This window comes from Eretmochelys imbricata, chromosome 5 (assembly GCF_965152235.1).
Source record: "Eretmochelys imbricata isolate rEreImb1 chromosome 5, rEreImb1.hap1, whole genome shotgun sequence".
In the NCBI taxonomy this organism is placed as follows: domain Eukaryota; kingdom Metazoa; phylum Chordata; order Testudines; family Cheloniidae; genus Eretmochelys; species Eretmochelys imbricata.
In genome coordinates, this window is record NC_135576.1 from 73,738,432 (window position 1) to 74,026,789 (window position 288,358).

At 40.5% G+C, this 288,358-nt stretch overlaps 2 protein-coding genes across 8 annotated transcripts; both read left to right on the forward strand.

The window, feature by feature from the left end:
• Nucleotides 1–22,686: 22,686 nt before the first annotated feature.
• On the forward strand, nucleotides 22,687–25,809 carry ARL14EPL (ARF like GTPase 14 effector protein like). Its single transcript, XM_077816401.1, has 3 exons — nucleotides 22,687–22,733; nucleotides 25,092–25,231; nucleotides 25,587–25,809. Exons 2-3 carry the CDS (start codon nucleotides 25,194–25,196, stop codon nucleotides 25,807–25,809), a joined length of 261 nt encoding a protein of 86 aa, XP_077672527.1. The 5' UTR covers nucleotides 22,687–22,733; nucleotides 25,092–25,193.
• A 12,301-nt stretch (nucleotides 25,810–38,110) lies between these two features.
• COMMD10 (COMM domain containing 10) lies at nucleotides 38,111–197,226 on the forward strand. 7 transcript variants are annotated; one of them, XM_077817348.1, is made up of 7 exons: nucleotides 38,111–38,235; nucleotides 39,048–39,138; nucleotides 41,614–41,724; nucleotides 46,090–46,245; nucleotides 67,934–68,086; nucleotides 195,828–195,887; nucleotides 196,644–197,226. In XM_077817348.1, exons 1-7 carry the CDS (start codon nucleotides 38,204–38,206, stop codon nucleotides 196,680–196,682), a joined length of 642 nt encoding a protein of 213 aa, XP_077673474.1. In that variant the 5' UTR covers nucleotides 38,111–38,203; the 3' UTR covers nucleotides 196,683–197,226. The 7 variants fall into 7 exon arrangements, with proteins under 7 accessions (XP_077673474.1, XP_077673475.1, XP_077673480.1 ...); XM_077817349.1 differs by having other exon boundaries at nucleotides 67,934–68,044; XM_077817354.1 differs by lacking the exon at nucleotides 67,934–68,086.
• The last annotated feature ends 91,132 nt before the right edge of the window (nucleotides 197,227–288,358 follow it).

The window sequence follows — 288,358 nt, forward strand, 5'->3', positions numbered from 1 at the left end:
TTTTAGCCTGCTGTCATAAGCAAAATTTTCTGTGAGAGAAAGAGAGCCTCAATTACTGATCCTATTATGGACCCAGGCATGCTAAAATTTGACCAGAACAAAGACAATTGATTTAAAAATATAATTGTATATAAACATTCGAGGCTGATCCACAATTAATGTCAGATCTCTCTGATACTATAGCTGTCAAGAAAAACTACTTCAGCCTGCTTGGTGTAATTCTTTTTTGATGCTAACTTGCCCTTAGTTTGTAGCAAGACAAGTCATCATGGAACTAATCTCTTTGGTCTGTTCAGGTCAAGAGAGAAGCAGCAACTGGGCAATCAATATGTAAAAAGCAATTAATATGAATTTCCTCTGTTATCTTTGAGGGCATGTCAGTAACACATATATAGTTTGTAGTATTTATTATTTCCTCATTTATTACAGTTCTCAATTCAGTTCAGCTAAAACCTAATTTATGTTAAGTGCATTAGAGAAAACAAAACAGATCACAATCAATGTATCAATTCTCTTTATGGAAAAGGATACGTGTTATGAGACGTAAGTTTTGGACTAGAAAAATAATGACCCTTCACCCACACTTTACATTCAGTTTCTGTGAGAATGACGTCTACAAAACACATTTTACTGCATTCACTTAAATAGAGGCTGAGTCCTGCTGAGAGTGTTCTTTTGCCAGGCCCAGCATGAAGAACTGTGTGCTCCTTGTAGGCTGCAGGGAGCAACAGCTAGTTAAGGGAGGTGGATGGGAATGCCAAAGGAATGCCAGGCTTTGACTGGCATGGGTGATTCATTGGCAAGCTGCCTAAGAGTAGGAAGTAAAGCTGAGTAAAAATTTTTGACGAAAGCTTTTTTTCCAGCAAAAAATGCAGATTAGTGACACCAAAACATTTTGCAAATGTGTCAATTTTGCAGAATTGTTTCAGTAAAAACAAACCCCAAAACCAAAACAAACAAAAACCCTAAAAAACTTCCAAAAAATCAAAATGTTTTGGTTCTCATTTTCTAAAGGAAACATTTCAATTTTTCAGGTTGAAATGAATTTTCATTTTGAAGTTTCCTTTAATTTTAGTTTTAAAAATTTTTAAAGTTTTTTTGTGTGTTTTTTTTTAAAAATTCAAAATCAAAAGAAAACATTTTGTTTCAGGTCAAATGAAATATTTTGTTTGACCCACAAAGTGATTTTTGTAATATATATTTTAATTCACCAAATTTTGTAACAAATGTTTATGGTTTGATGCAAAGTTATTTTATTTTTACTCAACTTTTTTTGGAATTTTCAGCAAACTGCACAGCTCTACTTGGAAGTGCCAGGGAAGTAAGAGGTTGAGAGGGAGCCCAACCAGAATGGACTATCTCACACTGCTAGTGGCCCTGCACTCAGACTCCGTGGCCAATAGTAGGGTGACAAGTAGGCAGGAGTGACTATGAAGAGTAAAGGCTCAGAACAGGGAAATAGATGATGCAGCCAGGGGAAGAGAAGTGACTGGGAGAAGTTGCTGTTACTGCAGGGGGATTGTGGTTGGCTGGAGCATGGTGGAGGTGAAGGGAAGGCTGCTGACTGGCAGCTTGGTGCTGAAAGTGACTTTAGTGTGAAGGATTCAGGACTAGGAAATTATGGGGTTTGGCAAGCAAATCACAGGGTGTGTGTAGGTGTTGAGGTGCATATAGCTGTCAGTGTGTATGTCTGGGGAAGATGGGTGAGGAAAGGAGGTTGTAGATGACAAGGTGTGAAGAGCGGAGGTTGTAGATAATGCGAATGGACAGAGAGGAAATGTGTTGGGTAGGAAAAAAGGTCAGGGACTTCAACTGGCATAATTAGTGTAGCTCCACTGAGAGAAGCAGTTATAGTTGCTGGGCTGTGATGGGGGAGGCGGTAGGTGGTGGGCTGTGAGGACAAATTGTAGCTATCGTGATGCAAGGTTTGAGATAAGGCTCGTCATTGCCTCCCCACCTGCTCTTTACAGTTGTCCCAAATTCAGCTCCTTGCCCCATGCACATTTCTCTGATTTACTGCTATGTTGTCTTGCAAACAGAGGTTACTGTGCTGCTGCAGGGGACGGTCTCTGGAGGGCAGAGTCAGAGAAGGGCTGCTGTGGGTGTGGTAAGGGTGAGGTGGCCATGGGGGCAGGAAGGAGTTGCTGAGGTCAGAAGTGAACTGGCAGGAACTGCAAGGAGAGAGAGAGATGCAGGGATGTTAGTGATAAGGGAGGCGCAGAAGAGAAGGTATATTAGGGGAGGGAGGGCAGAAAAGAGGCACGATGGAGGAGAAGCATGAGGAACCGGACTCAAGGGGGGGAGACTGGGGAAGAAAGTGAGAGGAACTGCAGGAGAAAGGGGAGACCTAAGAGAATGGGAGGAGGAGAATGGGTCAAAGAACTAGGAAGGAAGATGTGATGGGGTGTACAAACACCACACTTGGCAATAAAGGGGTAAGGAACTACTCTGGGCTCAGCCAGCCCTGCCCTGCCCTGCCCTGCCACTAGAAAATGCACCAGCTGGAGGAGGAGTTAAAAGGCAGGAGAACAGCTCACTTGGTGGTAGACCAGGAAAGAAAGCAGACCTGTAACTTCAGCAGAGGAGAGCGGAAGGAACGGCAGAATTTCTCCCTAAACAATTGCCCAAAGATCCTTCCCTGAGAGAAGGGAGGTCCTGCTACAGAGAGAGCCTGACAGGGAAGCATCCCCTACTCCCTCTCATATTAACTCTGGGTTGTGCTAATTCCCTTTGTTTTGTTTGGACTACCCTGGCAGGGGAAAGCTGTAAACCTGGCCTGACTCAGGAGGGAGGCCCACACCACAGGAGGAAGCAGTTGCCGTACCGAGAGAAAGGAAGCTCCCATGTTGCACAGCTGCTGGAAGACCTCTTCTGGTGAACGGACACCCTTCACACCATCTTACCCTTGGGACAATTGCAGGGAGGTGGTAGGAAGTGGCCCAGGGAGGGCAGCCTTAAGTGCCCCTGGCTGTCAGATCACTGATTGCCCTCAAAGGGCTCTGGGTTAGAGCCTGATGGAATGGGAGTGCCTGGGCTCCCCTATCAGCCTTACTACGCATTTTACTATGCCAGGGGACCAGGGCCGGCCCACAACATTTTGGTACCTGAGGCAGGAAGCAAAAATGACATCCCCATGCCCCCTCGCTTGGGCCAAAACTTTGAAAGGTCTCAATTCTGCCTTCTTCCTGTTCTCCTTTCATGGTACTGCTCTGCCACCTACCCCAATAAAGGAGAACTAACAACTTAAAATGCCTTGTTCAAAAATTCTAAGTAACATTTAACTTTCAGATGCCTGAACAGCAAATGTAACTTTTCTTGTCTGCATAGTAAACACTGGCATTTTTATCTGTTTGAATAATCAAAGTGGTGCCTTCTGTGCCTCCTTGGTTGCAAAGATGTGAACTGCTCCCTGCTGAAGGTGCACAGTCTGGGCCAGCTCAATCTCTATTGAGATGGTTGCAAGGCTGACCAGCCTCTCCTGAGTCATTGTGGAGCGTAGATGTGTTTTTATTAACTTCAGCTTGGAGAAGCTGCGTTCTCCACTGACAACGGTTACAGGAAGTGTTAAAAGTATGTGCAGAGCAACAAAAGCATTTGGAAAGAGGGTGGTCATCTTATTTGTGCACATATATTCCAGAACAGTCTTTGGAGTTGATCCTGCTGAAATGTATCTTGAAAGTTCATCGCCTAAGTCACTCACATCAATATCGCGCATGTCATCATGTGTCAACACGGTCTCTAGTGTCCTGCATTGCTGGTGATGGTCTTCTTCAGGTATAATGAGGAGTTCTGGAATATCATACAACATCCCAAATATACTGCTGTGTTCCTTGAGCTGCAGGAAATGTTCAACTGACTGTATTACACAATCTAGCACCTGGTTAAAGAATTAACTTTGAATTGTTGTTTGGGGTCTCTTATGGGATTATCCTGTGCCTCGTAATCAAAATGTCTTCTTCTTCGGTGACGCTTGTATTCTTGAATGGGTGGGAAAATAGCTTCAGTGTGAAGTTCCTCTGCCAACTTCTGTGCATTCTTCAGAATGTTTTGAAATCCCTCATCTGATCAGTAAGACTGTAGGTATGACTTTCCTTTGTCCAGTTGTTCCATTGGTCCAGATATATCAAGGTCAACACCTTGGAGTCTCTTGCTTACAACATTTATTTCAAACAGTATGTCATGCCACAACACTAAGCCACACAGACATTTGAAGTTATGTATGTTTCTGGTGATTCCATTTCCCTCTGCCACTGTTCTCCCATGAACAATTCCTGTCATAGCATTATCCTCCAAAATGGCAATTATGGCATTATCTATCTTCCCAATTTGGTGTTTGATAGGCTTTATCGCCTCCACTTGACTTTCCCATCATGTGGCACTCAGTGGTTTCAGTGTCAGAGAGGATGTTCCCAGATGCTGCTTCAAAATTTGCTATTGATGAGTTGATGCAGAGAAAAATACACAGATGCTTTGAACTACATTAAAAAATTCAGCAGCCTCACTAGGAGCTGATGCTGCATCACTGACCACCAAGTTCAATGAATGAGAACTGCATGGGACAAAAAAAGCTTAAGGGTTTAACTCTCGGATTCGTGTCTGCACTCCTCTCTTCTTTCCTCTCATGTTGGCACCATTATCGTAGCCCTGACCGCCCATGTCAGCTATCGCAATTCCTGTATCTTCCAGCTTTTTAAGAAGCACATTTGTCATACCAGCTCCTGTAGTATCATCAATGTCAATAAATTCTAGAAAATGCTCTGACAGTCACCATTGCAGGGACATTTTCACTAGGTTCTGTTGTTGTTACAAACCACACCATTAAAGTCATTTGTTCCATATGGCTGATGTCAGGTGTGCAGAATAACAGAGTAATCAGTATTCTTCCAGAATAACAGAGTAATATCTTGCTGACTTCAGATCTGCCACAATCTTCTGTTTGACTTTTGTTGCCAGTAACTGTATGATCTCATTTTGAATTGCTTTTCCAAGGTAGTGGTGTGTGTACATTTCTTGGGTGGTGACTCTTCTTAGATGCTCCTGGAGTACAGCATCAAACTCAGCCATCAGCTCCACTATTTTAAGGAAGTTTCCATTGTGTGGCACGTACAGCTGATCTGAAGTGCCATGCAGTGCTAGGTTTTGGGTAGCAAGCATTCTCACAATGGCAATGAGCCTTTTCAGAACATTTTGCCAGTAAAGAGACTCTGAGGCAATCTTCTCTTGATGCTGATCATCTGTGGTGGCCTTTAACCTTAGTCTCATCTCAAGCTCTTTCCACCTATGGAATGCTGTCTGGTAATTTGCTGCTTTCTCATGGCATGCCAGATTTCTAGCCAGATTTTTCCAGACATTTGTTCCTGTAGAACCCAATGTGGCTGGAACATTAGACTGGAAGAGTTTGCAACAAAAACAGTACGCAGCATTTTGGGTTTTTGAGTACATAAGCCATGGCCTCTCCACTTTGCCACCTTGGGGATTTCATGCCAGTAATGTGTTGGATGGAAACTTCTATTTTCATTGTCTTTGGGGAACATGAAGTTTTTCACTTGCTGTGGTCCATGCAGTACAAGGAAGTCCCTTAGGCTACTGCTCAAGTGGGTCCACAGTCCTGGATCATCTAGACTTAGGGAACTAAACTCAGCAGCAGCTGTTTCTTGCTCCTCCACCACACTCCTCTCTGAACTACACTTTTCTTCAGGAATGTGCAAGGTTACATCCATTTGAGATGGAGATAGAAAAGCTTCTTTTGCTTGCTTTCTTCTTCTGAATGCTGCCCCAGAGGGGCGTTTTCTTCTTTCACTCATGACTGCTGTTCTGTGCCAGCTATAGTGGCTCTCAACACTCAGTTGAAGGGGACAAATAAGCAGGCTGGTAGCAGGGCCTGAGCGAGGGAAGAGATCAACATCTTAAGGGCCTAACTGGCTCCTACTACTTCAGTTGACTGCCTGTTCTCCTCAAGTAGGTTCACGGAAGCAGCAGGAAACAGGAAGCTTCCTGAGAAGCTGGTGTTAATCTGTCCAGGCTCCTGGGGGTGCCAGAGAGGTGCATAAGAGGCTTCTCTTCCTCTCTCTCCCTGCAGCTCCTTCTGCTTTCTGTTATTCCCTCTCACCTTTTCTCCTGCCTGCCTGTTATGTCTCTTGTGCCCGCCTTCCTCCAGCACAACACTCCACCATCTCGGTGCATCTAGAGCAGAGAGAATACATATGCACCAGCAGGAGACACAATTTTCTACACTCTGGGTCCTAGTGGCACCCCCCCGAGTCTGGCACCTCAGGCAACTGCCTCAGTTCTCCTCATGGTAAGGCCAGCCCTGCAGGGGACCCAATTACAGCACAGCATTACCGGCTTGCCAATCCCAAAGATGAAAAACTCATGAGTCAGACCATGAAAAGCATGAGATGGTGTGTTTTGGTTTTTGATCTTTGAACGCCCCCTGCTCACCCCCAGTACTTGTGTGGCTCTCTCCCATGTTTATAGAGGAAGCTGATTCTGGCCCCCACTTCAGGTGCTCATGCTGGCAGCCTGGTGATGTGGAGCTTCCAGTTTCTTCCAAAACTCTAATTAATTAATTCTGTGTCCCCCAGCCCAGCAATTAATTTGCACCTTCCCAGCCCCCAAGGTTGTAAGTGAAAGAAGAAATTGTAGGCATCACAGTGTGAGTGGAGAGGCTATAGGGGTGTGCGTATGGAGGGGACTGTAAGTATAGAGGTAGCAGGATGCTGTGTGGGGAAGGGATTGCTTGCGGCTAAAGGTTGGGGAAGTTTAGCTTTTCATCACAGAGAGGCAGTAGGGAGTGTTATCTTCCTTTTTACTCCTCACAGCACTTGGTTAAAGCGAGCAAGCTTTGCAAAAATACACATCTACTATTCTGGCCTCCCATGACCATGGGTTGCTGGGCAGTTGCTTCCCCCACACTACAGGCATAGCAGCAAGCTCTTCTGTTTACCATCCTGGTTACCTCCTCTCCCTGTTCTCAGTGCAAAGAGAGATGAGCAAACACCAGGAAGAGACAGCTCTTGACTGGCTGAGTGTGTGCCAAGGAGGAGCTGCCTGGGGGTGCAGGTTGCACAGGCAGATGGGAAAAGGCTGTATGTATTTGTGTGTGTGCGTGCGTGTGGACTACAAGGGGACAGGTAGCTATTTGGGGTCTCTGTGGGCCGAAGAGTAGGTAGTTGTGGATACAAGAAGGAAAGTAGTGGGGAGAAAGGGGAACAGTTCCCTAAAGGAGAAACAAAATGGGATATTTATTGAGAAAGGGACCTGAAAAGGGCAGAGAGACAGACATTGAGATCAAGGAGAATAAAGACCCAAGGGAAGTGAGTCCAGGAAGAAAGTGAAAGGGAGGGTGCTCAGGCCACTGAGAGTGAAAGATTGCAGAAGAAAGAAGAGATCCAAAAGGGAAGAAAGCAGGAGCATGAGAGGTTATAAGGAGAGGTTATAAGCAGGTTATGAGGAGAATGGAGCAGTGAGTGATAGAAGAAGAGGGATCCATAGAGGGAGGGCAAGATGTTTGTCCCATCTATGCTATAAAATGTACCATGCACGTTATCCAGTTACAAATCAATCATACCGCTGTTAGTAATCCCAAACAGCTCAGTGTTGCAGAAGACATGGGACCACACCATGTTGATTAACTTTGTTGGAGTTTTGATTTTCTGCAGAAGTCATGAAAACTGCTAAACATGGTTCTGACTTGTCTTCAGTTCAGAATCAAATCTATTCCACTATTCTGGAGGAGAATTTTGTCTAAACATGGATCATTAATACAGAACCCTTTAAGGTCAGTCAAGCTTGTGCCAATCAGCATTTGATTGTCAGTGATAGTTACCAAAATTTACTCTAAAATTAGAAATTTAAACCATCAAAACAACTGCTTTTTATTTAAATGTCCCAGGTATTAATAACATTAAAATCATAGACAATTTTTTCTGCATCACACAGATCCACTCCAAGGTATAACATACTGTGAATCCCAAATATATGTTCTGCATGATTTTTAAACTGCTTTGTGATATCTTCTGAAATTCAGTTTAATTAGGTATAACTGTATGTGTTGGGATGAGATAAAGAGGAAAGTTACAGAAGGGTGTGTGTCAGAGCGAGAGATTGTAGGAGTCAGGATATGAGTAAGGAAGGGGCCATCTTATCTATACTTTTTAACCAGGATCATTTAAAAGAATTCTGGCATGCTACCCTACTCAAAATCTATTCCCCATCCCAAAGGAGTTTCTACCAAAATGATCAGCAGAGAAACAGTTAACATTTTTCACATGGAACTTATCTTTGGGTTTCAGATTCAATATGTCATTGAAATAAATGGTGCATTCATCGCAATCTTGGTGCTATTGATTCAATCTGTCTATTTACAGACTCACACTATTGGTGAGTCTGTAAATAGACAGATTGAATCAATAGACTATTGGTGAGGAGTACTTGTGGCACCTTGGAGACTAACAAATTTATTTGGGCATAAGCTTTTGTGGGCTAAAACCCACTTCATCGGATGCATGCAGTGGAAAATACAGTAGGAAGATTATATATAAACACACAGAAGAACATGAAAAAATGGGTGTTGCCATACCAACTATAACGAGATCAATTAATTAAGGTGAGCTATTATCAGCAGGAGAAAAAAAACCTTTTTGTAGTGATAATCAGGATGGCCCATTTCAAATAGTTGACAAAAAGGTAACACTAGGGGAAAAATTAGCATGGGGAAATAGTTTTTACTTTGTGCAATGACCCATTCACTCCCAGTCTTTATTCAAGCCTAATTTAATGGTGTCCAGTCTGCAAATTAATTCCAATTCTGCAGTTTCTCATTGGAGTCTGTTTTTGAAGTTTTTTTTGTTGAAGAATTGCGACTTTTAGCTCTGAAATTGAGTGACCAGGGAGGCTGAAGTGTTCTCCCACTGGTTTTTGAATGTTATAATTCTTGATGTCTGATTTGTGTCCAATTATTCTTTTGCATAGAGATTGTCCAGTTTGGCCAATGTACATGGCACAGGGGCATTGTTGGCACACTATTGGCACATTGTTGGCACTATTGGTGCTCATTCAGAAAGTTTATTTGCAACCCTGAAGTCTAGAAGTTTAATTTTTTAAATGGAAAATTAAATACTACGCCAGCCCTTGAGGCCACCAGAGAAGTGACTGTGCACTGGGCCATTGTATTATTGTCTCAGTGCAAGTCTTGAACTTCTGTGCTTGTGTTGCTTCAGTAACTCTTCTGTAACTTTTGGACTTTAATGTTCCAGTGAGACTGGAAAATGCATCAGCTGATCAGAAATTATTTTAGAAGGTTTTTTTTTAAACACAAAAGTGTATTCACACTGTACATAATTCAAAGGCTAGTCATGTGTCTCAAGCCTTCATCAGAAGGGCTGAATCTGATGAAAAGGAAAAAAACAAGATGTTTGTGGCTGCTGTTAAAGATAATGATGGCAGGGGAGAAGCAGTGTCTCTTACTGGCTCTCTTATGTCTCAATGGAAGAGACACTAAAATAATTTTATGAGATTTGTGATGTGCAGATCTGCTTCTAAATCTTGTTCCTTCAGGAGGAACAACATGTCTGCATGTTGAGTTGATTTTTTTAAAGCGGAATTAACAATCTGCGGGTATAAAGGATTTTTTTGCAACAAGTCATTTACAGTCTCTCCAGCTTTGGAAATCAGACTCATTAAAATTGTCCCATGGCTCTACAGGTGCTAGAGTTTTTTCTCCTCTTCTTTCTCCATAATGAGTATCAAATTTGGGAGGAAAGACTTTGGAGTCAGAAATATGGGGGAGATGAATTAGAGCAGTAGGGAGTGAGGACAAGGGGAGGGATATATTAGAAAACAGAGAGAACTTAGTTTAACATTCCATACAGTGTTACATCTTCTAATTTTCACATCCTATAATGAAAGCTCAGTGGATTATTTGATAATGAGAAAGGAACCTCACAAACTAACTTTAAACATTAAAAACTGCTGTTTAGTTTCCTACAATGCCCATTTTGTAATTGTTCTGGAACGCTGTGGAGCAGACTATGCAGCAATGCTTATTAAAGCACACCTCAGCTGCACCAGAGGCATTAATTGGCAAAACACCAGTCAGTTGTGTCCTGTTGCTTTATCTAAGAATAACCAGGCAGCAGAAACAATGAGTGTTTCAGGTGCACAGCCAAGTTATTTTTTATTTCTATTTAATTTTACTGGGGAGGGTGTTTGCCTCACTTTTCCCCATTACAAACTGAAAGTGAAATTAGATAGTTCCATGTACCTGCAGAATAAATTCCTCCCAGTGTAGAGTGACCATATTTCCCTATGCTGAATACAGGACACCTGGTAAAATTGCTCGTATTCAAGTGAGTTCAACAGCAATCAATCAGAACTATGCAGTAGCCATCTCCACCCCACCCACCCCCAACAGGCTATAAGAACTTCAGGGCCCAGCAGGGAAAGGGGGGCCTCCGGCATAAGCGTAGTTTGACTTCTATTTTGGGGGCAGAGGCTAGCGGGGCTCAAGCCAGCTTCACATGATGGGTCCAGGGAGGGAGTGCCATCTCCACTCTCTGATTCACCTCAGCAGGCCACCCAGCCTGTCTTGGTTGGAGATGCAACCAAAAATTATAACTCAAAGGTGGCGGGCTCAACTCAAAAATTTTCAAAAACAGCTCAGGATGCAGGGAGGGAGTACCTAGGGGCTGTGTGTGGGCATGGGGATAGTTCAGGGAGCAGTAAGAGGGGTAGCTAGGGGCTGTGTGTGGGCGGGTATAGCTCAAGGTGCAAGGAGGGAGTAGCTAGGGGCTGTGTGCTGGGAGGGCTCTCTATGGTCCCAGTTCCTGAGGACTCTGCCAGCCATGGAGCCAGGTCCCTGACTCCTGCAGCTCTTACCAGCTATGAGAGAAAAGGGGGCTGGGAGCTGAGGAGCAGCTTCAACCCCCTGCACCAGCAGCAGGAGAGGAGACACCAGCCCAAAAAGCAGCTGCCCCACACTGCCCGGCTCCAGGTTTCCGCCTCTGAACTGGCCAGGAGATGGGGAGAGAAGGAGGTGTGGGGGCTGTGGACCTGTCCCCAGGACAGTCCTGCACTTGCACTGCAGTTTTGGGAGCCAACATCCTTGTCGTCCCTCCCCCGCCCAACTCTGCCCAGGAGCTTGGAGGGCTTCTACCCCATAGGGAGCACCGAGGATCTGGGATTCAGCTCTGCCACTCCTGGCTTCAGCCCCTGAGGGGGCAGGTGCCCATCGGGGATTGGGGCTTCAGCCCTATGGCTCCTGCCTTCAGCCCCGCGGAGGCTGACAGGGCTCAGGCATTCAGCCCTGCAGCTGCTGGCTTCAGCCCAGTGGCAGGCACAGCAGAATGGGGTTTCAGCCCCACGGAGGGTGCTGGGGCTCAGGCTCTGGGTTTCAGTATTGGTGTACAGTGGACCCCATTGAGAACCCCTGTCAAGGTTCCTTCCCCAATCTGAACTCTAGGGAACAGATGTGGGGACCTGCATGAAAACCCACTAAGCTTATTTTTACCAGCTTAGGTTAAAACTTCCCCAAGGTACAAACTATTTTACCTTTTGCCCTTGGACTTTTTTTTGCTACCACCACCAAGCATCTAACAGATATATAATAGGGAAAGAGCCTGCTTGGAAACGTCTTTCTACCCAAAATCCTCCCAAACCCTACACCCCCTTTCCTGGGGAAGGCTTGATAAAAATCCTCACCAATTTGCACAGGTGAACACAGACCCAAACGCTTGGATCTTAAGAACAATGAAAAAGCAATCAGGTTCTTAAAAGAAGAATTTTAATAGAAGTAAAAAAATCACCTCTGTAAAATCAGGATGGTAAATACCTTACAGGGTAATCAGATTCAAAACATAGAGAATCCCTCTAGGCAAAACCTTAAGTTACAAAAAGACACAAAAACAGGAATATACATTCCATTCAGCACAGCTTATTTTCTCAGCCATTTAAACAAAACAGAATGTAACGCGTATCTAGCTAGATTACTTACTAAGTTCTAAGACTCCATTCCTGTTCTGTTCCCGGAAAAAGCATCACACAGACAGAGAGAGCCTTTGTTTCTCCCCCCCCCTCCAGCTTTGAAAGTATCTTGTCTCCTCATTGGTCATTCTGGTCAGGTGCCAGCGAGGTTATCCTAGCTTCTTAACCCTTTACAGGTGAAAGGGTTTTTCCTCTGGCCAGGAGGGATTTTAAAGGTGTTTACCCTTCCCTTTATATTTATGACAACCCCTGCTTTAGATTGTCACCCCTCACCATGTAAAAACACCCCTACTCCTCCCACACACACATACACATGGCTGCCTCTCCTCCTACTTGATGTGGCCTCTTTCTGCCTCTCCACCAGGCCTGAGGCCACCATGTGCTCTCTCTTATGAGTCACTGCCTACCCACACTCACCTGACAGCCGCAAACAAGGCACGCCTAGGGCTGCGCTGACTGCTGACTGACCAGCAGGAGGAGTGGAAAATATGGGACAATTTGCCCGTTTTTTTTTTAAAAAGGCAGGACACCTGCAAGAGTGCTTAAATACGGGACTGTCCTGTTAAAAATGGGACGGATGTCACCCTATCCCAGTGCAAAGTTTATCTTTTAAATGTCATACTTACATGCATAAACAAGACAAGTAAGGTGGTAGCAATCTAGTTTCTCATCAGAATGATGTTTAGGTTATAGCTCTAAATAAAATAAAATAGAAGAGGATAGCCTGTATCCTTTAACTTAGCTTGGTAGTTAGTGAGCCTGCAAAACTCCTACCTACCGTTGCTGAAATGGCCCCAAGAAGACTTGTTAGACCATGGGTCATCCAAGAGGGTAGGGAATTTGACCAGTGATCTGGCCAACAGAAGGCCTTGGAGCACTTTGGCAGTTAGACTGTGCCAGCACTAGCCAGGAAAGGAAAGCTGCCTCCTCATCCTGTCTGAGTTACCTGAAAGCCTAAGCCTCATTCAAAGATCCAGGAGATATGGGGTGTCGTTGTGTGGAAAGTGGGACTGGAAATAGGTAGATTGGAGTGGAGAAAAGTAGTCCCGTGGCTGTTGGAGGAAAGCCAAGAAGCTTAAAAGAAGCTTAAACCTTTAAAGCCAAGAAGCTTAAAACTTTAAAGAATCAGGTATTTAGAAATATAGCTGCTTATGTATTAAATAGTTTCTGTACTTTCCTCCCTTGTTCTTTATTATTATGGACATCTGTATCACATCATGCAAGACATGTTCATAATCCTGCATGCTCTTGCACAGGGGGGAAAATCCTGGCCCCCTGAATTTAAAGGGAGTTTTGTCATTGGCCTCAATGGGGCTAGGATTTTACCCAGGATTTTACTTTGTGTGCACCCATACCTACAGGCTGACGCAGACACAAAGAAAGTACTTGTGTTATTTTCAGTGGATTGCAGGTTGCTACTTAACATGATTCGCGTGTCATAATTCATGATCACTCACAGTCATGCAAAAAGTTAAGACTCGTGTGCTGACTGGCACTGTGTACTTAGCAATAACGGAGTGGAAGAGGCTGAACGAGAGGAAAATGATCAATCTGAGATTTTACGCATAAAACACTAAATTCAGTTTTAATTGTTGCACTAATAGACACGATAACTATTGTTTCTCCTTACTCTAGATCCACAGAGAAACCTTCATTTTCAGATTCAGGCAACTTGAGATGTATTGTGAAAAATGAGAGAATAAAACCAACAGGGGGTAACTCTTTTTCTCTGCTGCTATTGTAGAAAGGATTAAATTACAGTCAGGAGTGCCTTGGAGATTTAATAATTTTTCCCCTAGAGAGATTTGTGATTTATTTTTCAAGACAAAGGAACCTGAATGCAATACACTATGACTATCCACACAGTGTCTTTTAAATGTGTTTGGTAAACTATTTCCTCTAAATTTTATGTCAGCATTTGATTTTAATAATGGTCAGAGGAAAAGAAAATAATATAACCAGGAATTTACAATGGGTTAAATTAGCTTCTTCTAAGGCTGAGCTGTAGCAAATGCCTTAAAGAGGGAATGGAATGAGCTAATGAAGATTCCAAGATTTGTGCTGGACTTACCAGAAGTATTTGTTTGCACACAGAGGAGAATTTAGTGTGATGTCAGTACACTGACTAATCGCCAATCTTTAAAATTTATGGGGTTTTGATCATCTTAAACTTGTTCTCTCAAAGTGACAGGAAAAAGTGATAGGAAAAGTCATCGATGATCTTAATATACTGGAGATTTGAAAAACTCCCCAGTGTCAGAATCAGTGTGAATTGTTTCTTTTGGTCTTATGGTAAAATAAACTACAAATCAAAGGCAATCAATGAAAGTGTGATGGAGTTGCAACATTTTAGAGACTTGGGAAAAGTCTGTTTACTTAATTGATGACTTTAAGCTGCAAGAGGTGGCTGTTAGTTTGTATGATATTTTATGTAACTTATTTCGTGTGGTAAAATATTGTCCTATTATTACCATGTTGTTTTCTTTATAGCAACCTTTTTTAAAAATGTAAAAATTATTGTGGTCTTATTGGTTATTTTCAGTTTTAAAAAAGGCCTACAAGAGTTTTGCATAGTATATATACCATAAAGAAGATACATGCACACAAGAAATGAAGTTTTAACAGATTTCTCAGTTTTATGTGTTGTATGCTAAGTATTTAAAAGGACTATAAATAATGAGGTGAGGATGAGGTCCTTTAAGACTTTTACCTGGCATTGTCTTCAGCGCTGTCCTCCTGGGACCATTATTTTGATGCTTGGTCTTCTGTTTCAGTCACTCTGGGGCTGATGTCAGGATCTCATTATCAGAGCACTTTTGCAGCAGTAAACCTAGAGTAATCTTTCTTCTGTGTGCCAGGCTGTTTGGTTGGTAAGTACAATTTTAAAATTTTGGAAAACCTTTTTTTCCTCAATAACTGATTTGAGTTGGAAATATAACCCTTCAAACTGCAATTTTTCATAGGAAGAATTTAGCACGCCTCTCCTATTTGTTAGATGAAGCCCAGAATGAAAAAATGATTGTTTGGATCATCCTGTAGAATTCAAACCCAATGAAAAGGCCTATCATATCCTGCTACGGCGGAAATAACCAAGAAAAGGATGTATGGGGGACAAAATCTCCACAAGGAGTCTATTGCAGAGTGTCTGTTTTGTTGTTCTGTTGGGAGATGGTGAGTGTTGCTTTCCCCATTCCTCCCATAGAATGGGCCATTGTTCTGTCTCTACATCTTATTGAATCTCCAGGATACTGGCAGAACCTCAGGAGGCAGGGGCTATCCCTCCATATGTTGTCTGCTTCCATGCTGGCTCTGGAGTCTCCTCCTGCTCCCAGAAAGCACAACTCCATTTGGAACTATGCTGCCAGGGAATCACTAAATGGTGGCTCACCCCCAGAACACCATCCCCCATCACATTCACATAAAGCATTTCCAAGTGCAAAGAAGGGCTGTGGAAAAATTCATTCATTCTCATGCTGGATTAAATTTATGTCCAGTTTCCTGCAGAGTTTTAGAGATGCGTGACGTATGTGTCATAACATCAGCTGCTGATCCCTGGGCCCACAGAGCTCTCTGCAGGTTTGGGGCCAGGAGGAAGATGGTACTACAGAAACAGCTGAGCCCAATCTACCTTTGTGGGGGATGGGGGTAGATCTGTGAGGAGAGTCTTCTCTGTACTGGTTCAATGAAAGGAGTGATCAGGCTTAAATAGTTTAGGCTAAATTCAGCCCCTGTTTACACCAGTGCGACTCTAATGGAGTGTACTAATATTATTAAGAATCTTGTAATTATGTAAAAGTAATTTAAAATTAATATGTACTTTCACTGTGAAGATACCAAGCAGCCTGTAACGATGAAGAACTCTGTTCACTATATCTTCTACCAGCTGAAGTATTTAGACAGCACAGGCTGCAAGACCCATGAATAACAAGTAACAATAATAAACCCTTGAAATAGCAAAGAGGAACATTTTCCTTTGTAAAAATCATAAATTAATGTTATGCCTTCCAACTCCAAACATTTCCTAATGCAATGCTCTTTCTGACCAGAAACATCTGCCTCTTTGACAACATCTCCAGATCTCTTTTTACATTACTTCTCCATTCTGTCTTCAGTCAGGTTAGCACTGTCTTCCGTCTTTGTTTAAGTTAGCAAACATTATATCCTTTACAGAGGTCACGTTGTCTGGTAACATTGAGAAATGCATGTTCACAGGAATGAAATACTTATTCACATCAAGTTGTGTGCAAAGTCAGTGTTTCGAGAGGGAGGTGGAATGGGAGGAGGTGGAATAGAACTGACTGCTTTCCTTGTACACACAGATTTCAAAATGGAAATCCAAAGGGACATTAATGCTGCTTGAAGGCCTGGCTAGATTGGAGGGATGTCGTGAGGGAGGGAAAAGAAGGGCCTGGTATGGAAAAAATTGAGATTAGAACCATTGAATTAGAGATCTGGCTAAGGAGCAGATTCTTTTGTTCTTCTCTCCTCCCTTTCACTTCACTGCAAGGCAGCTTATTAAGTGCTTTTCCTGCTATGCCTCAACTTCTTCCTCTTGCCCTGCAGGGGTGCTATAAGCAGGGAGTCTGAAGGCATTCGCCTTCTTAGCTAGTTCTTTCAGCTTCCTTCCTCTCTGCAGTCACTTATAGGAGAAAAATAAGGCAGGTAAAGTAGAGAGCGTCCCCTGCCCCCCACCCCAAGGGTCCCAAGAGAGATCCCTGAAGGGGAGGGACTTAAGCAGTGTGGAGACAACCACCCCACAGAGATGGGGTCCTTGAGAGACCATTGCCGCAGGATTGCGGGAAATCTGAGACACTATCCACCACCAGGAGGAAATGACCAGAGAGACCCCAAATAGAGGACTTAAAAAACCCTCCATGTCAAAGTGTCAGAGACCCCAAGTATCAGAGGGGTAGCCATGTTAGTCTGTAGCCACAAAAACAACAAGGAGTCTGGTGGCACCTTAAAGACTAACAGATTTATTTGGGCATAAGCTTTTGTGGGTAAAAAACCCCACTTCTTGTATCTGTAATTTTCACTCCATGCATCTGAAGAAGTGTGTTTTTTTACCCACAAAACATATGCACAAATAAATCTGTTAATCTTTAAGGTGCCACTACAGACCCCAAGTGTGGGACACTCTGAGAGATCCACGAGCAGATGGGGAAGGCTCGAAGCTCCTCAACATGGAGGAGGCCCTTGGAGATGCCCCTAGGGGGAAGTGAGGGGCAGAGAGATCCTCAGCCGACTGGGGAGAGCACTGAGATGTTCCCCAGCAGGCAGAGGATGGAGGAATGAATAGGTGATTGGTGGGGAATGGTGGGTGCGAACTGTGTGTGCCGCACGGGTGATTCTACTGTATTCAGATTCTTATACTGTGCCCATCACCCTGATTTCTCAGCACTTTCCAAAGGTGCCTTAAGTGGCAAGGCCAGCATCTGTCACCTGCAAGTCTCTCTCCCTTTATCCTTCTGGGGGAGAGCTGTGTGACAGTGAGCGATGGAGGAGTGGGGAGAGAATGAGTGAGTGAGTGTGTTGGTTGGCTGATTATGTGAGTGAGTCCGTAGGTGTTTTATTAGCAGAGGGAGTGATGTGTTTTTTATGTTAATCATAAAAGTAGACTCCAAGTATAAGCAAAAATAGTGCAAAATGAAAAAGTGTGGGTTTAACAGGCAGAGTTTTCACCTCAGTTATCGTTTAGAGCCTCCAGTACGTTGGTGAATTGTTATGCTGCTGTCTGAATGATAGAAATGCAGCATATATTATTGCGACACATCTTTTGGAGGTCCATAAAATATGATAAACTATAGCACCCATACCAGTTAATTTGCTTACACAGTGAAAGCTTTTAAAAAATTGCTTGACCATGACTTTATATTGCCTGTGTAGAACAACAGTGACACCGAATGGCAAGTTAAGTTAACGACCTGTACATGTATTCTCCACATCCGTAGGATATCACTGATGGCTCCTATTTGCTTTGTGAAAATGTTGGTCTGTGTTTTTATATTCCAGAGAGTAATTTACTCTTTCAATAGCTTAGTGACAATTCCTTAAAATGGTTATTCTTTGATGTCTTCATGTAATGATTTACCCAAAATGTGTTGGAGTGTCTGGAGATCATCATTTTGCGCTTGAAAATATGTAGCTTGGCTGTACTGTAACATTCCTGCTCCTGAATAGCAAAAGATGAAACTTAAGACTTAAGTATTTATTAAGATTATATAGCAGAGACCCTGGACTTATGCAGCACTGCCCTCAAGTTCTCTCTTCCTCATCGCCCGTTCAGCAGTCGTCCAACCAGTACAATATGCCCTGATGTTATTTATTTATTTAAGTTGATACTGAACTAAACCTATTTTAAGGGGACACGTGGAGCTTTTGACACACAGGAATATATGGGAAGCAGTTTTGGTTTTTGGCATCCAGGAGGTAGTTGAGGCTTTTGGTACTGCAAAGGGAAAGTATCTCTTCTTACTTTCCTCCTTTTGGGCACTAGGGAGATGACTTTAAATTTGGGAGAGGGGTTTGAATTCCTTGTTCCTCATCTCTTCAGCTAGTTGCCACTCTATACTCTGCCCCAAAATCTGCCACTACTTCCTGCAACAATGGATGAGCACATTAGCTTCCTTCTGCTTTAAAGATTAACAGGAAATAGTTAACAGTGTTGTCATTTAAATTGTGGTCACTGGGCTTCAGAATCAACACCCCATTGTGATGAAGTGGAATCTTCTTTCAAAGTTATTGTTTCTGGCTGTCTTTAGCAGAAGGCATTACATCTGTAGCACCTGGTTCACATCTTGAAGGTTTTCTTCACAACCATATTGAGCTACAGACTTTTTATGATTTTAAGTGAAAGGTTCAGCTGTGGAGCTCAATTCATCTGAAATTTCAAAAGAATGCAGAATTATGTGATTATTTATGCAGCTGCATAAACATATTAAACTTAGGGTCCTGCTTAAACATTTCAGATAGGAAAAATGTAAATGACCATTGGTAGTTCAGGAATCATTTTAAAAATGTGAGCCCAGAACAATGGCCTAGGTATCTTTTGAGGAATATTATTCTTGCCCTGCAAAATAGCCTTCTTAGTTTATTTCAGTAAATAAAAGGTAAAGGAACTAAGGTCAAACTGTTCAAATGTTGGTGCCTAAAATCAAGCACTTACAGCCATATTTAGTTAACTAGATAAAATAGAAATAACAAGTAATTTATAATAAAATTTAATTAACAGCTGATAGGTGCTCAGCACCTCTGAACTTCTGACCATTTATTTTTGTGCTTAAACATTGATTTAGGTATCTAACTTGAGGCATCCAAGTTTGAAAAGTTTGGCCAAAATTTTAGAATAAAACTAATGTACTACAATTACAGTTCATCATATATACCCTATATGAGATGACTAGCTTGTATGAGTAACAAACCTTATACAACATTAAAAATTCCTTATTTTAAATGGATTCTATCTTAATGAGCAATAGAGTAACTTTTCTGTATCAAGAATTAAGATTTTAGAAGATAAATTGTCTCACCTGTAGCCCAGTCCCAAAATAGGAAGATTGCAGCAATTGCTTTGTTTCCAAAAGAATAAGAACAATTGTCTGTTTTGAGATTAGATGAGGAAAAAGTGGAGTTGATGACATTTATTGTAAATTTGAATTTATTTTTTGCTGATGGACTGTTGAGTAACTCCATTTTGTTGTGTCAGGGTTTTTCCCATTTGTTGTGTTTATAGGAGGTTTATAATGAATTTTCCAGTTTCCATAATGTCCTTTTGAGACATTGAATCCAGATAAGACCACGCCAGTTTCCTCAATAGTGGTCTTATGTGCCTGAATTTTTGATATTATGCGGGAGGGTCACAGACCAACAGTCTCTGTAATATGGAAAATACAAAATATTTTTAAATTGCTGGCTTAAGCAGGACTTTTCCAAGTTGGTGCTTACTAACAGTAACCCAATACAAAGTTGATTGGATCAAGTTGCATAGCACCAAGGTAGGCTTTGCATCTGTTTTGTCTAAAGACCTTGGACGGAAAGTTTCAAGGCAGAGTGATTAACACTATAAATGGTTTGAATTAAGGGTTAGGCTGAGAAGCCTCTGGTTTTTTTGGGGTCAACAAGACATCAGAGGCAGACTGTCATTTCAGAATCTTCAGGGCTTGGGAGAGCAAGTCACGGCATCAACAAACAGACCAGCTCAGCCTTTGACCAATCTCTGCCAGCACCCAAAGAAGTTCTGTTAGTGAGAAGTGTTTTGCCAGCAGAATATCATTGTCTGCACTCCTGTTCAGTAAAAGCCCAGAAGACTGAGAGAGCTGAAGAGTTTGCAAACATTTTAAATACCTTATTTTTCCCTTTTCTGTTCTTTGTCTTTTGCTTTTATTAAGTGGGAGAGGTCTTAGCCTTTTTATTTTCTTTATTTTTAGGGTGTGGAAGTGAAAGTGTGGCTGTGTGCATGCACATCCACATGGGGAAAACACCAAAAAGAAAAGTTCCCCAGGTTTAAACAGCCCTAAATTTTTTGATAAAGACACTCATTTTCTGATAAAGACACTCATTACAGTGTGCTCTGTATTTAAAAGTCTTGAGAGACTTTAGATTGTCACCTGCAATTTCTAGTACATAAACTTCTGCTTAAGGAGAGTGTTCTGTTTAAGGTTTGTATTATGATATTGGCGTTGGGGACAGGGAAGGAAAAGATTAGCTTCCACATGAGAACTGAAGTCTAAAAACAGGAGTACTTGTGGAACCTTAGAGACTAACAAATTTATTAGAGCACAAGCTTTCGTGGGCTACAGCCCACTTCATCGGGTGCATTGAATGGAACATATAGTAAGAAGATATGTATATATATATATACACACATACAGAAAAGGTGGAATTTGCCATACAAACTGTAATAGGCTAATTAATTAAGATGAGCTATTATCAGCAGGAGAAAAAAACTTTTGTAGTGATAATCAAGATGGCCCATTTAGACAGTTGACAAGAAGGTGTGAGGATACTTAACATGTGGAAATATATACAATATGTGTAATGACCTACTACAGGACAGGTCCAACAAAGAAAATAACAGAACGCCACTAGCTGTCACCTTCAGCCCCCAACTAAAACCCCTCCAGCGCATCATCAAAGATCTACAACCTATCCTGAAAAATGATCCCTCACTCTCACAGATCTTGGGAGACAGACCAGGCCTCGCTTACAGACAGCCCCCCAACCTGAAGCAAATACTCTCCAGCAACCACACACCACACAACAAAAACACTAACCAAGGAACCTATCCTTGCAACAAAGCCCGATGCCAACTCTGCCCACATATTTATTCAAGTGACACCATCATAGGACCTAATCACATTAGCCACACCATCAGGGGCTCATTCACCTGCACATCTACCAATGTGATATATGCCATCATGTGCCAGCAATGCCCCTCTGCCATGTACATTGGCCAAACCGGACAGTCTCTATGCAAAAGAATAAATGGACACAAATCTGACATCAGGAATCATAACATTCAAAAACCGGTAGGAGAACACTTCAACCTCTCTGGCCACTCAGTACAAGACTTAAGGGTGGCAATTTTGCAACAGAAAAGCTTCAAAAACAGACTCCAATGAGAAACTGCTGAGCTTGAATTAATATGCAAACTAGATACCATTAACTTGGGTTTGAATAGAGACTGGGAATGACGGGGGTCATTGAACATATTGAATCTATTTCCCCATGTTAAGTATCCTCACACTTTCTTGTCAACTGTCTAAATGGGCCATCTTGATTATCATTACAAAAGTTTTTTTTCTCCTGCTGAAAATAGTTCATCTTAATTAATTAGCCTCTTACAGTTTGTATGGCAAATTCCACCTTCTCTGTATGTATATATATCTATCTCTATCTTCTTACTATATGTTCCATTCTATGCATCCGATGAAGTGGGCTGTAGCCCATGAAAGCTTATGATCTAATAAATTTGTTAGTCTCTAAGGTGCCACAAGTACTCCTGGGTTTTTTTTGCGGATACAGACTAACGCGGCTGCTACTCTGAAACCTGAAGTCTAAAAGGAAGTTGGGTAATAGCTCTGAGATTGAGATTCAGACATTAGGTAATAGTTTATTTTCAATATTAGGCTTTTTAACCAGATTCAAATTACACATTTGATTGACCATGGTAAAATTATTTAATTGGGATATATACCCAGCTGCACAGCCACATTCTCAGGCTCCTTAGAATTTATATGAGGATCAATTATTTTTTATATTAATTTGATGATCTAACTCCAATCCAGTATTTAAACTACCTTGCTTGATTTGTTGATTTGATCTTTATTTAATTCTGATTTGGCAGTGTTTTATTTTTAGTTAGTTTATTAATACCAGCTTACCTTTGGTGATAGGTTTCTAGGTTTTATATTAGTTTGTTTCAGAATTTTAATGACATTTCTAAAATAGAATCTGATACTGACACACTTTTTTCAGTAAGCAATGTGGGTCCAGAACCTTTGAGGGTCTGAGATGGATACCAGCTGGTCAATTTAAAAGTTTGACCAGCTCCCTGTCATAAGTCTGTGGTTCTCATACCTGTATATATCTCTTTAAAGTGTTCAGTTTTTGATGTTTCATTTTTTTAGTGTCTTGAAATGAGCGATCATTTGGAAGAAAATTGTACTGAGAAAAGCAATTCTGCCCATGAGGAACCTGCAGAAGCACATGCCCCTCCTGCTAAGGATTGTCAAATAGCACAGAAGCAACTGGTATGACTTCTGAAGTACTGTGTTACTGATCAGGGCATTGGAACAAATGTGCAATTATAAGTAAAGGCAAATAGTGAAATGACAGCAATACATGTGCAGATACTTAACAGAGTGTTTAGAGCCATTCAGAGTTCTAGCATTAGCAAGGGAGGATGCAGGAAAGTGGGACAGTCCTCTCAACAGGAAGTAATCTTTGTAATTAATTTTACCCTGAGTTCTGGAAGGGATTCCTTATGTTTGGCATTTCAGCCTCCATTATTGTCTGTTATTTGCTTCCAGTTGGAACGTTTGTAACCTATGAGTAGGGACTGCATTTTAACAGTAAAACCCAATTTCTACCCACAAAATTTAAATGTCTACATGTGGCCAGCTGATGAGGTTGCCCCACTGCTTATCAGAAGTTGATGTTAGCTAGCTTGCAAATAAAAGTTGGCTATTGGACATGTGCCACAACAACAGAGAATCTGCTTAAGCTCCCACTGCTACCACCAGTGTGGAGTGACTGGAACCCGTCCCTGGGAGCACATTGTTGTTAAAAAAATTAATATAGACTGTGAGCGAAACAATATGGTGGAGTCTGAAATGAAGATGATGGAAGCTGATTCACATAAATTTATGTTTGAGAAGATAAGATTAATTTATAAATAAAATAATCTACTGTTACAGAAATCTTGAGAATCCCAAATAAATGTTACCACCTTGCACCTTGTGTCATCATTTACGACATCATGTGTGTAGTGAGTGAAAAGTAGGTGTAAAATGCTACTGTTCTGACTGGTAACATTTTATGCTTACTCGCAATTGCATTGTACTGGTGTAAATGACAAACCAAGTTGTAGGACATTGGAGAATAAGGCCCATTCTTAACCCCCCAAAACAGTTTAATCCGATTGTAAATCCAGATTTCCAGCAAAAATACAATAAAATAACCCTGCTAAAGTACTGTCAATCTCTATGAATTGTTTGCTTTGGTTCCTCCACTCTTCTCCTTTCTTCATACACTTCAGTCCTGCGAGTTGTTCTTTCCTGCCCTAATGATCTTCCATACCTTCTCCTTGCCCCCAGATTCTTCTTGGAGAGATAGGCCATGGAGAGCTGAGGGAACAGAGGCGGGTAAGAGAACAGAAAGAATGATCCAGCTCAGATTAGGACAGTGACAGTATTTTCTTTTACATTGTAGGCTACTGAATTACTACCTTAAAGGCACATTGTGTACTTTAGTGGACCTTCATTTTATTGTTTAATGTTGCAATAATGCTTTCCTAATTATTGCAACATTAATAATTATTTTCAGAATAATTGCAAATGATGCAATATCCTTATTAAAGGGTTTTTTTCAGATGTTGAGATATATATTCATATTGTAAGAACTGTCCAAGAAACTGTAACTTGAAGAATGCAAAATTAGGTTCACAGGGGAGAATTTGGAGAAGAGCTAATATAACATAGATGAGGGCCTAGACCAGTCAGAAAGATCTTATGGGTAATTGGTAGGGATCAGGCAACATAGATATAAACAAGGGACAGGGCAGAAAGGCTCCAAACAGCATTGTGAATGAGCTATGAAAGTTTGAAAGGGTGTATTACTGAGAGGCAGAAATCAAACAATCTTTCAGCAACTCTGTTTCTGTTAGAACTTCTGTTTTGAAACTCGTTCTGATTCAAAGGAAAACACACAATGGCAACAATATCTAACTGCAAAATATTTTAGAAAATGCAATGTCTGCTTTCTTAGATGGCATTTTTGATGTGGTCCAATCTCTCTGACAGAAAGTGAACAACACAAGTGCTAAGCTCCCTCTTTCCTGTTCTTGAATTCACTCTAGCTAGGCCTTTACAGGAAGGGAGTGTTTCTGTCCACGGTGATAATTTTTCAAAAACCAAGAGAAAAACAACCAATATAATCTTTGTGGTGAGGTACTACAACCTGAGCTCTCTGGGTATGTCTACACTGCAGCTGGGAGAGAACCTCCCAGGTCTGGCAGACAGACCTGCACTAGTGAGGTTTGATCCAGCACACTAAAAATAGCAGTGTGGACATTGCAGCTTGAGCTGTCATGTCATGCTTACCCACCTTCTTTCTCTGCATTCACACCTGCATAAAATTGGCTATGCCCTCCTCTGTTAGTTGACAAAATGGGCCTTGGGCATAATTGGTTAAAAAATTAATAGATGGGTGAACGGTTTTTAAATGGGACTATGCTACAGTAGGTCAGGTTTTTGCCTTACATGCCAATCACTGTGTCCTTTTATATTTTTATTAAGAAGATTAAAACTAGCAAACATATATGGCAGTAAATAAAAAAATTCTGGTTAGCTTTGGTGTTTATAATCTTTCCTTTGTTTGTTCATTCATAGCAGCAAATAGAGCGGCAACTAAAATGCTTAGCGTTTCAAAACCCAGGACCTCAGGTAGCCGACTTCAACCCTGAAACTAGAGAGCAGCAGAAGAAAGAGCGTATGGCAAAGATGAACCAAGATTTTTTTTATAAACACAAGTAAGACAGTATCTTTGATTTATTGTATGTCTTTTGAAATTGAGATGTTTACTCAATATACAGAAAATTAAAAAACAAATATTTTCATAGACCTTGTTTAAAATGTGAATGTTTAGCAGAGTAAATAGACTTTCTCTATTTAGTTTAATAGAAGTTTGACTTATTTTTGTGGCACACATTACTTAACATTTAATAACTGTCTATTACTATCAGAATCTTATATTGGCATTTCGCTATGTTGCAAGAGTGTTCAGAAGAAAGTACTTGCTCCTATGTAGATTTTTCCTCATTAGCTTACTTCAGTCATTGAGCGTGTTTGAAATATTCTCTGAAGGTCACTGTTTTTCTCTAACAGAACTATGAAGAAGTATGACAAACATGGCAGGCTGCTTTGTAATAACATGGATTTGTGTGACTGCCTGGAGAAGAACTGCCTGGGTTGCTTCTATCCGTGCCCTAAGTGCAATTCGAACAAATGTGGACCAGAATGTCGCTGTAATAGAAAATGGGTTTATGAGAGAATTGAGACTGAAGCTGGTGAAGTGATCAGCATGTTACCATTTTTTGTCCCTGAATGATGTTTTTCTGCTAGCTTTTGTAACTGAGCAATGTTTTTCTTTTCATTCTTTTTTATTTTTTAACCTTTAATAAAAGTGAATTTTGGTTTTGTGAAAGGGGCAGGATTGACTTGGCTAAAGTACCTGTTGGTGGTGCTCATGCGCCTTTCTCTGCCTCACCAATGTGCCTTAATCCTCACCATTAGGGACAAGTATATATTTCATTCTCCTTAATCCTTGGCAACTTTGCTGAGGCAGCTAACAAGGTCTTCCTAAGTCTTTACTTTTTAAAATTACAGGTGTCAGGAATGCTGTGGTCAGACAACATCCTTACTCTGGAAAACAGGATCACATTGCTTTGATTTTTTTCCTCATTAATTTTTTTCACATATGCACCTATACAACGTATGACAAATCCATTCTTCTTCGAGTGACTCCGCTTGTATTCTGCTTCTCCTGGTGTGCATGCACTGCATGCGGGCAGGTAGCAATGTCTATTGGGGCTGCACTTGCACCCTGCATGTCGTCTGGTGCCCCATAGCTGAGGGCATAAATGGCAGTACAGCCACAACTGCCCTCCAGTTCCTTCTTACTGTTCATGTCTGTGAGACAGAACCCCTGTAGTGTCCGTGACTCTGCTCACTGGGTGATTCTTTCCTTGTTTATTTGTTAGTTAGTTGTAGTTAGTGTTCTCAGCATAGAACACTATCTAGGTCAGTACAGTTAAATTTCTACTTCTAAGCCTGTTGCAAAAAAGAAAAGTAGAAAGAAGGCTTCATGTCTAGAAGGTGATCCGGCACTGGACACCTTGGGATGTGGCGGATTCGAAATCTCCAGTATTCAAATCATGTCCTTCCTGTGAGGCAGCTATTCTCATCCGTGATGGACACTCTTCATCTTCTGCCTTGGTGAAGCATATGTACTGCACAAGTGCTCTATATGTTGTGCCTTTTGGAAAAGGCCCCCCAAAATGAGGGAATCCCACCCGAAGCTCTTTCTCTTAGGGTATGTCTTCACTACCTGCCGGATCGGCAGGCGGGGATTGATTTATCGCATCTAGTCTGGATGCGATAAATCGACACCCAAGTGCTCTCCTGTCGACTCCTGTACTCCAGCGCCGTGAGAGGCACAGGCAGAGTCGACGGGGAAGCGGCAGCAGTCGACTCACTGCAGTGAAGACGCTATGGTAAGTCGCAAAAAGAAAAGGAGTACTTGTGCACCTTAGCGACTAACCAATTTATTTGAGCATAAGCTTTCGTGAGCTACAGCTCACTTCATTGGATGCATAAAGTGGAAAATACAGTGAAGTCGATCTAAGTATGTCGACTTCAGCTACGTTACTCATGTAGCTGAAGTTGCATAACTTCGATCGATTCCCCCAGTGTAGACCAGGGCTTAAGAGAGATCTACAAAGACCTGTTTGGTTCCCAAAGCAGAGAAGACCACCTAACCTGACCAGACCATCTCAGTGATTGATCTGGTAAGCTGGGGAACCACCCAGTGCTCCAGGGCTCATTTGGTGGCAAGAAAGTCTCACTCCTCCAACTCCTTGACTACGGAGTCAGTAAGAGATTCCTTCCCCTTGCCGACCCTCTCCTCTGAAGATAGAGGAAGGAAGGAGCACCGCTCTTGGGGTGATTGGAGTCACAGATCTCCCTCACTTTCAGGTGACATTGTAAACAAGCACTGGGCAGCATTATCTCTTGCAAATGTAAACAAACTTGTTTGAGCAATTGCCTGAACAAGAAGTAGGACTGAGTGGACTTGCAGTGTAGGGACACGATTTTATAATTGTACTATAAAAATTGATGTAAACTTTGAATTAATTCTGCCAGCCACCCCTTTTGAATAACAGAAAGGAATGATAGATTTCAGAGCGATAGCCATGTTAGTTTGTATCAGCAAAAAGAACCAGGAGTACTTGTGGCACCTTAGAGACTAACAAATTTATTTGAGCATAAGCTTTCATGGGCTAAAACCCACTTCATTGGATGCACGCAGTGGAGAATACACTAGGAAGATATATATATATACACAGAGAACATGGAAAAATGGGTGTTGCCATACACACACTAACGAGAGTGATTAATTAAGGTGAGTTATTATCAGCAGGAGGGAAAAAACCATCGTTTGTAGTGATAAGCAGGATGGCCCATTTCCAACAGTTGACAAGAAGGTGTGAGTAATAGTAGGGGGCAAAAATAAGCATGGGGAAATAGTTTTACTTTGTGTAATGACCATCTGAGACTGGGATCTTGTTTCCTATATGCATTATAAACTTCCCTCTAGACATTTCTTTGGTTTAAGGTTTAGTGAGTAAAAGACAGGATCTTATATTGTGTCCGTGTTAATTAGATTAAAGGAATGTTAAAGGCCTGAGCCACAATGTAAACTGTTTTGATCACAAGATTTAGTGAAGTTTAATTTACAATGTATTCTGCTGAATATAAAATACTGCTGTCTTCTCTGTGAGAGATTGTTTGTGTGAATGAGGAATGCATCCATCACGAAAAGGTAAGGTGTGAAAGCCATCACAAATGTCCAGGTGGTCAAAAAAAAGTAAAAGACTTAGAAACATCAGGAGACAATCAAAAAACATCCATTGTATCCTATGCTAAACATGTTAGCAGCATTGACTGCCTCAGAGGTGAGGCAACCACCCTCGAAGGCAAGACAACAAATAGGAGATAACGATGAGAAGCCCGACAATAACCATCAAATGACAACAGCGGAAAACCCCAAGATTACCACCACTTAAGGACTAATAATTACAGGATGACATTGCAAAATGCATGGACTCAAATGGGAATTTACAAGTATAAAGTTGGGGTGTTTTGCCATAAAACTCTGGGTTCAGTCCTGCCAAAACCTTGGAGCATCGGATCGCGACCGACAGAGCCCAGCTCCTAACTTGTGTTCAGTCTAACTGGCCATTAGATTGACTCGAGCTAGAACAGACTAGGAACTATAAAAGCATCAACTGGCAGGACTGTGTGCGTGATGTGTATGTGTGTGAGACTGAAAAGCATATGCTAACTGTTGTATTCTCAATAAATGCAGCGTGCTGCCTTCCCCCCTATAAAGATCCCCTGTGCTTTGTATAGCAGAACAGCAGGCCCTAAAATTTTATATTATTTTATTTTTGAATGCAATATTTTTTTGTACAGTATCATGAAATTGAATTTACAAATGTAGAATAAAGAGATTGCACTACAGCACTTGAATTAGGTGAATTGAAAAATATTATTTCTTTTGTTTTTTTTACAGTGAAAGTACTTGTAATCAAAAATAAATATAAAGTGAGCACTGTACACTTTGCATTTTGTGTTGTAATTGAAATAAATATATTTGAAAATGTAGAAAACACCTAAAATATTTAAATAGAATACCATTTATTATTGTTTAACGGTGCAATTAATCGTGTGATTAATCACGATTAATTTTTTAAATCACTTGACAGTCCTAATTGACGTGATTTATGGTAGTTTCACTGCTGCTATTAGTCCCTGTGGCTGGGTTGCCCCTGAGCGGGGGACCCTGGAAACCTGGGATTTTCAGCCCTGGGGTAGTCTACATGGCAGTGCTGCCCCAAAGCCATGGAAGAAAATGAACATTCTCTTGGACAGATTCAGCTAGACACAGATTAACCTTCATAAATAAATCCCTGAAGCAAGTGATTAAAAACCAGAATAATGTATATCTACAAAGAAATCCATTTACAGGCCCATTATTTGTCTTCTAGTAGCACTTTGAAATCCTAAAATGGCTTTTGACTCCATTCTGTTGGGCATATACAAACACTGAGCGAAAGACAGCTCCTGCTCTGAAGAGCTGCAGTCTAATCTGAATATGCAACAAGCGGTTGTAAGAAATAAAAAGGAAGGGGGAGGGAGAAAAAGGGCAATAAAAATAATATCATGGTACATAGGGAACTACGACACAATTTGAAGATGGTTCTTCCTGTTTCCAAACAATGTTCCCTCTACTGTTTCCTGTATGCAGAATGAGCAGCAGTCAGTGCACAAGTTTAATTCACATAAGCGCAGCTGCAGAAAACAAAACCACACAACGTCAAGCATATGTTATTTATTGATAATGAAACTCAGCGACAGATAAGAAACAAGTAGTAACAAAAGTGAAACAAAACCTAGGCACTTGCCTATTGCACTTGGGCTTTGTGTAGTTAAATGTCAAATATTCAGTACTATGTTAGAGGGGACTTGCAGGTGATCTTTAGTTAAAATCTGCCAGCAACTTAAAGGGAAGGTTTGGATGATTTTCCTGCCTCCTACAAAACCACCACCTCTCATAATAGTACAAAATCATTTTTTGCCTTATAAAAATACTTTTAAAGAGCAAATATTTTGCTCTTTGGAATAACTTTGTTCTAGAAGGCTAATTTAAAAAAATACAGGGGGGAGGAGACCTCTGGACCACCCCACAAGGTCTGTCCACACATACACACTTTCTGTCTCTCTCTTTCACTGACACACTTCAAATTATAGAAGTTAAACAGGGTCATTATACTTAGCATATCTATTCCATACACACACAGCTTCTTTTCTGACAGTTCTAGTGCCTCAGAGTTCTCGCTATGGCTAAAATAAGATGAAAACCCAGATACATTAAAAATATCGACTGATTAAGATAAGATACCATCACACAATCTTCTTATCCCATCACCTGCGGTTGGGTCATCATGCAAGCATCCACCATCTTTGTCTGTCTGAGACAGTACTAAGGTCCTTCTGCTTACCATCTTTTTTGATGCAATCCAACCAGCTGTCCATTGCTTCCCAGCCGTCCATTGCTTCCTTGGCTTTCCGTAGGTTCTACCATCCCTTCCTGCCATGCTGTCTTCATCAGGTCCTCTTCATTTGTCCACTGCATGTGTCTGAACTAGCAAACGTTTGGTTCCTGAATTTTTTCAGCCACATCACAAACTTTTCTCCCCTAAATTCTCATTTGCTTGGTCATTGTTGTCTAGATTCTATATGACCACAAAGACCAGCTAAGCAAATTCTACCCTTTATGTTCTTGACAACTGGGAGAATAAAATAGAGCCACTGTGTGATTCAGTTTCTGTTTGGGTCTCAGCTGCATATTTTCATCGTACTCCATCAGATTTAGTAGAGGATAGTTAGCAATTGAAGATAACTGCTATTTAATCACATGTCCAGATCTGTAGCATAGATCATTGTAACTCCACTATAATCAATGGAGCTATGACTTACACCAGCTGAAGATCTGGCACATTATAGCTCATGTAAAAACACCACTGACACACTATATGACGTTGGGCAAGTCTCTTCACCTCTCTGTGCTTCAGTTTTCCCATCTATAAAATTGAGCTATTCATATTTATCTTTCTTTGTTAAACACTTTCAGATCTCTGGGTAAAAAGTTATTTATTGGAGCTTAGTATTATTATTTAGGTAATTCCTTCCACCCAAAGGATCCAAAAGTACTTTAAATTACAGTTTGTACATACACCAGTACCTCTGGAGTGGAGGGTAGCAGCCAAATGGTCTATGGCATTCTGTAAAACAGCAGGTGATGGAGACCCCCCTATTTATATGAAAAGTGTCATATGATCTTGTCCACATGGAGCCTAATTTTACAGTCTTGTCCAAAAGATCCTCACCCAGTAAATTATATGGTACTTAATTTATTTATAATGCTTAAGAAGGATGAAGGATTGTCGGCTTTGAGAGAATTCAAATCTGTGGCTCCAGAGAGTCTAGATATTTCAATCCTATGCTTAGACCACTAACCCATTCCTTCTGGTTTAAAATAAACTTCTGTGTATTGGCTAGAAGCCAGTCAGATCCACTCCATCATTTAGAGGAAAATTAATCCGTCCTGTTATTGAACTTATACACGTCAGCATTTGTTGAGGAACGAACTCTATAGTTAATGTTCACCAGACTCTGCAGTAAAAAAAAATTGCTTTGAAGCCTTTTTCAGGCAACTCTCTTGATCCCTTTAACACCCTCTAACAAAGCAAAATTGAGCTCAAGCACTATTTCCAAACCAGATTAAGGACTCTAGCCCCAAACCAGTAGAATTTGAGACATTCCCCAGATAAATAGTTTCACCAGAATCATAATATCCTAGTTCTGTTAAATTTCTTATCTTGTAACAAAGACAATGCTTAGTCTGTAGATTCTCACTTTGGCACATTAGACATAATCTTTAGCATTTAGCATATCTGATCTCATTCCACTTGGAAAGCAGATGTGTGAAATTTGGACTAACAGCACCCTTTGTACATTTGTTACAATGTAATACTGGCACTTCATCAACTCTGATTTTGACCTTGGCATGAAACATGCAAAGGCTTTTTCCCTTTCTTTCCATCCATAAAAGTAATTTTATTAAAAAAAGAAAAAAAAAAAAAAAGGAGTACTAGTGGCACCTTAGAGACTAACCAATTTATTTGAGCATAAGCTTTCGTGAGCTACAGCTCACTTCATCGGAAGCGTTCAGTGGAAAATACAGTGAGGAGATTTATATACACACAGAACATGAAAAAATGGGTCTTATCATACACACTGTAAGGAGAGTGATCACTTAAGATTGTAATGGATTTTTTACCTTCAGTCCTTTTGGTACGATGTCCATCTGTTTGCATTTGGAAAGGAAGATGATGTCTGTCTGTATCTGTACGAGTTTTTTCATGAGGTTAATAGATTTCCACTCCATACGGCTAAATGCAGTGACTATGGAGTGGAAATCTATTAACCTCATGAAAAAACTCGTACAGATACAGACAGACATCATCTTCCTTTCCAAATGCAAACAGATGGACATCGTACCAAAAGGACTGAAGGTAAGAAATCCATTACAATCTTAAGTGATCACTCTCCGTACAGTGTGTATGGTAACACCCATTTTTTCATGTTCTGTGTGTATATAAATCTCCTCACTGTACTTTCCACTGAACGCATCCGATGAAGTGCGCTGTAGCTCACAAAAGCTTATGCTCAAATACACTGGTTAGTCTCTAAGGTGCCATTAGTACTCCTTTTCTTTTTGCGAATACAGACTAACACGGCTGCTACTCTGAAACCAGTAATTTTATTGTTCTCTTAGGGCCAGATCCTGTATGGTACTGAGCTCCCTCCATCTCTATTCAAGTGGGAGTGTATGGACCTTGGTCCCTCATAAGATCATGTCTTACATGTAGGTTCACATTATGAACAAATTATTGTCTGCAGATACTGCTCTTGATTATAGAAGTTAGATTATGTAACCCTTACATTGTGAAGCACTGACTACTCATGTGAGTAAGTGCGCACCTGCATGAGTAAAAGATGCACAACGTAGTCCTAGAAATCCACAGTGATTAATTACCTAAGGCCACGTTCTAGCACCCTTGTACATGTTGAGTGCGTAGTATCTTACTCTGTAAGTAGTCTCATTGAGTTGAGTGGAACTATTCAAAGAGAAAGGTATAACTCAGCATAAGGGTAGTAGAATCTAGCCCATAAAAATATACCTAATATATATTTCATCAACAGAAACCAACAATGGCAATGCTTGTTTATGATGTACACAGCCAAAATGAGCATATATTTAAAATATATTTTACTAGAGGGTTTATTTTTTCAGTTAGATTTTGAACTCCAAATATATAAGGCTGGATGTGTTCCATAACGACATAGTAATCCTAGTAGTTATTTTCAGTCCCATCTCTTGCTTCACAACTTTATAGTTTGCTAGATGCTTTTGCATAAACCATTTGCTACATAAATAGTTGCAGTAAGAGAAAGTTCATGTGAAACATTATTTTTATTTAGTAGCAGGATGATTACACAGTCAACTTTTAGGGCCAGGTGCATTGTACAAACAGCATACTGAAAACAATTTTTAAGTAGTTCTATAAATTCATGGGTGTACATTCGGAACTATAGAGACACATAGTGTGTTCAAGATAGGGATACAAGAGTGTGCTTCAGAAATAAGGACAAATGCCAGAAGAGGGCAAGTGATGAAACATAAATGAGGGGGTAGGAAAAGAGAAGGAGTGAGGGAGTACAGAATGACAATGAGAAGAACAAATTGTGGGAGGGGCAGATCCAAAATATACTTTGGAGTTGGAAATAGGGATGAATATGGACATTTTCAAAGCATTCTTTAGTTATTCATATTTCCTCTGTCTCCTGTAGGAGTATTTTAAAAATAAAAAATCACAAAGGAAATTCCTGCATGAATCCTAACTGAAAAGTTGAGTGATGAGAACAGGCTGTAAAACATTTCTGTGCAAATGATATGAAAACAGTATTTAAGGGTCTATTGGTACTTGTGCATCACAGCCTACAATAGAACAGAATATATGATTCTACATCTGAGAAGGGTAAGGCATAGATGGTCATGGAGACTGAGATTTAAAAAGCTGTTCAAGGGATTTAGAAGCCCAATGTTCATTAGTTAAATTCAGCTAAATTCCCTAAAATCTCAGCCATAATGCTTAGGACTCTGATCCTGCAAAAGATTTCTGTAGATGGATTAAAGCACCTCACCACAGCCCATTCACTTCAAGGTCTACAGCAGTATGTCTAGAGCAACAAAGCTGGGCAATTTATGGTATTGATATACTATTAAATGGTGGAACATACCTTTGGACCGTTTTGAAAAGATCTGTTAATCACACTGCATGAATAAATCACTTGAATAGGGGTGCAATTTTTTATCATGTTTTTCAACCCCCATATTCAAAGGACACTGTACATTTAAAAAATTCCACTTATGTCTGAACTTTTTAACCTATTATTGTTACAAGAAACACCTAAAATGAATATAAATGAAAGACAGGAGGAAAAAATAGATTTTTTTTCTCTTTTCAGTTTTATTTTGTGCATTTGACAGCTCTTTGTGTACAGTTTCACCGCTTACTCCTTCTAATCAGTTTCCTTTGTTATTTCTGTTGGTCTTTCATACAGTAGTAGGTGAGATAAAAACATTTTAAACATAGGAAAATATAACTGTAAACCCAGAACTGGCCAGGATATTGTGGGGCATATGCAATACCTGAACTAGATTGAAATCCTTTTTAAAAAAATTATCTGATTTCCAGTCTACCTAGTCCTTTTAAAGGGCTGATTTTTGAGAGATTCTCCAGGCATGTAGAGCTTCCCAAGCATCAGGCTATGTTAAAATTCTTTTACCCTAGTGTGAAATCTTAACTTTTTGGCCAACTTTAATTTGCTTTTACTCTATTCATGGGTTGTATGTCTTCTGGTGGTTGCATGAAAATGTGTAAAAATAAACGCAACATTTGTATTTAATTATCTTTTATAGGATAGCTTGAAAAAATAGTTGACTTTCATAAAAGAGATTGTGGATTTAAATCCTGCTAATATATTTGGTGGGAATTCTGTTATTCCCTCACTCTGGAGACCTCCACTTTAGAATTCAATTCCTCTATTGGAGTAAAGTCAGTGGTTTTACTCAGACTTTTTTTTCTGGGGTGCAGTATATACTGAATTCTGTTCTGAACAAAGGATTTACTTAAATAACCACTATCCTTTAAAAAATAATGGATAAAATCCTGGCCCCACTGAAGTCAATGGCAAAATTCCTGTTGACTTCAACATGACTAGGATTTCACTCTATATGTTTAACACGTTTCTTTACATACATTATTAATAATTCCTTCGATCAAGGATTCTCAACCTTTCTCCATCTGATTCCAGCACCTGCCATGGTTTCTTGCCATGACCCCCGTTCCATAATCCTTTGTTATTATATATTAGATGCTCTTGTGCCTTCTGACACAAGGCAACCCAGTCTTTCCACCTCCATTTGTCTAATGCAATGTTCTTTGCTCTGTTATAGTCTGTTTCCATGTCAGCAGTATCTTTCTCAATTGTTTTCTTATGTGTCATGTGTTGTCCTCCTCTTTTCTGCCTCCCACAAGGGGCATCCAATCAGGGGCTTGTCTAGTAGTACAGTTTCTTGACATCCATACAGCATATCCAAACAACTTCAGTCTTCTTTCTGAAATCACTGTCTCAGCAATCTGCTGGCAAGTCCTTTCTGGTAATATCTCACAAACCTTTCAACCACATTTACCTGTTCTTTCCAGCTTTTTCATTTCTTTATTATAATAAATGCACCCAGGCTTTACCAATGCCTATTTTATAAATCTAAAATAAAAATACATCCATTTAGTGCTAGTGTGTTGGGAAGTATTGCTTCAATGGTTGCATGTGTGCTTCTGGGTGGGGGGTAAAATGGTAGTTAGGTCAGGGGTGGGGAAATTGTATGCAGGGCCATGAATGTAGGGCTGGGGCAAGGGGTGTGGGAGGGGGTGTGGTGTGCAGGAAGGGACTCAGGGCAAGGGGCTGAGGTGCAGGAGGGGATGCAGAGTGCAGGAGGGGGCTCAGGGCAGGGGGTTAGGGTTTGGAGTGCAGGGAGCAGGCTCTGGGGTGGCAGCAGGGCTAAAGCAGGCTCCCTGCTGCCCTGGCCCCGCGCTGCTCCTGGAAGTGGCCAGCATGTCCGGCAGTGGCTCGGTGGGGTGGGGAAGGCAGCTCTGCTGCACGCTGCCCTCACCTGTGGGTACCACTGCCGAAGTTCCCATTGGCCATGGTGCCTCTTCTCAGCCAATGGGAGCTGAAGTGGGTGGTGCCTGCAGGCGAGGGCTGTGCATGGGATCCTCTGCCCCCCCCAGGGGCCTTAGGGATATGGTGCTGGCCACTTCTGGGAGCGACGTGGGGCCAGGGAGCCTGCCTTAGCCCTGCATAACCAATCCCACGGGCTGGATTGTAAGCCCCAACGGGACAGATCCGGCCCACGGACCATAGTTTGCCCTCCCCTGTGTTAAGCAGTGCTACAGGGCTTGTTGCTAATGAAAGGTGTTGAAATTGCTCCTGTTGGGAGGGGTGCTGGGTGAGGTGATGCAATGGAGATCGTAGGGGGGAAAAGTACTAGATTCATTGACGCTGATCTCCCTACTACCTTGAGCTCTGGAGAAAGGTGCTGTCTGAAAATGGTGTGGAACTGATGTGATCAATGGGAGTTGGAGGGCCTGAGCAGCCATCACACAGAAAGTTCCACACCAGCCTCAAATTTCAAGAGTTGAGCATGCTTCAGATGTGAACAGTGAAGAGATGAAGTTGGGACAGGATTGTCGTTACCAACGGAGAAGAGAATGATCTTCTCTTTCTCTCCTCTTATGTCCTCAAAGTTGCCTTCTAGGGAGCACTTAAAAAAAAAATTAAGTATGACGACAGACACTGCCTCACACCCACATGGGGGTAGTGAATTTGATTGTATCTAGACTAGAATAAAAAGGTGTGTTAAAATGTTTTAGTTTAACACATTTGAAAACTTAAGCATAGACAATATAGCGTGTGCTGAACATGAAGCTGGTTGAGATAAAGTCAAGAGGGGGTCTAGCCTTTTCAAGTGTGTTTAATTAGAACGTGTCAACTAACATGTTCTAGCAACACACCTTTAAATCCTAATCTAAACAAGGCCTTAGATGATATCAATGTAAAGAATTTTTAGAATGCAATTGCCTTTTAAAATGTAGGGCTGTGTTTTCATTTTCCCCAGACTGGACAATGAAAACCTCTGGAGTCAATTTCCCTCTGGTTAAAGGAAAAGGAGTACTTGTGGCACCTTAGAGACTAACCAATTTATTTGAGCATAAGCTTTCCACTTCATTGGATGCATCCGATGAAGTGAGCTGTAGCTCACGAAAGCTCATGCTCAAATAAATTGGTTAGTCTCTAAGGTGCCACAAGTACTCCTTTTCTTTTTGCGGATACAGACTAACGCGGCTGTTACTCTGTTCCCTCTGGCTGATAGTCAGTTTCCCCTTCAGTGGCGGGGCTGGTGTCAAGACTTGAGAACAGCCTGGAGCTGTACAAATACCAGATTTCCGTCGGATTTTTAAACCTCCTGGGTCGGTTCCTTCTGCTCTCAGGTGCTGTAACAGCTGTTCCCTCACACTTCGCACTGGCTCTGCGACGCCGGACTGCCAGCTTTCGGTGCGGACTCCCAAATCCAGCACCCACCACGCGCGCAGGACGCTGAGCTCCCAGACCCGCCTGTTGGAGGAGGAGACCCCAGCGCGGGCCCCTCGGCGGGCAAACCCGCTGCAGGCCCCGTTCTCCCCACGCCGGGGCGAGGCTGGGCTGGGCCAGGGCCCTGCTCCGTGCCCACTCGCTCCCGCGCTTCCACCCGAGAGCCGGCGGCCTGGAGAAACCGCCGCCAGGCCCAGCGCCCCTAGCGGCGGACAGGTGGGGCCGCCGGGCGGCGAGCGAGGGGGCCGGCCAGCAAGGGCCGCCCATAGCAACGCCCGGCACTGGGGGCGGGGCCGGCTGAGCCTGCCGGGCTCCCGTCCGCCCCGCCTACCCCCTCTCTTGCCGGGAGCTGGCGGCGGAACCAGGCAGCGGCGCCAAGGATGGCGGCGCCCATCATCCCCGAGAGCGGCAGGTACGGACTGCCCGGCAGAGCGGCGCCTGCGGAGCCCAGGCCCGGCGGGGTGGGTGGAGCCGGGAGCGCCTGCGTCACCGGCTCGCCCCAGCCTGACACCCGGGCTGGGACCCCCCCCAACTGGGACCCCCCCCAACTCCGCAGCGCGCCGGGGGCACCCGGGCTGGGACCCCCCCCCCAACTCCGCAGCGCGCCGGGGGCACCCGGGCTGGGACCCCCCCCCAACTCCGCAGCGCGCCGGGGGCACCCGGGCTGGGACCCCCCCCCCCAACTCCGCAGCGCGCCGGGGGCACCCGGGCTGGGACCCCCCCCCCAACTCCGCAGCGCGCCGGGGGCACCCGGGCTGGGACCCCAGTGGGTCAGTACTGCGCCTCTGGAGGTTTCTAACATGTGGGTTTCCCCACTAATGGGGCAGTGTGACCATGTCAGTATATTTGAGCATAAGCTCAAATAAATTGGTTAGTCTCTAAGGTGCCACAAGTACTCCTTTTCTTTTTGCGAATTCAGACTAACACAGCTGTTACTCTGAAACATGTCAGTATGATACAGTGGGCTGGGCTTAGGCAACCAGGGTGTCAGCTCCGCTTGGTTTAATTGGAGGGTGGGACTATATCTATTTTCATCCTTACTCTCACCTTGAATTTTTATAATTTTTATAATTTGTGTTTAAAGTATCAAACATTTAGATTAGAAGCCAGTAGTGCTAGTGTGCTTGGTTTGTGAAACACTGGAAAACAAAAATATTTGCACTACATTGTTTAAAGGCAATATGTTTGTTAGGAAACTTACCTGATCTCTTTCATTTAATTTAGCATAAAAAAAGCAGTGTTGCTCATTAACATGATAGACACAGGCAAATTTCCTCGATTGCTCTCCCGCATCCTTCAAAAGCTTCATCTAAAGGTTTGTATAGTATGACAATAACTTCTTAGCTCTCACCTTTTAATACATTTTTAAACTCTGTAATGAATATGTCATACCAGTTACTGTGTATTTTATGCTTTTTAAAATCCTGTCATAAGATACTGTTTTCTTAAATCTTTAGGTTTTGTCTTGCATGTTTAACATACACATCATTTCAAATTACAGAAAAAGTACACCCTTCTTTCTCCAGAGAAGTATATCTTGTTCTGAGTGGCAAATAGTATGGAAGGATGGAGCTGGCTCTCCCCTCTTATACCCTTGCGGAGTTAGCAGTGAGAATAAAACCTATAATTAATTAATTCACCATAAATAATTTATGCTGGCTGCCCGTATTTCATTTTTTGCAGTTTGGGCAATGAAAATAGAATGAAAAGTAGTAGTCACTTTTGTTTATATCTGATGTTAGATTGACTTTCTGGCACCAATGAATCAGAAAAGTGCTCCAGTGGAAAACTAGAGGAAATGTTTAAGTCTAAACAAACACTGTTTTTGCTGGAAGTTTTCTTTTGGCTTTATGAAATATTTCTCTTGATCCTAAGTTAGGTTTTGTACAATATTTAGTCAAAAAATGTGCCTCTGTGTGCATGCTAGGAATGGATGAATCTAGATGGGTCAGATTGAATAGAATCAAGCCTATGCACAATCTGCATTTGTGCCCTATATACAATGAAAAAGGAAGACTAGTAGCTAGATTAATTGGATTAGATGCAAGTCTTTTATTTATTTTTGTTGTAAGAGAACAGAAAAGCACAATATATAATAGTGAGAACAATAGTAACGGAAACTTGGTCTTGCCCTCCAGAGGCATGGGTACATATTTGTTCATTTGTTTCCAACTTCCCGTAGTCATTGTATCAATGTTTGATAGATGCAAACTTGTATTTATTTTTTAAAAAGAATTTAGAATGATAGAAGGTGCCAAATTGATAGCATTGGAAATTGAAGTCTAGACATAGGACAGGTACAGCATGGCTGAAAAAAAAAATACAAATTTACCTTTATTGTTCCAACTGTGCTCTAGTGGGACCAGGAATGTGAGGGTTGTTTCATTGCTTTGATTCAGTTATTGATTTTTCTGCTGAAATTACTAACAAGGGTCTGGTAATAGTAACTGTGATTTATTTATGAATGAATGAAGATATTTGCCCACTAGCAGGTGGAAAGAGCCATTAACTTAATGTCACCTAAACTACTAAATGACCATTATATAGCATAATAATTTTTGGTGACTATTGTTCTGCACTGGATTTGCATGACTGAGTTGGGTTGATGACTCTGTATTATATTACCAGTTTCATGAGCCATGAGTTATCTAATTGTAGGGAGCGTGGAATTGTTGGAAATTTTAAATAAACTTCCTTATATTAGCAAAGATACTTAAAGTTGCATGTTTCCTTCTAAAAGCTAAAAATTAAACAGAGACAAGCTTACACAGAGCTCTTGTTCAGGACTGAAGAAGAATTCTGTGTAAACTTGAAAGCTTGTCTATCTCACCGACAGAAGTTGGTTCAATGCAAGGTATTATCTCACCCACCTTGTCTCTATAATATCCTGGGACCAGTGTGGCTACAACAACACTGCATACAAAGATTAAACTAACAATTTCATTTTTGCATTCTTGTTAGAGATTCAAATGTTTTGACCATCTAGGTCTCCTTGTAATTACATCATCTTTGGTCTGATAGCCCAATTGCTTGTTTTGAGTAGCTGTGCACTTACAGCATTGCTAATTGGCCTGACTGTGTTGTTTGAAGTCTAGAACATAGAATATTTTGTTTTAAAAGATGACAATATTTGCATTATGTTTAAACATTCAGTACATTAGTTCAGTAAGATTTTCCATTCAATGATCTTTTAATACGACATGTTGTAGATTTTTGACTTTTTGTACGTGGTTTTCTAAATTTCCCCAAATAGACTTTTATTATTGTGTCTTTTAGAAGAAAATAGACTGTGTTCAGACCAGAGGACTGTCAATAGTAAACCAAGAGAAGCATATATATATGCACTACAACTTTGCCTTCTCTTTGGTGCTTTTATTTCTAGTCTAGCCAGTGTGCATTACACTGTTGTCACGGGTTTGTATTGTCAAGTATAAATATGTAACTTTTTCCACATAATGCATATTATCAAATGTGGTCAAAAGATGAGTTTTTTACATAGTAATTTCAAGCATGTTTTTTATATACAGAGAGAAGAAGTGTGCACTTGTATGCATATTTCATAAGGCCATTAAAAGCAATGGAGAGGCTCACTGAAGTCAGTGGGGCTTTGGTCAGGCCCTTGGTATCCTGATATATTTTTTCCTCTGACAACGTTTCTTTTTCCTCTCCCATTTAAAAACAAACAAACAAAACCCCTGACTCTTTAATGTTTTAACTAAACTTGCCTTCTGGATAATGAGTTCTGGATGGCAGATGGAATACCAGGAATAAACCCATTTTTGTACTTCAGGCTGAGAGCAGTTTCAGTGAAGAGGAGGAAGAAAAACTTCAAGCTGCGTTTTCAGTGGAGAAGCAAGATCTTCATTTAGTTCTTGAAACTATATCATTTATTTTGGAACAGGTACCATTTTCATCAGTATGAATTGTTAAATATTTGAAACATAATGCTTGTTTGGTAGAAAAATTATTATACAGAGCAAGTTAAAATAGACACTTCCTGAAAACAGATATCACAGTCATGCTATTTATTTATTCAAGGTTTGAGTCTACCTCCTTTACTAATGTTCCATAGTCCCTTACTTGGCAAGTAGTCTCATTGAGGTCAGGGTTGTACTTGAGCAGCAAGGTTCTACTTAATGTGAGTAAAGGGGGGTAGAAGCTTGCCCTCAGTCTGTATCCTGTGCTTATCTACATGTCTCTGAGCACCAGCTTGTGATCCTCTCTCTCACACTGAGCAGAATCAAACTTCACAGATACAAACCCGTTTCTGTTGAAGTCAATGGGAGAACTCATGGAGTAAGGTGCTATGTATCAAGAGTATCAGAATCTGGCATTAAGTACCAGAGCCAGCCTTAGGGGCCTTGGGCCCCAACTTCCTGGGGCATGCCACATCACTTATAGCTATTTTTTTATTTTATTTTATTTTTTTTTGGAAACTCGGCTGCTTGTGGCGGCGCCAGCAACATTTGCTGTTGTGGGTGGCAAAAAATCTAAGCCACTAAATACATTGACATACTTTGCAATGGTGCATACGATATTTAAACAACAACACTTGCAAAACTGTGAGAAACATTTCCTCCCTGATGATGTTTTAGATAAATATTTCATAATATTGTACAAAGTAATACAAAGCAATAGCTTTATTATTTAAGATATCAATCATGTAAGCCTCTACTTAAAAAGTAGAAGTTAAATCCAAGTGAGGAAAATAGAAAGGAGCATAAACTGTGGCAAATGAAGTGTAAAAATATAATTAGGAAGACCAAAAAAGAATTTTAAGACTAGCTAGCCAAGGACTCAAAAAGTAATAGCAAACATTTTTTTACGTACGTCAGAAGTAAGAAGCCTGTTAAACAACCAGTGGGGCTGTCATAAATATAAAGGGAAGGGTAAAGCCCTTTAAAATCCCTCCTGGCCAGAGGAAAAATCCTCTCACCTGTAAAGGATTGAGAAGCTAAAGGTAACCTCGCTGGCACCTGACCAAAGTGACCAATGAGGAGACAAGATACTTTCAAAAGCTGGGAGGAGGGAGAGAAACAAAGGGTCTCTGTCTGTCTATATGCTGCTTTTGCCGGGGATAGACCAGGAATGGAGTCTTAGAACTTTAGTAAGTAATCTATCTTGGTATGTGTTAGATTATGATTTCTTTAAATGGCTGAGAAAAGAATTGTGCTGAATAGAATGACTATTTCTGTCTGTGTGTCTTTTTTGTAACTTAAGGTTTTGCCTAGAGAGATTCTCTATGTTTTGAATCTAGTTACCCTGTAAGGTATCTGCCATCCTGATTTTACAGAAGTGATTTCTTTACTTCTATTTCTATTAAAAGTCTTCTTGTAAGAAAACTGAATGCTTTTTCATTGTTCTCAGATCCAAGGGTTTGGGTCTGTGGTCACCTATGCAAATTGGTGAGGATTTTTACCAAACCTTTCCCAGGAAGTGGGGTGCAAGGGTTGGGAGGATTTTGGGGGGAAAGACATGTCCAAACTACATTTCCCAGTAAACCCAGTTAGAGTTTGGTGGTGGCAGTGGATATTCCAAGGGCAAAGGATAAAATTAATTTGTACCTTGGGGAAGTTTTAACCTAAACTGGTAAAAGTGAGCTTAGGAGGTTTGCATGCAGGTCCCCACATCTGTACCCTAGAGTTCAGAGTGGGGGAGGAACCTTGACAGGGGCCACTGGATGATCCAGATGCTAAAGGAGCACTCAAGGATGATAAGGCCATTGTGGAGAAACTAAATGAATTCTTTGCATTGGTCTTCACGGCTGAGGATGTGAGGGAGATTCCCAAACCTGAACCATTCTTTTTAGGTGAAAAATCTGAGGAGCTGTCCCATATTCAGGTGTCATTAGAGGAGGTTTTGGAACAAATTGATAAACTAAATAGAAATAAGTCACTTGGAATCGGAAAAGGTTCAGAAAAGGCAACAAAAATCATTAGGGGTATGGTACAGCTTCCGTATGAGGAGAGATTAAAAAGACTGGGACTTTGGAAAAGAGACGACTAATGGGAGATATGATAGAGGTCTATAAAATCATGATTGGTGTGGAGAAAGTAAATAAGGAAGTGTTATTTACTACTTCTCATAACACAAGAACTAGGGGTCACCAAATGAAATTAATAGGCAGCAGGTTTAAAACAAACAAAATACAGTATTTTTTCATACAACGCACAGTGAACCTTTGGAACTCCTTGCCAGAGGATGTTGTGAAGGCCAAGACTATAACAGGGTTCAAAAAAGAACTAGATAAGTTCATGGAGGATAGATCCATCAGCGGCTATTAGCCAGGATGGGCAGGGATGGTGTCCCTAGCCTCTGTTTGCCAGAAGCTGGGAATAGGTGACAGGGAACAGATCACTTGATGATAACCTGTTCTGTTCGTTCCCTCTATGCCACTTGGCATTGGCCACTGTCAGAAGACAGAATACTGGGCTAGATGAACCTTTGATCTGACCCAGTATGGCCATTCTTGTGTTCTTATGTACTTATGTAAGCAGTCTTTATTCACACGAGTAATCCCATTTAAGTGGGACTACTTTTATGAGTAAAAATTTGCAGGCTTGGGCCTGCAGTTTGGTTCAATGTTGTTTTGCATACATTTTGGCTAAATTACATCTCTAATCTAAATTTTTAATATTGTTCTTCTAGAAAATGTGAATATTTTCGTCAGTAAATAAACTCAGTCAAAATGCTTCTGTGCTGAATTGTACTTTACTCTTATAAAAAATAATAAAATCTTAGGAAAAGGTCAGTTTGGGAAAGAAAGACAGAAAATGTTAAAAACGGTTTGTGGCTTCACTTTCTTTTTCTTCCATGAAGAAGTGCCAAGGTGATATAGTAGGCCATAAAGAATAGAACACTTATTTTTAATGGATGGAAAGATATGTTGGCCATTGTAACTTTTGCTGTGCATAATAATACCTACTTGTGGAAAATAATAGTTTTGAAAAAATGTAATTGTGACATTCCACTCAAGACAACCGGAACTGAGGTCTACTGTGTTATCCCTCTGCCCAGAAAGAGTGAGAGCTTTGCTACTGCCAAGCTGTGTGTCAGCTGCCTGGCACACCAGCCTGTCTGCCTAGCCAGCAAACTCTTCAAGACTCTGCCAGGCCAAACCTTGCCTTGCAGGTAACAATCAGTGAACCTGAATTCCCCCAGAGATGTCTCCCTGCAGTGTCCATTCCCTCTCACTGAACACTCATAGCAATTAAGTTTTCTGTCTCCAAAGAAACAGAACGCATCACCTGGTTAGGTTAGCTTAGACTCACACTTCACTTTAATACACAGCAATGAGATGGTTTTGTAGTAAAACAAGAATAAGTTTATTAACAAAGAACAGAATTTTAAGTGATGCTAAACAACAGAAAAAGAGACAGGTCTGGTTACAAGCACAATAAAACTTGTTTTCTAGTGACTAAAACTTAATTTTAACAAGTTACAATCTTTGCCTAAGCAGTTTTCTTTTTTACTTCAAGTTACCAACATCCTTAGCTTCTGGAGTAGGCGATCCAATTTTCACAGGCTCAGAGGGTGCTGTACCTTATGTCCCCAAAGTGATAGATAACTCCAATGGCTTTTTGCTCTCCTTATATTTTTCCAATGTCCGTTTTCTCTGCCTCAAGAGCCAGGAAGGCTTCCTGGGATGCAGATTCTGTCCCCCATATGTGATTACTACACCGTCTTCTCCCCTGCTTGTTAGCTTGACGGCTTTATTGTAAATGTAAATATACATTTTGTAATGTATATTTGTAAATATACACTTTAATGTAAATATACTTCTGTTGTCCTCTGCCTGGAAGCAAGCCAGTCAGACAGGTAAATACACATTCCTTTGTCTAGGACAAGCTGGATTTATGCACTGCCTCTCAAATACAGCATACACACAACTTTGTACACAACATGTATATATACCATACAATGATTTTTGGTACCTGCATGTCATCAGTTTACATAAGACACCTTACATGACACCTTTTAGATAATATTATGACAACAGTGTGTAGGATGTAATGAGTGCGTCAGGCCTGGTGTCAGATACAGTATGGTGGGTTCTTTGTCAACTGGCATTGAGGGGCTCCCAGGCTCATAGTAATCATGTAACACATTTTTGTTTTGCATTAATAGAGTACTTTATTTTAGGCTGAAAAAAAAAATTTTAGACCTCTATAGAGAAGAGCATCCCGATTTAGAAAAGTGCTTTTCTAAATAAAGTACTATAGTTGCATGTACCAAAATGGATTTAACTCTTTTTTCTGCTATACAGGCAGTCTATCATAACCTGAAACCAGCTATTCTGCAACAGCAGCTGGAGAGCATTCACCTTGATCAAGACAAAGCAGAAGCATTTGTCAGTGCGTGGACTGCTGCAGGTCAAGATACAATTGAAAAGTTCAGGCAGAGGATTTTGGCCCCTCAAAAGGTAGCAATTTTTCTAATTTTAAGTGGAACTAGTAGTTAAAACAAAAATTATTAGGACACGAATATTATAATATTCCTTTTTTTGTTCTGAAAGGACAAATTCTATTGACCAGCCAAGAAATTAAAAAAACAATAAGGAAATTTTATATATAAAGTATGTCATAGGTTTGACACTTTAAAATCCTGTACTCTACTTAAATTACACAAAGTATGTTGTAAACTGTTGTAAAGTAGTATAACTCCATTGAAGATAATGCAGCTCACCAACCAAGAATCTGGTTGTCTGCATCCTGTAAAAATGTATATGAAGCAATGAATGAATGACAGGTGACACTAGATAAAATGCACAATACATGGGTCCTTACATATTGTGTAGTTTAAGCAGAGTATAGGACATTAGCTTTAAACATGTTTGCTTCTTCCCTCCTATTAAAAAAGTGAGCTTTTTAAGTGCTGTGTGTGTTACTTATTGTTCCGCTATCTGTATGTTAGGGCCTGAACCTACAAATGATTTTGATCAGGTGTAATTCATACTCCCATTGACTTTAAAAGAACTTCTTACAATAGTAAACATTTTGCCTGTGGGATTGGCCCTTATATTACAAAATGCCATGATTAGTACTGTAAAATGGTTGGACAGCATTGGAGAAAACTAGTTTTGCTTTTGTGCTTTGTCTGTCTGAGGATAACAGTTGATTATTTAATAATTTTATTGTGTTTTTATGGTATAGAAGTAAACAATATATAGTACACAAAACTAATAGATAAACAATATTTAATACACTGACAGGAAATGAATGTATTTGTTTATGGTCACAAATTTTAAAATTCCTGCCACAGTTAAATCCTGATTTTGGGACAAAAGAATTGGGGCATGGAAGAGATCTGAGAAACTTAGAGCTGTATTAAGGGCCTAATTTTCTAAAAGGCAGAAGCTCAGGCTTGTGCACAGTTGTGTACTTCATTAAGGCATGCAGTTACTGTGACTGTATGTTCAAATCAAATATTTGTGCACTCAGATATCCAGTGAGGGAAATAATTGATAGAGAACACAAATACTAGATTTGCACATGGGGTTTCCCTTCTTTTGAAAAGATATGTTTACAAACACCTAGATGTTCAGGTTTCGTGCACTGAAATGCCAGAAGTTAGTTAAGAATCTAGAGTAGTGTCACTCTGACTTTAACAGCAAATGAGTGAGTTACCAAAATACCTTTCTTAGAATACACAAACTGCATGTAAAAATGAAGTGTGATCTAACAAAGAGAATAAAGCCAGAATGAAAAGGCTTTGTTGGTCTTAAAATATGCAGTGGAACAGCATGACCGTGAGTTCTCTTCATCCACAGCATGCAACTACATACTGGGAACTGGCTTGCTGTTGGCTACTGTTGGACATACGTGAATTTACCAGACGTGACCTTTTGGCCCTTCACTGTTTTTGGGGTTGTGGCCATCCTGAATCTTGCTCTGTGTGTGCTAAGCATGTTTGTGCATTATATGCCTTTGCTTCCCTCCTTTGTGTTTGCCTTTGGAGACTTGCATCAGATATTTCATCTTGAGTCCCTTTCTGGAGATTCTTCATGTCTTTGTCTTCATCTCATGTAGTGGAACCACATTGTGCCCAGTGTATTAGACTCAAGCCTCCGAATATAAGCAAACTCTGAATATGGTTCATAATAATCTTCCAGTAGAACAATCTTCTAGTGCAATAATGGAATGTTGCACTCACCTTAGTTGTTTACCAAAACAAATATAGGTTTAACCTGTGTGCCTAGACGTGTTTAAATTACCATTTTTCTGTGGGGCAACTTGTGGGTTGTCCGGATGTTATATTATACTTTACTCAAACTTGAGAGCTGAGCATAGGAATGTAAGGAACCAGATGTCACTCTCTAAGTTGAATATAGGGATAGTGTTATGAATTTATTTTGGCTGCTTGCTTCAGAAATCTTTTAAGGACTCAGTCATGCAGATCTTACTCAGGAAAAATCTCCCCCTGAAGTTAATGGAAGGTTTCCCTTACTAAGAACTTAGAAATGCAGAACTAGTCACTATCTTCTCAGCTGTCCAATCGGCTCCAAATAGAAATAATTTTAAAATCAAAATAGGATAAGCCTGCAAGACTTTATTTATGGTTTCTCTATGTTATTGGTTTCCCATGTGTTCAGCATATCTGTGTAAATTTTCATCTAACCTTTAAATGTTTATTGACGTATTCTTAAAGTAATTGCATAGTACTGCATTTTGGTAACCATTGTATACTCAGTCTTAAAGTCCAGAAATATTTAACCATCATCAAAGTTATAAAAGATTATTTGGTGTCATCACTTAATTTTTATTTTCACAAAATGGGTTTTTTTGTGTACCTTTGGCAATATTGGAAAAATATACTTTGTGTTCATATTTGGAATATGTTGTTTTAGTTCTAGCAGTAACCTCACTGTAATATTTTCATCCACCCCTATTGACAGAAAATCAAATATATTGGAGTCCTGAACATCCTTTGAAACAATTAAAGAGATGTTTTCACTGAGACTGGAATAGCGTCTACATAGAAAGTAGAGATGTAAAATCCATCTAAAAATTCTCTTTGACAACACTATCCTCATATATGTATATAAAACATGGAAGATCTTTGAGGTAACATTTTTCAAAATAGTTGGAACTGTTTAAATACTCCTTTAGTTGTACTTGTGTGTGTATGTATTTGCATACGTATACTGTATTTATGTGGCCAAGTATTCAACATGTGGTATCTGTTTGCATATGCAGTTTTCACATGTTGTCACTTATGCGTGCAAATGACAGAATATATTTGTGGGATTTTTAAAGGAGTCTAATGTGACCAAATTGATAGACATTTAATGGAAGCTCAGCAACTAGCTTCCGTAGGCTCCTTTAAAAAGCTTAGCCCACGTATGCAAAATATTTGTGCTGCCCTATACCTGCAGATGAAGTCGGCCATTTGTACATTAATCATCTTTGTGTGCAAAAAAAAATGACAAAGCCTCTTTGAAAACTTGTCCTATAACATTCATCAACTTCTGTTTCCCATATGAAGCTCCATTATAGTTAAGATGTACCCTTTTTTGTCACTTTCCAGTATATTAGTGTTTTAATCTAATCAGATGCTGCTCTTTTAATGAGAGACACGCACAATATTAGAGTGGTCCTAGCAAAGGTAAAGTACCAAATTCCAGTAACTTTACCAATGCATTCTAAGTTTCTCCAATAGTCAGACTGATGCGATGACTGCACTACCCTGGAGTTTGGACTATGGGGGTGTAAATAGCAGTGTGCACCAAAGTGCTGCAGTGTAACTCCCCGGGGTGGATTCTGTGGGTGCAAACTAAAAGATACCTAGTTTGCATTAGTATAGTCCTCTTTCTTTTAGTTAGTGCCTGCAGTTTCCACATGGGGGAGTTATAACACAGTACTGGTGCATGCTGCTATTCACACCTGCATAGGCCAAACTGTGTGTCAGTGTAGACAAGCCCAAAGAGGTGCATTCAGCACATTCTCACACAAAAGCTTATGCCACAAATTTCAAACTTGGATGCCCAGATCCTGATTAAGGGATCAGATGTTAATAGATGCCGAGTACCAGCAACTCCCATTGACTTCCAGTCAATAGGGTGCTCCTCTGAAAATCTGGCTACGTTTATTTAGCTGCCTAACTTGAGACACCCTATGGAAATGTTGGCCATGCTTTTATTTTTCTTTTAGTTTTGGGGATGTTTCAGCTCATACCGATCTAAAGATGCTGGAATTTACACTATATATTTGCAGGTCACTTTTTAAGATCCTTTTTGGCCGAGCAAAGCAGGACATTGCACTCACCTTGATGTCATTTTTCTGTGTGTCTGGATGTAATCCTTTTAAACGCTGCATCTAATCAACTGCTAAAGTTTCAGGGAATGTTCTAAGCATCAATAGGCAGAACTGCCTATTGATTTTGGTAAGCACAGGAAAAGCCATTTGCACCTAAAAAGTTGTTCCTTGCTCTTTGTGCTGGAATCTGCCTAACAGCTGTGGGGCAGATGCTCAGCCAGCAGGGTGAACCGGAAGGAGAAGAGAGTGAAGTAGGTTTCATTCTTTCCACCCTCCTACAGATGCTTCCCCAAAGTCTGCTCCATGATGGAGGGAAAGGAGGAGAAGGGGGCACCAGCTGGCTGCTGTCCCTTCCATTCTGGGGGTAAGAAAGGTATTTTGGAAGGAGAAGAAAAAGGAGACACACAACCCCTGGGAATGGGTGGCAGGGGGGACACAGAGCCCCTGGCATGGGAGAGGAGGTAGGGGGAGGGTGTCAGGGTGCCCTTGAAATAGAGGGGGATGGGACGGTGGCACACAGGGAGCTTGTGTGTGTGTGTGGGGGGGAGCAGTAATTCACAAACTTTATTGGTTCAAAGAAAAGAAGTACTTGTGGCACCTTAGAGACTAACAAATTTATTTGCGTATAAGCTTTCGTGAGCTACAGCTATCTCCCCACTGTATTTTCCACTGAATGCATCCGATGAAGTGAGCTGTAGCTCACGAAAGCTTATGCTCAAATAAATTTGTTAGTCTCTAAGGTGCCACAAGTACTCCTTTTCTTTTTGCGAATACAGACTAACACGGCTGCTACTCTGAAACCTGTCTTTATTGGTTCAGATATTGATGTTTGATATACCACATGCAAATTTATCCTTTTTGTACACATTTATTTTTGGCCTTAATAAGCTGAACTTGAGTATTTACAGACTTATAGTAAAATAAGTTTTGAATATGGCTGGGCGAGTCTAGGTGGGAGGTGTCATAAATGTAAAGGGAAGGGTAAACCCCTTTGAAATCCCTCCTGGCCAGGGGAAAGCTCCTCTCACCTGTAAAGGGTTAAGAAGCTAAAGGTAACCTCGCTGGCACCTGACCAAAATGACCAATGAGGAGACAAGATACTTTCAAAAGCTGGGAGGAGGGAGAGAAACAAAGGGTCTGTGTGTCTGTCTATAGTCTTTGTCGGGGATAGACCAGGAATGGAGTCTTAGAACTTTTAGTAAGTAATCTAGCTAGGTATGTGTTAGATTATGATTTCTTTAAATGGCTGAGAAAAGAATTGTGCTGAATAGAATAACTATTTCTGTCTGTGTATCTTTTTTGTAACTTAAGGTTTTGCCTAGAGAGGTTCTCAATGTTTTTGAATCTAATTTCCCTGTAAGATATCTACCATCCTGATTTTACAGGGGGGATTTCTTCATTTCTATTTACTTCTATTTTTATTAAAAGTCTTCTTGTAAGAAACTGAATGCTTTTTCATTGTTCTCAGATCCAAGGGTTTGGGTCTGTGGTCACCTATGCAAATTGATGAGGCTTTTTATCCAACATTTCCCAGGAAAGGGGGGGTGCAAGTGTTGGGAGGATTGTTCATTGTTCTTAAGATCCAAGGGTCTGGGTCTGTAGTCACCTAGGCAAATTGGTGAGGCTTTTTTACCAAACCTTGTCCAGGAAGTGGGGTGCAAGGTTTTGGGAAGTATTTTGGGGGGAAGGACGCGTCCAAACAGCTCTTCCCCAGTAACCAGTATTAGTTTAGTGGTGGTAGCGGCCAGTCCAAGGACAACGGGTGGAATATTTTGTACCTTGGGGAAGTTTTGACCTAAGCTGGTAAAGATAAGTTTAGGAGGTTTTTCATGCAGGTCCCCACATCTGTACCCTAGAGTTCAGAGTGGGGGAGGAACCTTGACAGGAGGGTTAGAGGACATGAGGTATAGAGCTGTGTTGGAAATTTTTCAGCAAAATTTTTTTTCCTGGAAAATGGTGATTTGTCAAAACTGACCTTTTTTGGGGGGTGGGAGGGGGAAGCATCAGGAAAAGTTTCTTATGTTCAGGATGGAATTTTTGGTTAAACCCAGAGAGAGACCCTCCCCAGAATAGCCTCATGGTAGGACACACAGATGGGCTGTGAGAGATCCAGATTCAGTTCAGTAGTCTACCTGATTTAGACCAGGGACTTGAACCTGCATCTCCCACATCCCAGAGGTTTTCCCTGACCACCAGGCTACTGGTTGTCTTAGGGTGGATAAGCACGTGTGCTCTCCTCTAGCTCTCTGTGTGTGCTGGCTTCTACCTCGGATGTGGTAATATCTACCTCCATATCCTCCTTCCCATTTGTCATCCTACCATTATCCCTAAGCTCCTCATTAAAGACTGAGGCAAAGTATTTGTTTAGATATTGGGCCATGCCTAGATTATCCTTAACCTCCTCTCCATCCTCAGTGTTTAGTGGTCCCACTTCTTTCTTTCTTTGTTTTTTTCTTATTTATATGGCTATAGAACCTTTTACTGTTGGTTTTAATTCCCTTTGCAAGGTCCAACTCTACATGGCTTTTGGCCTTTCTCACTTTACTCCAATCACTTGCCTCAGTGGCAAACTGCAGTACCGATTCTAGCCGCTCATCTCAGTGGCAAACTGCATTCCATTCACCAGCCACTGCCTTAGGTGGCAAGTGGGGGGAACCTGGCCCACCCGCTACTCTGAGTCTCGACTCAGGGACCCTATAGCTGATAGCCACGTACTGCCCCTCCTCCAACTCCGCTGTCTCCTTCCCTTGGCCACTTTCCTGCAGCCCTAGCATCTTCTTCACCCTTGTATCAGGGCCGTAGTCTGGCAGCTGTCAGCCTGGAGCTTTCTCCTACTCTACTGACCCTGCCCAGCACTGCTCTGTCCAGCATTCTAAGCAGCCAGTCCTCCTCCCTCACCTTTCAGGGAGTGACTGCTGCCTCCTCTGCTCGCAGCAGCCCCTTCTTATATGGGCCAGCCTGGCCCTGATTGGATGTTCCAATAAAGTGATTGGCTGGCACTATAAGCCTTTTCCTCATTGGCTGCCTCCTGCGCAGCCTCCCCAGGGTGGCTTTAATCCCTTAGCTATCAGTGAGGGGCAGCTGCCCCATGACAGTGGGTGTTTTTCTGAAGTTTCTCTTCCTTTAACTCCTTCATCCGAGTTAAAAAGTTACAGGAGAAAAGGGACTATGAAGTTTTGCACTTAAAATATCAGAACTTCTTTGTGTGCTCCACCTTGCAAAATTAATAGATTTTAAAGCTAGAAAGGAGTATTAGGATCATTACATCTGATTTCTTACACAACACAGGACATGGATCCTTAACCAGTAATTTCTATTTTGTCAATAGCATATCCTTTAAAATGATGTCCAAACTTTATTTAAGCTTAAAGTGACAAAGAATCCCTAGATTAAGTCATTCCAATTCTTTATTACCGTCAATGTTAAAAATGTGTGTCATATTTCTATTCTAAATTTGTCTAACTTCAGCTTCCGACCATCGGATCTCATTATGTCTTTTTTCATTACCTTAAAGAGCCATCTAACTATCAGAAATCTCTTCCCCACGGGCAACCCAAATTCTGGAATTTCCTAACTTCAGAGTGTTTGCATATATGTGTATGCATATATATTAGGGCTTACGATTAATTGCATTTAACTCACGTGATTAACTCAAAAAAAAATCGCTTTTAATCGCACTGTTAAACAATAGAATACCAATTGAAATTTATTAAATATTTTGGATGCTTTTGTACATTTTCATATATATTCTATATTGTAATTGAAATCAAAGTGTATATTATTTTTGATTACAAATATTTGCACTGTAAAAATGATGATAAACAAAAGAAATAGTATTTTTCAAGTCACCTCATACAAATATCGTAATGCAATCTCTTTATTGTGAAAGTGCAACTTAAAGATGTAGATTTTTTTGTTACGTAACTGCACTCAAAAACAAAACAATGTAAAACTTCAAAGCCTACAAGTCCGCTTAGTCCTGCTTCTTGTTCAGCTAATCGCTAAGACAAACAAGTTTGTTTACATTTACAGGAGATAATGCTGCCCACTTCTTATTTACAATGTCACCAGAAAGTGAGAAAAGGTATTTGCATGGCACTTTTGTAGTCATCATTGCAAGGTATTTATGTGTCAGATATGCTAAGCATTCATATGCCCCCTCATGCTTTGGCCACCATTCCAGAGGACATGCTTCCATGCTGATGGGACATTAGACATGCAGTTTTCTTTCTATAGGTCTAAAAACTGTAGATTGGTGTGGATAGTTAGCTCAGGCTAGATAGTTCTGGATGCTTTGTATCTGTGATGAGACCACCACCACTGTCTGTAAAGTTGGTTTGGTAAGCCCAATGATTTTAAAACTTTGCATGGTGTGGTAAAGTTTTCTCTTTAATCTTGTGTTATGTATAGTATAAGTGTTGGAAACATTACAAAACTGTAATATTTTTAATAGTAATTTTGGAGTTACCTCACTCCTCTAGATAGGCTTCAGTTTCCAGCATACTCTTGATACTGGTTGTCACCTCAGCAGACTGCTTGCTACAATATCTCACCTAGTGGGAGCTGATCATTCATCATCAATGGATTGGCATTGCAATGTCTTGCAATATGATAATGAGGAAAAGTAAGTTTTTCAAGATTACTCTGGGTCAGTCAGTACCTGAAGTACTGACACTGCTATATATTTTTAAAAAAATTTGTGGATACTTCCTAAATGACTTCTTACCTTAATTTTAAGACCTCTGTTCCATTGCTGACTGTCATTGTTTCTTACATATACATCAGAATAATTGGCTCCAGTTCAGCTTCTGCCAAGAGTTTGTCCAGTTATGATAGTGTCTCCTCCAGAGGGAATAAAACATAAGGGTTTATGTGTCTGCTACACATCCCCATTCACCTTGCATGTTTCTGAAAATTAAATCTCCTAGTCACTACCATCTGCCTTCTTTGTTATGTTTTCCCCATCTTCCTAGATAGTGTTCTCTTGATAGATGTACTGCCGTTGCGTTACTTAACTATGCTTTTGTTTAACATGGTTTTTTTTCCGCTTTTGGGTTTGTTCATATTCATGAATCTTTTTTATACAATCTGTTTATGGATTGCTTTTAAAAATGAAAAACTCATACACTCGGCACTGGATATAGCTTAATTAGATTCAACAGTGTCCAGGTGCTTGACAGGGAATTTCTTCAATTACCCAAACAATCCACTTAATTAAAAACTCTTGGGATTTGCATACTCCTCTTTAGTCCTAAATTGTGTAAACTTTTTTTTTTATAATAGATGGCACAGAGAGTGATGCCTGTAGTTAAGATTGCCTGACACTTTCCATGATAGACCATGTTTTCAGTTGAGAAAAACTTTGCCAAACTTAAACTGTTTGGGTTGAAATTTTTCATGCTGTAGGTCTGCTTTGTTTTCAGCCCCCACTGAAGTTTTAATTAAAACAGCTTAGCTGTTTCTGGGAATGAGTTTAGGGGAAAATATGTTGTTCTGTCCATATTAGAAAAAAAAATTATCTGTTTCGCTGAGAAGCTCTAGTTCTTCCATGAGCAGGAACTTGAAATTTGGGAGAGGGGTGGCCTTTGTGCCGGGGTGTACTTTTGCCATCCTAGCGAAAATTTGCCCAATTTTGGCCAAGCTATAAGCCCCTGAAAAATCTGTTTTTATATGCTTAATAGAGGTTTCCCAGAGTTTGGGCAGCTATCTCTTCCGAAGATTTCAGCTATACTGATTACGCTCCATGCCCTCCTAACTCCTACATACCAACTGAATTGCAGATGTTCCATCCCCCCAGAGTGAGCATGCTCCTCTTGGGGGCTGCAGAGCCTGAGAAGGACTCTTCCTGCAATTGCTCCTCCTGGCCCTGATGGTCTGCTATTACTTTGGGCAACAGAACTGAGAGTGGCGGGGCGGGGAAGAGACTCTCCTGTAGACTCTCAATGTCCCTATAGCTGGTACCCAGGCAACATGGAGGAGGAAACAACCAGACTTATAGGCTGTGTCTACACTGGAGCAGAAGGTGTGATTTTTCAGTTTAGGCAGACATCCCTGAACCAGGTTGACTAAGTTGGAGCACTAGAAATAGAAGTGTAGCTGCTGCTGCTGTGGGGTTTCACAACATGTGAAAGAGTACTGGCACAGGAGTCTGTGCTCTGGGAGTTGTGCCTGAAAGACTAGACACCAAGCCAGTGTCCGTCTCAGTAAGTTTAAAAACATAAGGGATCCAAGGTTAGGTCTAATACAGCAGTCTGGTGACTCTCCAAATGGGGAGCTTAGCCAAGATTATAACATAAGAATTTTTTTTTTAAAATTGGTCTATAAACAGTTAGGAATTAGGTGACACAGGTTGTGTTGTATTTGGGATTGAGCAAATAACACTTTTACATATTAGTTAACTTATAAATAACCTGGGTTGGGTTTTATTTTTTTTAATTTTTTTTGAGTCAGGACAATCAGTTTATTGTTCCTCCTAAATAACTTTCTCCTTTAAAGTCATGAATAGTTGCTGTTCTGTCTCTTCTTTCTGGCACAAACAAATACTATAATAGCTTTTTCTGTAACCATCACTAGCCTTTCTTTTTCTCAGTCAGTTTCTCATTTTATTTATTCACCATTTTTATTCATGTGGTTTTATCTGCCTGTGTACCTGCATGCACGTGTATAATCATTACTGTTGAGGCTTACCAGCTGTCTTTTTTTTCAGTTGCTTTATAAACCTGCATATAAATTCCTTGTCTTTTTTTTTCTTGAACATATATTTTTAAGGTCTAGCTCAAAGGCATTTGTCATTTCACTGTGTAATGATCAAGAGGAAAACTGACCAGGAAAAGAGGTGTTTATAGCACTCAATAGAGAATCTCATGAAACATATAAGAATGTTTTAAAACCTATCTTTTATACAATAGGCAGCCGCTGCATATCCCCTAGGATTGGTAAAGTGGCATGATATCCTCTCAAGTAAACTAAAGAGGTTATTAAACTGCAGGTTCTCTTTTAGTCTATAGAAGGAAGACTTATTTTAATGACACCTGCTAAAAGAAGTTACAATATCTTGGCGTGTGCCACATAACTGCCGTCTCCTGGTTCTAAATCCTGTTTCCTGCCTGCAGTTTTCCAGCAATGACCCATCTTCCCACACCAGCCTAATAAAATATAAATCAATAATAGCAATTTAGAAAACACAGTTTTTATTTCAGATATTTTTTGTGAGAAATGCTTATCTTTGAACTGTCATACACTTGGGTTGAGTAAAATGGATATACTGGTATGTTCCTTTAAAGAAACATAGCTAAAACAAAAACTAACTTTTTTTAAGCCAAGAAACTGAATGTTTCTCATTTCATTTTTGAAAACCCTGCTTTAAAGGATTGGGATTTTTTTTTGTCAGCGCTTGTAGCCATTGGGAGGACTAAGCCTTTTCTAAGTTAATCGGGAACAAATTCATTCAATAGTCTGTAGGAAAGAGTGTGCAGAGTTGTCCCACTGAATGGGCAGTGCAGATAGTGCTAGACAACTCTGTGTTAGTCTCTGCTGCATGCAGCTTACTACACTGGTTTCTTTAGAGGGCTACTGTCCAGGAGATAGTTGAGGCTCCCTGATTCTGCCTCAGCTCTGTTGCAGTTTACGGCTGCTTAGTTAGATCAGTTTAGTTGTCAGATACTATTCTGCCTGGTGTTCACATAGCTTTTTAATACTCACTTCTTCCATGACACCACCAAGAAGTGAATCAACCAAGATATTTTTGACATTTATTTCAAATGCATAGTTTCTAAAAGCTATACAAAAATGTGTTCAACTATACTGTACACATGTCCCTGCTGCTTTGTGTGATGTTATTGCTGTAACCCTTGTCTTCCTCCACATGTTCACCCTATTGTTGGTTGCCCTGTCACTGTGGCATATGTGAAACAATATTGCACACATTTTGGTGCAACTCATCTGTGTTGTGATGTGTCTAGCACACTTTTGAGTACTCTAAAATTTATACCTTATATAGTTTAGTTTATTCATATAGCATCTTAGCCATATGCCATTGTGCGTAATACCTTCTATTGTTAGTTTTTTGGCCCTAGGAACTTTAAAATTAATAGATTGATTTAAGCAAAGGCTATTTTTCAAGTCTATGATTGAGGAAAAAGGGATTATTAATATGCTGATGCCAAAGTAGAAACACATTTATACTGTATGGTTCAACTAAAGTTGTTGTTTTTACTCATGGAGACTTGGCCAATGTAATTTGATTGTGATCTTTGCAAAGTTACTTTAGCTCCTGAGTTTACAAGAAAGTACTGTCCTGCTGCTTATTACCTAATACCTTCAGCCTCTGCAGTATCACCACAGAGGTACTGAAGTATGCATAATTTCTATCATCAAACATAGATAATAGTAACAATAACCTGTTTTCTCACCGGCCTGGACTTTCTTGATCTATGAAATGTTTCCAGCTTGTGGTCCAACTAAGAAGGTAGGAGTCTAATTAGATTCCAAGAACTTGACCTAGCCGACATGCTCTAAAACCTTACCAACTGCTATATAATAATTATAATAAATATAATAAGCCAAATCCTGGATTCAGTGCATAGCCTGTGTTAAGCTTGATGCTAAAAAGAGTCACGTAGGGAAGTATCTTCCATTCCCTTGTCCTCCAGGATGTACTCAAATCACTGCTGCAGCTTCAAGGTAGTACATGGGTGGGGAAAATAGCTGATGGAGCCACATAGGTTTGTCTGCACTGCAGTCAAGGTATGTGATTGCAGCACATGTAGGCACACCCAAACTAGCCTTAATCTGGCCAGTTTGAGTACCAATAGTAGTGAAGCTGTGGCAGCATGGACTTCATCTGGGCCTCTGGGTATTTGCTCAGGGTGGCTAACCCGTACTGAAGTCTTTGCTGCCAGAGCTCCATTGCTGGATCAGAGCTTGCTTGTATGTGTGTACACATGCTGCAATCACACCTCTAATTGCAGCGTACGCATACCTGTAATTGCATGTTCTCCAGATCTGCCCTTATGTGTCCCTCCCACAAATCTCCTCCATTCTGGAACACAGGACTCTCCCAGTGGAACATTGCTTCCAGACACAGTAGGTATGGACCCTTTAGTAGGGATGAGCCATATGTTGCCTACCACGTGCCTTGGAATCACACTATTTATGCTCCCAGTTATGCCTTGTATACTCACTAGGGGAAAGGCAAAATATGTCCCTAATGAAGAGTCAGAGACACACTGCTCCAGCACATCTTCAAATTGTTAAACTAGCTGTAGAGAAAAGTAATTATAAATGTGAGTAATTGACTTAAAATGGCAGTTGCATCAATAGTTAACGAGCTTTGGATTTTACATATCTTCTATACAAATGTGAATCAATGATTTCTTTACTAACAGCCTAGTAAGTAACTGGCTGAAACTGAAAGCATGAAAGTCCATCTTAGTGGCTTGAGTAGACATTGCTAATACCAGAAAGGTCACTACTGTTAGAAAGTAGCCTCAGATCTGTGCCAAGTTTTAAATTTATAAAATGGATATTAATATTTATTTTCAGTCATGCTAAAATCAGTGACTGTATCACTGGAAGCTGATTTGACCCGATTGATGGGCTCATTATAAACTAGATCAGGAGTCGGCAACCTTTCAGAAGTGGTGTGCCGAGTCTTCATTTATTCACTCTAATTTAAGGTTTCGTGTGCCGGTAATGCATTTTAACATTTTTAGAAGATCTCTCTCTATAAGTCTATATTATATAACTAAACTATTGTTGTATGTAAAGTAAGCAAGGTTTTTAAAATGTTTAAGAAGCTTCATTTAAAATTAAATTAAAATGCAGATCTTATCAGTTTAGTGTAGTGGTTCTTAACCTGGGGTGCACGCACCCCTGGGGCTGTGAGATGCCCTTTCTGGGGGTGCAAGACATGCAAGATTTTTTTAGAAGGTAAATCATCAAAAACACAAATTAAGCACAGGCACATAAGTACAACTACTTTCTTTCATCAAACCTATATATTTATTAACATTATACATTTTTAATGATTACTGTAATATACAAAGTTTTTAAGTTTTCAAGTTTTAAAGCTAATTGTAGTGTAATTTTTGATAAGAGCTGCAGAATGCTGGGCCCAGGCCAGGAGCAGAGCCCTGGGCTGGCTGCTGGTACCCTAAGCCGGCAGGAGGGCTGAGCAGGGCTGGAGGCCTGGACCCCAGCTGGAACCCCAGACCAGCAGCAGGGTGAGCGGGGCCTGGGGCTGGTATCCCAGGCCAGCAACAGGCTGGGCGGGGAAGATGGCTGGGATGCTGGCTGGCAAGGGGCCGGCAGCCAGAACCCCAGACTGTCAGGGGGCGGACAGAACCCCAGATCGGTAGCGGCTCACCCGCTGCTGGTCTGGGGTTCCACCCATTCCTGCCAGCCAGGGTCCCGGCCCCACTCAGTCCACTGCCGGCTGGGGATTCCGTTCACTCAGGCTGGCAGTGGGCTGAGCTGGGCCAGCGGCCGGAACTCCAGACAGTCAGTGGGCTGAGCGGGGCCGGTGGCCGGAACTCCAGACCGGCGGTGGGCTGAGTGGCTCAGCCCGCCGCCAGTCGGGGTTCCGTCCGTTGGCTCCTGCCAGCTGGGGTCCCGGCCGCTGGCCCCGCTTGGCCTGCTGCCAGTCTAGGGTTCCATTCATGCAGGCAGGCAGTGGGCTGAGCGGGGCGGGCGGCCGGGACCCCGGCTGGCAGCAGCATGCCGGTAAAAATTGGCTCATGTGCTGCAGGTTGCCAACCCCTGAGCTAGATCGATAAGAGATTTAATACCGTACCATAATTTCCTTGGTATACACTTTTCTTCTCAGTAGTTGCAGTAGTACTGTGTAATCTAGCTGTTTCAAAGGAGGCTACAAAAGATGCCTATGGTTTTGTCCTTTGTCACAAACATAGTTTACTTTAAGTTTCTGACCAACCAGTATTACATTCCATGCTAAATTTAAGTACCATTCTGTCCTACTCCCACTAGATAGCTAACTTGTCAAAAAACTTATACTGATTTAATATGAGCCAGATCCATGTGTAAGTAATCCTCTGGACTTTGTTGGGAGTATATATGCGTGTATGCTTTAAGCGTGGTAGTGTTTGTGTGATCTAAAGGTTACCTTCTTAAACTTACTGTTCCAGATACAGAAAATTATAGAACACTCACTCTCAATTTAGCACTACTGCTGCCTGCTCACAAGTATTCTGTCCAGAAGGCTATGCTTTTCTGATTTGTAATGAGGATGAATTTGCAATGTATTTATCTGAGATAAATGTAAATTATTTTTCTACTTTGTCACACCAGGACAAAGCCAGTCAGTGTTCAAATCCTTTTATATGTAAACAGGAGTAGTGTTTGTTTGTGCAGAGATCTAATGATGTATATGACAAGGTATTCAACACCATTCCTGAGTCTAGGTTTTCTATGAATATAAAGCAGTGTTATAGGCTTAATATGGTTTAATTGTGCTTGTATATATGTATTCTAATCCGAATCAGATAATATCAAAATCTTGAATTTATTAGATATTTTAATAAATTTATTTTAACAGTTATTACATAGTTTACAGTTTGTAATCATGTACAAATGAAAGGTGTAATTTGTATTACCTTTAGTGAAAAGCTAGTAATTTTAAATGCCGAACATCTGGGAATCTTGCACAAATGGGAGATGCAATTTGTATTATATTTTAGTGAAAAGCTAGTAATTTTAAATGTAGTACATTTTTTCAAAAACATCACAAGGATCTGAATGTAATAATCAGGGTATTCATAATATGTTGATACTAAAGCTTTAGCTGATCAGTTGTCACATAATTATCTAAGCTTCTTCTTTTGTAGAAATTCTGATAATGTTGATTTCAGCCACTCTTAAAATGTGCAGCCTTTGTTACAGTTTAAGCAGTACTGCTTATTTATTGTCACTACTATCTCCACTACTTTCTCTGGGGTAAATGCTGCTGGCACCCTCTACTCTGCAGATATGTGCTAAAGTGTGGAAAATCCGTGGAGGAGAAACAGTGGGTGGTTTAGCTGATACTTCAGCATCCTGTTCATGCTGCAGAAATGTATAAACTTTCTGCTTGACCTCAGCTTGATTTTATCACAAGACTCATCATTAAAGCCCTACCAAATTCACTGTCCATTTTGGTCAATTTCACTGTCATATGATTTTAAAAATGGTAAATGTTATGATTTTAGCTATTTAATTCTGAAATTTCATGATGGTCTAATTGTAGGGGTCCTAACCCGAAAGGAGGTGTGTGTGTGTGTGTGTGGGGGGTGTCACAAGGTTATTATAGTGGGGTTGCGGTACTGCTACTCTTACTTCTGCGCTGCTGATTGTGGTGGCACTGCCGTCAGAGCTGAGCAGCTGGAGAGCGGCGGCTGCTGGCTGGGAGCCCAGCTCAGAAGGCAGAACTACTGCCGGCAGCAGCACAGAAGTAAGGGTAGCACGGTATGGTATGCTGCACAGCTCTGAAGTCAACACAGAAGTGAGGGTGGCAATACTGTGATCCCCTGAAATACCTCCGCCCCTCGCAGCTCCATTTTGGTCAGGACCCCAATTTGAGAAATGCTGGTCTCCCCTGTGAAATCTGTATAGTATAGGGTAAAAGGACACAAATGACCAGATTTCTTGCGGGGGATGGGCGGGAGACACACTAGATTTCATGGTTCGTGATGTGTTTTTCATTGCTGTGAATTTAGTAAGGCCCTACTCATAATATGTAATCCCTAGCTCTTGGAGACATGTGATTTGGTGATAAACCCAGATTTCATGTAGTAGTTTTTTTTTTTTTAAGTAAATTTTTAGTCTTCATGGTGATGGAGAAAAGCTTGAACATGTGACCAGAATGGACTCTGAAAGCTCATAAATGAGAAGACAACAAGGAGTCCGGTGGCACCTTAAAGACTAACGGATTTATTTGAGCATAAGCTTTCATTGGTAAAAATTCGACTTCTTCAGATACATGTTACTAACAGATTTATTTGAGCATAAGCTTTTGTGGGTAAAAATCCCACTTCTTCAGATGCATCTTCTGCATCTGAAGAAGTGGGGTTTTTACCCACGAAAGCTTATGGTCAAATAAATCTGTTAGTCTTTAAGGTGCCACCAGACTCATTGTTGTTTATGTGGATACAGACTAACACGGCTACCCCTGATACATAAACGAGAAGGCCACACTCCTCACTCCAACATTTTTATTTTCAAATCGCATGATTTTTAAGCCTGTCTCAGGTCCCAGAATTTTGCCTCAATTTTTTTGACCTCTTGGAGTTGAAAATTGTGACTACCAAGGTACAGTCTGGGCTATGTCCCCTCAATTATCCAATCTGGGAGCTTTTTACCTTGCTTTACTATGAGGGCAACCACTCCTGTGGTCTGCTCACACACAGCCTCTAGTTTGTAAATCACTCCCAGTTATACTATATGAATGCTATAGTCAGCCACTCATGATCACATTACAGGGCAACATCAGCAAACTCCCAGTCTCAGACTTTCCCCCAGAAATGTGCATCTTGTACTGCCCAGCACCCTCCTGTACATTACAAGCTCATATAAAGTCTGTCATTTATTAATGGAAAATAATATGCACAAATCTGGTTTCCCAAACACTTCAGTCTAAACAACAAAACAAATTTATTAACTATGGAAAGATAGATTTTAAGTGCTTACATGTAATGAGGTAGGTATGTATGTCAGAATTGGTTACAAGGAGATAAAAGGTAAAACACAACTAACACCTAACTTAACAAGCTAAGTGAATACAAAGCAAAGGTCTCTCTCACTCACCACATATTCCAGTGGTCCTGCTGCCTGAACCTCTTTCAATCAGGATTTCCCCCCTCCTTCCCCAGTACAATGCTGCTTCTTTTGTTCTTCAGGTGTTGCAGCTGGGTAGACAGCAAGGAGGGAGAGATGATTCTCTTGTGCAAAAATCATCTCCAGGTGATGTTCAGGAGACAGAGTTTAATCTGCTGCTTTGACAAATTGTAGCTTTTTGCCCACCCTCTCTCTCCTGCCGAAGAATGGCCACTTAGTTAGGTGATGGTCCATTTGATCTTGTTGACCCTGGCTGAGGGGTTGGCTAGCGTTTTGTTTCTGGGGGACTTGTTTGTGACTACCCTCCAGAATACATTGGAACATGTCTTGCTAACATTATTCAGTGGAATTTTATATCCTTACATACAAATGTTGCCACACATATTTTACCAGGATACTAATGATCAGCAAATCATGAGTTTTCATATATCTTACACAATATGCTTTGAATAGAATTTAACATAGTCTTGTAGAAAGGGTGAACAGAGGGGTACAGACTGTCATAGCAATATGGGGAAGTGAAATAAGATGTTTCACTGCCCGCTTTGAGTGTCTGCTCACATACCCAGTTCTTTCTTTGGCCGTAACGCCCCTTCTCTTCCTCTTAAATTGCATTTCTTACCAAGAATTTACCCTGATTTCATCTCCAGCTCAGTTTCTGATTGGCACATCTGACCCTGCTCTCCACACTCTCAGCTGCAACCCTGAGTGTGTCTCTGTCATGGACATCCAGTGTTCCACCACTCTCAAGTTGAGCATCCTTCACAGTCCTTTCTTGCTCCTTCCCTGGCAGATGTTCCATAAATACTAAATTGTATTAGTGATATTGACTGCCTTCCCCCCCGCCCCCATCTTCTAGTTATACCTCCTTAGTTTACAGACACCTGAAAATGTGATTTTTTTTTTAAAATAAAAATGTTGAGCTAAAACTAGATAAATGTTAGTGCTACCAGTAAGACATTATGTAGCAAAATAACACGTCCACCATATTTATCTTCAAATTAGAGAGAGAGGAGCTAGCTTTTCTTCATATAAATGTGTGTGTAGAATATCTATAAATGTGTATATTATATATATAAATGTATAAAGTATGCTGATGAGGAACTGTGAAAAGATGCCAAGTCTACAGTAACTGAACGCATGTATTTATTTTCATAAATTAAGAGGACTATTTTTTTTTTTTTTAAATCCAAGGAATTACCTCTGAGATTACATTAAAACTCCACAGTAGATTGTGGATACTGGAAAATCGTTCAAACCTTTTTGGGTCATTATAGTAAATATTATATTAGAAATGAAAAAAATTGAAATGTCTTTTTATCCTTTGGAAAAATAATCCTAAAAGTTGTACCACTTAATTGTTGGCAAGTACTGTGAAATAAAGTATTTTGGAAATAAATATTGTACAGAAACCTTGTTACCACTCACAAAAGGTTAGTTACTATTTCAGAATTTTGAACATCTTCCAAATAAGCAAAGCCACGGCAAAATATATGTTCTATCTCCCTTTCAAGAAAATAAATAGGCAAACCATTTGAAGCTTCAGATAGCATAGAGTATATTAATCAAATATTGTTCTCATACAGCTATATTAAAATAAACCCCCCCCCATGAATCTTACCAAAAACAAAGTAATTTTAAAGTAAACCAATATAAATAAAGTTAGGGCTTTTATTGCATTGTTTAGACTTTGCAGTATTTATTGTGTGTGTTCTAAGATGTCTGCAATATTCCAGAATAAGTGTGAATTAGGAGTGAAGTAAAAACCATAAATCTGCATTTCTAACACAACATGATGTTTAGTTTACCGCTAGAGGTCCCTTTCAAAATAAAACAAACATTTGGCTCAAGCCCCCCCCCCTAAAACCCTATTGACACTTACAGTTCTAAGAAATTTAAACGAAAACGTTGGACTCCCTTAATGTTGTTCCATCTGGGGGCAGGTAGTGGGAGTGAGGAGTCCAGCTCAATGTGCAGCTGAGGCTACTTAACCAAGGTAGCATGCAGCCACCAGTCGTCTCTCACACTCTTAAAGTTACTGAAACAATCCTGTAGTAAAACTGTCAAGGTTTTGGGGCCTAGACCATGGATGAGAGTTCTCTCAACAGCCCTGTTAGCAAATACACATTGCAAGCATGTCAAAGCATAACCACTATCCCCATTCCACTGTAAGAAAATGTACAGGAGATGTTAGGAAAACTCAGGAGTCGCATAGCAACCATGTGGTCTACTAAAATCACTACTGTATTGGGATTATTCCTAGCTCTGCCAGTGGCCTGCCAGGTGACCTTAGGCAAATGACTTCCCTTCTCTGTGCCTTAGTTTCCTGTCTTTAAAATGGGGATGATGAAGTAAAATACTTCAAGATGAAAAGCCCTGTATAAAAGCTGGGTCTTTTCATTATTACCTAGCCACAGTAGTATATCAGCTGCAAACCTAGGTGAGAAATAGAACTATCTAAATGACTATTAGCTCCTACCAACAAACATTTCTCTTTCTTTTTTAAAAGGCTAGGAAATTAAATGGCAAAAAACTTGGTTAATGCAGCGTTAAGGTTGCTGAGTGACAGCTCATGCCTTTCCAGAATATCAAATTCAGCAAAACTCAAACTTTTGAAAATTAGGAAATACAGAGTTAAGGTAACTCCTATGCAACCTTAATGCTGCCCTCTTTGAGCAATGTCCCATAGTGCCTATAACACACACATTCCCACTGTGCTTTTTCACTTCAATTGATGGACGGTAACTTCACTTACTGTACACAATCACAGTTCTTCTTAGGAGCTCCAACTTATTCCTCTCCCATCCAATACAGTTACACGTAAATGTGAATGTATCTGGACTATATGGAGACCATTCCCAGTGGCTACTGGAGGCTCTGGGGGCAGAGCTAAGGTTATGTGGGCGTTTACCTTAATTCTGTATTTCCTGTTTTCAGAAGTTTTAGTTTTGCTGAATTTGACATTCTGGAAGGGCAGAAGCTATCACTGGACAACCTTAACTCTGCATTAACTAAGATTTATGTCATTTAATATATTTAGTTCCATAACCAATTTAAAATGCATTTCTATGAACAAAACATAAAGAAATTCCAAATAGAGTTAAAAAAACTTTATAAGACTAACTTGAAGCAGGTGATAATTATGCTAATTAAACCTCTCAGCGGGTAACTGCCCTTCAGTTTTCTTCTCTTCTCCTATAGCCAGAGAAATTGGTTCCTGAAAGCCCCCTAGTTCTGTGGCTTATGTAGTAATACCTCCCTTACAATGGGATATTGTGATGCATAATTTGCTAATGTTTGTAAATCACTTTAGGTCCTTGACTTAAAAGTGATATAGAGTGTATTTTGTGTGTGGTTTCCTTTTATGTGCATTTTGTTTGTTACTTAAGAAGGAACAGACTTTGCAGGTCACACTATTAGCTGTTTTGGTTCTGCAATGTTAACAGAAGTGGAAAGCAACACAGAATAATTTTTGTCATAAATATTGGCAGGCATGATGGAATGCACCCAGGGTGTGGACCTGCTGATTAAGAATTCGCCATTTTTATTTAGTCACTTTCCAAAGCAAACCACATTTGCCATTAAGATTCTATTTTTGGAAAGGAAATTTAAGTATAAAACAGAATGTAAATGGGAACCTCAGGGGGTCAGCACTTTTGAAAATCATTTATTTTTAGATTTGATTTATAAATTGCTTCCCAAGAGCGTGGAAATCACTGTAAGTCACTGTCCTCTTTAATTTTAGGAATACAATGATTTACTTGAACATATCAGACCGTTACCCTCAAGGCTGTCACAATTACCATAGAATAAACAATATTTAAAGGGTGTTTTTGCAGATTAATTTAAAACAAGCCACATTATATAGTTGAGGGAGAATTTGCAGAATGTGCTTTGCGTAGGAACCCTAATGCCTACGTAGAGCCTGGCCATCCATGTTCATTGACACAGACTACTGAGAAATGTTGAAAGCTTACCTCCTTATTGCTTCTGCAGCAACTGATTCTAATTTGAACTCGTGTTTTATAGCTTGAGACAATTGGATGGCAGCTTAACCTTCAGATGGCTCAGTCCACCCAAGCTAAACTGAAATCTCCTCAAGCTGTATTAGAACTTGGAATGAGCAATGAAGATTCAAAGGTAGGAAAGCCACTGCCTGGCAGAGTGAATTTAGGAATTTTTGTAAGTATTATTATTTTAAGGTTCTAAGACTATAACTAGCTCTACTGATGGTCATTAATCTCACAGCAGTGTTTACATTTATTTTTTTAAAGGTAATTTAATTTAAGCAACTGGAATTAATAAAAAATTGGCGTATTGTTATTTGCATTAAGTAGGTTTTGGGACTGAATGCCATATAAGCAGTTCTTTGTGCTATGGGGTATGGTTATTGTATATAATGTACCTCATGATTGATAATGCTTAGATATTTTGCATATGGTTTTCCACTGCCTTCTATTTTATACTTTGTCAAAGTAGGGCTGAGATTTTATCAAATCATTATGCATGTGTTCTAAGACCACTATACAGGTGTAAATGACAGTGGAGAGCCAGGGTCTTTACATTTTTAATCGTACAGCCTTATCTACCATGTGGTTTTTAGCCATTGGTTTAGCTACACTGAGACAGCCACTGATGTAAACATGCTGCACCAATGTAAACCTTGGGTTGTGTTGGTGGATCTTACTTCAGTTTGAAATGGACATGCTACGTCAATGGAAGCCACTTTTTACATTTATGTTGTATATTTTGCTACTGGTTTGAATTGATCCAATTGCATTGTCTTATCCACAGTGGTGGGTAAACCTTAATATAGGCAAAGTCTGACTAATAGGGAAAGTAAATTTACAAAATCCCAAAGTAATACAAATAATGTTTTGTTTATGCTTGAATAGTAAGATCTACTGGTTTAGCATACTTTAGGATAGGATTATCTCACCTTGCCAGTGGAAAGTAACCTCTCCCCAACTTTTGTGGTCTCTACTTTAATCTGTGTTAGTGAAAAAGTAGATTTTAAAAAAAGGAGGAAAAATTTAATTCAAGGGACCTGATTCTGCTCTCAGACCTACATTAATCCACAATAACTCCACTAATTTAAGAACATAAGAATGGCCATACTGGGTCAGACCAAAGGTCCATCCAGCCCAGTATCCTGTCTACTGACAGTGACCAATGCCAGGTGTCCCAAAAGGAATGAACCTAACAGGTAATGATCTAGCGATCTCTCTCCTGCCATCCATCTCCACCCTCTGACAAACAGAGGCTAGGGACACCATTCCTTACCCATCCTGGCTAATAGCTATTAATGGACTTAACCTCCATGAATTTATCCACTTCTGTTTTAAATCCTGTTATAGTCCTAGCCTTCGCAACCTCCCCAGACAAGATGTTCCATGGGTTGACTGTGCGCCGAGTGAAGAAGAACTTCCTTTTATTTGTTTTAAACCTGCTACCCATTAATTTCATTTGGTGGCCCCTAGTTCTTATATTATGGGAACAAGTAAATAACTTTTCCTTATTCACTTTCTCCACACCACTCATGATTTTATATACCTCTCTCATATCCCCCCTTAGTCTCCTCTTTTCCAAGCTGAAAAGTCCTAGCCTCTTTAATCTCTCCTCTCATGGGACCGGTTCCAAACCCCTAATCATTTTAGTTGCCCTTCTCTAAATCTTTTCTAAGGCCAGCATATCTTTTTTGAGATGAGGAGACCACATCTGTATGCAGTATTCAAGATGTGGGCGTACTATGGATTTATATGAGGGCAATAAGATATTCTCTGTCTTATTCTCTATCCCTTTTTTAATGATTCCTAACATCCAGTTTGCTTTTTTGACTGCCGCTGCACACTGCGTGGATGTCTTCAGAGAACTGTCCACGGTGACTCCAAGATCTTTCTTCTGATTAGTTGTCGTTAAATTAGCCCCCATCATAATGTACATATAGTTGGGGTTATTTTTTCCAATGTGCATTACTTTACATTTATTCACATTAAACTTCATTTGCCATTTTGTTGCCCAATCACTTAGTTTGGCGAGATCTTTTTGAAGTTCTTCACAGTCTGCTTTCGTCTTAACTATCTTGAGCAGTTTAGTATCATCTGCAAACTTTGCAACTTCACGGTTTACCCCTTTCTCCAGATCATTTAGGAGTAGGTTGAATAGGATTGGTCCTAGGACTGACCCTTGGGGAAGGCAACTAGTTACCCCTCTCCATTCTGAAAATTTACCATTTATTCCTACCCTTTGTTCCCTGTCTTTTAACCAGTTCTCAATCCATGAAAGGATCTTCCCTCTTATCCCATGACAACTTAATTTACATAAGAGCTTTTGGTGAGGGACCTTGTCAAAGGCTTTCTGGAAATCTAAGTACACTATATCCACTGGATCCCCTTTGTCCACATATTTGTTGACCCCCTCAAAGAACTCTAATAGATTAGTAAGACATGATCTCCCTTTACAGAAACCATGTTGACTTTTGCGCAACAATTTATGTTCGTCTATGTGTCTGACAATTTTATACTTTACTATTGTTTCAACTAATTTGCCCGGTACTGATGTTAGACTTACCAGTCTGTAATTGCCAGGATCACCTCTAGAGCCCTTCTTAAATATTGGCGTTACCTTAGCTATCTTCCAGTCATTGGGTACAGTAGCTGATTTAAAGGACAGGTTACAAACCATAGTTAATAGTTCCACAATTTCACATTTGAGTTCTTTCAGAACTCTTGGGTGAATGCCATCTGGTCCCGGTGACTTGTTACTGTTAAGTTTCTCAATTAATTCCAAAACCTCCTCTAATGATACTTCAATCTGTGACAATTCCTCAGATTTGTCACCTACAAGAAACGGCTTAGGTTTGGGAATCTCCCTAACATCCTCAGCCATGAAAACTGAAGCAAAGAATTCATTTAGTTTCTCTGTGATGACTTTATTGTCTTTAAGTGCTCCTTTTGTATCTCGATTGTCCAGGGGCCCCACTGGTTATTTAGCAGGCTTCTGATGTACTTAAAAAACATTTTGTTATTACCTTTTGAGTTTTTGGCTCGCTGTTCTTCAAACTCCTTTTTGGCTTTTCTTATTACATTTTTACATTTAATTTGGCAGTTTATGCTCCTTCCTATTTATCTCACTAGGATTTGACTTCCACTTTTGAAAGATGCCTTTTTATCTCTCACTGCTTCTTTTACGTGGTTGCTAAGCCACGGTGGCTCTTTTTTAGTTCTTTTACTGTGTTTTTTAATTTGGGATATACATTTAAATTGAGCCTCTATTATGGTGTCTTTGAAAAGTGTCCATGCAGCTTGCAGGAATTTTTCACTCTAGTCACTGTACCTTTTAATTTCTGTTTAACTAACTGCCTCATTTTTGCATAGTTCCCCTTTCTGAAATTAAATGCCACAGTGTTGGGCTGTTGAAGTGTTCTTCCCACCACAGGAATGTTAAATGTTATTATATTATGGTCACTATTTCCAAGCAGTCCTGTTATAGTTATCTCTTGGACCAGATCCTGTGCTCCACTCAGGACTAGATAGAGAGTTGCCTCTCCCCTTGTGGGTTCCTGAACCAGCTGCTCCAAGAAGCAGTCATTTAAAGTATCGAGAAATTTTGTCTCTGTATTTCATCCTGAGGTGACCTGTATCCAGTCAATATGGGGATAATTGAAATCCCCCACTATTATTGAGTTCTTTATTTTGATGGCCTCTCTAATCTCCCTTAGCATTTTATCGTCACTATCACTGTCCTGGTCAGGTGGTCTATAATAGATCCCTACTGTTATTTTCTTATTAGAGCATGGAATTACTATCCATAGATATTCTATGGAACATGATTCATTTAAGATTTTTATTTCATTTGATTCTGCATTTTCTTTCACATATAGTGCCACTCCACCCCTTCCCCCCCCCCCATGACCTGTTCTGTCCTTCCAATATATTTTGTACCCCGGAATGATTGAATAGAGTTACTCCTGACTGACACTGGAGTAAATAAGGAGACTTAGGCCCTTGGTCTTTTTGGTGCCTTAAACTGGTGCCTGTAACAGAGTTTTTTGTTGTTAGAAAAAACAGTAGATTGCCGGAGGGTGAATTTTAAAAATCTTAATACAGAAAACAGATAGCATTTTGTATACAAGTTGTAATGAGCAACATATGTAAAATGCAGCTACAAAAAATGACTAAAAGAAAACACTAGAAAAACATGCACATGCTGCTATAAAGGAATATTCCCTCTTAATAAATAGTTTCTCTTGAAGTTTTGTTGTAGTTTTGATGATAAGAGTAAGTAACCCTTTTAAAAAAAAGTGAATTTATTAAGATTTCGTACATTATGGCAGAGAGACAGAATGGATCCTAATGCATCCAACCATGCCACCTTGAGCTGTGGTTTATCCTATATTAAAGTCACATGGGGTCAGGCTTGGTCATTACTTAGATGGGAGATCACTAAGAGAAACGCAGGTGCTGCAGGTACTTGTATTAGTGAATCAAGTGAAGATCTTTTTGGGGAGGTGCAGAACCAATGCATATGCTTTATTTTAGTGGAGCGCTGTACTGTTGGATATGCTGATTTTTGGTTGAGATGTAAAACCAGGATCATGTTTGTAGTTATTAAAGACTCCGTAGCCCTTATCACAAGAATAGGGTGATAAGGCTATGTCCTGGCCAAATTCAGACCTGCATAATTATATTCTTCTTGTTTAAACTCTTCCAGAAGAAACTGGATATTGTATGTATTCTTTTTCACTTTTTGTCCTAAAACGTTTTGTAGCTAATGTTATCAGCTGCAGGGTTGCTCCAGGCTGGGACCAAGGGGTTCGGAGGGCGGGAGGGGGATCAGGGCTGGGGTAAGGGGTTGGGGCACGGGAGGGTGTCAGGGGTGCAGGCTCTGAGCGGCGCTTACCTCAAGCAGCTCCTGGAAGTAGCAGCACGTCCTCCCTCTGGCTCTTATGTGGAGGCACGGCCAGGAATCTCTATGCATTGCCCCGTTTGCAGGTGCCGCCCCCGCAGCTCCCATTGGCTGCAGTTCCCAGCCAATGGGAGCTGTGGAGCTGGCACTTGGGGAGGGGACAGCATGCCGAGCCCCTGGCTGCCCCTACACGTAGGAACCAGAGGACATGCCGCTGCTTCCAGGAGCCACGCAAAGCCACAGCAGCCAGGGAGCCTGCCTTAGCCCCGCTGTGCCGCCAACTGGACTTTTAACGGCCCAGTCAGCAGTGCTGACTGGAGCTGCCAGGGTCCCTTTTCAACGAGGTGTTCCGGTCGAAAACTGGACACCTTGCAACCCTAGATCCATTCCTTGTCACCCATTCCAAGCTTCTGGCAAACAGAGGCTAGGGACACCATCCCTGCCCATCCTAGCTAATAGCCATTGATGGACCTATTCTCCATGAATTTATCTAGTTCTTTTTTGAACCCTGCTATAGTCAACCTCCCAACTTAACTAGGTACAGCCTCCTTCCTTATTCGCAATGTAAACTCACAAGCCCCAGTAGTCAGAGCTTCATACCACTCTGGGCAGCAGTGATACTGTGTCCAGCTCCAGTTTGTCCTCCTTGGGAGATTCCTCCCTACCACAGTACTCCTCCTGGCTCCTGTCCTGGGATGTCCCCCGTTGGCCGCTCTGTCCCTCCCAGGCTTCGGGTAGGTTCTCGGCTTTTTCACTCTGGGAGGTCCTGCTTGCTGCTGCCCTTCTGTCTGGAGCCCCAGACACACATCCTGTTGCTCTCCTGCTCTCTCCTTACACCTCCCCCTCAAAAACAAACAAGCAAGCAAAAATAATAATTAATTAAAAAATAAAAAGCACTCCCTCTTCCTGGAACAATTAGCAGTCCCTCCCCTTAGTACAAAGATTTAAAAGGGCTATGCTCTCTAAACCCCAAAAGGGCTACACTTGTTTTTCTGGTACCATGGTGTACGTTTTCTTATCTTTGTTGTGGATACTATATTCCACCCCAGGATACCTTCTGCCCTGTGTTAGGACACAGAACCAATGGCTCTTGCCTTTGAGAGGTATTTTATTCACTAATGCCAAAATCTACATTTAGTTTTGCAGAGTATTGTGGAATATATATTACTTGACATAAGTGAGCAAAGTGAACAGAACTGTAGGAAAGACCTAATATAATTTGGTTAACATATCTGCCCATATGCTGGGTATAATACGTTATTAATATAGCGTGCCTTACCCCTAACATACATGTATTGGCTAATAGTTAAGACTGTTAAAAGTGTGTATGCAGATGTTCATATCTTTGCAGTGTTGTGCCCAGTATTTCCACCTGTGACGTGTAGGACCAAGTATATATATGTGTGTGTGCGTGCACGCAATTATATGCATGAACACACAGCAGTTGAGTAGAGGCCCAGCTGAAAGTTTTTTCCCTTGTGTTTAGTGGATTCATTTTGGCTTGTTTTGTAATCTGTATACAGTATTTTCAGGGTTTAAAATAGATAATTCAGGCTCTAATTCTGGCTTTCATATATTTGGTGTTAGACAAGTCACTCAATTCCTTTGCATCAGTTTCCAGCTATAAAAATATAAAGACAAAATCCTTACCCATTGGGTTGGGTTGACATTAGATTCCTGTGGAACCAGTCTGCCTGTATGATGTAGCTTGTAGATTGTTGAAACCTCAATCCATATACCTCAAAAGTGGTTTTTTCCCACCCAGCCTGGCCACATAGTGACATATTAGTATTTACCAATAGATCATGTGGCTTTTTTTTAATTCAAAAGACAGTTTATTTTGTTCAACCCACCGGCACACATTTCCTCTATAAACACAACTCCAGTTCCTAAACTTTCTGTTGATTCTTTGTTTCTTTTTATTGATGCAATCAGATGGAATTAGGTTTTCTTACAGTTTCTACATGCCTTTAATAACAACTCTGAAATTGGTGCTTAGTAGATGGAATGGTGCAACAACAAAAACATACAAATGCTGTAGTGTTTTGGATACTGAAATTTAGAAATCTGACTTGACCTGAAGAATAACCGCAACTGGCTTGTGGCTTATTGATCACATAGGATAAGTTTTAAGACAGAAAGGCACTCATCTACGTGATTCATAGAAGTGTTGAGGCTTAATTAGTTAATGTTTGTAAAGTACTTTTCATCATCAGAGTTCTGTATATGAAAATGCTAAGTACTTATCTCAGCATCCTAAATGTTCTACAGCTTTTCTCATTTTCTCCCTAAACTTATACATAGAGGTAATTGCAGCCTCTTACACAGAATTTTGATATGCATGCCAGTTACTATTTCAAAATGGCTAATTGTTTATATATGCTATTTATCCTCCATGCTTGAAAGTAATGGCCTGTTGTTGCTCCATGAAGGAGAGAGATGGAAATGATTTACAGAAATTTCTTTCTAGATTAGCTCATTAGGGGGCAGTAGTGCTCTTTTACTTCATTACACTTCTCTGGCACTTAACTGTTTTTTGAAATAAAATTCAAAATCAATTGTGAAGTCAGTAGTTGTGGGAAATGCTAAATGTTTACGTTTCTAATCTGTATATAACAATAGAGTTCTGTTGCACCAGTTTACAAAATTAATGCCTATTAATCAAAATATGCAGAGCAAAGTAAATGAAATTTGTCTTTATTTTCATTTTTGCTAATTGTACTAGTATAAGCACATTCATTTAGGTTTACTACAGCTAACTAAATTAAAGATCACTCAAACATAAGCTCCTTTGTCAGAATCTAACATTCAAAATTGGTACTTGATTTTCCTCTCTGGAGAAATAATTTTAAACCCTTGGATGTTTCTATGGTATTGTTCCATAGCTATGATTTAAAGTAGTTCAAAGGTAATCTGTGTTGAAGGGTACACAATACCGCAGATTAGTATTCCATGGAATAATTTTTGGCAGGTATAAAATAACTTTCAGAGTTATAATACTTAAAGTATTATACCAGAAAAAAACCCGAAGGAAATATTCTATTTGTATTATTAGTTGCAGTATCTTAATTGCCAAGGAAATATGCTGTCTAAAACTCTAAAATTAAACTAGGATTATCTGAATTTTGGTAAATTTGTATTCTCATTTGCTACAAGATTCATTGTTCACTTATCCTCAGTCCTTTTGTTTCGTCTGTCTTTTCCTGGGGAGCTGGTATGAAATCACCTTGACAACAAAAACATCATTTAGCTTATGGTAAATTGGATTGGAGTCTGATTACAGATGGTGCTTTATTTATGGAAAGGAAATTTTAACTTGGAGTCAAAGTGAGACCTGCTGATACATTTTGAGGATTGAAAATGTTAAATTATATTTCTAAATCTTAAACAAGGATCTAAAAAGGATTTCTTACATAGGTTTACTATAACATTTCTTAATCATAGTGCTGTTAAAAACGTCTTGTGTAATTTTAATAATTTTTTTCTTGTTAAGGAGGCACTGAAAGAAATTTGTTTGGGAATATTTTATTGGTTTTTAAAATGTTGCTACTTTTTCCCTACTGTAAATAGTTACCATTCTGACTTTTTTCAGAAATTGTAGAAAACTGATAATTTATCTAGGACCTAATGGATATTAATGTCTTTATGGTTGAAGAGCCAGTTAACCAGTGGAAGGAATACAAGTTAATAATTCTTATTCCGATATCTGTGCTGCCAGGTATGATACTAGTTTGCAAACAAAGAAGTAATCAAAAGAAAAAGCCCTGAGGTGTAAAAATAAATAATCTAGACAAATTCATTTTCATAATAATTTATGTATGTAGAAAATGAGGTGATACAGTATTATTATACTTTCAGACTATGGCATCAGTTGTGCCTAAATTGCAGATGACAAATCTCCATAAACCATCTCGGCCTAATCTCTATAATAGCTCAAGATTATCCTCTGTATCCCCTGGGGCCATCTCAGACACTTGTGTTGTGAAGCTCATAGAAAAGTTTAAGAGATCTTCAGGATATCGCCTTACTGTTTGTACTGAGCGCTTCCCAAAGAGGGATGAGTGTGTTTGAGCTCCTGGAAGGGTTTAGAGGCCTGGTTGATCTGTCCCCCTCTTTACTCTCCAGGGATCATGGCTTCTTTAGTGCCACTGGCCATTCCTGCCACACCATTCCGTTAGGAGCAGACAACACAAAATGGAAGAAAAGGACACATATGATTTATTGTGAGATTGGACATATATATTGCCTGAATTATGCCTGAAAATCCTCATTTCCTATCTACCATTCTCCCATTTTGTATTCTGCTTAGTATTATTTTCTCCAAATATATTACCTTGTAGTTATCTAAATGAAATCTTATTCCACTGACTTCTTTTCTCCCTTTTTCTTGTTGCTTTCCCCCCCTTCTCCATTTCACATACAACTTCTTTTTAACCTTTGGTTCTTTAAGTATTTCTTCATGTGGCCACATTGGGCTTCTTTCTTTTTGCTCATATTTTTTTTTTTCTACTAGAATTGCTATTTGTAGTGTTCATGTGATAATATCTCTGAGTATATTGCAGTTTTCAGGTATCCGGTTACTTCCCAAACCTTGTCACAGGTGATCCTGTCAGAGTTGCCAATATAATACGAAACAAAATTAACAAGATGCCAATTTTTTGTAAATACCCAATTTTTTCCTGACAGATCTTATTAAAATATAATTTTACCATAATAGGTTTATGTTCATGCTTATGTCATTTTTATCAGACAACTTTAATAACACCATTGACCTTTCTAAAGGAAAGATGATAGCATTAGAAATATTTTGAACAGATTTTCTTCAATAATTTCTTTAAAATCAATAAAGCAGTCTTACTGTACTTGGCAGAAATGCAATGCATCATCACACAGGAACTATTTTAGATCTATAAAGGTCTAAAATTAGTATTTGGAGCAGACTCTTTTTTACTGACCGCCCAATTGCTCCCCCCATCCCTGATTTTAACAGAGTTTCTGCGAGTGTATGGACTTTGACAAGCTCAGATCCTGTCTACTTCTCTTACCTTCACAAAGTATGCTTTTTTTATTCATTAGGTTCACCATTCTGGGCATTTCCTTCCATCTTTAACAGCAAGGCAGAGCAGACCAAGAGAAATAGTGCTTTCCTTCTCATTGAGCTCTGCTATCTGCTGACTTCAGCTGAAAATGTAGTTTCTGGTCTGCATGCCACCTAGGCAGAAGTGACCTGCCGTCCAGTGCACTATGGATCTTTAAGGAAAAATGTACGAAACTTTATCAAGTTTCCCTTTTCATTCTTCCTCTGAAGGGGTTTTTGTCTGTAGCTTGGGCTTAACAGTTTGAAACAGTGGCCAGTGGTGATAGCCTTTGAAGCAAGGATGGCTCTTCTTTCCCCTTCAGAGAGTAAAGCAAGTGGGGTTCAGGTTCAGGAGGCAGGGCTGAACGAATCTAAGGCTGAGGTAACGTCCCATTCCTCTTAAGAGCCTGATGCTTCCACAGTTCTCAGGGATCAGGGCTTATCTGGATATTGTTTTCTCAAAAAGCCCTTAATAAGTGTAGTAGGACGAGAGCCTGAAACATAAGCCCTTGTATTAGAGGCCTGGTATGAGGCAGAACCTGCTCACAAAATTTGGCAAGAACAGGGCTAATATTGCAAAAATACACATTCTTAAGGAGTGCTAGTCACAGAGTGCTCATGCAAACACATGCCAATATCAAGTGGTACCAAAACATCCCGTTATCAAGGATGGTACAAAAACATTCCCCAAGGATAACAGGAACACACTGACCCACTCCTAAAAGATAAGGTCAGGATAACAGTACGAATAAAGATGTTTTAATCAAACCAATATGTACAAGAATAAGTAATAACTAGCCACGTCAGGGGGAAGTAACTACAGTAACTATGTCAGAGGGGCAGTACTAACATGTTTGTATCAGGGTATAAAAATGTATCTCAGAGGGAATATTTTTGTCTGGCCTAGGGAGGAACGGGAAGTCCTGCCGTCTGAGCTGGTCTATTGTTATGGGCATACATGTATGAGCAGTCCGGTAAAGTTTGTGGAATACTAGTACTGTGCTTCGTCAACAAGAAACGTGGCTGGGTGCCTTCGTCCCTCAATGGATCTTGTGGTCATTGGGTGGTTTGCTCGAGGTCTCCTGTGCCAGCTGTCTGCGCAGGGCTGGGGCGGCACACAGAGGGAACACACACATGCAGCCAAACATCTAACCACACTAAGAAGAGTAAATTGTGCTTCTAGCTCCTTCAAAAAGAAGGCAATTAAAACAGAAACCCCTTACTTTCAGATGTTGGAGGAGTTCTCATCAGGAGCAAACAGAATGCAAAAGTAAACGGCCCCCCACAGCCTGCACCCTACCCGTGCACTCTACCCTGGCCCTTTCCCTCCTAGATAGGAAGATAAATGCTCGTTTTCCTTCGAAAACGTGTTATAGTTTTGCCTCTGTAGTACAGAGGTGAATTGAGCGCTGGATATAATTTTTCCACTGTTAATTTCAGTAATTGGAAAAATATTTGAATTACTTAGATTACGTTAGTCAGTTTCAGAGTAACAGCGGTGTTAGTCTGTATTCGCAAAAAGAAAAGGAGTACTTGTGGCACCTTAGAGACTAACCAATTTATTTGAGCATAAGCTTTAGTGAGCTACAGCTCACTTCATCGGATGCATACTGTGGAAAGTGTAGAAGATCTTTTATACACACAAAGCATGAAAAAATACCTCCACCCACCCCACTCTCCTGCTGGTAATAGCTTATCTAAAGTGATCACTCTCCTTACAATGTGTATGATAATCAAGGTGGGCCATTTCCAGCACAAATCCAGGGTTTAACAAGAACGTCTGAGGGGGTGATAGGGGTAGGAAAAAACAAGGGGAAATAGGTTACCTTGCATAATGACTTAGCCACTCCCAGTCTCTATTCAAGCCTAAGTTAATTGTATCCAATTTGCAAATGAATTCCAATTCAACAGTTTCTCGCTGGAGTCTGGATTTGAAGTTTTTTTGTTGTAATATCGCAACTTTCATGTCTTTAATCGCGTGACCAGAGAGATTGAAGTGTTCTCCGACTGGTTTATGAATGTTATAATTCTTGACATCTGATTTGTGTCCATTTATTCTTTTACGTAGAGACTGTCCAGTTTGACCAATGTACATGGCAGAGGAGCATTGCTGGCACATGATGGCATATATCACATTGGTGGATGTGCAGGTGAACGAGTGTGATAGTGTGGCTGATGTGATTAAGCCCTGTGATGGGGTCCCCTGAATAGATATGTGGACACAGTTGGCAACGGGCTTTGTTGCAAGGATAGGTTCCTGGGTTAGTGGTTCTGTTGTGTGGTATGTGGTTGCTGGTGAGTATTTGCTTCAGGTTGGGGGGCTGTCTGTAGGCAAGGACTGGCCTGTCTCCCAAGATTTGTGAGAGTGTTGGGTCATCCTTCAGGATAGGTTGTAGATCCTAGATAATGCGTTGGAGGGGTTTTAGTTGGGGGCTGAAGGTGATGGCTAGTGGCGTTCTGTTATTTTCTTTGTTAGGCCTGTCCTGTAATAGGTGACTTCTGGGAACTCTTCTGGCTCTATCAATCTGTTTCTTCACTTCCGCAGGTGGGTACTGTAGTTGTAAGAATGCTTGATAGAGATCTTGTAGGTGTTTGTCTCTGTCTGAGGGGTTGGAGAAAATGCGGTTGTATCGCAGAGCTTGGCTGTAGACGATGGATCGTGTGGTGTGGTCAGGGTGAAAGCTGGAGGCATGTAGGTAGGAATAGCGGTCAGTAGGTTTCCGGTATAGTGTGGTGTTTATGTGACCATCGTTTATTAGCACTGTAGTGTCCAGGAAGTGGATCTCTTGTGTGGACTGGACCAGGCTGAGGTTGATGGTGGGATGGAAATTGTTGAAATCATGGTGGAATTCCTCAAGGGCTTCTTTTCCATGGGTCCAGATGATGAAGATGTCATCAATATAGCGCAAGTAGAGTAGGGGTGTTAGGGGACGAGAGCTGAGGAAGCGTTGTTCTAAGTCAGCCATAAAAATGTTGGCATACTGTGGGGCTATGCGGGTACCAATAGCAGTGCCACTGATCTGAAGGTATACATTGTCCCCAAATGTAAAATAGTTATGGGTAAGGACAAAGTCACAAAGGTCAGCCACCAGGTTAGCCGTGACATTATTGGGGATAGTGTTCTTGACGGCTTGTAGTCCATCTTTGTGTGGAATGTTGGTGTAGAGGGCTTCTACATCCATAGTGGCCAGGATGGTGTTATCAGGAAGATCACCGATGGATTGTAGTTTCCTCAGGAAGTCAGTGGTGTCTCGAAGGTAGCTGGGAGTGCTGGTAGTGTAGGGCCTGAGGAGGGAGTCTACATAGCCAGACAAATCCTGCTGTCAGAGTGCCAATGCCTGAGATGATGGGGCGCCCAGGATTTCCAGGATTATGGATCTTGGGTAGTAGATAGAATATCCCAGGTCGGGGTTCCAGGGGTGTATCTGTGCAGATTTGATCTTGTGCTTTTTCAGGGAGTTTCTTGAGCAATTGCTGTAGTTTCTTTTGGTAACTCTCAGTGGGATCAGAGGGTAATGGCTTGTAGAAAGTGGTGTTGGAGAGCTGACGAGCAGCCTCTTGTTCATATTCCGACCTATTCATGATGACAACAGCACCTCCTTTGTCAGCCTCTTTGATTATGATGTCAGAGTTGTTTCTGAGGCTGTGGATGGCATTGTGTTCCGCACGGCTGAGGTTATGGGGCAAGTGATGCTGCTTTTCCACAATTTCAGCCTGTGCACGTCGGCGGAAGCACTCTATGTAGAAGTCCAGTCTGCTGTTTCGACCTTCAGGAGGAGTCCACCTAGAATCCTTCTTTTTGTAGTGTTGGTAGGGAGGTCTCTGTGGATTAGTATGTTGTTCAGAGGTATATTGGAAATATTCCTTGAGTCGGAGATGTCGAAAATAGGATTCTAGGTCACCACAGAACTGTATCATGTTCGTGGGGGTGGAGGGGCAGAAGGAGAGGCCCCAAGATAGGACAGCTGCTTCTGCTGGGCTGAGAGTATAGTTGGATAGGTTAACAGTATTGCTGGGTGGGTTGAGGGAACCATTGCTGTGACCCCTTTTGGCATGTAATAGCACGTAGTAGTTTAGAAAGTTTAGTGTCCTTTTTCTTTTGTAGAGAAGCAAAGTGTGTGTTGTAAATGGCTTGTCTAGTTTTAGTAAAATCCAGCCACGAGGAAGTTTGTGTGGAAGGTTGTTTTTTTATGAGAGTATCCATTTTTGAGAGCTTTCAGAAGTTCATGGAATATTGATATTAATTCCTTCTATTGGATGACAACTGAATGTTTTTTGTATTGACAAATATTTCAGCAACTACGTGCAATTACAAAAGTGTGTGTGTAATTTATTTAACAGAGGGGGTAACTGAGCCATAAAGATGTTAAATGACTTGCTCATATCATTCATGTGTGTGTATATATATATATATTATATCTGTACACGCCCATGTATAAATATACACTCACAGTTCAACTGATCCTAGAGTTTATTAGTTAGGCTATCATTTTTATGGTTAGCTTTGAGCAACTTACTATATATATTATACTGTAATTCCATAAAATCCAATTTGCAAGACCCAGGTTATTGTGCCTTGAAGTCCATCAGCTCTATCTCTGATGACCCATCGAAGGGAGCAGCTTTGCTACGTGACAATCTTCAACTGAAAATAGTCCACTGCCAGTCTTATAGAGTACTGCTCAAGAACTAACAGTAGGAGCGACACACATGTCCTGTTCTCTCTAATCTGATATTAGCTACCATGATGAGATATATAGTAGGAGAGTAGACTTCTCAGGTAACTGGAACCTTTAGACCATTATATATATCCACACAAGATAAGAGGTTGTGAAGAGGCCAGTTTGATCTAGTAGTTAGTCCAGACGACTGGAAATCAGGAGACTGGGATTGTCTTCTTGACTGTGCTAATAATTTGCTTAACCTCTTTGACTCAATTTTCCCATCTGTAAAATGGAGATTTTTATACATTTTTGTAAAGTGATTCTTCAGTAAAAAGCACTAAATAAATACTAAGTAGTATTTTAGATCATACATATCTTCAATGAGTATCTAGAGCATACCTACAAGTTAACATGCACTAATTAAAAAAAAAATTGCATTTTTTGCAAACTCTGCTAGTCTCTTAAATCCTGATCCTGCACCACTGAAGTCAATGGGAGACTTTGCTTTGGCTTGAGTGAGTATTGGAGTAGGGTCTTAGTGAGGTAAACTGTTGCAGGTGTCATAATGTCAGTTTCCTGTTCACAATGAAAGAGATGACTTTGAACATTTTAAAGCAGCGGAATTTGATACTGCCATATGCATATACATGACAATCAAAGAAAGAACTTTCTCCCAGCAGGCAACTGGCCTACCACAACATGTCTGTACCTATTGCCGACGGAGCTGCAGTTCCAGGATCGAACTCCTGAATCATCTCAGGACTCATATGTAAATTTGTGGTAGATCATCCTTGAATTGAGAGATTGCCAATGAATGAATGATACATGACAATTATTCTGTGACATGGTGTAAGCTTGATTTGTAATAACTGTAAGACTTGTATAACTTCTTGGTGTCTGCCGTTCTCACTTTAAAGGGATTCACTCATACTGTTCGTTGTAGGGTCCATTAATCTGTTATCTCTCTGCTTGGTTTTAATGGAGATGGGCCCTCTGGGATTTGCATTTTTAAAGTGTCTTTCTTTCAAAAATATTTTTATTATTCATAATTCTAAAAATAAAATATGAATTTCTTCCCTAGTAGATTCTGGCTTGCAGTTGCGTTAAATCTTTAAGAGCTGATTCATTCATATTTTATCTACAGGAACACAACTTCCTTTCTGTAAAGTGTGGCACATTCTAGATCCTCACTTGTGATTGTCCGTCTTATTAAGGGGTGATGTGATTGCTTTCCGTGATGGAGTGTCCACCCCACACAAGCCCTGTGTGAGTTAATGTGGGCCAGGAGGGGCTAACTAATCATAGATGCCACACCTGGAGCAGGGAACCAAGGATTGATAAGGCCTAAAAGCAGATGAAATCCAGTGGTGGGGAGGAGCTGGTATAGGAGTATAAAGCCAGGAAGTGAGAGCATGAAAGGGGCTGCAGGGAGGAGGTCTGCAGTCACTGCCTAGAGGAAAAGGGAGTTGTCCATGGACAAGTAGGAGATCTGGGGGAAAGTAAGCCCTGGGGTCCGGTCCTGTCATGGACCAGAGTCTTACAAGAGGCACAGAGGAGTAAAGTAGCCGTGGGGAACCGAGGAAGCTCTGATGGTAAACCGACAGATAGGCAAGGAGGTGGAATAGGAAGGAACCCAGGGAAATAGCAACAGGGTCTGAAACTGAGCTGACCTAGGTTGCTAGCCATAGGGTCCCTGGGCTGGAACCTGGAACAGGAGGCAGGCCTGGGTTCCCCACCAGCTGCTGGGGAAAGTGGCACAGGACCTGAAGTTGAAATGGAAAACTACCTGAAATGGCATTCAGACAGATAGTTCCATGGAACTTTGTTACCCTGGAAGGGAAGGACTTTATAGTGACCTGGCTGGAGGGCTGAGTCATGAAGAGGGAGCACTGAGTCCTGGCAAGAGAGAGACAGGGGCTACAGCACAAGCAAGCAAGCAAAGGAAGGTGGCACCCAACAGGGAAAGAGCTAATTCCCAGACCTAGTTCCAATTAGGTGCACCTGTAGTGATTGGAACCGCTTCACACTTTTGTGTAGGCTGTTGTGATGTAGTGCTGCTTCCAGTTGCCATTCTTTATAGTGGATCTGGAGTGGGATATGACGATGAAATACTTTCTTCGTTCAACCTAAGAAGTCAGCAATGGCCATATTTTCTTCCACCCAGTCCCCTTGTTAGGACATGATGCCATGGTATCATGGCATAGGTAACAGAGTCTCATCTAGAACCTGTATTGTGGGGAAAGGCAGCTGCTTGAGATCCAGCTGTTGAGCTTCTCATTACTCCAGAAGTAACCACTGCAGGTTTGGTTTGGAGCAGTCAGAGTTTTGTCTTGCAGCTTTCTACCCTGTCTCTATGGCAGAAACAAGTGTTAGAAACAAGGACAGGAAGAGGAACATTCATAGTGAGTTTTTATTCCTGTTTGTTTGTATTCTGTAGCACTCACAGGGTGCTAGGTGCTGTTCAAAATGTATGTGAAAACACAGTCCCAGTCCCCAGTTAGTCTAAGAAGATAAGCAACTTATGAAAGGGAGGGATAAAAACAGTCTCTCTGACACACACACACACACACACACACACACACTTTTTATTGATAAATGTCAACTATCCCAAACTAGTGATCCACCTCTATAATTAGTTCACTAGCTTCTTGTAGATGTCACAGTAGAAATAAGTTTCAAGGAGGGACTTCCAGGAGAACAGGGTAATGGCTTACTTTGAACTCGAAGAGCCCCCCATCTGTATGGAGCCCCATAGAGTGGAAGAAGGCACAAAATCAGTTGTGGGAGAGCAGACAAAGAGGAGATTAAGTCTACTAAAAATTCACAGAATTGGAAGTGTGGAAGGGGCTGGGGAAGTTGACTCTCAGACCCTAGTCTGACTTCTGTACTGAGACTCTTACACTCCAGCTGGTCTTTGCACAACTTTCTTGCTTTCTGGCTGCCTGCAAGATTTTTTAAAAAAATCTTCTATACCTTCTTCCCTTGTCTGCTACTAGGTTCTGCTTCTGAAGCTTCTGCAGGGTGGTCAGGAAATACAATCAGGATCTGCAGAGAGTATTTTCTGCCTTTTGGCTTTGAGTTGTGCTGATGAGTCAAATACCAACCCTTAATGGTGTTCATCAACAGCTCTTTGATAGGCTCTGCTGGATTCTGGGCTGTCTCCCCACCTAAACAGAACTAACAAAATTGTTATTATGAGGGAAAAGAAATGTAAACAAACACAAAGAGCTGGGGAGGAGGACCCTGCCTACCTGAGCACAGATGGTCTCCCAGGGGAAGGGTGAGCTAAAGAGTGGTATTGTGATTAGGATGTTTATTTTCTTTGTGATCTGTACTCTGTATTTCTTGTACTTAAGTAAAGAGCAATAATGTGTTAGACTTCCATGTAAAGCACGTGTGTTTATTATGTGCTACACCAACCATGCAACTCCCGAGAGAATTAAAATGTAACCTAGAAGGTGGGATTCACATAGTGTGTGTGTTTAAGATACTGGGGTATCTTGTGGGTCAACACAGGTCCTGGGAGCATAAGGTAGAAGGATTGTGGGGCTCCATTTCCATGAAGAGGTAGCAGACAGAGAGTCAGGATCCCGGAAATATGCCAGAGGTGCCAGGGAAGAAACAGTACTATAGCTTTCTGAGACCCAGGGAAGCTTAGCATACATGAAAAGAAAAGGAGTACTTGTGGCACCTTAGAGACTAACAAATTATTTGAGCATAAGCTTTCATGAGCTACAGCTCACTTCACTGGACCCTTTTGCAGCAATCTAGTGGGCTACTTGTAAAGCAAGCCCAAGCAGAACTGTCTCCTCTCAGTTTGGCATCTCATGGACAGATCATAGCCTGTGGGTAGAGTCTGTAGAAAAGTATATTCACTATTTTTTTTTTTTTTGGCCTTGTCTGTGATCTGTATCTAGCACCTTAGAGTTATCATCTGGGAACTGTGGCACTCCTGGTGATTCAGTTTCTTTTAAAAGGCAGATAGTTTTCTAACCAATTACATGGGAGAGGGTAAGATGTATAAGAAATGTAGCTTTCCTTTTCACTGGTAAGTATGAATGGTTGAGGGTGTTTTGTGCATGTCATTGTGCTATTTAAAAAGAACTCTGCCTCTCAAGTTGATGTTTCTGTGTAAAGCTACTGCAGGACCCTATAGCTACCAGTTAACTTATTTTTTAAGTAGATTCAGACCCTGATGTGACCCTCACTTCATGATGTCTGGGTTTTTTTTAAGTCTTCAACTGCAGTGTACAGTAGGAATCCAACATGACTCTCATTAATGAGTTATAAAATATAGTACATTTGGTTTCTTTTGCGTAAGTATTCAAGTAAAGTAGAAAAGATTCATGCAGGAAAATTGGCTGAAAACATTGTTAACCATCATTAAAAATATTCCATTAAATGCAGCATAGCCATGTCCTCACTCGCCATGTCAGCTTGGCCTGAATAACTGTTGGCTTATAACTGCCTCTTGCACATCATCTACCTTTTTGGACACTATCCTTAAAGTGGGTCATATTGCTTGGATATTTTTTTTTCTTAATATTTAAGAGAGTACCAGCAAGACTTAGTTTGACAGAAGCCAACCATTGTGGTGGACCTAGTTGTTCAGATTTGTTTTTTGTACTTTTGAGGTTTAATAAATGTTGAAGTTGAGTGTTATCCATTTCCATGAAAATTTAGTTGTGTTGTCTGACATGACAAAATCTGAACTGTACCACTTTGGACACAGTCACCTGCATGCTGGGAGATTTCTGAAAGGGTTAAAATTGTGTGTGTTATCCGCAAATTGAGACTGACATGATAAAGTGCAAAACTCCATTAAAAGTTCGTGTTTTTATACCATTATATTGTGTGTCTGTCTGTAATAACTGTTTCTGAAATCTGTTGCAGTTTGGAATACTGGATACTAAGTAGGAGACAAGAATGTAAAATAAATACCATCTTAGAAAAGAATTTGTAGAATTTGTCTGACATTGTACAAAAGTTGGCCAAAAGAGAGGAGTGAAGAAGGCAAAGGTATTTTAATAATACTCTGGTAAAAACTTGTTCAGTCCTTGTGAAACTCAAAGGTTTCTCTCAAGATTTTAGGAAAGGGCTTAGGGAGAAGCTGTTATAATATTGTAGGGCTCCGTTCTACCCTTAATAACGTGATCTTTAACTGCAATTGACCTCAAAACTGGTGAGTACAAAATGTTAGGTCTCTCACTACTAGTAGACTAGAGTGATGTGAATGGGAGCTGCACCTGTGAAATTGATGGAATAGTTGGGTTCTTTGTGCGTAGAGAAGAATGTATTAATCAGTTTTTTTTGCACATTTTTAAACAAGCCCAAATTAGATTTTCTTAGTTTTAAGATCTCAAAATAAAATTAGGAGAGGCAGGGAACAAATATAAGTGTGGTGGGTTCACTATCTTTATATTGTTTGAAGAAAATGCTAGGTCAACACTAACATTTGAGCACTACAGATAACATTCTGAAAAAGCCAAAGTAAATTTTGGGGGCATTTCTTTCTATTTCATGGCACCATATTGACAGCATTCTATCTTCTAAATGTAATTAGAAAATGTAAAGAAGCAGCCTGATTGGAGAATGACTTTTTATCTCATAAAATATTTGTACTTTCATGTTTTACCTTATGAAATCATTGTATACTCTGATGGAAACACGGGGAAATAGCCATTCAGTTTTTAATAGCAAAATACTTTGACTGAACTGGTGTATCTAAGTGGTCACCAGCCTTTTCACTAGCTTGGTCATCTCATCTTTGGAATGCTGCACAGCAAAATTTTGACGTGCACTTTCACTGTGTACTCAGCGTTTTCTCTGAAACAGTATTTTCATATTAAGTAGGAAAAAATGTTAATACAGCATTAGGGTAGTAAACTGTCTCCAGCTCTTGTCCACTGACAGTGATATGTGAGCTGATCCCATCACGTTTGTTTGTCATCAGCTTGGTTTTCTTTGCACTGATTTCCATGCTATTTTTTGCGGAGGTTTCATCCAATCATTTCACAAGGTTGGCAAGTTCATTTTTGCTGCCTGCCAGGCCATCAATGTCATCAGCGAACCGAAGATTTGAGATTGTTCGCCCCCCCCAATGCTGACTGTGCATATGTAATCTTCCAGGGATTCAGTCATTTATATGTTAAGTTTAGTAAATGCTGTGGATGCCTTTCCTATCCTTGATGTCCCTTCCTTCTTGAGGTCTCTGTTGGCCAATGTGTGCTGCCCAGGTAGGTGAATTGTTCTATTTTCTTGATATTTTTCCTTCTAATGTAATACTGCTTGACATCTGGGCTTCAAGGATGTTTGTTTTAGCATACCTAATTTTGAACCCTGCTTGGCCTACTGTTTTTGCCATGTTTTCTGTCTTTCTTTGTAACTTTTCAGGTGTGTTGCTAAGTAGCATTGTTATCATCAGCAAAGTTGAGATCTTCTTAGCATTTGCCATCATCTCATGCTATGCCAGTGTTTGCGTTGATAATACACTTCTTCATTATCCGGTCTGTAGCATGCCAAACAAAAGCGGAGATAAAATGCAGCCATGTTTCATGTCAGTGTCTGTATTGAGCTACTCTGGAGTGTATGGAGCACTTTGCATCTCTGTGCATGACCTTGATGATGTTGATGATGGTTTAACTGGGATTCCATAGAGTTGAAGAATATTCCATAATGTATGTCTGTGCAGACTGCCAAATGCCTTTTGAAAAATCAATACAATTGATGGTGAGGGGAGCTTGCCATTATATACATTCTTCTATAGTGGTCCTTAATGTGAATATCTGATCTACACGAGATCTCTTGGGCCTGAGTCCAGCCTGTTCTTCTCTAAGCTTTGCATCCACTGTCTCTCTTTTTTTTGGTGTAGTGTCTCACTGTGGAAGGCTTTCTCTACAACAGAAAGTAATACAACTTCTCTCCAGTTATTAATGTCAGTAAGATCACCCTTTTTGGGTTTTCTGACGATAATTCCATGTTCCCACTGGTCCAGAGGGATTTTTTCCCAAACTTCATAGAACAACTCTGTCTGTTTTGTGAGGATGCTGATGTCACGTGTGTTCAGCATTTCTGCTGTGATTTGGTCCTCTCCTGCCCCTTTATTGTTTCACAGTTACTTGATTGCAGCCTGTACTTCTGACACCTCTATTGGACAGATATTAATGTCAAGTTGATCAGGTTCACATGTTTCATCTGAAATGGGTCTGGGTCTGTTGAGGATGACTTTGAAATGCTCTGCCCATCTGTTCTGTTCTACCCCAGTTTTAAGCATTTTTCCATCATTGCTTTTTATTGGCCTATTTCCTGTTTTGGAACGTACAGACTGGATTTTAGTCACATTGTAAATGGCTCTGTGGTTTCCTAGCATAGCAGCAGCTTCAGTTGCTAGGTCTTCAATATATCTCTGTTTCTCTTTCCTTGCATTGCTTTTCATTGCCTTTTCTGCTTTCTTGTACTTCTCCTTTGCTTTTTCCAGTATGTTGTTGGTCTTAGCATTCAGGAGTTTTCCTTTCAGTCCTTTCTGTCCTTTTCTGCCACATCTTTTGACTTACCCAATTCTTGCTTTATGTTGATATCCAACTGTGACTGCTGCAGCTTGAATCACGTGCCCAGGCCAACGAACACTGCCCATTTTTCTTCAGTCCCAGTGTGTGTGTCTCGCCTTCCTTTGCCTTTGGCACTGCCTCAAACCTGTTCCTTAGTTCAGGTTGTAATTTCTTGCAGTACTCTTTTGTATCCAGTTTTGTACTGGTGCTATTCTTTACCACTTTCTGTTTAAAGATCTTTCTCAATTTTAGTTTCAGGTAGCAATGAAAAGATTGTGCTTTCTGCTGATATTTGCTGTTTGATATGCCCTTGCCTCTTGGACAGATAACCTGAATCTCAGGCTAATGCAGATGTAGTTAATGTAGCTTTTCATTTTGCCATCTGGCAAATACCATGTTTTTTTATGTACAACTTTGTGAGGGAATCGAGGGCTTGGAAGAACTAGATTGGCTACCAAGTACAGTCCAATGAGTCTCTCGTCATTTTGGTTAATGATTCCCAACCCATGCTTCATCATTGATTTTTTCCATTTCTTGGTTGTCACATCCTATTTTAGCTTGAAAGTCACTCATCATAAGGAGTAAGTCACTTTTCCTCAACTGTTATTTTACCAAATTATACATATTTAGTCCATTCAATATGTCCTCTTAAATTAACTCTTACAGCAAAGTAATCAACTTTGTTGCTCTCCTTTGAACTCCTAGTTTACCAATCAGTTCTGGAATGTAGTGCCTGTATTGGTGGTCTCCCCCTAGAAATTCTCCAGTGCCTTTACTCACCTAGGGTACATGACATAATATTCATTTAATTCAATAAGTAATCTCTTCACATGGAAAGAGAAGTTGGGAGGGTCTTAAGTGTATTAACGGGATGTAGAATCTAGGATAGTTTCCACAACTTGCTGATTGGGGCCAGGACCTATGGAGACACCCCTCTCCTTGGGGGATCTCAGTCAGGAGCAGATAGGGCAGTGCAACACACCCTTCTGTGGCTCCCTCTCCCGATGAAGTGCAGCATGGGTGTATATGTATGCATCTTTCCTTTACCTTCCCCTCTTTCTCTGTACTGTGTGGAAGGGTTGCAGGCCGTTTCACACTGCCTCTGGGCATTGGAGCTCATCCCATTCACTCCTGCTGCCATTGGCCTGGGACACTGGGGCAGCTACTTGATTTTCGCCTTCTGGAGTAAGAGGGGTGGGATGGGATGGCTACCATTTGCTGTTAAGCCAAGTAGCCATTTTGGGCTCTCTGTTCCAGCCCTACTTTTTTCCCACCTTACCTAGTATTCCAGACTCCTGTGACACTGGGGACTAGGCTGATCTCATCAATCTTTTGTTTGGAGGTCTGGAAGGGATTTTTTTCCCATATGGAAAAATTGGCAAACTGCAGTGTGGGTTTTTTCACCTTCCATCTGACATCTTTGAGTTCCAGTTTTGGGATTTAAATTACATTTGTCACAACTTTGGTGGGTTCAAAAAGAATCTGAGATGAGATCCCTGTAACCCAGTGAGCTGCTTGGGCATTAGCCCCAAGCACATTACTTGGTGAGGGGATATGCCCTCATGTCTCATCTAGTATGGCTCCCCTCATCTCACATTTCCTATCTCCTGTGTGGAGGAGGGGAACGGGTTGGAATTCTGGCTTCTAGATGGGTCCCTAGGTAGGCCTGAGGGTGTAGAGGGTACATTGCCCTCATACCCACCCTCATATATGTAGAAACTGGAGCTATTGGTGCCCAGTTGAATTCCACAATGCACCAGTCATTCAGAATGGTTTGAGGGGGAAGGTTAATAATAATTGTAATGACAACAATAATAATTGTTGGATAATAATCTCAAAGTTTGATTTCTCCATTTAACCATACTACGGCTATGCGTGTCATTGTTTCCATGTCCACATCAATGAGGATGGTAAATTTCAAACATGTTATAGAAAATTGGGGAGTGTTTGCCATCAAATTTTCTTTTAAATTTTACTCATTCTTTCAAATTCAGCAAAGCAACTATGCCTGAGTGATGACTAGCCACATGCTAAGAAATTTCTAAAATCAACTGTTTGAGGAATTAGAGCAGAACAAGTGTTCTTTCTCACTTGACTTCCTCAGAAATAGCTGAATAGATTTGTTTTTTGTTCAGACTTCTTGAAAGAATTCACCTTTAAGGTAAGACCAAACGTGAAGTTTCAACCCCCAAAGTATTATTTTTAGAAAGATATTAACAATTGAAAATGGGGAGCTTAGCAAGGAATGCTATTTTTAACCTCGCTATGTTTCTGTTGTGAGCCTAAAGTACAAGTCATTGATCTATATTACCAGTGCTATTATAGACTAATTGGATATTATGTATGAGCCAAAGTGCATTAAGACTGGTTAGAATAATTAATCTAGAATGCCCACATAACCTGCAGTTTATCATTAATTTTGTGAAATGTCAATTTGTGCTATTCCTCTGTCACTAATTCTTCTTTTCTTTATGTGCTTTGGACAAATCACTGTCATTTCAATGCAGAATTATAAGTGAAAGGGTAATCTTCCCAGAGATTAAAAAATTCAAACCTAAAACAGCATGCAGGGTAATTGTATGTTTCTGAATCCTCAAAAGAATTCTGACTGCTCTGTATTTTTTCTGGCCATTTTACAAAATCACTAGACTTGTTTTCTTGGCAGTTTCTCCTGATGAGAACTTTTGAGTTTTTATCCACATGGAACTTTTCAGACTCACGAAACCAGGTTTCCTGAAGAATTAATACATATTCTTGAAAGATTACAAATGAAATGTTGTCTCTCATCTTGCTAACATCTGTCCTGCTTGAGGTACGGAGTATATGGTACTTGTTGCCTTATCAATATTGTGTGCATTTGACACTGAGCAGGTGTCAATGGTACCAATGCTGTGGCACCCTTTACATTCATGCTTGAGGAAGAAGGTGGTATAGGTGATCACTTCAATCAGTTGCAAGCCCAGCAGTTTTCATCCATCCTGTTTCCTGTGATTTATAGCAGTCAAGGACTTGTAATCTGCAGTTATAGTGGCATTGAAGTTTGTGCCACTTGGCTTTCATTAACACTTAGCTAAGTTTAACAGCAGCAATGACAAACAACCTTTTCCAGTGGTAAAATACATGAAAAATGATCTCTCTTACAGTGCAAAGAACACCACCAGTGTAGCATAGTGTACAGCCCCTGAGCAAACCTTGCAGAAGTAGTATGATTGTGTAAAATCACTAAAAGAAAAGGAGTACTTGTGGCACCTTAGAGACTAACCAATTTATTTGAGCATGAGCTTTCGTGAGCTACAGCTCACTTCATCAGATCACTACTAGTGAAATAACATATACAAAATCACTACTAGTGAAATAACATATACATCTTTCTAAGAATGGCCTGCCAAGACACTAATAGAAAGAGACTTCAAGTAAAAGAAAAAATGCATTTTTTCTCTTTTGCCTAATGAGACAGATAGTGTTACTAAGAATACACTCTGAAATCTTTTGTTACTACAAGGGTAATACAGAAACAATATAAGAACAAAAGCCATTTAATGGAAACAGTCTCCTATATTGTTGTGTTTATGTAGGAGGAAGCTACCATAACAGTTTCTTTTTCTGACCTCTGAGAAACTTATTTCAGGACTCCTGCCATCTTCAGAATATGACTTTGTAGTCAAAGAGTTAAAGCTATTGCTCTCCACTGTGAGAAGGAAGCATGCAAATGGGCTGAGATGAAAAATAAATTGCAGCACAGTGCTGTTTTGTTGAGGTTGCTGTTGCCTTTTCCTAAAGGAACAAAACACAGTGCAGTGCACTAAGTATAATAAAAGTAGTACAAGAATGGCTTTGTAAATGCAGGTCTCCAAATGGTTCTTTGCTTAGGGGTATGTGGGTTAGTGTGGGGTTCTTCAGTGGTGTCTGATGAAGATTTGTTAGAGAACTCCCAGTCAGCAGCTGCAAGAAATGCCATGAAATTCATGAGTGGCTGCAGCCATGTTTAAAAAGGGGTAGCAATGTTATATTGTTTCTCTTTCCTCCCTCTGCTCCCCCCCCCCCCCCCAACAGAGCAAAAAGAAAAAAAGCATGGAGTGAGTGAAGGGGAAGGGAGGGGAAGGCAAGACAAACTGTGCTAAAGCAGAATTTTAAAAGGAGGAAAAAAGATGAGAATGATGGGAGTGGACAGATACACAATTGTTAAGGGCCAGATTCTGGTCCATGAGAGCTACTCTGGTGCTGTACAGGGGCCTTAAAGAGGCTGTTTTGGTCCCCATGGATATTCCCTTGGTGCAGGAGCAGTGTAGGGTCAACATAAACGGTCCTGTGCTTTCCCAACCTGGAACCCATGGCATACAAGTATTCCATGGGAGGGAAAGTGGCTGTAGCTTTTTGCGCTACAGCTATTCTGGATTTTGGAGCTGTGCTGGGTTTTGAAGCTGCCCATTGGCAGCTGTACGGAGGCTGCCATAAGTTAGAATAGCCCCAGAATGCATTGGCTCCGCTGGAATGCATTGGTTTTGCCAAAGGTACTCTAGCAAGACAAATTCATTTAAGCTGCGTAGTGGTTTTTGATTGAGAACATCATAACAAGGAATAGAAGTGCATGAAACTAAACCAGGAAGAAGTCAGTAAGGGCAACTAACAGCAAATAAAAGGCAATACAATGTTCTACACAGTTGAGACTTTTCCACTAGAGATATTTAAATTGTAAGCTGGGGGAAAAAATTGAAATTAATATATAGGAAGATAATTGTTATGCAGGATTACCCATTGGGTCTCTTTCAGCCTGACAGCTAACTCTGTCAGAGCTTGGGAGTCATTCTGAAAAATTCCTCAAACTCTTGTGAGTTCAGGTGTAGCACAATCCTGAAGCTATAAAACTCTGGTAGGCGCTAGTAGGGTTATTTTAAAATTCACTTTAGCATTTTTTAAGCCACAGTGTAAACTGCTGTAGTCTTGAGGGAGTTATAAAGAACTTGGAGCCATCATTTACTTAAAATGCTGCTAATTTTAATATAAGATGTCTGGGACAAAGAACACTTGTTGCTTTAGTGCTCTTTGAAGAGGAGACCTTGACAAATGTCAGCTTGAGGCAAGCAATCAGAGTGAACCAAACACCTACAGCATATACTTCAAAGATATCTGTGGGAGGAAAAATGGAATGGTTTTCATTAAAAAAACAAAAACAAATCATACATAAATTTTGCATCTTGGTTTCTATAAGGTGTAAAGACAAAATATTTCTGCCAGTGTGTGGAGAATCATATTATCATAGACATGTAGGACTGAAAGGGACCTCAGTAGGTCATCTTGTCCAGTTCCCTGCATTGATGCAGGACTGAATGTTATCTAGACCATCCCTAACAGGTGTTGGTCTAATCTGTTCGTAAAAGCCTCCAGTGACGGAGATTTGCACAGCTTCCATAGGTAATTTGTTCCAGTGCTTAACGACCCTTACAGTTAGGAAGTTTTTCATAATGTCTAACCTAAATCTTCCTTGCTCCAATTTAAGCCCATTACTACTTGTCCTGCTCTCAGTGGTTAAGGAGAATAATTTGTCATCCTTCTCTTTATAACAATTTATTATATAGTTGAAGACTCTTTTCATGTCCCCCTCTCAGTATTCTCTTCTTCAGATTAAATAAACCCATTTTTTCCCAATCTTTCCTCATAGGTCATGTTTTCTAGACCTTTTATCATTTTTTGTTGCTCTCCCCTGGGCTTTCTCCGATTTGTCCTCATCTTTTCTGAAGTGTAGTGCTCAGAACTGGACACAGTACTCCAGCTGAGGCCTTATCAGTGCTGAGTTCAGTGGAAGATTTACTTCTCGTGTCTTGCTTATGACTGTCCTGCTAATACATCCCAGAATGATGTTTGCTTTTTTTGCAACAGTATTAGATTGTCGATTCATATTTAGTTTGTGATCCACTGTAACCTCTATATCCTTTTTTGCAGTACTCCTTCCTCATCAGTCATTTCCCATTTTGTATTTGTGCAATTGATTATTCCTTCCTCAGGGTAGTACTTTCATTTGTCCTTATTGAATACCATCCTATTTAGTTCAGACTATTTCTCCAGTTTGTCAAGATCATTTTGAATTCTAATTCTGTTCTCCAAAGCTATTGCAATCTCTCCCAGCTTGATATCATCTGCAAACTTTGTAAGTGTGTAGTGTATGCCATTATCCTGTCATTTACGAAGATATTGAATAGAACTGGACCCAGGACAGATCGTTGCAGAACCCCACTTGATGTGTCCTTCCAGCTTGATTGTGAACCATTGATAACTACTCTGAGTACTCTTTTCTAACCAGTTGTGCACCTATGTTCTAGCACGTTCATTTAGGCTATGTTTCTGTAATTTGTTTATGAGAAGGTCATGTGCGATAATATCAAAAGCCTTACTAACGTCAAGATACACCACATCGTCTGCTTCCCCCCATCCGCAAGGTTTGTTAACCTGTCAAAGGAGGATATGAGGTTGGTTTGACGTGATTTGTTCTTGATAAATCTATATTGACTGTTACTTACCACCTTATTTTCTTTTAGGTGCTTACAAATTAATTATTTGCATCATTATCTTTCCAAATACCAAAGTTAAGCTGTTTGGTCTCTAGTTTCCTGAATTGTGCTTATTCCCCTTTTTATAGATACGTACTATATTTACCCTTTTCCTGTCCTCTGGGATCTCTCCCATCCTCCATGAGCACTCAAAGATAATTGCTAATGGCTCAGAGATCTCTTCAGCCAGCTCCTTACGTATTCTAGGGACGTATTTTGTCAGGCCCTCCAGACATGAAGTCATTTAACTTGTCTAAATAATTCTTAACTTGTTGTTCTCCTATTTTAACCTTAGATCCTACTCATTTACACTGACGTTCACTATGTTAGTTGTCCAGTCACTGCGTTCTTTTTTGTTTAAAACTGAAACAAAAAAGGCATTTAACACTTCGGCCATTGCTGCATTTTTTATTATTGTCTTTCTCTTCTCATTGAGTAATGGGCCTACCCTGTCCACATTGTAAAATGTTGTTACCCTTTATGTCCCTAGCTAATTTAATCTTTTTTGCCTTGGCATTTTTAATTTTGTGCCTACATGTTTGTGTTGTTTTGTTGTGTGTTCATCCTTTGTAATTTGACCTAGTTTCCACTTTTTGTACAACTCTTTTGAGTTTCAGTTCATTGACGATCTCCTGGTTAATCCACACTCTTACCACTGCCTTTCTTTCCTACGCATTGGGATAGTTTGCTCTTGTGCGCTTAATAATGTTTCTTTAAAAAACTACCAATTCTCCTGAACTTTATTTCCCTTAGACTTGCTTCCCAAGGGATCTTACCTGAGTTTGTTTGCTAAAGCCTGCCTTCTTGAAGTCCATTGTCTTTATTCTGCTGTTTCCCCTCCTGCCTTTTCTTAGAATTATGAACTGTGTCATGTCCTGATCACTTCCATCTTCATATTCTCAGCTAGTTCCTCCCTGTTCGTCAGAATGAAATTTAGAATAGCCTCTCCCCTAGTCATTTTTTCTGCCAGCTATAATAAAAAGTTGTCTCTGATTCATTCCAAGAATGTGTTGGATAGTCTGTGCCCTGCTGTATTATTTTACCAACACATTTCTGGGTAGTTGAAGTCTCCCATTACTAGCAAATTCTGTGTTTTGGATGATTTTTTTAGTTGTTTAAAAAAAGTTTGATCCATCTCTCTTTCTTGTCAGGTGATCTGCAGTAGACACTTATCATGACATTACCCTTGGTTTTTAGCCCTTTAGAAGAGGTGGACTTTCTCTGGCTAAAGCAGGGATCGGCAACCTGTGGAACACGGCCTGCAGGGTAAGCCCCTGGCAGACCGGGCTGTTTGTTTACCTGCAGTGTCCACAGGTTCGGCTGATCGCAGCTCCCCCTGGCTGTGGTTCACCGTCCCAGGCCAATGGGGGCTGCAGGAAGTGGTGCGGGCCAAGAGATGTGCTGGCCACCCTTCCTGCAGCCCCCATTGGCCTGGAACAGCTAACCGCAGCCAGTGGGAGCTGTGATCAGCTGAATCTGCGGACACAGCAGGTAAACAAATCGCCTGGCCTGCCAGGGCTTACCCTGATGGGCTGCGTACCAAAGGTTGCTGATCCCTGGGCTAAAGTATTACAATGAAACATTTAGATCTTTAATCAAGACACATTCTGGTCTCATTTTGAATTTTTTTTCAGTAAAATATAAGATTAAAAAAGCTTCCATGCCAACACAAAACAGCAGTTTGAATGTGTTATAAGTAGTTCACATTTTTTGTTCAATAGGACTATTTTTAGAATGCTGCAAATATTTGAAAACATGAAAGACTATTACTGGCTTTTTTTATTGCCAATGCAGCTTCAAAAATTGTCCCTTGATATTTTTTATTATTGCTTTGAGCACTAAGGTTTTTCCAGTATTTTCTGAACTTCAGTTCTTTACCTTTAGCTTTTAGTGCATCTTAAAAAAAAAAAAAAAAAAAAAGGGGGGGGGGGGAATAAAGGACCAAACATGAGTTAACTTATGAACTTGCAGAGAGAGCATTGCAACTGAGAAAAAAAATCTAGTACTAATTTCATACATCTTGTGAACTATAAAAATGTTGTAAATGCTCCACAATTCAAGAATGATATATAGCTGTGGCATGGATTTGTTTAAATCCTTCAAAACACCTTGTAAATGGGGTATTGCTACAATGGCTGCAGGTTATTATTACTCCTTGAAAAATATCCAGTAATCTATTGTTCCATCAAGAGATCTGGAACAGTTTTAAATTAATCTTTTGTTACTGAATCAATGTAACATTGTTGTCTTCATACTACTTCATAGGTAGGAAGAATAGTTTACTTTTGGGTTTGGTTCTGTGGAAAAAAAGTAAAGAAATTTCCAGCAGCCTGAAATAATTCAAAATATAGTTATATATGGTTGCCCCCCAGTCCATCTCTGATTTCTTTTATGTATCTAAACTTTACAGTTACTCCTAGGTTAATCATAGGGAGAGCTGGTAGTGACACTTATATTTATTTGCCCTAATACTTTCCACTATAAAAGATTCTTGTGACAGTTTTTGGGGAACAGTTCTAACCTCTGCATTATATGCGGAAGTTGTTCAAAATTTGGCAGGGGGAAAATCCTTGGGCTAAAGAAGTACCTTGTTTTTGACCCATAAAATTCCATTCAAGTTTAGCTGAAATTTAAACTGTTAAATATCATCATTTCCTTTTTGCTAGTCACTTTGTTGGCAATATTTTGGCAGTATGCCAAAATAAATCAATATGCACATTCTGCTCTAAGGCCCTTGTTTTTTCTAAAGCAGCAGCAGATGGCATTGCACTGGGAACCCTGGGAAGCACATAGCATGGTTGCTGCTGGAGCAGATCATGTAGCTCCGGGAGGCAGAGGGCTGGGCTGGGTTCCTCCTGACAACCTCCTGGATCCAGCACATTGAACCAGCTGCCCACCTTCCCTTCCACCCCAGGGATACCTCATAAGGTGGGAGCATGCCATCTCATGTAGAGCTGGGCTGCGCTCCCCCAACCAATTCCAGACCCAGCATATGGCTTCAGCAGCTCATACTCCTCTCAAATGGGATAATGTCCTTCTGCTGCTGCCAGCTAGTGTAGTTAATCCTGTAACTCAAGCTGTGCTGCATTGCTAAATGTTTAGGGTTCAAATCCTGCTGATGTTGCATGATGGGGGCTTGTTATAGTTGCATATGATAGAATTTTTGTACTATTTCTTAGTTTTTTTTCCCATATAATATCCTTTATTAAAAGAATATTTAGATTGCAAGGACAAGTAGTAGGAAGTGAGGAAATAACAGAATTTATTACCCCTGAAGCCTTAATTATATCCCACTGAGTGTATGTATTATGATACATTCTTTAAGCACATGATTACGTATTTTGCCAGGTACCCCACCTTATTCAATGCATACAATGGATGGTGTTAAAAGAATAAATCAAGTGTATTGAATAATACTCTTTGTAGGACCCTGGTCTCATTTGCTGTAGAAGTTACAAGGTGTGTAGAGAAGAAAGCAAGGGATTTCAAAGAACTGGCCTGTGGCAGTCGAATACTACATAGGAGAACTCAGTTCTGTCCCTGTCTCTGCTTTGTGTTGCTGATCAGGGCACTTAAACCAAAATTATGGCAGGTGGCCACTAATTGTGAGACTCCTGAGGTCTGATATTCTGAAAAGCTGACTGCTCACAGTTGCTGTAAATGAGAGCTGTGGATGCTCCACACCTCTGACAGTAATGCAGTGTGGTTTACAGGAATGAGCATGCGGCTAAGAGTTAGAAGGTCCTGAGTTCTAACACTGACTGTCACTGATTTAATGTGTGGCCCAAACAAGTCTCTGTCTTTTTTCCATTTCACAAATGGGGATGATGATGCCCTTATCTCACAGGGGAGATAAATTCATTAATAGTTGACAGTCACTCAAGTAGTGCAGAGCTGAGTTCCTTAGAAAAGATCATGAAGAAATGAATAATTCAATAGTCAGTGTAGTGTTTGGAGTGTGTGCAGCAAATAAGGCAGGGTTCTCACATTGAATGATGGGGGTAAAAAGAAATAGTGAACATCTGTCTCTTTACCTGAGCACCGTTTATCCTATCACTAAATAAGACAGGTTACTGTGGGGAGAATAATATGAGATCACATAATTAAAGAGTGGGTAAAATTTTCTAAATTGGCTAAGTGGCTTAGCAGCCTAAACTCAGTTTTCAAAAGTGACTTAGGCACTTTGAAAATAATTGGGAGTGACACTACTAAGTCACTTAGGTACTTCTGATAATTTTATCCTATAATCATAATGCATACACACAAGGGAGCAGAATAAAGGTTGTACTGGCAACCTGAATGCTTGTCTTTCCTGATTTATAGGGTTTAATGAGATGCTGTCAATGTTAAGTTGTAAAACTTGAAAAAGTGGAGTGGACAGAGTATTAGAAAATATAAGTTGGGGAGCAATCATGCACTGGTGAAGGGATGGACCAGATGATCAGTAGGAGTTTTCTAACAAGTTTCTGTGATTATCTGAAGATTAGTAAAACCCTAACTTTAACCCAATAAAAATAACCATAAAAAAATTCTAGTGAGGGGTACACATGTGACTAGTAAGTACAGTAACCTGTTTCTCTTAAAATGCCATTATCATGGTTGCTGATTGCATGGAGCTTGGGAGTCAGTGGAGAAAGGTACATGGAATGTTCAAGCAGAATGGAGGCCAGTGCCAAAGGGAGTAATTGGGGCGATGAAGCAGGCTGTACTTGTGTAGAGTTATATGGGATTGAATTTCATGGTTTTTTTTTAATAGTGTGTGTGTTTTTGTTAAACTAACTACAGCATTTTAAAGAATTTTTACCCTTAAGTCACTGATACATAGTATCAATCTTAATGTCAATCAACTTCTAAGTTTTTGTCTGTGAAAGAATATATATATTTCAACCCTTTGACATACCCTTTATATATATAGATATAAATAAATACAGGGACTATATATTTTTACTGTTTGACAAATTCTTGTTTTTAATATATTTATTAAATGTATATAGCTATATATCTACATATCTATCTATATAAAAAAAACCAAGAATTTGTCAAAGGGTTGAAATGTCACAGAGAGACTTCTGTAATGAGACAAAACTGAAATTCAAGATAAACCACAAAAACAATAAATCAGTCAATGACTACATTAACAGATATCTTGGGCGGGGGAACCCCACCACTTACTGTTGTTCAGGCATGTATTTAAATCTAGACTGCTAATCTAAAAGATGCCAGTTACTTTTTATAAAGTACTGCATTCATGCTTTCAAGGATTGCAGCTCTCTTTTCTCTGTAGATTCTAGTGAAAGACTCAAGAGAAGCATATTGGTCTTAAGAGAACATAAAAAATAGCAGGGATCTCCTGTATAAACATCTGGGCCCTTTAGAAGAATTGATGTCATCAGCTAATAATAAATTCATATGGATTATAGTAAGGTTATGAACATAAAATGAGTGTTCAGAGGCGGAGAGAAAAGTGCCCCTTACAATCAATAAAGTATAAATCTCTTGTTAATGGAGTCTACAGGAGGGAGAGAGAAAGAATAAGTTGAGAATTAAATGTTTTAGGAATTCCTTAAAGTTTTGAAAGCAGGAGATTTGTCTGCAATTTTTTATGATGTGCTTATGAGATATTTGATTAGGTTCAGCTTCAGCCTATTATGATTATTTACTGAATGTCATCAGCACACTTAACCTTACAGAAACATAAATGAATATGGTTAGTCTCTAAGGTGCCACAAGTACTCCTTTTCTTTTTGCGAATACAGACTAACACGGCTGTTACTCTGAAACCTGTCCCAACAAGCTCTCACTCTTGATCAGACACACAGTACAGTTCAGACACATAGATACGCAGATTGAAGAATCAATCTCATAGTAGTGTAGCTATTTTAAAAATCTATTTATATTATATCTTATTTTGGGGGGGAATTATGGTCCACAAAAGCACGTGATGATGGAGGAGGAATAAAATATATAACAAATCTTAAGTAATAGAGGGAACTGATGACCCAATCATAGACTGTGGGACATCATCAAAGGGAACACTCAAGGAAATTGTGATTTATAGATGTGGTACATAGAGCCAGCTTCTGGGACACCATATTTAAAAGGACTAAACTAGAACAGAAGAAATAACTTGTCTGATTTAAATCACCCTGGATCCTCAAAGGAAAAAATGGGGAGGGGGGGGGAAGTAAGCAATGGAAATTGCTATATGAACCATTTTCTGGTGTAAATATTATGTATATTAATAAAGGAAAAGATGAAATCACCAAATATAACAGGAAAACTGAAAAGCTAAGGGTGAGTTTAAAAAGGTCAACAGGAATACAGAATGTGTGATACTCACTGAGAAAGGAATGAAAGACTACAGAAGAAAACCTAGCCCAAGCTGGGGGAATTAGTGTAACACTTAAAAATATTAATAGAAGGTAAGAAAAACAATGTGGCTAACTAAGGAAGTCATAGGAATAAAAGGTTGTGTGAAGCATGTGTAATGATGCAAAATGAAAAAGGGATAAAGAAAGTTATGAAAGAAAGCTAAAAGGGGAATAAAACTGCTTGTCAGCCAAAACAGAGATTGAAAGGAAGATTGTCCAGGTAGAACAAAAACAATACAACATTAAATACAGAAATGTTACAGACTGATGTGGAGAAAAGGAACAGCATCACTAAGTACTTGTGAAAGGAAATTTGCAGAGGAACAGGATACATGGTTTTGTAGCTGAAAAGTTTTTAAATGAGTTCTAAGTGTTCGCAAAGGGTTAGACCAGGGGTAGTTTCCAGATTAAAGTAAAATGTATGTGCTTTAAATTATGAAAAGATTCTAGGGTTAGTTAGATTACACCCCAGAAACCTGGGGCGGAAAAAAAGCTTAATAGCTTAAGTACAAATCATGTGTATGTGGTTTATTCTGATTTTTTTTTAAACACTACACCACCTTAGGGCACAAGGAAATTCCAACATCCTTTAAGAAAGGAAAGAGGAAGGCAACTATAAAATCATAGAAATTAAAGACAGAAAAGAACATTTTTTAGACAGAATTGCATTTATATTTTCTGCTAGAATCTTAATTTAGTACAGCACTTTCCACAAACACTGCACATTTAAGCAAATTTAGCCAGTTTGGCACACTTTTTTCTTCAGGGGCATTAGTGAGTAATCATCAGTATTACTGCTAACATTAGACGCCAAAAAAAAAGTAAAAAAAAAGTACAGCACTGGAAGCACGATGTGGAACTAAACAACTCTGGTTAAAGACACTTAGTACCTCCAAAAGGTAACGTAAAATAACGAGTTGTTCAGCACTTTGCAGGATATAGACCTATGTAGGATATTAAAAAGAATTACAATACTTTGTGTAACCTGGAATTATATTCATTATGTGATGCCTACAAAATAATAAGAAACTATTTGAGAGAGATGTACAAGTAAAAGCACTAAAGCCAGGTAATTTTAATGAGCAGTACAAAGGACCAGATGGCAATAATATCACTGGTCATGGCATATTCGTTTTGTGGAATTCCACTTTTACACCGGTTGTTAAAATAGCAAGTGCACATAAATTAGAGTTTTTGGTCTTCTTATATTTGCATGGATTTACTGTGTAGATGAGTATTACAATGTGCCTGGGTTCTGATCCTTTACCAGTTTCATAGTTGGTAATGCCATTAACTTTAATAGAGATACTCCTTATTTATACACATGTAAGTCAAATGAGAATCAGGCCTAGTGAACAGAATAGAATTCCAAAGAGACTTTTTTATATATATAATTCAGCTTCTTCTACTATTCACTAATCTATCCCTCCTCCATTTTATTGGTTCACAAAGTTCGACATTTGGGTGAACCAAAGAAGATAGATGCTGTATATTGAAATCAATTAATAGTGCATCTCTTTGAAAAGTTTTCTTATTTTACGTGCTGAATTTAATTTTTTACAGTGACTGAAAGGAATGTGCAATATCTTACTCCTGAGGAAATTCTGCACCAAACTATTAAAAATTTGGCAGCAAAAATTGAAAATTCTGTGCACAACATTTTTAAATTATACAAAATTCTGCATATTTGTCAAAATAACCCAATATTTTGATTATTTTGGTAATTAATTTAAACTATAATACAAGATATGGAGAATAGGAGTGGGAAGCACTGGAGGAAATACCCAGACCCTCTCTGTCTAATAGTAATATAGCTAGTATTGATCCTTTTCTTCAAGTTATTAGTCAACAAATATATGCAGCCATATGCTCAGTATTACATCATAGGCAACTGAAGAGCAAGTGAAGACTGGGGAATCAAACTCACAGATTATATTGGCTATTGACCATCTCCAGAAAGGTCAGTAGTAAACTGTTCATGGAGCACATTTTGATATGAAAATTCTTCAGTCCAAAAATGTAGACTAATCACAAAAGCGCCATAAGCATTCATAAGGCCATACTGTCCTTTACACCACTCTGGCAATGTAAAGGAGCCTTAAAACTTTTACACCTGTTTTACACTCCTGGGGGAATTCACAAAGACAATGGGAACAATTCACTAGGCAGGCAGGCTGCTACATTCTGCTCTGCCTGAGGGGCCAGAGCCTGCCCCATGTCTGTCTCCTCAGAAACACCCTGAAACCCTGCTTCTCCATGCTGAGTATGCCACAGTAGCAAGCAAGAGGGAGAACGTGTCTCTCTCTCATGGATGATGGCCTAGCTCCTGCCCCCAGTGGTGATTTACATCTCTACCAGCTGCTCTGGGTGCTGAAATCAACCTGCCTGCGCTGCCAGGGAGGGGCTCTTGACCGCTCTTGTGGCATCCCTTTGCTTCCCTGTCAGAAGTCATTTTTCTGCAGGGAAACAAAGGAATCTGCGGGGGCCATGAATTCTGTGCATGTGCAGTGATGCACAGTTCCCCCAGGAGCAATATCTGTGTTTGTGATAATAGGAAAATGTTACAAATTTCCCCTAAGAAGAAATGAAATCAGTAGAGGAGAGAATTTCTCTGACTTGTTGCTTCAAATAGCTAATATTTGAACAAGGGTACAAAGTATAAATTCCATGCAGCCAAAATCCATTTTGCTTTATTGAAGAAGTGCACTTCCCCACCACAATTGCAAACTGCTACCTGAAACTATTTATTACAGTGTCAAAGCTGCAATTCTTGTCTTTGACTTTCATACCACAATCATATTAATACTCTAGTCTGTTACTGAAAATGTTCTGTAATTTTGTAATGCTTTCCTTAGCTATTAGTCTCAATGTAGTGCTTATACTTCATGGAGGAGAACTGCAGTTCTATTTATGTAAACGGTACTGGACAACTCTGCAGTTTGCTTGGACTCTCTGCACCTCTGCCACTCTTAAGAAGGCAGCACACCACGCTTTTTAAGGACCCTCTCTGCCAAGAGTGCACTCTGTTTGTCTCCTCCTCCCCTCCATCTCTCTCACATAGTGTCTCCCCATCCACTACATGCAGTTTCTTTCCTCATACCACTAGATGGGTGGAGAGACCATGAGTGTGGAATGGAGGGAGAAGCAGAGGGGCTCTGCAAGGGAGAAATGCAGCAGTAGCTGGGAGGTAGAATCGGGGTGACAGTGGAGGGAGGGGAACCATAAGGGCACTAAATGGGGAAGTAGAAGCTCGGGGGGATAAAGGAGGGAAGGAAAAGAAGTGGAAGCGTTTTAGGGGCAGAGGAGAGACTGAGAGATCAGGGAATCTCTGCGATCTAGCTAAGGAGTGAGATGGGGAGGAGCGGCTGCAGTTGTTGGGAAGGTTGGAGATGTTGAAAGAGGTACAGCTGGTGGCCAGGGGAGGGTTGGGAGGTGAGGCATTCAGAGAGTATGGTTACAAGAGTGCAATAAGAATCTATATAGAGTAGAATTGACTGCCAGGACAAGCTGAAGTAGTAGGATGGCTGCACTTCTGGGAGTCGTGCAGCATTGCTTCTTGAAGCTGTTGCTGGCTAATTTGGCTGACGAGGAAGAAGGTGGCAGCTGGAGAAAGTATTGTGTGCCTGTTTTTAAAATGTTCAGAATATGAAGATCTTATAAAAATCCAAATAGAGATACAGTATTGGACTGGAATCTTATTAAGTTCTTAATATGTTTGAGGAATAAAAAGAAAATATCTGTGAGATAAAATAACATTTTATAAATGTTTAAAAAATTGAAATCTGTATTAACCATTTACTAGAAAACCACACCTGGCAACTGAGCTTTGCTAACAAAGTGGTGTTTTACACAACTGCATTCTTCCAGTGCTAAGCACTGCCCAGTTTCATGCAAAACTGCATCCTTACCAACAACAATGGTATAACTAACTGCATTATGATCATTGCAGAATATAACTGTAATAGTAACACTTGAATTCTTCCTCATTTGTAGATCATTTAGCTTCAAAAGTATGCTTTTTTTATTTAAAAAAATCATGCTGTGGAGTGTCCCCTTCCTGATTCCAGTACTCTTTTTTTTAAAGGTAGTCAGGTTTATTTCACACACACTCACATTCTGATTAAGCCTTTGGAAAAATCTGAAAATCTTCCTTTTCCTTATCATATTGTGGTAGTAGTATTGTCCTGAAGCAGAGACCTCAAAAGAACCTTTTGTTTTTATCTGATCTCAAAGACAAGATGAGTTTATCAGGACAAACAATGTATACAAAAGGAAGGAGCTCTGATTTAGTAGGTGAAAGTAACCTTTTTACAGATAATTTGTTGGACTAATAACCATTCTAAGTTCATATACAGATGTTTCATCTGTAGATTGCAAAGTGCTTTACGAAGGAAGAGAAGTATATTTTACCTGCTTTACAGATAGAGAAACTGATTCACCTGGGAGTGAATTGACTTGCTTAAGGTGATGCAGAAAGCAAGTGGTGGACCTAGGAATTAGAGCCAAGCCCTGCCCACTAGCCCATTACACAAAATATCTTAATTCTGGAATAATTGGAATAATGATACAGTCTGTTACAAGCAAATATTGTACTATTTTAATGTGCATGTGAATATTTATTTTGTTTGGTTGTTGCCTTTTTATAAGGGAGAGGGAAGAGAAGCAATAAGTGGCAAAACGTTCATTCCTCTTCTAATTTTCCACCTAACAATGTTAACATTTTTTGGCCTTTATACTGATGTTGGAATAGGTGACATAGTTGGAGCTACAATTTTTATTGATTTTGTTTTGTGGTATTTTACAGTATTCCTCCTGCTAACGTAAGTCTGAAACTTCACCGTTCGCTCACAGCCAGAAATCTACCGTGATGTCTTTCATTTTTTTCATACTGGCTTAAATCAGTTATATATTTCTATATTGAACTTTTGTTCTTTGTTAATGTTTTACTTTTAAGTATGTCATAACTTGTAGGCTTTTTAATGGGCAGGCTGAGTGATTACAAAAAATGAGAGGATGTGGATATAAAAAGAAGGCAAATAAACCTAAAATGTTGAAACCACAGACTGTAATGAAAAATGATCTGAATGGAAGGCATACGGCAATACTTATTCTGACACAAAAGGCACATACAACAAACTGGTGGGCGGGCAAGTGGCGTTTGGGTTATGATATTATCTATGGTGCACAGTAAAACTGAGCTTAAAAAACAGTATAAATGAAACCATATACAGATTTGCATCTGTCCATTCATTTATTATTTTAAAATGAGGTTACAGTGAAAACTGATTTAAGTGGGCCCAAACAGAATACATTTCAGGAATGAATTATCATAGATCTTTTATGCTAAAGGTTGATATAATCAACAAAACATGATTTTGCTGTAATGCAGACAAACAAGTAGACATAGTTCACCATCTATATTTTACAAAGTATAATACTCCTGCCTTTCAAGTATCTCATTTAACACTAAATATCTGTTTCATAAATCTGGAAATGTCTCACTTATTATTGTAAACTACTTCAAAAGAGTGAATCAGGATATCTAGGCTATAGAAAGAAAAGGAGTACTTGTGGCACCCTAGAGACTAACCAATTTATTTGAGCATAAGCTTTCGTGAGCTACAGCTCACTTCATCGGATGCATAAAAATGGAAAATTCAGTGAGGATATTTTTATACACACAGACCATGAAAGTAGGCTGAAGGTAGGCTATAGAAGTATTCGTTAAATAAATCCTACCTAGTAGGTAGCTTCCTGCAGTAGCTTTATTTTTATATCCTCAGTTTTAGTAGTTTATACATTTGCCAAGGACCCAAAATGGACTCTTACCCTTAACATGCTCAGTACAATCAGGTTTTTATATGCCTTTTGGCAGCTTTCTTCAGAAGGCAACATTATCCTGTTCCTGTTCATTGCCACCAAAAGGCTGCTGATTTTTTTTTAGCTAATAACATTTATATCATAAATGGCCTGATTCATTTCCAGTGTTTAACCACACCTACTTTGGGCCATTTTATTAAAGCAAGTTAATGATATCCACATCCTTGACATAGTCATAAACGTCTCATGCCCTCTTCTATCCTCTGAAATTACTTTAAAGAAAGATTTTCATATGCAAATGGTCAACAGGAACAGATGGAGAACCTTAGTATTGTTAACCAAAAATTTTGTTTTCCTCTTGCTGTTGTAGATATTTGATATTTTTTAATCATGCTTTTATCCTCACAGCTCAGCTGCTTTATTTATATTTCAATGTGACGTGGTCATCCCGTGATTGTGACATCAGCGTTTGATAATGGAAATCGGTATAATGTCAAAAATTTAGTTTGATTTTTCTGTAGGATTGTGATGGCGACGCAAAGGGTCCAGAGTTGGTTTATATGATGGACTATCCTACAGGAGTCTGCAACTGTCCTAAAATATTTTTAGACCTGACATAGTGCTACCTTGTGAAACTCCACCTTTCCTCTACCTTGGAGGACAAATTTATAAATTTTAAAATGTTATCATTGTAAAATGAGGGTGCAAATGCTTGTTTTAATCAGTACTTCTGAAAATTTGTCTAAATGGTTAAAGAAAACTATGAAAAACATAACAGACCATTGGATTAAACTTTCAAGTCTGATGGATTTGTAAGTTTTCTGTGTACAAAAGTCCTTTCTGATTTTCATTATCAAAAGACAATGAAACACAGCTAGGCAAGAATAGGATTTATTTACACACTGGACATACCCAAAGATAACTGTACTTTCCTCTCAGACATTGAGCAGAATAAATTCCAAGCACCACTGACTCAAAATAAAACAGTTGTCTCTTGTTTACCCTTTCACTATGGCCTCTCCTTTTCAGCTACAATTACAGAATGTGTTAAAATCAACTGAAATGCAATACCAAAGAACACATGTAAAGACTTGCTTTCCTTAATCAAATGCTGCAACTTAGAGACAAAGACTACATCAAATATTTTTTCATGCTACTGTTTCCCAATTGGTGTTTTGTTTTACTGATTCTGGGCACAAACAGCACACCACCTGTTTTTCCTTGAGATGGTAGCATAAAAGGTTAAAGAACAAATTCACCTAGAACTACGTTTCTGATGAGCTCACATAGTAATTGTAGTAACCACATGCTGTTTTACTGGAAGGGTGAATTTAGGATATTGTCTGATTTCTCTCTACCTCCCATGGTAAACCTTCTGTTAGCCTTGTGAATTTGGTAGTCGAAGGTGACTGATAAAATGTGCCATCTCTTATTTAATGAACCTTCACAGGCTGTGAGGCTGCCAAACTGCTGCAGATTTTAATTTTTTTTTACTTCATTAAGCCACACAGAGGGACAGGTCATGACAATTATCTATTCAGTCCGAACCCCATATTGACTAAAACCTTTAAATCTATAAACCAATATGTATAATAAAACAAAGAGCTTGAGTGAAGGAAGGGACATCCTCCTTGCTCCAATTGGACTGAAGAATAACTCCAGGAAAATCAAATCAAAAGAATTGAATTTTTTGAATGAGTGAAGTGAAGGAAGAAAAAAGGTTAAACTGGCCTTGTTGCAATGAATTATTTTAATATCGTTTCAATAGAATAAAAGAAACTTTTCCACCATTCTTCAACTACAAGAACACACTATGTGATAGCTGTCTCCTCTTTCTGTATTGGCAATAGCTTGGTCTTAGTAACACTTTGTGGTGCCTAGTGCTTCATTCTCCAAACAGCAGTACTATATTGTCTGTCGAACAATAATTCTTTAATAATAGGCTGACCTGTATCTGCTGCTTTTATGGATTAAGACTAAGAGAATGCTAGTTTGACACCCTGCTACTCCCCCACCCCCACCAAAATGATTTACAATATAAATTGTTTTCTTTCAGTTATGAAGTCCGTGTTTTCCCCAGTGTGTCTCTGTTTTCATGAATATTTGGCAAACATTAAAAAAATTCTCTACCCCCCCACCCCCCCCAAATAAACAAACTATACCAGTTGGATCATACTTCTAAGCAATCTTTTAATTTATAATAGCGTGATTGGAACATCATAGTTATTTTTTTTAAGTTTTAAGATAAGGAAATTCAGTGAAACTTTAAAAAAAATCTTATGTAAACCAAAACCAGAGAAATGGAAAGCAGCAGGTCTAGTGCAAATCATAATGGCCTGATTCAAAGACCATTAAACTCAATGAAAAGATTTCCATTGACTTAAGTGGACTTTGGATCAGGTCCATACCAAGAGGATGGAGGAAAGTTAGGTCTCCAGCCCCACCAATAGGTGGAAGTCTCAATTTACATGCTGGCATGTAGAGTCTTTCTTGGGATAATGATTGAGGGTAGTGGTCTGTGGCACCTGGTTGAAAATTGAATGATACTCAGGTTGATGTTGGTACCTTAATGAGTGTTTCCAAACTTTCTGGTGGACAGAATTTCTTTGAACTTCTTGAAATTATTAGATGAGTATGTTGCTAGATGAAACTTTGGCTTTCCAATGGTTGCTGCCATGTTGGAGCCCTGCAGTGCGCACATAAACATCCAAGGCCAGCGCACAAAAAAAGTGTCTGCTGTGTAGTTTACCAAATCTGGTATCTTGTTGTATTGTTAGAGGGAAAATATGCTCTTTTAAAAAATAAAGGGGGAACATTTCCTAGCAGTTCCTTGCGTAGGTATTTTTAGTAAAATTGATTCAGGGGCCCTAGGCTCATGCTTTTTTATTAATCTTGCACCCACTATAGAACAAAAGTGAAGACTGAATTAATTCCAGACTTACATATTGAATGCCCACCTTAAACATGCTGGCAGAGGTGGTGGGTACAAAATGAATTTTATAAACTTACATTTAAAAAACAAATCCTTTGTGAAATATCCCTGGAACCTCTTGGTGTGCTGGAAATATCCCAGAAAAGCTTTATTCTGGTATGGAATTTACACAAATATACTCTCTTATGACTTTGAGGCTAAACAATTTACATTATTCTGTCCTTGAGGTTAAGCAAAACATGATGATGACATAGTAAATCTGATTCTATTGAGAAAATAATTATGAATTCCATTCTTATGGATATTCAGTATTTGGCTTGCTTTTTTATATTTTTGACTTGAACTAGTTATTTGTTCAGGTTTTGATGGTGGTTTGTTGAATGGCATTTGGTTTGTCAGACTTAATTATGACTTCTTTATAAAATGAGCTTTATTTTGCAAGCTTAATGTTTTGTCTTCTGAGATTGTTTTCTCCCTTCTGGATGTATAAAAGTTATCTGGGACTCTCAAATCACTTCAAATGCTTCTTCCCATGCAACCCCAAAATAACTGGGCTTTGTGCAGACGGCTTAGCAGGGATAGGAATGAAATTCACCTGAGATCTATGAGAAGGTACACCTCGCCCCCGATATAACACGACCCGATATAACACAAATTTGGATATAACGCGGTAAAGCAGCGCTCTGGGGGGCGAGGCGGGGCTGCGCGGTCCGGTGGATCAGCGCGTCAGCGTGTTTGGCTCCGACACGCGGCTCTGAGCAGCATGTTAAGGGTGCCGGGCCGGGGCTGAGTGGTTGGATAAGGGGCAGAGAATCTTGGGGGGTGGTCAGGGGACAGGGAGGGTTGGATGGTTCAGAGGTTCTGGGGGCGGGGTGGTCAGGGGACGGGGGCGTTGGATAGGGTGTGGGAGTCCGGGAGGGCTTGTCGGGGTGGGGGTGTGGATAGGGGAATAGGAGTCTGGGGGGGCAGTCAGGGGACAGGGAGGTGGGGGGGTTGGATGGGTCGGGGCTTCTGAGGGGGCAGGAAGTGACTATTAATAATGGAAATGCTCAAGGCCAAAGCAAGTTCGATATAACACAGTTTCACCTGTAACGCGGTAGGATTTTTTGGCTACTGAGGACCGCATTATATCAGGGTAGAGGTGTACTTCCATTAACTTGAAGCCAATAGGAGTTCCCCTTCATGCCATGCACGGGGTACAGAGATCCTCCCCTACATGATTGTTGGTTCAATGGGCCTACTACACAAGACTGCTGTGGACCTTAATCGGTTAAGAGAACCTTATGCAGGCTTCTAAGCAAAGGTGAGCGTTGTCCATTAAGGAGGAGGATCATATTCTTTAGGACTGCCAAAAGAAAAGAACAGGAAACTTGAATTGTGATTCTAGAAAGAAAAGTTGAGGTGGGGATATGCAAAACAGAAGTTATTCAGATGATGAAAAATTGATTGTGCCCTCTTCTTTGGGACAACCTTTTCTGCATGTGGAACATTTAGCTATGCTTTTGTATCTGTCAGGGCTAGCAAGTCTATCAGATGAAACCAAAGACTATCTGGTGTAGCCAAAGGAACTTTAGTATATGCTACGGAAGATGTGGTAAGAACTCAGGCTATAAAACACGTCAGGCTCTTTGTCTGGGTAGGTTCCATCAAGATTCTTACATTAAAATGTCACCTAAGAGTTTGCTGCAAGTTGATTCACTGATAACGTAATTACCCAAAAATGCGAAGTCTTTGATTCTGTGAAGTATGGCACTTCTATGTAATTCCTTTAAAAGAAATCAGAATTTTGATTTTTTTTGTTCGTCTCCTGTTAGATAAGATCAAATTTTCTAAAAAATCAGTTATCCTTGCCTTCACATCTGCAAGGGAAACCAACTTAAGCAAATGATTTTGTGTGTGTGCTTGATGAACCAGGTTGACTGTGCTCCTTTAATAAGAGTCATTACAAATTCCTAATAGTCTAGAGATACCAAACTGAAAATGTTAAAAATAGGACTTCTATTGTCCCATTACTGGGTTTCTAAATCAGAGGTTGTCTTTAATTACCACTGGGGTTTTTAAATTTTTGTTCTAGGAAGTATGTAAACTAATACCTTATTAACAATGTGGTGGCAGTCAATAGATCTAGCACTAAAGCTGCATTGTAGAACACCATTCATTATTGAACACCATCATTTAAGGTAATAAGACACTAACCCCGCTATCATTTTCCCTCGTCATAAATGTTAAATGTGCCCATAGTGTGCACTTTAGAAGTTCCTTCGTTGTAATTACCTGAACCTAAAGAAGCAAGGAATTTCAAGATAAAGGGACCAAATGCACAAGTGGATTCTTCACAGTTACTGATTTTATTAAAGGCAATAAAACTTACTTGAGTATTGTTTGGAAGAAGAAAAAAAAGTGAAACAAAGTTTAAAAACCCAGCAAATAGACTGTGTTTACATATAACTGTGAATTAACTTGAAAAGTCTCAGCTTTAAATTCATTATGCTCAGCTGAATAAATACTTTAGTCTTCTTACTAGATTTAAGTAAGTTTTACATGGCAAAATTTAAGAATATTAAATTTTAGCACATAAATATATCAATACTATTAATTAAAAAATGAAAGAGACCTCTACTTTGCTTTGGGCCTGAGAGATGCTTTGTATTGCATTGCCCTATGGGGAAAAGCTTGAGCCTCGTATCCTATTTGAGATTCACAGGGGAACCAAGCCTGCATTGCTTCCTGCACCTCCAAAGGAAAGACAAGTTGAGGGAAAAATCTAGCTGAGCACACCTCAGAGAATTTGAAAAGGGGCCAACCAGTTGCAAAGTAAAGACAGTAGTTCATTAAGACCCTGATCCAGCACAGCAGTCAAGAACAGTGTTGCCAACTTTTGCAATTTTACTGCAAGTTTCACATTTTGTGTTTTTTCTAGAAGCCTCTCAGCTGTCGTTCCCCCGCACCACCAAAAAAAAAAAAGTGTCTAGCCCATATGGCAGTGGAGAAAAGCTTTAGAACATGTAAGTGCCCTATAAAGGCTCAGAAACCAGAATACAAATAAAAAGAACCAAATTTTATTAATTTATAAAAATCATGATTTTTTTTAAGCCAGTGGGGGCACTACAAGTAGTGTCATAATTTTTTGCAGGTCTGATTCATGGTTTTTAAATGTTTGGGGTTGGCAATACTGTACTTATTTAATTTTATATGCATGAATATTCCCATTGGCTTCAGACAGCTCATGGTTATAATTAAGCATATGCTTAAGAGATTTGCTGGATTGGGCCTCAGATGCCCCTCATTAACTGTCAGTAAAAAATGACAAGACTTGCTCTGGCTATTAGACCAAAATGGGAGAATCTGCTTGGATGTCTCAAGTGTCTGCCTAATTGAGGTCCAGACTGGTAAACACTGAAGAGATCACTAAGAAACCATGCTATGCCAGAGACTAATAAAATGCTTTTGCGTTAAGATACAGGATCTAATGGGTATGAACTATGAAATCTGGTCCAGAGTCCAGTTCACCTTATCCAAAGATAGTAAAGCTCAGATCTGGCGTTCTCGTCCTGGAGCCATCTACAGTACCTGTAGAGACAGGTTTTTAGAAATACCTGTGTGTACGAGAAGTGAAGTAAAGTTTTCACGTCTATGATGTTTGAAAACTGGGGAAGATACTTATTAAAATATAGTTTGGGCATCGCTGACAGCCTGAAACTGTTTCATACAGACCTGCCATGAAATTACATAATCATTAATTTACTTTAATTTCCAGCTTCAAATAAAATATTTTATGGTGTAAATATTCCATGCATAAAAATATGTTGCATTAGGATAGTGCTGTCATTTAAAAAGAAACACATTACTTGTAAAATGGACAAATCAAACTTCCAATGTCAAATTAATAATAATGAAAAAAATCCCAGAAGTATTAACATTTTAAAAAGCAGAAAGAGGTATTAAAAAATCACCCTCCCACAAGATTATACATAGCTCTCCATTCTAACCCAAGAAACGTATTAGCTATCCTCATCCCTTTCCTTCGTAGTGTTTGTTAGTACTCTGATTTTGTCTTTATTAGGCCTCAGTCTTGCAAAGACTTAGCATATGATATGTTTAACGTCAAGGGCTTGTCTTCACTACCATGCCACATTGGCTCAGCTGCATCCGATGTAACACATCTGGTGAAGACATACTATTTCAACAAGAGAGCACACTCCTGTCGGTGTAATTACTCCACCACTTCAAGTCAATATAACTTATGTCACTCGGGGGTGTTTTTTCACACCCCTGAGCAACGTAAGTTACATCGACTTAAGTGTTAGTGCAGACAAGCCCTCAGTCTTTGCAGGAAGTCTAGGCAGATTGCTGCATTTACGCAGAGCTCTACTGACTTCAGTTGGGCCCTGCTGCAGAGGCCTCAGTCCGTTTGCACATTGTATATTGCAGAATTGGGGCCTAGGTTTGCAAACTGTTCTGGGCAGGGACTGTCTCTGCCTGTGTGTTTGTATAATACCAAGTTCAAAGGGGCCCAGAATTCACTGGAGCCCTTTGAGCTATTGTGATACAAATGATAATACTGTACTATACTATACCTCCATCTCTCAATATAGTAATTTAAAGAAGGATAAAATGTTGAATTTTAAAATGTTCCTGTTTTAGAATCTGTTCAACCTAATTAAAAATTGCTTATTATCACAGTGCAAGCCTTCAGCATGTGGAAAAAAATCACCTACTGTAGAAAAAGCAAAATATGAAGAAAACTCCCTTTCAGATAGTTTTATCAACACGCTTTAGCTTCTTACCTCTGTGGCTGCCACAAGTATATGCAGCCGTGGCCTACTTAATTCTTCCAATTACTTTAACAGTTTTTCTAAAAGGCCTTAAGCATTGGTTGCTATGTGAAAAATTGTTCTTCCACACTGTACTCAGTAAAAACATAGCTCTTGGTTCATCTAGTTTCCTCTGTTGTAGCATCTTCTACTGTATCTTGACTTGATTAGTTTCAGCAATCTGTTTTAAAAGGCAGGTTTGTTTCCTTGCCATCTAAGCGTTTGCTCTGCTTTAAATTTTCACAGCATCTGCAGAATGGAAATGGAAGAGTTTCATACAGTTTTGTCAATGCTTTTTTTAGTTTTATAAATTCAACAATCAAGATAAAACTTGGTGCCTTCTTCTTACTGTTTTGGCAGCATTCGTAATATTGTACCTTTTGACTTCTACAATCTCTCTACTTTCCTGGCAAACAGATTTTTTTCTCGGCTATTATTAAACAAAATCTTCTCTTCAGAATAACTCTATCAAGTAATTGTATTGTATTTTCTAATGCCACTACTTTACTTTACATTTTATTCTAGTTTGGTTTCCTGTTGATGCTCTGTTTATTGCAACACTTCAGCTTTCTTACCAATTTTGTGGGAAACTTTGAGTAGTCACACTAATGAATTCTTAGGGAAAAAAGTCTCTCAGTTACTGGTCAAATTTCAGGGCCTTCAAAATTAACTTATCCAATTTTTACAGAATGTCTCCATTTAAATTTTGGAAAGTTTAGGGGTTGAGAACAATGCTTTTGTTTTCAAGTGAAATAGTCCTGAAGACTGAAGTCCTTTCTCTATTGTATCCACAGCTAAAGGGACATTCTGGGTACTAATCAGCAGTACAGGTTACCTCACCACTCACTCCCAATGTGCTTCAAACTTGTCATCGAGGGACCACCTAGTGGGGAGAGCGTAATTCAATCTCAATGTCTGTTCAACCCCTGAGTCTGCTGGAACTACTAACAAGGTTGCCAGTTGTGATGGCCATCTCGATGTGGACACCTGCCCACTGGAAACTGGACTGAGACTAATTCACTTCTCATAAGCCATCCAGGAATCAGATGGTTACAGTTTGGGTTGTTACTAAATGTAGTATGTCCCTGTGAAGCCATCTTATATTTGTAATGTAAAACTCCCACAACACTATGAAATTGAGTCACATACACAAACTTTTCGAGAGTGGAGCAGACAGAGGGTGCTCTACCATTCAAGAATGTTAACCTGGTCCCTGTATGTGCTCCTGGATTTAGTTCTGCAGGGCTCTGAACCAGTTTATGCTGTATTTTAATAATTTTACTTTGTTCCCATAGGTAGGATTTTCTAAAGCACTTAAGTGATTTAAAAACACAGATATCATAGTTTTTTTAGGTGCCTTTGAAAATTCTACCGTTAGCCTTGTGGCATCTCTTCCTTTGTAAATTATCAACTTTGGATTTATTTCCTTATATCAGTAGTTTTTTGCTGTCTATAGTATCTGCCTAAAAACCTGTTGCCATTGGAATTGAAGAAACAGTTACCCTAATATGTTTAATATTTTCTAATAATGTCACATTGAATTTAGAAAATTAGGATTAGATTAACTTTTTTAGTTATTTAGTTAATCTTTCTATATTCATAAAACACAAGGACAGTATACTGTCATTTTGTCAAACTTATATGATATCCTTCCTCCCCAGCCCAACTCTGGCAAACAAAATCTTTCAGTAAAAAGAAAATCAATGCTGTCATCTAAAGGTTTCTGTAATTTTAAAATTTTTATGTTTAGAAATAAAATTACTTGAAATTGCCGTTGATTTTTTTTGTAAATTCTCAGTTGCTGTCACAAAACCCCTCATGATGCCACTTTTATCAAATAAACCCAATAATTAGCAGATTTTTTGTAAGAATAATGATTTTGTGAATTAGTTAAAACATTACAAGGACTAAAGAGATTATTCCCTCCAACTTTTAAAGGGAAACTGAAGACATGTTTAAGCAAAGAATAGAATTTCACTTTTTATGGTAGGAGAAAAGGTGAAATCACTAGGTGAAAAAGTGTGAGATCACTGTTATAGACATCAAACGTGTAAAATTGTATATGGAGAGTTGTGTACCTGTGGAATCCAAAACAATGCCTCTCAATATAATTGTAGCATCACATGTGGCTATTACATAAAGAATGACTCTAATTAATACAATCCATGCATATAGTTGCAACTGTACCTATTCCTAGAATAGCAACTATAAAACCATTTTTCAGGAAGATGCTTTCACTTTTACTTTCACATAGTTCTTTACTGTGCAATCACCTTGCATTTATATAGTGCCTTTCATCCTGAAGGATCCCAAAGGGATTTACAGTGAGGTAATTTTCTCTCTCTGTCTCTCATATTCATTTAATGTGCCTTTATTTATGCTGTACACACACACTTCATCCACTCCTGAAATGAATATTAATTGTAACCTGGTACAAATTTTATTCAAGAAGTGTGAAATTCACCTTACTAAAGCCCTTTTTGCTGGACCAACTAAGACGCAAATGGTGCAGAGGGCAAGGTTTGATTTACCAGCATTTGAATGAATTTAATTACAAGTGAATAACCAGGGAATTTAAGTACACAGACTGTAATTACCCAAGTCAGAATTTGGCCAGAATACTTGTGAAAAATGCCATGGGATCTTTCATAAATACGAATGGTTAGGACCTCTGTGTTTCTCTTCTCATTTGAAAGATGACACCTCCAGCAGTACATCATTCCCAAATACAAAGCCTAGTCATTAGTTCAGTACTGACTTGAAGGGAAAAACGTCACATACTCCAGTCCTAACTGTGTTAATACACCAATACAACAGTGGAAGAGGATAAAATAAATTTAGATTCTATGATTAAATGAACTGGATAGTTCAGAAATAGGGTAGCACAGCATTCTAGCCATTCATCATTTGATAAATCCAGATTAGTCATATCTCCTTATTGAGTGGTAAAAAGGAATTGAGGTGGAGAGCCATGCTCCCTTGTGTAGCCTCATATTGCATGTTTGAAGGGGCTTGTGCCTCTAACAGTGACTTTTTGTAGAGTGTTTTGGGTTTACTGGCTGATGAGCTTCCTACATTCTGTAGGGCTACATCACAGGAAACAACTTTTGTGTAGGAAACAACCATTTGGTATGTTCACTGTCCCCTTGTGTCATCACAATATCTGATGGTAGTGGCTGCACTTGTGGGACATCAGTGCTGGCTTCTCTTAAATATTGCAAATTTGCCATATTCGCTAGCAGTCAATGAGAAAATGTGTTTTGGTAAAATAAAAAAAAAAAAGGTAAGAAAATTCAAAGCCTTTTAAAATGACATACTGTGTGTGTTGCGTATTTTTTATTTCCTTTAGTAGATAGTATGTGTGTGCCAAATTAACCATTCTATTTATATTTACATATAAATGTGTGTGTATTTGGAGGTGTGCACACTAGAAATAACTACAGTTGAATTTTTCAGTGATTAGACATGAAATTAACATGTTGTAAGAGCCCATTCTTACAAGGGATTAATCATCACAGCAATTACAAGAAATAGAACTTCACTTTACTACCATATAGTATAGAAGCTGTGAAAAACAGGATCTTCCATATTTTGATCTACAACTGGTCCAGAATTCCATAAACAAGCCTAGTGAGTAGGTCTTACTGTCAAGAGGCCCTGCTCTGCACAGCTTCATAGGGTAATAAAATTAGATTATATTTCTTCCAATTCCCTTTCTAGAGCATAATCTCAGGTTTTTGGTGTCAAATAATCAGTAAAACTGAGAGAGCTGAGCATTTGAGATGTACCTCCTTCTCTCTTTTTTTCAGGACTTGTTATTTAAGTGTTGCATTTTTTTTTAAATCATGATTAGACATTCAAATATAGCACTTAATTTAATTAATTCACTGTGAGACTAGTTCCATGCCAATGATTGTTTCAGTGCTTACATGCTGAAATAAGAGCACAGGAAATCAAATGGGCATTTTTTTTCATTATAAAAATAACAAAAATACAGGATGGTTCGATGAGGAAAACAAAATATTAAAGCATAAATTTAAAATTAATCAAAATTACTATATTATACATGTATAATTTAGCTAAATTTACATTTCAGTGGGAATCTTAGTTTTTGAGTTTCCTGACTTTTGATAATTAAAATTTTCAACCTAATTGGTGTATTGGAGTTTTTGTTTAATAAGCAGTATTTAATAAAGTGATAGTCATCTGCAGCTTTTTCCGTGATTATTATGGCCTGTATATAAGTAAAATATTGGTGCTTTTGGGTGGAATTTATATGATATATTATGATAAAAATGCTGGATTAGTTGATTGTTTGTTTCAGAATGCAGCAGGAAACAGCTGTTAGTTTATTACCAACTTTCTTTGGGATTATATGGTAGGGACAGGGGAAAAGAGTGAGCATTTGAAGACTGATTAATTATGTGGAGCAGTGTAATATATGTTAAGCCTTCATTTGATCTCTTCACAAGGAGATGAATTGTACAAATTGAAAGGATTCTACCCTCCCACCCCTCCCCCCCAAGGAGAATCTGAGAGAATTACTGTTAGAGCTCCACGGTCAAATTCTTCTAGTGATGATGCTGGCTAATGTCAGTGTTGTAAATGCTGTCTGAGGACCCTGAGGTGGGCAGTTCCTCAGGGTGGGGAAGCCACAGGGACAGTGATCACCACCTCTCCTGTATCTTAGGAGGAAGGGAAAGAGGCAGTGGAACATATGGTATGTCTACACAGCAGCTGGGATAGTTCTTCCCAACACGAGTAGACAGACATGCATTAGCTCTGCTTGAGCTAGTCTGCTAAAATAGCAATATAACCACAGTGGGATGAGCTAGCTGCCCAAGTACGTATGCACGCAAATAATTGAATGGGATTGTATTGGGGCAGCTAGCTTGGTCTGCCTGTGCTGCTGCAGCCATACTACTATTTTTAGCATGCTAGCTTGAGCAGAGCTAGCGCATGTCTGTCTTCCTGCACTGCACTTCCTGCACACTTCCTTCTAGCTGCTGTGTACAGATACCCACTGAGGGAAGGGCAGCTGAAAAAGTGCGTGTTGCTGGCTGAAAATGGGATGTGGACAAGATGTGGTTTTATTTAGTGCATCCCTTCAGCAGCCCTGGTCATCAAGTAAAGCTGCATGACCTAACAGGATCCCCAAAGGAAGGTGGCTTTGGAAACTCTTCCTTCAGGATGAATTCCTCCAGTGTCATGAGGAGTTCTGGTTGGCTTATAAAGATGCATGTGAATCTGGCTCCTGAACTTCTCTAATTAAAAATGTGCTCCTTTATAAGTTACCGTTGTGAAGAAAAAATCTAGCTGTGCTTTTTAAAGATTTAAGCAAATGACTGAAAACTTGCAATTCGATTTTTAAATGTATTTGATTTTTATATGTATTTAGAGATAGTTAGAATTCAGTTAGGTTCAGTCAGGTGTTACATGCTGTGGGAGAAAAAGAATAAAGGTTGTGGGGTTTTTTTGGTTAAATTTATGTCAGAAGGACATAATGGTTTTTCTTGAAATGAGAACAAAACTCAAAAGCATTTAAAACCGAAACCAATGATATTCTTCCAACAAGATAGCTTTGGGACTGAAGTATATCCTAACGGAATGGAGGATTGAAATGTGTTTTCCTTACAAGAGAGACATATGCTCCAATCTGCTGAGAATTCTCCTCAGTCATGCATTGCTTCTTTAACTAGCATGGTTGTTAAACATAGATCCTCTCTGTCTTTCTTGCTAGCCTTCATCACTGTAGTAGCAGAGTGCCTCCCATCTATATAAAAGTAGGAATAGCAATCTCATTCTACCTTCCTAGCTTGTTGGAGGTATAGTTACATGTTTGTGATACTTAGAGGGAAAGCTAAGTTGAGGGACTGGTGCTTGCCTCTAGTTCTGAATGTAGTTGAGATCCATTGTCATTCTTATCTTTTCTAGTAGTGAGTTCTGCAATCTTTGTTCAGCTCAGGCGAAAGTTCCATCCCCTGCACTTTTGAGCATTCTCTTATTGGTTGACAATTTCACTGTTATGATGAAGCATAACTGTGTATAATCACAGAGTGGTGGTGGTTGTGAATGGAGTGGTGCTCTTTAGGATCAGTCCCATAGAAAGTTTTGAATAGTAGAACAGAGACTTTGAATAGTGCTCTGAATGCAACAAAAAGCCAGTGCAGGCAGTGGAGTACTGAGATGGTGAGCTCATTGTGACCTGGGGTGGCTGAGTAGGTGGGCTGCAGCAATTTATATGAATTGGACTTTTTTCAAGATGTATGGATTCATTCCTGGATTAGATGAATTACAGTAATCAAGCATGGAGGTCACGTATGCATAAATAACCACGTCCAGCTCTTGGTCTGAAAAGATGGGGTGAAGATGTCAGATTAATTGTAAATGGACGTGCCTGTCTTCTGATCCAGTGGTAATAAGGAGACCAACAGGACTCTTGCAGAAAGTGTGAGGTAATGTAGTGAATATCTGTTCGTTAGTGATAATTCCTGTACCCTGTGGAAGAATCTCTTTCCCGCTTTTGGTTGTTCCACAGCTGTTAAATGACAGTAGTGCTATTATGCTAACAGTGTCTAGTATTGTATTCCTTTTTCAGTGAATACTTCCACTGAAGTCAATAGGGATTTTGCTTGGGCAAGAAGTGTGGGGGATCTGGTCCCAACTAGACACTGCTTATGATGGTACAGTATTGAAGTAAAAGGAGAAGAAATACGGTTTTGTGGTGGAGCCATTTCTTTCCGTCCCAATTGCAAGTTCACCTCATGTATTCTACTTTTCCTTCCAGGAGTAAAAAGGTGTCTACAATCTGCTTGCCTGTGGTATTCTTTTCTTTTCCTTAGAGGCATGTTAATATCTCATGGATCGCTTTTGAAAACCATTCAGTATAGGAAACAATTCTTCAGATATAATTTTTATTTTCTTTATTTCTCCTCTCCTGCCCTTAATATTGAAGACAAACATCCTGTTTTCATGGATGTCCCTAATGGTTCATTTATCCCTGATGTGTTTTCTTCAGTTAATGTAATTGCTATTTTTTGTGACCTCATAATTGGTTGCTCTGGAAAGGACATGATGTAGCAAAAGGAACATTCTTTCTTTAGATGAATATCTGGGAGCAGAAAATTCCTGATAAATATTTTGTTATTAAAAAAATGTTTAAAATTGTAAATGTTACAATATACATGTTCATAACACTTTTCAATAACATATCTGAGAGTGACTTTATATTCGTATAATATCAAATAAATATAAAACCATATGGGGCAGAAATTAAATTTGTATGCTATTTCCCCACGAAAAACTAGGGCAGAAAATATAGAAAAGCAAAAAGCTCTCTCCAAGCAGAGTGTTTTTCCTGGTGTTGGAAGGTCTTTAAGAAGCTGAGCATTACAGCACTGTGCTGTGAATCTTCTCCATTCACCAGGACTAAACTGTGATACCTCAGTGCACTAGTCAGTGAGTATAAAACACAATCCAAAGAGAGCTGAAATAAAAGAGAACTCCTAATTCTCTCATGGGATGTTGGGCTCAGCACACAATAGGGAAGGCATTGTGATGACGCCAAATGCTCTTCTGGGGCATTCAAGCTCAATTTAACTTCCACTACTAACCCTGCTTTCATGAAAATACTGCCAAGTGCGGAAGGGAGTGAGACAACTCAACCATATCTTAGGACAAGTTAGTTTTAGCCATTTGAATTGAATTTTAATAGATTAATTTGGAAATCTACTCAACCTGAAATTTCATTTAATAGGAACATGCAGAATTGTAATATGAATTAGACTGGAAATATTTATTTCAATAAACTTTTATAGACAATGGGCCTTAATAGGCCTCAAAGTGGCATATTCAAGTCATTGTATGTTACTGTCCTTTTCAGTGGTGAGCACTGTGGTGTTAGAAACCAAAGGTAGAGGACAAAATGATATTCTAGTTCCCATAGCAGAAGTGTCATGTCTATGCTGTCTTTTGTACAGGGTTGGAGATCAGGAAGCACTGAAAATTGATTAGTATTGTTGTGCTGTTTTTCTAGCAACCTTGCACCCTGATTTTGAGCTGGAAAAGAAAAGAGAAATCTAGTAGTGGCATTAGGCATAGGTGCCTTAGGAAGTCACCTAGGCCTAGGATACAATGCTATGGAGAGTGCCAAAATAATCCTGTAAAGGCTTTATTTGACCTTTTTTCCTTGTTTTGATGTTCATGAAGCAAATTTCAATTTTGCTGTGTCTGGCCAACAAAAGACACTGTCACAGATTTTCACAAGGATTTAGGCATTGCTGTGCTCAGTGCTGAAACACCTAAGCCTCATTTTCAAAAGGAATTTACACACTTAGGAAACAAAATCCAATGGAGTCAATGGGGTTTAGGTTCCTAAGTGCCTAAATCCCTTTTGAAAAAGGAGGCTTAGGCTCCTAAATCATTTAGCTGGGACAATGATGGGCGCAGCAATGCCTAATTTCCCTTGAAAAATCTGGGTCACTCTGCTCCAAAGAGAGATGAAATAAAAGAAAACTCCTAATGCTCTCATGGGATGTTAGCAGCCAGTAGCCACCACTCACCTGCAGTAGAGAACAGAAGTTGTGTGTACTGCCTTCTGGGAGAATGCAGCAGCAACAGCTGCTGTCGTCCTTCTCTCTTCTCCCCCTCCCACAACCTGAGACCTTATAAAAAGACATTTCAGGCTAATCACAGACCAGGCAATGAATGAAAGGAGAAGACCCATGGATAAATGAAAGTGTGTCTGTGTGGGGGGGGGGGTGGGAGGAGGGGGGAACAGCGTGATTTGCATGTGGGAAAGATCCAGGAACAAAGGAGTAGAAACTGTCTCTAGAAGGTGAAGGGCATGAAGAAACCTCATGAGCCCATCTCAAGAGGCATTTGGCTAAACAAATAGACTGACCAGTTTGAACTCCCAGGAGTTCATCTCTGGAGGTGGAGGGTAGAAGGTCTTGGAATACATCTACCATTTAATGGGTCTGTGTGTGATATTTGGAGGAGGGAAAAAAGAATGAATTTAGGGAAGGAAATGGGTGTGAGGGAACAAGGAGTGTGCCATAGAGAACAAATAGGAGGAATGTAAAATATGCTAAATACCGAAAAAGAGGAAAAGAAATGAGACCCAATGGAAGAGGGAAATAGATGGGATGAGAATGGAGAGAGATGTGGGAAGAGAGAAGAAAATAACATAAAGGAATAAGGAAAATGAGAGAGAGAAAGGAGATAGACCAAATATAGGAGACAAAATCTAAGAAAGAAAGATGGAAGAAGGGGAAAAATAGAAAAGAGAGTAAGGAAGGGAAACCACTTGAAGGTTGATACATTCTTATTTGATTTATTAATGTACCTGCATTTTAGGGATACCTCTTGAAGATGTGATATGAGATGTGATTTATTCTATCTGTTACTTAAAATCAAATATCAACATCTCTTCATTTTGGTAAGAAATGAGAAAAAATCTTCTGCTAGAGTACTAGTGCACCTAAAACTGACTCTGAAAAAGTTAAAGAAAATCTTATCCTTATCCTATGTAAAGTGCCTATGTACAGTTTGATGCTTATTGTTTAGTTGTTGGTGATTTTTAAACTAGATTTATCATTAGAGGCTGAATGAAGAGATCACATTTGTTTGTTTGGGTGGGGGACACACCATATACCAGATGAGGACATATTACATTTTCTACCCCAGCCTTATAACCTCTTCTGGCTCTCTTCCCACTGCAACTTCAGCGCCCTTCTCTCCTCCTACTTTTTTGCCATAGTTGGCCACAGCAGCTGCACCTATCCTCATCTAACCTTTTGTTCACCAACCCACGTTCTTTCTGATCCACTTCCTGATCCCCTGTTGTCCGGACGGGATACCATTTCATCTTGTGCTTCAGATTTCCTCTCAGGAGTGCAACCGCATCAAAGCAGAGGAAAACGAAAATGAGGCTGATGGGTGAAATATCAGGCTGGTGGGCCTGACTTCAGTGGTAAGGGTCCAGTCCCACAAGGTGTTGCGTATTCTGAACTCCCATTGGTTTTACTAGAAGTTGCAGACACCTGGCACCTTACAGGAAAGGGTGCCAAGGCCTGAGGCAAGAAAAGAATAGAGCAGGAGACATCAAAGTGGCCTTTTAGACAGAGGTAGCTGAACATCTTTCTAGATGGTTCTACTGAAATAGGGACAGAATTGGTTTTATGGAGCTGATTAGGGCACTGCGGCAGTAATTCCAAACAGTGACAACATGGTAAACTAGGACATGTGATTACCCAAACTTAAAGATCCATTTTTCCTCTCACGTGAGTTTCGCATGGGTGGAACTCCATTGACTGAGGTCTTGTCTGCACTTCGGGGGCTACAGCAGCATAGATGCAGCTATCCTGCTGTAACCCCACGGTATTGATGCAGACTACAGCAATGGAAGGAATTTTTCCATCACTGTAGGAACTCTGCCTCCCTTACTGATGGTAGTTAGCTCCACGGAAATATTCCTCCATTGACCACAGGTGTTATGTCAGCACAATTACGTCACTTGCGGGTGAAAAATTTGGCAAAGCTGGGGCATTCAAGGCGGAGAATTTTTTATCCTTCTGAGCAATGTCAATCTAAGTTTTTAGTGTAGATCAGGCCTTATTGGATTTAGTTTTGATTTGCACTGTTATAAATGAAAGAAGACTCGGGCCCAATGTGTAATTTTTCTACAAGATAAAAATTCCATTTGAAAAACTAACTCACTATCATTTGTACAGCGATAAGGAAAATTGAATTAATTATATTCCTGTCTAATCCATCTTGGCATCAGAGCACAATATTTAAGATTGACCATAATAACTGTAGACATAAAATCTAGTAGAAGGAAACGGCATTAAACAGTGTAATGCCTGTCTTTTTTTTGTTTTTGCACTCCGGATCAGCACATGTGTGTGTCTCATTTGGTGTACAGATGAAATTTAATATTTTCTCTTTTTACAGGATATTTAAGAATGTAAATTGCTGTTAAAATTGTTTGAATCTAGTCTTTTAAGTGTTAAGAATGTAAGCTTCATGGTTGGATCATGACTTTGTGTTTGTGTGTGTGTTTAAATTCATCCAAGTTTAATAGTCGCTAAATTTAATCCAGTATTGAGAAGACAAACAATAGAGCAGAGAAGGATTTAAAGGGAAAAGAGTCTAGCTGTAATGCATTTCATATTTAGTTACTGCTGATGTGCTGTAGTTACATTTACACATGAATTTTGAACTGACTGTATGGTTCAAGCATTCATTAGTACAGTAGATTTTTAGACACTTCGCTACTTATAGACATTGTTAAATATTCCTAAATGAACATCTTGCTTGCAAAATCTGCTCACTAAATTATTCAAATGAATCTAGTTATGTGTTCTTTACTAATCCCACAGTATACTGTAAAATTAGTCATGGATTACTGTCTGCATCTGGTTGGTGCTACTGGTAGTGATGTAATTTCATCCTTTTGTCACAAGAATAGATACAGTTAATGACTTTAATTGGGTTCATTGCTTAGTATACCTGAAAATAGTTCCATGTTTGACTTCAGGGGGATTTTAAGGCTTTGTTTTAGTTAGCCCATTTTGAAACTATATGTTTTAAAATTATTTTTTGGGAAATGGGACCGTTTAGTTATGCATAGCGAGACAATAGTCAGTGGTATTTTTTTAATTGATCACTTTATGAAGTAACTTTATCTTATCTATTTTATTTCACATATACTAGCTGTTACATTTTTCTTTAAACGGTCTTTTTTTAAAATGTGTTAAAAGTAGGCTTAAAAGATTTGTTGTGATTCCTTTAAAAAAAGAAAAGGAGTACTTGTGGCACCTTAGAGACTAACCAATTTATTTGAGCATAAGCTTTCGTGAGCTACAGCTCACTTCATCGGATGCATACTATGGAAAATACAGAAGATGTTTCTTTAAGGCTTAAAAGTCTTTTACTATTTATCTGTATACTTTATGCATAAAATGGGTATCTTTATATAACGTCCACATATGTCTCTTCTTTAAAACAGCTTCCATGGCTATCGTTTTTTTAATAATCATTTTTTTTACCCTGAATGAAATAGACTTGATAAAACTGTCTTGTTTTTTTAATGCAACAACAGATTTTTGTTGTGGTTAAATACGGCTCTAGAGAAATAACTTGAGAGTCTAAACATGTCTGGAAAATTTAGGCTCAGGGATACTATATTATCAAATAAGGATGTGACAGGTTTAAAGGTGAAAGAGATTTGTCATATTTATATTAATGCATGTAAACTAATTTGTCCTGTATTTTGTAGCCTCATTTGTGACATTTTGTATCGCATTATGATGCACATCAGAGCATGTTGGCACATATTTCAATAGGCTGGTGATGCAGAGCCTTCCCTATTATTACTGCTTTTCAATGTAGAAATGAAGGGTTTTTGTCCAGTGTTGGATATCTCTTCTCTCAAAAACACAAGAAGAAAGAATTGGGTTTTTTCACCCAACAGCATTGGTGCTTGCATATCATTGGGAGCCAGAAATCATATCTGGGCAAAATTACATATCAAACTCAATATACTTTATCACCATGGTAATTTCAGCCAAACTAGTTCTTTCTATAAATGGTAATAAGGGAGGAGAGAAGGTAATACACCAAACCCTCGCTGGAACGTAGGGTTCGGGATCCATGTGCGGTACTGCGTTAATGCAGGGACCGTGTTATAGCGGGGGCCACGATACCATAGATCCCAAGTTAAATATTTAAATTTGGGATCCATCGCCGCGACCGCGCTATATGCGAATCCACGCGATAGTGATGCGCGCTCTAGTAAGGGTCCGCTGTATGTCATTTGAAAGATGCACATATGCATAAATGTGCTTTAAAAGTTTTTATAGGTAACAAAATTATAATTTGTTTTCCTATAGGTATAAGAAGTTTTCTTTAATATTTTTAAATATATATACACACACCACACATACACGAGAAAGAGAGAGAGAGAGATGGGGAACTTAGGCACAGGGAGATGAAGATCAGAAATTTCCACTCCTTTTGGGTGCCCAATTTGAGATATCTAGGACCTGATTTTTCAAAGTACATACCACTATATAGCACTTTATACATTCAAAGCACAGCTCTCCTTGATTGATTTCAGTTGCAGTTGTGAGCACTCAGCATGTCTGCACATCAGACACCAGTGACTCAGTTCAGGCCCCAAGAAAATGAGGAATTCAAAATTAGTGACTCCCTGTGAAAAATTGAATTTAAGAGCCCACCACATACAAACTCTGTGGCAGAGGCAGAGATATACAATCCATTTCTCAGGGCAACACTCAACTGCCTTAACCCTGAGACCATCATTTCTCTTTCTGCAATCTCTTGCCTCGTTCACCCTTTCCAATTTCTGCAACAAATAAAGCATGGGTTATACCAGAGTCTCCTTCACTACAAACAGTGATTCATCCCCAGAGCAAGTCCATTCTGTCCGCTGCAAGCCATAGGGGTCCTGTGGAAAAAACAGTATGCGATCATGTAATTAAAGACAGTATGCATTATGATATACACGGGCAACCTTAATTCTGTCATTTTCTAACTTTTGAGTTCTTGACTTTGAAACCTTAATATTGCTCTTTAAACATAGGGGGGTGTGTGTGTCTAGTTTCCTATATTTTTAAAAAAGCAAAATGATTTTTTTCCCATCATACAGTATCATATTGATACCCACATGGATCATCAGCAGGGTTTGGAAATTTTAGATCCACTGCACAGATCTCTGCCACTTGAGCTAATGGATAATTGATAGCAGTCACAGGTTGTCATCTTCTATGGATACTTTGCCTTTTGGTTTCACAAATATTTGCTGGCAGCATGGGAATGATGAGACTCGGGGATTTTGGGTTCTATCCCAGGCTCTGGAGGGGAGTGTGCTATAGTGGTCACTGTCTGTTCTGCCCTATCCTCTCCTTGTCCCAGGCTGCTCGCTCCTCCCCACCCCCGGCTTCTTGTCTCTGGCCTAGTCTCCTTAACTACCTAGAACCAGTCTTCATTTCTCAGGATTCTTAACCCAGTTCCAGTTTACTTGCCTGCCAAGTGCAAGGCCCATCACGCTGGATTCCCAGTCCCAATCTCCTTGCCCAGACATTCTCAGCCCTGCCTATAATAAAGGCTGTGTATGTTAAGATGTATATGAAAATTATAGACATGTAATGTATCTCTTTCTTCCATTATTGGTATGTTGCTTGTTAGCTTAGACTGTAAGATCTTTGGAACAGGGACTGTGCTCTTCTGTGGATGAGAACCCATTGTGGATGCTGCTTAATACAAGTAATGATAAATAGTGAAGAAAACTGTGTAGATTCACTGGAATGTACAATCCATGACTCATAAGTCTTTTTCATGGTTTGTAAAAGCCTCAATCTTCATGTTTAAATACAAATAAATTGTGCTTTTTGGCCAAGAGAACAATATATTTATTACAAATTCCAAGTAGTTCAGGTTGATTTAGTTAAATGTCCACTCACATAAACTAGAGCCCTGCTATTGCAGTGATTGTCACCTTTATAAATACAGACAGTAGTAAGAAAAGATCTCATATTTAATGAATCTTTTAAGATGCACCTAATTTTTTTAAAGTGTAAATAGTAAGTTGGATAAAATGGTACAGAATTCATGGAAGGCTTAAATTAAAAGGTGCCATGAATGGCTAATGTAAGTGGAAGTAACCTTACAGAAGATGGTTTAATAGGCCATTGTTTGATTTATTTTTTTAAATTCTAAGCTTCAGTGAAACCTAAAGATAAAGGCATGGTTCTTTTTTAATGAATGACTTCTTAGGAGTAGCAAAGAGTCCTGTGGCACCTTATAGACTAACAGACTTATTGGAGCATAAGCTTTCGTGGGTGAATACCCACTTCGTCGGATGCATGTCGTCGTCTTCTTAGGAGTAGAACTCCTTGTTTGAATGTGAGTGAAGATCTGGTACATTTTTATGTTTTGTCTCTTGGGCTTATTATAGCATTGCCTGTTATACGCCATGCCTCTCTGTGACCATTTGCTTGTCAGTTACATAACTCTGATTGTGTTTTTGTGAAATGCATATTCAGAAGCATGGTAAGCATTTTTTCATAATAATTTTGTATCAATGAATGTGCCTTGTTTAAAATAGTATGTTCAGGTGTAATGACAGATAATAAGGCTTTTTTACATTGTATTCAATATGTTTCACTGTATTGACTCTACATCATTGGATGACTTCAGTGAGAGCTATTGGGTGATCAACACTTTCAAAAATCAGGCCACTTATTTATCTCTTCATTTAAATATGGATTTAAGAGCCTAACTTTAGACACCCATTTTGGAAATCCTGGTCTGTTTTTGATGTATGTTTGTTTATACCTTTTTATTTCAGTGACTAACAGGATGTCATTGTTAAAACTCATTGTTAAAACTTTCGGAGTGGCATAAGAAGGTCCCAGAAGTCCCTAGTGCAAGAATAGGTTGGGGCCCCCTTCCTGATTCTGAAATCTGAGCCCCCGAACCTACCCCACTGTCTCCCAGCACCTCTCATTCCTCCAACAGCTCACTGCACTGCACCATAACATATCCTATGTGCTCCCAACCCCTGACCCGTAGATCCCCAGCACTTCCTGCTCACCCATAGCCCAGCAACAACTCATCACCCAGCTTTGTTTCCTGACCACTCCCTGGCACCACTTGAGCTATGCAGTTCCAGCCAGTAGTTTTGCACAGCAACTCAGCTCCATCCATCACCTGCCCTGCCCTCACATAGTGTCGGCCAAATCTGAGTAATGAGTGATGTTGCGACCTGGCACATGGGGTTGCAACACTCCTTAGGTTCAGCCCAACCGCCCCTCTATCATGACAGAGGGGCAGCTGGGCAAACCTGAGTGGCACTGTGACCCTGCATATACTGTTTCACTGCCACTCAAATTTGACCCAGCTGCCCTTCCATCCAACAGAGATGCAGTAGAACCAAATTTGAGTGAGTGTGTTGAGCCACTCTGTCTAGTTGGCCCCATAATCTTGTGGACCTTGACATGACTGCAGCACTTTGCACTATTGTAGCTACCTTATTGCACCCTCACCCCTTAAAATACGTTGTGTGGGCTAACAATGGACATCCTCCAAGATCGGCACATCCTCCACAAAAAATACAAGCAAGAATAGAATTGACATTCCTAATATTCCACTATAAAAAACAAAACAAACAAAACCAAGCAGTGTAAAATAAATAAATAAAAAAAATAAAAATAAAAGCCCCACCATTTCAACTCTCTTTATACATCATAAGGAAGAGCTTTGAAAAAAAATGTGTAGAACACTCTTACAGGCAGAATTGACTAGATTTTTCATTCATTTTACAGGAAAAACTATAATCCATTGGGTTGACAGAGTGACCTCCAGTGGACAGTAATGCTATCATCCTGCAGCTGAGTGTTATTTTTCTGCAAATCACTTTTATACCCATTGGGCAATATTTTTTTGCCAATAACCTCAGAAAAAATGTCTAAAGTGCCTAAATCACATTTTCAAAGGAGACATAGGCACTTAAGAGTCTTAGGTGCTTAACTAATTTTTGAAAATGGTACCTACACTCCTAATGCATTTAGATCCTTTAAAATTTTTTACCCCTACACTTCAATTAGAATTTTGTCTTTTATTAATTTTTTTGTCTCAATTTCTCTAAGCAGTTTATTTACTGTGAAAATAATGTTATTAAAATGAGAGGGGTTAAATGGCAATCCATAAATTCTGCATGAAGTCATTCTGTACAGTAGTTTGCAGTTTGTACCATGACTAGATTTGGGGGTACACGGAGTAAAATATTGCCCGAGAATAAAATCAGTTCTTAATAAACACCTCCCAATATATATATTTGCTTTTCATTTCATTTCTTGCATGACTATTCATTTTAATAACTTTTATAGAATCTTAAATAACTAAACCGAAGTGTACAGATGAAGCAAGATCTTTCTCTAAAATTATATCTCTGCACATTTGTGATAAAATGCTAGTGTAACTCTTCTCCCCTTCACTCCACAGTTTCACTGTTTGAGTGTTCATAACACCATTTGTTTTTGGAGAACCAAGACTGCATTTAGGATTGTTTGAGTCACAAGTATAAAGTAGGATTTGAGGTTCCTGGCTGCATATATAAAACGGCATAAATATGTTATGGGTAACTTACCCTGTCTCATACTATTATCTGTACTGCTGCACTCTGAACCTTGGCATTTGCAGTGCTCCGCCTTTCTTGGGTACTCCAAACCACTACTTTGAGGTAATTTGTTTTCTGTGACTTCACAAGTACATTTTACTTTGTAAAGACATCTAAAATACAATTACTGACAGTGAAACATGCATAGAGTTTTGTCAGACACACAGATTTATAGATTTTGGAAAGAGCATTTATTTAATCACTGTGGTGCGGCAGATAGGTCCCACCCTGGCAACAAGGGCATTAATGAGGCAGATAGGCCCCACGCCAGCAAAGAGAGGATTAAGGAGAGCCTGGGGATCCAGATGGCTCCAAGCCACTACACCTGCAGCAAATGTCAGGCATGGAGAGGGGAGTTGAAAGAAGCCCAGTCCAGGGCTTCAGCTGAACAAAGAAGCAGAGCTCTGCTGCTCTTAATCAGAGAGAAGTCTGGTTGCTGCCTAGAGACTGAAGTAGCTTGCTAGCTGGATAATCCCTGCTAAGGGATGACCAAACCCTGGGGATGAATCAGTGGAAGCACAGACTGCTTGTAGATAAGCCTTGCATAGGGATTTGTTGGATGGTGTCAGTTGCGGTTGTTTTGGTTCCTAATATCCTTTGGACCTTAACACCTCAGAAGGGGTAGGACTGACGTATGCCTTGGCGAGAAGAGATACCTTTGTACTTCCTTCACTATGCATTATATCTTTCTGTAATTATAAATCGAACTGCATGACTGCTGCCTCTTGGAGCTGAAATCAGATGTGGATTATATGTTGGATGTTTCTGAATTTATCTCAGTGAGGAAAAAGTGAGAGAGGGTTGTATACCTTGTGGTAGTGCTGCCTGTTGGATTTTTGTGTGGAGAGGAAAGTTTTATTATTGAAAATTGTATCTACCTTTTAAAAAATTGCATTCTTGTGATGGTATATTTTCTGTTTTTTACCAACTGGTACTTCTTGTGATAAGAGTGTGGCCTGAAATTATGGTATATCAAGTAGGATGTAATATGGGGAAAACTTTCACCTATAATTTAAATTAATCCAGTCATTCTTCTTCACAGGGAAAGAACACAGATCCATTACAATGGGTCTTACCCTTACTTGCAGCTCCTAGGAGGCAGAACCAGACCTGTCGGCCCTGGCAGACTGGGAGTAGTCATACCTGAGAAGATCCATCTGCCTCCAGCAGCTGCAAGAAGGATTTACCAGAGCTTCTGCTTAGCACAATGAGAAAACAAACAAATGGGGAGGGATAGCTCAGTGGTTTGAGCATTGGCCTGCTAAACCCAGGGTTGTGAGTTCAGTCCTTGAGGGGGCCATTTAGGGATCTGGGGCAAAAATTGGGGATTGGTCCTGCTTTGAGCAGGGGGTTGGACTAGATGACCTCCTGAGGTCCCTTTCAACCCTTATATTCTGTGATTCTATGAAAAGCACCAGAAAGGGATCCTCCTTATTCTTAATTCATTTTATGGGAATCTAAGCATTACTGAGCTCTTATTTAATCTCAGGAGCTCGGCGACAAGCTTGCTGGAAATACCACTTCTGATACTGAGGTAACGGGCTTTTGCAGCTTGCAGTACAGCATGTCCATGTGGGCTTCTCTGACAGGGACACCTCATCGGCAACCAGAGGAATAGAGAAGCAGGCAGGAAAGAGTGCAAAAATGCGTGGGCTAACCATATCTTGCTCATATATTGTAGGCTGGCCATGCCAAATCTGCTGGGCCAACAGGACCCTGCACATTCTGCAGGTGCAAATTTTCTTTCAGATTCCCTCTTCAGTAATATCTTGTCTCAAAAATAGGAGGGCACTCTCCCTGTGCCCTACAGAGATGGGGGGGGGGGCGACCTGTAAGGTTAGGGTACCCTCAGTATCCGAGTCTTCAGAGATTGATTTCTCTCTTCTTTCTCCATCCCTTCTTCCCTGACCACGTTCTCCCATCAAAATCTGAGAAATTGGGAAAGGCATCAGGGAAGGATGCTACAGATTCTGATTGCAGGGGTCACTCCTGCAGAGAGAGGAATTTCTAAAGTTCAGTTTTCCCAGTAAAACAAGTAACAAGGGGTGTAGGGAAGTTCACCATAATACATTTTTTTCTGCAGCTCAGCATCTCCCACAATGGTGATATGTATGGGCATTTCCCCTCCTGTCTGCAGTTTCTGGAGGCAGTTCATATCTGTAGCACAGCCCATGCTAGCCATGTCCCCCTCTCTGGCTTGCTGCTCGAGTAATGGTTTACTTTGCTCCCGACTTTTCTTTGCCAGCATTTTTTTGTTGTCTGTTTTTTTTTGAGCATTGGTGAGTGATTTTTCTTTAGTCTTTCTTCTCTCCCCCATCTTGGCTTAGGTGTTGAGCACTGGAGTGGTCTCAGTCACCCAGAGCCAGCACTGCAATGCCTCTCTTCCAGATTTCTCTGTCACCTCTCTGGCAGGGCAGAGCTGTCTTGCAAACACCAGGCAGGGAGGCAGCTTTCACCGGCTCTTTAGAGGGCAAATTATGCCCTTCCTATCCTCAGTGAGCATGTTGGTACAGGCTAAGTCAGGCTGGTATGTTGTGGGCCCCACGGAGCTGCGACTCCAACATGGAAAAGCTCAAGCAGGAACTACAAAACAGAACAGGAAGAGACTCCAAAGATGAGGAGCACTTCAGCCAGACAGCCCAAGGGATAAGTCCTGGGACAGAACAGAACCAGAAAGACAAAGCCTTAAGGGGCACCAGGGCATGTGTGTGTCCCCTCATGTTATACCAATAAATTAAAAACCAGCAGGATCTTATTAAAGGGAAAAAGGCAAAATACCACATTTATTGTGAATACAGAAGGAATCATAGTAAGCAGTTAGTTATAGCTATAACATTCCATTCAATCTCATATTTATTCACACATTCATTCATGCAAACACACACACAGGTTCTGCAAGGTTGTTATCATAGTTACCAGCCTTAGAGTTGCTCATGCCAAGCCACTGACCAGGTGGCCTGGACATGAGGAGGGATCAGGGCCTTGTCAGATGCTCATCTGATCCTTCTGGAAGTTGATTTGCAGAATCACACCCCCAAAGTTCTCACTTTCTAGAGTCCATTTTTATAGAAGTTTCTTCCTATGCCAATCTATGGGAATTGCTTCATCATGCTGTTGCTGAATCAATCAGCAGATGGCACATTCCTGACAGCTCCGTGCTGCTAGATGTTATCTTGTTCTTTGGTTCTCCCATTCTTGAGGCTGTTGGGTGGATTCCAGTCTGCCCTCTGGGGGTCCTCTGGTTATTTCCACTTGACGCCTTCTTCAGCCGATGGACACTGGATTCTTAGGCTGGCACCTCCCTGATCATTCAGTTATTATCCACACCAAGCATCCATCCACATACATCCTCTATCTCTATTTTAATCACAATTGTTAATACAACAAAAGGGCAGGGAGTCTCTGGGTGCTGTTTCTGTTGTTACAGAGTATTGCTTTGAGTCTCTCTCTGTGTGAATTGCTTTGAGAACAGACTCTGTCTTAGACTGTACTAATGCAATTAGCAGCTTGCAAGTTTCACACATAGAGGGAGAGAAACAGTACCAAAAACCAAGATACCTCTTAATTAGTAATACCCTGGAATTTAAACTATGGGGAATCAGTCATTTGTGATTTTAATACAGAATTTCTTTAATATGATTGAACACTCACCCCCAAAGTATTAAAATGGATCCTAAATTGCCCTGGGAGAGAAGCAGGGCTCATACTTGGCCCCCCTTTTCCCCCAAATTGATTTAGGGAGCTCTGACAACGAAACCACATAACCCAGTCAAAGGGAGATGGACCCCAAAGGGGAGGACAGTGCGGGAGGCATATTCAGAGGGCTCACAGTGCTGCATAAAGCAAGCCACAAAAGACTGCAGCCAGGGAATTACTCCTGCAAAGTGAGCCCAAAAATCCGAAAAGATTAAAAAGGAAAAGAAAAGTACAAAAAGTCTAAGGTATTTGTCCTCTGACTCAACCCTTCCGAGGAAGGGTTGCTCTAGGATACAGGCTTTGAGCAGGACATAGTAAAAATGCAGCAAAGATTTTCTCTCTTTCAGATGTTTGAAACCATGTGCATTAGAAAGATGCTGGTGGTAAACACCAAGAAGAACTCCTTGACTCTCTCCAGAGAGAGATTTCACTTGGGAGTGTACCTGAAAAAGGAGTAAATTTTTCCTGGTTTATATTCCCCAAAAGTCTTTGTTTAACGTATAGTGCATTGCTGCTTTCATGTCTTGTGCTAGAGCCACATATGCATGGTCATGCTCCCTATTGCCTTCTGTACCATTCAAGATCAGAAACATCTCCTGGACTGGCTGTCTTTTTTTAAGAGAGATTTTTATTAGCAGTGGCTGTCATGGGAAATGTTTTGTTTCCTCAACCCTTAACAGTCTAAGATTTACAGTAAGAGCAAAGATTATATATATACATGGTGGTGTCATGACAGAGTTTAATAATAATTATAATATATATAAACTCTGTGTCACAACACTAGCTCCACCTAAGGCCCTGGAAAGCTAATTTGCAGGCAAAGCAGGTACTATTTACCACTAAATATCCAAGGGGGCAGGCTTTTTGGTGATGTAGTAGGTTGTGCTGCCCTGGAAACCACCTTTCAGTTAGTTAATTTTAAAAAAAAATCTAAGGAGGCTTTTTAGCTCAAATGGAAATATAGACTCTACTGTGGGTCTTGGCACTCTCTGATCCAAATAACAATTATATGAGGAGTTTCTGAGTAGCCCCCGTGTTAGTCTGTATTCGCAAAAAGAAAAGGAGTACTTGTGGCACCTTAGAGACTAACAAATTTATTTGAGCATAAGCTTTCATGAGCTACAGCTCACTTCATCGGATGCCTTCAGTGGAAAACACAGTGAGGAGATTTATATACACGCAGAACATGAAAAAATGGGTGTTATCATACACACTGTAAGGAGAGTGATCACATAAGATGAGCTATTACCAACAGGAGTGCGGGGGTGGGCGGGTGGAAGGGGGAAGAAAACCTTTTGTAGTGATAATCAAGGTGGGCCATTTCAAGCAATTAACAAGAATGTCTGAGGAACAGTGTGTGTGTGTGTGTGTGGGGGAAATAAAGATGGGGAAATAGTTTTACTTTGTGTAATGACCCATCCACTCCCAGTCTCTATTCAAGCCTAAGTTAATTGTATCCAGTTTGCAAATTAATTCCAATTCAGCAGTCACTCGTTGGAGTCTGTTCTTGAAATTTTTGTTGTAATATTGCGACTTTTAGGTGTGTAATCGAGTGACCAGAGAGATTGAAGTGTTCTCTGATTGGTTTATGAATGTTATAATTCTTGACGTCTGATTTGTGTCCATTTATTCTTTTACGTAGAGACTGTACAGTTTGACCAGTGTACATGGCAGAGGGGCATTGCTGGCACATGATGGCATATATCACATTCGTAGATGTGCAGGTGAAACAGCCTCTGATAGTGTGGCTGATGTGATTAGGCCCTATGATGGTGTCCCCTGAATAGATATGTGGACACAGTTGGCAACGGGCTTTGTTGCAAGGATAGGTTCCTGGGTTAGTGGTTCTGTAGAACCACTTTTCTTTTTAATTATATGAGGGACATCCGTTAGATGATTAAACACACCAAGGGACATAAGAGACAGAAGGGATACTGCAGAAAAACCTTCTTCATTCTTCAAGCACACATTACTACAGTCTGACTACATAGTGTAGTTCCTTGAATAGGGGACAAGTGGCAGAAGATGTTGAAGTGTGGGATCACTACTACATTAGAAAAATGAATCTGAGGCAGAGAGATCCCTAGGGTTAAATGTAACCCCTAAACCAAGGTTAATGATGTCCTATTCTTCTTCCAATCAGCTGAAACTTCAGAGTATGAAGACTGCAATATATCATCTTAAAACTGCAGTAATTGATCTCCCAGGCAACAAGAAGGCTTAGAAATTTACTCCATCTTCTTTTTAGAGCACAAATCATTCCAAAGACAGAGGGTGCCTAGCCTCAGCTTCTTAAATTGATTCCTCTGGAAGCCATGGTTCAGGATGGAAACCCTAAATTCCACTTTAGCAACCATTTCTAAAGGAAAATTATTTTCCCCCCTCTGTCAATCAATTTGAAGAATACCTATCTGCACATCATAATATGAACCTCCCATAGGAGACATCTCATCTTCGCATGTAACAGAAAACATTTGTAGTATGTTGACTTACTTTTTGGCCCACCTGCCTTTCTGAGTGCTTCTCAACATACTAGTTAACATATTGTTTTCCTTGGACAGAAAAGAATTCATGTATACTCACTCTAAAATGACCTGTTCTACAGAGTACCCTCCCTGCAAAAGGCCACATAACAGCCCAGGTTGTATTCTGAAATAACATGGATTTGTCAACACTACCAAGAGCCAAATGATTCCACACATTTGATATTATTTACAAGAGTTATCATAGCTATCAACCTCCACAGAAGTATTTCTATCAAGAGAGGATTCAGAAGCTGGTGGCTGAAAGGCACAATATAATTTGTTATTCAGGCACAGCTATGAGCGCTCTGATGTCTCAGATTACAACAATGGTGTTGCAGAGTGGGCTGCACGATAGCGCCCCGGCTGGCTGATCTTGGCACTGCAGGCTCTCCCAACCTCAGTTTCCCCTCACCCAGGTTTTGTGTCTCTCGCAGATTCATGTGGCTCAATTCCCTTTTGGGATAACAAAAGACCAGACTTTAATACTATAATAGGGTGGAAAGCCCTGAAGTAGGGTAAAGAGGACTCTAGGAAAATAGCCTGGGAGTCAGCACTCTATCCCAGAGCAGAGAGAGTGAAAGGTTGCCCAGAGGGGCTGAGACTGTGAGAGGGACTCCAGGGAAGAATTCTGGGAATCAGCACTTTTTACCCCACTTGAGCCTCCCCTGAGCCTACCTTCTGCTCTCCCTTTAAGTCTCTGTTATAGAGAACTGAGTCCCCATGTTGTTTCCCTTGGAATACACCGCTTTCTGCAGACCCTGGCTCAGGGCCTTCCACAGAAGCCTGCCCACTCCCCATGGTTACCTATCTCTCTCAGCCTTTTTATAAGGCCCAGCTGTCCATTAAACTATCACCTAACCCTACTTAATCTTGCCGCCTCAGGCTGGGAGGCAGCAAATCAATTTTGATACAGGTAGGGCTGGCTCTGTCTCTCCTTAAAGAGGACAGTCAACCTGTGACAGTTGGTCCATTACACCAATATACTATTGAGTGAGGTTCCATATGAATCCACTCTAGAAGCTTCCTGATTTCTTGAGTCCACAGGACCCATCATCTGTGTCCTTCCTTGTCGTGTTGCAAAGGGGTACTTAGAGGGCCAGAGTATATAAAAATTGAAGAGGGTTGATGGAGCAAATTGATGTCACCTTCAAGTGCAGGGAAGCTAATTCAGGGAACAGTTTCATCCAAGGTTAATGGAAGAACAGACGTCCAGAACAGTATCAGTTGGATCAAACTCAGAGTAATCAGTTATGCCCTAAGACTTTTAATCCTAATTCTGATCAGCCAAGATGTACTTACATCTAACAACATCTTTTTTTCATCAAGAGAAGGTACCAGATCATCAATCCTGTTATGAGCATTTACACTTCTCTTTTCTTGGGTGAAGGGAGAAGGGATAGGAAAGGGAAGGGGGGAGAGAGAGAAAGAGAAATCTGTATTCTCAAGCACTACATGTAAATAGATTATAAACACCATACCAGCTGGTTAAGCAGGCAAAGGATAAATCCAGGAGAGAGGAGTACACACCTCTCAAGGTCTTCAAATGGGGAAACAGACCCTGTGTTGCTGCTCTTTAACAGACCTTTTGCATCCAAGATCCACAAAGATACTGAAGTCCTATTCCAGATAAAGAAATTAATAGTCAGGGCATGATCATGGCTATGTTCTTCCCTGGCAAAAAGCATGACTGTCTTTTTCTGTTCATAATGTTCTCCAGGACATCTTTTTTTTTAAAAAAAAGGGCAAAAGTAGGCCCCTCGTTGTCCAAAGAAATCCTGTTTCTTGAACCCAATTCAGGTAGCACTAGTTGGTTATGCCACCTTTACAAGAAGACTCTTCTCTCAAGGACCACAATCCACACCCAGGACCAGAGTAAATAATATAACTACAGAATCCTGAAGAAGTACCAATTAAAATAAGTTATTCAGATGTGTTTGTTGTACCTTTAACTTTGAGCAAGTATTCCACAAAAAGGACATATTCAGGGCCCTGCCAATATGTAAGGCATTAGTACGGATGGATCCATTCAAGACAAGTGCAAAGCCTGTCCTTTTTTGGAGTTCTTACAGTAAAGTCTTAATACAGGCCTAAAACCTCAAATTGTAATATCCAAGTGGTAACTATTTCCAGCTCGCTAGAGATAGCAAGCAGGTTTTGGATTGCCCTCTTGTCCAGACATATGATTTCTTATAGCTGTGCTTCTCAGCTCTTCACAAATGAGGAGAAGTCCCTCTAGGGATCTAAATCTTGTTGTAAACACCCTGGTTAAGCATTCTTTTGATCTCTTGTCAGAAGTGCCGTTAGATTTTCTATCTTTAAAGATTGTCATCTTGGTTGCAATCACTTTGGAAAGGAGTGTTTTTGGAGGTTTTGGAGTGTTTTACTGAGGAACAGCAGTACTGAGCTTCTCATGAAGGCAAAGATGTTCTAAGAGCTAATGCAGTCTTTAGTCCAAAAATAATTTGGTTACTAAGATCCTTTTTTGTGCAAAAACACCTTTTAAAATAAATAAATTTAAGGAAACCAAACAAACGTCTCACTCACCTCTGATATACTCTTGATGGGAGGAAAGCTCTAAAAATCAACATTGAATACAGTACCCAATTCAGAAAATCTCTAACTCTGTTGGGCTCTAACTTATTTATCATAAATTTTAAAAAGGCTGGTAAGTCTTTAGTTATTACATGGCTAAAGTGGTAGTTTTCAGAAACTATAAAAGGGAAAAGCTGTTTTTTCCCTTGAACATTCATGCTCATTCATTTGGGGCCATGAAAGCCTCCTAGTGTGAAGCGGTAGATGAAACACACACAAAGAATTGTGGGGTGGCCACCTGGTTGTTTTTCCGCTCCATTGTGTGTGTGTGTGTGTGTGTGTACACTCAGACATTGCCCCCTCCTTTAAGAAACTCCCTCATATAATTTATTTATTTTTTAGGAGGGAGTTTCTTAAAGGAGGGGGCAATGTCTGTGATTGTACATACACATATATTTATATGTATTTTAATTTTTGGAATTCAAACTGTAATTCATTACTCGTTGAGATGACTGGTTTCCTGTGTGCCAAGATCTAAAACAGTAAACCACATTATCAAACTTTGAGACTTGTTACGATTTTATTGCTAGTAATGTTACAGTTCTATAGTTACTTTTATTTATATATATATATATATATATATATATATATATATATATATATACACACATGCCAACAGTCAATTTGGAAAACAAGAGAAAAGGATTGCATCACATCACTAATGCTGGCAAAAGAGTGAAATTTTGGCCATTTTATTTTTGTTCTGAAATACAAATGTGGTATATTGCAGTGTCTTAAAGTTGTAAGGAACACCTCATATGGAACTTCATCATAGGAGAGATCTTTTGGAGGCTTGAGCGTAGCTCTGAAACCAGTAATTTTGATTAGAAATTCAGCATTCTACATTAATTTAGCCAGAGAGACACGCTGAAAGAAAAGGTATAATAGTGTTATCCATTTACCAGTAATTGATATATCTCATAATATTTATTTGTCCTCCTTTGATTGTAATATAGAATAGCATACAGTGCTCCATCATATATGATGTGTACAAATGATGTACAACAAATTTAACTTCCATTTTCCGTTTACTGGTTACCGATTATTTTGTTACCAGCTACTACATGGCCAAATGTATGCAAATAAATAAAATCATTGTTATAAAATAGTGAAACTTTCAGACAAAGTAAAGGAAAGGGAGTAATTGGAAGTGTGTAATAGGATCCATGAGATTACTATCCAAACATTGGACACTTGAAAGCTTGTAATTCTCCTTGGAAACAGACCGCTAAGGGATTTCATGTTCAGTTTTATTATGACAGCTGCTACTCCTGTGGTTTCATTTTTGTGAAGCTTTGCCATTTTGTTGAAACTCTTATTTTTTTAGTTCTCAAAGTTTACAGTAGCTTATTCAATAGCGGATGTATAGGAACTAGTCCAGCTTTTCTGTGTAAATGGCATAATTCCCAGTGGGGGAGAATTGGATGATATACAGATACTGGATATGTAGCTTACATGCACTGATTCACTAGAGTTAAAATAGTTCATAAATTTCAGGAACATTGTTCAATGCCATGTGTAAGTGCTCTGAAGCCTGGTTTTAAAGAGAGATGCATGGAAAAACTAAGTTTTATTTTGCTTCTGGATGTGAGCAAACCTCTAATTTTCCCCCTCGACCACAAAAAAGCAATACTGTGTGTGTTTTTTCTCATCACTAGCTAAAGTCAGAATTTGCTTTTTAAAGGTCCAGTCCAACAACTCCCACTGAGGTTATTGCAACTCTAACTTAGCATTCAGGCTTACTAGTTGACAAATCAGATAATGAAATTATAGTTTCTTCCAGTTCATGTTTTAGGGTAGTGATGGAATATATAAACGTTTTTATTAAAAAAAACCTATTGTAATTAATCAATGATAACAATAAATTAGTATGTTTACAACTAAAGTTTTTTCATGGTTATACATTTGGTTAACAATTTTAGTAATTTTTCTGCACACATTGGCATGATGAATGCAAAAAGTCTGTTAATCAAAAAATGCAATAAAATGTTTTTATATACTTGTGCTGTGGTTAAGAATGAGCTTAATTTTAAGCATGAGAGTAGTCTCATTGACTTCAGTGGGACTACTCACATGTTTAAAGTTAGGCATGTTTCTGAATGTTTTGTTGAATCAGGGCCATCTGGAACAAAAGGTACAGTGTTCTGCTTTTGACTGGAAATTTGTCTGAGAATTTAAGTTTACTGTTAAACAATTTTAGTCTTCTGTAGTCCCTTCATTAAACACCCAAGAGTTAAGTAACTCATTGATCACTTCTAGGGAAGAATTATGTATTTATTTTTTTAAAAAATTCGTTTCTTCATGCCATATGTTGGTACTTACTATTGTATTATTTTTATACCTGAGAGAGATTTGAATAGCTAAATTCATAAACTTCAGAGCAATTTAAGATCAGCCAAATTGTTCGTCTAAACAATTGACAATGTTAAAAAGATCTGTATTTGTAAATGACAAAAGCGATTTACTAACTGTATTGTTACACAGTGATACATTGTCAAGGGTTGTTGTGGCTTCTTCATAATGGCATTGCTGAAACAGAAATTATGTCTATAGAGCCCTTGCATAGCACTTATGGCATATTTCAGAGAAATCTTCTAGAAAACACTAATAGTACACCCTGTGCCTTCAAAGTTTACCTTAAAGTTAAGTTTTTATACACAACAAACCTCCTGCCCTTTAAGCTGTGGGAGTGTGTTGGCTCATAAGATCCACAAGACACTGATTTTCCCACTGAAACTTATGAATGAATGAGTGATACAGATGAATTTGTTTTAGAATTATAAACAGATTAGAATGTAAAAGATCAACTTAAAATATATCAGAAGACCAGTCTAATGAAAACAGAACTATTAATAAGATATGACTAAAGCTATTTCCTTGAAGAACAGACAAAGGAGGCTATTTTCTGTGTTAAGAAAACATGTACAGTCAGTGGTGTTGGCAGTACTGCACAGGTGAAAATGTCAAACAGTAGTGTTACAAGAATTCTAGTTCAGTGATCAGCATACACACACACCAGGAACTGTGACATGGTGAGATATTGCCATGGTTGGGGTCTGTTTGTTAATCCTGAGAGTGCTGCAGCTGCTATACAGTAGCACGGTCTCAGGACATGTGCCTTCTCTTACTGGGGGGAAAAAGCGGGACACAAATGTAGGACAGTTATTTAAAAGGAAAGAAAATGGTGAAATATTTGTAATAAAAAGTATTCTGATACCACTTAAAGTAGCTTCACCCATTAAGAAGGCATTAGAAAACTATAAATGAGGTTAAAACAATTAACGGTCAAATGTAAATCATCATAACTTCATTGAAGTCAATGGAGCTAAAACATTTTATGACAGCTGAGAATCTGGCTAAGTGACTACAAATAAAGCATCATTTGATTAAGCTACTTTTGTTTCTGATGGCTGATGTTAGGTGCCCCTGACCTCTGACACTAGCTGCTTCTGCTTCTCAGCAAGCTTAGGCCACCCAGTGCCCATAGTGAGAAGTTTCATTTTATTTAAATTAAGTGTAAAGCTGAATTGAGAATTTGGTGGATTCCCTTACACAGCTGTGTTTTGTAATATCATAGGAACCAGAACCAGAGCAGTGGATAAAGTTCACTAAAATATATTGCTGAAAAATACGTCCTGTTGATTCTGGAGGCAAAAAAGGAGAATGGTTGCAGATCATCCACTCTTTATACCAGTGTAGGGGAATCTACCTGGGCAGAAGGAATGATGTGTATGGTTCAATCCTCTTCTGGAGCCCATGGATGTCCCTCCACAGATGCTCTGTGAGAGAGGAGCTCCAGGTGGGTTTCAGGAGACAAAATAAAAGTGGAAGAGAGAGCCAGACGCTCTTAACAGGAGCATCTCCTGCCTAGCATGGAAATTTCAGTGTGGAAAATGCATGCATTAATGCCTGCTTTGTTCAGCATAAAGTGGAGTTCACTCTGTGGCGCTTACTGACCAGCTGAAAAAGGACTTCACTAATTGCAGCAGGAAACCTGCTGGAGCAGTACTGACTAGAAATATGGCAGGGCTGGTAGAGCAGTGTGGAGGAGCAGAATATCATGCATGCAAGACAGTTCCTGCCTCTGCATATTTGGGGGGGACCCCCAGTGACTAGTCACTATCCTCTGCTCACACTGCAGCTCCCAAGCCCTTACCATGAGTGTCAGTGAAGTAAGGGACTGGGCTAAGCCTTCTAAAGATCACAGGACATTGAGAGATGGTAGAGGTTTCAGAGGATTGCAGGTAGGACAGTAAGGAAAGGTGGGTTGGAGATAGATGTTATATATTGAGATAGATCTGGAGAATAAGAGAAGCAGTAAGGTGGAAGAGAAACATGACTGGAGTAGAAAATCTCCTAAAATTGTATGAAAGTTAAAGGGAAGTGGAGAATGTAATTACATTTTTAAAAAATGCATTGTAATACATCTTTAGACCAATCTGTGTTTTTCACTAATAAATAGGTACTATATAACTGGTGGAAGCTCAGTGACATTCGCTAAAAAATATGATTCAGTAATAAAAAATTAAGTCCCTTCCTGTAGTTTTAATTGCCAGGGCAGTATTGCTTGTATAGACCAACTGGAGTGCAGGATTTCGCAATGTCATTTTATAATGGTAAGTATAAATATTTTATGGAAACAGTACTAAAGTAGTAGTTCGTACAGAAGTGCCAAATTTTACAGGAAAAATCCTTTCATGTGAGGCTCTATAGAAAGTTCAAGGATGCTGCATCCTGCTGAGCCATTGGGTGTTACTATTTTCAGTACTTGTTTATTACTTGAGTCATATTGATTTCCAAACATTATAAATCCATACAAAACAGGAAGAATATAATATCCTCACACAGTAGCTGAGTTAGTTTTAGATTTTTTTTGTCTTTTGGTTTTTAACCTTAGTTGGATTATTTGTTAAAATTGAGCAAGATTAGCTTGATGCAATAAATTGTTTGCGACTCATTCTGCCATTTGGTGTGAGTCACATTGTTTCTGCTGGTATTATTAGAATGTAAGTACTCTCCATTCTGGAGGTAAAGCAGCAGCAAAAAATCTTTAATGTCTCTCCCTCAACCCTAAGTGGGTTGATCATATGATAGGTGCAAAGTCAGATGTGATGAGACCTAACAGTAATGTGAATTATGAAACAAAGAATGTATTTCTTGTATTTGTCTTCAAGTGATCTAATCTACTTGTCTATACCGCATTGCAATAATTCATATAGGAGAACACCAGCTCTGCTATAGGTAAGGTTGAGCATCACTTTCTGTCTAAAGGTCAACTATTCTAAGGGTTCGTCTACACATACATTTAGTTCCCAGCAAGATGGAATGCAAATCCACCCCACACTAGCCTGCTGTGCGCAAAGTGTCCATGTGGATCCTGCTACCTTGCACCGAAAGTTCTCTAGTGCACTTTGATTTACCTCGCTTTGAAATGGAACTACAGAAGAACCTCACAGTTACGAACACCAGAGTTACAAACTGACCAGTCAACCACGCACCTCATTTTGAACCATAATCAGGTAGCAGCAGAGACAAAATAATAATAATAAAGCAAATACAATACAGTATTTTAAAAAAATATGACAAGGTAAGGGAACAGGCCAGTCCTTGCTTACAGACAGCCCCCCAACCTGAAGCAAATACTCAACAGCAACCACACACCACACAACAAAACCACTAACCCAGGAACCTATCCTTGCAACAAAGCCTGTTGCCAACTGTGTCCACATATCTATTCAGGGGACACCATCATAGGGCCTAATCACATCAGCCACACTGTCAGAGGCTCGTTCACCTGCATGCACATCTACCAATGTGATATATGCCATCATGTGCCAGCAATGCCCCTGTGCCATGTACATTGGTCAAACTGGACAGTCTCTACGTAAAAGAATAAATGGACACAAATCAGACATCAAGAATTATAACATTCAAAAACCAGTCGGAGAACACTTCAGTCTCTTTGGTCACTCGATTACAGACCTAAAAGTTGCAATTCTTCACCAAAAAAACTTCAAAAACAGACTCCAACGAGCGACTGCTGAATTGGAATTAATTTGCAAACTGGATACAATTAACTTAGGCTTGAATAAAGCCTGGGAGTGGATGTGTCATTACACAAAGTAAAACTATTTCCCCATGTTTATTCCCCCCCCCCACACACACACACACTGTTCCTCAGACATTCTTGTTAATTGCTTGAAATGGCCCACCTTGATTATCACTACAAAAGGTTCCCTCCTCTCCCCCATCCCCCCTCCCCCCCGCTCTCCTACTGGTAATAGCTCACCTTACCTGATCACTCTCCTTACGGTGTGTATAAAAACACCCATTATTTCATGTTCTCTGTGTATATAAATCTCCCCACTGTATTTTCCACTGCATGCACCGATGAAGTGAGCTCATGAAAGCTTATGCTCACATAAATTTGTTAGTCTCTAAGGTTCCACAAGTACTCCTTTTCTTGTTTCTGTCCTAGTTTCATTCAAATTAAGATGGATAAAAGCAGCATTTTCTTCTGCAAAGTAAAGTTTCAAAACTGTATTAAGTCAATGTTCAGTTGTAAACTTTTGAAAGAACAACCAAAATGTTTTGTTCAGAGTTACAAACAACCTCCATTCCTGAGGTGTTCATAACTCTGCCGTTCCTGTATATCAAAGTACACTCAGCTATGTGAGAGTGATTGTTGGGCAAGCTGCTATTTTTCCATCTGTGGGATAAAGGTTTTACACTGGTAGGAAAGTAGCCTTGAATAGCACAGCTAATTTAGAGGGCCCTATAATTATTTCTAACTATACTACTGCTCTGTATAGTGTCCTTGGCATGTGCCTTGTGAGTATTCCTTGCTCTCTGCCTGCATTCTGTTCCTGTTGAAAATTTTGCCTAAAACCAACATTTCTGGGTTAAGAGTGATATTGTAAAGTGCCCTATAATATGCACGCGCACTCTGATTTTACTTTAGAAGTATTATCAAAGAAGTTAGCAATGACTAGATAGGGAGAAGATAAAAAACTGAATTGTGCACTCATGTTTCCTGCACAATGGAACTAAGTATGATCAAAGGCAAGTAAGTTGCAGGTTCACTTGATTAGGGATTCCTGATAGAGAGCCCCCCTAATGTGAGCAAAACTCTGCTTTAGGTCAGATATAGCTACCACATCAGGCTTACACTCAAACACTGAGCCTGCTCCACACCAACCACCCTAGACTTGCAAAAAATAACCAATCACTACCCCCCCCACACACACACAATACAACACACTCATTTATCTTTGACCTGTGGATTCTTTATGATGCACTGAATAAGACAGCATCCTATCTACATCCCATTTTCAACCAGAACCACTCACTTTTTTGGCTGACCTTCCTTACACAGGTACACCTACACAACAGCTGGGAGGGTGCTTACCGGTGCAAACAGACAGATGTGCCAGCACTGCCCAAGCTAGCATGTTAAAAATAGCAGTGTGGCTACTGTGGCTTGGGTGCCAGCCCATGGTATTGGGTGGGTTTGTACTTGGGCAGTTAGCCCAAGCCATACCCAGGCTGTGGTGGCCATACTGATATTTTTAGCCTTCTAGATCTAACAGAGCTAGCATGTGTCTGTCCAGCTGTGCTGGGAAACACCTTCCCCATTGCTGTGTACACGTACCCTAAATCCGAGAGATTACTGTTATGTATGCCGTCAGTCCCCATGGCAAGAAGGCACACTTATGCTCTTCTGTTGAAACAATCTACAAAATTCAGTGCTGAAAATGAGCCATACTTGATCCCTCAAGGTACACATGCAATACTTTTCATATCACATTCATAACTCTGCCAAGCTACTCCAAGTAATCCTGTCACTGTTCAATGCAGGTATACCTGGCACAGTGAATGCAGCCAGAGTGCATGCAGATAAATTCTGGAATTGAGATCTGTGGAACATATCACAAGCACATAGCACTAAAAGCAAGTTCTCATAGTCCTTCCTCATATCTGCTTATTATAGATTCATAACTTTTAAGGTGAGAAGAGACCATTTAGATCATCAAGTCTAACCTCTCTGGCCTCTGTTATCCATCCGGTTACTCCTTTATTGAACCTAATGACTTATTTTTGACTTAAACATCTTCCAGAAAAGCATGCAGTTGGATTTGAAGACATCAATAGTTGGAGAATTCACCACTTCTGTGGAGAGTTTAATCTTTGTACTTTCATTACTGAATCATTTCCAGTCACTATTGCCAGCTCCCTTGGGGCAGAGTGTTGTGTTGCTGAGGTGGTGCGAGCCTTAACTCTTCATTTAAGTCTCTGAAAACCAGGAAGTTTTGTTACTCTCCACATTCTGGAAGGGCACGAGACACTACTGGAAAACCTTGACTCTGTGTTAACAAAGTGATGGAGCATTTAATACACGTTAGGCTCAATATCTGGAGAAATAATTTGTCTTCAGTAACACCTGCAGCCACGCTGTTGTAAGGTGTGCTGTGTGGCTGCTCTTTATCACTGGGAGAGAACTCTCCTGGTGACGAAATAAAACCACCCCCAAAGAGGGGTGGTAGCTTCGTCTCTGGGAGCATGGATCCCCCCCCCGGACGAAGCGCTGTCCACATCGTCGCTAAAACTTTCCTTGTTCAGAGGGGTGTTTTTTCACATGCCTGAGCAACAAAAGTTTTAGCAATGAAAGTGCCAGTGTAGACATAGCCTAAGTCAGGGGTTCCCAAACTTGGTTTGCAGCTTGTTCAGGGTAAGCCCCTGGCAGGCCGTGGGACACTTTGTTTATCTGAGCTCGCAGCTCCCAGTGGCTGCAGTTCGCTGTTCCCTGAACAAGCCACGAACCAAGTTTGGAAACCCCTGGCCTAAGGGGAACCAACCTCAGGAAGAAAATTTAGGTTGAGGTTTCTGTTAGGATTTGTCAGTGATCAGTAAAGCCAAACCCCAGGAAAGGGGTGAAGTTTGGACACTTAGGCCATGTCCACATTACCGCTTATGTCGCTCGGGTGTGAAAAAACACACCTCTGAGTGACATAAATTTAACCAGCATAAATGGTAGTGTGCACAGCACTATGTCGACGGGAGAGCTCAGAGCAGCTACACAAGAGATCTTACTGCAGCACAGCTGCATCAGTACAGCTGTGCCGTTGTAAGGTCTCTAGTGTAGAAATAGCCTAATTCATGCTCTGCATACTTCCCTGAGGTTGAAATATACTTTCTCTGTTTTCTTTTTCTTACATGATTGAACCCTCTTCTGAGAAAACTGTGAAGGGCAAACTTTTCATAATCTGTTACTTTATCTACATTATTTTGCTAGGTTATAATATGAGAATAGAGCCATGATATTGCTACTATCTCTTTGTTCCAGTATTCTTAGTCAGACCTATTTACAAGAATTGATCTAATGGTGAATTTTAAATATCCTTTCTTCAACTGTGTACTGGAATATCTGTCCTCTGACCCAGAAATAATCTTCTTTATTATGTTTACTTTTAAGAAATATACACGGTTTCTCAGCTAATGAAATTCTGGAAATTTTGTTTAATAGATATGTTTTTTTCCTTTAATGTTCTCCCTTCACCTGAGAAATTTCAGAAAAAGAAATAATATGAAACAGCCGCAGAAATTTTTTTTCTGACCTGGTTTAGACACTTTTATTTGATGCTCAAGCCTCAAGTGAAAATATGAAAGAGAGTTTAATTCACTTAACAAGGATGACGAAGGAAGTCTGCATTCAGTGTTATACTTCATTTTGACACAATTCTGTTCACATTTTTAATGGAATTAACTCATGATCTATGTACCCAATACTTCAGATTGTATTAATTTCTATTTCCTTTTTTGGTCTTCACACTCTTTTTTAAATACAGCATTTTAATACCAGCAGTGGAGAGACACTGTGACATGAGATGATTCTGGTGTTTTGAACATTCTCCCTTGTTATGTTGTCCATTCTAAACTGACATATAAATAGTATTAGAATTTATTTAAACCAGGTTTTTAAAAATGGTGCCTGAAAATATTCTTTGCTTCTAATAATGTGGATATGCTTGAGAACATAATTTTAAACACACACTTTTAAAATTATTATGCTTGTCTGGCCAGGCGCAAGCCACATGTAAACCATTTGAGCATGAACTGTTTTCAGACTGTTTCTGTCTTGCCTTGGGATTAGCTCAGATGCTTTTGCTGAGACTGTCTTGCCCTGTTTCCTTTCTGACCAGACAAAGCGTTATACCGGTTAGGCTGCAGTTGATTTGAAAAATGGGGACAGCTATCATTGATTCTTTCGAGTACAAGCACTGCCTGAGTCTCACCAACTTCAGCACTATTACAAGGATCAAGTTTCACAAGACAAACTGTTCTGAACAGTTTTGGCCGCATGTGAGCCAATTTTTTTTCATTATCTGGACTACTGGTTTCTTCTCCATTTGCTTTATTTCTCTTTAATAAATAGTTGTTTTTTCAAAATAATGAAAGGGAAATCCCAGACTATTTGTTCTCAACAGTATAAGCCATGTTCCTTATAGGATGTGGTACATTCCTCACAAGATCTTAGGTTGTACTGTGGTTACGTGAAATCATTCAGACGTGTTAAGGGCAGTGTTTAGTGTTCTTTAACTTGGTACCTTTAACCTATTTCGTTGTCCACTTCTCGTTTTACTGTATCCCAGCCCTATATATTGGTGGACTTTCAAGGCACAATTAGTATTATAAATAGAGGTAGTTCGGAATTTTTCATAGGAATGATTTTCCCATGGAAAATGCCCTATTGGGAAAAATCAAAATTTTCTGTGGGAAAACTGCAATTTTGCCAAAAAAAAAAAAAAAAAAATTCCATTTTCCATTGGAAAAATATAAATAATGGTTCCCCTGCTGCCCTCCTGGAAGGCATTTTTGTCAATTTCTCTTTCACTACATGAAATTGAGAAGAGCCTTAAAGGCAGGCAGCCAGGAAACTGAAAAATTCTATTTTAGTACTGCTGGAAAAGGATTTTTTTTTCCCCTTTGAGTGGGATTAGGATTGATTCTTCTCATCTTGGCAATTGAAGATTCCCAAATGTGCCCTATTCCAGTTTCCCAAGAGTGTAAGTTGGTAGCAGCAGAGAAGACACACAGGTTTCAGCCCTCAAGAGTTCTGCGGGTTCAGTATGTGAAGGCTGCATTATGGGAGCTGCTGTCTGTTTGCTCTGAATTCTAATATGTAGTGTGCATTGGTCACTGGTGGAGATTGTATATATGGCAGAATACTGTATGAAGTCTACATTATGCTTTACCACTTGTACTATTTCTGTTTTGCTCAAAAGAGAGAAATACCCCTATGCACTGATCTAGTGTTATGGACTTGAGGTATGTGGACTGAATGGTGGGGAGAGATTAAAGTCAGATTTGGACCTTTGGGTTTTACCACTACCAAAATATTCAGTTTAGCTTTTAGGCAACTCACACTTTTGAGGCTGCTTTCCTAAATCTGATGCATTATTTACAGATGAGTGCAAATTTCTGCTAAATGGCTTATTTAAATGCACCATTAATGGACACCTCTTCAGCTTCATCCATTTCAGCACTGTGTATCTTTACTTCATTTCAAAGCTTATTTTACTTAAGAAGCCACTACACCTTTGCTGATTTACTGGTTGTGCTCAGACAAGGATTTTACTAGTGTTTGTAGCCATTTACAGTATACTGTTGTTACCATAGGATGTAATGCTTGTACCATTAATGCTTTTTTCTGTTTATGAACTGTCCTATGAAATAGGATATCTAAATGAGTCATTTGTTTAATAGGTCATGTTCATTTATTGTTGTTTTTTAATCCAGAACTGTTGCTAAATATTTTATGCAGAATGGTTCAGAATTTCTATTTACATTGTCTCTTGACATATACCTTATTACATAAGTCCATTTGCATTTTGCTGCTTCAAATGTGTGATAACAACAGTGTGAATGTGGTTCTGATCTGAAAACTGATTGTTCAAAGCCACGTTTTGATTGAACAAGAGGTTCTCTTTGGTGATGTCACAATAATGAAACTGTGAACCTAGAATGTTGCATAGATGGGATTTCAGGTCCAGGTAGAAAGAGGAAAATCTCTAAATCTGTCATGCTGAATGGATTTTAGCACAAAGAAAATTAGAAGGAGGGAACACTTTACCATACTTTTGTCCACTTAATATTTCACAATTTACCATGCTTTCATCCACTTAATATTTCCCTATTGAAATGAATAAAATAACTATTCATTTTAACTCATGTTAGGGTGTTTATATTGCCTTTGCAGCAAAAGCCTCTAGATTACATCTCCCCTGCATTGGGAAGTGCAAGGACTGTGATTGGAGCTAGTCCTTGTTCAGGCATAACAGGGAAAGCATAGAGGAAAGCAAAGTCCTGGACTGAGGATCTTACTGTGGTGTGGGAAAAGCTGGTTCAGGTCTTGTTCCCTTAATGTTTTTATTTTTTCCACTTAATAAGCTCTTTGAGTCAGGAACCCTCTTTTTGTTCTGTTTTTGTGCAGTGCCTAGCACACTGGGGTCGTGATTCATGACTAGATTCTACGAAAATACAAATGGTGTTTAGCTGTACCACACCTAGCGTGACTGTAATGGAGGGGCAAGAGGGTTTCAGAATGCATTACCCTGCCCTGACATTGCCCAACCAAAGCAGCTGACTAGTGTAGGAGTCTGCTTCCACTTCCTGAGAGATCCTAGTCATCAGCCAAAGTGAGAGAGTATGACCCATAGCAGTTCAAATATTGGGTGACACAGACGGCAGGAGACGATGAGTTTTGGGGGGCTGTATCCATTTATGTTGAATGCAGGAGAGAATCACTTGGATGAGCTCCTGGAAGGGCCTGTCAGTAGTTTGGGAATATGAGTTTGTCATCCCAATTATATGACTCAATATGAGACAGTGGGTTTATAGATTGAGTGATTTGCTAATATTCTTTGGCCTAGAGGTTGCCATGAAAGTAATCTGTGAGATTAGGTTTTGAGGCCTATGTTGATTCCATGGGAAGGCAATTAAGGTGCAGAAGTGCACCACTGAGAGTAGTTGTAGAACCCAGGAAAAGCAAAGATGTTAGCTGTAGGAGGAGCAGACAGCTAAAGTGTTGAGAGAGAGCTGCAGCTATCCATGCGCTTAAAAAGTTACGTTGCAGTTTGATTTTGCTAGGAGTAACGCCAGTGTGTTGCTGTTAGTGGAGAAATAAGAAGTGTCACTAGAGACATATTAGCAAGTATGTTGTTCCTTGTTTTTTGGGGGGTTCATCTTTGTAAGTAGAGCAGAAAACAGTCTTTCCCTCCCATGAAACATTTCAAATTTTTGAGGAAAAAAAATCACCCTGAATTGGGATGAAAGATCAAAAAGTCAAAATTTGTCATGGGAGGGAAAGATTGAAAAAATTCCATTTCTGGAATACCAGAGTGGAATTTTTCAGCTTCTTCCCCATTCTGTCCAGTTCTGCAGATGGGTGACCATGTCAGCCATGGAAGTCGTCGTCCCCGCCCCCGCCCCTCCAGCCCATCCCTAATTGTATGGGTAGGTTAGGGGGAAAAGGAAGTGGAGGGGCAAAAAGCCACCATTGTTGAGTTTATGTATCCATGATATTCTGGTGTGGTCCATAATAGCTGAGGTAATTAAAAGTAAACTTTGAAGCAAAATATTCAGAAAAGAATCTAGAGTTAGTGTTGCGTTCCTGTGAGAGGGGTTAAAACCTTGTAAGAAGTTTTATGACTCTTCCTTTTGGAGAGTAGGAACTTGGAAGTTGTCAGTTTGTGCATTTTCCCCCTAGTCTATTCAAATTGTAATCCAAATTTATATTGGACTCCAAAATTTTTACTTATGTCATCAAGCAACTTGACTAGTACCTCTTTTCAGTTTGGGTCATGGTGTGCCCCCAAGACCTATTCTACTATGGTGGTGGATAGTTCAGGTCTAAAGCATTATTCGTGCTTGTGCTTTTAATCATAGGTGGTGTCATTAGAGACATATTTAAAATGGATATTTAAAAATATAGAGGTGCAGGGCTAGTCACAATCTAACCACTATCATTTTCCACTCTTGATTGAATTTTTGTCAGTGGCTACTTTGAATTCTCTTTCAGATATTAACTGCTTGTCCCAAAGATAATCAACCATGGGTTTGTAAAAGTCGAATGAAAGTTTACTAATCCCCCTTTTGAAGATTCCATCAGCGTTGAAAACTAAGCTTGGGATCCTTAGATCCTAATGTGAGTATTTATTGAGCTGCTGTAAAGTAGATTCTACATTCAAAGCGGGAAGGACGGTATAGTGGTAAAAACTGGGGACTGGAAGTGAGGAAAGCAGGATCGTATCCTCTGGTCTCCCACATTTCTGTAAATGCTTGGTTATAATACTGTGTAATTCACTGCAGTATGTAATACATATTTGAGTTTTAAATAAATGTATGCAAACAGTGAATAAGGGCCTAGCAGAGTTGGAATTAATTTTTGGATACTGTACCTCACACTTCTTTAAATGTCCAGGTAATGTACAAGCTTACTAATACCAGCTTTCTCATCTATTATATTTTGTAAACCTTTCAGTAGAACTGCAATATCAAAGCAGGAGGTAATTATTGTTTGGTTATTTTGAGATTTCCTCAAGAGTTCATGCAGCTTTAAATTGTGGTCATATGTTGATAATTTTGAAGTCCTGTGTGAAAAATAAGAATTTACTGCAGGGGTGCTTTTCTCTTCCACATTATTAGAGAATCCATGTTCTCAGAATTGAACTCTGTTTCTGCTTTATATCTTTTGTAATCAATTTTAGTCAAAGCTGAATAATTAGACATTTCATCTTCTCTTGCAAATTTCACTGTCTTTTGGTGATGGCTGAGGACTTGGTATGTCATATTCAAAAGGGCTCTAAGCCATTGTGGTTAGAACAATATCCCTCTTTTTCATTCCTTTTAAAAACATTTTTGGCTGAATCCTATGCTGTGGCTTCATTAAACTGCTAGGCTTAGCTTCGTGTGTTGCCTTATTAGCTTAATATTTGATTATACTCTTTATGTGAACAGTGCACCAGGAACAGAAAAGTAAATCTTAATTATCTGAATGTTTTTATTGTGTTACATTTTTACATAGTGTACATCCTTCTTGATATATTTAATTATAATGTGAATTTTGCCACATCCTTGCACTCAGACATCAGGACATGACCACGCAAATGTATTTCCCACAGGAAATCTACAAAAAGCACTGTCACTGATTTGTTTATTACTCCCTTCCTTCTCTCTTCTAACCTGCGACTGGACGTCATCACATGCTAGCTTTTAAAATCCATTTGTTTTTTTAGAAATCAGAATTAGCTTTGATATCCCTCTAAAATTACTTAATCAATTAAAAAGAAAAGGAGTCCTTGTGGCACCTTAGAGACTAACCAATTTATTTGAGCATGAGCTTTCGTGAGGTATGCATCTGATGAAGTGAGCTGTAGCTCACGAAAGCTCATGCTCAAATAAATTGGTTAGTCTCTAAGGTGCCACAAGGACTCCTTTTCTTTTTGCGAATACAGACTAACACGGCTGTTACTCTGAAACCTGTCATTAATCAATTAAGAGATTAACTACCATTTCTGAATGACCTAAAAAGTATTGTTTTTTTTACTGAGTGCTGTCAGTGTGTTTGTACTATGCCTAAAGGGAGACATACTCTAAAGTAGAGAGACAATACAGTCCAGATAAGGTTGGCAGTTCTGGGTGCCACATTTTAGGAAAAATGTGGACAAATTGGAGAAAGTGCAGAGAAGAGCAACAAAAATGATCAAAGGTCTAGAAAGCATGACCTATGAGGAAAGATTGAAAAAATTGGGTTTGTTTAGTCTGGAGAAGAGAAGAGTGAGGGGGGACATAAGTTTTCAAGTACATAAAAGGTTGTTACAAGGAGGAGGGGGAAAAAGTGTTCTCCTTAATCTCTGAGGATAGGACAAGAAGCAATGGGCTTAAATTGTGGCAATCTTAGGTTGCAGTTTAGGTTAGACATTAGAAATAACTTCCTGTTAGGGTGGGTAAGCACTGGAATAAATTACCTAGGGAGGTTGTGGAATCTGTCATTGGGGATTTTTAAGAGCTGTGCAGATTTTTAGACAAACACCTGTAAGGAATGGTCTAGATCAGTGGTTCTTAACCTGGGGCGAATGCACCCCCTGGGGGTGCAAGATGCCCTTTCTGGGGGTGCGAGACATGCCAGATTTTTTTAGAAGGTAAATCATCAAAAACACAAATTAAGCTCAGGCATGTAAGTACAACTACTTTGTTTCATTAAGCCTATGTATTTATTAACATTATACATTTTTAATGATTACTGTAATATACAAACAAAAATATATCTAGTTTAAAGAACTGACCTACTTGAACAATTTTTGTTAAGAGGTGCAAGAACATATTTTGAGAACCAAAGAGGTTCAGGCTGCAGTAAAGGTTAAGAACCACTGGTCTAGATAATACTTAGTCCCCTGCACTCAAGGCAAGACTGGGCTTGAGACTTCTCGAGGTCCCTTCCAGTCCTATTATTCTATGATTCTATGACACAAAATGTCTTCTGGGGAGAATTTCTGTCATCACTTAGTCTCGCAAGGCTTTGGATATTTGACAGAGGAGTGAGAGAAAGAGTCAGACTCACACCATACTCTACACCACGCATGGCCAAACTGGCTTGTGAGCCACATGCAGCTCTTTTACAGTTAAAGTGCAGCTCACGGACCCCGCATTCTCTACCTTATGGACGGGGGGGGGTGTGTGGGGGGAGGGATGGGAGATGGGAGGGAGCCCAGGGCTTCTGCCCTGTGGCGGGGAGGGTGGGACGGGTGGGACTAGGGGCTTCTGCCCTGCAGGGAGAGGGGGTCTAAGGGCTTTAGCCCTGAGGTGGCATGTTGGGGCAGAAGCCCCACACCCTGGCAGGCACTGCCCCATGGGGCAGGTTGTGCATGTCTTGCAGCTCTTGAACTTCTGAAGATTATTGTATGCAGCTCAGCTGGTCAGTAAGTTTGGCCACTCCTGCTCGACCCAATACTCTGTAGACTAGGAGAAACAACATTGAGCTGAGATCCCAGACACCATGAGTTCTAATCTCCCTACGTCACAAATATTAGAGCAAAATAGCTTCCCAAATAAATGGACTGTGATATTAAAAAGTGCTGATATGTTGATGCAAGAGAATATGAAATTGCCTTTAAGGAAGAGTGAGAGTTTGACTTTAGGGTCCACATTACTTTTCAGTTTCTGCTGGAGATGGAAACAAAATCCTTATGCAGCATGAGAGTGTTATTGATAGCATTGTAGGCAATGAGAAAACACAAGGGAATGTAGGAAACTCTTTCTTTAAGTTCTGATCTTGTTTTTAGTGTTGATACGTTGTGACTTTGTGACCTTCACTGTCCCTAAACAAAGTTCTTGGTTATGTTAATTATGTCTACAGTGTTGGAGAAATGTAACTTGTGTGGCACTCTTGTAGATATTGCTGTACGATGGTATCATGGCCTAAGTTTCAAAAGTAACTAGGGACTTTGAGTTCTTCTGCCTTTGGCTGCCAACTTGAGATACCCTAAAGGAATCTGATTTTTAGAAAATGCTGAACAAGGCATCTTCAGAAAACCAGGCTAATTTAAAGTGTCTCAAATCACTGATACAGTTTGTAGGTGACAAAAAATTATGGAAGTGGTTACTAATGAATAGGACAGGTCACTAATTCAGAGTGATTCGATCACTTGGTAAATTGGGTGCACACAAACAATATGTATTGTAATATGGCTAAATGTAAATGTATACATCTAGGAACAAAGAAGGCAGGCCATGCTTATAGGGTGGGAGGTTTGGTACTGGGAAGCAATGGCTCTGAAAAAAGATTTTGGGGTCATGGTGGTTAATCAGCTGAACATGAGCCTGATGCTTTGGCCAAAAGAGCTAATGTGATTCTGGGGTACATGAACAGGGGAATCTTGAGGAGAAGTAGAGAAGTTATTTTACCTCTATATCTGGCATTGGTGTGACTGCTGCTGGAATACTGTGTCCAGTTCTGGTGCCCACAATTCAAGAAGAATGCTGATAAATTGGAGAGGGTTCAGAGAAGAGCCATGAGAATGCTTAAAGGATTAGAAAACGCACCCTATAGTGATAGACACAGAACTCAAAATCTATTTATCTGACCAAAGAGAAGGTTAAAGGGTGACTTGGTTATAGGCTAGAAGTACATACATGGGGAACAAATATTTAATAATGGGCCCGTCAATCTAGCAGAGAAACATATAACACAATCCAATGGCTGGAAGTTGAAGCTAGACAAATTCAGACCAGAAATAAGGCATACATTTTCAATGGTCAGAGTAATTAACCATTGGAAACAACATACAAGGCTCATGGTGGATTTTCCATCGTTTACAATTTTAAAATGAAGATTGAATGTTTTCTAAAAAATCTGCTCTAGGAATTATTTTCGGGAAGTTCTGTGGCCTGTTATACAAGAGATCAGACTGTACAATCACAATAGTCACTTTTGGCCTTGGAATCTATGAAGTTGGGCACTGCAAATCACTAATCACATGTGATAATTTAGACCTTTATATCTTTCATCCTGTTGTTATACACAGTGCATCTTGAATATGTAAGCTACACGTACAAGTTTATACCAATCAGATAGTATTACATATAGTGTGGTCAATATTTTGCAGGATCAGGCCTTTATCCAATATGGGTAGAATGCACCTAAGTGCAAAGGGCCCATGCTAGGGTTCTCTGCACAACTTCTGCTTTACACAGTAGCTGTACAAAGGTTATATGTCTCCCTCTGTGTATATGGGATCTGGAGATAAACTAGATAAAATATTTTAAATAGTTATTACAATGGAATTCTGCAGCAGAATGCAGTGCAGCAGTAAGACCACATACTTCTACTTTGCAGAGAGTGCTAAATTTTCCTAGAAAGAGATGGTCTGCTATCAGTACCAATTTGCTGTATGTTCAGTGCTTTTATTGGGATGAAGTCTCAGAAAAAAGTATTATGCTTGAACTCTGCAGACAAACTATAATATCATAAACCGTCCAACTTCAGGCAGTTCTGCACTAAACAAATGCCAGTAAATTTTCAGAACGAGTTACCTAATATTAAACTACTTGCGTACACAGGGTCTAAGCCATGAGTATGTTCAGCAAAGTCTTTGTTTTGTTTATTAATAGGTTTATGAAGGTCTCTCTTTTCTAGAAATTTTTCTTCACACTGGCAACTATTCCATTCATGTCTCTGCAACCTATAACTAGAGTTGCTGCAGTTGAATCTAATGGGATACAACAAGGTCTCTAGCTAATACTATGCAGCCATTTGATAGAATTTTAAAACAGTGCAGATAGGCACAATCAGGAAGGCCAATATTAATATACAGATTTTTTTTTCTAAATTTAGTAATTGAATAAGTATAATTTTTGACTCTGAAAGCTCAGTATCATGTATTGATTTCCCATTCTATATAGATTTTTATATCCTTTAACTCTTTTTTTCTCTGTGTAGTGTCTATATTCCATGCTCTTTCTTCTCCTTTCTCTCCCAGCCACACAGTCTGCTACTGTTGAGCAAAAATCAGACTTAAATATCAGACATTATTTTCAGAGTAACAGCCGTGTTAGTCTGTATTCGCAAAAAGTAAAGGAGTACTTGTGGCACCTTAGAGACTAACCAATTTATTTGAGCATGAGCTTTCGTGAGCCACAGCTCACTTCATCAGATGCATACCGTGGAAACTGCAGCAGACTTTATATATACACAGAGAATATGAAACAATACCTCCTCCCACCCCACTGTCCTGCTGGTAATAGCTTATCTAAAGTAATCGTCAGGTTAGGCCATTTCCAGCACAAATCCAGGTTTTCTCACCCTCCACCCCCCCACACAAATTCACTCTCCTGCTGGTGATAGCCCATCCAAAGTGACAACTCTTTACACAATGTGCATGATAATGAAGTTAGGCCATTTCCTGCACAAATCCAGGTTCTCTCACTCCCTCACCCCCCTCCAAAAACCCACCCCCATACACACACAGACTCACTCTCCTGCTGGTAATAGTTCGTCCAAACTGACCACTCTCCAAGTTTAAATCCAAGTTAAACCAGAACATCTGGGGGTGGGGGGGTAGGAAAAAACAAGAGGAAATAGGCTACCTTGCATAATGACTTAGCCACTCCCAGTCTCTATTTAAGCCTAAATTAATAGTATCCAATTTGCAAATGAATTCCAATTCAGCAGTTTCTCGCTGGAGTCTGGATTTGAAGTTTTTTTGTTTTAAGATAGCGACCTTCATGTCTGTGATTGCGTGACCAGAGAGATTGAAGTGTTCTCCGACTGGTTTATGAATGTTATAATTCTTGACATCTGATTTGTGTCCATTTATTCTTTTACGTAGAGACTGTCCAGTTTGACCAATGTACATGGCAGAGGGGCATTGCTGGCACATGATGGCATAAATCACATTGGTGGATGTGCAGGTGAACGAGCCTCTGATAGTGTGGCTGATGTTATTAGGCCCTGTGATGGTGTCCCCTGAATAGATATGTGGGCACAATTGGCAACGGGCTTTGTTGCAAGGATAAGTTGCTGGGTTAGTGGTTCTGTTGTGTGGTATGTGGTTGTTGGTGAGTATTTGCTTCAGGTTGCGGGGCTGTCTGTAGGCAAGGACTGGCCTGTCTCCCAAGATTTGTGAGAGTGTTGGGTCATCCTTTAGGATAGGTTGTAGATCCTTAATAATGCGTTGGAGGGGTTTTAGTTGGGGGCTGAAGGTGACGGCTAGTGGCGTTCTGTTATTTTCTTTGTTAGGCCTGTCCTGTAGTAGGTAACTTCTGGGAACTCTTCTGGCTCTATCAATCTGTTTCTTTACTTCCGCAGGCGGGTATTGTAGTTGTAAGAAAGCTTGACAGAGATCTTGTAGGTGTTTGTCTCTGTCTGAGGGGTTGGAGCAAATGCGGTTGTATTGCAGAGCTTGGCTGTAGACGATGGATCGTGTGGTGTGGTCAGGGTGAAAGCTGGAGGCATGCAGGTAGGAATAGCGGTCAGTAGGTTTCCGGTATAGGGTGGTGTTTATGTGACCATTGTTTATTAGCACTGTAGTGTCCAGGAAGTGGATCTCTTGTGTGGACTGGACCAGGCTGAGGTTGGTGGTGGGATGGAAATTGTTGAAATCATGGTGGAATTCCTCAAGGGCTTCTTTTCCATGGGTCCAGATGATGAAGATGTCATCAATATAGCGCAAGTAGAGTAGGGGCTTTAGGGGACGAGAGCTGAGGAAGCGTTGTTCTAAATCAGCCATAAAAATGTTGGCATATTGTGGGGCCATGCGGGTACAGGTCCTTTCTGCATTAAAACTGCTCCCACACCACGCTCGGATGCATCTGTGGTTACTAGGAACGGTTTGTCAAAGTCTGGGGCCCTTAGTACAGGGTCAGACATGAGTGTCGCTTTAAGCTTGTTAAAGGCCTTCTGACACTTTCCGGTCCACTGAACAGCATTTGGCTGTTTCTTTTTGGTTAGGTCTGTCAGTGGGGCAGCGATTTGGCTGTAGTGCGGTACAAATAGTCTGTAATAACCGGCCAAGCCTAAGAAGGATTGAACCTGTTTCTTTGACTTTGGGACAGGCCACTTTTGGATAGCATCCACTTTGGCCTGTAGGGGGCTGATAGTTCCTTGACCCACCTGGTGTCCAAGGTAAGTCACTCTGTTTAGGCCTATTTGACACTTCTTAGCCTTAACCGTTAGTCCTGCCTCCCTTATGCGCTCAAGGACTTTGTGTAGATGTTCCAGGTGGTCTGCCCAGGAATCCGAAAATATGGCCACATCGTCAAGGTAGGCGACTGCATATTCTCCTAATCCCGCTAGGAGACCACTACAAGTCTTTGGAAAGTGGCGGGTGCATTTCGCAGCCCGAAAGGGAGTACATTAAATTCATACAGCCCGAGATGTGTGATGAAGGCTGACCTTTCCTTGGCAGATTCATCTAGCGGTACCTGCCAGTACCCCTTGGTTAAGTCCAAGGTAGAGATGAACTGGGCCCGTCCCAGTTTCTCTAATAGTTCATCTGTGCGTGGCATTGGATAGTTGTCTGGGCGAGTTACAGCATTTAGCTTACGGTAGTCCACGCAAAAACGTATTTCGCCATCTGGTTTGGGAACTAGAACCACTGGAGATGCCCATGCACTTTCAGAGGGGCGGATTACACCCATCTGTAACATATCCTGGATCTCCCGTTCTATAGCAGTTTTAGCTTGAGGAGACACCCGGTAAGGTTGGACCCTAATTGGGTGAGCACTACCTGTGTCAATGGAGTGGTATGCCCGTTCAGTCAGTCCTGGGGTGGCTGAGAACGTTGGCGCGTAGCTAGTGCACAGCTCCTGGATCTGCTGTCGCTGCATACGCCCAAGGGTCATGGAGAGGTTCACCTCTTCCACACCACCAGCACATTTCCCTTCGTAGTAGACACCTTCAGGCCACTCAGCATCATCTTCTCCCTGGGCTGTAAACTGACAAACCTTTAATTCTCTGGAATAAAAGGGCTTTAGAGAATTAATATGGTACACCTTAGGCTTTCGGTTGGAGGTGGGGAATGCTATGAGATAATTAACAGCTCCCAGGCGCTCCTGGACCATGAATGGGCCTTCCCACGATGCTTCCATTTTATGGGCCTGGAGCGCCCTTAAGACCATGACCTGGTCTCCTACTTTGAAGGAACGCTCTCTGGCATGTTTATCATACCAGGCTTTTTGCTCTTTTTGAGCATCCTGTAAGTTTTCTCTAGCAAGGGCTAAAGAGGTTCGGAGGGTGTTTTGTAGGTTGGTTACAAAGTCCAGAATGTTAGTTCCTGGAGAAGGTATAAATCCCTCCCATTGCTGCTTCACCAACTGCAAAGGCCCCTTAACCTCACGGCCATATACAAGTTCAAATGGGGAAAACCCTAAACTGGGGTGTGGTACAGCTCTGTAGGCAAAGAGCAACTGCTGCAACACTAGGTCCCAATCATTGGAGTGCTCATTTACGAATTTATGTATCATGGCCTCCAAAGTTCCATTAAACTTCTCCACCATGCCATTTGTTTGATGGTGGTAAGGAGTGGCAACCAAGTGATTTACCCCATGAGCTTCCCAAAGGTTTTTCATAGTTCCTGCCAGGAAATTAGTCCCTGCATCTGTGAGGATGTCAGAGGACCAACCTACCCTGGCAAAAATGTCTGCTAGTGCCTGGCACACACTTTTAGCCCTGGTGTTGCTTAGAGCTACTGCTTCCGGCCATCGGGTGGCAAAATCCATGAAAGTCAGTATGTACTGCTTTCCTCTGGGTGTCTTTTTCGGAAAAGGACCCAGAATATCCACAGCTACTCGCTGAAATGGAACTTCAATGATGGGGAGTGGCTGGAGAGGGGCTTTGACCTGGTCTTGGGGTTTTCCTACTCTTTGGCACACCTCACAAGACTGGACATAGGTAGAAACATCCTTGCCCATTCCCTCCCAGTGGAATGACCCCCCCAAACGGTCTTTGGTCCTGTTCACCCCAGCATGGCCACTAGGGTGATCGTGGGCTAAGCTCAAGAGCTTGGCCCGGTATTTAGTTGGTTGTGAGACTGCACTTTCTTAGAGTATTATCAGCATATTGATGATGGAAAGACCACAAATGGAACATTATCATGGTATTTCTGTTTATTCACATATGGGACATAATATGAGTATTGCCTGTGACAATATTAATTTCCTCAAAAACTCATTACAAAAAAGTTTTGTGGACCTACTTTATTAACATGACAACTCAGTTGCTATCAACACAGTCACATACTGCAAGCTGTAAGCACTGTATTAAAGACAAAGAAAACTTCTCTGTTCTTAATTAGATTAACATTTCTGGATGTTTTAAATAATATGCATCATATCTCTTAGGAGAGGGAAAGAGGTGCAGCGGAAGAGTAAATCTGGGTTTACATAATTAGTGTGTATGGTTAAATACTGGTTTTTTTTCTGAGCCTGCTATTAAATTCAAACTAAGAGTATGAAATGTAAATAGACTATCCAATTGTCCTTAAATTGCACTGAGCTAAAAATCTGGCAAATGGTAAGGTCTTGTGAAAAAGGGGGGGGGGGGAGAGGGCAAAACCACTATGCATAGCAGTGAAGTAAATTTGATCACAAACTGGTTGTCAGTAATAGCAGATAATCTATAGCACCCTACTTTTTATAAATACTTATTACTTTGGACTTATTAATACCATGTTAAAATCACTGTCTTTTAGAACAGAGAAAATCGCTCTATCTTACAGAATCTGTACTTTCAGGGTTGGTAGAGGAAAACTCACAAGGGAAAGCATTGTACCTCAGGTTGCCTTGTTTTTTTTCTTCTCCCCCCTTCATTTAAATGCCTAGGTGAGAGGATATAACTCTCTTCCTGACACTTAGCAATATACAGACATTGTAATGATTAGCCAAGACTAAATTATTATGATAAGTCAACATCTACCTTTAAGCAATACTAGAAACTTATTTCAACTGCTATTCCATTTTTTTCTCAGCATTCCGCAGGTATTAAAAAAAAAAAGTTTTGTTTTAAAAAGCCTGCTTTAAAATGTGAGATGGACAGGATCTATTTAGATTACAATTCTACATTTACAGAAGACTATTCTGAGATACTCAGTTTTGGGACAAGAAGGTTTTTTCAGCCTCCATTCCAGTGCAGTCCTTGGTCATAACTGAGACTACCAACAGAGAGTGCCATTTGTTATAGTGTTGTTTTTCAGGTGTGTATACCTGACAGCTTGGAAATAGACTGAAATCACCCACTCATTTAACATAAGCCATTGAACAGATGGCAGCCATTTTCAGTCATTACTAGGCTTGTCCGGATTCTAACCCTTTGGACATTAATGTAGTGTACTATTAACTAGAGATGTATAAACCTTCTAAAGCATATTTTGAAACATTTGTTTCAATAAAGTCTATTGTAGCTGCTTGTAGCAGGCTCCAAGGAGACCTCTGGCGGGAAAGATGCTACAGGGCACCCTACTAAATTACTAGGAAATTGGGGACAAAACCAGTACATTTAAAAAAAACCCCAAAAAACATTTTCTTTGGGCCTCCATTCTTGCATTGGGATTTTGCATAGAGAAGGCTAGCACAGGGAACGTTGAGTAAATTCTATTACCTGGTCTGTCACTGTCTGAAACTCTGATCCCTAGCCATGTCAATTAGGCCAATTCCTTCTGCCATTTTATTTAATTAGAAAATTCACCTTAACTTCACTGGGAACAGGATTGGATACATAAACTCTTTTGTGCTCCATTTTACTAAATGGGTAGAATAACACTAACATATCTCACCAGTTGTTGATAGGCTCAGTTAATTTATTGCTTTTAAAGTGCTTTGAGATTTTCAAATGCAAGCAATGAAATGTTGTAATTTTTCAGTGGGGAAAACACATTTTGACTATGAAAACTTCCTTTCTTCATGAAAAATCAGCATGAAAAGAACCAAAATATTTTCCTTTTGTAAATATTGCAAAAAAAATGTTTTTTCTCTGGTTTAGCCACCAGTGCTAACTTATTTAGGTTACAAAACACCTAAAGGCAGGGACTGGATTTCCTTGTCTTATACAGAACCAGTTGGTGATTTTAATTATTATATATTAATGATAATAATGATTAATGATATTCATACCATAGGGAAAATATTTTTAAACATGTCTTTCCCCTAATCCAGATTCACCTATTGCTCAACCAAGTGTTCGCTACTTTATGAAAGGAAGTAAAATTCTCTTTCAAATTATTACTCTTACATATAGAGGGGAAATTGATTTCAGCAGTAAAGAGATGCAGAAGAGAAGGTGGAGAGAAGCTGCGCTAGCAGGCAAGATGGTTTGAGTGGTAACTGGGAATTAGGATAGAGAAAATTCCTTACTATTACATTGTAAAATATATCTGTTCTAAGTCAGAGCAAATAAAGTTCAGTATAACCCTTTTAATAGTGTTCTAACATCTTCCTCTGAACCTGACACTGGAACTGTTTGGCAGTTTCAGGCAGAAAAAAAACTTATTGGGATTAGTAACATGACTGTATTAAAATCACACCAAGTTTTAAAGTAACCCGGTATGCCAGTAAGTAGCTTTTATCAAAACTAAGGTATTACACAAATACCCAGGAGATCAACAATTTCAGAATCACAGAGAAATGGAAGAAAGTTACAAAGACATTTTACAAATCTGTTTAGATTTCTATGTTAAATTTTCTCCAGCTGAAATTAAGTCTGTCCTCAAAAGAAAGAGACATGAACTTTGAAGAAACAAGCTCCTTGGTATAATATACTCCTCCTACTTAATCTTTTTGTCCTCTTCATATTAAATATCTTGAACATGGCAGGTCTGGATAAATAAATGTATCTTCAAGAAAACTTTGTCTATTCATCTTTTTTTCCCGTCCCAGTTCTTTGTTCCACAATGACTGTGTTTTTCTCTGCCTATTCCTATATCCCTAAATCCAACAACGGGGAGAGAGTGTTTAACCTTGACTAAATAAACTAAAGACTTCAATAACAACAAAGAAAATATTCCCAACCATATTATTTTACTAGTTCAGTAACAGACACGCAATTAAGTGTGTTTGATGTGTTGTGGTTTTAATTTTTTAAAATGGGGTCTTTGTTGATGCCTTCTGAAAACCGACCACCCTGTTTCAGTAGAGGAAATGCCCAGGAACTGAAACAATGATACCAACTCACTCTAAATACAAAACAGTTGGAATACTTAAATATAAACAGATAAGTGGAGACAACAAGCTTGAACAAAAATGCTACAGATAAGACATTAAGTTCATCTGTATAGGACTAAGTGTTTCAGTTTGCAGTGGGTGTGACGTTGCACCCCATATGCTTTATGGAAATATACTTATGAAAGTAAATATGACACAACTGGAATATGTTTTATGCTAGATATGCCATATAACATATATCTGCAAAGGTTACTGGATATATTCATCCTATTTGTATGCATGTATCATTTTTGTATTCGAAGTTATGAATATTGGCTATGTACTTGTTTAATTTTAAGTAGCCTCAGTGAAGCAGTTGGTCAGCTTCCTGAGAAAAGACTATTCTCAGTAAGTGCCCAGTCAAGAAACACGTAAGCTAACAATGAACTTGGAGATGCCAATCCACGTCTGAGCTTTCCCGGGAATGTGGCCTGGCTGGTAAGCAACTCAGTCATGCATGGCCTTGTGACTTGCCCAAAAATCCAACTTGGAGCTGGATTCTGAATAGGAGAGAGGAGGGAGTCTCCATCCACAAGAGAAAGTCCATTTAAGCCCCTGGGAGACCCCTCAATTTTGTTTTCAGCTGGCTCAAGAGAGAGCCTCTCCACCCCCACAGGATACCTGAAAGAAACTGGAACAAAGGACAGTAACCACAGGGGTGTGAGTGATTGCTGGGCCCAGACTAGAAGGATACTAGTCTGTAAAAGAAGGCATGCTCATTCAAAACGCCCCCGATTTTCCTTAATCTCTTAGGCCAAGTTCATGAACATTACCAAATGTCACTGAGGACTTCATTTTTGGTTTTGTTATTAATGTTTTTCATAGCTCTGATTTTACTCTAGGATGAAATTCCCTTCCCCACCCCAACCTCCCTAATTAGATGATCTTGGGCACTGAGCTTAGTGAAGGATGGGGGAATGGAATCTGTCACCAAAGCTGCTGTTGTTGTTGTCCCTTGTGTGTGCCATGGAGGCAGGTCTCCATCCTGGCTCCAAATAGATCTGAACTGAGGGTTGAGTGAACGTAAGGGGAAGGATTATATGGATTCAGTATCCCCGCATCTCTTTGTAGATAGGAAGCAGTCAGGAGCTGCAGCAGCTATCCAACCTATAACCAGTCAGGAATACTGAATATACCATAAACATGAGCACTGTCAGATTCTGAGAGAAAGAAGGCAGGTAGTTTTCCAGCACAGAAATCTACCTCTCCTATGCTTCAAAGGGAAATTCTTACTGGCATGATAGAATTGAAGGCAATTTGAAGTTTAGGCACCAAGGACCTCTGTGACAAGTGCACTGACTGTACCCATATGAGTCACACAATTGAGGAAGACATGTTTTCATTTCACTTGACCATAATTGGTTTTGTTTTTATATGTTCTTTTCCTGCTTTGCTGGTCCTCGGTTTTTGCATTATTATCCGAGCTGGTCAGAAAAATTGTGGCAAACAATTTTGTCAGATTTCAGAGTAGCAGCCATGTTAGTTGCTATTCGCAAAAAGAAAAGGAGTACTTGTGGCACCTTAGAGACTAACAAATTTATTTGAGCATAAGCTTTCGTGAGCTACAGCTCACTTTATCGGATGCATTCAGTGGAAAATACAGTGGGGAGATTTATATACACAGAGAACATGAAACAATGGGTGTTTTTATACACACTGTAAGGAGAGTGATCACTTAAGATGAGCTAATACCAGCAGGAGAGCGCGGGGCGGAAGGAGGCGGGGGAAGGGGAAGAAAACCTTTTGTAGTGATAATCAAGATGGGCCATTTCCAGTAGTTGACAAGAACCTCTGAGGAACAGTGGGACGCGGGGGGGGGGGGGGGGAGAGGGAGGAGAAATAAACATGGGGAAATAGTTTTACTCTGTGTAATGACCCATCCACTCCCAGTCTCTATTCAAGTCTAAGTTAATTGTATCCGGTTTGCAAATTAATTCCAATTCAGTAGTCTCTCATTGGAGTCTGTTTTTGAAGTCTTTTTGTTGTAATATTGCGACTTTTAGGTCTGTAATTGAGTGACCAGAGAGACTGAAGTGTTCTCTGATTGGTTTATGAACGTTATAGTTCTTGACGTCTGATTTGTGTCCATTTATTCTTTTACATAGAGACTGTCCAGTTTGACCAATGTACATGGCAGAGGGGCATTGCTGGCACATGATGGCATATATAACATTGGTAGATGTGCAGGTGAGCGAGCCTCTGATAGTGTGGCTGATGTGATTAGGCCCTATGATGGTGTTCCCTGAATAGATATGTGGACACAGTTGGCAACAGGCTTTGTTGCAAGGATAGGTTCCTGGGTTAGTGGTTCTGTTGTGTGGTATGTGGTTGCTGGTGAGTATTTGCTTCAGGTCGGGGGGCTGTCTGTAAGCAAGGACTGGCCTGTCTCCCAAGATCTCTGAGAGTGACGGGTTGTCCTTCAGGATAGGTTGTAGATCCTTGATGATGCGTTGGAGAGGTTTTAGTTGGGGGCTGAAGGTAATGGCTAGTGGCGTTCTGTCCCCGCTCTCCTGCTGGTATTAGCTCATCTTAAGTGATCACTCTCCTCCCATTTTTTCATTTTCTCTATGTATATAAATCTCCCCACTGAATTTTCCATTGAATGCATCTGATGAAGTGAGCTGTAGCTCACAAAAGCTTATGTTCAAATAAATTGGTTAGTCTCTAAGGTGCCACAAGTACTCCTTTTCATTTTGTCAGAATTTACCTATTTGTCAAAATCAAAACATTCCGCAGGACCATGTCAATTTTAACAAAATTCTGATAGAAACCATATAGGATTCCGATGGAAGCTTACTTGTTTTTTTCCCTGCTCGCTCACTCTGCTCTTCAGCAGCCCACCTGATGGGCTAACAAGGGAGCCTGGGCTTCCTGGCTCTCAGCTCCGTGGCAGGCTGCCTGGTGGGTTGACTGGCAGACGGGAACCTGGAAGCCTAGAGAGTTCCAAGCATCTCAGCAGCCTGGGATTCCTGGCTCTGGGGTAGCCCATCAGATGGGAATAGAAACCAAATTTCATACTTCTGAAAGCTCTTATCACTTGTGATGTATTCGTTTGTACTGTGGTCCTACCCAGTCAGTTTTTGCGTACCATTGTGCTAGGTTCCGTACAAGCACATAGAAAGATAGGAACTCATCCTGAGAAGGTTGCAATCTAAAAAGACAAAGCAAATAATAAGCATCAAATATACAAAATATACAAGGTATATTTCTTATTAATTATATTTTGTTTTAGTGTTTTCCCCAAAGTATAACTCCTCACCTAGGTGTCCCAGACAGTCAGCACCACCATCACTGACCTAATGTGCTTTTTCTGTTCACAGTAAATTCTGGTCCAGTGTCAGAGGGCATGTTTATAAATGGTTGCCACCTCAGAAGTACAAAAACCTGGGACATCCGGGATGATCCTGTGCCCACAAAACTGGACAGCTGGCTGTGTGTACTGAGCACCCTTACATATTTCTGTGATGGCTACCTCAGCAAAAACAATGAGGAGTACTTTTGGCACCTTAGAGACTAACACATTTATTTGGGCATAAGCTTTTCATGAAGTGGTTTGCATCTGATGCATCTTCATGCATCTGATGAAGTGGGTTTTAGCCCACGAAAGCTTATGCCCAGATAAATTTGTTAGTCTCTAAGGTGCCACAAGTACTCCTCATTGTTTTTGCTGCTACAGACTAACACTGCTACCCTCTGAAACCTACCTCAGAAAAGGGATGATCCTGGGGAAATCTGGACAGGTGGCAACCCTATGTTTATGAAAACAAAAGCAAACTGAGTCAGATGGTGCTGAAGTTACTGATTACTGAAATGTCAAAGACAATCCTTTCTGGCAGCTCCAGCAGCTCTTCACCTCAAAAAGGAGGTTCTTCAACTCTGGAGGCTTTCTGTGTCAGCAGCAGGGTCCAGCATAACCTCTTTACAACCCTTTCTGGCAGCTCTGTGTTTTCCATGTGTGTTTAATTATAATACATAAGTGTTTGGAACCCTTTGATTTTGTTGTTATTGTAACAGACTTGCCATTGACAGGTTGTTCTCCCATAGGATTCCAGAGTTGTACAAAGCAAGCATACATTTTTTGCAAAATATGTTTGTTTTAAAATGTCTTTAAAATCTTCTAAGATGCAAGTAATTCCAGCTGGCATTTCAACATTTTATGGACTCCCTGCCCTTCTCATCTTTGTTTGTTTGACTGCCAGAAATTCTCCCTCCTCGTCAATGACAAAAAAGAGTGTGTGTGTGTAGAGTAATGTCATTTATTTGCTTTATCATGACACACTATGTAAAGATATACCAACAGTTAGTGTGGAAAAGTCTGAAGGTAGGAGTTTGGCATGTAAAGAACATTCAGATTGTCAATCAGCTAGCTTTGCAAGCATGTTCAGACCTGCATTCTGATTCCATGCTAATAGCCTGATTACTATTAATGTATGCTGTCTGGTACTGACCTATTTTGTTTGGAATGCATGTTGGTTTATAAAGTGCCATGACACTTAAGGGTTATGAATTTAAAAAAATTAAATTTTCCAAAATAAAAAAAATTCTCATACATTTTAATAGGGTTTACAAAAGAACTCCTCTACGTCTTGCCCATAGCAGGATGGTACAGAGTGAATTAAGTGTCAGTCCTTCTGTGTCCATGAAGAGGAATTGCTAATCTGGGCAAAGAAATTAATTGTCTGTTGGAATGGACAGATGGATTTGTTTAAAACCTTCTTGTTAATTGGATTTTTGAAAAATGAATACCTTTTCAAATGAGATTTCAGGCTTCAATTTTTTGTAATACCATTTACATTTTGTAAATGTTACTTGGTTTTCTGAGGGGAGGAATGTGTGAAAGTGTAAGAAAATTTGTCTTCAGTGAGATTCACACTTTCTTTCTATGGGAGTATAAAACTAGCTCTGATATAATATATAAAAACTTAAACAAGCTCACATGCATGGGCTCTCTTATATCCATCTTTGGTTAAAAAAAATTATCCTAATAGCCTAGTGGTTAGTGCCCCTCCCTGCCTTTTCACAAACCGACTCTACTCTTTATAAACTAAAATAATATAAAACGCAGTGAAGACATTATCTGCTCATCGAGGACAAGTTAATACTTTTAAATTCTCTTCAGCTTTTTCAGCAACAGAAGTTTTTAAAATTTTACCTTTATTATTGTGGCTAAAAAGGAAATTAAAAAGCAACAAGAAAACATTGGAATACATTTTGTGTTTCAAGGGGGAAAAAATGGAATATATCAACTGTGGCTGGGAAGTGGTTAAGAAAGTATTACACTGTAATATACTATAAAGCCAGCCTATTCTCAGAGGTAATAAGTATTTGGTGAATTCTTCAGTGTGTCAGCTCAGCTGCATCTTTTTTTATAAACTACCATTTCGTTTATCGCCATGGACCTTTTATTCTACTGCAACTAAGATGCTGTCAACACTTGCATTATAAACCCTTTTCCCCCCCCCTCCAGGGACTAAAAGCTTGGCCATAATAAACTTGCTCTGAGCTAAACTCTGGCATGAATGGTATCTACCCAGGAGGGTTTTTTTTGTTATAAAAAACAAACCACTTACTAGCCATTTAAAGAGCAGTTTGTTTATTTGAAATACCTGTTTCCTATAAGAATGTCTAAAAAACAACTTCAATTTAAACAAGAGTTTAAAAGGCCAGGATACAGTAGCTTAAATAATGGATGCTGCAAATGTGCCCCAGGTATTTCACCACAACATTTTACAAGGGTTTTTACTATGGATATTAGGTTTTCCAAGCACATCATAAGAGTATAGAGGACATTAGTTTCTGAAATTGGATAAATAGGCTGACCTATAGAAAAACAAACAAATGAAATCACTCAGAATGTACAAATAAGTACAAATTCATTGTAGTTGGCTGAAATGTAGATGTATTTGGAAGAAAATCTGACATTTTGAGAAAACTATGTATTCCTACAAGTCTTTTAGTGGAAGGCATTCAATGGAATTATCTGACTCGGAGAGCAGAATGGCTTTTACCATTCCAAAAGTATTCTTTTTTTTAAAATCTCAACTTTTTTCCTCATGTATACTTGATTAATGTAGCACTTGAGCCCAAGGCTTTGCGCCATGCACAGAGCCTGAGTAACCTGGCTTTACATAGGGATTCTCTCCAGGGTTGTGGGAGAAAATCTTTTCCCCTTCTATTTCATGGCCACAGACTGTCTCCCTCTCCACTATGTTTACTGGCTACACCCTACTTTCTGTCTTGCCCACATTCCCACCCTCGTGTTACTGTGGGGAGAGCTGCTCCGAGAGTACTCTAAGGTGTGCCTGCAACCTCCCTTTCCTGTAAAGTAGAACCACTGCAGTTCTACTGTGCTTAGTATCCCCCACTCCCATGTGGTGGTGGGAGCATGTGGCTATGGAGGATTTTACCTTATGGTAGTTTATGGATCGATAGGTCTAAAGGACTTTGCACAATATTAACAGAACAGGCACAGTGAATGGAACAGCAGTACTCCTATCTCTGTCCAGGACTCTGGAATGATTATCTCTAGGAGTGAGAGAGTAGTTCATTCTCTGTGCTGATTCATATCTTGATCTTTACATGTAGACTACCAAAATATGCTAACTTTGATTGTGCCTTTGATATTGTTTATACCTCTTTACTGGAACTGGACTGAGGCTCCCAACTCATATTACCTGCATTACCAAAGACATAATTTACACAGGGCCAAAACTCTATCACAGGTCACAGACCAAATAACTGAGCTGTGCAGTGTGAATTTGACAGGGGTCAGTAGGGAAGGAATGCACGTCTTTCCCAGCTCCTAGGTTGTGGGGCAATAGCAGAACTGTTCTTCAGGCACTACTCAGCCTCTTCTCCTTTTGTGTTCCTCTGTCAGGTCCAGGATGAATGCCTAGTGGATATTGATAGTTGTGGATCAATCATCTTATCAGCCCTATCATCTTCCATAATATCCCTGTTCACTACATGGCACAATGTGGGTGCAGGCTAACTGAATGTCGACTCCTCTTACCCTCCATGCAGTGGAACCACCCCAGTTGTGCTGCCATCTTAGGCCCTTACTGGTTATAGTGAAGGTGGTAGGATTTACTCTGTGGTCATTTTTCATTTTAAAAAATGCTTAACATTGTCCGCTCTGTAAGTGTTCACTGGAGAGGTAAATGCGTTGGGCAACCATGAACCTGAGGCACACAGACAAATACAGGATTATTCTCTCCTTTAAAAGTTTCATTGACTTTGGCAGATTAACAATAACATATTGTTAAATACTGTAACTTTACATCGTGGACCACTAGCACTTTTTCTCTCTCTAGATATTTTCAGTAAAATGTGCAGCAGTATAAAGGAAAGTGTTAAGGAGATGCTATGATGCTGTATTTCCACATTTTACCTACGTTTTCTAGTAAATATTGTTAATGTCAAAATACCCTTTCTGCATGGTATTGCTTTGGGGAGGTGAAATGTTCCAAGGAGCCTCTTGGTATGTAATGGCTTTCAGCAAAGTGATTTGCAGATCAGTTTCAGTTTTTGTCTCCAGCTCTTCAGTCAGTTGTTTGCCTGGTAACATTATCATATACCAGTCTGTAAACAGTTCTTTCAGTTAATCTATAAACACTTTAAAGCAGGTCAGTACACTAAGATGAAACTAAATCCAGCAGCATAACTTCACTTTCAAGTGTGTGCCATGCGGTCATGATGACTGGTGCTCCGAAATGTCGTTATAGTCATAAGTGACTAGAAATGGCATCTTCTTATCCAACAGATCTTTTGCTTGTGGGTACTCAGTCCCATCTTCTTGTAAATTTTCACCCTTCTAAAACTCAGAGCTCGTGTGGCTATAGGAGAATGAGCTGGAATATTTCTGACTTGTGCATGTGCAAAAAATTAAGTTCCAATATCATAAAACTGTTGGTGATATGTGAGCCAGTGAAAGCTCAGCATTAGAGCTGGTTGGAAATTTTCCAATTAAACTTTTTTTGTTGAAATACATTGAATTGTCAAAAAGCTATGCTTTTTTCAGGGGAAAATACCAGTTTTCCTCAGGACAGGTTTCTCAAGTCCAGGATGGAATTTCTGGTCAAAACCAGGAGGGAGGAAGAGAGACTGACTCTGTAGCCCATTCGTCAGGGCACTTATCTGGGAGACCCAGTCCCTGCTCTGCCGTTCTCACTGGGCCATTTTGGGGTGGGTGTCTTTCTTGTTTTTCATGGGAAATTTCAAAGGGTCTCCATTTCATACTAATACAGAATGAGAAAAATTTTGAAATACTGAAAAATTTTGCAGGATAGGAAAAATGGTTTTCCTCCTCACTCTACTAAGCATAGGTTTTAGATCCTAGTGTGAATTTGCAGTGTTACCTGTTCAATAACAATCTTTTTATTTGTCATAAGCAATGTTCCCTCTAATTTTTGACAGGCCGTGTGCGCAAAAAATTTCTTCTGTGCAAATTGTTGTGCTTCTATGCAAATTTTTGTGTGCATGGTGTTTCGCACTGTGCGCAGGGTTTAGGATCTGTATGTATGCACACAGCTTAGAGGGAACAGTGGTCATAAGAACGGCCATGCTGGATCAGACCAAAGGTCCATTTAGCCCAGTATCCTGTCTTCCGACAGTGGCCAATGCCAGGTGTTTCAGAGGGAATGAACGTTCCCATTCCCAATTAAGTCAGTTGAGCAATCTGCTATGGAGTCATAAAGTTTTGATCTATTAAAGAACAGAAATGGTCCAGTAAACTGGGGAGTCTTACATTGACTAATGGTACATTATATCAATTATAATGTATCAGAATTCTGATCATGATACTGCTCCAGGTTATCTACATTTGCTATGTTGTTGCTGGAGGTGGGGAGAAGATGAGGGTCGGGTATGGGGACAATTTGATGATATAGGGCTGATCTCTGAGTGGCACAATACCAGGATGACTTGCCTTGACAATGTCTTTGCAGTAGAAGAAAGTGGCATGGTAAATGAGGAGGTAAAATTACAGATGTTCAGGCAATGCTTTCAATCTCTGGTTCCTAATCTATCTTGTCTGAATTGAATTTAATCAGTTTGATGTCATTTATTTCCCTACTTCTGTCAGGCACTGGAAAACACAGAACCGCAGAATCTCATCTCATTAAAAAGGAAATGTAGATCTAAGTGTCATTTTGTGGATTGGTGATGCTTCAGGCCAAAACGTCTCACTATCTTACCTAGAAGATGTATGTGCTAATTGAACAAAAGGGGTGACAAAATAGAATCCTGCAGAAGTAGACACAAATGTCCTTTCAGAAAATTTGATTCATGATAACTGTATCTTCCTAAAGGAATGCTTGACTTCAGTCCTGCTAACCATTCTGAAGCCAGTCATACGCTCTTTCATTCTTTACCTTATTGTCTATTAACCAGTAACAAAGTTTCTTCCAATGTTTGTTTAACAAGGACAAAAAAGTAAAAAACAACCATAATATACATAAAAATAGGCACTGCACATGCAGCATGTTATGTGTACAGTTAGTCATTTCAGGATAGAAATTCGTAATATTACCAACATTCTGATAACTTCCCCTTCTGTTCCTTCTTCTATCCCATCACTTTACGTTATATATTGTTTACTTGAAATGGGAAAAAATGTAATAATTTTGGCGTTAAATAGATTCATTGTTGGAAGTTGTATAAAACCATTTTTGGTATTAACTGACACAGTTCTAACCTGCCAAAATATTGTATTCTTGTCATCTGTAGAATAATCCAAATCTAATTCTATGTTCAACTCATCTGTCACTCTTTTAGTCCTACATGACCTGTAAATAAAAACAACCTATATATGTATTTCATACCCTTTCTTAGTATTAATGTTTCCCTTCCAAATGTCTAAATTCTATTAATTCCTTTCCAATTATAGCACTTAAATAATGTTTTAAAAGTAAACATTTAAATATACTTGGTATAATTTTATATTTTCCTTTTGAATGGAAAAGTACATTAATACCTTTACTTCTCTTCTCCCATAAATAAAAAAGGACCTTTAAAAATCTCTAGAAACCTAGAATTATTATTGAATCCATAATGGGGACATTTGTTATATTGGGTTTTTTTTAAGTTTCTAACTTCTTGCCAGGTTACAGAAGTAATATTAGCGACTGACTTATTCATTACACTTTTTTAATAATCAGTGTAGACAAAACGTTAAACAAATTACATGGATTCAATATTGGTTGAGCCACTTCAGGCAGAGAAGCAATTTAGTATCTCCCTATATCCAAGATATAACAAAGTGAAGCTGAGCAGCCTCGTAATTCCATAAAGCTGGTACCACATTTCCTCCTCTCCCATAAAGATGAAATAGATTTTTGCAAAATGACCTCATAAACCCTTATTTTTCCATTAAAAATACAAGCCTGACATATAAATATGTTTCTTAAACTTTTTTCATTTGAAAATGTTAATCTTCCTATAAGGACAGGGACAAGATTGACTATGTAATGTCATTTTTAAAAGTTAATTTCCCAAATTGCCTGCATTAGCCAAAAAAATTTTTTTCTCTCCCAGGTAGATATTAGCTACGAATCTTTATTTATCCTCTGTGTTAATAGTAAGATTCCCCATGAACTGTGTGATTATTTTTTCTTTGTGTGAGAAAACAATACAACACTTGGAATATTTTCCATATTTCCTCACTCTGTCTAGTTCAAGTATTATGGGACTGAACCTATATCATATTAATCAATTATAAAATGTCCATGGACATGAGATGTTAGGTCCTTATATTAGGCTTTGCAGGATATCTGGTATTTACAAGAATATACTACAGTAATATGCTGCTTTGTTACAAATAAAGATACCAAACGTTTATTTCTCTAAACATTTCCAGTTGGTTTCTGCTGAATGGGCTTTTGACCGTGTCACTCAATGAGTAGGCAGAAACATCCATGAAACTGAAGTGGGTTTTTTGGTCCCATCCCTTCTTTTCCAAGCTTTCCAAATTCATTCTGCCATGGGGAAAATCCTACTCACTTCTCTGGCACAAGGCCAACCATAATTTCGCTACACAAAGGGAGGGGGAAATACATAGGGAAGCCACATAGAGAGAATGTGCGCCGCCTACATGAGGCAGTGCAGACGCACATTCCAGAGGATGTATAGAAATGCACAGAAGGTGGCAAGAACAGCACAACATGAATCCTCTGATCCTTTCCCTCCGTTAAATATGGACCCTCGGGCCCCAATCCTGCAAACATCCTGTGCAGGTGGATTCTTGTGCCCGGTACAAAGCTCCATTGACTTCAGGGCTCTGCTTGCACACAACAGAGCTTGTAGAAATGAGACCTAAATCTGCAAATATTTCTCTAGTTGCCAGGCTGGCGTAAATCTGCAGAATAGCCTCCTTTGTCACTTGGCATACTGAGGGGTGAAGAGTCTTCTTCCTGATTCTTTGTAGTTCTCCAGTGCTCAGCTCTAGTTGTTCCAATTGTCTTTAAAACTTCCTATTTCAAATCCAGGTATTTCAAAGTAGCCAGAAGGATACCTTATGCTCAAGTATAGTTTTGCTAAAAAAATAACTAGTTTTTAAATGATCACCATGTCATGTCACTGCTGCCATTTTTATGGTTAATATTTTTATTGTTTTCATAAAGAAACAATAAAAATACAAAAAGGTAAATAACTTGCAGCTTGTATATGTTACCATACACTGTACAGGATACCCAATAAAATTATACAATTATGCCACTTTACAGCTTGTCAAAGCTGCAAGAATAGACAATTTCCCCACGGATATTATTGTAGTCTGCAAAATCTAATCTATTACTAAAAATATCTTTCAAGCTCTTCCGGGTTGCAAAGAAAGCTGGCCTCTGTGCTGTGATGTAATACACAATATCAATATCTTGTTGAACCTGAGGGACTCTTAATATTAATGCCACAAAAGATCTAAACTTTCTCCATTCATCTAAGTCTGCTGTAGTTTTCAGACATGTCCTGATGTTCCATTTATTTGGATGGCTGTCCCATATAAAACTACTGCCAAAGCAGATGTGCTAGAAAGAGACCCAACCCACCATGTTCTGATCAGATCCAAATTTCCTTCCTAAAAGTTTGACTTTTAGTGCAGCCAGATAGATTGGCAGTCACAAGGTTTGGATCAGGATCTGAGCTTCCTCAAAGTTCAGGGATGGGGTCAGGCTCATATCTGATTTGTACACACCAGCAACGAAAGTATTTGTAATACATTGTTAACCAGGTCAGCTCTAAGCCGGCTTTTCAGAGAGGTTCTTTGTGAGATTCTGTAGGAGCAGAATTTTCCCTACTAGGTAGCTGAAGAACCAGCGGAGCCCCTTACACTCCCTTTGATAGGGAGTTTTGGCCACTGGATCTACATCATATCTCTGCCATCCTGTTTTATGGTTCTTGGGAAATGAACCTTCACATCTCTGTCTTTCATGACACTTCTGCAAGCTGTAATATTTGTCGTTTAATAATTAATAGCTTAATGTGCTATGAATTTTCAGATTCCAGATATTAGGCTAAATTCACCCTGGCATTTATGCTGGCTTCTGCCAGTCCTAGACTCAAAGGCACCAGGAACAGAAAACTGACTGGAGTAAGATGACAGAAAGTTGCCAAAACTCAAGAAAGTGTAGGGGGCCATCAAAGCCTAAAAAATATACAGTGTTAGTTGGGGAGAGGCTATGACCATGAAAGCCATGTTTCAGAGAATCCCCTCGGCATCTTTCAGCAGCACAATTCCTAGGAAACTACTGTAGACAGGTTTTAAAACTGCCCTCTTCTAGCCAGTATGATAACAGCTTTTCCTTTCCAGTGCACAGATGTAATTTAACATCCCTATGCCAGCTTTAGTGAATCTCTGCTTCAGAAAGATAAGTAAAGTATGTAGTTTCCCCATGTTTTACAGGAAGAGGAATTCCAATTAGCTGTAGTAATCCGAAGTGTAAATTGTAACTGAATTGTGAAATTAACACTCATTTGGGTATACATATTGATTTCCTTGATTTTTGAAGACTGGCATGACAGCACATGATGGAAAGAAATTAAACATACACTTACATTCGTAATGGCCTTTTCCCTGTGCATTGCAAATAACTTAATTATTGTGCAAAATATGTACTGCCATAGTCTGAAAGAACATAAAAAGTTAATTTTTATCTATGAATAAAATGCTTTAGTGGCTGAAGTAGAGAGATCCTGATTGAAGAAGGAAGAAGAGACGTTTACATTCTTATTGTCTTCGTCTACATGGAGTGTGAGCAATTTGGAGTGATAAAGGTGTGCATCCCTCCCCGGGGACCCTTTAGCTGTATGTGATACAGTACATTTTGCCAGGAAGAGGAATACAGCTGTTTTAAATCTGTAACCAGGTAGATGAGCCTTACGAGAATTTACTGCAGCAATAGGAATAAGATATAATTTGCAGAATAAATTAACGGATAATGCAGGAGAATTATTATTGGTTCCTGCGAGATGGTGTACCAGGCTCCTGGAGGCCTCGTGGTCCTGCCCCAGGAAAAGGAGCAGTGAAGGCCTGCCTCTGGGCCTGCCTTGAAAGGCTGCAGTGAAGCAGACAATCCGAGCCCAAAGGCTTAGTTAAAAGGAGCCACAGGGCCTGAGCAGATCAGTTGCTGGCTGGGACCAGAAGGATAAAGAAGGATAGGAAGGCTGTGAGACTCTCCAGGTGAGGAGGCCTGGGAGAGACCCTGCTCAGGCAGGGAACAGACAGAGAACTTAGCCCCTTCCTCTTCACCCTTATCTCAGGGCTGATGTGGGAAGTAGCCCAGGGAATAGCAGCAATGGAGTTAAAGGAAGCACGTGGGGCTGTTATTTATAGGGTCTCTGGGTTGGGACCTGGAGTAGTGGGCCGGGCCCTGGTTCCCCCGCTGGCAGAGTGGCCAAGTCCCAAGAAGGGGACAGGTATTGTTTAAAAGCTCAAGAAAGGGGATAGAATTTAAAGGGCCCAAAGACTTGGCTGAAGACACTAGAGGGCCAACAATTTGTTGAACTTTGTTACCCCTGGAAGGGGACTGAATGTGAGAGGTGACCTGCCTGGAGGGCTGGGTCAGTGAGAACCACTGAGGAAAAGAATTTCCAGGGAAGAAGCCCTGTGGGCACTGCTCTATCACAGGGCAGGAATGGACTTAGAGAGAGCCCAGAAGGGGCTGAGAACTGAGCCCAGAGACAGGGCTGCAGATACAGATACTGACAAGGGCACTGTGATAGGCCTAGTGGTGAGCTGGAGCCGATTCGTACTGGTTCACACTAACTAGTTGTTAAATTTTGAAGCCGGTTTAGAACTGGTTGTTAAAGGGGTGGGCAAACTCCAGCCCACGGGACTGTCCTGAACTCTTGGCTGGGGAGGCTCCCCTGAGAATCCCTTTTTAATTTTTATTCACCAGTGCTGCCGAAGACCCGAAGCAACTGAAGGAACCGGTTCTTCAGCTTTTGGCAGCTCATCACTGGTAGGCCCTGGTGGACTTTTAAGAACTGAGCTCAGAGACAGGGTTGACGACATTACCAAGGACACAGGAACAGGCCTTTTACCCTGGGTGGGATTTTTGCGTTCATGCATATTGACTGTATGTGACTTGGCCAGAGGGCTGTGCTGCTGAAAATCCACCTGACGAGGTTAATAGCCGACAGGGGGTGCGGGAGCAAGAGAGAAGTAGGTTCACACCTGACTGACCGGAGGTCCTCACGAGAGACGAGTGGCCCCTGCCACAACTTGGTACCAGAAGTTGGATCTTTTCGGACCAGCCCCTGAAAACAAGGGGACAATGGAGGAGTTAATAAGCACAGCTGGGCTGAAACCCAGTGGATACTAGCACAAGGGCAACAAGAGGCCCAGGTGGCTCCCCAACAACAGCAGGATGTACTCTTGGAGGTACTTCAGCTGCAGCAGCAACAATAACTCCAGCATCATCACTCTCGAGCTTGGCAGGGAGCCCAGCAGCCACGACAGCATCCAAATAAACCTGGCTGTTGCGGATGCCAAAGGGAAAGGGGTCAGAGAAGCCCGCTAAGCGGATACAGGTATTGTGGACAAGGGGGGCATGCAAGTTCAGTTTGCTCCTGGAGTAACAGAGATAAGGGGGATTACTGGCATGTGCAGAGCACTGAGACACCTGGGGAGGTTTGGGTCACAAAGGATGTGTGCGCTCAGATGCCAGAGGCACCAATGGTGGTGAAAAGGACTGATAAGACAGCCTGGGGCCAAGAAGACTGATGTCCCGGGGTAAGGTGTTTTAAGTGTGGGGAACCGGAGTGGGGTGTGGCAGGACTGCAAGGCCTCCAGCAGGGGGCCTCAAAGGGCCTGATACACCCTGTCACAGTTCCTTAGCTTAATCAGTGGAGTACGATGAAATGGTGAAAAGTAATATGAGAAAGTGATACTAATGATTTTCGAAGACCTCTCTTATAGATTACATTTGGCAGCCACAGCTAAGCTGTCCTCTGTTGAGGCTTGAAATTATAGTGACACCTCTGCACACGCGCACACTTCATATTACATTTAGTGAATGCTGTATTGCAACTGGCAGGGAGTCAATAACCAATTTGTACAGTACATATTGTTCAAAAAAGGGAAGAACATGAAGGATGGGGTAGGGAGCTGGCATGGAAAGAAGCCCTGCTTGACTATCACAGTAAGCCTTCGGTGGACTTCTTTCCAGCAGCTGACAGGGGGAGGGAAAGGCATGCAGCAAGACACTTTACCTGCTACTAAAGCTGTTTCAGTTCAAAATATTTCACGTATTAACTCATACAGTTAGTAATTCATTGAACAGCTTATTTGTTTGTTGTTAAACACTTTTTTTACAAAATTCATGTAGATTACAATAGATGTATTTTTTCACAAACCTGAAAACTCTTGATTTCTTCATCTTCTAATCTAGGCTATATCTCCACTGCAAAAAGGTGTGTTTTTACTTTGAGATAGTTCTCTTAAGGCAAATTCCTAGTGAAGACAAGGGACAGATAATTTGTACCTCGGTATAACTATTTGAGGACAACACTGTGTCCCTCACCTGGGGTTCACCTCAGCTAGCTACATTGAAATAAAGCCTACAGTGCCTTGTCTGCACTAGGATTTTACGTCAGAATAGTTATCGCAATGTGAAGAGTGACCTATCCTGCCCGTAGTGCCCTGTTAACTTCATCAGTCTGTAGATATTCATACCGTTTGTCACTATGATAGCTGAGCATCTATTCAATTTTTAATTTTCAAAATAAAAGCTATCAAAAATCGAACTCTTCATAAACACAGAAGTCATCATTTCAAAGTAGACATGTTAAAGAGAAAGCAACTCTTACAGGTGGATAGAAAGCCCTACTAGTGCATTGCAGAGTGGAACAAAAACACCATTGTGTTTCAGCTGACTCTGACATCTTTTTAAAGACTATAGAGAATTCTACTTCATTAACGATAAAATTGCCCAAATGGGAACATACCTTAAAACACAGGAATTTTATATACTTACAAACTAAACATAAAAATAGATATGAGAGAAATGAGTTATTTTAGACTGAAAAATGTTCTTCCCATTTCACTTTCCAGATTCTGTTTTAAAATGATCACATATTAGGACCTTAAGAGTCTGGGTACAGTATTAATACAAGTGGCTTGGGCAATGAAAGTTATGGATTTTTCTAAGAAAATGGTTATTTGGTATCACAAGGACATACAAGATTGGGAAAAGGCTGAAGAGTAACTATCAGATTTTGTGGTGAGGTGTAAGGTTGGGTTAATTATAAACTTTTGCATTCAATTTGGACTCCATTATGCTCAGTTCACTCCGTTTAACCTACTTCCACCCACTTTCTGATGTCTGAATATAAGTGAGTCTTAGTGGGTGTCACTTACTCTCTTAGAGATTGGTCTACTTTAACTTACACATCCGTATGCCCTCCTGCTTTTCTTGCTATGCTGCAGTTCTCTTCTGTGTACTTCCAGAATATGAGGTGCATGAACTTAAACTCACCTAGACTCAGTGGGCCAATTTCAGTGACAATATGTAAAGGGTAAGGGGCATAAGCTATCTGTTGATAAGAGGGTGTGAGTCCAAAGTAGTGGTCCAACTCTGAGTTGGTGCAACACATATGCTGAGAGGTCCAAAGGGAGGTGAAGATTACTGAGCACCAATGTTGACTTATTTAAAATTGCATCTGAATTTGACCCTAAATTTCTTGATTTGGTTATCCTAACCCTTTCAACGTATTAAAGATTTTAATAGAACTTATTAGGAGTAAACTGGAGCTTGAAAAGTAGCTGTGGAAAAAATCATATATTAAATATGCATAATTTCGAATTGGCTCAAGGTAGCATTAAAATCTGGGACTGTGAAGAATATATTGGGTTTGTGTTGGCTCTACTTAGTTGCTCTTAGCAAATTGCACTGAATATACTGAATGTTTTACATGAATTAAAAGCTACACAGCATTATTACAGAGACATGGTGGGTGAGGTAGTATTTTTATTGGACTAGTTTCTGTTGTTGGTTTGGATTTCTTGCATGATTTCTAAGTAAGTTTCCTGATTTTTTTTTTCTTCCAGTGTGTGGGTGCATGTGATGATTATTTTGTTTGAGGTGTTCCCTTCTGAAGTATATGAGGGGCAGTAAGTGGTTCCTTAGCGTTTGTTTGTCTGTTTTTAAGTTCTTCTGCAGAGCAGTTCATCATATTTGGAGTTGTATGCACTGATCAGAAGGTTATAGATGGTGAGACCTATGAGGAGGATGATTTGTTTCTTGCAGTTGCTCAGGAAGAAGATGTTGCTCTTATGTTACGCTTCCTTTTTCTTCATGTTGTGGAGCTTCCATTTCAGATGGCAAAATTTGATATATTCCCCCATTGTTGTAGCTGTGTTGGCCCTAGTATATTAGAGTGACAATGTGGGTGAGGTAATATATTTTTATTGGACCACCTGAAGCAATAAAGATATTACCTCACCCACCTTGTCTCTCTAATATCCTGGGACCAACACAGCTACATCTACACTACATACATAAAGCATTATTGTCATCAGTGATTTATAAATATAAGCCAACCTGTCTCTCCATCTGTTTGCTTTGAAGTACTTAGCATTAATTGGCCAAAGCCATATCTACACAAGAAACTTGTGTCGACTGAAGTAACATTGGCATACAGCTCCTGCAGTTAATATGTTGTTTGTGCATACTTGGCTCCTTGTGTTGTTGATGTGCATACTCAGTGGGAGTGCTTGTATCAATGCACAGTGCAGTGCACCATGAGCAGTTATCCCAGTGTGCAACTCGTTACCATCCAGTGCACTGTCTTTTGGGAAGTTTTGGCAGTGCGTGATAGAGCCGAAACAAATTGCACAGAGGTGACTGGAAGGATGGAGTCAACTTCCCAGTTTGCAACTGTCTCCATCCTGTAATGTCATCTGTATCCCATAATTTTCATACCCACAAATCCGCGTGGCCCTCCTTGCTGTCCACTATCTCCAACAGAAGCATGGAGCCTGCACAGCTCCATGTCATTAGCATTGCAATCATTGGGTGCATAATCCTATAGTATTTGCAGAGCTGCAAGAAGATCCACAGGGAACATGATGATTCCTTGGAGGACAGATCGCTATGAGACATAGCGAGAACCAATTCAAGATTATTGGTGGTGTTCACTGAGCAGCTACAGTTGGTGGAGTGCGTCTTCTGGGCCTGAGAGACAAGCACTGACTGGTGGGATTGCATCGTAATGTAGGTTTGGAATGATGAGCAGTGGCTGCAGAACTGTCAGATGTGCAAGGCCATATTCCTGGATCTGTGTGCCAAGCTCACCCCAGTCCTCCAGCAGAGGCACACCAAATGAGAGCCGTACTGACACGGGAGAAAAAAGTGGTGATCTCACTGTGGAAATGTGCAACACCAGGTTGCTGATGGCTAGTTGGGAATCAGTTTGGAGTTGGGAAATTACTGTGGGGACCACTGTCATGCAAGTGCACAAGGGCATTAATCACCTGTGGACTCTCATTGACGTGCAGCATGTAGTGGATGGATTTGCAGTAATGAGGTTCCTGAGCTGCAGGGGAGCGATAGATGATGCACATACCCCTCTTTTGGCACCAGACCACCTTACCTCAGAGTACATCAACAGAAAGGGCTGCTTTTCTAAGGTTATGCAAATACCGGTAGATCTCTGGGGACACTTCACTGACATCAGTGTGGGCTAGTCAGGGGATGTGCGTGACGCTCACATCTTTAAGAACATAGAACTGTTAAGAAAGTTGCAAGCAGAGATTTTCTTTCCCAACCCGCAGATTACCATTGGCAACGCTGAAATGCCAGTAGTGATCCTGGGTGATCCAGCCTACTCCTTGCTCCCTGGCTCATGAAGCCGTACATCAGCCACCTTAAGAGGATAAGGAATGCTTCAGCTACTGGCTCAGCAGGTGCAGAATGACAGCTGAATGCGCCTTTGGTCATTTGAAGGGATGCTGGAATTGTTTACTCACAAGATTGGACCTCAGTGAGAACTATCCTAATGGTTATAGCTGCCTGCTGTGTCCTACATAATATCTGTGAAGCAAAGGGGGAAACATTTCTACTGGAGTGGAGGTCAGAGATGAGGCAGATGTCTGCTAAATTTGAACAGCCAGATACAAGGGCTGTTAGCAGAGCTCAAAGTGGAGCTCTACAGCTCAGGGAGGCTTTGAAAGACCATTTTAATAGTGAGATAGAGTAGGTAATGTGCTCTACATGGCCCTGCTCTTTTTGCAGCCTGGTATGAATTATGTGGTGATTGCTGTACAGGTAGGGATATAACATTGCCCATTCACCTGTTAATCTTTTTGTGAATGATTTTATGAGTTGAGTGACACGGTGCAGTAATAGGTAGTTGGTCACTTTCAGAACTGATGAGCACCAGCCAGCATATGTTGTGAACTGATAAAGATGAATTATGTTCCCAATAATAGAATTTTATTCTGTAACAAAACCAGTGCAAAAAAACCCATGTCAGAAACTGGGGAGAATTTAGTTGCTATAAAAATGAGAGTAGAGAATAATGGGGAAATTGAAGTGCGGGAATCAGTCCTAATCTATTAGACTTATTTAAATTGTCCAGTAGTTCTCAAACTGGTACATTTTTGGAATGGGAGGAAAGTGAGGATGAAACTAGATTTCATGGAGATGTATGAAGAAAGGCAAAATAGCATTAGGGTTAAAATTAACCAGTTAAATATATATTCAGTAATATTAGGTGGCTAACTATGTTAATTCACTCATTTCATAATATTTAGTCAGGTATTGGCACCCTTCCTTTTGCACTGCTGCTGATGGCTGCGCTGCCTTCAGAACTGGGTGGCCGGAGAGGGTGGCTGATGGCCAGGCGCCCAGCTCAGAAGGGAGCACCACTGCCAACAGCAGTGCAGAAGTAAGGAAGATTCATAGAATCATAGAATATCAGGGTTGGAAGGGACCTCAGGAGGTCATCTAGTCCAACCCGCTGCTCAAAGTAGGACCAATCCCCAACTAAATCATCCCAGCCAGGGCTTTGTCAAGCCTGACCTTAAAAATATCTAAGGAAGGAGATTCCACCACCTCCCTAGGTAACGCATTCCAGTGTTTCACCACCCTCCTAGTGAAAAAGTTTTTTCTAATATCCAACCTAAACCTCCCCCACTGCAACTGGAGACCATTACTCCTTGTCCTATCATCAGCTACCACTGAGAACAGTCTAGATCCATCCTCTTTGGAACCCCCTTTCAGGTAGTTGAAAGCAGCTATCAAATCCCCCCTCATTCTTCTCTTCTGTAGACTAAACAATCCCAGTTCCCTCAGCCTCTCCTCATAAGTCATGTGTTCCAGTCCCCTAATCATTTTTGTTGCCCTCCGCTGGAGTCTCTCCAGTTTTTCCACATCCTTCTCGTAGTGTGGGGCCCAAAACTGGACACACTACTCCAGATGAGGCCTCACCAATGTCGAATAGAGGGGAACGATCACGTCCCTTGATCTGCTGGCAATGCCCCTATTTATACATCCCAAAATGCCATTGGCCTTCTTGGCAACAAGGGCACACTTTTGACTCATATCCAGCTCCTCGTCCACTGTAACCCCTAGGTCCTTTTCCGCAGAACTGCTGCCGAGCCATTCGGTCCCTAGTCTGTAGCGGTGCATGGGATTCTTCCGTCCTAAGTGCAGGACTCTGCACTTGTCCTTGTTGAACCTCATCAGATTTCTTTTGGCCCAATCCTCCAATTTGTCTAGGTCCCTCTGTATCCTATCCTTACCCTCCAGCATATCTACCTCTCCTCCCAGTTTAGTGTCATCTGCAAACTTGCTGAGAGTGCAATCCACACCATCCTCCAGATCATCAGTGAAGATACTGAAAAAAACCGGCCCGAGGACCGACCCTTGGGGCATTCCACTTGATACCGGCTGCCAACTAGACATGGAGCCATTGATCACAACCCGTTGAGCCCGACAATCTAGCCAACTTTCTATCCACCTTATAGTCCATTCATCCAGCCCATACTTCTTTAACTTGCTGGCAAGAATACTGTGGGAGACCATGTCAAAAGCTTTGCTAAAGTCAAGGAACAACACGTCCACCGCTTTCCCCTCATCCACAGAGCCAGTTATCTCGTCATAGAAGGCAATTAGATTAGTCAGGCATGACTTGCCCTTGGTGAATCCATGCTGACTGCTCCTGATCACTTTCCTCTCATCGAAGTGCTTCAGAATTGATTCCTTGAGGACCTGCTCCATGATTTTCCTGGGGACTGAGGTGAGGCTGACTGGCCTGTAGTTCCCAGGATCCTCCTTCTTCCCTTTTTTAAAGATGGGCACTACATTAGCCTTTTTCCAGTCGTCCGGGACTTCCCCGGATCGCCATGAGTTTTCAAAGATAATGGCCAATGGCTCTGCAATCACATCCGCCAACTCCTTTCGTACTCTCGGATGCAGCGCATCTGGCCCCATGGATTTGTGCTCGTCCAGCATTTCTAAATAGTCCCGTACCACTTCTTTCTCCACAAAGGGCTGGTCACCTCCTCCCCATGTTGTGCTGCCCAGTGCAGTAGTCTGGGAGCTGACCTTGTTCGTGAAGACAGAGGCAAAAAAAGCATTGAGTACATTAGCTTTTTCCACATCCTCTGTTACTAGGTTGCCTCCCTCATTCAGTAAGGGGCCCATACTTTCCTTGACTTTCTTCTTGTTGCTAACATACCTGAAGAAACCCTTCTTGTTACTCTTAACATCTCTTGCTAGCTGCAACTCCAGGTGTGATTTGGCCTTCCTGATTTCACTCCTGCATGCCCGAGCAATATTTTTATACTCTTCCCTGGTCATTTGTCCAACCTTCCACTTCTTGTAAGCTTCTTTTTGTGTTTAAGATTGGTTTCTCCTACAAATTTTTAATGGATAGGAGTAAAAAAATGTGGTCTCTGGTCACAGATGACAGGTCATCGCTCTTCACATTTAAAGTATAGGGGGGAAATGTTCCGTGACCTCTGCAAATAGCTGCTTGTGACAAGTCATTTCTCTTCAGAGATGGTCGCTAAGGCAGGTTTTTCTGTATTTGTACTTCGGGAGGCTATCAGATACTATGGTGATGGACACTCTTAGGGCTTGTCTACACTACCTGCCGGAGCAGCGGTCAGCGATCGATCCAATGGGGGTCGATTTGTCACGTCTAGTATAACACGATAAATCGACCACTGAGTTTTCTCCCGTCGACTCTGGTACTCCACCACAATGAGAAGCGCAAGCGGAGTCAATGGGAGAGCGTCAGCTGTCGACTTACCATAGTGAAGACCCCATGGTAAGTAGATCTAAGTACATCAACTTCAGCTATGCTATTCATGTAGCTGAAGTTCCGTATCTTAGAATGACCCTGTGCGCTAGTGTAGACAAGCCGTTATAAAAACCTGAATGGATGGATAAAAGAAATAGACAGACCAAACAAGACTATATACTCTACAATGTCAACTGAGTAAGTAGGTTGTGGCTACAATGTTTTTGTCCCATGACTCAATTGCAAAATATATAGATATTTTAGTGTAGACCGGACCTAATTGTAATCCTGTACCTGAGCAAAAGCCTTGGATGAGCCAAGATTTTAACCTAATTTTTGGGTCCCATCCATTCTACAGATATTAATTATATTCTGCTGGATCACTAGACAGCTGGGTAGTAACCTGATCCCCTCACTCCATTATAGTTTAATTGTGGTTGGCCCTCAACATAGTTTTTGTTCACCAGAATATGGATAATAAATAGTAATTGTGGCAACCATTAATATTTCATTGTTGACAGAAGCCTAGGCTGGCATAGAATTATATTCCTATGACCAGGTTATGACACTTATTCTGCAGTGCAGACAGACCTCTAACCATGTTGTTCTAACCAGACTGGTTGCTGTTTTTCTTCTCAGTACTCTGTAATGGGGCATCATATTGAGCCTTGTCCAGTGTTTTGCTGGTGTCACCTTGTATGCTGGTCACACTATCCTCTGCTAAGGCAAGATGACATAGTTGCCTGCATTTTCCCAGAATGCTCTAATGCAAGTATGCTTAGGCAGAGTAGCTGGTAGAGATACACACAATGGTTGATATGGGCTCTGATTGTGTTGTGTTTAACACCCTTTTTCCCTCCATCCCCGCAAAAAAAAATATTCCCACCAGACATAACTAAAGTGTGTTAGATTTCTTAGACTGCATGCTTGCTTTTAGATTGTTAAGCCTTTGGGGTCTTCACAGATATTTGTACATTGCCTAGCACCGTGGAACCTAATTCTTACTGAGCTTTCTGTGTGCTATCAGAATGTAAATATTAAATAATAATGAGGAGGAGGTCCCAGCCAGCTCTCAAAAACATGTTGAGGTTTTGTAGTGTAAATCAAAATGAAGTTAAGCAGATTTGCAGCTCAGCTCAGAATTGTTTTCTTTTCACTGGTTTGTGTCTTAGTTGTAACATTTTATTCACATGTGTACTTAAAGAAGAGTAATAAAGAAAATATTTTCAGTGTAACTTTTGTGTGTGAAGCTGCCCATAACTTGGTTATTTATGAGCAGTAGCGGAAGTTGCCAAATCTTCATTGATACTTACACAAGCTGACCCAAACTGTATTTAATATGACTAATAAACTGTAAGTAATATAATATCTTTCTTTTACTTTGCTCCTTTACTTTTCAGAGTTTCTATGTTACATTCTTTTTTTTTTAAAGCACTGAAACTGCAAATGCCAAACCTGAAGTCTTGAATGACGGATCCATTTCGTACTGTGTGGGGTTTCTTTTCTTTTTCTCTTCTGCAGAAACCACTTGTTTGCTTTCTTTTGGTTTCTTAGCTGATAGAATTTCTTACAAACACTTTTACTTTCCTGTCAATGTATTATGTTCTCTGGAGAGAGGATCAGCTGGAATCATGGCAAAAAGAACCACTGTTTCTTTGATTTTTTGATTCACCATCCCGTTCCCAGAATTGCCTTGTTCCCTCTCACAAGCGGAAGACTTGTCTCTCATACAAATTACTGGTCCATTTCTGGGTCTTTGTAACCTTCCTGAAATTGTTGGAAAGAAGCCCTCTCTATGGAGAAGAGGAGACAGCATTTGAGCAACAGGCTGGCCCCAGTAATTCTATGGCTTTTAATATCTCATTTTAGGAGTAACTATTAGGCATTATGACAGGTTTCAGAGTAGCAGCCATGTTAATCTGTATTCGCAAAGAGAAAAGGAGTACTTGTGGCACCTTAGAGATTAACAAATTTATTTGAGCATAAGTTTTCGTGAGATGAAGTGAGCTGTAGCTCACGAAAGCTTATGCTCAAATAAATTTGTTAGTCTCTAAGGTGCCACAAGTACTCCTTTTCTTATTAGGCATTACTTACCTTGAGTACTCAGTTCTCCAGCTACTTCTGTGACATAATTGGGCCAGTGTAAATTGAGTCAATTCCAGATTGACACCATTGTAATTCAGAACAAAATCTGGCCCTATAGTCCTTGGTAAATGCAAAATTTCCTTACTAACTTAAGATACACTGTTATAAGGCACTTGTAAACAAATTAAAGAGAGTACACACAAGGAGTTGGCACCATTTTAACTAGATCAGTTTCTAAACTTAATTTTGTTGAATTGGTGCAAATTTTGTGTATTGACAAGACCGTAGACACAGTTTGTATACAGAGCCTTAGGAGGCTTTTTTGAAAATGCCGTTGTTATCATGAAGAAATGTACAAGTCCTGGAAAGTCAAACACTGACATATAATATATGGAGTAATGATTATAGATTCAGTGACAAGAAAATAATAAAGTGACACGGTAAACTAAGAAAAATAGATGTGGAAAAATAACAGAAACATAAGAAGCTATAGAGCCTGTGGAAAGACAAATGAACTCATTTTTCCTCCTTTTTATATTTCCCTCTTTAGTATGGCTCTCTTCAATGTAAACAGTGGTAGCAGGAGAAACTTAGTGATGTATTGAGATGCATTAATATCTCTGTTTTTTTTAAGAAGTGCAAGCGCGCACACACACCCTCCCCCCATGTTTAAATCTAGATGTAAACGCTTCAGGGCAGCAACTTCTTACTCTTACTTCATGGTTGTACATCCCTTAGCACATTGGGAGTCTAATCCTGATTAGTACCCGTGGATGCAGCGGTAATGCAAATAGTTAATAATACTGTGCAGTCAAATTTGTTATTTCTTCATACAGTCTCCCGCCATTTTTCTTTGAAACACCAAAATAACATTATATGAAGTGGGAACACATTTGCCAGATCAGTAATATAACTGAAATCAGTGACAAGCATTAAATTACCTGTTTTGTGTAAGCAAGTAAAGCAGGATAGAATTTTTTATTTAACCCCCTTCCCAACCCACATAAGCATATGCGTGCAGAGGGCTATTATCTGCCATCTGTTTTATGCACAGTAGTTTCTATCAATTGGGTTATTTTGGGTTTTAAGCACTACTTTGAAGCTTTTGTGTTGTTAACTTTGGCTGAGACTGTGCGTAAATGACGATAGCAATCTCAGCATGTTAAGATCATAACTGTTAGATTAATGATGGAGGTATTAGCTCTGTGCTGGTGTATTGCATTAATGGATGTGTAAGTTCAATCAAATACACTGCCTCCAGTGTCTCTGCATAACGGCATTTACTAGGTCTCAAATGGACTGCTGAGAAAAGTGAAATATAAACTTCTATTTTATCTGCGATTTAAAAAAAAAAGATAATGAAATCATTCTCTTCCTAGCATATATTTTATTGTGGTTTGTGGAATCACCTCCAGAAGAACAGAGGTAATTGGAGGCCTAAGTTCTTTGCTAAAATGGAATGTGTATTTATTAGGGACATTGTGATCTCTAGAAACAATTAGAGTTGCTGGTGCAGGTATTGTACATTCCACCTAAACTTGAACCCAAAAGTCAATGACAAATTAACATTCTGTTATAAATGAAGAGTAAGAAAATAAAAGAGAAATTCACTGAACACACTAATTCCCTCCTTTTTCTTTTTTCTTCATAGAACCTGGAGAAAGTGTTTGTGGAATTCAGTCATCAGGAGCTGTTTGAGTTCTATAACAAGGTCTAGCTTTTACAGTTACCATTTCCTAATATAGTTTAATAACTTCTATTTCACACTGATAAATCTCATATTAAATACTCCTGCACTGCTGTTTCCCTGTATTACAGAGATGCTTCCACTTAACTTTCTTTGTAAACACCTTGTGCTCCTCAGCAGGAATCATTTGCCTATATGAATACAACCTGATGAAACTAGAACAAAAATGGAAATAATTTTATTAAACCATTGAATTTGTTAGTTTGCATATAAAACATTTTCAAAAGTCGTGATTGCAGTCAATGTTAGAATAAATTTCATACAGTGGTTCATACAGATTCTTAAATGTATCTTGCTATTAAATATAGAAGAGGCGCTGAGGAGGCGCTGAGGACTGACAGTGAGGAGCAATCTGGAAGGAGTGTCTTCGAATGTGTGTTGTCTTCAGCCCAAAATGCTATGCTCATAATCCAGTCAAAATAAACTCTATTATTTTTTTACTTTGTTATTATGCATTGGAAATTCACAGTAAAACAGCTGTGCATGCAAAAAAGGAAGTACTTAGACAACTGTTTCTTTAAAATTTGAATATTTAAACTGCAGCAATGAATTCTAATAGCTTCATGTAAAAACAAATATTCATGAGTAGGAATTTTGTATTGCCATGTGAATAGATTTAATATCCATAGTTGCAGATGCAGTTATTTCTTGTCTGTTTGCATGTTTCTACACAACATTTTATGTGAATTCTTTTGTTGTTGTTGTTGTTCCTTTAAATAGCTGGAGACTATCCAAGCACAGCTGGATTCCCTTACGTGATGTTTTTGAAGACTTGTTTCTCCATCGCACTCCTGCCACCTCATTATTTTGAATTGAAGATAGATTGCCAAGCTGTGTTCTCTGATGAATTCAATGGGTTGCTTCCTGTAAAATTATATGGCTTATCTCCTCTTAGACCAGTAACATTAGCCAAGGGAGATCATTGTTAAAAGTTCTGAGCTTCTAATTGACTTTCTCTTGTTTTCTGAACCAACAGAATTTGTTAAGAACAGTGTTACTTGAGAAAAAAATGTAATATCATACTGCTGGTTTATAGTTCTTTTATGCTTTATTACCTGTGTTGTTTGTTTGATTCATTACATGGCTGATGGCAATTCACATACTAGTGAGAGGCAGGAATAAAATCTGTATCAAAGTTGTTATAAGAATTATAAAATTTAAGGAGTAACATTAGTAGAAGTAGTCAAAAAATAGACAGAATTGTCTCCATCCTTTTGAATTCCTACCTTCCCTCCCCTCACATACAGTGGCTAATGTTGATTGCAAATTAGCCAAAATACATAAATAAAAAATGAAAAAAGTGGTCTGTCTTATTCTGGGTCATTTAATTTGATTTAATTGCATTTATATTCGTTTTTGGTTTCTTTTTGTTCTTGATGATGTTACTGCTTTGAATGTTTGCTCTTGACATTGAGATTAACTAGGGCTCCTAGGCACTGCAGTAGTACAGATAAGAAGTAATAATAATCACTGAGTATAAAAAGGAAGGATGAAGTACTGAGAGTAGATTATCAAGAACACTGAACTAGTCATGTGACCAGATTCCTGAAAGCCATTCATTGATCCTTCCTAATATTATCTGTTTTTATTAATGTAAGTAAAGATATTCATAATCCAAGTTAATAATATTTTCACATTATTGTGGGATGAACTCAAGTCCAGGAGCACTTGATCCTGTTAGAGGGCTAGATGTAGTCTTCTTGCCTGTCACTGCAGAAAACAAATATGCGCTCTCAATACTTTATCTTAATAATAGGAAAGGTGGGCTAATAGGAGGTGAAAAGCAATAGAAATTTAAGATGTTATCATGCCTTTTTTCAGCTAAACGACTCTGTGAACAAGGCTTTGCACTTTCACTTCCAAATCCTCCAGTGGGCCTGGTTAACACCCAGTGCAGCATTTGGTAGGAGTTCTCTTGAGATCTCAGTTTGGGGATGACATGAGTTTTAAGTATCACCAAAAACATACTTTGAATATCTGGGATTTGGGTCCCCTTATGCCTAATTTGTGGCATATATTGTATAACAGATCAACAACTCACTTTGTTTTTAGGAAGGATGTTGTCAGTTCCAAAATTTCAAACTAGAGAAGTGAGCTCTTCAGTGGCTGTAAGATTAGAGGAAAGGTTTTGAGGACAGCAGCCTACACAGAAGAAAGAGTGAGTAAAGGGCATCAAAGAGATTACAACCAATAGGCCCAGTGTCTGGTCAAACATATCTACTGAAGGAATATTTTAATTGCTAATAACATACCATCACACTTGCAGTATAGTGTGATACCATCAATGCAGTGATCCCACTGGGCAGGCGCAATAAAGAAAAAGATTGTACACTTGAAGCATATTGAATCAATATTGTTTTTCATGGAGCAGAAAGCAAAACTGTTGAACTTCAAGATTGACATAAAACACCAAAATTAAATTGGTAGATTGACCTGTCTTAATCTGACATAATATCCTCAGTTGTATCTAACTGAATCTTAAAACAAAATTAATGTCTCTGCTGCAACTGAGTGCATTGTTTGCTAGCACTTCCATTTGCCTCATAATCAGTTTTGACTCCAGCAGGCTGCAAGGAGCCTCTTGGCTTGCCATTTTTTTTCTACTTTCCCTTCCTGCCAGTCTCCGTTCTATAAGGCCAATAAGTTCTCAGTGTGCACCAGTCAAAATTTAACGTCGTATCACTACCGAAGATAAACATAACTATTTTTTTGCCTGGTAATAAGGGCCTCAGCATTTATAACTAGGGGACATTTTTACCTGAAAGAGTAGCCTTCTCACATGGGCAGCTCCAGGCAGGCATAGTCTGTGCCCTCCTCTGGACATGAAAACTCACAGGTGGCATCAGACCAAAAAAATAAACACGCAATCCAATATGAATTGTTATATGACATCCTCAGTGTCCCTGCATGCTTTCACAAGCAATACTAACATGGATGAGCAATATTGCAAGTATGGTCCTTCGCAGTCTGAAAATCATACGGCCTCATGGCTTCTCCCTGGGAGAGAGTGAAATAAAGGAATAGTATTCAAATCTGTTTCATGCACGTATATGGGGCTTTGGTCTTTGGGATCCGATGCTCAGACAGATCAGTTCCCAGCTATCTTAGTGATACAGTGGGAAACTTTATGGACAACTGAGACTATTCAGTCATCAGAAAAGTTGACTTACATTCCTGGCTTCTGCCAGATTGTATAGAAAGCAATACAGGTTATGGGGCAAGCTGAAGCAGTCTGTGAAATACAACAGGAGACAATACGTCCATACAAGTGCTAGCTAGAATAAGTGCAGGGTCAGTAGCTGCCTTTTGTTGCCTCAGAGCTATCTGTGGGTTTCCCAACCAGCCCAATCTGGAATTAGACCCTGATTGGTGCCAGGCACTTTGAATTTGGAACTAAAAGGGCTACCTGTAGCTGTGATCAAATAAGGTCACGTGCCATTATCCATAGGGGGTACCCTATGGAGCTGTGAAATAGAAGAACAGCTTTTTCCCATTCCCAACAGATCAGACCTTCTACAACATGCTCCCCATCCTATTTCTAGCCTCAGAGAACTGGGGACAAATGGAGCAGGGCCCTGTCTGAAGCACCTAAATAAGTTCCTGAAAGAGGCTTGTCTTCAAAGCATTCCCATTTTACCATCCTCAGACTGTTCTTACGTTTGAAAAAAAAAAATCCCATCCATTTGCCCCTATTTTGATCACTATCATGGTAACAATAATATTGCTTTAGAGAAGAAGGAAATTCATCTCAGCTCTTCCCAGACCATTTTTCTGTTCAGGGTTCTGTATGCAGAGAAAGCTGAAGGAAACATACAGAGTGATACAGTTCCAGGAGTACCTTGGATTCATGATAAACACAGACTGGTAATGCCAAGGAAGGCCAGAACTGAGGATGAATACTATCAGATGCAAGAAAAATATTATCAGAAAATGAAAATATTATCTCATCCCAGAAAAATAGTAAAAGAAAATGAAAATGCAAAACAAGTGTCACAGAACCAAAAATCCCATTCTTATTGGAACCTGTTGGAAACTCTGATCTCATACATAGGAATGTTTCAGTGATCCAGAGCTCACGACATATATCCAAGTTTCAGAGTCACAGCCGTGTTAGTCTGTATTCGCAAAAAGAAAAGGAGTACTTGTGGCACCTTAGAGACTAAACAATTTATGTGAGCATAAGCTTTTGTGAGCTACAGCTCACTTCATCGGATGCATACTGTGGAAAGTACAGAAGATCTTTTTATACACACAAACCATGAAAAAATGGGTGTTTACCACTACAAAAGGTTTTCTCTCTCCCCCACCCTACTCTCCTGCTGGTAATAGCTTATCTAAAGTGATCACTCTCCTTACAATGTGTATGATAATCGAGTTGGGCCATTTCCAGCACCTGGATTCTACTGGCTGGTGCAAAGTCCACAGTTTAATTGCAATGTTAAACCAGTGAAACATAGCCTTGAGTTCCTCCAGGAGGGCCTTAATGTGAATGTATGAGTCTCCAAGCAAAGAGATCAGGTGTCTGTGTTATAAATGCCTTCAGCATGTCCAAAAAAAGGGAAGCACTAAATTATTCCTTATGTGATCAGCTTTAATCCAGCCCTGTAGGTCATGGAGCATGACCTTGGAATCTCATTCTGCTCCCTACACTAATACTCAGATTGAATGCTTGCAGGGGGTGTTATTACACTTCCTGTCCATTAGAGTAGACCTCCTGGCTGCTATCTCCAATCAGATGAGTACTTTATTTGAAGTTGCAAGCTTCCTTAATACAATCCATATTGTACTTTTAATTCAGACAGGTAGGCCTTACAACTGTCATAACATTCATTCCCTAATAAATTCAAGAAATATTCCTTCCTGGGTTAAGCATCAAAATCCAGTCCTTGGAACTGATGGCTATCTCAAGGCAGGGAGTCATGTTTCCTGTATTGAGATTTGGTAGGCCATCAATACATAGATTCACCAAATTCTGCATATTGATCATTCAATCTTAGCTAATGCCATTTTGACAGAAGTCTTTGCCACACCTTAGTGCCCAGGGGAAGACTGATAAGATATTTTATATAATCTATCCCATTTTGGATGTCCACATTTAAAGAATGATTCCACCCTGGAGGTGGAATCCCATATGCTCCCATAAAAATCCCATCATAACAGATCTGTTGACTTTAGCATGAAGAATAGGTTAAATTTTCTGTGTTTACCTGAGAATGTCCTTTATTCAGGTAATAAGGTCTGCAGATCTGACCCACACTAGAGAAAATGGATCATCCAGAATAGGGATGGAAATTAACATGCAAGGATTTGGGTTTATTGTCTTTTCTATGGAATTTACCATGCTCTGTAATTGTAGAAATTGGCTTCTTCTCTTAATACAAACTACAGTTTAGAAAAGTAGATCTGAATCAACCTGTCTCTAGAGGTTATCTCACTGAAGGGAACTTCAGAAGTTGGGGCATTTCCCCATATGTCTGGTTCGGCCTGCAAGCTGGCTGGCATACCCATTGTAAGGTGTCTTTGGACCTTATTGTCAAGTAAGCATAGATAAATCTTCCCATTCTTCATGTGAAGGTTCACAGAATGAAAAAGTTTAACATTTTGTTATGCTTCCTTCTTTGGACTCACTTGTCCCATTAGTTTTCATCAGGATCAGGAGATTATGCTGCCTTTTGTTCTTTTTCTGCTAATTATACTGAAAATTGATGTCCAAAGTTTCCTTAAATGTTTATTGTATATTAATGAAACGGGGGTTCTGTGTTGGTAAGTATTTGTTTATTTCGAAGGGCTCAAGAAAGGTCACAAGCCAAGGAAAAATTATTTTCTAAATGGATTCAGATGTCTACACATGCATTATTCATACCTATGTTGCCTAGAGTCATTCCTGCCTGATCTTACATGGAGGCCTAGAAAAAGGAAAGAATAAATAAACTAACAAGACAAGGAAACAATAATACAGTGAATCCTGTTCAAGAGACTGACCTTATTTGGAAACCTTCTAGCTTGTGAGAACATTGCCAAACTATCCACAAAAATAGTAACATTTCTGCTCCACCTATATTAGAAGACCACATCTATTAAGAAACCAATTTGTTACTGGTTCCTTGATCACATAAGAATTTTTTTCTTTTTGTTTGTTAGCAGTGAATGTGGTCCATTTATCTACATATTGGTTTACAGTAATTCTCAGTTATCTGGCTGAAAAGTAATGGGTCTGGGTTACCCCAAGTAACATGGTACTATTTTATAAACTCATTCTTCCTCTTTTTAAGGATTAATATGAGCAAAGTTATCTAGACAAATATAATGTTGAAAACATAGTGCTTAAAAGCTCCCCTTAATTTAACCAGATTATCATAATAAGTAAATAGTTAATGTGTAATGTTGGATTAAATAAAGAGAATAAAATGTTTACCTCACAGCAATATGGGGATTTATGATAGCCAGTGGTGCTGACCCAGACTTTCTTGTGGAACTGAAAAAGTAAACACAAGGTTTGCATATACTGAAAAATAATTGAGTCATTTCTATACTTCAGAAGCGATTAATGCAACACGGTCAAGTTAAATCCTCTGAAGAGACATTTTTTTATAACAGGATTTTTATTGATATTTTTGTAAGCATGAATTTGGTCTTATTACATGATAAATTTTAATTTCCTGCTAAGGTATGGTTCATGATCAGAACAAAGATACACGTAAATTCTAGTTGCTGAGTATGCGATATTGATACAGTTTCCCTCAGCAGCAAATTATAAGGGTACAAAATGTGTTGAGTCATGTGGTGCAAACTATTCCATGTTATAATAAATGTACAAAATTGAACCAGAATATTTATACTGAGACTACTGCCAAGCTACTGATAGTAGTATATAAAGCTGCTAAATAACCTTTTCTAATGCAAACTTGGGTTTGTTATCCAGAGAATTGTTTAATATTTTAAACAAAAAAAAGTTATAATTAACATTTTGAATGGCTTGATTTTCTCCAGGGATTTGTGGGTGCTCTGCACCTCTGAATGTTGGACCATTAGTCTCTTGATATTCTGTTGTTTATGTTTTTATAATACAAAGACTTTCAACCATGTTGAGTCTTGAGCTCTGTTTGCCATTGTTTTGAAGCTTTTTACTTCATGTACATTATCGTGTTAATTGTCAGAATGCAAAACAGTTGGAGCAGTAAGAAATCAGCAAGCCGTAGTACATCACTTTTGTAGTCTACTGGCTAAACTTGCCATTAATTTACAGTAATACTACTACATAGATCTAATATAGTGTTTTTCATCCAAAGAGCTTCAGATGCAAAGAAGTCATTATCATTATCCGCATTATAATGTAATTAATCTCCATTATAGTCACTCTCACCACAGAGGACATGCATGGGATGCTCTTTTCAGACTGTATGTACTGTATACTGTACCCCCCTGTATATTAAGATAAACTTTAAATTAATACAGTACTTTGGGTGGTGATATACATATCGTGGTCTATTTGTTTGGCTAAGGATCCAATGAAGCATAGCTATTATCTGTAGAATTTTCAGTGAACACCTCTAAATCAGACCACTGTCATCTAGGATAGATAAGTCCTAGTTTCCCACTTCTTGGGGGACAGTACTCAGAGTAAAGTGACTTCCTTAATCTACTGCCTCTTTACAAGCTTGCTCCATACAGCTGGAAGCTCAGTCCTGCTGCTTATAATACAAATACTTAGAATCATAGAATATCAGGGTTGGAAGGGACCTCAGGAGCTCATCTAGTCCAACCCCCTGCTCAAAGCAGGACTGATCCCCAATTAAATCATCCCAGCCAGGGCTTTGTCAAGCCTGACCTTAAAAACTTCTAAGGAAGGAGATTCCACCACCTCCCTAGGTAACACATTCCAGTGTTTCATCACCCTCCTAGTGAAAAAGTTTTTCCTAATATCCAACCTAAATCTCCCCCACTGCAACTTGAGACCATTACTCCTTGTCCTGTCATCCGCTACCACTGAGAATAGTCTAGATCTATCCTCTTTGGAACCACCTTTCAGGTAGTTGAAAGCAGCTGTCAAATCCCCCCTCATTCTTCTCTTCTGTAGACTAAACAATCCCAGTTCCCTCAGCCTCTCCCCATAAGTCATGTGTTCCAGTCTCCTAATCATTTTTGTTGCCCTCCGCTGGAATCTCTCCAATTTTTCCACATCCTTCTTGTAGTGTGGGGCCCAAAACTGGACTCCAGATGAGGCCTCACCAATGTCGAATAGAGGGGAACGATCACGTCCCTCAATCTGCTGGCAGTGTCCCTACTTATACATCCCAAAATGCCATTGGCCTTCTTGGCAACAAGGGTACACTGTTGACTCATATCCAGCTTCTCGTCCACTGTAACCCCTAGGTCCTTTTCTGCAGAACTGCTGCCGAGCCATTCGGTCCCTAGTCTGTAGCGGTGCATGGGATTCTTGCGTCCTAAGTGCAGGACTCTGCACTTGTCCTTGTTGAACCTCATCAGATTTCTTTTGGCCCAATCCTCCAATTTGTCTAGGTCCCTCTGTATCCTATCCCTACCCTCCAGCGTATCTACCACTCCTCCCAGTTTAGTGTCGTCTGCAAACTTGCTGAGGGTGCAATCCACACCATCCTCCAGATCATTTATGAAGATATTGAACAAATCCGGCCCCAGGACCGACCCTTGGGGTACTCCGCTTAATACTGGCTGCCAACTAGACATGGAGCCATTGATCACAACCCGTTGAGCCCGACAATCTAGCCAACTTTCTACCCACCTTATAGTGCGTTCATCCTGCCCATACTTCTTTAACCTACTGACAAGAATACTGTGGGAGACCGTGTCAAAAGCTTTGCTAAAGTCAAGGAACAACACGTCCACCGCTTTCCCTTCATCCACAGAACCAGTTATCATGTCATAGAATTCAATTAGATTAGTCAGGCATGACTTGCCCTTGGTGAATCCATGCTGACTACTCCTGATCACTTTCCTCTCATCGAAGTGCTTCAGAATTGATTCCTTGAGGACCTGCTCCATGATTTTCCTGGGGACTGAGGTGAGGCTGACTGGCCTGTAGTTCCCAGGATCCTCCTTCTTCCCTTTTTTAAAGATGGGCACTACATTAGTCTTTTTCCAGTCGTCCGGGACTTCCCCAGATCGCCATGAGTTTTCAAAGATAATGGCCAATGGCTCCGCAATCACATCTGCCAACTCCTTTAGCGCTCTCGGATGCAACGCATCCGGCCCCAGGGACTTGTGCATGTCTTGTGGATTGTGCTTTATTCTCCTGTGCATTAGATAGTGCATACATTTGAGAGACAGAATGTTTCAGTATGGTAGTTTATCATCTTTGAGAAGTAAGTTGCAGTAGGAACAAATCACCTGTGGCTATAATAGCTAGAATTCATAGGGTTTCATAGACATTCAGGTGCTGCTGCTTCCAAGTGTTTTGTCATCCTAAGGTAGGACTTTATTTGTACTAACTGAAATCTAAAGAGTTAACCTCTGGCTGAAGGATTTAACAAATTATAAATTAATGACCTAAATATTATACATAAAGTATGAGTTCTGAATATTTACATGATGTATAACTAACTGCTTGTTGAGCACAGTAGTTTGTCCCTTTAAGCTTTCTGCACAGAAAAAGCAAATCTGCTGTGAATTGGCGATGTCACCTGTTTCCACCTTCTACCCTCTCCTTTCAAGCTGCCAGTAAAAGAAGTGTTGGCTGTCAGTAGAAGAAAGGAGAAGCTATATGGGGAAGTAAGAAAGGATGGAGCTGAAGAATTGACTGGGAAGTCAGCTACTTTCCAGCTGTCTTCCAGCCTGAGCACTGCTGACATCCTTTAGTTTATGCAGTGGCCTGTCACCACCCCGTCACCTACTGAAAGTTCTGTTTTCACTTTGAGAGCAGTTTACATTTTAGAGCACTCTCACTTGAAGCATATACTTTAGTACATTAGTTTTTCTTTTTCTATATTATTTCTTTGTTGTGTATTTATTTATATGGATATTTCAAATTTTCTGACAGAATTTCTTCTCAGGAAACTACAACATGGTTGATCTCTGTCAGATTTCTCTAGTATGGAAGGAAAATGCAGAATAGCCTTCACTAAGTCTTGGCATTGTGAGGCCTGTAGCAACTTTGAGTTGTAAAAATCTATCTGCTAACCAGGGTACATTGATTTGTCTCTGAATATTGTCCACGTAGAGTCAGCTTCTAGAGTGTGCACATCCCTTGGCCCAGAAGTTCTCTATGCTTTGGAAAGCAATGAGTATGCGCCCTCTCAGATCTGAACATTCTTCTAACCATCTGTCATCATAGTTCTTTTTAACCATCAAAGCTGTGAAATTGGAACTTCTTCTTTCTTGATTTCTCTTTGTCAACATTTGGCATTTTTCTCAGACTGGTTCCTAGCTTTAGCATTAAATTGATATTTATTCTTAGTGTTTCAGAAAGCGGATAGTTGGTTTTTTAGCTTTTCAGGGTCCCAAAGGGTCAGCTCCTTCATCCATAGCCCTCCTTTCAGTTTGTGTCAACATCTCATATTAGAATGGATGACACTAAGAAGAAGGATGACTTCAAATGCTCTGCATACTGCCAAGACAGATGTTTTTTGGGCCAACACGTCTGTTGGGTCTTTTGTCTCAGCAAGAAGTATCTGCCGGGATATTGCACAGCTTGTGCCAACTATTTCTGGGGCACAAAATGACAGGCGGGTTATTTTAAGAGAGGTGTTAGAGGCTAGTAGAGCTACGGAAGTGGGCCAGGCCAAGTCTCAGCCTCAAAAACATTTGACTCCTTCACCACAGAAGCCTGGAGAGAAATCAAAGAATGGATCTGCAAGCTGCCTGGATTTGAACCTGCAGAGAGCCCAGAGATCTCTCTCACTGAGGGAGAAGAAAAAGAGGAAGTAGACATCACTGATCACTATCTTCAGCCCCTGTTCAGCTTGAAGACATGCAAGAAGCATTTGTCTGCTGGAGTGTCAGTGTGGGAGAAGTCTAATTTCTTCAAGTGGTGGCCCCTGTGTGTATACGTCTCCCTAGTGGAGGTACAGGACTCTCAACGCAAATTCGTGGATATACTGCAAACTACTGGATCCAGTCGAATAGCACTTCCAGTTAATTAAGCTGTGCTGGAACCCGCTAGAGCAGTCTGACATACACCAGATATATGTGTCCCTGCCCCTAATAGGGCAGAGAAATGCTATTTTGTTCCAGCCAAGAAAGTGAAATTTCTTTTTACCCATTCCACACCTAACTCTCTGGTCATCCAGGCTGCCATGGAGAGATCTAGACAACAACATCCAAAAGCCACTTCGTCTGACAAGGAGGCTAAATGTCTAAACTTCACATCCCCTAGCCTTCAGTTCAGAATAGCAAACTATCCAGCACTGTTGATGAAGTACAACTGTCTGAACTACTCCAAATTCACAGACTTTGTAGACAATTTGCCACAGCAAGACAGAGCTCCATTCTAAGCCCTTATTGAAGAAGGTAAGCTGGTGGTCAGAACTGCACTTCAATCAGCAGCAGACACATCATCAAGGTCAGTGGCAACATCCATTGTAATATGCCCTGAGTCATGGCTACACATGTCTTGATTTCCCGGTGAGGTCCAAAACACTGTAGAGTACTTGCCCTTCCATAAAGCCCATCTTTCCAATGAGAAGACAGATGTGTCCTTACATACTCTGAAAGACTCCAGGAGCACTGTCCACTCCCTGGGAATATATACACTGCCCCAAAGAGAAAGTATCACAGGCAGCCATACAAACCTAGATCAGTGACTCAACGGCTTTATTATCAGCGATCTTACAACCCTCCTTTTAAGATGCAAAGGTCTCATATCCCTGCAACTCCCATGTCAGCACCATCTTACCCTGTTCCCTGGCTAAAAGATATTTTTTGAAGGGAGTTCAAGAGCTGCAAACTATCAATGATGCCACGACATATCCTTCTGTGAATCTTTTGTTTAGCACTCTTCTTCCACAACCGGAGTGCTGTTACAGTGGACAAGTGAGTATTGGACATCATCCAATCTAGCTATGAGATAGAGTTTACTTCCCTTCCTCCTCCAATGACCCTCTTCAGAGACCATTCTCACAGGGGCTTTTTCAGGCAGGAAGTGGAGTCCTTTCTCCAGCGAGGAACAATAGAGCAGATACCTCTCCAACACCAGGAAAAAGGCTTTTATGCAACATACTTCCTTGTACCCCCAAAAGAAGGGGAGTTGGAGACCCATTCTCAGTCTGCACAATCTCAACCGCTTTATTCACAAACTGAAATTTCACATGGTCACATTGGCATCCATAATCCCATCCTTGGAAAAGGACATTTGGTTTGCAGCTCTGGATATAAAGTATGCATATTTCCATGTCGGCATTCACCCCATCCACAGGCACTTTCTCAGATTCATGGTGGGCCCTGACCACTTCCTATATAGGGTGCTTTCATTCAGCCTTGCCAGAGCCCTTGGAACTGTACCAAAGTCTTCTGGTAGTAGCACCTTCTAGTTGCCAGGATATGTTGAGAGGCCAGCGTGTTGACCTCATTAATGCTTCAGCTCCTATCCTCTCTAGGATCAGTGTAAACGTGGAAAAGTCTATCCTCACTCTGACAAAGACCACAGATTTCATAGGGCCGACCTTGGACTCAGTCACGGCAAGAACTTTTCTACCAGTGGATAGGTTTCAGGCCATGACCAACTTGATAGACCAGGCTAAGTGCAATCCTCAAGCATCAGCCAGAAACTTGTCTTTCCATTCTGGGACACATGGCTTCATGCACGTATATTACTCCATTCACCAGGCTCCACGTACGTTGCCTACAGGGGTGGCTGCAAAAAGTGTGTTTGCCAACCAAACACAGCATGAATACCACAGTAACAATTCCTTCCAGAGTAATGTAATTGCTAATGTGGTGGAATATCTCCACTAAGTATGCATGGGCATTCCCTTCCTGTCCCCCTCACTGGACAAGGCACATGCCTCCTTCCTGGGCTTCGGGAGCATATACACAGCCACACAGCACCTGGCACTTGGATGCCCAGAAGCCAGGCTGCACATCAATCTTCTGGAAGTTCAGGCAGTCAAAGAAGCTTGCAATTCCTTTCTGCAATTATCAAGTTCCACTATGTCTTCATAATGGTCACACAATATAACTATCTTTTACATAAACCAAAAAAGGGGTGAGAGCCGTTCCTGTACATAAAAGCAGTCACCCTATGGAATTGGTGTATCAGGAGTTGAATCATCCTGTCAGCAGCTTACCTTCCGGGAATGCAGAATGTGTTGGCAGACACCCTCAGCAGGCATTTCGCCATATATCACGAGTGGAATCTGCACAATTTGATAGAGAACAGTATCTTTCTTCAATGGTGAATTCCCACCTGGGATCAGTTCGCCTCTCAAACAAACAGCAAATGCAACATGTATGGTTCCAGCGGAGCACTAGGTCTATGTGCTCAGGGTGATGCTCTCCTTCTCCTCGGGTCAGGACATCTGAGCTATACTGTCATTACTTAATGCTCCTACCTCAAATCCTATGGAAAATTCAACAGGCTGGCATGAGTCATCCTCATTGCCCCCACTTGGCCCAGACAGTTTTGGTTCCCAAATCTCCTCCTGATGTTACCTCATCCTCAGATCGGCATCCAGTCCTTTCCTGATATCTTGATCCAGGAGAAGGACAGGATCAAACACCCAACTCCGAAGCACTCCATCTCATGGCTTAGTTTTTGAATGGGTGTCAACCCTAGAACATTCCTTCTTTGAAGCCATACAAACCATATTAATAAAACCATAAAAAAGTCCCCTAGGAAATGCTATTCAGCCAAGTGGAAGCATTTTTCCACCTGGACATACTTGAAACAAGTATCTCCTGTATCAGCAGATAGTCCCCTTATTTTGGACTATCTTATTGCTCTCAAAACAACTGGGCTCTCCTTCAGCTCTATGAGAGTCCACCTGGCAGCCATCAGTGCTTGCCACCCACCATCAGATGGTTACTCAATTTTCACTCATGCATCGATGAACAGATTCTTGAAAGGCCTAATCAGAATCTTCCTGACAGTTAAGAAACCTGCCCCTCACTGGAACTTGAACCTTGTACTTTCAGCAGTCACTAAGCCTCCCTTTGAACTGCTAGCCGTGTGACCCATAGATCACCTATCAGTGAAAGTGGTGATCCTTGTGATCATCACCTTAGCCAGGGTAGGTGAGCCCTAATGTCAAATCCACTGTACACTATATTTAAGGCTAAGATTTTGTTATGGTTATTTTTAGTAAAAGTCATGGTCAGCTCTCAGGCAATGAACAAAAAGTCATGGAAGCCCCTTTTACTAGAAATGGGGGACAAATGGAGTGCTGCCAGGGCTTGCAGCTGCTCCAGCCCTGCCACTGCTCTGATGGGGAATCTGTGACCTGCGTGACAGAATCGTACCCTTAACTATATTCCATAAGGACAAAGTCTCATTATGACTACATCTGACGTTCACCTCAAGGTACTTTCAGAGTTCCACTTAAACCAATCAATCCAGTTACGTGGGTTTTTTTCTGAAACCACATGCATCTGAGGCAGAGAGAAGAGTTTATTCCCTCGATGTGTAATGAGCCTTGGTCCTTTACCTACAAAGGACAAAAACAATTAAAAAAATCACCTAGACAGTTTCTTGCCATAGCAAAATGACTCCAAGATCAAGGTATATCTTCCCAGAAGCTCTCTCAATGGATCTCTGTTGTATCATACTCTGCTACCAGCTGTCACATCATCTTCCCCTTCATGTGTAGGGCCCTACCAAATTCACGGTCCATTTTGGTCAGTTTCACGGCCATAGGATTTTAAAAATCATAAATGTCATGATTTCAGCTATTGGAAATCTGAAATGTCATGGTGTTGTAATTGCAGGGGTCTTGACCAAAAAGGAGTCGTGAGGGTCGCAAGGTTATTGTAGGGAGGGTTGCACTACTGCCACCCTTACTTCTGTGCACTGCTGCTGCCGGGGGCGGCGCTGCCTTCAGAGCTGGGCAGCCGGAGAGCGGCGGCTGCTGGCCGGGAGCCCAGCTCTGAAGGCAGAGCTGCCGCCAGCAGCAGCGCAGAAGTAAGGGTGGTATAGTATGGTACTGCCACCCTTACTTCTGCACTGCTGCCTTCAGAGCTGGGCCCTCAGTCAGCAGCCACCACTCTCTGGCTGCCCGGCTCTGAAGACAGCAACACAGAAGTAAGGGTGGCATGGTACGGTATTGCCACTCTTACTTCTGTGCTGCTGCAGGCAGGGGGCTGCCTTCAGAGCTGGGCATCCGGCCAACAGCTGCTGCTCTCCGGCCGCCCAGGCAGCGCGGAAGTAAGGGTGGCAATACCGTAACCCCGCTAAAATAACCTTGCAACCCCCCCTGCAACTCCCATTTGGGTCAGGTCCCTCAATTTGAGAAACACTAGTCTTCCCCCTGAGACCAGATTTCACAGTCCATGACATTTTTCATGGCTGTGAATTTGGTAAGGCCCTATTCATGAGATAAGGGCTCATTCTACATGAGTACAAGCCATGTAGCATCTCTTCAGAAAGTATCTCCACTTGACATTTTCTCAGCAGCTATGTGACATTTCAACTGCATGTTCACCAGACATTATGCTGTAGTCCAGGACTCCACCGCTGACGCATCCTTTGGAACAGCTCTGCCACCTTCAGCCTTGCCTACTTAGTACTGCTCATCAGTTACCCACAGTGGAATACACTTAGGGACCAGCACTCAAAGAAGAGGAGTAAGTTACTTACCTTATAGTAACTGGAGGTTCTTCAAGATATGTGGTCCCTATCTGTATTTCATTACCCACTCTCCTTCCCCTCTGCTTCAGCTCATTCCTAGATTCACAGTAGAGAAGGAACTAGAGAGGCACTTGGTCCACTCCTTCCTTTATATTCTCAGGTTGAGGCATGAGGGGAACAAGGGTGCACGTGTGAATTAATGTGTCCTGCTTGAAAAATTTCTCAAAGTCAGGGTGCATGAGCACATGCTCACCCACAGTGGAATATAGACAGGGACCACACACCTCAAAGAACCTCCAATTACTATAAGGTAAATAACTTACTCATGTGAAGGAGGGTCTGGATGCGCTTTGGATGCAGATCTCAGTTTTTCATATCCTAGTGTTCAGATGTTCTTGGTTCTGGGGTTTTTTGGTCTTTTTTATTTTTTTTAATTTTGCGTGTTCAAGTAAGGTTCCCCACCCCTTTAAGTCAAGTCTGTACAACCTTAGTTCTAGTTTTAACTGTTTTTTCCCCCTTGGAATAGAGATTTTTATTTGGGCCAAATTTACCCCTGCAAACACTGTAAAGTTATCTGGTGGACAACTAGGTGCAGATAGCACCAAGAAGAGACTTCCTGTGTCAGCAGGTGTTTGGTAATCTCTAAAATGGCAACAGAAAAACAATTGGTTGGACAGAAAACTAAATTCTTTAGGGATCTTTTTTATTGACATTGTCAGGATCCAAAGTGAAGGTATTATATCAATTCAAATGGATGAGACACTCAGGTCCCCTATCAGATCAAGGAAAAACCCTTATCAGAGGATAGCAGCAGAAGGAAAAAAATGTTTCCTAGAGTTGGGTGCCCTCAGAGTAGCTATATTAATATATCAAAATGCCTTTCAAATGCCTTTGCCACAACATAGGCAAAGTGGAACAATTCTATTCTCTCTTCACAGCACCATTCTCAGTCTTAAAGCAATAAAACAGTACACCCGCTAACTTTATTGCTTTCAGACAGAGACTAGTACATTGAGCAATGCTTGCTCTTTGTTCTGTGGAGCCATTTAAGTAAATGACCACTTCACTATCTGGTTTAGCAGATAAATCAACAGGTTTCCAAGTGGATAATCTCTATTAGCAAAATAAACCTGTTTGCATTTGCACACACATGAACTGCTTCATTTCTATAGTAGAGCATGAAATCGAACAGCAATAGCCCCAAATACACTTGCTACTTGCTACAGAGCCTCTCCTTCAATGCCATTAATTTCTCTGACTCTTAAAAAAAAGTAGATCTGCAATATGAGAGTAATCGCTACAAAATTACCATGAAGACTGTTGGTACAGTATGTGAACTCAGTTGAGACTGAAATCCCCAGTTGTTTCATTGAACTTAGCAATATAAAAGGATCTATTTCTCTAGTGATCATTATGCTAGTCAGATACAATTAGCCTAACAAGGGGGGCTTAAATGCTGAAAGGCAGAGCTTCATAGGGAAGGGATATTCAGACAATGATGTGGTGCACATATATTTGTTGACACATCAGTGTTAAAAACAGAAACCTTATACCATTAAATTGACAGATGAAGTGATTGTAAGGTGATGGAATATACAACAACAGTGCTGAACAAAGTCTAATAATCTTGATAGACTGGAATCCCCTGCTTGTAAGAGTGTAAGTAATTTGTTTTAGCCATGGTAGATTGAAAGATATTGGACCTTAAAACTGCAACATTATCCTGGATAGTAAAGCCGTTTTAGATTACTTTTAGAGGTTTACAAATTTTGTTAGTAATTTTCTCTCACTGAGGCTAGTTGAAATCATCATTCAAAATTAGCCTGGCTTTTCAGTCATCGGAAAAACAAAACATCAATACTTTTTTAAAATACTCTAGAACATTTCCAAATTAGGGTTTTTTTCCTGTAAAATATATAGCATATCCACCCCACACAAGGCCTGAAGGGATTAAGGTGGCTGGGGGGTGGGGGGGGGGCAATTAACTTCCCAGGCTGCACCTTAAGGATGAGAAGCCAGGGAGCAAGTATTAATTAGATGAGGCTCAGCTGGACAGAAACTGGAGGGGCTGTGTAAAGTCCAGGAACTGAGAGAGGCTGAGGGCTGCAGACCCTTCCTGGGAAAGGAAGGTGTGTTTGGAGGTATAGAGGCAAGTACCCTACAGTTACTCCCTGGAATGAGGGAACTTGAGCTGGCAAATTGGGAGGAAAAGCTCTGGGGAAAAGCAGCAAGGCATGAGATAGTGCAGACCTTGGCTGCTGAAAAGAGGGCCCCTGAGCTGGAACCTGGAGTAGAGAGTAGGCCCGGTTCCCCTACCAGCCAATGGTGAAGTGGTACAGACCAGGCCATGAAAAGTGAACTTCCTTGGGCAGTTTTCCTCGAAAGACTTTGATACTCCAGGAGCGGAAGACCACAGTGACCTGGCTGGAGGTCCATGCCTTGAAGAGGAAGCTGCTGCTCCTGGAGCAAGAGGGGCTGCAGCGTGAGAGAGGATGACGGGTGGAGAGACTGCTAGAGGAGCGCTCAGTCCATGGAAGGAGCTAATCCCCAGAGTAGCCAGAAGGAGGTGCCCTAACGGTGAGTGGACTATGTGACACACAGAATTCAGGATAGTATGGAGTAACATTTGCTTGGGATAACCAACATAAGTCATTCAGGGCTTCTCCATTTGTGAATAATGCAATTGCCCAAAGCTCATGCTGATAAAAAGCTTTATACCACTTCTCACCATCATATATGCTCTTTGGGTCAGATCTTGGGATGCAGTGTGGCTGATGTTAGCCATCCTCTCAATGGATTCTGCTATAAAGCAAAGTGTAGCCAGCCTTGGGAGGATCAGCTGGTGTAGTGGGATCCTGCAATGGCATATAGGCAACGTAAAGCACCACCATCACTTCACTTTTACCAGAGGGGGCATGGCTAAAGGAAAGGAGGCAGAGTCAGGAAAGCCTTTTGCTATGTCTTATCCCCAGCTCAGCTTTCAGTTCTTTGGGCCCTTTAGCAGCCCTGCTGTAACCTAAGTTTGGAGACTGGCCATTCCCAAGGAATCAATATGTTTGAAGGAATGCAAAGCTGAGTTTTACACCACCTTTGCAACAACCCTCCCCTTTAACCTGTATTTATACCTACTCTTTCTATGTAACAATAGTTCTGTGGACCATCAATTTACTTAACTCTTGGAGGACCATCTTATAGGATCTACACCAGTGATGGACAACCTGTGGCCCACGGGCCGCATGCGACTCATCAGGGTAATCTGATTGCAGGCCGTGAGATATTTTGCTGATGCTGACCATCCATAGGCATGGCCCCCCGTGGCCACGGTTCTCTGTCCACTAAGCAATGTAATGGTAAAATTTCTAAACCTGCTGCACTCTGTCTATTTAAAATAATAAAAATACAAGTGTATATAAAAATTGTATATGCTTCATAGATTCCAAGGCCAGACGGAACCATTGTGATAATCTAGTCTGACCTCCTGTGTAACGGAGGCCACAGAACTTCCCAAAAATAATTTCTAGTGTGTATTTTTTTGCTTGATTGTATCTGTTTCCTTACACCTTTCATATGGCACTTGTCTTCTCAAACTATATTTTTGTGGGCAGGGATCATTTGTACAGTGCCTGGTTCAATGAAGTCCACATCCAGTTATGGGCCTCTGGGTGCTATTACAACATAAATGATGAAAGAATTCCTTATATTTCATTTCAGTCAAGTTAGAACTTCGTGAAGGAAAATATCAGAAGTAAGAGCTGTGACCATTGAAATTCAGTTCTTCAGCATTCATCAGGATAGTGTAGTATGAAGAACTGCTTCAGAGTTCACTCTCAAGGTGAATTCTGTTTTTCATAGATCAAGTCATAATGGTATAATTCTGTCCAGAACCTAAACATAGCAAAGAAAAGCTATGGCATAGATTTAGTGTCAGAAGGCCCTGCGGAGAGCATTAATAATTTACCTAAAAAGAACTAGATTTCAGACTTTCACAAGCTCTGTTTGTACATCTCCACACTAGATACAAGGTTAAGAAAATGTTTAAAACCACACTAACTAGTTGACTTAAAAAGCTGCATATCTGAAGCCTGCAAATCTCCACCAGATGTGATCAAAGCACATACTACTAGTTCAGTTTCAGCCTCCTGGGCAAACAGAGCAAGCTCTTTTACAGAGGGAATCTGAAAGTCAGGTATCTATTTTAATATCCATACTTTTATAAAGCATTATAAGGTACACCTCCAAGATTTAGGGATGTAGCTTTTGGAAATAAAGGATTCCATGTTGCTGTTTCTAGTTAGTCACTGTACATTTAGCCCAAGCTCTTTATAGTTTGTTCTCTAATGTATTTATGCTTATCTTTAATAGGAGGAATAGTAGCTTAATTTCTTCCCATTCTTACTTGACTCTTAACTCTACTCTGTCTATAGCTATAGCCAGTATTCCTCTGAGGTGGGTGTTGAACTTGAGTGAAGTAATGCAGAAGCATATGTCTTGTAAATTATGTTGAATTCAGTCAAACAATGGGGCTGATTCTTGCAATAACTTTTATTAGTGACATGCATCATTCATACATGTTCCATCATTCAGCTTTGTCCAGCAGTCTGAACCTGACACCCACGGGAGAAAGAGCATTCATCTCTTCTGCTTATGCCAGTAGTAGGATGGAGTAGAACTACCTTGGCCATGAAGGGAAATGGCACAGCTTGTTTAGCATTACTCCTGGATGGATGGCAATGTTAAAAGACGTTTGGGTTTATCCTAATAAGCTAATTTGCAGATTTGATTGTCATTTATTCAAGTTTATTAGTTTATAAATCAGTAGTTTTAGAAGAACTATTCTAGCTCCCATGGACATGCCCTTCAAACTTGCAGTGCAGACTGAGAGTTTAACCAAGAAGGATGTTACTCTTTTGTTTGAATTAACTACACTTCTATGTTCATTTTGATGCTATACGTACATACTGTTCTATAAAAACACTTTTGATTCTATTTTAACTGTTTTTTCGCTCGTAGAACATAAAGATCTTAAAGTTGCTTTGTGGTTAGAGTTCTTTATTGGACTCAAATTGGCCTGGCGATACCAGAATTACCAGACGGCAGATTCATTCCATCCTGTTTCTTTCCAAATCAGATTCTGGACTACATTAAGCATCATTCTTAACTGGAAAAAAAAATTATGGTGGAAAAAACAAAAGGGAGGCTGAAGCCAAACTTTCATATGCTTTTCTGCTGATCCACATCTTTTGTATTCAGATGAACAATTTATAAGACCCAGCTTTTAGATTTGTTTCTATTATTCAAATAATTTATAAAATCAGATGGGAAAAAACTGGAATACTATATATTTCACTAGATACATTCATGGATACTCCTAAAAGATTATCCTCTTCCCCTCGCTGACTTGAGTTCAAATCCAATTTAATAAGCCAGATTTCTGCTTGGTGCGTTTCCTCTGAAGTCAGGGGAGATACTATAGGGATTAATTTGCCCAATATCTACGATGAATTGAGTGTATTGGTATAACCGGGTGCACTCACTTCACGCGAGCACCCCCAGGTCGAGTGCATGTGTGCCTGCAGTTTTTTCTTCACTCACAGTGCCCCAGTCAGCCATTACGCTTGTCAGTTGGTGCATCTTTCTGTAGTCCTCCCTGGACTCAGTCATTAACCAGTCCATCTAGATTGCAAAGTTCCTATTCTGGTATTGAGCAGCACCCCGAAGGCTTCTTCCCTGGTGACTCTCTGTACTTGAGTCCTCAGTGACCCCAGCCTTCCTGCTGAGCCACTCTTCTTGAACTCAGTTTGCTAACCACAGCTCCCCGCTGAGTGAGTCCCAGAAGTGCGGCCCTCTTCCCTGGGGTGTCACAGTTCTAATTCCTTTCCTTAGCATGTAGACACTTCCCCTACCAGCACCAGCCACTGTGGGAACCAGGTACCACCCTGCTTCTTTTAAGTATAGCAGCCTCATGCTGCGTCCCTTTAGTAATTGCTGCTCTGTGTTTCCATGGGCCACTTCCCCATACCCTGTCTTAGTTGAGTCCCAGCAGGAGCTATTCTCAGGCTTCTCCTGTACCTGCCAGCAACTGATCTATCCAGCCGCTTTCGCCTCTGCACCCAACCAGTAACACCTCTTGTTCACCTGGTCCCTGCCAGCAGACTGAACTCACTCTAGCCCTGCAGGTCCTTTTATACAAGACTGCTGGGACCTGATTGGCTGCTCCCTGCAGCCTCTTTCCTCAGTGGCTGTGTCCCATGCAACCGCTATAGGGAGTTTGGAAGATCCTCTCCACTGCCCTTTTCTGGGGTGGGTTGCAGCAGAGCCGCAATGCCTCCAGCATGGGGCCTCAGGGGCTAGCCCATCCCTTCACAATTGAATTTATTGTGGTTCTTGAAGACAGCAGTCCTCTTCACAAAGCCATTAGCACCATATAATACTATACAACTGATTGAAAACCAAGGACCTAATTCTGATCTCAGAATGCTTTTACATTGACTTCAGTGTAGTTACTCTTGATTTTTCACCAGTGTATTAATTGGCAGTGGCGGATTAATGATTTTGCCGCCCCTAGGCCCAGAAATAATTGCTGCCCCCCCCCTCCCCGCTCACCTCCGCTCCGCCTCTGCCTCCGCCTCCTCCCCTGAGCGCGCCACCGGGTCCTGCTTCTCCCCGCTCCCTGTGAGTGCTTGTGCGCGAAACAGTTTTGCGAAGGAGGGGGGGAGGGGGGCACACGGCGCGCTCAGGAGAGGAGGCAGGGCTGGGAAGGGGACCAATAGGGGCAGGGAGGGGGCGGGGAATGGGGGCTGGGGAAGGGGTGGAGTTGGGGTGGGGCCGGGGGCGGAGGGCGCGAACCGGCACCGGGGGAAGCAGCCTCTGACTGCTATTATAAATTTGCCGCCCCTGCAAATTTGCCGCCCTAGCCCTAGGTCTTGTCGGCCTAGGTGTTAACATTCTGCTGTTAATTGGTTGCACAGGGTCACAGATGAGGCTAATAGTAAGATCTAAAGAAATTTATAAGCACAGAATATCTGAGGAAACACAAGTTTTATTCTCTACTCTAGGGAGTTGTAAATCCCTATATAAAATGCTATTGAACCCTAAATTCTTTTCTCTTTCTAGTGTTGGCTTTCTTTGTGACTGGGATTCTTGGTATCCGGTGTTGCAGTAGATGATGCTCATGCATTCACTGCAAAATGTCCAGCAGGGATAGAAGAGAATGATATATTCCCACTGAACTGTTCTGTCACGAATATGAGGAGTCAAAAATGCACCACTTCAAAATAGACATAGGTGAAATGTTTTCCCCCGTACACTAAACCATTAAGCATGTTTATTTATTTGGCTGTTATTTTTGCTGTACTGAGTTGCTCCTCTTAGTGTACCATGCACAAAGGCTGCATAAAGTTCAATACAGGGAATGTGTTCTCAGGTTGACAAGGTTACAAGAAACCCAGCAAATTAGCCAAGCTATTTTTCTATAGGTCCCTTCTAAATATGTTGCAGGTGGACTCTGGAGCATGGGTTGTGCCAAATGTTCTTTGTCTGCTTAGTGCTTTGTTTTTTTCTTTGCCTTCTTCGTTGTGTTTTCTTTGCTCATTAAGGGCCAAATTCTGATATCCCTACTCCCACCAAAATAGTACCTTATTCCCAGTGATGAGCTGCCAAAAGCTGAAGAACTGGTTCTTTCAGTCGCTCCGGGTCTTTGGTGGCACTTCAGCGGCGGGTCCTTCAGTTGCTCCGGGTCTTTGGCGGCACTGAAGGACCCGCCGCCGAAGACCCGAGCGAGTGAAGGACCTGCCGCTGAAGTGCCACCGAAGACCCGGAGCACTGCTGGGTGAGTAAAAATTAAAAAGGGATTCTCGGGGGAGCCTCCCTCGCCGAGAGCTCAGACGGGCTGGACAGGACGGTTCCATGGGCCAGATGTGGCTTGCAGGCCGGAGTTTGCCCACCCCTGTAACAACCAGTTCTAAACCGGCTTCAAAATTTAACACCCAATTTGCGTGAACTGGTGCGAACTGGCTCCAGCTCACCACTGCTTATTTCACAAATGAAGTCAGTAGGGCTACTCACGCTATAAGGTGTCCTTCAATGTGAGACTGTCAGAATCTAGGCCCTGGTAGCATTTATTTTTCTCCATTTGTTCTATCTTTGTTTCTTCCTGTACTTCTAAATTGTGCTTCTGCATCATGTAAGTACTGGGGGGACAGTTGTTAATTATACGTTAGTATAATTGTTGTAGAGAGTAAGCAGTCTTAAGAAGAAGGTTTAGAAAATCAATAAGCTTTTAGGGCCACTTTCAGTATTCATCGGATGCAAAGTAGTTAAAACAAGTGCCTAAATATACGTATGTGAATAGCCCAACTGACTTGAGTGGGATTACTCATATATTTAAAATTAGGCATATGCTTAAATACCTTCCTGAACTGGGGCCTAGTCAGAATTTTGACAAAACTTCTTGATTTACTATAAAAAAAAAAAAAATGTTTAAAGTCTTCCTTGGATCCTGTCTACAGATCTAGCATATTAAGAATGCTGAAGTGTGTGCTGTTCTTTTCTCTCTTCTGCAGTGAGAATGACAGGAAACTTTGGTGCTTTCTAAAATTATAGATATCAGGCCTCATGTTAATACACAACAGGCAGCACCAGACAAGAAAATGAACAAATGTGACACAATAATTTTGTATTAGTGCCTCCCATATTTATTTTGGAAGAGCAGCAGTGAAGTTGACTAGAATCCTGACCTATGAAGTTCTAGCAGACAGCGCCTTGATGGTTTGCAATTCTAGTTTGTTACATTTGTCCTTTTGGTGATTTGCGGCAATGAAGTAAAGCTGAATTAGAACAGTAAACTATTAAGCAATGTTTACAGCAGCGTCAGGGATCACAGTTTTGGGCAGTTTTATTTTGCTGCCATCTGGAATGTAGAGTAGAATAAAAAAGAGAGAAAATGCATTGGGAGAATGTGGAGCAGTGAAAAGAGGGAGAAAAGGGGAAGGCAGAACACAAGGAAGGGAGATATCTAGACTATAATTTAAGGCAGAGGTGGGCAAACTATGGCCCGCGGGCCACATCCGGCCTGCAGAACCACCCTGCCCGGCCCTTGACCTCCTGGCCGGGGAGGCTAGCCCCCGGCTCCTCCTCTGCTGTCCTCCCTCCCCCGCAGCCTCAGCTCGCCGTGCCACCAGCGCTCTGGGTGGCGAGGCTGCGGGCTCGTGCCCAGCAGTATGGCGGCGTGGCTGATTCCGGTCGGGCGGCGCGGTTGCCAGTCCTGCTGCTCTGAGTGGCATGGTAAGGGGGTGGGGAGCGGGGGGGTTGGATAAGGGGCAGGGGGGTCCCCTAGGGCAGTCAGGGGACAGGGAGATGTTGGATGAGGTGGAGGTTCGGGGCGAGGGGGGGGAGTCAGAGGACCAGTAAAAGTGGGGGTTAGATAGGCATGGGAGTCCTGGAGGGGCCTGTCAGGGGGCGGGGGTGTGGATAGGGGTCGGGGCAGCCAGGGAGCAGGGAGGTGGGGTTTGGGGGGAGGCAGTTAGGGGTGGGGGTCCTGGGAGGGGGTAGTCAGGAGACAAGGAGCAGAGGGGATTGGTTGGGTTGGGGATTCTGAGGGGGCAGTCAGGGGGCAGGAAGTGAGGGGAGGTGCGGATAGGGGGCGGGGGCCAGGCTGTTTGGGGAGGCACAACCTTCCATACTCGGCCCTCCATACAATTTCAGAATCCCGATGTGGCCCTCAGGTGAAAAAGTTTGCCCACTCCTTGTTTAAGGTAACTAAAGAGACATCACAATTCACAAATGAAAGGGGTAGGAAGAAAAGCTCATATTATTCAGTTCCACCTGTTGCATCACACACAATTTTCCACCACCCACCCAGACCCCTCTAGATGTCTATCAGGCCCATTTTTGAACATGTAATGATATAGCCTCAATTGCCATAGTAGGCAGTCTGTTATCACATTACATATACTGTTAAGAAACTTTCCTAACATCTTATCTAAATGCTTATCTTACCACTCATCTAAAATACACGCGTTACATAAAAATGTGGCTGGTGTTTGTGGGATCCTGCAAATGTTCCTACGTGCTCCTGTTGCTTTTTGTTGAGTCTCTCTATTTGTTCACAGACCCTCCTCCTCCTCCAGCACTGATTTCCCCAACTTCATACAGATGTCAGAGTAACAGCCATGTTAGTCTGTATTCGCAAAAAGAAAAGGAGTACTTGTGGCACCTTAGAGACTAACAAATTTATTTGAGCATAAGCTTTCGTGAGCTACAGCTCACTTCATCGGATGCATACTGTGGAAAGTACAGAAGATCTTTTTATACACACAAACCATGAAAAAATGGGTGTTTACCACTACAAAAGGTTTTCTCTCCCCCCACCCCACTCTCCTGCTGTATGCATCCGATGAAGTGAGCTGTAGCTCACGAAAGCTTATGCTCAAATAAATTGGTTAGTCTCCAAGGTGCCACAAGTACTCCTTTTCATACAGATGTGTTTGTCATGAATCCTTATAGTCTTAGACTAGGAATGCTTTCAAGTCAAGGAGAAAGAATAGCCTAGGTTGTGAAATCTGGAACTTTTTGACAGACAGCCTAGAAGGAACTATATCTGCAATTTCACTCGGCCTTATTGCGTCCTCTTACAAGTCCCAATCCAATGCCCACTGGAGTCAGTGGGTGTCATTCCATAGATTTCAGTTGGCATTGGATCAAACTTATATGCTTAGACTATATGCTGATTGGCCACATAAGCTACTTGTGGCTCATCTTTTCCATTGGATCTAAGAATACCACCTTTGTAGTGCTTCTGTCTATTGCTCCTTTGGCCATGGAAGATCATTTCTGATAGTTCAAATCCAAGTGTCTTGGTTGGTCATTTTAACTCTCCTGAAATCAAGGAGACAGTCCCACCTGCTATTTTTGAAATCAATGACTGGAATTTCAATGTTCATATAATAATAATAATTAATAATAATAATAAAATAATCACTTTTACAGATCACTTTATCAGAAAATCTCAAAGCACTTTATGAAAGTGGGTAAGCACAATGAACTCCATTTTGCAGTTTACCTACATTTTCAGAAGGAAGTGAGGTACAAGTGAAATTATAAGCTTTGTCCATGGTTGCAGAGCAAGTTAATGGACTAATTATTAATCCAGAACCCTACCCACTGGACCACACTGCCAGATTTTATTTCCTAAATTTAAAACATTTTAAATTCTTGAAAATATTGAGTAATCAAATTAAGAACATAATTACTTTACAACTCAACTAACGCTCTAATTTAAATTGTTTACAAAATTAAAGTAAATGTAGTTGATTTGCTTCTTAAAAATCCCCTTGTTTAATTTGACCCAAATAATTTCTGCCTATGTCTTTACTTTAAAAGAATATGTCAGTTTGCTTCAGCATAAGGTTTTTCGTAGATAGTGTATTTAGCACATAATGTATTGGCAAAGTGTTTCATTTTATTTTTTTTAACACTCCACTAGTCTGTAAATACAACTGGGAGAGAAAGCTGTGTTATAGAGCAGCATTATTTCCAAGTTGTTTTATCAAATATCAATAATACTTAAAGGAAGGATACAAGTGGAAAACCATGTTTATACAAATCTGATGTTCCCTGGCTTCACTTTGTTTTGCTCAAGAGGTTAGCAACCTTATATTTCATAACAGGAAAGAAACTAAATCATAGGGAGTTCACCTACACACACATTTGGTTAGGTAATTATTCAGCTGACATCACAGAGCTTAAAAGACTCCTAGTCTTCATGGTCTCTGAAGAATGAATTCATTACGTCTTAAACAAGATAAGATTTCCCTTTGGGATTTTGATCTGGATGCTTTCTTTATATAATTTACCAGTTTAGGAACTAGGCAAAGAGAATAGATCAACTCTTATAAGTCGGTACATATCAGATGTTAAAAGATATTTTCTTCCTGTTCCAGACTTAACAATGCTTTTTATTTTTTTTTTTTAACGTAGGCAGGCACATATTTTTCCCCTGAGTTGAGACATGAGGCCTATTCTTTGTGCCACTTTCATTTACAGTTTGCCATAAGGCAAGATGCACAGGATGTAAAGCTCTCTAGTTATGATTCTATTAAGGATACATGAAAAGAAGGTATAAATTGAACATAGGAATCCTGTCCAAAGAAGTATAACTTGCTTAAGCAATAAAGTAACAGTGGTAGTCTCTGGAAAATTTGGACAGTTTTGGAAAAGTTAGTCACAGAAGTGGATATGCATCAAGAATCCTTTTGCTGCTTTTTTGGCAACTGACAATTGAAAAAAATCCCTAAAATTAAAGGGGCAGATCCTTAGTATCATTCCACTGAAATTGATTTATACTGGCTGAGAATCCGGCCCAAATCGCCATTAAAATCTCCTTTTTACAGCTGAGTGGCATAAAGCTGAGTACACAGGGACTGGTCCTAAGGATCATGTTTTCCTTGTGGAAAATGATGGTTTTTATCAACATCTGGGAAATTTCATGCTTGTGATACTCTCCTTTCCAGTGAATAATTGAGTTCTTGTGGAATTTTCATTTAAATGCTTGTAATTGAATCAATGGTGCCTTGAAAAGGAAGAACAACTCTGATTTAAAGTCACTAGCCCTCATGAGTTTCATAATTCACAATGGCTTCTCATTTATTCTGAAACATATACAATAATTGCTTTTCTGCCTTAGCACAGTTTGTTACTTGCATTAGCACATGTGAAACATAGGTTTACTTCTCAATCCCTTTCTCCTTTTTTCCACTGGGTCTGGAATCTGTTGATGGGTCATGTAGGCTTTGGAGAAAGGAGGTAGTTTAACATTGCTGAACTGTGGTTCATTCCACCTGCTTAAGGAGCAGCAGTGTCTGGCTTTGAAGGGTGCTGGCTGATTTTAAGCTTAAAGAGGGTGGCATGATGTGGGGTCTTGAGCACTGTCTCTACACATGACCCCCCTCCTCCATCAGCCTAGTATCTAAGCTCTCTGGGAAACAAAGAATCCTACCAAGGGAAAAAATGCTCATCTCAGTAGCAGCTGGAGCCAGGAGTAGTGGAGACACCACTGGGGAGTAGTGGGGAGGAATAAAATCTCAACCAGGAGCAGTTAGGGCAGTGCTCCACATGCTCCTCTCCCACCCCCCAACTTGCTGGGGGAGGCTGCTTCTTTCTATTTCCTCTCCTCCTCCCCTTCCTTGTGTTGCAGTACAGGCACGGAGTTTTGGGGGGCGGGGGGAAGGAAGGATGTCACATGCTGCAGCCAGGCACTGGAGCCTGTCTCTCCCACCGCAGATGCCATTGGGGAGTGGTAATGGGACTGCCTGGAGAAGCTGGGGACGAGAGAGGTTGCTACTGTATACTGCCGAGGCAAGTAGCCCTTTCAGCCAGTCCTTCCCATCCTTAATCTAATTTGCTGGATCTTTGGTGATGCCAGGGGCTAGGTTCATTACCAGTGTTGCAGTCTGGAAGGATTCTTTCCATATGGCAAAATTGTTTCCATCTTCCATCTGGCATCCTAGAGTTCTAGTTAATTACAACCATCAAAACTTTCATAGAGTCATAGATTCCAAGGTCATTAGGGATAATTCTGATAATCTAATCTGACTTCCTGTGTAACACAGACCATAGAACTTCCCCAAAATAATTCCTAGAGCAGATCTTTTAGAAAAACAACCCATCTTGATTTAAAAATGGTTAGTGATTGAGAATCCACCTTAATCCTTAATAAGTTATTAATAAGAATCCTTAATAAGTTATTCCAATGGGTAATTACTCTCACTATTAAAAATTTAAACCTTATTCCCAGCCTGAATTTGTCTAGTTTAAACTTCCAGCCATTGGATCATGTCATACCTTTCTCCACGACATTGAAAAACCCATTATTAAATGTTTGTTCCCCAAGTAGGTACTGACTGTTATCAAGTCACCCTTTAACTTTCTCTTTATTAAGCTAAATAGATTGACTCAAGTAGCTCAGTCACTATAAGGCATGTTTTTTAATCCTTTAATCATTTTTCTGGCTCTTCTCTGAACCTTCTCCAATTTATCAACATCCTTCTCGTATTCTGGATGCCAGAACTGGACACAATATTCCAGCAGCGGTCACACCAGTAACAAATACAGAAGTAATATAACCTCCGTACTCCTACTGATATTCTTCTATTCTATACCCAAAGATCCATATAAGCTGGCTTGGCCACAGCGCTGCACCAGGAGCTCATGTTCAGGTGATAATCCACCACGATCCTCAATTGTTTTCCAGAGTCAGTGATTCCCAGGACAGGAATAAGGATTCCCCCTTATTGTAATTATGGCCTACATTCTTTGTTCCCAGATGTATAAACTCCTATTTGGCCAGATTAAAACACATATTGTTATTTTGTGCTCATTTTACCAAGCAATCCAGATTTCTCTGTAACAGTCTCCTGTCCTATTCATTATTTACCACTCCCCCAATTTTTGTATCATCTGCAAACTTTATCAGTGATTTTATGTTTTCTTCCAGGTCACTGATAAACAAGTTAAATAGTGTAGGGCCAAGAATCAATCCCTATAGGTCCTTACTAGAAACATACCCATTCGATGATGATTTCCTGTTTACAATTAGATTTAGAGTCCCAGCATTACCCAGCTTTTAATGCATTTAATGTGTGCCCTGTTAATTTTGCATCTTTTTAGTTTGTTAATCAAAATGTCATGCGGTACCAAGTTGATCGCCTTGGAGAAGTCTAAGTATATTACATCAACACTGTTATCAACCAAATTTATAATCTAATCCAAAAATATATCAGATTAGTTTGAAGGGATCTAGTTTCCATAAACCCATGTTGATTGGCATTAATTATATTACAACTTTGCCAGGTTCCAGTGTGATTGGTAGGTTAAAACTGGTCCCTGTAACTTGGTGGGCTGCCTGGGCTTTGGTCCTGAGCACAACAGCAGTGCATGGTGACTGGAGGTGTGTCTATGTCTCAGGCATTTTATATCTCCCCTTATCTCATCTCTCCTGTGTAGAGGAAGGGAGTGGGTAGGGAACCTGACTTCAAGTTAGGGGCCCAGTGCCAACCTGAGGTTCCAAGAGGACACGGTCTTCATACACATCCTCAAGTTTATAATACCTGTGGCCATTAGTGACAGTTGAGGTCCACACAGGAACAACCCTGCTAGGTAGTTTGTAGTTGTTACTCCAGTTGTGTAATAGTTTAAAATAAAGTTGCAGCCTTCGTAATTAACTATACTATGCTCTATGTGTCTCATTGTTTCTGTCATCACATCAGTGTTTCTTTGCACAATAGAAAGTGATGATCTTTAAGCTGTTTGGTGTTTATACTGTAGAATCTAAATATCTATACTGAACAAACCAGTCACTCAACAGTGACGGTGTTATAGCTCACTTTCCTGGAATTTCTCTCTTTTGCCCAATCCTTATTAGTTAAGCATTCAAGCTTCTCTCATTCTCCCTCTGAGCTCAGTACCCCAATAGCCATCCCACCTAGAGCCGTTGTGTTAAATGTCATAAGCTAACCATGAACTGGTCGAGTCAGTACTTGAATGAAAAACCTCCAAAGAAAACTTGGGTACTGTGGAAATTGATGTTCGTGATTCAGTAGGTGGCAGGCACTCTTCCCTCTGCATCGTCGCTGAGCCAATGCCACTATATGGGGAACTGTGGTCCTGAAAATGATATATATCCTGACCACTCATGCAGATAGAAAGATTCTATAGCGGTGCAATTGAACTGTGGACTTTTTTCATATATAGCAACCATGGGTCCACATGTTCAAGAATCTTTGTGGAGGATGATTTGAGAATCGGTTTTGGACATTACAGAGTATGCTCTGCCACACAAAACCCTGGTACCAGTTTTGGGGTTATCAGTATTATAAACCATCTTTAAACTTCATAAAAGCATTACAGTGTGTTGTACTCTGTATGGAAAAATGGCACTGTAAGGTTCCATGTTTCTTGTGTCTCATTGATTACCTGGGATCTGAATGTTAAGCTGGGCTTTTCATTTTCTTGTTTTATCACCCAGTTACTTAAGGTTCTGCAATGCAAATTATGCCCTCAGTGGCACATGTGAAATTCATTGTCTTCAACTTTGGAAGTTAGTAAGCAATTCTGTTGGTGTCTAAGAAGGCATAGAATCCAGTTCTCTGGGCTGTGTTGGTTCCTCGGGGCTAACAAGTAAAAGCAGTAAAAATGTATTTTAGTCATTAAAGTCAGCAACCGTGACTGAATACACAGAGGGAGCAGAGTTGTTATGTGAGAAGGTGTCATTTCTGCAGTCAATTTTCAGAGTAGAGCTGCACTTCAATTTCGCACCACCTAGTAGCTGCTAAATATTTAGAGGAAAGGACCCATGCTTCCTCCCCCAGGTTTAACAACTGTCTGGTTATGTCCTTGATTTTTGCTATAGTACTAATGGAATAGTTAATGATAGAACAAAAAGAAGACATCTGCTAAGGAATCTGGCTGCTATTTAATGTTTTTTCGGATACAGCACATTCACCACCTGTTAATCCAAAGCATCTAGGGCTCAATCCTTGTGTGTGTACAAGCTGTCAGGGAAGGAGAGGAAAAATGTGGTTATATGCCAGCCTTGCACTTGAACTGATATCGGTCAGTTAATGGCCTTCAGGTGACTTTTATGTCAGCTAGAGATCACTGGAGCACAGCAACTCTCTCATACAATACTTCCCCCTTCATGGCCCACTCCCAACACAATCCCTATGCTGGTGGTAGGTCCTACACCTGCTCTATATCAAATAGGAATTTGCACACACCAGGGACACGCTTATCTGTCCAGTTAGGGCAGCTTTGTGACCCCTTTGTGCCATAGGGACCACACAAAGGGGCTGTATGCTCTTTGTGAGTAGTAACTGGCATACACCTGGGTCATAAAGGATATGGCAAGATCCAGGAGTCAGCCCCTGTCCCTTACTCCAATACATTCTGTCTACAATATATATCCAGTAATGTAAGAAGCCAATGTAGCTATTACTATGAAAGTCTTAGCACATGCTGCTATCTTGGTTTCTTGTTACTATAAGCACTATATCCTCTTTAGACAAACAGCACATTTTATCAGATTCTGCCATCCCTTCACATGTTTAGTACCTGTCTCCTTGAACAGTTCAATTCATTTCAGTGGTCCTCCTCAAGAAGTAAGGTACTACTCAGTGTGGGTTAGGGTGGCAGAATATGGTGTATAGTAGGGTTATTAGTCCTGCCACATCAAATAGTAGGCTAAGCTACGGTTCTAGCCAAACTGTGATCAATCAGCCCTGCTCCACACACAACTACACCAGTTGCTAGTGACGTCAATGGGTTTTCTAAGCTACTGCACTGTGGTTATGGAGACTTTACCCTCAATCTAGAACCAGCAGGAGTTGGAGTGTTTTGCCTATGAATACACTTTGCTGGTTGGGGCAATGGTCCTAGCCGGTGGCTCTATCAAAGATGTGGGAATAGTCAACCTTTCTGAAAACTGGTAACTCCAAGATTATCCAGATACTTGGAAATTTATCCGTGATGCACTATAAATCACTTATTTTCTGTTACCCAAAGAGAATGATTTTAAACTACAAATAGAAGCTAAACACTGAAATTAGTTACTTTCATTGATCTAAAATACATATATTTTAAACCAGTATAAACATTAATGCTGGTGACAAATATGATGGCATTTTGAACTGTCACATTTTATAATGTGGAGTAACATTCACTGGAGGGGATTTTATTAACTATGTCACATGCAAATGCATTTATCTAAAGGCTGATGACTTCTTTTTGAAGATAATTTTGATCTGTCTGTATCACACCTGCATCTACCATCCTTTACTTCTGTCTTTAATCATCCTCTTTAGGTGCTCAGATACTGCCACGATAAGCAAAGTGTAAAAGGCCTGATAGATAAATGCAAACTGTATGCCACAAACACGTGGACAAAAAAAGTAACAAAAGATCCCAGCTGAGAAATAGCTCATTACCCTTCTCCTCCTTCACTAAAAACTCTGTAAAATGACTGCTTTACCATGGCCAATAATTAGTACCCTTATTTGGAGCAGTGCCCGTTGTGCTCTCTGTACAGCGTCTTCCCCCAGAGATGAGTAAGTAAAGCAGAGGATGCATCTGAGAGTAAATAACCCCATATTGGGAAATGTACTTTAGCCTGAGAAACAATTGAAAGGAATCTGTCATGGCTGCACAGTTAAAGGTGCAATATTAGTTTCTGTCTATCTGTCATGTCTATAGAAAAAACAAAATCTTTACTGTTACTGATGGTTCACTGGTCTATTTAAAATAACTGCACAGTACTCAGACCAAAAATAAATGCCTCTTGAAGGGAAGCTGAGGCAAATTTACCACTTATTTTCCACAGAGCAGCTTGACATCACTTCATTTCAAATTTCAAACTGACTATCCACGCAGCAGGAGGGATATTCATTTTAAAAACATGCCAGGAATTGGACTTCAAAGGAAGCAAGGCAAATTTGTTGTTTCCTCACTGGAAATTCTCTATGTCTGTACCAGTGAATTTTGGCTCACTATTTTTCCTGTTAAAATTAATTGCTATCCGTGCTAAGCTAGAGCAATTAGATCACGAAAGAACTCTCACAGTGGCTCATGACAGGGGGAGAGGATGAGGAGTGCAAAGAAGGAGACGTAGTTATCAAAGTACTGGTACCAATTGCTACCGGAGCTTAAAAAAATACAGGAGAGGGAGCTTAGGAAAGCAAGATCTGAAGTTTTTATCAACTAACTTTTGGCTTGAACCAAAATCTTGTCTGACAAGGGCTAACCCCTTAAAGCACCTTTTAAAAAAAATCATCAATGTTTAAATTGCAGCAGGAGTGCAAGCAAATGTGCATATTTGCTGAATCTGGCCTTTTTCTAACATAGAGTTACCAGATGTCCCAATTTTATAGGGACAGTCTCGATATTTGGGTCTTTCTCTTATAAAGGCTCCTATTACCCCTCACCCCCAATCTTGGTTTTTCACATTTGCTGTCTGGTCACCCTATTCTAATTGCAGTTCTATAACTCACCATGTTTCTTTTCTTTAAAATAAAATGTTGCTTGCCATTAATATGGAGTGTGATTAATATATACGAGACAGGTATGAGTGTATCTGTACAGTTAAATGAAATCAATGATTGTTTCAGAATAAACTTTAAGGAATATGCAGCCATATTTTGTAATGTCTTATACTGTATGCAAGGTACAGCGCATTATTGTTGTAAATGTTGCATACTAATGCCCAGATGGATTTGATCAGGAATTACTGTGTGAAATTCTATGATGTGTGTTATGTAGGAGGTCAGATTAAATTATCAAAATGGTCTCATCTCAGCTCTGCTTGTGAGTATAAACTGAGATGGTGACTATAAACTAAGGATTATGATTCAATCATCCAAATACTTGAATTCTAAAATATTCTCATGAACTGGTCTTGAGCTGTGTGTACACTCGTACTACTGTCCTCTTCTGGATGGAGTCAGAACTGCTATACTATAGTTCATAGTCCCTATACAGCTAATAACTAAAAGAGTCTCCCTTAGCTCAAGTGACAGGGGGCTGTACTTTTTGAACAGGTGGTTCTGTATTCCATTCCCTTTGTCACCATGAAACTCTGAGAAGCCATGGCTTGCAGCATAATAGCAACAATAAAGTTCCTAGGGGACCACAAATTTGTTATAGTAATAAGGGTCACATGATAACAAAAAAGTGGGGAAAATCTGGTGCTTGAAATAAAGCTAATATTTTCTCTAATGGTTACTTTGGGGCTTTCTGCAGTGTGCAGAGAATGACAGCATCAAATTAATAGAAAGGAAACATAGCAACAGCATGCCTTGTCACTTAGTAACTAGATGGAAGTACGATGAGTAAGGAATGAACATATATATAAGTCAAATATTCAAAAATATAGATATTTATTCAAATAATAGATGGAAAACCAGAGAGAAGAAAAATGGAAATAATTAAGATTCTCGAAGTATACTTCAGTGAAGTGCTAAAAAGAATCCGAACTGTCTGTCACCATTCAATGTGCCATAATTTTATTATCTTTCCACATGAAACGGTGCTATTGCAGTGTTGTTATAGTCTCTCCCCCCACCTCTGGGTGCCAAAGAAGTTTGACAGATGAACCTTCAAGGAAATACTTTATTTTGCAGACACGGGTTGATATTTTATTATACAAACCACATCTACATAAGTGATGTTCCCTATGTGCTGTCATGCCCAATGCTGATGAATATACAGTGATATATTTCAGCTAAAAGCAGAATCCCAATTAATTTCCCTGTTACGTTCTTTCACACTGGGACTGAAAGAGTGTTCCTTATCATTAGGATTCCTTCCTTTACCCGCTGATCCAAGTAAAGCATAGAAGAAAAAAGAGAAGCAGGCTGATGGGGAACGAAAACTCTTCCTTTTCGACCCACCCCCGACCATTAAATTTCTGCCAAAGATGTCAGCTTTTTAATGAAAAAAATCACCCTAAAACACAATTCAAAACTCTTTTTAAGGGATAGGGAATGAGATTTTGGGAAAGTGTCAGGACATGATTTTATGTTTAGATTTTGTTCTCCTCATTTGCGTATTTAATTGAGTATGCAATCCAGATCTTGTACAATGCTAGAGATTAATTATTACACTTATGAACCATTTCCCCCTCTCACTGCCATTGCTTCAACAGCTCTTCATTTTCAGTGGAGTACAAGTACAGCTCCTTATCTACAAGTTCTCATTTTTATAGGCTCAAGGTAGAATTGTAAGCAAATGTTAGGAATATACCTTTATTGCTTATTTCATAGAAGACATGATGCAAGGGTGATCTCTCTTTTACACTGCACCATCTTTTAATGTTTTTGTCTCAAAATATTGATGCATTAGTTATGAATTTGCATAAGCAACATCACAGAAATCTTCTCTACACTCTTTGCAGAAAAGAAAGCTTTACTGAAACTGTGCTTGACTAGGGAGGTGTCACATTGTGTTTGGTAACTCTTTCTGTTACTGAGTAGCTTCCGGGATTGAATGAGTGTTTAACACAAAGAAAGGTACTATTCCTAACTTCATTCATCTTAGGGACAAATATTTTATGTGGCTAGTGGCTATATACTGTGGTTGTGGACTAAGTTACCAGTTAAATTTAGTACATATCTCTGATAATGTTATTCTTGTTCATGGTGCTTTCAAAACAATTACCATTTAAATTTGGTTCATAGAGTTTTTAATTAAAAATATTCTTCCTATTTGGAAATTTTCATAATAAACTTAGCAAAATACTTGAGTACATTTTAAAGATACAAATATTATCATCACTTTCCCTGTGTAGCATTAGTCAGTAAAGTTGATTGGTGGATGACAATTCTGTTTTGCAGAATTCTGTTAAGAAGCCTTGGTTGTGTGTGTGTTGACGTTTCCTCTTTTCTTCTGCAGATATGAATTCCATATTTTTATGGCCTCTTTTCAATTAAAAGGAACTCTGTCAAAAAAGTATAAGTCTAACATCTATGTTGCCTAACACAACAAACAGTGAGGTCTCAGTCCATGACTGGGAATCCAAAGTGCTACCACAATACTACTAATAAATAATATTAACAATAAAAGGTTTCATAAAATTTTATGGGCCAGATTCTGCCTGACATACTCCTGTTGAGAAAGATTTACTGCAAAAGCTAGTATTCTGTATTATTCCATTGAATAATATGAGACTGCTCTCAGAATAAGGTACCACTCAATGGGATTAAGAGTGGTAGAATGTAGCCCAAATGAATAAAAATATTTTCATTACAAAATTTTAAACATTTAAATTGAAATATAAACATTCCTCAGCAGTGTTGTGAACCCAGACATCATAACATTGTCCTAGTCTGTGGGAAACTGGCCAGTTTTCTGTAGTTTCATCATCCAAGCCAAGTAAAATGCAAAAGTGAACGATGACCATACATCTAAATTAGACTTTTTTACAATTATGTTCTTTTAATAATTTGTCATGTAATTTGTGTCATAAATAAGGATTTTTGTTATTACAATATATTCATTTTATCCTAGCAGCTTCCCTTTAAGGTCAAGGCAGAAAAGTAGTGGGTTTAAATGTAATAGAAATTATGAACTTTTTCAACCCTTGTTGAGCTGCTGTCCCCATGCAGTGTGATCCAAACTAAACAAAAAGTGGCATCAGCTCCACCTGGTTGCCATACTGAAGCCAGGTGTAAACAGGTAGCATATTTCTGTTAAAGCAAGTATGATTTTTAAATAAAGAATTGAAGAGCCAACCGTCTCACTTCCAAAGTTGCTTATGATTTTTTTTTTCCTCCTCCACAGATGTCTGTATAGCTGGCAGTTAATTGCATTCAGAGATCAAAAGCAAAATTGTGTCCGACAGAAATTGCTGTATCCGAGCCTAGTGTTGCTTCCACTGTATTTTAACTGATCATGATCAGGCATTTTCTGTGGATTTTTGTTGTTGTCTTTACTGTCTCTGCTGCTGCACAGAAAAGAAGGGGAAAGGATCAAATGCCAACAGACTTTTCCTTAAAGCTTCAAAAGCCCAGGTTTTACGGTGCTAGGATTTTCGCACTGGTGTAAAATGATAGGACTTGACATTTCTTATGGTGTTAGGTTTCAGAATACAGACGCAAAAATAAAAGGAGTACCTGTGGCACCTTAGAGACTAACAAATTTATTTGAGCATAAGCTTTCGTGAGCTACAGCTCACTTCATCGGATGCATACTGCGAAAAGTACAGAAGATCTTTTTATACACACAAACCATGAAAAAATGGGTGTTTACCACTACAAAAGGTTTTCTCTCCCCCCACCCCACTCTCCTGCTGGTAATAGCTTATCTAAAGTGATCACTCTCCTTACAATGTGTATGATAATCAAGGTGGGCCACTTCCAGCACAAATGCAGGGTTTAACAAGAACGTCTGGGGGGGGGGGGGAAGAGGAGGAAAAAACAAGGGGAAATAGGTTACCTTGCATAATGACTTAGCCACTCCCAGTCTCTATTCAAGCCTAAGTTAATTATATCCAATTTGCAAATGAATTCCAATTCAACAGTCTCTCGCTGGAGTCTGGTTTTGAAGTTTTTCTGTTGTAATATCGCAACTTTCATGTCTGTAATCGCGTGACCAGAGAGATTGAAGTGTTCTCCGACTGGGTTATGAATGTTATAATTCTTGACATCTGATTTGTGTCCATTTATTCTTTTATGTAGAGACTGTCCAGTTTTGACCTATGGTGTTAGAATCCAGAAAGGAGTTCCTTGTTAGAAATATAGAATATGATCTTACGTTCTGTTAATTCAGCACGGCCGTCCCTATATTCATGCATATGAATACCCATTGTATACCTTTCTGAGGCAATTGCTGGATATGGTGTTCTTTGTGAGAGCTAGTTTGTGACATTGCATTAGCCTTACTATGGTCCATCAAACTAATTTAATTGCATCAGGAAATGAGAGCAAGGGCACCATGATGGTGCAGCTTTTCTCTCCCAGACCCAATAAGGAATCCCCAGACATGGCAGAAGTCTCAAAGAGGGACCTGCTCTGCTCAGTATGCTAATTGGGAGCAGGCTTTGAAGAATAGAAAAATGTGGTGCTCACACAGCTGGTTTTCAGTCAGCTGGAGCAAGGTCACTGCTACCACTTGCCCTTGCTCCAGCAGTAGAGTACATCCTCTCCCTCCAGAGGGGTTTTCTGCAGGAAGGGAATACGCTATAATTGAGTCTGGTTGACTAGGAGACCAAAAACTATTGTCAACTTGGTATTTTTATGTTTTAAATTGAACTATCACATTGATTAATTAGCATCGACTCCTATCACTGTAATTTGATAATTTGCCGGTGCATTAGAATAAGAAGGATTTGCATAATAGTTTTCACTTGTCTGTTTAGAAACAAAATAGTTTGATATTTATGTGGACTAAATGGGATCAAGCTACCAACTACCAGGAGACCAATTTGATTTTAAAAAGACACCACTGGGATTAAACTGACTTTGCTACTGCTGGGCAGCAGCTGCTTCTGCCCCATCCCTGGAGGTTTCTGCTTTTTCCTCCAATTATTTTGCCTTCCCACTCCAGACTGACCATTTGTATCAAGTTAATCTTAAATGCAATTTTTCTTTTCAAAATCCAGAACCATCCTGCAAACAAATTGCAAAGCCTCCATTAGCAAGTCCAGCCTTCTTGGGGATGGTAGCCAAAGAGGTGGTGATCCTCTGTCTATGTACTTCCATGGGCCCCAACACACTAGTATCCCCAAAACATCCCTGAGAGTAGGGAACTGAGTCACAGGTTAGATAATTAACTTGCTGTAGCGCGCACATGAAGACCATAGCTGAGCTGTGGTTTGAAGCCAGGTCTCCTGAGTCCCAGTCCAGCGCCCAATCCACTAACGCACCTTTCTGACCTATTGCAAGTTTCAGTACCATACCTCTTTAAAAAAGTCAAGCATCCAAAGGGCTCTCTCCTTCCAGCATCCTCTTACATCTCTTTAAAATTCTGCAATTGTCATCCTTCCAAATCTGAATTCTTTAGGTTGCCTCTAGTGGGTATTTTTAAACATATTTTATTTTATAACTAGATTTTATACATAATGTGGAATACTCAATGGAGATTTTACATTTTTTTCCTGGGGCTACTTGATAACATTTTTTTTGATCTATTAAAGCACCCAACTCCTTTCAAAGATAGGTCTACAATATGATGTGCCGTATTTGACTTTAGGCACCTTCAAAACTTGCAGTCTTTGATGGGAGATCACTCACTGCAGATCAATTAGAACATCATGTTTCCTCCTTTTTTGTTGTATATTTATTTTTTTGTGTGTCTAAATGTTTCTGGTGAAGGCATTTCCAGGGAACTGTCAGTCTTCTAGCACAAAAGTGTATTATCAAAGTATTTCTGCAGGTAATACCAGGAGAATGCTAAAATCATCCACAAGTCCAGAGAATGACAGGAAAAGCCTGATACCTAATGGTAAAATTCTTCAAGCTTTCCATTTAAAATGCCAGTGTTTTTTCTAGGAAATGCTGGGGTGATAGAGAATTATTTCTAGAAAAAAATAGATGAAAATTAAAAAAAATTAAACAAAACTTCTGGGCCATATTCTGATCTCATGTCAGTTTTACACCAATGTAGTTCCATTGATTTCAGTGGAGTTACTCCTGATTTACACCCACGTCAGGGAGAATAGACTGTCCTTGGGTATCTACATCTGTGTTCATGAGATCTATCTGTATTTAAATATTTATGTCTTGTCTGGGCATGTTTGAGAGCCTTGTGTATTTATATATCAAAATTAATACACATATTTATGAAAGAAAAACAATACTTGTAGAAGTTTCAATATTTCTGTAGTTGTGGACACCCTTGAGCTTACTTCATAGAAAAACCTATTTCAAAGTAATTTCTCTTTCTGTCTCTCCATCTAGTTATATCTTATATGAACTCCATCACCATATTATCTTAGCATTTCCCAAGTATTTCAAAACAAATACAATAACAGTATATCGTTCCTTCTTCCTTGCCAGCATGTTGGTGGAATAGTTGGACTGGAGGTTGTGTGTAGTTGGATTGGAGGGTATGTAACACACGAGAGAGAGGGAGAGAGAGGATGATATTGAAGAAGAAAAACAAAGTCAAAGAGATGAGGGGGCAACCAGGATCCAGTCTGATCCTTGCATGAATTAGAGCAGCCTGCTGGCCCAATATACTGGAACATGGCATGCTTCTGCTGTGCCCTTCACAGGCTCCCCCATAATTCTGCCTGTGCTGGGGAATTGGTGGTGTACAGCTGGCTACGCCATCTTCACACCACCCAGAGATTTCCCTCTGCAAGGAGGTTCTATGTATTGAGGTCAACTGTCGACCCATTTATGCCATATGACATAAAAGAGAGAGCAGTGCAAAGGATCTGGTCTGAAGTTTTTAGGTAGTATTTCCTTAATTTTTGTAAATATAATTTAGTTTTATATTTATGTTTGATACCTTGTAGGCAGAGAGGGTCCAGGAGCTTGTAGATCTGCTACCGTTTTCCCAGAGGACAGATGTCCCTCTGATCTCCTTCTCTACTTTTTTTATGAAACACCATGCACCATCCCACGTCTTCTCCTTTCCTGTGTGCTTCATTATATTATAGCCTGGATCTCAGTGATGAAGGGTTTCAGTATATATTCTACTGCTTCCAAGAGACTTTTAAAAAAAAATTCAAAAATCTATCTCATTCAAATTGTCACAACTTCATGGCTCTGTTACTGATTGTCTCCCATTTAGTTAAAAGCACTAATTACATGTTTAAATAACAGCTGTGGAAGTTTTTCTTCTTCTGGAACCTTGCCGACAAATTTTGGAATTTTGTTGTTTTTTAAGCCTTCATGTCCTTTTACATTTAGGAAAACTGAGAGTCTGAAAATATTATACCTCAAGTTCATCCCACTGAATGCTGCAGAGGTGTGGCCACATTAAAAAGTGAGTAGCCACTGGAATATGTGGAATTCCCTGTCATGTGACATGGGTATTGTTCTTTGTAACCCTGACCCAGGTCACGTGACTGGGGTCAGGAAATCGAGTGCAGTTTCTTACCTGCATTCTGATGTGTCACAAATTTATTATAGTTGGAAGTGTGCAGGAGCCCAGGAATGAAAATACAGGAGTCCTGTATCCTCATTTTGGTTTGACATCACAAGAATAGATTAAAAAAAGTCTGCTTTCATCCCTTGGCTTCCATGATTGCCTCTTTGCAATGGAATCATACCAGGAAGGAATTTGGTTTTATCTTCAAGTATGATTTACCCTGACTTGCCTCAAAGTTGAATAAGAATAGTTATAATGTTAGTTAACACAATTATTTACTGCAAAATAGTCACTACTTATGTGTATATAATACACAAAATGTCTGAGTCTTGAGAAGTACTAAGCACTAGCCACTCCCATTGGACCTGTCAGGACTAAGCCCTTTAGAAATGTGTAATAAGTAAATCATTGTCTATGAATTAAAAGAAAACTGAATGCCTTTTTCGCCCTGGAACTTTGCATTTTTCTGATCCAATATAAAAATACAACACAATCTTTCTGGTAGAAAAAGGGTTAAGATTATTATTCCTTGTTCTAGATGGTGTTTACATAGGTTTAGGCAATAATATAAATCCCCCAAATCACTGATAATATTTAGTGAGATAACTCTACAGTGAAGTGATCTGCATATCAGGTTAAGCTGATCTTAAACTTACAAGTACTCATTGGAACATTAGACCTCATTGCTGATAAGGTTTTGGCATGAAATACAACCTTTATATATTTATTTATTTTTTTCTTTTTAGATAGTACTTTTCATTGTGAGAGGACTAGAACTACACTGGAGTGCTCTTGGTACTCTGAAAAGCACGTCTGGACTATAGCTCAACTTCTTTCTCGATTAATCCATATTTGTGTGTGTATTTTCCTAGTTTTGTCTCTGTCTCCTTTCTCAGCTACCCTGGCTCTTGGTCCATTTCTATCTAGGGGGCCGTAGGCATTCCTGGTGTAATTCTGAGTTATAACAGGGATACGTTTGGCCCAATACGTTTTCTGTGACTCTCGCTAATTTAACCTGCATTCGCTGATTTCAGAATTCCCTTCCATAGTAAATGTTTCCTTTTATGTGAAGTGTCTTCTTAACTACAAAGTTGTACATTCAGAAGCTTAGTAGAATCACACTGACACCGTACAAATTCATGACCTGTTGGCAGCATAGTTAGTTTCATGTTGTGATGATGTCGGATAGATAAATGCAGGTTCATGTTTAGTCTGAGATGTTGTCAGGATGTTTCCATAACAGATTTTGGGGGATAGACTGAGGGGTCTTAGAAATTGGTGAACAATATCATTACAAAAGGCAGCTTTCCGATGTGTTCCAAACATTTCGCAACTGCAGAGACTGACGGTATCTTTATGGCTGATAATGTGAATGGATGGTATCAAGCGATGTGCCGTTGGTTTCATTTCAGCTTAGGTCAGTAGCGACCAGCCATCATTACCATTTAAATGAAATGAGTTGGTGGACTTAGCTCATGCCCAAGTTGACCCAGGTGACCACATCACAAACAATATCATCATGTTTGGCAATTTCAGGAGAGGCCAAAGACTGAATGAGCGCTGAGGGGGGAATTGCTGGATTCTTTTCCTCTGCATGTGGTCCCTAGAGAGCATGATTTTGGAAATACTGGCAAAACAAGATGAGAAAATTGTTCTGCCAAACTCAGTGGTACTTGTTCTGAGCAGAGAGAATTCAGTTCTAGTGCTCTTTCTGGAGCACTAAAATCAGCTTACTTAGCAACAAATACAGCTAGTAACAAAAATTATCATCCTAAGTAGTCAGTCATATTTATTTTTATTTTATTTATTAGTATCCATTTAACTAATGGAAAGATTAACCCACTGCTTTGTGCTCGTAAATCTGGAATAGTGGTAATACCAACTGTAAATGGCAGTAAATGGAACGTGTGCAAATTTTCACAGGTGGGCTGAGATGTGGGGAGTGTATTTGTAGAAGTGTGTGACAGGAATCACTGTGGTCTGTGCTGCTGCAGCATTACTAGAGTCATTGGGTCTATTTCTGATTGTAGTTACAACAACGTAAAAGTTTTAAAGCAGAACTGGACTCATTACGCTTGCCTCAGGAATGGCGCCTAGGGGAGTGGCCCCTCCTCAAGGCCTTATAATGCAGATAATTGCTTAAAAAACAGTCTTGCCTCTCTGTGGACACAGGCACGCAGAGGGCTAGCCCATCACACCATCTAGCCATCTGGAATCATGTTGTTTGTTGTTCTGTCATCAAGAAGCAGCCCCGACAGTGCATAATGTATTGGAATAATTTGCACTTATGGGAGAGGTGGAGGGCTAGAAATTTCTCAGTGTAGTTCAGTTGGGTAGAGCCTGCCACCTTTGATTTCTCAAAGAGCACAGTCTCCTTTTCATTTGCATGACAAAATAATAATATGGATTTTTGTGTGAGAGGATGACGGTAAATCAATAGCAAACCTCTGCACAGGTGCCTTTGTGATCCTGGAGTGTTAACAAAGGCAAGATCAAGCTCCTATACTTCATCTCTGCCCCCCAAGCTATTCTAAGATGAACCCAAACAAATATTAATGAACTGAGAAACTTTCTCTGCTGTGACCACAATGTAGAGATTGCAAGGGAAGTTTCTCTTGAAGCAAAACAAGTGGGCAGAGAAGACCTGCTCGGCTAATATGAAAGAAAGGCCTGTTTAGATTGAATATATTGGAGAAATTGTTCAGGAACGGTTCATTCCTGTTTAAAAAAGAAATCCCTGTAATATTGCCAAGGTCAGTGAGGTCTGCAGTGATTTCCTGTCTGAGTGCCAGTCAGGCAAATTAAAGCTACTGACTGCTTTATGTTACACGTCCAGTATGTTTTCTACCCCAAAGGATGCAGGCAATTTGTAAAATACAAATATGTGCAACTTCTTTGGGCCAGGTTTCAGAGTAACAGCCGTGTTAGTCTGTATTCGCAAAAAGAAAAGGAGTCCTTGTGGCACCTTAGAGACTAACCAATTTATTTGAGCATGAGCTTTCGTGAGCTACAGCTCACTTCATCTGATGAAGTGAGCTGTAGCTCACGAAAGCTCATGCTCAAATAAATTGGTTAGTCTCTAAGGTGCCACAAGGACTCCTTTTCTCTTTGGGCCAGTTCCTCTATTTGGATATTCCTATTGCTACCAACCCCAATTCCCACCTGGCCAAGATTTCTGAGATCTGCCCCAATTTCTGGTAGCGATAAGGCTGACATTGAATAATAAAACGAGAAGGCTACTTACTACCTACATATTTTGTCTACATTTTTCAAAATCCAAGAGTGTTTTGTGCAGCATGAGCGGTTCAGAATCTGAGTGTTTGAGCCTGGTGGTGTGGTGGAATAACTAAGCCAAAAGCTCCTGGAGGAAAAACTCCTGGTTTCCTAAGGCTGCCACAATTTACAGTGAGGAAGAGAAAAATCTTTGTAATAGCTTCTTCAATTTGATGATGGTTTAAAAAATAAAACATAGAATAGTCATCTTGTGGTGGTGAGCTCTGCTGCTCTGTCACAATAAAGAAATGAAACTAAAATACCTCAAACATTTATCTTAAACATTCTCTAGTCAGAGATATCAACCAGTTCTTCAACCACACAAACACTATTAAGCTCTTTTTCCTTTTGGAATTAATTGTGATAAGTTGACAGAGCTCCAGAGATCTTTGAAGAATAAATCGAACATGTCAGTTTGCTCTGAATTTTCCACACCTCTCCAGTGCATATTAAATTGGAGACCTTTTAAGTACATTGTAATCCTGTAGCAGGCATTTGTCAAATTAGAATTTTCTGTGGCATCAGTATAAATTAAAGCTCAATTGATATTTATTTTTATAACTAAGCTGATAGTTATATTTTACTGTTGGGGCATGCAATTATGTTCACTTGCATGGATTTATTTTCAGCATCTACAGTATATGGGATTTTAAAAGGTTTTGCTTTATGCTTACGTGCAGCTTGGCATACCTAGCTGCAAAGCGGGGAGGGTGTTTCCTCATTTTAATGTGTTATTCTTTTGGCAGGTCTTAATTTGATAGGGTTTTACTGTGTACACAAGATTTTAATAAATCTCAAATTAGTTCTTTCACCAATCAAAACCTTGTCACTGTGTAAAACTGCATAATGAAATAATAGTAGTTTCATTTTAAATTTAGTACTAATGTTTCCAGAATGTCTTCACATCTCCAGCTCTGCGTAGGTGTTAACCTCAGAGTCCTTGCTTTACCCGTTTTTCCCTTCAGCACATATAGTTGTTTTAGAGAACTTAACACACACATCACAAAAAGCTCAGTGCCCTGTGTTCCATGTATTGTGTGCTAGGCAAATAATGCTAAAGGATTTCATATTTGTGAAAACTAAACTGGCTTTTTATTCAGAAAAATATGTAAAGAGACGACACAACTGCAGCTAGCATTCCAGCTATGTGCATATAGCCCTCCAAACTCTTCTCGCCAGCAACCTTCAAGTTTCATGCAGGTTGCTATATCTTTCCTTTTAACAGTTTTGTTGTTGTTGCCTTTTGTGCAAGCGTTTGCTGACTTGCTGGGGCCGGAGGTTACTAGTACATAGCCGGCATTAGGGCCAGAGTGTTTACCACCATGCCATTGCAGCTTGTCAGGCCTCATGGCCTTCCAGTTTTTGTTTGTGTTATTGCTGTTGTGGGGGACTTTCTTCCACCTTGTTGCTGTCTTCATTCAATTGGGTGGGCCTCCGCATTGCTCATGTACCTCATTTCTTCTGACTTTCCCGTATCTGGCCAGCTGATAGTTGAAGCTCTTTCTATGTCCTCCGGCTCCTTGGCCCTGTCTGTCTGGGTGTGCCGGCTGTCTGCTGCTTCTCCACTGTTCTTTGGTGTCATTTCTACCGCTGACCCGAGTCTGTAGCTACCTCATATGACCTATGTCCCACTGCAGTTTGGACTGTTACTGTTTGCTATCGCTTTGTCTGGTTATTCTGTGTTTAGACCCAGACTGGCACACCTGTGTAGTAGCCTTGGCTTCTTAGCTCTTTTTCTAATAGGCTGCCTGCTTATCTTGGTGTTCTGTCAACTACTTCTGTGTTATGTCTGTCATTCCTCTGCTGGGCTGCAGCAGGCTCTCCCCTCATGGTTCTCCAAGCCATCAGACCCATGCTGGGCTAGTGCCTGGGAAGTGTGACAGTCTGCACTCTTGTGTTCACCACTTCTACAAGACTATGTTAAATTTTGTACCAAGCATACTATGTAAGGCAGAGGTGGGCAAACTATGGCCAGCGGGCCACATCCAGCCCACAGGACTGTCCTGCCCAGCCCCTGAGCTCCTGGCCGGGGAGGCTAGCCCCGGCTCCTCCCCTGCTGTTCCCTCCCCCGCAGCCTCAGCATGGTGCGCCGCTGGCACTCTGGCCCACTGCTCCTGCTGGGCAGGGCAGCGGCATGGCTGTGAGCTCCTGCCGCTCTGAGCGGCGTGGTAAGGGGGCGGAGAGGGATTGGATAAGGGGCAAGAGGTCCTGGGGGGCAGTCAGGACAGGGAGCAGGGTGTGGTTGGATGGGGTGGAGGTTTGGGGGGGCAGTCAAGGGTCGGGGTTGAATAGGGGGTGGAGTCCTGGGGGGCGGTTAGGGGCTGGGGTGTGGATAGGGTCGGGGCAGTCAGGGGACAGGGAGCAGGGGGGTTGGATAGGGGGTGGGGTCCTGGGGGGGTGTTTCGGGGCAGGGGTCCCGGGAGGGGGCAGTGAGGGGACAAGGAGCATGTGGAGGGGGAGTTGGATAGGTCAGGGGTCCTGAGGAGGGCAGTCAGGGGGCAGGAAATGGGAGGGGGCGGATAGGGGGCAGGGTCTAGGCTGTTTGGGGAGGCACAGCCTTCTGTACCTGGCCCTCCATAAAGTTTCACAACCCCGATGTGGCCCTCGGGCCAAAAAGTTTGCCCACCCCTGATGTAAGGTATCATTTGAAAACTCATAATCTGCTGACCATTATTGTCCTGGTAAAATATGTTTAGCAACATTATGTGTAAAAATATAAGATTCCACAGTATAATATTGCCAAAACATGTTCCAACGTGTTCTCAAGGGCTGTCACAAACAAGTTCCCCAGAGACAAAAGGTTAGCCAATGCCTCAGTCTGGTGTTAACTAGATCAAATGGACCATCAGCTGATTAAGAGGCAGGAGAGAGGGTGTGAGCAAAAAAAATCTACATTTTGACAAAGTAGTAGCTTAAGATTCCTGACCACACAGACTTTGTCTCCTGAACATCAGCTGGAGATGGTTCTTGTGCACAATAAAGGGCTATAAGAGGAGAGGGCAGATGCCCCCAAATCATCTCTCTCTTGCTTTCTACCCATGGCATCATCAGCCCCCTGAAAAACAAAGGAAGCAACATTGGACAGGGGGAGAGATCCTGACTGAAAGAGGTTTAGCCAATGCTGGAACATGTGGAGAGAGAGAGAGAAACCTTTCCTTTGTGTTAGTTGTGTTTTACCTTTTATTTTCTTGTAACTAATTCTGACGAACATATGCCTCATTACTTGTAGGCACTTAAAATCTATCTTTTTGTAGTTAATAAACTTGTTTAGTTGTTTTATCTAAACCAGTGTGTTTGGGAAAATCCATTTGGGAAAACAAGATTTGTGCATATTTTCTTTTAATAAGTGATGGACTTTATATGAGCTTATATTGTCAAGAAGAGTGCAGGGCAGTACAAGACACGCATTTCTGGGGGGAAACATCTGGGACTGGGGGTTTGCTGGGGTTGCCCTGCATGGGCGACAAGTTCTATGGGACTGTGGTGCTGGGGCACCAGGAATATTCTTGGACCGGGGGCCCGGCTCCAGAAAAGTTTCCCGACTGCCCCTTCTGTGTGTCCCCTGGCCCCGCCTGCCACTACCTGCCAATTCAAAACAGCCTGGGTGCTCCTGCTGCCACCCGGCAGCGCAGCAGGGCTGAGCGGCTTCCTGCGTGCTTGTTCCACGTGGCTGCTGGCACGTCCTGGCAGCCAGTGCAGGAGGGGAGAGGGGCTGTGCCGCTGCACGCTGCCCCTGCCCTGAACGCCCCTGTGGCCTATGGGAAGCTGCGGGGGCGGAGCCTGGGGACAGCAGCGTGTGGAGACCTCCTGGCCTGCCTGCCTAGGAGCTGCTGCCGGAGGGGGTGCCCCAGGTAAGCACCCACTTCCAGAGCCTGCACCCACACCCCTACCTACACACACCTTTTGCCCCCCAAATTTCCTCCTGCACCCCCACCCCCTGCACCTCCTCTCACCCCCAAACTCCCTCCCAGAGCTTGCACCCCTCATCCCCTCCTCCATTCCCACCTCCTGCCCCAGCCCAGAGCCTGCACCCGGCACCCAAACTCCCTCCCAGAGCCTGTCTCCTGTCCTACAGAGCCATCTGTGTTATACTCTGGAATATATGCACTATTCAGTGTATCTGCCATCAATAGTGATTTTCCTTAGCAGATCCTGAGCCTTTCCCTCAGATCGTAGCACTGGAATCCGAATCACTGGTATTTTAGTCACTTGTGTACACTCAGCAGCAACTCCTTCATGATGCTTTGTAATTGCTTGTGATCTGACTGTACATCCATCTCCTGCCCAGAGGTGAACTGATGGAATCCGTCCATTCCAAAGAGCACAGCCAATAGCCCTGACTGTGCATATCCCCTGTCTGTGTCTGTCAGAGCCCGAGTAACCATTGCTGTGGGATGCTGGCTTTGTGTGAATGTTCCTCCGAGACCTCTTCCTGAGGCATCACGCTGTAGTTCTAGCTGCTCTGAAGGCTGTAGTATTTTAAGTCTGGTGCCTCACTTATGATTTTCTTTACTCTTTTCCAAATACCTGTTTTTGGGTCTCTGACCATTCCCATACTGTGTCATTGAGAGCTAACTGTCGCAAGGGTTCACAGGCTTCTGACTGGTGTTTTCAGAATCTGGAAAGAGAGTTGGCCATTCTTCCTTATACAACTGTGGATTCCCTTCACATCATTTGGTCTGGGCATTTCCTTAATGGCTCTCAATTTCTCAGGGTCTATGCGACATCTCTCAGAAGTCAGATGTCCGATGTAGGGAACCTCAGTTCTCCTCAGCTTCAGCTTGTTGCATTCAGCCTAATAATATTCCATATCTGGCTCCTGTTTAGGAGTTGTCACAGCTTGGTATCCTGGCCCTGAATTGCCTCTTCCTTGATCTCTCCTACCCCTACACTAGAACATCATCAGCTACAATGTCAATGTCTGTTTGGGAGCGCCTGGTTCAGTTTACACTGGAACACCTTTGGAGCCAGGCTGATGCCTATAGGCATTTGTATCCAGTGGAACCTGCCAAAAAGTGTGGCACAGATCACAGGCGCTGGCTTCCTCCTTGCTCTAGGGGTGCTCAATCCCCCCACACCTCAGGCCCTGCTCCCACCCCACCCCCACCCCTCCTCTTCCTGCCCCCACTCCACTCCACCCCTTCCCTTCCCCCAAGTCTCCGCCCCACATCTTTCCACCCCCTCCCCCGAGAGCACCCCGTCCCCACTTCTCCCCCTCCCCCAGTGCCTCCTGCCACGGAACAGCTGATTGTGGTGGGCAGAAGGTGCTGGGAGGGAGAAGGAGGAGTTGATTGGTAGGGCTGCTGGTGGGCAGGAGGCGCTGGGGGGAGCGGGAGGAGCTGGCTGCTGGTGGGTGCTAAGCACCCATTAATTTTTTTTCCATGGATGCTCCAACCCTGGAGCACCCTCAGAATTGGCGCCTATCACAGAGTTTGCCAGGAGGCTGGATTGCTTATCAAGCTCAACATGCCAAAATCCATTCTTGACATCCCAAACAGTGAACGGTTTTTCTCTGGATAAATCATGTAGTATGTCCTCAACCACTGGTAAAGGGTAGCGACTTCTTGTCAATGCTCTGTGCGGTGGTTTTGGATCAATGCATATCCTCAGTTTACCCAAAGGTTTTCTCACAATTAAGAGTCTGCTGATCCACTCTGTGCTAGTTTCCAGAGGTGTAATGATGCCTCTTCTTTGCAGGCTTGCCAGTTCCTTCTTCAACAGCTCCCCCAGGGCTAAGGGTACCCGTGTTTCAATATTGTCACAGATGTTGGGGGGGGCGGGGTCTGTTTTTACATTTGGTTTACCCTATAGGTGTCCATCGCCTTAAAATATGTCTTTATATTCTGTTAGAATGCTGGTCAGGGCCAAGGTGTCTGTTCTTCCTCCTCTCCCACATTGAAAATATGCTGGTTCTGTGCTATGATCGAATCCATGGTTTACTCTGCCCTGCTTCCTAGCAGGGAGTGGGACTCCAGTGTGTCTGCTATTATCAACTCCTAGTGAGAATGTCTTTTGTTTTGTGGGTTTCTGATCAGCAGCCTGCATTTGCCCACTGGCCGCAGGATGGTTTTACTGTACGTCACCAGAACCTGGTCACATTTCTTCAATTGAATATTGCTGTTTATCAGTGTTGCTGTGATACCGTGACAGCTGACTCTGTAATCCAGTTGAAATCAAATTGGTCATGAAACTAATATCATAGTTACAAATATGGCATTTGAATGGCTAGCAGGCCTTTTTCTATAGTGTTCATATATTGAGAGTCTTTGGATCTGCTGAAGTCACACTGCTGCTCTCCTCCTCCTCCTTGTAAGTCTGTACATTCTCAGTCTCTGCAGGTATGGCTGCTTTTTTCTTCCTGTCGTAGGTGCAGCATTGGGACATGAAGAGGTTCTGTCTCCCAGACTCGTTGCCCAGGGGGCATTTTTCTTTCTCCCTTTTCCGTTGCTTTCCATTCTGCATTCTGTGTTGGCCTGTTTCTGTCCTACTTCCTGGGTTACTTTAGGTTGAGCCCATGTATTTGTTTTGCACTAGAGGTTGTTGTTGTTTTGCTCCTTTCCCTGGACAGTCCAGATGCCCTTGATATTTGGAGTCATTTCTCTCAGATTAGATCTGCTTCTGTCAACGGTCTCTCTGTAAACTGGAGTCATGTAGTCACAAATGGTCCTGTCTCTAATTAGGGAATCTGTAATGTCTACAAAATTACATATGGATGCCAGAGTTCTCAATTCTGTAACGTATCTATTTCCTTTTCTGCGTCTCAGTTCCAGGTAAAAACCAGTATCTCGCTAGTGTCTCAGTGTGTCTGTGATCACAGTAGTCATCAGATACCTTTAGCAGCTGTGGAAGTATTTTGGGTCTTATTCCTGACAATAGAGTCTCACTCATTACTTGTCTTCTCCCACACACCCAATGCAATAATGGAAAAGCTTTATCTTCATTTTCACATCTTTATCCCCCATGCTCAACTCTGTTTATAGGTATAGTCCTTGCTTCTACTTCCATTCTTATGCAATGGGTTTTTTTGGTCTGGAAATCCAGCATTCCTCTTGGTTTGAGTCCCTCCATGCTACCTGTTTGCTCTGCTTCTAGGTGCCGCTATGTTTGCCTCTTAATCACACTCTCTTACCTTGCTGGGTAATAACATGAGTGGTCTCCATGCTTGTAAAACTAAACTGGTAGTATTCTGAGGTTTACAGAGATGCTAGAACTGCAGCTGTCATTCTGCAGCCATGTACATAGAAACTGAGCTGCTCTTGCCTTCTCTAAATGATTCCCTCGGCAATCTGTGCTCCTTCCTCCAATTTCCATGCAGTTCACTACACACCTGAGCAGCTCAATGAGAAACAGAGCCTGCTCTGTGGATTCACTTGCAAGACTGGGATCTTAGGGATCAATTCTGTCCTCATTGAAATCAATGGCAAAACTCCCATTGCAGTAAGTGGGAGTCGGGACAGGCCTGTATTTTGGTAAGAGAGAGAGTCTGATCATTTGACCTTAAATTAATATATCCTAATACAATATTTGGTTTGCATCACCTAACCCAATGTTTGCTAAATCTATGAGGCCAAGGTATACACACAATTATTCATCTGATTGTATAAACTGACAATACTGGTTCCGAAAGAAATATGAAGGGTATAGTGTATTAAGTAACGCAGGAAAAGTCCTGAGTACAGGTGTCACTCCAGATGGGTAAGATGAACAAGTGTTCAGTCCTGTTCAGTTGTGGTCCCAAGGCATGATGGCACCAGAATCTGTTTGCTTTATAAACATTGTACCATAAATAAGGATTCCTTGTGGAGATTCTCTCTCAACCTCTTGCTGTTAATACAGCCATGTCAGCATCTTTCTCTGCTGCTGATGATAGTGCTGCTGGGTGACTTGCTGTTGCTTTCACATCTGCTGTTAGGATAGCCACACCAGCGGGGGTCAATGAAAGACCACATACTGTTTCCTCTGCTTCCAAGAGGAGAAAACCTTTGGCAGGAAAATACAGAAAGGGTGATTAGTGGAGAAAGTGACCAAATGTTACAGCCTCATTTAGGCCCCAATTAAGCAAGATGCTTAAAGTTATCCAGATGCTTAAAAACTTTGCTGAATAAGGGTTTTGTAGGACAGGCCCAATGAAGACAGATGCTGAAAAGAAAACAAATGTATAAGAAAGCCCCGCTGCCATCAGTCCTTGAATAAGCCGAGTACACGGCATGGCATCACTAACACATTGTAAATAAGTAATTAAGGTGCCTAATGTAACTGAATAACATGGGAAATAGTGGCAATAAAAGTTAATTGCAAAATATTTCTGTTCTTCAGAGAAATGCACAGGTATGCAAAAAGGACTTACTGGTATATATTACTGCATTTATGGGAGACAGTAGTCATCACAGAGACAGACAGAACTCTTGGGTAATCTAATTGAACTTGCTCCCAATGCGGATTTGTTTCCTACAATACATTTCCAAGTGTTTTGTTACAAGGGCTATGGGAAGCATATGGAATAGATACTTTATAGACATATGGCCCAGATCCTCAGCTTGTTTAAACTGACATAGGTCCACTGAAGTCAGTGGATTTACAACAACTGAAGATCTGACCCCTGTGTAGTAGTAATCATGTAGGGCCAGATTCTGCCACTTTTACTCATGATGAATAATACCCTACTTCATGAATAGCCCCATAGACTTTGGAGGGTGTTTGAGTGGACAGGGCAGATCATCTCATGGTTACTTTCTAGCTTGGGATTTGGGATTTCCTGCTCTGCCCCAGCCTTCTGTGTGGCCTCAGGCACCAAGTTTAGTCTCTCCAGGCCTCTGTTCCCCATCTGGGTAAAATGGGGATGATAGAACCACCCTGCCTCACAACTCTGTTGTGAAGATTGTGAGCTACCCAGATATTAGTGACGGAGGTTATATAATTACCTAAGATGGACAGACTTGAAATCAAAGGGCTACTCATGGAGTAAAGTACTGTAAGGGTGCCAGAATCTGGCCCATAGTGTTCAGTTATGTTTATATGAGTATTTTAATAATATCTTTCTTATAAATTTTAGATTTACTGTTCATGTGTAACATGAACTCAGTGCATACATATTGTGATACAAGGAAAAATGTAGAGCACGTGCAAAACTGCACAGCTCTTCTCTGATAAAAATGTGCTTGTTCGCCTTAATATTTGTTTGATATAACCACAGTGGGCCTGATTCTGCCACTCTTAGTCACACTGAGTGGTACCTTACTGCTTGAATAGTTGGGAGTTAACTACTGCTCAGTAGGAACAAGTGTGGCAGAATCTTGCCCTGTGGTTGTATTCACACTGTAAAATCCAGAAACTACCCATTACCATTCTTACTTGAAGTCTGAGTTCAGTGCTCATTGTACTCTGGCCTAACTGCATCCTTTTGTACCACCTCCAGAAATGCTCTTCAACCCGATGTCTTCTACCATAGCTTCAGAGACCAAGACCACAAGGACTAAAAGCAATTTCAAGTAAGAAACTATACAGTACAATTTGATGCACATATTACATGATCATTTTTAACATAATGTCTTAGAGTAATATATACAATATGACTTTATTGTGTATAGCTTCTTTCATTCAAACGGCATCTCATATTTCTCTACAGTTGAATAATACAGCTGCAGGGTGAAATAATAATATCCGAGGGAGTGGGAAATGAAGAGGCATAGCTGAAGACAAAAAAAAAGATATGTTTTCAGATGAGATTTGAAGAGAGACTGAGACTCAATGAGGCATGTAAATGTATTCTTTAATCTTTATAAAGCATCCTATGCTCCAGAAGAATCTTTTCTAGTTAGCAGCTTTTTCCTTTAGGCCACAGAGAATCAGAACCACATGGTGTCACTGAGCCCTTGCCAAGCTGCATGACTTACCAGCAGTCAAAGCACATCATTCTACATTGTGTGGTTGGATAATATCAGAAATCGATGGAGGTATCTCGATGCCGAGTGAGAAAGAGAAGGACATCCTTGAGGAGGCAGAAAAAACCTGATATACCTTAGACTAGAAACCTTTTTTCCCCAAAGACTTCCTTTTTTAACCAGCACATCACCGTCTCATTCAGAGAGGTCTGCTATTTAACATCCTTCTCCCCAATCTCTTCAGAGGACAGATCTCCCTGAAAGATGAATACTGCATCCCAACCATGGAAAAATTGAGTAGAAATACTCAAGCGCTATAGGGAGGGAGAATTTGCAAGCTTACTGCTGAAGCAGTGAGGAGATGCCTTCAACTTAACCATTTTATGCCTCTGAGACAAATTTAGGCTTTCTTTATTTTCAAATCTGTGTTAATTGCAGAGGGAAGAGAAATAAGTCAGAATAGTTAGTAGAAGACAGTTTTTTGTCACTTCCACTTAAGCAAAGTTTTGCAGGTATGTCTATATCTATACCCTACATATTCTGGCTGGAGAAAGGCAAGAATCAGAATATCTGGATTATGGATACCTACACCACATTTGGTTTGCATATGAATTCAGGCAACTTGAGGTTATGTCAAATCCATTTGAAAAAATTAAGGCAGCCACATGCTGTTTTTGACAAGACACTTGCATTTTTTCTGTAGTCTTTAATATTGAATGGGGTAGTTGGTTTACAAAAAAGATGAGCATCTCTTTACTGCATAGCTTTTAGTCTAACAAATGTGGGTTATGTAATCATTCAAGGTACTTGCCTGGAGTACAGAGCTGGTCAAAAAAAGGTGTTTCACTGAAATTCTGAAGGAAATAAAGTTTTTAATTTTATTCAAAAACTTTTGTGAAAATTTGTTTTTTGATGATTTTTCAAGTATTTTGAAAAGTTTCATTTGGAGAGAGAAAACACCTTTTAAAAATGTTTCCATCTTTTTCCACTGAGAAAAAGTGTTATTTCCCCATTGAAATGAAAGAAAAGTTTTTGAAATGTTTTGGGAAAAAAAATTGAAAAATGTCTAATCCTATTGAAAAGGTATTTTTCATTGAAAAAATATTTTTAGACCAAATGTTTTCTTCCAGCTCTAGTCTGGAGCCACCTAGTCCTCCATCTTCTAAATAATCTTTGAGATTGTGTGTGGAAGGCCTCAGAGATGCATTGATTTTAAGCCCAGAAGAGACCATTAGATCATCTGGTCTGATGTCCTATATAACACAGGCCTGAGAATTTAATCCAGTCACCCCTGCATTGAGCCCAATAACTTGTTTGACTACAGCAAAACCAATGGATTCTCTTTGATCCATTGTCCTTTCAGTCTCTGATGGGATGGGAGTGCCACGGAAATCCTGAGTTGTGCCAGGGATAATTAGTTGCATTTGGCTTTGAGCACTGCAGCTGCTTGTGTTCTGGACATTTCCTCAACAGCCTATCCTCAGTTTAGTCTTTTCAGTAGGATGGAGGTTGCCTCAAAACAAGATAAAGTATTTGCTTACTTCATATCTATAGCTGTTATTGTTGTTTCCCCTTCATTTACCTCACCTGATTTGCAGTCTTACAGTGGAAACTACAGGAGGGTCATCTTAGAAGATGAGCTATTCGGAACTGTGGGGTTTTGTAATGTTTATAGCTCAGGAATGATTGGATATATTTCCCCACTCCCCCCAGACACAAAGGTACTTGCTTCCAGTGACTGCTTTATTCCTTTGTTCTAGTACAGGCTGGGTGTGGCAGGGAAGAAGCCTGTCTCTAAATCAGAGATCAGTTTACAAGAAAGCAGGCCAACAATTAATTCTTTTTGCATTGAATACTCCCCAGGTTTTCATTTCGGGGAGTACAGATGCAGATTCTTGTGTCCTCTGTCTCTCTTCCCAATCCCTGGAAATGTAAGGGCGAAAGGGAAAAGCACAGTGAGTACAACATCCATTAACAGCATTGCCCTACTGCAGAGAGCTTGCTTCCAGAATAATTAAGTACAGATATAGCTATTCTAAACAGAGAATAGTTGCTTCTGTAATAGGAATTTTTCCAGAAAGGCTTTGCATGGTTAAAGGGATTTTGCACCCTTTTACATGACCTTGTGGGTCCTTTGCTTATCAGTCGAATTGCTTGCTGCGCACTGGCATCCCCATTTACTGCTGTCTCCAGATCTTGTATTCTGTGAAAGGCATCATTTTAGCATGAACTCTTGCTATTCTATGAGACACTATGATGTCACTGGTTATCCTGATCCGTACCCACTATTTAATGGGGGAAGAGCAGCTAGTGCTTGGGAGCTGCCAGTTCTTTTCCCCTCACCCCTAAAATTCCAAACACTCAAACCTGAATTCATCTGATTTCCAATGTCAAGGACAACTGGTTCCATAACATGCCAGGATACCAAAGTGAACTAATTCATGGTGTTCAGGTGGCCCCTGATGGCCTCTGTCATCAGACAGTAATTTGGTAGGTTGGCTCAAACCAATGAACAAAAAAGTTAGGCAGTGTAGGACAAGCACTCTCTGCAATTCTGCATAGAGTATAAGAGGTATAAAGAAATCTTCCTCTGCTGTCCGATCTCAAGAAATTTTCAATCCTTTATGTTTACTTCCAGATCCTCTTTTCTAGACGATCTGAAAGGATTTGTGAATCTGTCAAGAAATTGGAATAATTCCTGTGAGCCTTACTTGATTTTTATTTAATCTTTACCCCGGCAAACACCAACTGGTCTCAAGGTAATTGGCCCAATATGCTGATCGTATGTGTATCATCCGACTTTTTTCTTTTAAACGCTGTCATATTTATACCCTGCCTAGCACTATGGAGTCTATCCTGGCTGTGGCCTTTAAGGGTTACTGCAATCTCAATTTTAAAAAATATAATTAATTAATAATATTCCCCTTGTTCCTGCTGTTATAAACAACACAATCATTTGAAAAGAGAAAAGACAAATAATAGCCTTTTTATGTGTGAAATGCACTTGAGAAAGCAGAATGATTGAATCTGGATTACAAAGCGGACTGTGGTCTTGTAGGTAAGCCTGAAAAAGTGATCCATCATAGTTTTAAAATATTTTAGGTATTATTTAGTTGGGTATAATGAGCAATCCAACATATGGATCCCTACAATCATGTTTATTGCCAGTTTATTATGGTTTTACACAATTACAAGATGTTAATGATAAATTAAAATACTGTCAGTTTGAAAACAAGTGAGAACAATTTTTTTCTCTTTTGAGAAAGGGCTGAGAATGACAGTTTGCTTCGGTATGCACAATAGATGCAATAGGATTTCAAAGAAGAAGTTTGTCATTAACAGTAACTGGTATAGGGACCCATATTACTCATTCTTTTGGATTCCTTTACTGTCACTACTCACACAGCACTTCCCCTACCCTATTTGAATTCTGTTCCCCTCATGGATTCTTTTAATGATCTAAGTTTTAGTGTGTGCCTGATGTTTGGCAGTATATCTTAGTGCTTCCTTCAAGGATGTCACACTTGTCTCATTTCAGAGACATGTAATGTTAATATTCTGCGGAAGAAGGCATAAGTGACTGATGTAGAAAAAGAAAGTGTTCATGTAACAATGTAGTTTATTAGCTTATGTTTATGTGAAAAATCTAAGGCCAAGGTTAACCTGTACATTAAAGCTGTCTAGAATCACTTCTAACTGATGCCTCTAGTTTGTTGTTGTTGTTGTAGGCTTTTCGGGGGGGGGGGTTGTGGGGGGGGAGAGGGAGTTGTTTGTTTTGGAAAGAGGATAACATGAATAATTTTGCTCCCTTGCGACAGTAACTTTTTATGTTCTCTTAGCCCTTTTAGCTGGATGCTCATTGTTCTGTTTTGTAAGTTCAACATATCCTGCTGTGGGCTTTACAGGAGATGGATGGCAATAAGTATAGAACATTTATTATGTGTAGCTTAAACACGAGGTGTAAAGAAGTGCATTACATGCGTAAGGGAAAAGTGGCGGGCACCAAACAACATGGAGCACAATTGGATGTGCAATGCAAATTTTAAAATGTATATTGAATTATTAGCAGTATCTACAGATCTTTAGAAAATTATCAGAACACTATCTGCCTGGAAGCCAAGTTCAACTGCTTACTTAAATTGCTGAGCTGTATCTGCCTAGTGTTGGCATTTCCAGCTGCCTCTTTTCTATATCAACCATGCAGCAGAGCTGTAACTGATGCTGAGGCAATCCTGCTGGGTAGAGGCTGAGAGATAGCATTGACTCACTGGGTTTAGTGCTCCTCTTCTCTCCTGCTCCCCCACACCTGATTTGGAGCTGAATCTTTACTGCTGCTCTCTATTTCCTACCTGTAGACTTGCCATAGCCTGAATCAATAACTGGGAGTTCATGTTCAATGGTGCTTCTGTTTTTTGTTTGTTTCTGAATGCCCTGAGAAGAGTAGGGCCCTATTTTCTCTTTTAAATGAGAGTTTCTTGTTAATAGCTATCACTTCTGTAAATCAGACAATCTTTAAAAGGCCATGGCCTGGCACAGTAGGCAAATGGGGTGGCAGAAAAGTCATGAATTCCCAAAGTCTTCCCACAGATTTCCATTGGCTTGTTCTTGGGTTCTGCAGTTTCAAAGCTTTCATTTAAAATAAAATTTCTAACCCTCCTTTTTGCAAGATAACCTTGGAGTGTTGTCTAACTAGTAGCTAAAAGCTACCAGTGGGTTTTGGTTACCAATGAACTACGTTAAATGAAATCTTATTCAAAGTTGGCTTAGCATTAACAGACAGTGCTGGTCTGCAACAAGGTCAAATCACTAAACTGTTACAAGTGGAATGGCAGCATGGTCTAGCGGATAGGGCACTAGACTGGGTGATGTGGGTTCAATTCTCAGTTTGGCCATTGACTTGAGGTGAGACCTTGGGCAAGTCACTTCATTTCTGTTTCCTCTCTCTCGCCCTTTTGGGGTCCTGATCCTGGTGGATGCTACTGTAATACAAACAATAACAATCGATGAGAGCCATGGTCAGGTCTGCTGTCAGGTCAGCGTTTGAATATTGTTCTGTGGCATTGCTCTTAGCATGTTGTAATGAGGTGTGGACACAAAATATATTATGCTCATTTGTGGACAGGGTTAGCAAGACAACACTGCATCATTTTATAATTAATAGGGTATCTTTGCAGGCAGAATAGATAGAAGCTATTTTTAAATGCATCTGAAGAATGCCTGGAAATAACCCCCATGGAAACCTGCAGACAACATGAAAGAATAGAACTAAAAAGTACGAACCTTTCCAGTTTATCTTAAATTTGAAGCATAGTTGCCAGCGTTGTTAACAACTTCCCTGTTGATCATTGTACCAGAAACATGCCACAAGTTTGATTGTCTGGTATATCTGTGCTTATGTATCACACTCCATTAAAGTGTTCTCTAGATCTGTCATTGCCAGGCCTGTCATAGCTAGATGATGGAATTAATTAGTTTGTACCAAATTTTTAGATCTTAGACTAACAGCTTGTTGATATACATTTAAAATGCCCATCAGCAGCAACAGACTTGCCTGGACCCCACCACAGCCCTCTTTATTGTTTGGTCTGGCCTGGTTTTTTATGTGACCTAATGCCCACTTTAATCTTTAATTTCCTCACTTTCCATTTATGTGCGAGGGCATTCCAAAGGAGTGAAGATGCAAGTGTTTTAACTATGCAAATCAACTCTCCCCCCCCCCCCCCCATTTTTGATCTTTCAGATGACTTTGATGTTTGCAACTTTCCTTAAAGAACTGGAGTTTTCATAGGAGCTGAAAAGCTCCTACACTGCAGCTTGCAGAATTAGGTATATTTTCCTATAGAGGTTTTCCATACAATCACCTCCATGAACAAGATAGACAAAATAATAAGCCAATGCAAATTTGTTCGTGGCCTTCCATGCATCTTGTATTAAGATCTGGTATCAATGGATAAAATGAAGGTCAAGTAAACACACAAAATTGAAAGAACTATTGTTAATAATTAATACTTTGCACTCCTATAGCACTTTTATCCATAGTTCTTAAAACACTTTAGAGATGTGAATACATTATTATTAATAATAAAGCTACTTTGTATTTCTATAATGCCTTCCACTTAAGGCTCTTGAAGTATTTCACAAGCATTAATGAATTAAGCCTCAGAACAACTCTATTAGGTAGAGACTTTAAGATTTCCCCATTTTAAGATGAGGAAACAGAGGTACACAGAGCTAAAGTAATTTGCCGAACACCAAAGAGTGACTGGAATAGAAGAACCCAAGAATCCTGATTTTCACTCTCCCATTCTATGCAAGGCAACACCTCTTCCCAGAAACCATCCTGCAGATTTGGACGGAAAAACACTGTGTACTTTACCAAAATACCTGACAGATTTACACTATTCATGAAAGTTGCTAAGGGCCCTAAACCTCATAGACACAGTTGGTTTCTGCCATGCTGTTGGCTGTTCTGCCAACAGGCTGTTTTTTTAATCTCTTTGTAAGGCAGAAATATGGAACCTTTACTTGTGTGATTAGTTTCATCTGCAAATATTTTATTTTATATGTTACGAGTAAGTAGCATTTTCAGTGACCTCTTTATTCCTCAAATATAAAGCAAGTGATAGTTGCAAATATCACAGCCACTATATCCTCAGTTCTCTCTGAAATTTCAATTTGTTTTAAAGAGCCCATTGTCTAAAATATATTTTAAAAAGTGGCTTCTTTAATTGAAGCCAACATTTGTTCCAACTATATAGTGTACGGATTTATGCTTCAATATAACATAAACCAATACAGAGGGATGAGGTTGAAGGCTGATGCTTACAAAGATCACTGGAAAGCAGCGTATGCAGCACATAGCTGTCAAATTCGTTCACTCAGTGCCTTTGTACCCTATAAAAATGTGCTTTAACTGATGGCAGCTACAATAGCAGTTCATCATGTTGCCCTGCAAAATCCACCCTGCTATGTGTGTGGACTCATGATTTAAAAAGCAAATCCTAATGCCCATTTGTACAATCCTGAGGCTGCTTTACACCATTCTTTGCTTCCTAGAAAGATAAAAGCAATCTCTGTACATCTTTCACCATGTGTTAACTAGCAAGGTTGAAAACACAGACATGAAATGAAAGAGGGAAAATCATTCCACACACACAGAGCAGCAAATCAGAATGCTTGGAGTCCTCATCATTTAAAAAAAGTATGGTTTGCTAATGTTTACCGCAGAGTGGCAATTGAGACATTTCAGTTATATCCTGTTTTAAATACAGGGGGAAACTGGGGTATGTCAGATGCCACTCTGTAATAGCTATTGGTGAATGGTAGCTTTCTGACTGTGATTGTATCACTTGGATTGATGGAAGGTCAGGCTTGACAAAGCCCTGGTTGGGATGATTTAGTTGGGGATTCGTCCTGCTTTGAGCAGGGGGTTGGACTAGATGAGCTCCTGAGGTCCCTTCCAACCCTGATATTCTATGATAAGATGGTAACGTGTCTGTACAGCTACAGCGATAGGTAAGGTTGTTTAACATTTCCATTATAAGAACCTATTTACAAGTACTTATAATTTAGACAAACTTTATTGTGTTGGGACTGAAATTACCTATGCCAGGTATTTACCTCAGGCTCAATTTTTTTTGAAAGTTTCAGCAAAAATGGATTGGGCTTTTCTGTGAACAAAGTCAGGAAACAGGTTCATTTGCCACTTAAAAAATTCATACAACTCCATCATTGAGAATCTCTAGTGCTTCCTTATTTTGATACCTGGCAGGAGGATCACCCTGCCATCAGGGAGGTGCCTTTGGCTGTCCCTGTGAAAATCCACCCAAATTTGGCTGCAATATAATCTTCTGAAAATCACTGTTTGCACATGCTCAGTAGAGGTAAATTCTCCAAGGTAAATTCTCTGCATCATGCCCACAAAGCCCTGTGCTATACACACTGAACATGTTCCACCACCCACAGAGCTCACTGAGCATTTTTCCAGCCTGAAACTTATCTGGCCTTTTGCTTAAATTGCTTTTCCTGACAGCTGGAGACGGTTGGTCTGGGAACACAGAGACTTTTTTCCTGTGCTTCCAGTGCTTTCCCTGCTGGCACCCAGGTAGTGTTGGTAAGAAGGAGGAATCGGCTGGACTAGAATGTTGGAATGTAAGGAGCAAAAGGCAGGAACAGAGTCAGGCATGGTGCTCAGGCTGGGACAGGAGTGACAAGGGCAGATGTGTGTTCCAGGATAGTAGCAGAGGTGGATAGAAGCAGGAAGGACAGGGACAGTAGAGGACAGGGCAGATGGCATCTGGCTAGGGGCAGGAGTCTGTAAGGACTAGAGCACACGCCTCTCCAGAATTTTGAATTGAACCCAGGATTCCTGAGTCACAACATTCCTCTGCTGTCAACTAATAACCATGAAACCCGCTCGCAAAATGTCTTATTTAGTGGAAGGTTTGGATGATATGTGTTATATAAGTAATGGAGCCACAAACTGAATGATGAGGGTAAAAAAGTATGAAATCGCTGCCCATCCAGTGAACGTCATCCATCCGATGCACTGAGTGTTGCAGGGATCTTGGGGGGAAAAGAGTATGTTATCATGTAATTAAGGACTGTATCATAAAGCACAAGGGGGCTGAATTAAAGTTGCATGGGCAACTTTAATTCTGACCTCTCTTAACTTTTGAGTGATAGACTTTGCAACCTTAATGTCCTTTCAACATAGCTTCTGTAAGTAATAGATATATAAAGGGTGTGTGTGTGTGTGAGTGTATATCTATATATGTATATATAGTGCCAAAGTATATATAGTATGATGCCTTTTGATGGGTTGCCGCCAGCAGGGATTGAATCCAGCACCTCTAAATCTACAAGCATGAATGTCTGCTGCCTGAGCTAAATTTCACAATACTCTTGTAGCAGACTCTTAAATCTGTACATGTAGAGTAAAACTAGAGGGTCATCAGAGAGCCACATCATGCAAGCATGGGTTGCACATACAGAGGGAAGCAAAGGAACACATACATATTCTTACTATATAACCTCATGTTCTCCTTTCTCTTACTCCTTCTCCTATTGTCTTGCTGCTTTACTTGTGTTATTTAGGCAAGTAACATCTTTGGGAGGAATCTCATCTTTTCTTTCCCTGTAATGCATGGAGCACATTTGGACTCTATAGAAATATTAATAAGAATTAATAATAAAATGATGTGGAGCAGAAGACTATGCTTTGGAATTACCTTCAGTACACTTGCCCTTCTGACTGGGGAAGGTAGTGCAAGGCTCAGGTTCTTGACCATGGATGAGCAAGGGAAGTAGGGTGGACTTGGATGAGGGGTGGGATATGCTGTAATCAAGCATGCTACAGCTTTTCTTCTTCTCCTTTTTAGCATAGCAGGTCTGCTGAATGGGAAGGGAAAGAGCAGGGGATTACAATAGAGGGATAAAGAGAAGCTAGAATGAAGGCAGTGAAGAAAATATTTTGACCCTACTTAAGACTATCCATGATGTTCTGGTATTCAGGAGCTGTCTCTCTCAGGGTCAACAGGACACAGTTAAGCCAGGTACTACCTGCTGCTTAAATCTAAAGTAACGAGAAAAGAAAGCAATGTGCAAAATGAATATATTGCCACCAGCTGTCTGACTCTTTACCTGACAAGTTCCAATGTGAAGGACCCTCTTCCTGAACTCTTTAGCTGGGAGCAAGCAAGCAAGTACAGAAGAGAATTGGAAATGAGGTGGCACTAGTAATAATAATTGTATTTAATAGCCTTTCTCCACCCCTGAGATGAACACTAATGGAAACACACAATACTTAAAAATAAATTAATATAAACCCCTTGATTAGTGTATAAATAGAAGCTAAATCAAGACAATAAGGTATCATCACTAGATCTGATGACTGTGATAAAAGACTTAGTTCACTGAAGACCAATTATACCTGACTCATGCCCAGTCCTGGTCCCAGTGGATGGGAGTGGAATTGGGAGAAAGCTGCACTTTTTGGAACTCTGCTGCAGCGTTTCCCTGACTGCAGTATGTCAAGTCCACAAGCAGGTGGGGAAATAGTCTGAGCTCCATCTGCAGATTTCTCTGTTTTGCCTGAGTGGAGTCTATAATTATTTTTATTTTTATGGCAGTGAATGTTGTGCTTGTAATATAGGAGAGAACTTTAATTAGCTGCATAAGTTCCCATTGTAACTCTGAGCTTACCTTCAGTTACCCTAAACATAGGAACCCTAAACCAATTCCAAGTACCCTACTCATAGAAACCCAAACCCTAGCTCCAATTACACTACTTATTGGAAACCTAATCCTGGATCTGGAACTTGTACCCATTGCATCCCTGACTGTATATCTCAGTACTCTACCCTTAGAAACCATAACCCTGGGTCACGAAGTCCTATACATAGCAACCCTATCCCGAGCTCCAAGTGCCCTACCCATACAAAATGTAACCCTAGCTCTGGGACCCTACCCATGGGAACCCTAACCCTTACTTGGAACACCTACCCATAGGAACCGTAACCCAAGAGCTCTACCCATAGGAACCATAACTCTAGCTTGGAGCACCCTACCTATGGGAACCCTAACCCCAGCTCTGGGCTCGCCTCCCATAGAAACCCTTACCTGAGCTCCAGGAGCCCTACACATAGGCACCCTAACCCTAGCCCCCAGTGTCCTACTTATAGGAACCCTATAAGTTGCGAGCTCTCTACCCATAGGAACCCTAATCCTATCTCAGAGTGCCCTACCCACTGGAACACTCACCCTATTTCGGTGCACTCTACTCATAGGAACCCTAGCCCTAGCTCCAACAGCTCTACCCATTGGAACTGTAAACCCTAGCTCCAGGAGTCTTACCCATAGGTACTCTAACCCTAACTCCGAGCACCCTACCCATAGGAATCCTAACCCTAGCTCATAGCACACTACATATAGGAACCCTAACCCTAGCTATGGGCACTCTGCTCATAAGACTCCAAACCCAGCTCAGGGAGTCCTGCCCTTAGGAACCCCAACCATATCTCCAGGAGCCCTGCCCATAGCAGCCCCAACCCCTGCTCCGGGAGCCTTGTCCATAGGAACCCCAACCCTACCTCCAGGCACCCTATCCATAGGAACCCTAATCCTAGCTCCAGGTGCCCTATACATATGAACCCTAGCCCTCGCTGTGGGCATCTTACCCATAGGATCCCTAATTCTAGGGCTGAAAGCCCTACCACTGGAACCCAAACCCTAGCTCCTAGTGCTCCCATAGCTAGGGTTTGGGTTCCTATGGGTAGGGTTTCTGGAGCTAGGGTTAGGGTTCCTATGGTTAGGGCTCCCCGCCCTTGGATTAGGGTTCCTATTGTTAGGCTACTTGGAGCTAGGGTTAGGGATCCTATAGGTAGGGCTTTTGGAGCTAGGGTTAGGGTTCCTATGGGTAGGGCACTTGGAGCTAGGGTTAGGGTTTCTATGGGTAGGGCTCCCAGAGCAAGGGTTGGGGCTTCTATGGGCAGGGCACTCAGAGTTAGGGTTGGGCTTCCCATGGGCATGGGGCACGGAGCTAGGGTTAGGCTTTCTATGGGGAGAGCGCAAGGAGGTAGGGTTATGGTTCCTATAGGTAAGGCACTTGTATTATGATATACAAAGCACACGGGATCTTTTATAAGAGAGAAGGCAAATACGCCATATTTATTGAAAATACAACAGTTAGCACATGCTTTTTAGTTACACACATATACACATCATGCAGACAGTTTTGCAAGTTGATGTTTTTATAGTTACCAGTCTGTTGTAGCTCAAGTCAATCCAATAGCCAGTTAGACTGAACATGAGTGAGGAGCTGGGTTCTGTTGGTCGCAATCCGATTCGCCGAGGTTTTGCAGGACTGAACCCAGAGTTCCATGGCAAAACACCCCATCTTTATAGTTGTAAATTTTCATTTGAGTCCATGCTCTTTGCAATGTCATCCTGTAATTATTAGTCCTTAAGTGGTGTTAATCTTGGGGTTTTCTGCTGTTATTATTTGATGGTTATTGTCGGGCTTCCCATCGTTATCTTTTATTCTTTTCCTGATGCATGCATTCCTCATTCACACAAACAATCTCTCACAGAGAAGACAGCAGTATTTTATATTCAGCAGAATACATTATAAATTAAACTTCACTAAATCTTATGGTCAAAACAGTTTACATTGTGGCTCAGGCCTTTAACATTCTTTTAATTTAATTAACATAGACACGATACAAGATCCTGTCTTTTACTCACTAAACCTTAAAACAAAGAAATGTATATTTAACTAGAGTGCCTAATTTGTAATACATATAGGAAACCATAGTAGACATTATAACTTATTCTAAAACAAAAGAGTGACCAAGTCATAAGGATTGTTCTGGTATGTCCCTGCCTTAATATCAGTACAGACACTGGCAGTCTGTTAGATGCATTCCTACCAGTGTCCGAGAGAGTCATTGCTTTCTGCTATTCAAAAAGGGTGGCTGGTAAAATGAAATCAAGACCTATATTAGTACCTCTGTTCTTACAGTACAATTATAAAATCCTGTCCCTGCATATTCCCCCCTTTGACCCCTCAAGAACAATTCTTGAGTGGGTCATATCTTATATAATTGTTTTATAGCCACATATTGAGAGGCAATTTGAGCTTGTGATTGTAATTTAACAAACATTTTTTTTATTTAGCAACACATACATAACATTTTAATTAAGCAAATGCAGGATAATACCAACACAATTAACAATGGATGAAGCATAATTGACAATATACCTTTGGAAGTGGGAGACCAGCCTGTAAAAACATTATACCCAAGGTAAGCTGTTATTATTTTTTTTTTTTTTGGCAGTGGGAATTTTTAAGATGTTTTTAGTTTTGCATGTATAATATGAATATTTTAGTTTCCCACATTGCCTCTTTGTTTGTTTTTAGGAACTGTGTTGCCTTTTTACCTTTTAACAGGTGATTGACAACTTTTTGTCATTCAATGCTAAAGATTGATAAAGAACTTAGCTAAATCAGTGCTTACAGTAAGCTGATTATTGGTAAACACAGTACTTACGTTACATTTATATTTATTTACTGGTGGGTTGCTAACACTTTTATTTTTTTAAAACACTTTTTTTAAGAATTAACACATACACATAGCCTATTATACAGTTCTTTGGTCTTATTATTTATTTTACATACATGATTTTACTGAAATGTTTTTACTACAGAGCTCTGGAGCAGCAGGCAAGGACAAGCACACCCACCTTTGAGGAGCCCACTCGGTGCAGCCTTTGGTGTCCAATAGCTTCCCCGTCTCCCTAGCCCACTGGCTCGAGGTCCAGAGTAGCCAGAAGGATCCCATGTGCAATATGGGGAGTGGGCTAACTTTCCATATTTTTGCTTCCAGAGCCTTTTGGTGTGTGATTTTTAACAATTTCCCCAATTAAAAGGTCTGGCCTTTCTATGCTAGAAACATACTGCATCTATTTGTACTGATAAGTATCAAACAGTTATATTTTTCTTTGCTTTAGCAAGTGTATTTAAACCTTAGTGTTTTCTGATATTACCCAAAACATTGACAAGACAAAACATAGAACACAAAACACAATTTTTATTGTGACAGTAGATTCATGGAATTTTGGTTGCTTTTTTAGCTGGTATTAGCTTTTTTTGATTTTCTGAAAGACAAAAGAACATGTTTCTACCCCTTTTGGGGTGGCAGATTATTGCTTAAAATATATATATATATAGTGTTTACAAATACCCTTGCTGATTGCGGGCAAAACAGAGAAATCTGTTAAATTATACCCCCACACTTTCCTGTGTTTTGTTCTATAGGCCGGCCAGGTTTTAATGGCTTCTACCTTTTAAGGGTTATGGGGAAATTATCCCACTGTTTACTTATTAAATCCATGAGGTGGGGGTACCTCAGTTTCCCTTCCTATACAGCAGACCAAGTTTATAATGTTTTTCCTGCTGTGTTAAGCTTTAAGTTTATTTACAGGTAATAGCTGAGAAGCATCATTACCATGTGACCTTAAAGGATTTTTAAAAAAATCATAACTATGCATTGTTACAGGGATACTTATTAACATTAAATTTATTAAAGGTATTTTGTTATACTCTGCCTTTTATTTAGACAATTTGTTTGCTGACCAGGTATGTCCTTTATCTGCAGCTTTTTTGTGCTGCTTTGTTTATCAGTTAGGTAATTTGCATTAACACACACTGCTTCCTGGCTTGCTTTTGGATTCAACGCCATCAGCCGCTTAGAGCCTCTGTCTTAAAGGGGACACAATTAACTTTTACCAGAGTTCTCATTACTTTTAACTCCTGCTTTTAAAACACACAGCAATCTGCAAAAGAAAACCCAACCTACTGTGGCTCCCTTTGGAGCCCTAATAGCATTTTAATTAAGTAGCATGGTATGTTTGCACATTTCTTTTACCATATACACTGCACATGTTTTGGGGAAAATGCACATTCCTACCATAGTTTAACTTCTATAACATTATTTATATTATTTTTTACATAAGGTGTAACTATTTCTTTTTGTGCTTACAGAGTTTTCACGTACCTTTATTAAAGTGACAGTCTGATTACACAGAGCCATCTTAAGGCTCAGTGTTTCTAACATTGCTTCTTTTTGTTTTGTGCACCTTACCCCTGCTGTTGCTTCCGAGGAGCACTGTCTTTTTTAATTTTTTAATTTTTTTACTACAGCTTTTATTTGCTATTTTGTTATAAAAAACAAACAAACAAACAAAATAAATCTTGTGGTCAAAACAGTTTACATTGTGGCTCAGGCCTTTAATGTTCCTTTAATTTAACATAAACACAATACACAAGCCTGTCTTTTACTCACTAACCCTTAAAACAAAAAAATGTATATTTAACTAAAGTGCCTAATTTGTAATACATATAAAAAACCATAGTAGACATTATAATTTATTCTAAAACAAAAAAGTAACCATAATCAGTCATAAAAATTGTTCTGGTCTGTTCCTGCCTTAACATCAGTGCAGACACTAGCGGTCTGTTAGATGCATTCCTACCAATGTCACAAAGGGTCATTCCTTTCTGCTATTCAAAAAAGGTGGCTGGTAAAATAAAATCAAGACATACATTAATACCTCTATTCTTATAGTACAATTATAAAATCCTGTCCCTACACTTGGAGCTGGGGTTATGGTTCCTATGGGTAGGGCTCCTTGCCCTAGGGTTAGGGTTCCTGTGGGCAGGGCACTTGGAGCTAGAGTTAGGGTGCCTCTTAATAGAGCTTCTGGAGCTAGGGTTAGGTTTCCTGTGGGTAGAGCTCCCTGCCCTAGGGTTAGGGTTCCTGTGGGCAGGGCACTTGCAGCTAGAGTTATGGTGTCTATGGATAGGGCTTCCAGAGCTAGGGTTAGATTTGCTATGGGTAGAGCACTTGGAGATAGGGTTAGGGTTCCTACAGGTAGGGCACTTGGAGCTAGGGTTAGGGTTTCTATGGGTAGAGTGCTCCAAGATAGGGTGAGTGTTCTAATCAATAGGGCACTCTGAGATAGGATTAGGGTTCTTGTGTGTATGGCTCTGTGATATAGGGTTATGGTTCCTATAGTTAGTGGTCCTGTAGTTAGTGCTCGCAGATCTAGGATTAGTGTTCATATGGGTAGGCCTTTCAAAGGTAGGATGAAGTTTCCTGTGGGCAGGGTCCTCTGAGATAGGGTTAGGGTTCCTATAGGTATGGGACTCCAATCTACCGTTAGGGTTCCTATGGGTAGGGCACCTGGACCTAGGGTTAGGGTTTCTATGGATCGGGCGCTCTGAACTATGGTTACGGTTCGTATGGGTAGTGTGCTTGGAGCTAGAGAGAAGCGCATCTGGGAGAAGCAGTTTAAGACCAAACCATCAGGACCCACCTCATCACAATCACATTGTCTCTGGCAGGAGACAGCAGGTCATCTGAACCTGATGTCTCTGCTAACCACAGCCTTCCTTTGACACTTCAGCTGTAGCAGTCTGCCTCATACCGCCCCATAGCTTGCTAGCGCTTGAGTCCGATGATACCAGGGTTCCTATGGGTAGGCTCTCGGGGCTAGGTTTAGGGTTCCTATGGGTAGGACTCCCTGAGCTACGGTTAGGGTTCATATGATTAGGGCACTTGGAACTAGAGTTCAGGTTCTCGTGGGTAGCGTATTTGGAGCTTGGGTTAGGGTAGAGTACTTGGAGCTAGGGTTGGTGTTCATGTGGATAGGGCTTCCAGCCTAGGGACAGGGTTCTTATGGATAGTGTACTTGGAGTTAGGTTTATGGTTATTACAGTTAGGGCACTTGGATCTAGGGTTAGGTTTCCTCTGGGAAGGGCTCTCTGCCCTATGGTTAGAGTTCCTATGGGTAGGGTACTTAGAGCTAGAGTTAGGGTTCCTGTAGGAAGGCTTCCAGCTCTAGGGTTAGAGTTCTTATGGGAAGTGTACTGGGAGCTAGGATTGGTGTTCCTGTGGGTAGGGCTTCCAGCCTAGTCTTCGGGTTCCTACGGGTAGGGTACTTGGAGCTAGGTTGATGGTTCCTGTGGGTATGGTATTTGAAGCTAGTGTTAGGGCTCCTTTGGGCAATGGTCCCCACCCTTGGGTTAGGGTTCCTATGGGTTAGGTACTTGGAGCTAGGGTTAGGGTTCCTATGGGTAGGGCTCTTACAGCGAGAGGTAGGGTTCTTATGGGTATGGTGGAATGCCAACTATAGTAGAGAACTTACAACACACTACCCTGCAGATTTAAATTATTTATGATGTAATAGTAAAATAGTTGTGGTTTGGGGGACCTCCTGCTCATTAATTTGATAAACTGTCACTGTTTATTCTTTCTCTTATTTGCCATGTATTTACCTAAATATAAATTAATCATAGACTCTAAATATATTTTTTTAAACCATTTACCATAGGGATTAAGATGTGTGCCCTCCCTCACGTCATTTTAAAATCTGGTGGTTTAATCCTTGGATAGACTGCTGTATATTCTTGATTTATATTGAAAGGTAAAAAAATAAAGATGAACGAAGAATCTATTGAGTTGCATTAGTTATGTTAAATGTCATGTTTGTTTAAAAGGAAATACCCAAGAGACTACTTAGTGCTCTGTTATTCAACCTAATGCATTTTGCACTCTGGTTTTGAATAGTGGAGAAGATCCTGCAAAAAGTGTGTTTATGGTCAAGATCTGCTTCTGGAAATGCTAATATAAAACATGTAAATGGATCGTATTTGAATTTAGAAAGCAGTGCAAGCGGCAACTCAGGTGTCACTCTCCCGATCTGCATTTCTACCAACTCCTCATCATTACAGAGATCTAAAGATAATTCCTCATCTTAAAATCAGATTTAACATTTTTGACATATTTTTATTATTTCCATCAGCAATGTACTTTTAATGTTCTTTTTAAAAAATTAAATACAAATTCAATATAGTTCCAAGATATTTAGATATAAAAATTACAATAAAGACTGAGTTTGTGGGGATATAAATGTGAATGATTAATACCAGATCTGTTTAATTTTCCTGGAATCCAGTGAAATATACTAAATACTATGGAACTCAAAGTTTTTACTCTGAAAAGATGACTGTGTAATAGTAGCACTTGGTTGTTGTGCGTATTTATTTCCTGACATTAATGATTAAAATATGTCTAATACGTCTTGTTCCTATTAGCACAGCAGAACTAATACAGAAAAGGAAGAACAAACTAGATTCACATATCATCAGCATCGTTAACCCAATTCCAGTCGCAGAATCGTTATTTTTGATGCATTAAGCCAGAAAGGACCCAACTTGTTTTTCTGATTACAGGTTGATTTGAAGCACTGACCATTTTAAAAATCCATAATTTTACTTGTAAGATAAGTAGGATTTTGCCATTTGGGCCCAACCCTATTTCTCTATCCGGTAGTTGTAATGTACAGTAATTAATATTCCCATATAAAATTAATGAGACTACTTATGTGAGCAAAGGCTGCAGGATTGAGTGCCTGAATCTTTTTTAGAGATAAGTAGTTTTCCTTCTTTGGCACAGAGTTGTTTTCTGCATGTTTAATGCTGTCAGATAATTCCTTGATGTTTGTTTGCTTTAGCGATGACTACTGTTACTGAGGATTCATGGCAATCTGCTGTAAAATGGTTTATAAGGAGGACAGCACTGTTCTTAGTTTTGCTATTTCTGTTCATTATGGCCCCAGTTCAGAAAAGCATCAAAGTTTTTGCCTAACTTCAAGAATGGATCAGTCTTATTGAAGTGAATTGAAGTCATGCTTAAAATTAAATGTTCTTAAATATTTTGCAGGATTGCAGCCTAACTGTGCTGCCAGCAGCAATTCTTTCCATTTCTTCCAGGTTAACTGGACACTTTGGGCCAAATGCTGCTCTCATTTACTGTGCGCTTACTCCAGTTCACTCCCTGGAATTCAGTAGTTACTCCAGAGTATTTACATGTGAAAGCAAAACTTGGTCCATAGTCTTTTGGCTTTTCAATGAGTTTTGCACAGATATAAATAAGGGCTAAGATTTGAGGACTTAATTTTGTGTTTTTTCCTGATACCAGCAGGTTATTTTAATTATTTTAATTCCATTTGCAGTTGTATGTTCGGTTTGTATCATGCTAGTGAATGCATCTGATTCATATTAATTATAATGAACTTTACAGCTTGCTACCATCATAGGACTCCCTAAATCAGAAATGATGGATCGTCAGATTTGCCAAGTTGGAATAATTTACCCAGAGTTGTGGTGGATACTCCATCATTGGAACTTTAAAAATCAAGATTGGATGGTTTTCTAAAAGACACACACTAGTTCAAACAGGAATTTGTGTGTGCTTGGTTTTGTATTGGTAGTATTTGTATGTGTAGAGGTTTGTAGGGGCTTTGTGCTGGGAGAGAAGCTGAGCCCTGATTAGGGGGCGGGGCTTCACTGACTAGGGGTCCTATAAAGGCAGCGGCGCAGCCAGTCAGGCAGCGGCACAGACAGCTGCAGCGGCACAGGAGCCAGCAAACAGAGCTGTAAACAGGGGAGTTTGAGTGGGAGTTCTGTTGGAGGAGAAGGTATTTGTGTGTGCTTGGTTTTGTATTGGTAGTATTTGTATGTGTAGAGGTTTGTAGGGGCTTTGTGCTGGGAGAGAAGCTGAGCCCTGATTAGGGGGCGGGGCTTCACTGACTAGGGGTCCTATAAAGGTAGCGGCACAGCCAGTCAGGCAGCGGCACAGACAGCTGCAGCGGCACAGGAGCCAGCAAACAGAGCTGTAAACAGGGGAGTTTGAGTGGGAGTTCTGTTGGAGGAGAAGGTATTTGTGTGTGCTTGGTTTTGTATTGGTAGTATTTGTATGTGTAGAGGTTTGTAGGGGCTTTGTGCTGGGAGAGAAGCTGAGCCCTGATTAGGGGGCGGGGCTTCACTGACTAGGGGTCCTATAAAGGCAGCGGCACAGCCAGTCAGGCAGCGGCACAGACAGCTGCAGCGGCACAGGAGCCAGCAAACAGAGCTGTAAACAGGGGAGTTTGAGTGGGAGTTCTGTTGGAGGAGAAGGTATTTGTGTGTGCTTGGTTTTGTATTGGTAGTATTTGTATGTGTAGAGGTTTGTAGGGGCTTTGTGCTGGGAGAGAAGCTGAGCCCTGATTAGGGGGCGGGGCTTCACTGACTAGGGGTCCTATAAAGGTAGCGGCGCAGCCAGTCAGGCAGCGGCACAGACAGCTGCAGCGGCACAGGAGCCAGCAAACAGAGCTGTAAACAGGGGAGTTTGAGTGGGAGTTCTGTTGGAGGAGAAGGTATTTGTGTGTGCTTGGTTTTGTATTGGTAGTATTTGTATGTGTAGAGGTTTGTAGGGGCTTTGTGCTGGGAGAGAAGCTGAGCCCTGATTAGGGGGCGGGGCTTCACTGACTAGGGGTCCTATAAAGGTAGCGGCGCAGCCAGTCAGGCAGCGGCACAGACAGCTGCAGCGGCACAGGAGCCAGCAAACAGAGCTGTAAACAGGGGAGTTTGAGTGGGAGTTCTGTTGGAGGAGAAGGTATTTGTGTGTGCTTGGTTTTGTATTGGTAGTATTTGTATGTGTAGAGGTTTGTAGGGGCTTTGTGCTGGGAGAGAAGCTGAGCCCTGATTAGGGGGCGGGGCTTCACTGACTAGGGGTCCTATAAAGGCAGCGGCACAGCCAGTCAGGCAGCGGCACAGACAGCTGCAGCGGCACAGGAGCCAGCAAACAGAGCTGTAAACAGGGGAGTTTGAGTGGGAGTTCTGTTGGAGGAGAAGGTATTTGTGTGTGCTTGGTTTTGTATTGGTAGTATTTGTATGTGTAGAGGTTTGTAGGGGCTTTGTGCTGGGAGAGAAGCTGAGCCCTGATTAGGGGGCGGGGCTTCACTGACTAGGGGTCCTATAAAGGTAGCGGCGCAGCCAGTCAGGCAGCGGCACAGACAGCTGCAGCGGCACAGGAGCCAGCAAACAGAGCTGTAAACAGGGGAGTTTGAGTGGGAGTTCTGTTGGAGGAGAAGGTATTTGTGTGTGCTTGGTTTTGTATTGGTAGTATTTGTATGTGTAGAGGTTTGTAGGGGCTTTGTGCTGGGAGAGAAGCTGAGCCCTGATTAGGGGGCGGGGCTTCACTGACTAGGGGTCCTATAAAGGCAGCGGCACAGCCAGTCAGGCAGCGGCACAGCCAGTCAGGCAGCGGCACAGCCAGTCAGGCAGCGGCACAGGAGCCAGCAAACAGAGCTGTAAACAGGGGAGTTTGAGTGGGAGTTTGAAAGGGGAGTTTGTCTTGCGGTGCTTGTGTTGGGTTTGGTTTTGCTGTGGGTGGTGTTTTGGTGTGGTTTGTGTTTCCCAGATTAACAGGATTTAGGTGGGAAGGATATGACAGATACAGAGGTGGCAGTGGGAGTGACCCATGTAGCAGAAGACACAATGAAGATGACTGGATGTGGAAGCTGTGGTATGTACATGATCCTGGAGGGGGCACCTGGTAAGAGTTTTGTCTGCATGAAGTGCCGTCTGATAGAGCTGATGGAGGAAAAGATCCGAGGTTTGGAGATGCAGGTGGAAAGTCTGGTAGAGTTTAGGAAGGGGTTTGAGCAGATTATGGAGCAAAGACATGAGGTATCTGAAGGGAAAAGCTCAGACTTGCAGATGGAAGCAGGACTAGGGAATTCTGAGGGGAGACTGGGTGAGGAAAGTGGTCAGTGGAAGCATGTGACTAAAAGAACTAGGCAGAGGAAAAGACGGGCTAGTGAAGGAGAAATAGAGCTTAAGAATAGGTTTGCAGAGTTGGAAAATGAGGAAGGGGCTCAGCAGGTAGTCACTGAAGGTGACAGGGCAAGGAAGAAGAGAAGAGAGGTTAGTCCTATAGGAAAAGGGGAGGAGTTAATGGAGATTACACCAAATATGAGCCCCAGGAGGATACAGGATGGGTTAAAAAGGATTACAAGGGAGAATGGGAATGGAAAGAACTTGCAGCCAGAGGGAACAGGGGATAGACTGGAGAATAGCACAGTCACTAGGAAAAGGCAGGTCTATGTGATTGGGGACTCTTTACTGAGAAGAATAGATAGGCCTGTAACCAGAGCTGATCCAGAAAGTAGGAGGGTGTGCTGTCTTCCGGGTGCTAAGATACGGGATGTAGACCTGAGGTTGAAAAGGATTCTAAAGGGAGCGGGAAAGAATCCCCTAATTATCCTTCATGTGGGAACAAATGATACGGCTAGATTCTCGCTGGAAAGTATTAAGGGAGACTATGCTAGGCTGGGGAGGATGCTTAAGGAAATTGAGGCTCAGGTGATCTTTAGTGGGATTCTGCCTGTTCCTAGAGAAGGGCAACAAAGGTGTGACAAGATTATGACTATCAATAGATGGCTTAGGCAGTGGTGCTATAAGGAGGGCTTTGGGATGTATGGCCATTGGGAGGCATTCATGGATAGAGGACAGTTCTCTCGGGATGGACTTCATCTGAGTAGGGAAGGAAATAGACTTCTAGGATGGAGGCTGGCACAACTGATTAAGAGAGCTTTAAACTAGGAATTTGGGGGAGATGGTTGGGAGATGTCCAGGTAATCTCCACGCCAGAATTAAGCATAGAGTGGAAAGAAAATGAAGTAAGAGTGGATACAGCTGTAGGTAGGAGGAAGGGCAGTGTAGATACAAGTCTAATAGGTTATACTGGTAGTAAAATAACCGTGCCTAATAGGGTACAGAATGTGAGTGAGGCTAAACAGCAAAAATTAAGATGTTTGTACACTAATGCAAGGAGCCTAGGTAACAAAATGGAGGAACTAGAGTTACTGGTGCAGGAAGTGAAACCAGATATTATAGGTATAACAGAGACCTGGTGGAATAGTAGTTATGACTGGGCTACAGGTATTGAAGGGTATGTGCTGTTTAGGAAAGACCGAAGTAAAGGTGGTGGAGTAGCACTGTATATCAATGATGAGATAGAATGTAAAGAAATAAGAAGCGATGAAATGGATATGACTGAGTCTGTCTGGGTAAAAATTAAATTGGGGAAGAAAACTATTAGAGCCTCCCCTGGGATAGTGCTTGGGGTGTGCTATAGACCGCCGGGATCTAATTTGGATATGGATAGAGCCCTTTTTAATGTTTTTAATAAAGTAAATACTAATGGAAACTGTGTGATCATGGGAGACTTTAACTTCCCAGATATAGACTGGAGGACGAGTGCTAGTAATAATAATAGGGCTCAGATTTTCCTAGATGCGATAGCTGATGGATTCCTTCAGCAAGTAGTTGCTGAACCGATTAGAGGGGATGCTATTTTAGATTTGGTCTTGGTGAGTAATGAGGACCTCATAGAGGAAATGGTTGTAGGGGATAATCTTGGCTCAAGTGATCATGAGCTAATTCAGTTCAAACTGAATGGAAGGATTAACAAAAATAAATCTGCAACTAAGGTTTTTGATTTCAAAAGGGCTGACTTTCAAAAATTAAGGAAATTAGTTAGGGAAGTGGATTGGACTGAAGAATTTATGGGTTTAAAGGTAGAGGAGGCCTGGGATTATTTTAAATTAAAGCTGCAGAAGCTATCGGAAGCCTGCATCCCAAGAAAGGGGAAAAAATTCATAGGCAGGAGTTGTAGACCAAGCTGGATGAGCAAGCATCTTAGAGAGGTAATTAAGAAAAAGCAGAAAGCATATAGGGAGTGGAAGAAGGGAGGGATCAGTAAGGCAAGCTACCTTATTGAGGTCAGAATATGTAGGGATAAAGTGAGACAGGCTAAAAGTCAAGTAGAGTTGGACCTTGCAAAGGGAATTAAAACCAATAGTAAAAGGTTCTATAGTCATATAAATAGGAAGAAAGCAAAGAAAGAAGTGGGACCGCTAAAAACTGAGGATGGAGTGGAGGTCAAGGATAATCTAGGCATGGCCCAATATCTAAACAAATACTTTGCCTCAGTCTTTAATAAGACTAAAGAGGATCTTAGGGATAATGGTAGCATGATAAATGGGAATGAGGATATGGAGGTAGACATCACCATATCTGAGGTAGAAGCGAAACTCAAACAGCTTAATGGGACTAAATCGGGGGGCCCAGATAATCTTCATCCAAGAATATTAAAAGAATTGGCACAAGAAATTGCAAGCCCATTAGCAAGAATTTTTAATGAATCTGTAAACTCAGGGGTTGTACCGTATGATTGGAGGATTGCTAACATAGTTCCTATTTTTAAGAAAGGGAAAAAAAGTGATCCAAGTAATTATAGGCCTGTTAGTTTGACATCTGTAGTATGCAAGGTCTTGGAAAAAATTTTGAAGGAGAAGGTAGTTAAGGACATTGAAGTCAATGGTAATTGGGACAAAATACAACATGGTTTTACAAAAGGTAGATCGTGCCAAACCAACCTGATCTCCTTCTTTGAGAAAGTAACAGATTTTTTAGATAAAGGAAACGCAGTGGATCTAATTTACTTAGATTTTAGTAAGGCGTTTGATACGGTGCCACATGGGGAATTATTAGTTAAATTGGATAAGATGGGCATCAATAGGAATATTGAAAGGTGGATAGGGAATTGGTTAAAGGGGAGACTACAACGGGTCCTACTGAAAGGTGAACTGTCAAGTTGGAGGGAGGTTACCAGTGGAGTTCCTCAGGGATCAGTTTTGGGACCAATCTTATTTAATCTTTTTATTACTGACCTGGGCACAAAAAGTGGGAGTGTGCTAATAAAGTTTGCAGATGATACAAAGCTGGGAGGTATTGCTAATTTAGAGAAGGACAGGGATACCCTACAGGAGGATCTGGATGACCTTGTAAACTGGAGTAATAGGAATAGGATGAAATTTAATAGTGAGAAGTGTAAGGTCATGCATTTAGGGATTAACAACAAGAATTTTAGTTATAAGCTAGGGACGCATCAACTAGAAGTAACGGAGGAGGAAAAGGACCTTGGAGTATTGGTTGATCATAGGATGACTATGAGCTGCCAATGTGATATGGCTGTGAAAAAAGCTAATGTCGTCTTGGGATGCATCAGGAGAGGTATTTCCAGTAGGGATAAGGAGGTTTTAGTACCGTTATATAAGGCACTGGTGAGACCTCACCTGGAGTACTGTGTGCAGTTCTGGTCTCCCATGTTTAAGAAGGATGAATTCAAACTGGAACAGGTACAGAGAAGGGCTACTAGGATGATCCGAGGAATGGAAAACTTGTCTTATGAAAGGAGACTCAGGGAGCTTGGCTTGTTTAGCCTAACTAAAAGAAGGCTGAGGGGAGATATGATTGCTCTCTATAAATATATCAGAGGGATAAATACCAGAGAGGGAGAGGAATTATTTAAACTCAGTACCAATGTGGACACAAGAACAAATGGATATAAACTGGCCACTAGGAAATTTAGATTAGAAATTAGACGAAGGTTTCTAACCATCAGAGGAGTGAAGTTTTGGAATAGCCTTCCGAGGGAAGTAGTGGGGGCAAAAGATCTATCTTGCTTTAAGATTAAACTCGATAAGTTTATGGAGGAGATGGTATGATGGGATAACATGGTTTTGGTAATTAAATATTCATGGTAAATAGGCCCAATGGCCTGTGGGTTTTAGATGGGGTAAGATCCAAGTTACCTGGGAAAGAATTTTCTGTAGTATCTGGCTGATGAATCTTGCCCATATGCTCAGGGTTTAGCTGATCGCCATATTTGGGGTCGGGAAGGAATTTTCCTCCAGGGCAGATTGGAAGAGGCCCTGGAGGTTTTTCGCCTTCCTCTGTAGCATGGGGCACGGGTCACTTGCTGGAGGATTCTCTGCTCCTTGAGGTCTTTAAACTACAATTTGAGGACTTCAATAGCACAGATATAGGTGTGAGGTTTTTTTTGTAAGAGTGGTGGGTGAAATTCTGTGGCCTGCGTTGTGCAGGAGGTCAGACTGGATGATCATAATGGTCCCTTCTGACCTAAATATCTATGAATCTATGAATTCAGGGAAGTCCTGTGGCCTGTGTTATACAGGATGTAAAACTAGAAGACAACAAATGGTCCCTACTAGCCTTATAATCTATTAATCAAATTGAGGTTATGTGAAATATTTTTTAATAGGGCTGTCAAACGATTAAACAAATAATAACAATTAATTGCGAGATTAAAAAATAGACATGTTTCATCACAATTTTAATTGCACATTTAAACAATAAAAAATACCAATTTAAATTTATTATAAATATTTGTGGATATTTTTCTACATTTTCAAATACATTGATTTCAGTTATAACACAGAATACAAAGTGTACAGTGCTCACTCTATATTATTATTTTTGATTACAAATATTTGTACTGTAAAAAAAAAGATGAGAGTGCAATCTACAAGTCAAAACATGAATGGGCATATGAACTTTTCGCATATCTGGCATGAAAATACTTTGCAACATTGACTGCAACAGAGCCATGTGAACCCCTGTTCTCACTTTCAGGTGTCCTTGTAAATAGGAAGCAGGAAGCATTATCTCCTGTAAATATAAACAAACTTCTTTGTCTTAGCGATTGGCTGCACAAGAAGTAGGACTGAGCGGACTTGTATGTTCTAAAGTTTTACATTCTTTTCTTTTTGAGTGCACTTACGTGAAAAAAATTCTACGTTTGTAAATTACACTTTCACGATAAAGAGATTGCACTACAGTACTTGTATGAGGTGAATTGAAAAATGCTATTTCTTTTGTTTACCTTTTTTTACAGTGCAAACATTTGTAATAAAAATAATATAAAATGAGCACTGTACACTTTGTATACTGTGTTATAACTGAAATCAATATATTTGAAAATGTAGAAAAAAATTCAAAAATATTTATAATAGATTTAAATTGGTATTTTATTATTTAATGGTGTGATTAAAACTGTGATTAATCAGAACTATTTTTTAAATCTAGTTAATTTGTTTTGTTTTAATTGCTTGAGTTAACTGCAATTAATTGACAGCCATCATTTTTACTAACAAAATGGATGCCGCATTGTTATTTTTCATATCCTTCAGTTTACTGGGGATAGCATCACCAGTATACTCCAGCTGCTTTGTGCCAACACAGCAGTGTAAAGCAACCATAAAACCAGTTTAAGTGGCCACTTACCCTGTATTTACAGGGGTTTAGCATCAGTAGAGTCAAACTAAGGAGGCAGAGCATATCTGTGAATCGAGTTCTAGGTCTTTAACCCATATATGGGCCCCGGCATGGTGAGAGACATGTTGATGTATTTAAAGTCTTTTAGCATTAATTTCGATAATGCACCTAATACTCCTGTATTGCTGTTAACTACTGAAAATATATAATTATTCAAATGCATTAATAATAATCTTAAAAGAAACATGCACTCAGATAGACTCGGTCAAGTACTTATTTGGTTAGAGGCATAGCAGACTTTTTCTGAATTATAACTTATATTTTCTTGCGTCTCATTAATTGTACATAGGAGAAGGGCAAAGTTCTTCCCTCAGATCAGAATATAGAACGATGTTCTGATCTCCTTACAGTACATGACTAGGTCTCTAATTGACATCGGGCAGTCAGTACTTATATATAGGGTGACCAGATGTCCTGATTTTATAGGGCCAGTCCTCATATTTGGGGCTTTTTCTTATATAGGCTCCTATTACCCCTCACCCTTTCTCCTGATCTTTCGCACTTGCTGTTTGCACACCCTACTTATAGAGAGAGCCCTTACCTTCCATTGACTTGTGGTGTAGCACTGAGCCCATACAGATGGCAAAATAACCAAGGTCAGCCGTGAGGATCATTCTAAGGCTGAAATTTTGCTCTAAGAGCTTTCAGTCCCTGGCTTTCCTGATTGTGGATCCAAACTGCTAAAAATGAAGAAGTCTTGGAGTGGCTCAAAGTTTTTCTTTTCTATTCAGAACAGGCACATGCTTATCAGGGAGAAGGATGTCCTTCAGATTCAGTGCTGCAGTATTACAAAACTTGTTCTGTCCTTGTGGGTTTCCTCTGAAGAGAAAGTTATAGGCAGATATTATATACTACAAAAGCCCCAAAACAAACAAACAAACAAAAACAGAGAGTGAGAGAGACACACACATGCTGGTCCTTGAACTACGGCAAAGAGATATTGTATTACATTTTTCAGTGTTTCCTAGGAAACCAGTTCAGTGTAAAACAAATTCTTTGTCCCCTTTGCAAAATTGTTTGAACCATCACATCTCATAAAAGGTTGCTTCGCAAGCAATTTACACAGCATTAAAAAAAGCTTAATCTGCAGTTTGTGGCACGAGTGAAGGTGATACCTTTATCAGAAGCTTACATGCACTAGATTATATTTGTTGAAAATTGATAAGATTATGCCATTATTTCTGAAGAGTCTCTGAAATAAAATCTTTGTTGTGTGTGTCTGTTTTTTGTTTGTTTTTTGTAGATAAGTCTTTTCTGTGCACCAGGGCAGCATTAAAAAACCATGAAATTATTTCTAGGGGTTCTTATCAGCATGTCCATGCTAGACTATTGTTTGAGAGAGAAATACACATTTATTTCTTGCTGAGCATTCAAGAGGCTTGAACAAGATTTCCATAGACATTGGGTTTTACTCACTGTTTTTATTTCAAGGAGCGATGCATGTGCTGATTTATGGGTTCCCATCTGCGATAAAGGGTTCAGAAGGTAGGAACGAAAGAATATTCTTCTGACTTGAGTTGTTTGTGACGTCTATTACAGCAGGATGAGCTTCCTTCCAGTGCAGGAAGCTTGCATTAACGGTCAGATCCTCAGCTGGTGTAAATTTTCCCAGCTTCTTTGCAGTCAAAGGAACTACGACAATTTACACCAGACGAGGATCTGTCCCTTCTGGTTTAAAGTGGTATTGTCCACAGGTATCTGTAGGCTTGCTGCACTGGCATGAATTTCACCAGTAATGCTGAATAGTGACGAGCTTGCAGGGTTCTCTGACCCTGAAGGATGTAGGGTCCGGGGATCCTACATTTCTGAGGTTCATAGTTTTAATTTTTTTGTTTTAATTTTAAAGTTAGTTTAAAGTCAGCTGTAGAATTTCCATTTTATAGACTGTCAATTCTGAGCAATTTGATGACTTACTGCTGCAGATAGATTGGCCTTTGCTTAGATGTGACCTAATGGATCTGTTCTAGTCCCATATTCTGTCATATATAATTGTTACAATTTCCATCACGCTCATTGTGATTTTTTTTCTTCTTGTATTCCAGAGTTCAGCTACATTTCTGATGATCTCTGACAATATTTTATTATTCTATTACTTACGATGCTATTATTCTGTGCAATGGACTGCTAACCACATTATGCACACAGTTGTGGAACTTCCAAATGCATCATGGCCAGCAAAGGAAAACCCTGATCTCACTGAATTAACAGTGGTGCTGTTATGCTGAATAGAGTTTGCCATGAAACACGAAGCAGATGTGACAATGATCTTGGTGAGGCATATTTCTGTCCTTACTCCCAGACAAGTTAACTGTTAGCCAGACCATTTTGAAGGATAGCTCTCCTTTGCTGATCAGTACTCTCACCTACCTAGACATGTGACAATCCCTTTAGAACTGGTCGTTAGAAAAAGCCAAAGACTTGAATAACAGAAAGTTTTAAATACAGATAATAAACTTGCCTAATTAAAAGGAGATGCAGATGGCACTGTCACCTAGCAATTTTCACCTCACGTACTTTAACTCCAATTACAGCCCTTCCCTACAGACTTACACTGTTTAAATTACAAAGTCAGAAGGATGGATGACTATTTACCCGTTTCTATTCATACAGATAAGTCTAACACATTGTCCTTTTTCTGTTCAAGGCATGTGATGATGGTCTTAGTTTTTGTTTGGGAAATAGAATTAACTTCATTCTTTAAAAAAAGAAAAAGAAAAACTCCTAAGAGACTCATTAGCAGACCTACTCATCAGCATGAAGCACATGACTGTTACACAACACAATTTGTTCTTTTGACACTTGTTGGTTGGAGGAGTATCATACTTCTGCGAAATACGTGTTAGTAGATAGATAGCTATTGTTTATCTGCTGCTTTTCAAGTCAGTTTCCTATTGCATTTTGCCTTTTGGCACACTATAGGAAGACTGATCTGGTTCCCACTGCGTGAAATTTGCTCCTCCCTACTAAAAGCCAGAGTAAATGGGTTTTGTGGGGTGAATAAAGCAGGATTTGTGGGGGTAGAATCCACCCCAACCCACGGACAGGCTACAGAGATGAAATAGCAGCTACTGTTCCTTTGCATGTGGTGATACCCAGCGATTGTGGCCATTGTTCCTTGTGACCTGCCCTTTAAGTTCCACACCACGCTGTCCGGAGCTGGCACAACGTTCCTCTCTGACACTCTGAGCTCAGGAGGTGCTTAACCCTGTGTCCACTGAAGTCAATGGTAAAGCTGTCAGTGGTGCAGAAGCTCCTTGGTGTGGCTGCTCTGCTTGCACCATCCGTGCTACGCGGCTTCTGTAGTTCAGGGTCTGTTTAGGCCACGCACTGGAATTTCGTTCACTTCGTTGAACAAAAATATGAGTATAGACAAAAACGGAATGGTTGCATTTCCAGGCCAGCTTAGCTAAGCCCTTTGCCTGGCCAGAACCACCCAACTTCAAGCTGTGTTGGCTCCCTTTTGGCAATAGAGAAGAGATGACAGCCCTGGTGGACTTGCTCGTGTTAGAGGTCCTTGTGTCAGGACCTAGGCCCACAGCGGGAGTGAATGTGGCTTTTAACGTTTCATGGATTTTAGAGTTCGAGGTGGTACGAAGCCTGGATCTTCTCAGATAGAAATGTTTTTTCTCCGTCTGCGTTGTGAGGTTAGGCTCCTTTGTACGAATTGAACATACTGTGTCTGGCAGTGCAACCCCTCACGATGGTGAGCACTGTTAGGATATAGATATTCAGGCCTGCCTGTAAAGGCCTGTACTTTAAGAATTTAGGTGTATTCTTATCACTTGGCTAGTTAGAGGTATAAAAGAGAGAATCAAAATCACTGTCTGCCATGTAAGGTCCTTCTCTTACTGTGACAGTCTGAGGCCCTGTTCTTAGGCTAAGGCCTTTGGCTAAGCAGCAGAGGCAGCCATAAGCTGGGAAGCGAACGGTCACATCCTCACATTCCAGCCTAGTCACATTGAAAAAAGGTGCTATTGGGCTGTTAGGCACTATCAGGACAGGATTGTATTCCTATCACCTCCAGAGAAAGGGAAGTGCCTAGAAAATGTAAAAGGAAACTTAGTTTGATAGCATCCTGTCTGGTAAGAACTCACTTATCAATAGCTGGGATGTGAAATCCTCACTTCTGTATTGTTTTGTCATTATAGTTCCCACTTTGCTGTTGTTTGTCTGTATAATCTCTGTCTGGTTCTGTGATTGTTTCTGTCTGCTGTATAATTAATTTTGCTGGGTGTAATCTAATTATTGTGGTGGGATATAATTGGTTAGCTAATCATGTTACAATATGTTAGGATTGGTTAGTTAAATTTCAGTAGAATGATTGGTTAAGGTATAGCTAAGAATATTACTATATAAATTAGGGGCAAACAGGAAGTAAGTTGGGATTCGAAAATAAAGAAAAAGGAACTTGTATTTAAGCTTGCTGGAAGTTCACCCCAATAAACATCGAATTGTTTGCACCTTCGGACTTCGGGTATTGTTGCTCTCTGTTCATGCGAGAAGGACCAGGGAAGTGGGAGAGTGAAGGAATAAGCTCTCTAACAAGCACTTGCTCATGAAAGTAGTTCCATTGACTTTAGTGGAGCAGCTTAGGTGAGTGTGACACTCTCTACACCAGAGCAACACCCTGGCACCCCCATATTTGCCATGGTGATATGATTATAATATGTTTTGTACAAAGTATGGCTTGTGAGGTATCATTTTAAAAGTCTTGACCTGTTTACCATTGATATCCTGTTAAATTGTATGGGCTATCATTGTATGTGCAGTTATGAAGTTTTTCTGTGTGCATGTTACTGAAATGTGTTGTGAAGTCGGAAACATCCACAGCAGCCTTTCAGGTACAACAATGGAGAAGTCAGACATCACTGATGGACCATTAAGGGGACTCCACGCTAACAAGGACTATCACAGAATCTGTATATAATGAAGACTTCTCAGAGGGAGCACACAGACAATGGACACTGCTTGATTCACATCATAGCAAAAGATCTTTCCAGGAAGCTGAAGAACCTATAAAGGAGGGGAAGTGACATCATCATTTGTCCTCACTCCCCTCACAACTCAACACCTGAAAACACATCTGGAGAGCAAAGATTTTGAACTGGGGAGGTGCTCCCACGCTGAAAAGAGGAATCCCAGCCTGTGTATGAACTGTACCACCAGGGTGAGATACTACTTGATTCAAATCCTTTCTAGTTTATAGAACTCAGATTGTGATTCTACTTTTATTTCTTAGGTGACCAGCTTTGAGCTGTACACTTACTGCTTATAATCTTTTAAAATGTATCTTTCTGTAGTTAATAAATCTGTTTTATATTTTATCTAAAACAGTGAGTTTTGCTTGAAGTACTTGGGAAATCTACTCCTGAACAAGAGCCAGTGCATGTCCTCTCCACACTGAGGGAGGGGTGGACTGGGTAATAAACTTACACTGGTCAGGCTTTTGACCAGGGCAAGGCAGTACAGCTCCGGGGTCCTGGGGAGCTGTAGGGAATTGGCTGGAGCTTCTCTATTGTTGGTTCATGAGTTGCTGACAAAAGCATTCATGTAACTCAGTTGGTGTGTCCCTGCCTGTACAAGTGCAGTACCTGGAGGGGTTTGCAGCTTGCCACAGCATCACAGTGTGAGAGGGAGCCCAGGTTGGTAAGACAGAGGGCTCAGCAGTACCTCAGGTCCAGGCTCCACCCTGGGAAACCCATCACAGTAAGTGCTAACCACTAGGTAAAAATTGCCTAAATGGAGCCAGTGAACAAGGATTTAATCTACAAAATCCACTTTTTGGATTCATTTAGCAGAGTATCTTTCATTTTGTGCAAAATATTTATGCAAATTAATGCTAATTTGCAATGAGCTTTCACACATCATAACAACATGCTAAATGAGGTCATCATGAGTAACAGTATTAACAATGAATACTGTGTCATTAAATTGATTAAACTGCTCAAAAGCGCCATTGTTTTTTCCTGACCCATTCAGATCAGAGTAATTTCTGCAATATGGTACCCAATAACTAATTTTTTTTAATGATACCTTCAATTTTTTTAAAACAGCAAATGAAAAATGCCTCATTTCATGATGCACATTTTTCTTCTTCATTTATTCCTTCTCTACTAGGCCATTACTGCAGCACATTAGCAGGATGGATGACTGCCTCTACAGACTGTTAATTCTTCTGTAGAGACTGCCTTGAAGAAGGTGATTGGGAGGAAGAGTGGCTTTGAGGCTTGCACTTTATCCCAGAGAGAGATGCTTTGTCATGCAGGCAGATTATTTACAGATCCCCCAAGGGTCTTCCACAGAGGATCTCTGCTTTTGCACCCTCTACATCACGACCGTGGTTTGCAATGACCGTCCTTCTGCTGAAAACAGCTGGGTGGGGTTCCCAAAAAAGTCCTTCAGTCCTACTCTTAGATCTACCAGGGTCTGAAGTGTTCTCTGTTGTCAGGTACTCAGCAGTCTAAGAACTCAGCAAAAGAATTCTTACATGGCAGCACAAGGCTTTCCAGCTGGCCTCCACTTTTTATCCCCTTAAATCTAATTTTCACTTGCAGAAAGGTTCTGTATGAAACAGTATTCTGAAGCAAACCAGGACAGAAAATGCTCAGTCTTCATCTCATTCTGTTCCAAAGGCTAATGGGGCTAGGGCTAGCATAGAATTATTTAAGTGGAATACATGCTAATGCTAATGTCTGAAGAAAACAATCCAAATGCGATTAGTCAAATGGGAAGTAGAAACATGGAAAATAGTAATGTTGAAAGAGACTTAAGAGTGACAGTGGACAGCAAATTAGACATGAGTTTGAATGTGTTACAGCAGCAAGAAAGGTAAATGCCATTTCGGATTGTGTATACCAATGTGCCATGTCATGGAACTAGGAAGTAAGGGCACACAGGTAGTGTTGGGAAGAGCACAGTATAAGTACCTAGCTAGACAACAGTCCCTCCCTATATGCAGTAATGCAACCTTACCTAGAATTTTGCGTTCAGTTTTGGGTGTTGTCTCATTGCTGGAAAGCTATTCACAACTGGAGGCAGTTGAGAAAACAACAGAGTAGGTTAGGGGGCTGGAACATCTGAGGACGAGAAAAGAGTTAAATATGTCTAACCTAGCTAAGCAGCAACTAGTGAGGGTGGGACAGAATGTGATTAGAGTTTAAAGCTGCTGTAGCTGAATGGGAAAACACTAAGGGGAGGAATTATTTAATATGAACAATAACCAGGAATAATAGAATGAATGGGAAGCCTTAGACTAAATATCAGGGAAAAGTTCTTGATAGTGAGATCTTTTAGCTTGTTGACTAATTTCTCAAGGGAACTGGCAGATGCTCCATTATTTGGCACATTTAAGACCAGGCTGGAGAAAACATAGCACGAGAGAATATTCATGCATTAGCAGGAGATGGATACTTTGTACCCTTCCTTATAGACCTTTTCCATTTCTATGCTCTGTGATTTTTATGAAACTTCTAGGAGCTGATCATGCAAGATGTTGAACACTTCTTGGGAGGTGCTGAGTGCCCTCAGCTCCCAGTGAGGGAAAGCAACCTCTGGTGGAATCAGACTCAGGGTTGGAGCAAATGCAAATGTAGTGGACTCACCTTTATCATCAGTAAGTGTGCATCCATGCCCCATCTAAAATTCAGTATGATTTGCAAATTCTGTTCAGGAAAACCCTAGGTCTGACAGAAAAAGGCAAGGATAGTTTTATGGGTGAGGCACTAGACAGAGGGTCAAGAGACTTGAGTTCATGGCTCTGCCACAGATTTCCTGTGTGAACTTGGGCAAGTCACTTAAAGGATGATTCAAAACCCACTGAAGCCAATGAGAATGTTCCCATTGATTTCAGTGGACAGTGGATCAGATCTTTAAGCTATAGGCCCATGCCCCATATGTAAAATGGGTGTGTGTGTGGGGAGGGAGAGAACGGGGGGTTAACGGTTGTAAGGGACTGCGGAAGACTTTGTTATTGCTTAGCTAGGGAACTTCCGCTTTCTCGAGGCCGTCCGGTCACTGTAGGACATGGGAAACCAGCTATAACCAGCTTTAGGCCGGTTCCATCTGCCCTGCATGGCCCTTTGCCAGGTAGCAAAAAGCCCCTAATTATATATTCATGAGCTGTTTCTGTGTAATGCTTATTATGGCTCGCTGGTCACCCCTGCGTCGGACTCCGTCCCAGGCAAAGCTCCAGTGTGCTGGGTTCTCCGCCTACGTGACAGCAATGCTTGGAGTCCCTGTTGCGGGTGTGTCACTAACCTTCAATAAAGCCAATAACTCGCTGCTTAGCTGCGTCTGAATGTGGGTCTCGTTTTCCAGAGTACCTCTGCTGGCCTGCGGTGCTTCGAACACCTTGGCCCAGAACAACGGTAGTTCCCTACCTTACTGGGATGTTGTGAGGATTAACTGACGTGTGCTAGATGTGAGAGCTAGTAATGGGGACAGATAGGTATACAGGGATCTATCTAGACAGTGTTGCAGGTCAGGAGTCAGTTACATTCCAAGAGCTATTTAGGAAAGCGTGCGCATGGCCTGCACGATGACTAACATCGATTATTACAGTGTAGCCCTCACTTCCATTAGCTTTAAACTCATATTATAAAACTGTTAAAATAACGTTTATTTGAAAGTTTAATAGCTTTTTTTTGAAGTGGTCCACATTTATGGAATTCTGTTAGACAATATAGAGTATGCAGGTAATTTTTAATAACATCCAGGAATGGATAAATAAACTCCTTTAGTCTTTAACTGTTTAGTTGTATTTTCTTGAAAAATTAAAATTTAATATGATAACATCCTGTAAATCATGCCCAGGAAATTTAATAGTTTTATGCCTGCCATGCGAAACTTGTGACCCACCCCCCCCATATTTACTAATACATAAAAAAGGAACTGAAGTGCCATCTGTATAATGATCTATTTTTGGTGGACCACGCATGATAAAATCCCAGCTTTGATCTCTTAAACTATCAAGTCTGCCATAAATATTTGATGATGAACAAGCCCATAAAAAGAAAATGCGGAATATGAATAGAGGGAGAGCAAATATGTAATTCAATTTTTAATTACCAGTGTCTCATGCTAAAGTCAAGTTCATCTTCCATAAGAGCAGAAAATAACCTACAATTCCCTCTCTTATTGTAAGCTTCTTTAAACAATCAGCATCACATCTCAGGTTAGAGCTTTAAGGGGGGAGAGAAATCATCACCAAAACAAAAGAACAGGACACACAGACTAAGGTAGAACAGTCTAGTTTTATTACCTTATGCAATCAAGAGCTTTTTTCCTTTCCTTTTCTTTTTTTCCCCGTTCTTTCTGGGTTTTTAGTTTGTTTTTTTTTTTGTTTTTTTTTACAACATACATTAAGTTGTGAATCAGATGTTAGGGGGATGTGGAGATGAAGGAAAGTCAGTGACATCACAATATTTTACAACTTTACAACAAATGAGAGTCTGAATTTGTTGCATGTACCAGTGTATATCAAGGGTGGAAAGCAAAGGCACACTTAGGTTTATGTACCCCTCCAAGTGAGGGGTGCAGGGAGATTGGGGTGAGGGAGGATTAAAACAAAAGACCCACTGAGTACAAAATGAGCATTTCAAGGTCAACCCAGTAACTGATGTGATGTATATTACAAAGGCATATCTCTGTACAAGGCTGTTGCAGTGATTATTCATTTCTACATGATGTCAGAATGCCTTGCTTAACAATAGCAATGGGCACTGCACATTTGGTACTCGAGGGATTGAAGTTTGGGGGGGAAAAGGTTGCAAGTTGCTGCTGCTGCTACTTTTCTGTTTTTTGAAAGAAAAAAAAAAGACTTTCCTGCTACATACTGTTCTGAAAGGGTTTAATTACAAAAAGCATTGCTTTGGATACAGTCTATCTACAGCAGTCTGCATAGTTCACTAACAGTGAACAAGTCAGTTTCATAAAAGAAGCAATGATGGAATGAAAGAACATGCAAGCACCCTTGTTACACACTTTGGTCTAGACCATCCAGACTTTGTAAATACCATCTACACGCTAGCTGACTTGAACTCTTTTTTTTTTGATTGTTCGGAAACAAAACCAAAACTCTGCAAAACAAATTAGGTATAAAATTTAAAAAACAATCAAAACCACCCCCCTCCCCAAATATACTGCCCCGTAGATAAAAAAAAAAAAAATGGCCCTCCCTTATTTTCTACAGTATGTTGACACAGTTGTTAGAACAGATTAAAAACAAATCTACCTTTGTGCATGAATAACTGAAAAACTGTAAAAGACCTTATACATGGGCATGGGCACACTCAGGCCACATGCAAAGTCACATGAAAGGAAAAAATGAAAATGGAAATTAATTCCCCCCAAAAGGTTTTTT

Bases quoted from the DNA above. Each gene is read 5' to 3' on its own strand.
- ARL14EPL (XM_077816401.1), top strand. From the start codon at position 25,194: ATGGCAAAGATGAACCAAGATTTTTTTTATAAACACAA. The intron at 25,232-25,586 runs GTAAGACAGTAT...TTTCTCTAACAG, and splicing joins GATTTTTTTTATAAACACAA to AACTATGAAGAAGTATGACA.
- COMMD10 (XM_077817348.1), top strand. From the start codon at position 38,204: ATGGCGGCGCCCATCATCCCCGAGAGCGGCAG. The intron at 38,236-39,047 runs GTACGGACTGCC...CATTTAATTTAG, and splicing joins ATCATCCCCGAGAGCGGCAG to CATAAAAAAAGCAGTGTTGC. The intron at 195,888-196,643 runs GTCTAGCTTTTA...TCCTTTAAATAG, and splicing joins TGTTTGAGTTCTATAACAAG to CTGGAGACTATCCAAGCACA.